At 39.9% G+C, this 288,358-nt stretch overlaps 3 protein-coding genes across 7 annotated transcripts in view; 2 read left to right on the top strand and 1 right to left on the bottom strand.

The window, feature by feature from the left end:
- The window catches only part of PELI1 (pellino E3 ubiquitin protein ligase 1), a 61,583-nt gene extending 48,761 nt beyond the window's left edge, over positions 1-12,822 (top strand). The window contains exons 3-7 of the mRNA XM_080686483.1: positions 631-760; positions 4,455-4,556; positions 8,389-8,586; positions 8,685-8,873; positions 10,384-12,822. Of these exons, the coding sequence (XP_080542609.1) occupies positions 631-760; positions 4,455-4,556; positions 8,389-8,586; positions 8,685-8,873; positions 10,384-10,950 (1,186 nt within the window). The 3' untranslated portion in view covers positions 10,951-12,822. The remainder of the gene's footprint in view (positions 1-630; positions 761-4,454; positions 4,557-8,388; positions 8,587-8,684; positions 8,874-10,383) is intronic.
- A 46,055-nt stretch (positions 12,823-58,877) lies between these two features.
- On the top strand, positions 58,878-185,504 carry VPS54 (VPS54 subunit of GARP complex). 4 transcript variants are annotated; one of them, XM_080685996.1, is made up of 23 exons: positions 58,878-59,019; positions 97,533-97,688; positions 99,109-99,350; positions 100,261-100,339; positions 103,075-103,109; positions 105,731-105,862; positions 111,525-111,910; positions 131,422-131,548; positions 132,526-132,633; positions 136,066-136,121; positions 138,154-138,250; positions 146,279-146,619; positions 151,759-151,888; positions 153,814-153,995; positions 154,583-154,695; positions 162,989-163,052; positions 167,326-167,431; positions 168,323-168,410; positions 168,933-169,054; positions 169,168-169,248; positions 179,217-179,324; positions 181,825-181,919; positions 183,943-185,504. In XM_080685996.1, the coding sequence occupies exons 2-23, from the start codon at positions 97,553-97,555 to the stop codon at positions 184,046-184,048; spliced, it is 2,934 nt and encodes a 977-aa protein (XP_080542122.1). In that variant the 5' UTR covers positions 58,878-59,019; positions 97,533-97,552; the 3' UTR covers positions 184,049-185,504. The 4 variants fall into 4 exon arrangements, with proteins under 4 accessions (XP_080542122.1, XP_080542123.1, XP_080542124.1 ...); XM_080685997.1 differs by having other exon boundaries at positions 99,145-99,350; XM_080685998.1 differs by lacking the exons at positions 136,066-136,121; positions 138,154-138,250.
- A 579-nt stretch (positions 185,505-186,083) lies between these two features.
- Positions 186,084-240,911, bottom strand: UGP2 (UDP-glucose pyrophosphorylase 2). 2 transcript variants are annotated; one of them, XM_080686001.1, is made up of 10 exons: positions 240,610-240,911; positions 218,865-218,992; positions 217,948-218,055; positions 198,900-199,085; positions 197,526-197,659; positions 196,090-196,387; positions 194,704-194,901; positions 193,687-193,929; positions 187,666-187,770; positions 186,084-186,539 (listed from the first exon to the last, which is right to left on the bottom strand). In XM_080686001.1, the coding sequence occupies exons 2-10, from the start codon at positions 218,976-218,978 to the stop codon at positions 186,432-186,434; spliced, it is 1,494 nt and encodes a 497-aa protein (XP_080542127.1). In that variant the 5' UTR covers positions 218,979-218,992; positions 240,610-240,911; the 3' UTR covers positions 186,084-186,431. The 2 variants fall into 2 exon arrangements, with proteins under 2 accessions (XP_080542127.1, XP_080542126.1); XM_080686000.1 differs by lacking the exon at positions 240,610-240,911 and adding an exon at positions 239,600-240,303.
- Positions 240,912-288,358: the final 47,447 nt, after the last annotated feature.

Raw genomic sequence — 288,358 nt, forward strand, 5'->3', positions numbered from 1 at the left:
TCATGAAGAAATGGTCATAATATCTGAACAACAAAAGTATGTTTAACTGCTGCTTAGCAGGCATCTCAGTTGGACAGGTTTTGCCAACATAATGTGAATATATATGTGTATGTTCAAGTGGCTGAGACTTAACAAACAAGCCTAAAAATACCATATTTCAAAAGTTCAGCTATTTAAAGTGTTTGGTTCACAATTAAAGGTGATTCTATTTTAAACAATTTATATTGTATTTTTAAAGGTTAGATTAGCACATGCAAACATTAACCTTTAGAAAAAAATAGAATGAGTCATGAGGAGTCAGATATGCCACTAATCACCTCTTTGAAGAAAAATATAGGTAACTTAAAGTAATAATGAAAAAAAGAATGACAAATACCACAATCCAAATTCTAGCTTTATATGTATAATACAAACAGTAGTTCTGTGTGACTTAGAACATGGCCAGGAGGAGTCTCATTTTGTTTTATACTCAGGCAACTGGGGATCAGCAATTGCTAAAAAGAATTTCAGATACTTACATTGTGCTAATAGATAATTGGGGATTGATCCTATAAGGCAAAGTAGTAACACATTTGTTAGAATTGTATGGTTCTTACAAGAGATTGCCTAATCTTTTTCTCCCCTAACCAGGTATAATGGGTCCCTCCCAAACGGCGACAGAGGAAGAAGGAAAAGTAGGTTTGCTTTGTTTAAAAGACCTAAGGCAAATGGGGTGAAGCCCAGCACTGTGCATATTGCTTGTACTCCTCAGGCTGCAAAGGTAAAAAACAAAACAAAAACTGTGAATTAACTTGGAGAAGTTGAAAGACTCGTTGTACATGTAGTTTACATTCTCTAGCATTCCCTTCATATTCTATACCAGAAGTTTCCTTTTGTTTGGATGGGAGAACACATGTTGGAGACATGATATTTTACGGGCTGCCATATGAAAGGGCATCAACTTTTTTTTAAATGGCAAATGGAAGATCAGTAGGTGGAAATTAGAAAGAAACATCTCTTAACCAGGGCAGGGGTGGGTTTAGGGCTTTATCTAATATTTAGAATTGTGCAGCTGTCAGCCCTGAGAAGTAGGGTGTTCCTGCTGTTACTTAAAGGGCCCTGGCCTAGGCTTGGCAAGGAATGTAGTATAGAAGAAGTGTATTCAGGTACTAGAAGCATGTTTAGATGAGGCAAATTTAGAGAGGGAGAAAGAAATCAAAACATTAATGATGAGAGAGAATCATTAATTGGCTGCCTTCTGCATGCCCCCTACTGGGGATCAAGCCCACATGTGCCCCGACTGGGATTGAACCGTGACCTCCTGGTTCATGGATCGATGCTCAACCACTGAGCCACACTAGCTGGGCTGGATGAGGCAATTTTTTAAATTAAAGGTTTTTCTCAAATATTCTATAGATGCTCTTTTGTTTATTTATAGTTTTGTTTTATGACCTTCATAGGTTTTAGCATAGTGTCTTGAAAAAAATAGACATCCATAATTATTAAATTGAACCAAAGCTATGAAAAAGCAAATACTCAACCTTATCTACAGTATAATGTCTCTATCTATTTGCCTAATGCTTTTAGCCCCTTTTTATTTCCCTACCAAAATCTCCAGAACCTGGGCCACCATTTCAGGACACTTGGACTTTGCCTAGAGTGATAGACAATTAGGGGGAATTTTAGATCTCCACATCTACACTAATAAAAGAGAAAGATGCAAATTGACCGTACCTTCACGACGTCCACCAGCCAATCAGGAGTGAGTATGCAAATTAACCCAACAAAGATATCAGGTTAATTTGCATACACAGGCGTCGAGCAGCCGGAGTAGGATGCTTGAATCGTCTCCATGGCAACGACGCAGGTGTTCAGCACTGCCCCAGCCGCTGCGGGCCTCTGGGCAGCATGGGAAGAAGGAAAGGCGGCTCCAGCTGGAGTGAAGGCCGTGCTGGCAGCCAGGGGAAGGAAGTCCCATTCTTGCACGAATCTTGGTGCATCGGGCCTCTAGTTTCCTATAAAATTTTTACATTTCCAGTTGTTTAACACAGACTGAACTTGATACTATGATGAGTGAATAAAAATTAAAGAGAACCTTGACTTATTGAAGTATCTATATCTTTAGCCAAGGATCCTCAGGATGTACACCAATATTATACCATCTGAGGTATATCTTTGTAAGTTAAATAACAAGAGACAGAGAATTAGGTATATGATGCCTTGTTTTAGGTCATAGCTCCAGTCCCTGGAGTTAGTCGGATTTTTGGCTTTGTTTTATAGTCAGTGTGGTGTCTAAAACAGTCCTCATGCCTTTGCTAGGCCTCCTCTATTACTATTTGAGAACCAGTGAATGTAGAAAAGAGATAGTTTCTTTTAGGTGTTTCTTTTTGCTCCTTGAAGAGAACGGATGTGCTAATAAGCAGGTGGTGGAAGTTGAACAACTTATTGATCTAATCAGAGGAGCTTCTTTTCAGTATTTCCCCACTGGAGTGCTTTGGCATTTTGGATGTGCCAATTATTCTTTGTTCAGGACTGTATCATATATTGCAGGACAATAACTTTTAAGCCCACAAATCATTGTAACAGCCCAAAAATACATCTACGTATTTCCAGATGCCCCTTACACAGCTGATATGACCTCTGGTTAAGGGCAATTATCATGGGAAAATATTTCTAGTTCCTACATCTATAATATTCTATTCTGTATTTTTTCTTTGCATTTTTAACTGTCATACTTCTCATGTTTTCATTGTTAGCTCCTTCTCATCTTTACTGGACAACAAGAATTTTAGGGATAAAAGATGGACTCTTTACTAGTTCAATTTTAGAGGGCTGTCGTATGAGGTCATGAAGAAAACTGGTTAGTCTGGCAGTCATCTGGGATGAATGGTTAAACCCTGCCTTCCGGTCCAGTGAGAACTTAACATAGTTCTTGTTCTGAATCTAAGAGTAGGTTTAATAGCTAAAAAAAAAGTACACAGGGATTACAATCTCAAAGTACACAAAAACCTCTGTTTTTAAATCTCTTTAGCCATTAAGAACTTCCAAAATACTGAGCAATTCTGTGATTGATTAGCCAGTTGTTTAATGCTGAGGTAAAGCAATTGTAAGTTTTTAAACCTATAAAACAATTATACAATATTTATGAATACATAAATGTATAGTAAAAAAGAACCACATGCATGGGAATGATCTATGCTGCATTCTTGAGGTTGGATACTGCTATAAAAAAGGGAGCCCTAGCTGATCTGGCTCAGTCGATAAAGTGTTGGCCTGCAGACTAAAGGGTCCTGGGTTCTATTCCAGTCAAGGGCACATTGCCCGGGTTGCGGGCCCAATCCCCATTAGGGAGCATGCAGGAAGCAGCCAATCAGTGATTCTCTCTAATCATTGATGTTTCTATCTCTCTCTCCCTCTCCTTTCCTCTCTGAAATCATTAAAAATATATTTTAAAAAAAGAAAAAGAAAGGCAGTGTGGCAAGGGACATGCAAACAGCCTTGATTGTATCTGTAGAGTTTAATTTCTTTAAAAGATCAGAAGCAAAAATGACATTATTAAACTTGGATAAAGCTGGGTAGTTAGTACCCAGGTATTTGTTTATTCTCTTTGTATAGTATATGAAAATTTCACAATCTTATTTAATTTTATAGCTATTATTTTAAGGCTTTGTTTATTACAGATTAGCTACAAATTGAAACCAAGTAAAATTTTAAAATGCCAAAGCTCTAATAAACTTTTTTTTTCCATTTAGCCTCTATATGTATAATCATTCTTTGTATCTCTTTTCCTCTTACTCAACCTGTTTCAACTTCCTTTGTTTGGGTTTTCCCCACTCTGAAATTATCTCCAACTCATATACATAGAATATGCCTGAAAAGTTCTTTTAAGCAGTGTTTTTTGTTTGGGATAAGTCAGTAGTACAGTTGTAAGCTTTATATCCATTTCCTTTGGTAATGTTTAATCATTCTATGAATCTCTCTGTATCTAGCCCAGCATATGGCAAATATTTGTCATCTGTAGTCACAGAATGGTTAAGTAAACCAGTTAACTCTCCTTATTGGTTAGCATTATAACTCTTAGAGTTACTTTAAAAATAAAATTCCTCTTATCTTACAGGATTTTATATTTCTTATCAGAGCAGTACTGAGTACTGTTTACAGATTCTACATGGAATTTGATTTTGATTACTTTATAATTTAAAATACAAGGGAGACTCAATTTTATTCTTTTTATACAATGAAACTGTATTCTTACTCTATAACTACTTCAGAGTATTCTTCTATACCCTACTGAACCTGAGAAACTACTGTCACAGCTGAGGTTATGCAAGAGTTATTAATCTCTAACTTAAATTGTCGAGGGGGGGGAGAGGGTGAGGGGGTAAAATATGTCATATTGATAGGTTACCCTTTTTTAAAAAATCTGATTTGATTGACCTGCCCACTAGTTTTGCTATTAATCTTTTCTTTCTTAGGCAATAAGCAACAAGGACCAGCATAGCATATCATATACATTATCTCGGGCCCAGACAGTGGTGGTTGAATATACTCATGACAGCAACACCGATATGTTTCAGGTATTAAAATATGTGAATTCTTTTTTCATAAAAAAGTTAAAGCCTATTGTCGGTGACTTTTGCTCTGTTCAGATTAAGGATGATCATATTTTCATGTATTTTATTTATATATTGTTTTCTAAACCCCATATATAGAAGTTAGTATAGCATAGTTAAGAGATGGTCTCTGAAATTATAATTTCTGGTAAGCATTATTTAGCCACTGTATGCCTCAGTTTCCTCCTAAAGTATGGTTAATAAAACTTCCCTTGTATCACTATTTAGGAGGCTTACTAGTAAATGGCTTAGTACATGTAAAGTGGTCGGAGGTATACCAGGTAGATGGTAAGTAAACACTTAGATATAATATAGATGTTGTAGTTCTGTTAGCTATTATTATCCCAAAAAAAGGAACCAAGAAATATTCTGCACATGTTTATGAGCTTTTTTTTTTTCCCCACTACTTTCTCACCTTCCTCTATATAGGCATTAAAAAGTACAGGTAGTTCTAACTGTTTCTAACATATATGACTTGTTTCTCAGCACATATTTGGTCAATAAAAGTTTTTTTCATTCTCTTATACTAATTGATGGTATAAGAATCTATAATAATAAAAGTATAATATGCTAATTAGACCGGACGTCCTTCCAGACGAAGTCAGGGCTATGAGGGAAGCCCGGATCCCAGGTGCCAGAGGGAAGCTGGTGCTGGCAGCCTGGGGAAGGAAGGACTACTCTTGCACAGATTTCATGCATTGGGGCTCTAGTGTTTTTATAAACTGATAGATGATAGAACAGCTAAACTCAAAGATGTAAACAAAATTTATGATATCTTCTCCCTTAATATGTGTTTTGTAAAGGCTTAGGTTTTTCTGGGGGGCGGGGGCAAACAAACAAACAAAAACTTAAGTACCTAATAATGTTGCTTTTACAGTTATTATTTTAAAATGACTTTTTAACTTTTCCTTTATTTTACAAGATTAAATGAATGTGAAAAGGTCTGGAGATGTCTTTAATTATAACCAATAGTAAATATTTCTTTGAATTCACTCACTCCCCCCAGCCCTTTTAATGGGATACTGACTATTTTTTAGAATAGTGTGTCTGATATTAGAATATGGCTGTTGCTTTTACAAAAAAATTTTTTTTCAAATAAAAAACAACTTTAATGAAGATGAAGGTTTGGATCTTAATGAGAACCTAACATAAGCTTTAGGATGATTTTCCACATTTCATTTTACTGACAACCAGTTCAAATGAATGTGCTTAATTAGCTTTTTAAAAATCAAAATGCTGCCTAGATATTTGATCATAAACTAGAATTGTAGTTTTAGAAATTCCCTTGTGTTTACTCCTTATCTTTTGTCAATAAAGTTACTGAAACCTTGTGAATCAAAGATTATAAAGTTAGTTGGGGGCAAAATTGTGATTAAACCAGGCATCCTGAATTATGGAACAGTCTCTTCACCATCTTATAAAGGTTTTTAAATAGATTATGGCCTTTTTTGTTTTGTTTTGTCTTTTTCATAAAGGAATAGAGTTTCTACCCAATAATAGTAAACTCATGATATCCTTTCTACAGGCATTATACTTATGGATGATACGAACATTTCTACATAAAAAAAACCTGAAATATATCAGAAACTACCTCGATAAATTAGCCAATATTTGAGGAACTAGTTTTATAAACATTCAAGGATCCACTTACCTTCTAAACTGAACAAGAGCCTTTATTGTTCAAGACATCAGATATTCAAACTTCAACTCTGTGCATTGCTTGACACTCTGAAGTAAATACAGGGGACATTGCAAGTTGATTACATACAGGTGCTACATTGGCACTCTAAGAAATACAGTCTTTTAATTGGGTTGAAGAAGAGTGAGGAAAGGCTTTATGGCAGTGCCTTATTTTTTTTTTTTTTTTTATCAAGTTGAGTAGGATTTTGCCAGTCCAACCAGTAGAAGCATTCTGACAAAAGAAATGACAAAGAAGTACAACGTATGGTAGAAGATTGATGAATAAGCGACTAGTAGCTAGAATACACTTTTGTGTGAACAGAAATAACAGGAAATTAGGCTGGATTGGTAGATGAGAGGCAAATTGTGAAGTTAGTTTTTAATTATTATCAGAAATAAGAAACTGATAAGTTCAGATAGATTGTAAGGAACTACTGAAGTTTTTAATGGGGGTGGAAGAGACATAAGAGCTATATTTTTAAAGTTAATAGTAGCAATTAGAAAGAGGAGGAATTACTAAAGTTTATCTTAACACAATTCTATGTTGGCATCTGAGGACAATCATGTAGGTTTTCTCTTTATAGATATTTCTGATTTCTTCCTTCTTACCTGTCATTACCAATATTGCTTTGATGTCTCAAATCTTCTCTAAGACCCAGATCAAATATCAGCTCCTCTGGAACAATCTCTCTTCCCAAATAAATGCTGCTTCTGAATATCAATTCTCAATCCAATCCTTGGTCTACATCTTTTGGCTCTAAAACAGCCTTTTTATTTTTGGAACTATTTCAAAGGTTTGAGACCATTTTCTTTGGATACCATTATCTTTAAAATAAGGAAAAGGGACATTCAATCTTATATTTGTTAACCAACCAATTTCCCCTTAAAATTCTCTAAACTAAATAAAGACTTTATACTTGATAATAGGAACAAAACACTAAAGAGTTTTATCTGAAAGTATGCTGATATGAGGAATTCCTGAGGCTCAACTATGCAAAGAATGACTTTTAAAAGTCATCATCTTTGTAGAGGGTCTTTTTTTTTTTTCAGTACTCACGTTCTTCAATTTTATGATATTACTTTATAATAAAAACATTAATGAACTGATCATTTTAAATGTTTACTTTGAAACCCTGTGACACTTGTTCTGTCATCCATCCCACAGATTTCCTTTTTTCTTTTCAAGTTTGATCTTTCAAAATGAAATTAATTCATTTACTAGCTGGTACTCTGAAGTTGTTTTTAATTCTCTGACACTTTACCCACCAGAACTCTTTATCTGGGAATCTTGTCTCTGAAATATGGACAAGAACAAGGAAAAAAATTACAAGGACATCTAGGCATATAAAATAAATGTCAGATAGGCCAAGCACTGACATTCCTTTCTCTGCTCCCTGGAGAATCCCTTAAGCTCTTAACAGTAACCTTTTGAAATACTATTCTTTGAAGTTTGGTTATTTGATTTCTCAACCCATATAAAAGTAGCTGGATAGAGGAGGGGGGTATGGTGCTGGAGACAAATATACCCAACAGCAAGAAATGATAACTGACAACCTGGCAGAAAAGGCCAAAAAAAAAAAAAAGTATCAGTATATGTAAGACCTCAAAGCAAGACTATGTAAGGCCTTAACATAAGGATCAGCATTCTTGTACACCTTTATAGCACCTAAAGATATCACTAGTTCAGCTGAATATAAATGGTATTCTTAGTGTAATATCCTGGAGTCATCATAAACGATTTACTTATATGTCAATTATATTCTGTTAAAAAAGGTAGAGTAGTATATGGTAGACATTTTCATCCAAGTGGGTTAAAATTAAAATCTGCATCTGCAGCCATCTAGAAATCTCAGCCATCCTAAACTCTTTATTCCCTGAGGGTTTCATATATTCTGGGTCATAACTTCTCAATTAATTCTACACTCTAAGTGACTATTATATCAGAGCAAGTCTGTTAGATTAGTTTTCAAGGGTATAGATGCCCCCAGAGTTAAGTATAAGTTTGAGCTTTAGAAGTTTCAGAAGCGTAATGATTTCACCTTATTGTGCCTTTTTTTGAATGGGTTTTCCACTGTGTTCCTTTGAATAGTTTTATAGACATTTCTTTTTCCCTTAGATTGGTCGGTCGACTGAAAGTCCCATTGATTTTGTAGTAACTGACACAGTTCCTGGAAGTCAAAGTAATTCTGATACACAGTCAGTGCAAAGCACTATATCAAGATTTGCCTGTAGAATTATATGTGAACGGAATCCCCCATTTACAGCACGAATTTATGCTGCAGGATTTGACTCATCAAAAAACATCTTTCTTGGGGTAAAAAGCTTTTTTCCTATATGATGCATTATTTTATAATCACTTCTATTTCCAAATTACAAATAAGCGGAAGCTCTCACTCTTCTTACTCCTACTAGGAGAAGGCTGCCAAATGGAAGACATCAGATGGGCAGATGGATGGCTTAACCACTAATGGCGTTCTTGTTATGCATCCACGTAATGGGTTCATGGAAGACTCCAAGCCTGGAATATGGAGAGAAATATCAGTGTGTGGAAATGTATTCAGCCTGCGTGAAACCAGATCAGCTCAGCAGAGAGGAAAAATGGTAAGTATTGAGATGTAGCTCCTTATTTAGCTACAGTAAATACATAGGGTGAGTTGGACTGAACGCATTACATATTCCCAAAAATTGTTAAATCTCTTGTTGACACATAATACTAAGTCTGATTATCATGCACTGACTATTAAATACTATACTATAGGATAATATTTTAATATTTCAATTAGGACACTCAGAGTTTATTTCCATACTATGTTAATACTAGGGGCCCAGTGCAGGAATTCGTGCATCTTGAAAGGAACTGTGGGCCTGGAGGCTGCGGTGGGCCCAGGGGCAGGTCTCGGCCCATCCTCCACGCCCCCACCCGGCCCCTCCTGCCGCAGCCCCGCTCCCACTGCTCCCACGCGTTAACAGCGCCAGCCCAGCTCACACCCGCTGACGGCATGGAGCGATTGGGGCTGACACCAGCAGCAGGTGCGAGCGGGGCTGGCGCCTTCAGCGGATGCGAACGGTGGCTGCTGCCCCAATTACCCCTCAGGAGCAGAGTGAGGTGGAGAAGCCCTCAGGGGCAATCGGGGCTGGCAGCCTCAGCTCGCACCCATGACGGCACTGAGCAGGACTGCGGCACACAGGAGCAAAGAATTTTCAGTAACCACCAGAGGCTCACCCTGATGACAGCGACCAGCGCCCTGCCTTGGTCTGGCGCCCCGCTCACCTGCTCCACCATCCCGCCTGCTGCCGATGCCCACCATGTTCCAGCAAGTGCCCCCTGGTGGTCAGTGCCTGTCATAGTGACCAGCTTTTCGGCCGTCGGTCTATTTGCATATTAGCCTTTTATTATATAGGATATTTTAAAACGTAAGCTTTCCTAAATTAAACAGCACTCTGTATTTTCTACTTATATCTGTATTATCTTTGGCCATGATATTTATTGGATATATTCGACCAACTGATTAGCCCGGAAAATAAACCTATGTGGACACATGTGTTCAGAAAAGACAACTGCCTATTGATCCCCGCTTTTTCATGGTACTTAAACTGTTCATGCAGCCTATCTCTTTTGTTTTAATCATGAATTATCCTATATAATAAAAGGCTAATATGCAAATCGACCGAACAGCAGAATGACCAGTCGCTATGGCACGCACTGACCACCAGGGGGCAGACGCTCAATGCAGGAGCTGCCTCCTGGTAGTCAGTGTGCTCCCACAGGGTGTGCACCATTCAGCTAGAAGCCAGGTTCATGGCTGGCGAGTGCAGCAGCGGTGGCCTCTCCCGCCTCTGCAGCAGCGCTAAGGATGTTCAACGGACAGCTTAGACCCTTTCCCCCTGGGGTGTGGGCCTAAGCCATCAGTTGGACATCCCCCGAGGGCTCATGGACTGAGGGCACAGGCCGGACTGAGGGGACTTGCCTGCCAAGTGCACAAATTTCGTGCACCAGGCCTCTAGTCTTTAGTATAAGGCTGAAAAGAAATACATGTAAGACCAACACTCTTATGCAAATATCTAAAGCACAATGGTGAATTTTTTTTTTTTTAATTCTTGTTTCCTCTAGGTGGAAATTGAAACTAATCAGTTACAAGATGGCTCATTAATTGACCTTTGTGGTGCAACATTGCTGTGGCGTACTGCAGAAGGCCTTTCCCACACTCCAACAGTGAAGCATTTAGAAGCTTTAAGACAGGAAATCAATGCAGCACGACCTCAATGCCCTGTAGGGTTCAACACGCTAGCATTTCCTAGTATGAAGAGGAAAGATGTTGTTGATGAGAAACAACCATGGGTCTATCTTAACTGCGGCCATGTGCATGGCTATCATAACTGGGGAAACAAAGAAGAACGTGATGGAAAAGATCGGGAATGTCCTATGTGTAGGTCTGTTGGTCCCTATGTCCCCCTGTGGCTTGGATGTGAAGCTGGATTTTATGTGGACGCCGGCCCTCCAACCCACGCGTTTAGCCCATGTGGGCATGTGTGTTCAGAAAAGACAACTGCCTATTGGTCCCAGATCCCACTTCCTCATGGTACTCATACCTTTCACGCAGCCTGTCCCTTTTGTGCACATCAGTTGGCTGGTGAACAAGGCTACATCAGACTTATTTTCCAAGGACCTCTAGACTAACAGACAGTTGTCCTCCAGGACTGCATTATACATTTATAAGCTAAGTGAGTTGGGTTTTTCAACCTGTTGTCTACGTCACGGTTTCTCTGATCTGGTCATTTGCATTAAGATGAAGAATTTTTTTAAACATTTATAATAAATTGTAGCAATTTTTGAGCAAAAATGTGGGAAACTCAAGCAAAGGAATTTCCAAAAGTACCTGACTTCTGAATTCTGAGTTTTTTAAAATCTATTTTGAGGAGAAAAAGACAGTCTAATATGATGCCTTCATTTTAGTGTTTTTGAATCACCCATCCTCAGTGTTGAAAAATTGTTTTGTATAACTGAGGGTACTGTTGGTTCAAACTATGTTAGTTTACAGTTTATTGCAAACATTGTAAATTACAGCAACATGTATATTAACTTTTTTTCTATTTATCTTTATTATAGAAAGTAGAATGTTCTTGATAGAGTAGCATGGTAATGATGGTGTCACACTCTTGGTGTGAATGGTAGGTTAGTAAGCATAGCTCAAGGATTTGCAAAGTTAGGAAGATGGGCAAAAGAGCCTCTTTCCCCACCCCCATCTAAATATGGACTTTGGTAAATTAGAATACTTTGTAAAATGAAATTTATATTAATTACCATTGTGTAAAAGGTGTTTGTTTTTAACCACATTGAAGATGATTGGGAAAAGAGTTTTTTCCCTTAATGTTTCTCTCAAGTGTAGTACTATAACAAAAACTTAATGCTAAGAAACATTTTATATGCTCCTTTTGAATATGCAATTTAATCTAGATTATCTATTTTTCTCCCGTAATAACTAATCTGTTTTTAGTATCAGCAACATTTGGCAAGTTTATTTTTTAGATATAAACTGTGGTTCATCTGTTCACTGTTTCTAGAAAAAAAAAATCATTCTCATGAGGAAAAGCATAAATTAACAAGAAAGGAGAGTGACTTGATTTGCTTTTAGAAAAGGAAATGCTTAAATAATTATTCTGTCTTGGGCCTTATCCAGACATTAAGAAATCTAGAGAGATATAAAGGGTTGAATAGTAATAGTGCACCCCCCTTTTTTATCTCACAGATCAGCCTTAGCTTCTGGCTTGAATCCTAAGGAAAGTTGCCAGTGTTAAGGAAATGTTTGGTTGGCAGAGGAGTACCATCGACAGCAGAGTGGAGGGACATATTTGCATGATCTGTTTAGTCTCTAATTCCAATAAATTATTTTGCTCTCAGAAACAATAAAAAGTTTCTTCTCCTCCTATCCCTCCCCCCCCCCTTTTTTTAATGTATCACAAGGAAAGTACAGACAGTTGCACTACATCAAACCCTCTGTGGCACTTATAGAAATGAATACACTTTTAGATTAGACTGAATCATTATTTTAATCTTTTTATTTGTTTTCCTTTAGTTTGAAAAGTTGTATAATACTTAATTGACTCTAGCAAAATTTTGTATGTGGTAGCATAGCTTTAATTTATCCTATTAATAACAATGCTGTTCTGAATTTTCTTTTGGTTAAAAAAAAACAACAAACAAAACCTGTTGCTTAGAAGCCATGAACTATTTTATTTTACTTCAACTTGTCAAAATTTCCTTGTTTTTAAAAACTACCATGTGGACTCACTCAGGAAATGCATGTCAGGAAATTTGTATTATAAGTTTATTAGTTGTGATGTATCAGTAACTGCTGTTACCCCCTTTTCAAAGAAATATAACTAATTTTGAAGTTTTCTAGCTTGTCACATGCTTTGTGACTAATGCAAGGAAATCAAGTCCTGTGTTGTATTTGTTCTAGTCATTTCTATTCAGTCTATATATTGTAGCTAATTTTTATTTGCAATTAATTTATTCAAACTAAGTAAATACTTTTCAAAATAGATATTTGAATTTGTCTCTGTGCATTCGTTTTTGCATAACTTAGAATGGGAAGTCAGAAGTGATAATTTGCAGACAAGACTACTGCACACTTCAAAACTACTCACTTGAAATAGATGAGTTTGCATTTGAGGTACAATTTTAAATCTCTGGTTCTCTTCGGAAAGCATCTCTTATTAATGATTGAATTGAGGTCCTTCTCTACATTAAGTCTTACAAGAGAGTTGGCTCCTTGCAAGTTGCATACTAGGCTGTTTAAATAGTGCCTAATTACCAGAAAAGATTCATGTTCATTACAAAGTGCCTAAATTCCTCTACCAACTGGAAAAAACCTGGTTCATGTCACATCAAATTCATGTTTTGAAAACTCAGGTAATTTAAATCATTAGTCAAGTATTTTTCTGTTTAAGCATTTTGAAAATTTTGTTCTGTCACTTTGCCAATGCCAAATGGAACACTTTTACTTACAGGCTTGTATTAGGGCAATGCCAGTATTCTGGCCAAGGGAAAAGAGTTGTATTCCGGTTTCCTAAGTGCACTCTCAAGAAAAATATTCTTTATGGCTTAACTCTTTTATAAATATCTAATACCTAAACGTCTTAATATCTAAATGTTCCTTAATTTGTACAGAGGATTAAACTTCCCATCATCTAAAATGTTAGGGTCATGAAGCAAGACACAGTAAGTAGCCAGAGGAGGAGTCTTTACCAGGTTATCTTCTTGAAGCTGAAATTACTCATTTTCATCATATAAAAGTCTAATACATGTAAAATAGGATAGGAATAAGTAATGATGTAAACATATAATTACATCTAACATGAGTATTCCCACTCCACTCTTCCCTCAGGATACTTTAAGAACCATCTGTGATGCATGGCCTTCTAAAACATAGAATGAGTAAGGGCACCATGGAAATTCATCTTTATAAGATAAATAAAATTCTGACACTTTGGCCCCCTCATCTCAATGGATCAGGATCATCTTGTGCTACCCTACTATAGAGACCACTGGCTAAAAGATCTGTGACCCATTCTTGTGTTTATGTTCTAAGTATTAATCACCAAAATATACTATAATTGAACAGTATTATTTTATCTCCCACTCCCACTTTTGGAATTACTCTTATATAAGTTTACTTTAAGGCCATATGCCCTCAAATTTTATCCACACATTCTTACAACAGTTATTTGAATATCCACTATGCACCAAGCCCTATTCTAAACATTGATTGATGTAGCAGGAGGTGGGGGCGGGGGAGGAATTCCCTCTCTTCATAGGATTTGTATTCTAGTGGGGAAAATAGAAATGAATAAGAAAAATAAGTAAAGCAAGATAGCAGTTTTGAAGGGACAAATAAAGCAGAAAGGGAGATACGAAGTGTGTGTGTGTGTGTGTGTAGAGTGTTTGCAGTATTAAATCGGGGAAGGAAAAGCCCCACTGGAAAGGTGGTACTTGAATAGAGATCTGAAGAAGCTGAAGGATGTGGCTACTTAGGAGCAAAACATTTAGGCAGAAGGAACAATAATTATAAGCGTTCTAAATTAGAAGCATGCTTGGAATCCTATATAATAAAAGGGTAATATACAAATCGACCAAACAGCAGAATAACCGGTCGCTATGACATGCACTGACCACTAGGAGGAAGACGCTCAATGCAGGAGCTGCCCCCTGGTGGTCAGTGCGCTCCCACAGGGGGAGCGCCGCTCAGCCACAAGCCAGACTGATGGCTGTGGAGTACAGCGGCCTGCCTCCGTGGCAGTGCTAAGGATGTTGGACTGTGGGCCTAAGCCGGACTGCGGGCCTAAGCTGTCAGGCAGACATTCCCCAAGGGCTCCTGCAAAAGGGCCCAGGCCAGGCTGAGGGACACCTTCCCTCCCACCTCCAAGTGCACGAATGTCATGCACCAGGCCTCTAGTATTTTTATAATAGCAAAGAGGCCAGTGTGGTTCTGTCGTATGAAAAGAAGAGTAGTAGGTAGAGCAACAGAGGGTAAGTGGGGCATGGGGATGAAACTAAATCTTGAAAGATCTTCTGAGACTTTTGGCTTTTATTTTGAGTGAGATGGGGGCCATAGGATTTTGAACAGGGAAGAGACATGATCTGACATATTTTTAAAAGATTTAAATAGACTGAAGTAGGAGCAGGGAGATCAGTTTGGAGACCAATGCAATAATCCTGGAGAGAGATAACGGGACGTGGATCAAAGTGGAGTTAGTTTGAAGAGTGGTCAGAACCTGGGTATGTTCTGAAGGTGATATGAGCTGACAATATTTGCTGGCAGATCAGATACGGGAGTGAAAGGAGAGTCAAGGGTTTTCTCAGCTCCACCTAAGCAACTAAAAGGATAAAATTGTCATTTATAGCAGTGGAGAAGATTATGAGCGGAATGGTTTGTGGGGAGGGTACACTGCTTGTGGAATTGGGAACTTAGCTTGGACATTAGATTGAGACTGCTTTTAGACAAGATGTTTGCCAAGAGTAAACCTCTGCTTTTTTTTTTCTTTTTACTTATTACGATCAGTATTCTCCATATATTCTATGCTTGCTTAGAAACAAACAAAAAAATATTCCTCCTGGTTAGTGGTATACTTCCTTTCATTGAAATAGAGTTGGGACACCTCTCCAGTTTCTCTCTTTGTTTTAGCGGCCCTCTCAGGAAATGAAGTTCTGTTTTCAACTGCAGTAGTAACTTCCTTTAGCCAACATGTTCTGATACAGTTTTCTTCCCTTCTCACTCATGTACACCTTTTTCTTTAGCTCTTGCATTTATGTTCTTAAAAGTCCTCAGTTTTAGTGAATCTTAATATTTTGCTACTTCAAATCTTTACTGGCAGTGGCGAAGTACATGTGTTTTATATATTTTTTTATTTTATTATTTAAATATTTACGGAGTTCTTAAGCCTATTATATAAGCCCAGATTTTAATATTCAGTTTCTCTTAAGGAAATATGCCTGTGTTTGATGTCAGCAGGAAAGGGAGTAAATAAGATAGAAATGAATTTTCCTAAAGTAAAGTATCATGTCCAAACATTCTGTTAGATGATATGATAGGAATGCTGATTCGACTGTAAACCCAGCTATGAATGCTAAAGGATAAACTACAGCATAAGCCCTAACTGGTTTGGCTCAGTGGATAGAGCGTTGGCCTGCAGACTGAAGGGTCCCGGGTTCAAATCTGGTCAAGGGCACATGCCCGGTTGCAGGCTTGATCCCCAGTGGGGGGCATGCAGGAGGCAACCGATCAATGATTCTCTCATCATTGATGTTTCTATCTCTCCCTCTCCCTTCCTCTCTGAAATCAATAAAAATATATATTTTTAAAAAACTGCAGCATAAAATAATTCCTCAGGGCTAATCTTAGAGTGTTTGCTTTGTGTCAGGCACTGTTCTAAAAGCACCATTCTAAGTACAAGGTGGAGCAAAAGTAGGTCTACAGATGTGAGTGTGGGAACGTTTATTCTTTTATTATTATTTGTTTATCGTTGTATTATTTTCCATACAAACAATTGTAAACCTACTTTTATCCCACCCTGTATATTATGGATATTATTTAAAACTCAACACTGTGAGGTAGGAACTGTTCTCTCCATTTTACAATAGAAACCAGACACAGCAACGTCTAGTAACTTGCCCAAGGTTTGTAACTAGAGGAGTCAGTTTGAACCTTTGAACTCTTGCTCCGTATCTGTGTAGGCAGCCACCACATTTTGCTGCTCCTCCCAACCCCCACCCCTCCTTTATTTTTTATTTGATTGAAATTTGAACTCTATTTCTTTATCCCAACTTTTCAAAAATGATTTAAGGTGGCTTATAAACAAAACTTATAATTAAGATGAAACATCAACAGCAAAAATCTTGGAAAGGAAAATAGTTTGGTATTCTAACAAAATAAGATAGAAACAGAGTGGCATGAGTACATAAATAGATTTAATGACAGCCTGTAAAGTTGCTATAGGTAAGTCACAAATCTAGCGTATAGGTGTTTAGTAGATTATTCAATAAGGGAACATGATCAATTACAAGATCAGTGTAACTGCCAGAGAAAGCAATGGATACACTGCTGTAGCAACTCATAATCAATTCTGGTCCTGCAACCAGAGAAATTCACATCCAGGAAGTAGTGCCATTCCTTTATAAGCGGATTCATGCAGTACTTGTCTTCCTGTGACTGGCTTATTTTTGCTTAGCAAATATCCTCAAGTTTCATCCATATTGTCACATGTTGCAGAATTTCCTTCTTTGAGGTTAAATAGTATTCCAATATATGCATATACTAGAGGCCTGGTGCACAAATTCAGGCACAAATTCGTGCATGGGTGGGGTCGCTCGGGGTGGCCTGCGGGGATTGGGCCCCAGCTCGTACCCCCAGGCTCACAGCCCTGCAGCCCCGCCCGGCACCCCGCCATGGCCTGGTGCTGCCCCCTCACCTGCTCCACCATCCCGCCTGCAGGGCAATTGATCGGGGCCAGGCCCCCGGCCACGGCCACTGGTTGCCGTCTGTGGGGCAATCGGCAGGGTGATCAGCCCCCCGCCCTCACACCCACCTTGGCCTGGCACCGCCTGCCTCACCTGCTCCACCATCCCGCCATGGGCCTGCTCTCGTCAGGGCGCATCGGGGCCAGCAGTGCTTCCACTGCCACCCGCTGCCAGCGCCGCATCGCAGATGCCTGCTGTGTCTGCGCCTCCCCCTAGTGGTCAGTGCACATCATAGGGAGCAATCAAATTCCCGGTCTAACTCCCAGTTGAACAATTTGCATATTAGGCTTTTATTATACAGGATTCTATTTTCTTTTTGCATTCATCTCTTGGACATTTAGGTTGTTTACACATCTTCGCTCTTGTGAATAGTGCTGCAATGAAGATGGGAGTCCAAATATCTCTTTAAGATTCTGATTTCGCTGAGGCCGGTTTGGCTCAGTGGATAGAGCGTCGGCCTGTGGACTGAAGGGTCCCGGGTTCGATTCCGGTCAAGGGCATGTACCTTGGTTGCGGGCACATCTCCAGTGGGAGGTGTGCAGGAAGCAGCTGATCAATGTTTCTAACTCTCTATCCCTCTCCCTTCCTCTCTGTAAAAAAAAAAAAAAAAAAAAAAAAAAAAAAAAAAAAAAAAAAAAAAAAATCAATAAAATATATTTTTAAAAAAATATATTCTGATTTCAATTATTTTGGATAAATAACCAGAAATGGGATTGCTTGGTCATATGGCACTTCTATTTTTAATTTCTTGAGGAACCTCCTTATTATTTTCCATAGTGGCTACCCCATTTTGCATTCCCACCAACAGTGTGCAAGGGTTCCAATTTCTCTACTTCCTCACTAATACTTTGTTGTCTTTTTATAATAGTCAACTTGACAGGTGTGAAGTGATATCTCATTGTGGTTTCAATTTGCATTTCCCTGATGATTAGTGACTTGAGTATTTTTTTTCATATATTTATTGGCCATCTGTATGTCTTCTTTAGAGAAATGCCTGTTCAAATCTTTAGCCAATTTTTTTCATCAGGTTGTTAGGTTTTTTTAAAACTGTTGAGTTATAAAGTTTCTTGTGTATTTTGAAAGTTAATCCCTTATCAGATATATGGCTGGCAAATATTTTCTCCCATTACATAAGTTGCCTTTGCAGTGTTTGTTTCCTTTGCTGTACAGAAGTCTTTTAATGTGATGTAGTCCCACTTGTTCATTTTTGTTTTTGTTGCTTGTGCTTTTGGTGTCATATTTGCTGCTTCCCCAGTTTAATGATGGAACACATTGAAGGAATTGTTTCCCAAGTTGATAAAGGACTATCATGGTGCCTGGCACATGGTAGATACTCAAGAGCTATTTCTTAGATAATTATAGAAAACTGTTAGAACTCTGAACCATTTAGATACCAAAACAGTCTCTGAGTAGTAGCATTAACCAAAATAGTCAAAAGAATGGAGGTTACTAAAGCTATTTATGTGATCAGAAAATGTGTTTTCATTGGCTGAAAAGACAAAAATGGGAAAAAGGTGGAGATACTGCAAAAAGTGACAATAACTAGAAGGTTGACCGGGCTATAGGAGAAAACTCATTGGTGGTGCCAGAAAAGAACAAAAGAATTATCCTAAAGAAAGAGAAAAAATATCAATTATAGCCCAAAACATGTCATCCACACAGTCAAGTTTTTTGTTTGTTTGTGTTTGTTAATCCTCACCCAAGGATATTTTTCCTCACCCAAGTGGAAGAGAAAGCAAAAGACAGAGAGAAACATCGATGTGAGAGAAGCACATCGATTAGTTGCCTCCTGCACACTCCCTGACCCAGGGCCAGGGCCAGGGCCAGGGAGGAGCCTGCAACCAAGGTACGTGCCCTTGACCTGAATCGAACTCAGGACCCTTTGGTCTGCAGGATCTATCCACTGAGCCAAACCGGCTAGGGCCACACAGTCAAGTTTTTGAGCTTGTTAATGGTTAGGAAAGGCACAGAAGGCAGCCATGTTTGAAAGGAAAAACTAAGGTCCACCCACCTTATAATTTCCTAAAGTTGCACCATATCGTTACTGTGTAACGATTAATAAAAATATAAGATAAAAGCTAGAAGGGATCTTAACATAAGTTACAGATGAGAAACCAGGGCTTAAGATGAAGTGGCTACTAATTGATAAATCTGGTACTAGAAGCCCGGTCTCCTCTTGATTATCATGAACCTGAGTCACCAAGATTCCATTCAATTCCCATGTTTTGTTTGTTGAAACAGAAGTAAGTGCATTGCACTTTAATAGTTTCTATTTTTAAATTAGAAGTGTCATCAGCTCTTGTCATATAAACAATGGCTCCCAAATGTAGGGGATGGTTTGCTTCAGAAGTCTTTTCACTAAGCGGCTGCCTGGTTTGGAAATGAAAGACAAGAGTAGGAAGAGGGAATCAAGAGTTGTCCAGCAGCCCTGGCTGGTGTGGCTCACTTGGTTGGATGTTGTCCCATGCACCGAGAGGTCGCTGTTTTGATTCCCAGTTGGAGCACATGCCTTGGTTTCGGGCTCGATGCCCACAAACAAACAATAAAACCATAAATTAAAAAAAAAAAAAAAAAAAAAAAAAAAAAGAGTTGTCCAGCAGTTTCTCTTAGAGCTCTTCTGTACTCTACATGAGTCATTCAGCCAAGATGAGTGCTCACTCAATGACAAAGCTCTTATTTTACTTTTCTATTTACTGTGAAGTTAGCACAGTTGTTTTGCATACCACTCTCTGCAGGAATGCAACACATTCAGATACTCTACCTTCAGCTGGTTTCCTTATCAAATGACCTTCAGAAAATGAGTTATTTGAAATATGGTGATTGTAATGCTTCGCTAAAATTATTATGTTGTCAAGCAACGCAGAATCTTTATTAATCCGCAATATAATTGAATAATAATAGTAACCTGAACCCCAAGTGCCCACAAAGTTGTCTAAATCTTGAATTTTTTTTGATGGGCAGATCCCTAGGTGGAGAGACAGGAGTTGAACTGGGCTAGTCATACAGAGGAATTTCCTACAGAATGGATCCAAGAGCTCCCAAAGCAGGGATGGGCCAGGTGGCATTTGAGGAGTAATGGTAGGAATTCCTCACTGAGGGTCTTAGTAACATGATAGGTGCCCTAAAGTAATTACTTCCAAAGTTGAGGTGGCACAGGGATTGGAGTTGGAGTGCAGGGTTAGAGAACTTATTGTGGCCCCATAGTAATTATCCAAATGTCCAGGTGTGGAAATTATAGGAAGGAGTCATATCAAGAGACAAGACAGTTTCTTGGAGATATCTCCGCACCCCCCCCCCCCCCCGCCCCTCTCTTTCTCACACACACACCAAACAGCTGCTCCTAATTTGGGAATAAGTATAGCTTTTCAAGATGACTTTTTAAAAAGAAACAGTGTTCATTTGAGTATGTAAATTCTAACAAGTTTGTTAGTATAATTTCTATATCAGTTACACTACATGAATGCAAATGTTAATTATATTTTTGATTAGTTTTATTCCAATAACTCAACCATGGCAAGAATCCTTGAATTGGGTGCACCATGCAAAGTTGGTATCTAGTTGCAGAGGTAACATAGCTGTGACGTGATACTTGTGATGTGATGAAATGAAAGCCAGAGACGTTACTCTTGGGATGTGGCCGTTTGCAGAGAAGCAGTAAAAGAATGTTTACAGCTTTGGTATAGGCTATAGGATTCTGAAAGTTTGAGAGTTAACAATCAGGAGTTTGTCTGAAGGTGCTTTATGGTTTCATTATTGCTACTGACTTCAAATATGGCCATATTTATTTACCAAAGTGTTTTAATTCCTCTTTAAATACAAAAGGACCATTGAAAATGTCTGGGTGGAATTTTACAAACAGAAGGAATTCTTCAGACAAGGCTCAAGTCCAAGCCTTAAACCAGTCTGGCCTCTGATACCAGTCCTTAGATGTTCCTTTATCAAAGCAGGTAACAATAGGCACTTATTCACTATAAATAAACTAGAGGCTAAGTGAGTGAGGGGAGTTAGAAAATAGCAAGATAAGCAATCCTCCTTCAGAAAGGATCCAGTTATACTGAGGCCAGCATCTCCTGTAATTCTGTAGCATACTTTTATGTTTCATGCCTTGGCTTTATCTGTGGCCATGAATCTCATTACCTGCTATCCTATGGGACCAAGAAAATCCAACTCTTTGGCATCAATGAATTAATACTTGTTCTACCTCGTTTTAGTTTCTTAGGACTTTGGTGCTGGTCCTATCTAAAAGCAGATGGTCTCAGACTAATAAAGTTATGGCCTCCTCAGTTGGGGAGCTCAGTAACCTCTTTGCAATACAGCAAGGCCGGAGAATCTTAATTATAAAATTATCTAAAAACGTCTAAGGACATTTTTAATCATTCAATGACTAATGGAAAAGATATTCCATATTATTTATAGCTGAAACACTTCTGAAAAGACGGAGTTTGGGAGACAAAGTGTTTAGAGCAGTGACCCAACATGTCAAATTCCCTAAACAAATTCAGAGGAGCAGTTCCTGTTTACCTGTATTGGAACTTAATTATATGTTGACATGTGGCACTGGTTTGAACATCTTTTTGATCTACAAAAATGTTTGATTTAATGGGAATTCAAATAGAAAGTTGATCTTAACCTTTTCATGCATTTCTTCATTATGATGAATTAAGCCTGTTTGCCAATGAAATATACTACAAGATGGGAGAGACATGAATGAAAGGTTTGATGTAACATGTAGTCGGTTAAATTTTTACTCTGAGAATATTACATTAATTTCATGTTAGTCATTATCATTGCTCGTTATGGCTGACACTTTGAGCTACCAATTAACCTGGAATCCCAAATACCCTTGGTCTGATTTGTAGGTACTCCTGTAACCACAGGACCCAGCATTTGCTAGAGAAGATTTACACACAAACATGAGGCTCACATCTCATCCTATCTAATAAAAGAGTAATATGCAAATTGGCAGTACCCCCGCTATACCCACAAGCCACGCCCACCAGCCAATCAGGAACGAGTATGCAAATTAACCCAACAAAGATGGCTGCGGCCACGGAGCAAGCAGGAGGCTTGGGTTTCCCTGGCAATGGAGGAAGCCAAGCTTCCTGCACACCCTGGATGGCACAGGACTCCACTCAAGGCTACAAAGTTTCAATTATAGAAGATAAATAAATCCCAACAAAAACGGCGACAGCCACGGAGCAAGCAGGAGGCTTGGGTTTCCCCGGCAATGGAGGAAGCCAAGCTTTCTGCACACCCTGACCACCCCAGGCCTCCACTCAAGGCTACAAAGTTTCAATTATAGAAGATAAATAAATCCCAGATCCCAGGGCCTCCGCTTGGGTCGCTGGGGGGCATGGCCAGCCTGCAAACCACCACAGGCCCCTCGCCCAGGCTTCCCCACACCCCAAGGGAACCCCCACCCTGATCCAGTACACCATTCAGGGCAAACCAGCTGGCTCCCACCCATGTACCAGGCCTCTATCCTATCTAATAAAAAAGTAATATGCAAATTGACCGCCACTCCAACACACAAGATGGCTGCCCCCATGTGGACACAAGATGGCCACCACAAGATGGACAGCAGGGGAGGGCAGTTGGGAGGGACCAGGCCTGTAAGGGAGGGCAGTTGGGGGTGATCAAGCCTGCAGGGGAGGGCAGTTAGGGGTGACCAGACCGGCAGAGGAGGGAAGTTGGGGGCGACTGGGCCTGCAGGGAAGGGCAGTTTTGGGGGGACCAGGCCTGCAGGGGAGGGCAGTTAGGGGTGACCAGGCCTACAGGGGAGGGCAGTTAGGGGCAAACAGGCTGGCAGGGAGCAGTTAGGCATCAATCAGGCTGGCAGGGGAGTGGTTAGGGGGTGATCAGGCTGGCAGGCAGAAGCGGTTAGGGGCAATCAGGAAGGCAGGCAGGCGAGCAGTTGGGAGCCAGCAGTCCTGGATTGTGAGAGGGATGTCTGACTGCCCGTTTAGGCCCGATCCTACCGGGATCGAGCCTAAACGGGCAGTCGGACATCCCTCGAGGGGTCCCAGATTGGAGAGGGTGCAGGCTGGGCTGAGGGACACCCCCCCCCTGCCGTGCACGAATTTTGTGCACCGGGCCTCTAGTTAAGTATGAACATTTTCAGAAAAAAATGGTTTGTGACTTTGTTTCTTTAACGTTTCTTTTTATGTAGAAAGGTGATAGAAGTCTTTATTTGGGGAACTAGCTATAATTAAACAAAAGGGAATCTTCTGCAGTGACACCACCATCTTCCTGGCTAGTAAGAACACATTGACTTTTCTCTTGCTTCTGTTTGCATGGTTCATTTCCAGCTAACACAGCGTCTTTGAAATGCCAGCATTTACTTTTTGTTTTCTGGTGTTTTGTCTAAGCAAACTAAACTTATATGGGTGCCAAAAAGGTAATGCTATGTTTTTGTGAAATTTTAGGATATCAGTTCTCTAAGTGAAATTGGAGATAGTGGAGTAAGTTTGTTAATCTAAAATTCGATCCCCTTTCTGGACCAATTATTTTCTCATGGAGGAAAACTATTCTATGAGCAGCAAACATGTACTAGGGACTAATATATATTAGAATGAATGGATATGAGAGTATAGTACAATAGTGCAATGCATCATGATCAATATGACTAGAAAAACAGCTAAGAGCAAAATTATTTTGGGGTCTTAAGTCAGTAATGTGGTATGAACCTGTATGATTGGGACTGAAACTACTTATCTGTTTTCATTCTGCTTCTTAAAAACCAGGGAGTCTTTGGCAATAGAATAAGGAACCCTCCTTAAAACGGGGAGGTCTATGTGAGAAAGTAATTGCAGAGCCCTAGCTAGTTTGGCTCAGTTGCTAGAGTGTCAGACTGTGGACTGAAGGGTCTTGGGTTGTATTCCAGTCAAGGGCACATGCCTGGGTTATTGGCTCTATCCCCAGTAGGGGGCATGCAGGAGGCAGCTAATCAATGATTCTCATAATTGATGTTCCTATTTCTCTCTCCCCTCTCCCTTCCTATCTGAAATCAATAAAAATATATTTAAAATAAAATAAAATACTTGCAGATTCTTTATAAGACCTGAGAAGACAGTAAAAAAATAAGAGGATATCTTGCATATAGTCAGCCTTCAGTTAAATATTCATTGAATATTTGAGCAGAACTGGACTCTTCATCCTTCATGAAGGATGAAGAGCTATTTTAATTTTCTAGCAACCTTGAGATCACAAGATAGGAGAGAGGAACTCTTGAGTGGAGTAGGAAAGTAATGAGTGTCTTTGCTGACAGTTATGATGCACCCTTTTCACTCTCTTTGTCCTGTGGGAATCCTGGGGAAACCTCAAAGAAGAAAGCCTGTTGACGACTTAAAGTGGACAGTGAGAGCTGATGTTAATTTGATCTTTTTCCCTACATGAGCACCACAGTCTATAGTGCTCTGGTAAACTTAGTGATTTTTAAAAAATTAAATAAAGAGATCTGGAGAACAGAATTCTTTTTTTCATTCACCATGACAGTGGTTGTTCCACTGACTTATCTCTTTATTATTATAATAATTATTATTATTACCTTCATTTTTTATATGTTTTTATTATTTTCAGAGAGAAAGGGAGAGGGAAAGAGAGATAGAAACATCAATGATGATAGAGAATCACCAATTGTCTGCCTTCTGCACGGGAGGGGGAGAGGGAGGTGGTGAGCCTGGAACCAAGGCATGTGCCCTGATGGGGAATCAAACCATGACCTCTTAGTTCATAGGTTGACGCTCAACCACAAGCCACGCCAGCCGGGCAAAGACAGAGAATCTTTTTTTAATCCTCACCCAGGATATTTTTCCATTGATTTTTTAGAGAGAGTGGAAGAAAAGAGAGAAACATGGATGTCAGAGAAACACATTAATTGGTTGCCTCCTGCACACACCCTGACCAAGGCCTGGGCCAGCCTCCCTGGGCATTGGGCCTACATTGATTGACTCCAGCTACTGACAGCCACAGTCCCTGCCACCATGCTCAGTGGTCAAGCACTTGTACTTTCTTGATGCAAGGCCAGGCCTCTTCCAGCCCGTTCATCCTGTCAGCCTTCATCATTTTTCCACTGGATCTTCTACAGACCATGCACAGACCTCCAGGGACTGGAGGCACTGTCTCAAGGCCTCTGGTTGCCTAACCATAGCATTTCCCCTTCTCTGTATTTGCCCTAGTTCCAATGGAAAGCCATACACACCTCTGCTTTAGGACGCACCCCGCCCGCCCCCGCCCCCCGCCACCACTACCCCACCACTCAAAAGGGGCAACCCTGTGCTTATACCCTTTGAATCACCCCACTTCCTGCCTGCTGCTTAAACTTTTATCTTCCTTTGCAGTCATGGGAAAATGGCTCTGCCATCATATCCTGTGTTCTTCCTGGCGCTATCTAAGATCGCTTCAGAGGCAGTCCTCCAACCTCTGTCTCATTGGTGTATACAAATACATTTTTTTCTTTGTTTCAACAAAGTCTGGCTTTTTCTAATCAAAAGCACTTGATTTCAAACTCTTGCTATGAATTTTTTAAAATCGAATTTTGAAATTCAAAGCCAAATGATGACTAATGCGTTCTTGGCTGTTTTTTTCTCTCCCCATGACTCAATGCATGCCATTGACTCAATGGGTGGGGAGCCAAGGACAAGGGTTTACTGAGAAGGTAAATTGTAGGTTGAATATCTCACAACTGTTGTTTCCATTACATCAGCATAAGGTTTCCAGGGCAGGCTGAAGGGAAGCCAATATCAGCATGGTAAGTGTTCCTAAGTTTTTATGTTGTGACACAGGTACACCCACTTCATGTGAACATTTCATGGTTCAAAGTGAACATGATGAAGACTGAACTATTGATTCTACCATTATCCACGCAATTATTCAGATGCAAACTTGAGTCATCCTGGATCCCTCTCTTTTCTTCACACCCCACATTTAATCCAGCTGCTCCTGGGGACCACTCAAGGGAAGGGGAGACATCTTCTAATTTTTACAAAAGCTTTGTATGGGCCAGCAGTGGCCTCATTGCTAAACCCTTAGGCCAAGCCACCAGTGTCTGTCACTGGACTTCTGCCCTTGCCTTCTTTCTGGTCTCCCCATTTCTATGTTTGATCTCCTACAATCCATTCACCACAAAGTAGCCAGACTTGACCTTTTTTGTTTGTTTGTTTTGTTAATCCTCACTGGAGGATACTTTTTCCATTGATTTTTAGAGAGAGTGGAAGGGAGGGAGGGAAGGAGGGAGAAGAAGAGGGAGAGGGAGAAACATCGATGTGAGAAAGACACATCGATTGGTTGCCTCCTACACGGACCCTGACTAGGGTCAGGGATCGAATCTGCAACCCAGGTATGTGCCCTCGATCTGGAATTGAACCCGTGATTCTTTGGTATGTGGGCCGACACTCTAACCACCTAGCCACATTGGCCAGGGCTGCACCTGTCTTTTTAAAATATAAAGTAGATCATATATTTCCCAGCTTTCCTGCTTTAAACTCTTCAGTAGCTTCCCATTATTTTTTGACATGGGTCTGCCTCCTTCTTCAGCCTCTTCTCATCTTCCTTCTAGGCCTTCCCTCTTATTCTGTTCCAGCCACACTGCCCATTTTTTGCCAGGCTCATTTCTACCCCAGGTCCTTTGCACTTACTGTTTCTTTGCTAGTAGAGTCCTTCCCTAGATTGTCATACTGCTGCCTCTTAGCCTTCAGGTCTCAATTCTGATGTCACCAAGGAGCCACATCACACCCCCAAGTATCATCTAACCAAATACCTTATTTTCTTTTTCGTATCACTTTGTTCCTGAAATTGTATTATTTATTTGTTTACATATTTATTACCAATCTCCCCCTCACTTGGAATGGAATCGCCTTGGACAGGGACTCAGTTTGCCTTCTTCAACACTTTATTTTTTGCATTAAACAGTGCCTGGCACATAGTAAACACTCAGGAAATATTTGTTGGACTGAAACCAGCTAATTTCCATCAGAGGGGAAAAGGAAGACTTTTTTTTTTAACTTCACAAGCTCTAGTGGGTGCCTTTTTATTAGTTTGCCATTTAAAAGGAACCATTCAATTCTACTAGCTTCTTTGTAAGAGAATTATAAGTTTAACGCGACTTTCTAGTGAGACACTTGACTGTAGGATAGAACTATTATCTACATTTAGGCCACAGAAAAGCAGCTTTTCCGAATAATCAAGTCCGATCAAAGTATAAATTGTTAGTCTTATTTGCCAGGTACAAAATTTAGATGATTGTATGTGTGCTGGTGTGGCTTACCCTGCTGCAGATCATCTGCTATTTTAGGGTCCCTGATTGCTAAAAGTTGTTTACTTGATTTCTTTCATTTTAAGTGTGGCTGAAGAGGCAGAGCTGATCAGAGGCAAGATGTGAAAAGAGAGGCAATGTTAATGATTTTTCAGGCACACTGTGAAACAATTACCAGCAATCTTTAGGTGTGTCCTGTACTTTCAAAACTGAAAACTAAGCTCTCCTTGATAGATGCTAAACATTTGAATAACTGATTCACTGGAGAGTCCTGAACAGCTGCACAAACACTGAAGCAGGGACTTCAAAACTCTGCTGTAGGTGACACGTTTTAGAGCAAAGATGCAGGGAAATGAGGCCTCGTCTTGGTCAGAATAGATGAGGTCAAGCATTCTTTTCCATTCCTGCTGTCACAGAGTCTGAAATTTCTACCATTAGCGCTTCATTTTTTATCCTGGAGTTCTCTTTTTAAATGCATGCATTCCTGGACATATATTAGACTAATTCATGAAGATATTGAAAGTAATTAGATCCATGCTCCTTCCAGTGGGAGAGATTACCAGTAAGAGAGCCCTGAAAGAGAGAGATGCATCGGGGAAGACCTAGAAACACCAACTGTAGTTTTTCTGAACCTGGAATGGACCAGTACAGTACTGTAGTTGTTGAATGACTTTGGACAATAATATTGTGGAGCAAATTATTTAAGAGTAAGTTTTGTAATGTGAGCTACTTAATTTGAGAAAATAGATTTTTTTTTTAACTTCAAGTGTTGCTATGCAATATGAATTTTAATGAATTTTTTTTTTCTACTAGTAGTTAGGGTCCTAACAGAAAACAGATGGCATACTTAAATTAGGATAATTTAAGGAGGGTTTTTTCCAAGAGATTATTTACAAGGGAGTTGGTGGGGTGTAATGGAAACCAAAAGGATAGTCTAGGAACTAGGGGTTAGAAGCAGCAGCATGGGCTCTGGGGGAGTGATTATCAGGACCTGGAAAGGGGGTATTATTTGGAGCAGACCACCGTGAGAGGAGCAATGACTGACACAGCCAACCAGAGGCAACCTCACTGGGAAAAAGCCAAGGATATGAATGCCATGACCTCTTCTCTCTTCCTCTGGTCTTTGGCAAGGACTCCCCATTGGCCAAACCCAACTGGAATCGAAAGGGAAAAGGAGTAAATCCATAAAGTTCAGCTCCCTGGCAGAGAGGAATGTGGAAAAGGGTGAAGAGGGGATCTCAGGAGCAAATGGAAGATGTCCAGGATTCACCTGACGAGAAGTGCTGAGGAAGAACTATCCAACATGCCTTCCCCCTCCCACCTCAACTTCTCAGAGAAAAGCCATTTGGGGCTGGAAGAGTAAAGGATGTGTCCTAAAATCAGATTTGGGGTTTTGATTAATATGTTGAACTTACCTAATTTCAGCATCAAGACTGTGCTTATAACTGAAATCGATGTCAAAGTGGCTGGAAAATTTAAAGCCCTGTCAGAATTTTCACCCCAGAGTAGAGAAAGATGAACTTGCCCCTCCCGCCACAACACACACACACACACACACACACACACACACACACACACACCCTACTTTATATACATGCAAAGGAACAGTGGGGACAAAAATAAATGAATAAGGTTGCATTTGGGTTTTTTAATTGTTTTTTAAATATTTTTTATTGATTTCAGAGAGGAAGAGAGAAGGAGAGAGAAATAGAAACATCAATGATGAGAGAGAATCATTGATCGGCTGCCTCCTGCACGCTCCCCACAGGAGATCCAGCCCGCAACCCAAGCATGTGCCCTGGCCAGGAATCAAACCATGACCTCCTGGTTAATAGGTCGACACTCAAACACTGAGCCACCTTGGCCAGGCAGTAAGGTTGCGTTTTGATTAGATCAGAGAATTGTGCTTCTTCAACATACCACTTACATACTCTTTACCAGCTTTCTCCCTTTACAAGTAACAAAACTGAATTCCAGAGAACTTGATTCACATGCCCCATTTCAGCAAGCCATTTCACACCCAAATCCAAACTAGAAGTATGAATTGAGAAATCTGTAGGCTATGCAGCGGTAGGCTTACACAAGCAGTTTGCAGGGGGGCAAATTTCAAACAAGATGACAGACATTGATTAGCGGCCACTATCCTTACATGGCACAGTAAACGGTGAGTGAAGTCTCACTGGCCAAGCCAGGCTTTCTCAGTATAGTGACTTGTACCCCTGCTCTGAGGTGCAGACCTGAGCTTTGTGATTCAAAAACCCAGTGTCATTTATCCAGCCAAGAATAACCAGGTCCTGCTGAGTTCGTGTATTTGTCAACCTCACAGCAGATTTACTTATAGATAAAACTGTCTGTTGAATTACCCTAAAAAACAAACAAACACCATTGTTGTCAAAGAGACAAGCCTGGTGTCAACATTCTATAACTGAATTGTTTGGAGAAAGAATACCGATAAAGGGAGAAAATAAAGTAAAATAAAATAAGAAGGAGCTCATGTGGATGATCATGTGAGGCAGGTGATTAACTCAAGTCTTTGCACTTAAAGTTCAAAAGAAAAGAAAAAAGAAAGATCTAGATTTTATCTTTCTTGAAGTTTTTCAATCCATAAATGAGATGCAATGCCTGCTTCTTAAGATCATGTAAACAGCTGTGTGAGTAGCTCATCCATGTAGCCAGTCCTTCCAGGTCTCTGGGGATATAAGCAAAACATACACCCATGAAAAACCAGAGGGTGGAAATAAAAAAGAGTGGAGGATACACCTGTAAACGGAACTCTAAAAACCAAGGCCTCAATACAGCTCTCTTTATAAAACTAGAAGTGCAGGGTGAGACCAAGAATGAACATGCTGAGGTATCAGATCAGCAAAAAGGAGAGTTATTTGAAATATTATCTAATTGTGAAAAGCAGAATAGAGACAAGTAGCTCCAAGACATCTGCAAAAATAATTTAGTTGGCAAAGGTGGATTATTTGGCATCATCAGGCAATAAAATGCATTCACGTGTGTGTGTGTGTGTGTGTGTGTGTGTGTGTACATATGTACATTTTTTAAAAAGTGAATTGATCTCAGGATTCTGTTTGCTTCAAAATGCCTTCAATCAAACAGAAAGCAAAGCCTGGTTTGATTCCAGGACTCTTCCTTTTTAAGGCTGCCAGGTCTGTCTTCTTGCAGAGGCTGAGTGCGAACAAGGCTGAATATTTCTCTGGGTTTCTGAGAAGGGATTGTCTCACCCGTCCTTGCAGCTGCAAAAACCACCTGTGGAATGAATCTGGTGCCTTTTTTCAGTTCATTCTTTCTTATCTCCAACTGCCTGCCTAGACAGATGATTGCTGGGAATTCGCCTGTCTTGTTTTTCATGAGCTTTAAAACTATAGCCACCTAATTTAAATTACTTTCCAAAGTTAGCGGAAACTGCTTTTAAATGGAAGCCTGAGAGCAGGGACATGAGGGAGTGAGGACTGCATTCTTCATTCTTTGGTGTTACATTGTCACTTGATCCTTCTGAGTTGTTATCTTTTGTAATTAAAAATCCCTTTATATGACCGTTAAAGTGAATGATTCTATAAACTGTATTCAATCAGGACATTAAGGTATTTGAAAACATTTTGGGCTACCATTTTACTTGGCTATTATTTCATAATGGACTCACCTAGAGGTTTAACTAAAAAAAAAAATTAAGTCCTGGCTGGTGTGGCTCAGCATCATCCAGTACACCAAAAAGGGGTGGGTTCAGTCCCTGGCCAGGAGGCATGTAGGAGGCAACTGCTCAATGTTTCTCTCTCTCTCTCTCTCTCTCTCTCTCTCTCTCTCTCTCTCCCTCTCCCTCCCTCCCTCCCTCCCTTTCCCTTCCTCTCGCTAGAATAAAAAATAAAAAAATAAACATTTCTCAAGATGTAGCACACCAAATAGTATTAATTTTTAATTAAATAAAATTAACTTTAAAATGTACATACACTGAAAAGAATGTAACTTTCTAAAAGTATATAAAGACATACTGCTAAAGTAAAACTATCACAAAGTCTTAGAATTTTACAGGGGAAAAGAACCTTACTTAGTACTCACTGACCAGCTCTCAACCTTTTTATTTTTTCCTACCTCCATTCCACCACACACAGTAACATCACTCCTACATAATGAGTCTCACCTGGGAAAGATAAATAGTATAGTTTGAAAAGATACTCCTTTTTCTTTCCCCAAACCAAGTTTATTCGTTTTTAGAGACCATTTTGCGCTTATTGATGATAAAAGTAATACATGCTTACCTCATTTTATTGTGCTTCTCTTTATTATGCTTCACTGATGTTGCATTTTTTTCACAAATGGAAGGCAAGACCCTCCACCAGCAAAAAGATTATGACAGGTTTTATCGCGATACTCACTTTATTACGGTGGTTTGGAAGCAAACCCACAGTATCTTTGATTTTGCCTGTAGAGTTTCCGTTTTATCGACCAGACTGTGCCTCACTTTGAACTGGGTGACTTAAGACAGCCGTCTACAGTGCCATGGACACAAAACAACTGAGGCCCCATCTGTAGAGAACTGGTGAGTACCTGGACATTGTTTAGTGCCCTTTTAACCTTATCATTAAATTCCACATTTTCTCTGCTATTGACTTGAAGTAATCAACATTCAATTTAAAAGGTTTTCTATTGGCTATTAGTATTACAGTATTTGCTATATTATCAAAAGCCTAAAATATGGTAAATAATTAACAATTTTTACAATGAAGTATCTGGCTTTGCTTTTTAAAATTTTATTACACATATTCCTGTAGAAAAGTTACAAAATACAGCTGAACAGAAATGGAAAACAATTTTTGTTTTGTAATCTTACCACCAAAGGAAAACAGCATTTTTCCATATGTACTTCTAGTCTTCATTTTCATCTCAAACAATAATATTTTACTTTAAGATTTTCACCCAAATAAACTTGTTTCTAGAAAGGTGAGCTTCTGAGAAACCAACGTCCTTTGTGTAGACAGCAGATTTTGCTTTGGGGGGAAGGAAGTGGCTCACATCCTGGCTAACAGGGGCTCATTGTTACTCTATCAGAATTGGCATAAAGCCTTCTTCAGCGAGAAAGACAATTTTGTGACAGAGAATCCAAGATTTGGGCCTGCCTTAGGAGAAAATGGCTTTCAAGCAAATTTTACTCACACAGAGTAAATTTTACTCCTAGTGTGCTAGGCATTTTCCATGTCTTCTCTCTAATAATTACAACCCAGAAGAACATGTGTTTGAATCTCAGCTGAACCTTACAAGCCAGGGAACCATGGATAAATTGCCACAGTTTCCTCGTATGTTAAATTGTGACAATAATAGAACCAGTCTCACTGGGTCCTTGCAAAGAGTTATTACAACCCTCCTTAGTGCCCAGCCTGCAGTGAGGTTTCAACAAATGCTGGAAGCAGTGTTGTTAAAGGCATACATTGTCATGAGGATTATATGAAATACTCCATTTGAAACTGCTGCCACACTTAGAATTATTACTACAATACTTAGTATTGCAGGAAGGGTTTGTGCTCACCCACCCACCTTTTCACTTGGCAGTGCTCTCCGGTTTTTTCCTCCAGTTCAAAGCTATTCAGCGGACCTTTCGGTGATGATAGAAATGGGCAATAATCTGTACTCTTCAATATGGTAAACATCAGCCATATTGAGCTTAAACTGAGGCATTTAACTCTTAGTTTTAATTTTGTTTAATTTTAATTAACTTAGTCACCACTAATCCCTTGATTTCTGTCTGTTCTGGCCACCGTCTCATCACTCCAGTTGTCTTTAGGTGCAAAGCAAATCCATCTCTAGGGGCTTCAATAAATGTCTCCTCCTTCACACTAAGTTTTGAATAACGTCATTTTCCACATAGTACCATCTTGATAAATGATAAAATAGAATTCTACAGCCCTGGCCAGTTTGGCTCAGTGGATAGAGCGTCGGCCTGGGGACTCAAGGGTCCCAGGTTCAATTCCGGTCAAGGGCATGTACCTTGGTTGCGGGCACATCCCCAGTAGGGGGTGTGCAGGAGGCAGCTGATCAATGTTTCTCTCTCATCGATGTTTCTGGCTCTCTCTCCCTCTCCCTTCCTCTCTGTAAAAAATCAATAAAATATATTTTAAAAAATAAAAGTCTTCTCCATTAAAAAAAAAAAATAGAATTCTACCGTTAAGAAAGTAGAAACAAACTGGATATATTTCCAGTGTCAAACTTCTCTGCCAAGATTGGCTTTCCACTAAGCACTTTGCAAACTTGAATGAGAAGAACTTAAACCTTTCAAAACACATTTGGCAGATTAGTTTAAAAGACTGCTTTACAGATCTGAATGAAGAGGGGGGTACGTTTGCTATCAAACACCCTCCCTCACAATACACAGCAGGGTAATTCTTGCTCTCTTCTGATTCTGTGTTTTGGGGTAAATTCTGCCCCTCCCTGCAGATTCTTGCTCAGAGCCCCTTCTGAGCCTCAAACAGATGCACCTCCACCCACCACACTTGGTGTTGGGTCTGAGCATACCAGGCTCCCTAAGGGCAGCTCCTAAGGAACTCAGAGCCAGAGGCTATGGGGTTGGGTCCAGGAAGTGAGCCCAGACCCCCTTTTCCAAGGCTCCAGGTCCCTGCTCCTCTTTCCTCTGTTATTAAGCCACATCAAAGAAGAGCTATAAAACCAAAAGGAATTTTGCATTAGGTAAGACTAGTTCTTTCTTCTCTCCTGAGGAAAGGCTGCCACCTGCTGTAATACATTAGCATTGGGCTTTGCCAAGGCCACTGAACAACCACTTCCTCTATACAAAATTAATATATGCACAACCCCACTTACCTTCACCTGTGTGTCAGGAGTGTAAAGAGGAGGGCAAAGCAGGAGGCATTCCCTTTAATTCCTTAATGTAGGGCAAAGAAACAGACTCGTCCATATAAATGGTGCTCAGAAGAAACTGGCATCACTCTAACTCTGAATATAAGAGCATCCTTTCTTCGCCACTCAGGAGCACTGTTCATAAAAATCTCTGCTAAGAGGCTTATTATATCCTCGATCCTTCTAATTCTGTAAATCTTTATCTATTCTTCACAGCCCTGGCAACTCTTTGGTAGGTAAAAGGATGAGAGAAGAATAAAAATTGATATTTTCAGGGCAGCATTCCTGCACCTTGCACTCTGATTTTCTGCAAAAATCCCAAAACTTTCTTCCCTTTTCTTCTCTCTCCACCCCCACCCTGCTGCCATTTATCACCCACCAGCTGCTGTGGTCTACTCGCGCACGCACACACACACATACACACAACTTTTAGTGGATTTTGATCACTATTATCTTCCTGGCAAAATGTGCTCACCACTCCTATTCCCTTTCCCTAAATTATGCCTTTTTTGTCTGGGAACGTACCAAATTTAAAGAATTGCTTAGGGATTCCAATGTTGAGTAAACTCCAATATAAACAAGCTCACATTTACAACTAAAAAGCCAATATCCAAAACATTGGCAATATGAGGAAAATAGAGAGGGGATCCTATAACTTTTAAGCAAAAATAATTGAAAGAATACCTGGTTTTAGCTTTGTAGAGTTCATGGCATTGACACGACCAATGCAGATATAAAATGTCTGTATAACAGTTGCCAACCTCTTCAGGAAACTGTTATTTTCCTCACTGTAAATCACTGGCAAGCTTTAAATTATACCCCTCCCTCCCCCCAACCCCCCCACCCCCTAATATCTCCTGCCTGCATTTACTGGCAGGAAGAGAGAAGCAGGCTTTGGAGCCAGGAAAGGACAGAAATGTTTTTGTTGGTGTAAGAGAAGGCCTAAAAAAAGTTGCATCAATAGCCAAAGACTGAATCCTTTTAGTATCTGATATTTCTACATATTTGTGTGGGTGTGTATGTTTTTGTTAAAATAAGTTTTTTAAGGCAACATTTTATTTATTGTAATACTAGAGGACCAGTGACAACATTCATGCACTGGAGATGGGGGTCCCTTAGCCTGGCCTGCACCCTCTTGCAGTCCGGGACCCTTTGGGGGATGTCCACCTGCTGGCTTAGGCCTCCTCCCCGCTCCCCTAAGCCGGCAGTCGGACATCCCCTGAGGGGTACTTAGCGCTACTGTGGAGGCGGGAGAGGCTCCCTCCATTGCCACTGCACTAGCCAGCTGTGAGCCCAGCTTCTGGCTGAGCAGTGCTCCCCCTGTGGGAGCGCACTGACCACCAGGGGGCAGCTCCTGTGTTGAGTGTCTGCTCCCTGGTGGTCAGTGCATGTCATAGCTACCGGTCGTTCTGCCGTTCGGTCAATTTGCATATTAGCCTTTTATCATATAGGATTATAACAACACTAAATGTTTAAAATTCCACCTCCCTGCAGAAACCGGTTTGGCTCAGTGGATAGAGCATCAGCCTGCGGACTGAAGGGTCCCAGGTTTGATTCTGGTCAAGGGCATGTACCTTGGTTGCGGGCACGTCCCCAGTAGGGGGTGTGCAGGAGGCAGCTGATCGATGTTTCTCTCTCATCGATGTTTCTAACTCTCTATCCCTCTCCCTTCCTCTCTGTAAAAAATCAATAAAATATATTTAAAAAATAATTCCACCTCCCTAGCTTTATTTTATTTTATTTTTGCTTCTACAGGTTTTTTAACTGCATTCCTTTTACATACAATTTTGTAATTTATATAGATTTGTAATGTCTTGAACTATTTCTTTGAATTGCTATATCAAAATTTACATAATTATTCCTCACTTATTAAAGATTTGGTTTCCAAATTTTTCATTTTAGTTAATTCTGAAATATTTTTGTAGAAATGTTTTTTTTCCTTCTTTTAAGTTAATTCACCACTCATTATAGTGAGGGGGCATGTAGTACATGCTCAGCAAATGTTTGTTGTATAACTAAATTATTAATAATAAATTACCAAGAATGAGAACATAAGGGTCAAACATTAAAACAATTCTGGTGTGTACAAACTTCATGTTTCTTTCTTTTCTTTTTCTTTCTTTCTTTTCTTTTCTTTTCTTTTTTTTTTTTGCAAAGTATTACGTACTTGAAACACAAATTTAATATCTCTTGATATAGATTGCTACACAGCTTTCAAAAATCACTTATTTGCAAAGTCATCAATCATCAGGTAAGTGTTCAGTGTATCATTTCTATCAATACATCTTTGTTTTTTTAATTGATTTCAGAGAGGAAGGGAGAGGGAGAGAGAGAGATAGAAACATCAATGATGAGAGAGAATCATTGATTGGCTGCCTCCTGCACACCCCCCGACCCCCACTGGGAAGCAAGCCTGCAACCCAGACATGTGCACTGATGGGGATCAAACTGTGACCTTCTGGTTCATAGGTCGATGCTCAACCACTAAGGCACGCCGGCTGGGCTATCAATACATCTTTTTAAATATTGTTAATTAATAAGCGGTCAAGGTGTGAGTAATACTGTTGAAATCAAAGGACATAAAGAGTCTGAATCAATAGGGAGAGTGTGGGCCACATTTTTAATTGTTGTTTTTTGTTAATCCTCACCGGAGGATATTTTTCCCATTGATTTTTAGAGAGAGTGGGAGGGAGGGGTGGAAGAGAGAGAAACATTGATGTGACAGAGACACATGGAATGGTTGCCTCCCACACGTGCCCCAACCGGGGCTGGGGATCGAATCAGCAACCCAGGTTATGTGCCCTTGACTGGGAATTCAACCCACAACTCTTAGGTCTGCAGGCAGATGCTCTAACCACTGACCCAAACTAGCCAGGGTTTAATTGTTTTTTTAAAGTCTATACTTGACTATAGTTTAATTTTTCATTTCTTGAAGTCCCCATTCTAACTTGCAAGGCAGAACATGTAATGGGATCAGTTAACCCCTGAGATTTGAAGATCTTAGGCAGTTTGGAGTTATTGACTTTAACACAAAACACTAAAGTGTGATGAAATTTGTTATAGGGCAAAGTATGGGCAAGAAGGACAAGAGGCCCTAGAACTTGGCTACTCAGACTGGAGTCTCCAGACCAGCTGCACCAGGTAGTTAGAAATGCAGATGCTAGAAAGCAGAAGCCCAGATCTACTGAAAACAAATCTGCATTTTAAACAAGAGCTCCAGGTGATTCTTATGTTCGTTAAGTTGGAGAGGCAGTGCTCTTGACAATGAAAATTGCTGCTGCCAGTTGTCCATGGGCTTTCACAAAGCAGAGACTCACCATGAATATTAAGAGCATACATCTAAAGACAGCATAGAGCCCTCTGTGATTTTAATTTGGGTGGTTCTTTTGAAAACACCCTTGATAGTGTAACCTGGCTTTTAAAGAAGTCTAATATTTTATGGAGAGCTTTAAATATAAGCTTATTTAGTGTCTCATAGCACTTCAGACTTTTTCAAGTACAGATTTATTTAAATCATCCTAATGGATAATGGATTATCTGATTTCTAAAATCCTCTAGAGGTAATATTTCAACACTCTTTGCTAAAATTCCCGCTGCCACCAATTAAAATAACTTGCTTCTCTATGAGATTTAAGTTCCATGAAAGCAATGAACTTGTTGAATTGTATCAGAGAGTGTCATACTTAGCTCTTTGATACACTTGCATCAGAATAATCTATCCTGGGTGGCTGTTTTAAAAAGTGCAAAGATTTGGATCTTAATTCAGTCCTCTAAATTAGAATCTCTGGGTTTGAGGCTTTAAAATCTGCATTTTAAATAGGCTGACCAGTTGATTCTAACGTACAACAGTTTGAGGATCATCATCTTTCAGGTTTTAGCAGAAAGTGGAACACCTGAGCAATGGTTCTTAAACTTGGGTGGACAATGGAATCACCTGGAATACTTCAAAGACATACTGATGGCTGGGTCCCACTCCCAAAGACTTTTATTTTATTGGCCTGGGGTAAATAACTTGGGCATTGAGAACCACTGACCAGGTGCTTTAATGACTATTTTATCTAATTGTACTTGTCCACTTTGTGTGGAAAGAGAGGTGGCCAGAGGTTAGAATATACATAGTGTCGTAAGCAGTGGCAAAGGGCTGGGCCAAATGGTCAGGGCTTGGAAGAAGAAAGAGTGGAAGATCAGGTATGAGGACATCTGGGATAGGATGGTCACATGGCAGTGGGTTATAAAGTAGGTATGAAGATTGCTTGTTAGCATCCACCACTAGAAAGCATCTACCACAGAAGAGACCTTCAACAATCCACAGAAAAAATGGTTGTTTTCAGTCATCCTCCACTATCAGATTTTAGAGCTAATGTAATGGACATTAAACAGAGCAGCCATGGTGGCCGGGTGGAGGCCATGCAGTGGCCCAAAGGCATGGGCTTTCTGTGGGGTCAGCTGAAGCAGCTGAAACTGCACCACGTTCCACTTCTCCTTTTGTCCAGTCCTGCCCACTCTCTTTCCCTTCTGCACATATTGATCCCAAGAGCACTTCCTGTGTTGATCCCAAGAGCATCTCCTAATAAAACTCCTGCATGATAATCTTCTCAGAGCCTACTTCTCAGGGAACTCAACTTGCAACAACTGCAGATGCCAAGTGTTGATGATGTGGAACAATTGTAATTCTCTTACATTGCTGTGGGAGTGTACCTTGGTACAGACATTTTAGAAAACTGAGAGAATCTACTAAACTGAACATAATCATACCCTCCCACCCAGCGATGCTACTCTTAGGTATGCACACAAGAGAAATATAGACATATGTGCAGCAAAAGACTTGTACAAGAATGAGCATAGCAGCACGATTTGCAATGGCTAAAAGTTGGAAACACCTCAAATATCCATCAATAGAATGGTTCAAAACCTAAGGAATTTTCATACAATGGACTTCTCTATAGTGATGAGACCAAACAACCTACTGATTTATGTAACACGGATAAATCTTTTTTTTTTTATATTTTATTGATATTTTACAGAGAGGAAGGGAGAGGGATAGAGAGTTAGAAACATCGATGAGAGAGAAACATCGATCAGCTGCCTCCCGCACACCTCCTACTGGGGATGTGCCCGCAACCAAGGTACGTGCCCTTGACCGGAATCAAACCTGGGACCTTTCAGTCCGCAGGCTGACGCTCTATCCACTGAGCCAAACCGGTTTCAGCAACACGGATAAATCTTACAAGCATAACGTTAAGTGAAGTAAGCCAACAACAAATAATTTGCTACCATTTATATATTTAAAATCTGTCATGTAATTCTATGCATATAATGTTCAAAAACAGGCAAAACTGATTGAAGTTGATAGTGGTTAACTTTGGGGGTAGGGAAGTGAAGGGGTTCAGGACACTTTGGCACCTTGGCATATTGAATATTTTAAGCTGAAGGTGTTTGAGAAAACACCTCCCTCTGACCTTTCCCCCCTCTCCCACCCACCTTTCTCCTCTGAAACAGGTCATTAACACTCCTGTGAGAGGTGCCCTCCCTATACCCAGAGGAAAGAGCCATTCTTATCTTGGAAAATAAAGGGATTCCAAGAAGAATCCTAACATACAGGCCTTGCTAAGTTTTGTCCTGTTACTACAGTTACCTCGTGCTCCCCATCCTCTGCTATCCCTCCAGGACTGGCCACTCTTCATCACACGTAGCGTAAAATACTCAGGTTTGTTTGGGTCATCACTTCCTTATGAAGGCCTCTATGTCACCTAAAACTTATATCAAATAGATTTGTATTCTTTTTGCCTTATAATCTGTCTTTGTCAGTTTAACTTCCAGATCCAGCTATGGATCCAAGAGGGTTGAGGAAAATATTTTCCTCCCCTACAGTAGTCCTGAAGAGGACAAAAAGGGGGGCTTTTGGAGTGTTGGTAATGTTCAATTTCTTGATATGAGCTGTAGTTATAGGAGTGTTTTCATTTTGTGCAAATTAATTGAGCTATTAATTTTACTGTGTATATGTTATGCATCAATAAATAGTCCTGCCCTAGTTGGTTTGGCTCAGCGGATAGAGCATCAGCCTGTGGACCAAAGGGTCCACATGGCTGGGTTGTGGGCACAAGGCCGGGTTGTGGGCTTGATCCCTAGTAGGGGGCATGCAGGAGGCAGCCAATCATTCTCTCTCATCATTGATGTTTCTATCTCTCCCCCTCTCCTTTTCTCTCTGAAATCAATGAAAATATATTTTAAATTTCTTTAAAAAAGAAATAATACATTAGCTACATATGTAAGCAATATAAATCAAAATATCAATGAGATGTCATCTATTTTTCATCTAATAGATTGATAAAGATCAAAAAGTTGGTTAATACCAAGCGTTACTGGCTGTTTGAGGACCCAGTTGTTCCCCTACACCCGTGGTCGGCAAACTGCAGCTTGTGAGCCACATGCGGCTCTTTGGCCCCTTGAGTGTGGCTCTTCCACAAAATACCACGGCCTGGGTGAGTCTATTTTGAAGAAGTGGCGTTAGAAGAAGTTTAAGTTTAAAAAATTTGGCTCTCAAAAGAAATTTCAATCGTTGTACGTTGATATTTGGCTCTGTTAACTAATGAGTTTGCCGACCACTGCCCTACACTATTGGTGGAAATATAAATTTATATAAAAATTTTGGAAGGGTAATTTGGAAATATCTATCAAAATTCTCCTGAAAGCAAAAACAACATTTGAGCAGGGATAGAAAGGAGGAGAAGGTATAAAAGACTAGAGTCAAATATAGCCATGCCCAGCAAAAGGATGGGGATAAGTTCTGAGAAATGTGTCATCTTTAGACTAACATCACAAAGTGCACTTACACAAACCTAGATGGTTTACCTCCTATGCACTTGGCTATATGATGTAGCCTATAGCTCTCAAGCTACAAACCTGTACAGCACATTACTGTATAAAAACAACATGAGATTAAATCAAGCACAAGAGAAAATGATGCAATTAAGAGACAGTAAACACAAGATATATGAGTCTGCTGATGGTGTAACAAGGCATACTGCTTTACAGTCAACTTTTTTTTTCATAAGTAGAAAGAGCACATTCTAAAAAACAATAAAAATATAGTATAGTAAATACATAATCCAATAATGGTTGTTTATTATCATTATCAAGTATTCTGTACTGTCCATAATAGTATGTGTTATACTTTTATATGATTGGCAGTGCAGGTTTGTTTATACCGGCGTCACCACAAAACATATGAGCAATGTGTTGTGCCATGACATTATGACAGCTACGATGTCACTGGGTGACAGGAATTTTTCAGCTCTATTATAATCCTACTAGAGGCCCAATGCACAAAATTCGCACAAGGGGCTCACCCTCACAGCCCCAGCTTGCCTCGGCCCTCGCAGCCCAGGCTTCATCCAGAAGGTTTTCCTGAATGTCATCTGGAAGGCCGTTTGGCCGTCTGGTCTAATTAGCATATTATGCTTTTATTATTATAGATGGGACCACTGTAGCACATGCAGCTCCTTGTCGGTCAAATTGTTATGTAGTGCATGACTGTAATTACATGGCTGACTAAATGTGGAGAAAAGGAGCTAAAATTATTAGAGAACCGAAATGTTGTTATGTAGCATGTGACTGTAATTATATGACTGAAAAAATATGGAGGAAAAAGGTCAAAATTATTAGGACATTAATAGAAATAGGAAGTGAGTGTTTTTTGTGTGTGTGTGTTTACAAATAATGGGGAGGTAGCTGTGAACAAACCAGCTATCATCATCAGAACAGATTTGACATATTGACCACTTTGCTCACCATTCGAATTTGCTTCCACCCTTACTTATTAAAATAACTATCATTGTGTTCTTCCAGCAGAATCTTCAGTATGTGCTCATGAGTTCTTGGGTTCTAATCATCTGAAATTTTATTTTGTTGAGTTTGTCATTAAATGTTAATGTATATGATTACTCGGTTTAAATATATCTTATTTTAGCCTTTTCCTCCATGCCCTCCTTTGCCATTGTGAACAATACCCCTTTAAAAATGCTGTGTGAGCCCTGGCTGGTGTTGCTCAGTGGGTAGAGCGTCAGCCTGCGGACTGAAGGGTTCGATTCCAGTCAAGGGCACATGCCCGGGTTTCGGGCTTCATCCCCAGTGGGGGGCATGCAGGAGGCAGCCGATCCATGATTCTCTCTCATCATGGATGTTTCTCTCTCTCCCTCTCCCTTCCTCTCTGAAATCAATAAAAATATGTTTAAAAAAATAAAATAAAATAAATAAATATAAAAATTCTGTGTGAAATCGTACTTACTTCTCTGGTATTACCATTAATATTAAACTTTATTTTAAATTCTCTTGTTGCGGTATTGTTTAACCAGATTACAAGGAGGAACAGATCAATTTTCATGTGCCCTCTGTAATTGCAGTTTTCAGTACTTCAATCATGTCCCTCTATAGTCTTTTCTCTTTTGCAGGCTCAATAATCACTTTGAGTCAGTGGCTGCAGTGAAACTTGAGACCTGATCATTGGAGAACCCTGCAATTTAACAGACTACACAGGGCACACACCAGAATCTGCTCCAGCTGCACATTGAGGATTCTGGCCCCCCCCCCCCTTTTTTTTTTTTTTTTTAATGCTGTACAGTTCTAGTTAGTTTAGCTGTCTAATTCTTTCCTTGAACAAGTGTGCAAAGTTGGTTTTTAAGGACTATTATAGTTACCGCCAACTCCTAGGCAGCTCACCATAGCACAGTTTGTGGGAAATGACATGTGCTGATTAAATGAAATTTCTGGTTAAGCCATTTTATCTTTCAATCTCTTTGCATGATTCAAATTTGAGTTGCTTCATTTCTGGAAATGATGTTGTTATTGAGAGGAGAACACATGTGCTAGTTGCTCTTTTGAACACACCCCTGGTAATATTTTGTTGTTGTTGCCACTTGTCTCTTTCTACTAAAAGCAAATCCTCTCGCTCTCCTTTAGAAGAGTGTGTCATTGGGGGTGCCAATTAATATCAGTTAACTGGGTCTGGGTTCCAGTTAATTTGAGGTTTTACTGTTAGCAGACCAAATTACCTTAGCTCTGGAAACACCCAGAATAAATTTCTTCTGCTTTTTTTTCTTGTCCTTTTAAACTGAAACATATTATGCACAAAACCATATTCTCAAACTATTTGTGAAACCACCTTGTTAAAAGCTATCAAAAGCCTCCTTCTATCCTTCAATTTGCCAACTTGATGGCTGGTGGTTCTGAATATTCCTTTTGAGTATCAAGAGAGAACATAGACTATGGGATCTGAGGAGGATAGGGGATATGAGGTAGATTTAATAATGATTTGCACAGCCTAAGCCCTAGGGCCTATAGACAGTGAGGGAAATGAGTGGCATACCCAAAAGGCACCACTACCATCATTAATTCACCCAGTAATTTTTTTTAAGTCTACCATGTGCAAGTCACTGTACTAGGAGCCATGGAGAGGACACGCCATGATGAAGTAGTCTAATATAGAAACAAAAAGTACACTGATATCTTGAACAGGAGCTAGTATGTAAAAAATGTCATGTCCATGTTTCAGGAAATAAATGATATGAAAATTTAGAGGCTGTAGAAGCTGTTACTTCTGGCTAAACGATAAGGGGAAATTTTGTAAAAGAGATAACGTCTGAGCTTATCCTTGAAGAAGTGATAAGATTTTAGTAGACAGAGTTGGCAGAACCTAGCATAAACCTGAGGCAGGAAAACCCAAGTCTGTTCAGGGACTGTGAGGAAAGGTGCCTGAACTCGAATAATGACAGAAAGGCTTAGAAAAGCAGGTAGGATCCATTTAGGGAAAACTTTTGCAAACTAGGGTTTGAACCATATTCCAAATAAATAAACATTTTTGACTAATGCAGTGGCCAAGAGCTCAGACTTTGGCATCAGATAGATTCAAGGTCAAATCCTGATTCCACTTACTGTGTGTGATCCTGAGCAGGTCACTTACTTCTAAACAGCAGATTAATCATCTTTATCTCACAGGGCTGTCACCAGGATTACATGAAATTGAGATATGAAGCACTCAGTCATTCAGAAAACATTTGTTGATCCTCCACCAGGTATGTCCCAGACAATGAGCTTTGTACTGGCGATACAGAGATAAAAGCTGAATGAAGGCATGGAGCAATGGGAAAGATAAGTAAACAGAAAATTGCAATACAGTGTGAGCCCAGAGTCAGAGGCGCTGAGGAACTCAGATCAGGAAGCGGGTGGTAAGGAAAGCTGGCTAGAGGAGGCAGCCCCTGAGCCACCTAAGAGGAGCCTCTAAAGGTGGGTAGAAATAGAACTTATTTTCCAAGGTTTGCTTATCTTTATTACTCTTCCTGTTACACTGTAGTTTTCAAATCCAGAGAAACAGAGATGGTGTCGGGGAGAGTGCCTTGTTTCCCAGCTGATTCCATTTGCAATCACATTAGCAGTGGAAGAAGTAAGCAAGTCAAATCACTGAAACACATGTGGTAAAATGAAAGCCATTAAAGGGAAGTTGACCTAATATGAGGTAGCAAATCTGGGTTTTCATTTGCAGGAGACCGGTTGTGGACATGTCAGCCCACATTTATTTCCTTTTCTGAAATGGAGCCCCACTTTTTCTTTTTTTTCTTTTTCCTGAGAACCACATCTTTCTTGGCTCTTATTTATGTGTTCTGGTGACGTTGACTCCATTGCATTCTGGTTTCAGGGTTGGTTGTGATTTAGTCCTGGTTAATTAGACCCTTACACTGGCCTCAGTGACTGGGATGGGTGCCTCGGCCTATCAGAACCAGAGAGAGACAACCTGGGACTTCTGCTGAGCCTGTAAGTATGCTTTGGTTACTGGTTTGAACATGGGAAGTTGTAGACTAAGAGCTGCTGGGACTAGAAGCCTAAGACTGAAGGCAGCCAGCATGGAGGAGAGCAGGGATCCTCACAGTAGAATAGGAAGCCCATGAGGGCAAGAAGCTTGGCTTTATTTTTTAAAATCTTTTTTATTGATATATCACTCACATACATAAAAAATGCGCAAAACATATGTTTGAATAAAAAATTTTTACAAAGTTAATGTACGTACTTAATGGCCATAATTTTGAGTTTTTGAATTTTCTATAAATGGGAGTATATAGTATACATTTTTGCGTGCCTGGCTTCTGTCCCTCGAATTTATTGTAAAGGTGTTTGATGAACATACACATGCATTTCTAATGGATATATTCCTAAGAGTAGAATTGCTAGGTCATAGAGTGTAAACATGTTCAACTTTAGAAGATAATTACCAAATTATGTTCCAAAGTGATCGTACCAATTACTCTTCCACCCTGGATGTATCTGTTGCTCCACATTCTAAGCAACATTTAGTATTTTCTGTCTTTTAAGAGTGGATATGTAGTATGTCATGTTGTACATGAGGCTGAATACCTTTTCATATGGCCATTTGGAGATCCTTTTCTGAGAAGTGCCTATTCAAGTGTCTGGCCCATTTGTCTATTGAGTCACCTGTTTTTTCTGTTTTAATTTAATTTTTTTATCTCTGGCTACTACACTAATACCATACTATATTACATTTGTAGTTTTATAATGAACTTCGGTAACTGGTAGACTATATCCTCCTATCTTTCCTTCTTTCTATGAGTGTTTTGGCTATTCTTGGCCCTTTGCATTTCCATATACAGTTGACCCTTGAACAATGTGGGGGTTAGAGGAGTTGACCCCTGAGCAGTAAAAAAAAAATCCATCTATAATCTTTGACTCCTCCAAAAACTTAAGTATCCCCAGTTGTCCCTCAGTATCTGTATGGGATTGGTTCCAGGACCACCCCCCGACCCCGCCGCCCCAAAATACCCAAATCTGAGGATGCTCAAGTCCCCTATAGAAAATGATGTAGTTTGATGCATATAGTCAGTTCTCTGCGTCCATGGATTCCCAATCATGGATCAAAAACAGATATTTAGTGAAAAAAATTTGCATATAAGTGGACCCACACACAGTTCAAACCCGTGGTGTCCAAGGGTCAACTGTACATTTTAGAGTCCAGTTGCTATTTTCCACATATAAATCTGTTGGGACTTTCACTGGGATTGCACTGAACCTATAATTAAATTGAAGAGATTGACATTGAAACTTCTAATCCATATGGAATAATGCATAATCCTAGTGGAATAATGCACATATTTCCATTAGTTTATCTTTAATTTCTTTCAGTAAAATACTATAGTTTTCTGTATAGAGCAGTATTGCATTTTTAATTAGATTTATTCCTCTGCATTTGATATTTTTGTGCCATTGTAAATAGTAACAATTAAAATTTTTTTTGCTGATATGTAGAAAAGCAATTTAATTTTTATATATTGACCCTATATATTAGTTTGTTATTGCTGTATAACACATTTTCATAAACTTAAAAATCAAAATTATTATCTCAGAGTCCCATGAGTCAGTAGTCTGGATACAAGTTAGCTGGGTCATCTGCTCAGAGTCTCAGGAGGCTGAAATCAAGGTGTCAGTCAGGCCTATGATCTCATCTCAGGCAGTGGGTCTTTTTCCAAGCTCACTGATTATTGGTACAATTCAGTTCCTTGCAATTATAGGGCGGAGGTTTCCTTTTCATTCTGGCTGTCATCCAACAGCCACTCTTAGCTACTCAAGGCCACTGCAATTTCCTGTCATGGAGCCCTTTCTGGAACATGGCATTTTGTTTCTTTAAGACCAGCAGGAAACCTTCCTTTTGCTTCCAATATTCTGAGATCTAATATCTCTGACCTCTAAACTCTCTTTTAAAAGGGCTTACTTAGGCCTGGTGGGAGTGGCTCAGTGGTTGCATGTTGACCTATGAACCAGGAGGTCACAGTTCAATTTCCAGTCAGAGCACATGCCTGGGTCTCAGGCTTGATCCCCAGTGTGGGGCATGCAGGAGGCAGCCAATCAGTGACTCTCTGACATCATTGATGTTTCTATCTCTCTCTCCTTCTTTCTTCCTCTCTGAAATTAATAAAGATATTTTAAAAATAAAATAATAAAATAAAAAGGGCTTACCTGATTAGGTAGGGCCACTAGGATGATCTTCCTTTTGATTAACTCAGGTTCAACTGGTCTTATTTACATCTGCAAATTTCCTTCACCTTTGCCATATACCATAACCTAATCACGTGAGTGAAATCTCATATTCACAAGTCCTCTTAAGGGGAGAGAGGACTACATAGGGCATGTGCACCAGGGGACTGGAATTTTGGGAGGCAACTTAAAATTCAGAATTCTACCCACCACACCTTGTATCCAGCAACCCTACTGGTTGATTTCAGTCCACTAACTCATTCTCCACAGAATAGTCAAACGGATCTTTTAAAAACATCTTACGTTATCTACTTGCCCAAAGCCCTATCATAGCTTGTAATAAAGTTCAAACTCCAAAGTGACCTATAACTCCCTGACTTTGGCCTATTCTGTTTCATTTCATGCCAGTCACATTGGCCTTTTCTCTCCTTCCTCTGCTCAGCTACAACCTTCATGCCTCATTACTTCTTTCTGCTGGCTGTTTCCACTACCTGGGACTCTTCACTAGCACTATTTCCCTTCTGTGGCTAGCTCCTATTCATTTTTTGGTGTAAATGCTGCTTTCCTGGGGAAGAATTCTTTGTTCACCCTCATTAAATTACACTCATCTTTTTTTTCTTCTTTTTTCTCAATTCCTCCACAACTCCCCCCTCCCCCCCAGCTGTCAGCCTGTTCTCTGTCTATGGGTCTGCCTCTAAACCTGTATAATTTTGTTAACCAGTGTCACCCCAATAAATTCAATAAAAAAAGGAAAAAATAAAATTAAATTACACTCATCTTAACAAGTTCTCATAGCTTTTTTTTTTTTTAACCTTTCCATGACATGTATCCAATATGTTGTGGAACTATTCCTATAATTTGTTTAATATCTCTCTTCTGTATTCCTCCACTCCACCCCAGATTGTGAGTGCTATGAGAGCAATGAACTAAATCAGCATCCTGGACCCAGAAACATCTTTGGTAAATATTCATTGATGTCTGGATGTCTATTTGGAGAATAAGTGCAGGGAGTTAGGGACTATTGGTGTAGGAACATTTTTCCTACCTCTTCATTATAATAAGAGATTTAGAATCAGAATATATATTCCACCATTGAGAGGAATCATGAGTTTGACAAAAATTAACCTCATTTGGGGGCAAATAGTAAGTAACTGAGGGAGCCTCTAAAATACTAGAGCAAAATGCAAGCAGCTAGGCCAGGCAGTAAAGAATCAGAGAGAGCAATTTCCCTCTAGCTATCATTAACCAGAGAGATATGCTGACCACCTGCAATCGGAGCAGAGCATGCATCAGTGAGCCAGTTTAATCATCAAGACAAAGCCATTTATACAAGCTTTTTGTTTGCACACTTATTTGATATACGCTTGTTGTAGCCATCTGGGGTCGGGGGGTGGGAACTCTCAGGAGTTTGACTTTCAATTTGTAATAGACAAAAAAAATTTATATTTTGTAAATGTGTCCTGTATGCTCACTTTTCCATTCCTTTTGCTGTGCATACTGAACTGCAAAGTAAAGATAAACTTAGAAGAATGGAAATAGGCTTTTGTGTATTTATGAAGGAGGAATACATTAAAATAAACCATACAGCGTGGGGTCATGAATGGGAGGTGGGGGGGAATGGGGGAATAAGAACACATATGTAATACCTTAATCAATAAAGAAATTTAAAAAATAATAAAATAAACCATACATTTTCTTTTGAAGAGTAGCATTGTTTTATATTTTTTACAAATTCCTTTTTTTTAAAAAATATATTTTATTGATTTTTTACAGAGAGGAAGGAAGAGGGATAGAGAGTTAGAAACATCGATGAGAGAGAAACATCGATCAGCTGCCTCCTGCAGACCTCCCACTGGGGATGTGCCCGCAACCAAGTTATGTGCCCTTGACCGGAATCGAACCTGGGACCTTTTAGTCCGCAGGCTGACGCTCTATCCACTGAGCCAAACCAGTTTTGGCTACAAATTCCTTTAATAACTCCTTCTTCCCTCCCTCCCTCCCTCCCTCCCTCCCTCCCTCCCTCCCTCCTTCCTTCCCTCCCTCCCTACCCAAGGATATTTTTCAATTGATTTTTACAGAGAGTGGAAGAGAGAGGGAAAGACAGAGAGAAATATCGATGTGGGAGAAACACATTGATTGGTTGCCTCATGCATACCCCCAACCAGGGCTTGGCCCGGCCCCGGGCCCTGGAGGAGCCTGCAGCTGAGGTACATGCCCTTGATCTGGGACCCTTTAGTCTGCAGGTGGACACTCAATCCACTGAACCAAACTGGCTAGGGCTAAAGCATACATTTTTCTAAAAGACTGCCTTGCAACCAAATATGGGAACTGTCTCTTGAGTTTGTAAACTACTAAAGAGTCCTTAACATAATAAATTAATCTACATAGATTATTTCCAAAATTATTAAATACTTATTACCAAGCAAAATCTTCCCTACAATATTTTTTTTCTTATAAGTAATGAGAACCTTCATATTCCATACTTTAGAGAAAGCCTTATCTTTTCTTTGGAGGAGAGGGGGAATCTGATATATTTTTTAATTCAAATAACAAGTAATTCCACTTAACCTAATTCTTCATTTTTTTTGTTGCTGTAGCATTCCACAGGCTAGTGTGGGGACAAAGAGCATGGGACTGGAAGAACTTAAACATGGTGTCTGATTGGAAATAGGTTGTCACCACTAAAAGGTTGTCTGTCTCAGCCTTTTGATCTGCATTTCCTTGAGGCCTGTTCTGTTTTAAAAGTCTTTGATTTCTACAGTGTTTTTGTTCTGTTGAGTTTATTATTTTTATTTGATGTAGATCCTTAAAAGGTAGTAAATAAAATGATGGAAGGGAAAAAATGCTGTCCTAAAGTTAAAGTTAGATTTTTGGAAATAGGACTACTACGTTGAAATTAGATTCTGATTGAGAACTTGTTTTCATTGATGCTCAGGAATTCGTAGATGTAAAGAAAATAAGGGGAGAAAACACATAAATTTCACTTCCTGGTGAAATGGGAACCAAAATGACCAGACAGTGGCATGAGAATTAAATGGCCTTTCTAATGCATTTTGGTATTCAAGGAAAGTCCATTCTATAATTGCATTCCATTGTTATATTAATCCTTTACTTTGGATTATGTTTTGAAATTGTCCTGGTTTCATGATACTTAGTGTTTTGTTTTGTTTTTGGCCTCTGTTTATTTTGCTTGTAAAATATTTCCTCACTGTTTGATTTTTTTTCTATTTAAACATATTACATAGTGGTAGAAGAATTTGTTTTCCTGCTGCTTAGGGGGTTCTTTCTGAGTGATGGCTGATTTTGAGTCATGTACACAGTTGGTGTTGAAGTGGTTCTGAGGAAATCCCTTGAGAGGCCAGCTACGATTTCTGTTTCTCTGGAAATGTATGGTTTCTAAATTGCCCATAATTTTAAATAAGATTTCTCCTTTTCCTAGAAAAATTTTAAATGAAAAATTTCCTTAATAAATGTGTAACATTTTGTCCTTATGGTTCTACTTCATTGTAGAATTGTATGTTTTAAAAATAATTTCATATAGTTATTACTTAAAATACTTCAGTTGTAAAATAAGCCAAGAATATTATCTTTACACAAATCTAATAAATTAGTAGTAGCTTACAAAAATCTTGAGCCCTGTAACATATCAATGACAAGTTCTTTTCAAGACATTAGACTGCCTGGATACTCATGGTGCTTAGTGTTTAGAAGAAAGAAGTTTGTGTTTATAAGCAACAGTTTGTCTTTATCTTTCAGTCAATATTTTAACAAGTGTTTATTGAGCTCTCAACATGCACCAGGTATTGTTCCAGGGATTGGGGAGGGGGTAAAGTGGTAAACAAGAGATACAATTTTCTGCTCCCATGGAATTGCATTCCTGTGGGAGAGAGACAGACAATAACTAAGTAAAACATATGGGGGTTAGATGATAATAAAGGCTAAGGAGAAAAGAAAAGTGGAAAGCAGATAGGGCATGTTACCATGAGAAACATGGATGTCCTGAAATGTCTCACTGAGAAGGAAAAATCTGAAGGAGGTGAGGGAGTTAGTCATTTGGATATCTGGGGGAGGGAGGCATTCCAGGTAGAAGGAAGAGTAAGTACAAATGCTGTGACGCAGGGGCATGACTGGCATGTCCCAGGAACAGTGAGGAGCCCAATATAATTAAAGCTGAGTGAGAAATGCGGGCAATAGGAGAATATAAAGTTAGAGAGGTAAGACTGGAATGAGATCACCTAGGGCCTCGCAAGGACTTTATCTTTCACTATGAATGAGGCAAAGCCACTGGAGAGTGAGTTTTAAGTAGAGAAATTACATGATTTGACTTAAATTTTAGCAGGATCGAGCTGACTATTGTGTTGAGAGTAGACTGGTGGGGAACAAAGGCTAGGAGACTTTAGCAATAATTCAGGCAAGTACTACACAACTCCAAGAGTCATCAATCACCCTGCAGTTTCTGTGAATGGTGCTTTCTGTAAGGAGCAGTGGATAGCCCAATAGATGTAGTTAGGGGCCCTTCCTGCAAAGAAGGGTTGGACCAGGGTAGATACAATGTGAATGGTGAGAAGTGTTTAGTCTAGACATATCTGAAGGTAGAACTACTAGGATTTGCTGACACAATAGTTTTGGGATATGAAAGAGTCATTATGATATCAAGGTCATCTATTAAGTTTATGAATTATTAATATTCATTGTCCCAGATACCATTTACTAAGGGGAATAATTCATATTTATTTTTAATCCAACAAGCATTTGTTCAAAACCTACTATGTAGTATATTGTTCCAGATTCTCTAGGGATATTTTAAAAAGTACAATAGCAGCAACAACAGAAAACCCTTTCCTGGAAATACTTACAACTTAGTTTGTTAGACAAAGCCTCCATAGATAAGAACTAAATGAAACAGTAAAAGAACCAAATGCTGTGTAAAGCAATATAAGAAAAAATATGATAATGGGACTGATAAAATAGTATATCTACACTAATAAAAGAGCAACATGCTAATTGACTGTACCATCACGACACCCACCAGCCAATCAGGAGTGAGCATGCAAATTAACCTAACAAAGATGGAGGGTTAATTTGCATACACAGGTGCCACTCTGAACCTCTGGGCAGTGTGGGAAGGCAGAAAGGCAGCTCCGGGGGGAGCGAAAAGGTGGCTCTGGCTAGAGCAAAGGCGGTGCTGGCAGCCAGGGGAAGGAAGGCCCATTCTTGCACAAATCTTCGTGTATCAGGCCTCTAATATATATATATCCCTTTAGGGAAATGGACCAATGGTTGACTTCTGCTCCAGGAGGAAGTATATAAAGTCTTCATGTCTGAGGTAGAAATTACCTGTTTCATGTGCTCTTCCTTGCTGATGTCTTAGGTGCATTCCTCACAGTTTGGTTGAAAATACACAATATTACCTTGTCCCCTAATTCCTATTTGTTGTTTCTGACTTGTGACTTTTCATACCTTCTGACCACTTATAATACTGTGGACCTTTGGCTTATGAAGACTTTTGAGATCTTGTGGCTTCTCATGCCTCATTTCACCCACCTCATTCATAGTCATGTCTTGCCACTTCCTGTTCTGTGGTTTTCATTAACACTGCCTTCTTAATAATAATGAGATAATGAAGATTATAATAATGAGTTTGATATCTAACACTTTTTTGAGTACTAACTACGAGCTAGGCACTAAGCTATGCTATTTAAGTACACTTTAAATGTTATCTTCACAACACCTCTATGAAGTGGGTACTATCTTTATCCCCATAGAGAACTGAACTGTAGAGATCTCAACATGCCTGAGATTACCTAGCTAAAAAGTGGCAGAGCTAGAATGCAAACCCCGAACCCATGAATAGTATGTCCTTTTGTATCATATGCATAAGCATAATTGGGGAGGAGGGGGACTCAATCCAACAAAGTTCTCTAAACTCTGAAAGCCTCTATGTATAATAATTATGTTTCTTTTTTAAAAAAAAATATATTTTAATATTTTATTGATTTTTTTTACAGAGAGGAAGGGAGAGGGATAGAGAGTTAGAAACATCGATGAGAGAGAAACATCAATCAGCTGCCTCCTGCACACCCCCCACTAGAGATGTACCTGCAACCAAGGTACATGCCCTTGACTGGAACCGAACCTGGGGCCCTTCAGTCCACAGACCAATGGTCTATCCACTGAGCCAAACTGGTCAGGGCTAATTATGTTTCTAATGTTATGGATTTGTTATTTGTTAATTTTGCCTAGTTTGAATTGGAGATAACATTTGCAGTACAGTCCTATTTTTAAAGGTATTGATACTAGAGTTGATTTTGCATGGCCCTAGACACAGGTATACACACACAATATTCTCTCTCTCTCTCTCTCTCTCTCGCTCTCGCTGTCGCTCTCGCTCTCGCTCTCGCTCTCCAGACTAGAGAAGTAGCAGTTGAAGGTAGAAATGCCAATGGGGACTTCTAGCAGACCAAGATCAAAATTAAAAAGAGAGGAGAGAGAAGGAAGAAAACTAACAAGTATTTATTGAGCTTTTCTTGTTATCTGTTACTGTATTCATTTAATCCCAACAACTCTATTATTATCCTCATTTTACATGTGATAAAAATAAAGTGTGAAGAGATTATTAATCTTTTTTTTTCAATTTTTTTATTGATTTCAGAGAGGAAGGGAGAGAGATAGAGAGATAGAAACATCCATGATGAGAGAGAATCATTGATTGGCTGCCTCCTGCATGCCCCCTACTAGGGGGGATCAAGCTCACAACCTGGGCATGTGCCCTTGGCCAGAATTGAACCTAGGACCCTTTGGTCCGCAGGTCGACGCTCTATCCACTGAGTCAAACTGGCTAGGGCGAGATTATTACTCTTATTTGGCAGATGAAGAAACAAAGGATTAGAAAATGAGATCAAAATCACATTGCTAAAGTGTCATAGCTGAATTAAAATAAAACCAGGGTTGCCCTGACCAGTGTGGCTCAGTTGGTTGAGCGTCCACCTGTGCACTGAAGGGTCCCTGGTTTGATTCCCTGGCTCAATGTTTCTCTCTCTCTCTCAAATCAATTTAAAAAATATATTAAAAAGACAACAACCTAGGGTTAGTTAAATTCCAAAGCCTGTGGAATTAATTACTGTAGGTGGTAGAGAGACTCTAGAATAGCCCCCAAGATTCTCATCTTCTGGTGTTCACATCTTTGTGCAATTCCCCTCTCCTTAAGTGTAAGCAAACCTTGTGACTTGCTTCTAAACCAGAGAACATGGCAAAAATGATAGAATACCACTCTAATTTGCTAGCTGACTCACTGTAGAGAGTTTAGAAACACTCCTTATTAGTTTGATGAAGTAAGCAGCCATTTTGAGAAAACCTACATAGTAAGCAACTACAGGTGTCCCCTAGGAGCTGGGAGCACCCTCCAGCCAACAAGAAGCCAGGGCTGTCAGTCCTACAACCAGAAGGAAAGGATTTCTGCCAACAACCTGAGTAGTCCTGGAGACAGATTCTTCCTTAGTGTCCAGAGAAAACACAGCTTGATGGATGCTTTGCTTGCAGACCCTGAGCAGAAAGACCAAGCTAAGCTGTGCCTGGACTCCTAACTCACATAAACTGTAACACAATACAAATGTGTTATTTTAAACTGCTAAGTTTGTGGTGATTTGTACATAGCAATAGAAAACTAATGCACTGTACTACCTTGGTTTTCCCTATGTTTAGAGCACAGTAAATTCTTAGCAAATGGTTGTTATTATTATGATAAATCAAAATGGAAATTTAGAATAACAGTCAAAGAGAAATGGACAGAGAAATTTAAGAGTTAAATAATTGTTTCCAAAGTAATCAAGTAACTAATTTAGAAGACACAATCAGATGATGATATATGAAAAACTTGTATATTACCTACTCCCAACAACTATTGAGTATATTATTATCACATGAAATATTATGCTAAATATATGTTAATAATATGGTAACTAAATATTTTCTTCTTTTTAGGGTAATGATGATTTCTATCAGTTTTTCTTAATTTTCTGTTATCTGTGCTTTCTGGAAATGAATACTAATAATATATCTACACATATTTGTGATTTGACTTTTCTTTCTAATACTGAAATGATTCAAGGGATAACAAATGAACATATTAATTAATTTGAAATTGATGTTTAAATTAAATTACTTGTCCGTTAACAGTTTTTTGTTTTGTTTTTGATACACCTGATCATCAGCATTTACTTCTCTGTTTAGATTCATGATTATGATTCGTTCTTTGGAAAAGTAAAAGTTAATATCATGCTGGATTCCTGAAAGAACTAAGCACAGGATGTGCATTTTCTTCCTATGGTATATTATCTACAGCTGGATAATGAGTAAAGCAAACCAGTCTGTCTTGTTCTAGTGTTTACGAGATACCTCACGGCTATTATTTAAAGCAAGTGCCCACTAGCGCAACCTGGATTCTTTTTTGGAACAAGGTGGGGTATAAATGCAAATAGTTTTTGAAGGAGACTTGACTTGGGGTGGTGAATACACAATATAATACACAAATGATGTATTATAGAATTGTACACCTGAAACCTATATAATTTTTAAAATACATATGTTTTTTATTGATTTCAGAGAGGAAGGGAGAGGGAGAGAGAGAGACGGAGAAACATCAATGATGAGAATCATTGATCAGCTACCTCCTGCACTCCCTCTACTGGGCATCATATCCTGCCTGGGAATCAAACCATGACCTCCTGTGTCATGGGTCAGCACTCAACCACCAAGCCACACCAGTTGGGCAGAAATCTATATAATTTTATTAACCAATGTCACTCCAATAAATTCAATAAAAAGGAAAACAGTTTTTGAAAGGCCAACCCACCAGGTATGTGTTTTTTTAAATCCTCAACCGAGGATATGTGGATATGTTTTTATTTATTTTAGAGAGAGAGGAAGGGGGAGAGAGAGAGAAAAGACATCCCAGCTAGAGATTGAACCAGAAACTTAGGTATGTGCCCTGACCAGGAATGGAACCCATGACCTTTTGATGCATTGGATAATGCTCCAACCAATTGAGACACTGGCCAGGGATAAACTACCAGGTTTTAAGGCAGCATTTGAACGGTTGTTGGTTTTGTGATGCAGGTTCAAAATATAGGATCTTGCTAAATCCATTTCTTAGTATAATCTATGAATTAATTCTAGACTTAAAGTGAAATTATTTCCCTCTTTGGCCTTAGATGTAATTTGATTAATCTTTCCTTAATATTTTCATAATATAAACTCATCAGTTTTTTAAATGAGATCAGGGACTTAGATTTCTTTATTATTTTATAGTTAAATTTATTTCATATTGGGAATTGATATTCTCACTATCCTTATTACAAAATTGTGGCTAGGCCCTGGCTAGGTAGCTTAGTTGGTTTGAGCAATCTCCCGATAGCCAATGTTTCGGGTTTGATACTGGTTAGGGCACATATATGAACCAACCAATGAGTGCATAGATAAGTGGAACAACAATGGATGTTTCTTTCTCTCTCTCCTTCTTCCTCTCCCTCCCTCCCTTCCTCTCTCTCTAAAATCAATACATAAAAATTGTGGAGAATTGAATTTAGAAAAAAAAATAAAGATTACCTTTCAACGAATTTTGTTTCTTCCTTCTCTTATGTCCTTCCCTTCCCCCCAACTTTAGCTCTTTTGTGGGTAACATATTTCACAGTTATGTTTGCAGTTTTCAAAGTGACTTCTTAGAAGTGAAACTTGTATGAACTTTTTTTTTCAATTACCAACTATAAGAGTTACATTTTCACTTTTGATTTGTAAAAACATACTGTCTTATAAAGGCATGAAACGTTAATATTTTTAGACAAAGAAATAGCTTCAAAATTGAGAGAAATCTTCCTAAAATTAAGTACTCAAATGAATGAGGGCCCTTTTTTTCTCTTTTTAAAATTATTCAAAGACATTCCCTTTCTTGCAGATTGGCTTTTATTAGATTATGTCTAGCTGGTGTGGCTCAGTGGTTGAGTGTGGACCAGGACATCATGGTTCAATTCCAGGGCACACGCCCGGGTTTGCAGGCTCCATCCCCAGGGTGTGCGTGTGTGTGTGGGGTGGGGGCGGGGGGGGGGGGGGGAGTAGGCGTGCAGGAGGCAGCCAATCAGTGATTTTCTCACATACTTGATGTTTCTCTCTCTCTCCTGTCCTTTCTGAAGTCAATAAAAATATATTTAAAAAAAATTGAGCCCTGGCTGGTTTTGCTCAGTGGATAGAGCATTGGCCTGCGGACTGAAGGGTCCTGGTTGGATTCTGGTCAAGGACACGTGTCCAGGTTGAGGGCTGATTCCCAGTGTGGGGCATGCAGGAGGCAGCAGATCAATGATTCTCTCTCATCATTGATGTTTCTATCTCTCCCTCTCCCTTCCTCTCTGAAATCAATAAAAATGTATTTTTTAAAAAATATTGAAAGCCCTCTGAAACCAAGCTGAATTGGATTACTGTTAAAAATCACCATGAGGAGGTATGAATAATACACACACTTCAAGTGTCTCCGTCAAATAGCGGGAATAACTGATTTCAGTGCCAGAGAAGTGTGATAGGCGACTGGGAGGGAGGCCTGAACTAGAGGGAAAGGAAGACTCCGTGGGGGAACCCCCTCACCAGCCTCCCCCCCCCCCCCCCCCCGCCCCAGGCAGTTTTCAGGGTCCAGTGGGTGGTTGGGGAGGGCGTGACCTTTAACCTTTCCAAGGATATTTATTAGGAAACTCTGAACAGCGTTTACGTTGAGGGGGTGAGAGGAGGAATATTGTGGAAATATCTACTTTACTGGGTCCCGGGTGATTTCGGGACTTCTGGAGTCGGTGGGTGTGGGGAGTGGGCGAGGGCTCAGTCCCAGGGAGGCCGGCGGCACCTGGGTGCTCCTGAGAACAACTCCGGGTGGGGAGGGTCGTGGGAAAAACGAAGAGTTCAGCGTGGGTTTCTGTCTTCGCGTGCAGGACTATGCGAGAAGGTGCAGGGGAGCCGCGCGGGGGATTTCCCGCCCCGGGGTCCCCGGGCCGCGTCAGCGCCGTAGCCTCTCGGGAGGCAGCAAGCGCTCCCCCCCGGCCGGGCCGCGGCCCTCCCGCCCCGGCGGCGCCGCGCGGTGGATTGTGGGCTGGGGGCTGCGGCGGCCTCCGGCGCGGTCTCCCCCGACCTAGCCGGGCCGAGCGGGTCGGCGGGGAGCGGGGCAGCCAAGAGCCGGGAGCAGACGCGCTGAGGGTGGTGGTCGCGGCGAGGCGCGGCGGCGGCTCCTCTGGAGGCCGGGGATGTGGGAGAGGCGGTGGCAGCAGCGGCGGAGGCGGCGCTGCGGACCTAGGGGAAACTGCTGGCTGACAGGACACCCGGGAGAGACGTGAGGGAGCCGCCGCGGCCGCCTCTCACCCCCGAGCGGAGTTGGGCTCAGGAGGGCGGCCCTGTGCTCCCCTGGCTGACGGGCCAGCCGGCGCGGGGCAGCGGCGGGAAGCCGGGCTCGGGCCCGGCGGGGCTCCGGGCGGCGGCGGCCGCGGAGCAGCAGTCTCGGCGTGACGAGGGCTGGAGGCGGCGGCGATGCACTAGGCCGCGCTCGGGGCGGCTGCCCAGGACCGCAGGTAGGTGTCGGCCGGCCCCGCTCGGCCCCTGCGCTCGCAGCCCACCCTCCACCCGACCTCCTCTGTGGCAAGAGGGACCCAGACCCCACCCCCTCTGTCTCCTCCCCGGCTCCCAGCCGACTGAGTTTCGGTCTTGACTGACCAGCGCCGAAGCTCCCTTCTCCGTCCGGGATCCCGCCGGCAGCCGGGCTCACCTCCAACCCCAGCGGCGGCCTCCAACGCCGTTCTCCGGGATCCGGGCTCTGGAACTTCCACCACCTTCCTTAGATGCTGCCCCCAAACTTTCTTTGTACAGCCGGGCCCATAGCCCCCTCTTGATGCTACTGGAATAATTTAAATTAAAAAAAAAATCATTTTTCTTCCTGGAGAAGGCTAACCCAAAGGATAACTCAATGTTTTGCAGTTTGACAATTTAGCTCGCAGTATTTTGTTCAATAATTAATGTTCTTCAGTTCTGCTGCTTCCCATCGCTGCTTTGATGCAAAGGCAGGCCTTCCCCGCCGCTGACGAGGGAACATTTGACTGTCCATTATAATTGACCATTTGGCCTGTCCATGTGCTGAGTTCAGGATGGTATATTTAGAGTTTTGGCCCAGCCAGGTTGCGTTTTTTAAAAATTCCCCTTTAACCGGCTTCATTTATTATTATTATTATTATTATTATTATTATTATTATTTTAATTGAGGCTTTCCTTTCGAAGGGTTAAAATGTTTGGAGTGTTTTTTTAATTGACTCTATTTCTGATTTGTCAAACCCCCGGGCAATCTTCATAGTAAATGTTTACAAGGCAAGTGATGGTAGACTGAGAAGTGTGTTACTGTGAAAATTGAAGATTTTGATGGACATTCAGGTTGACTTTATGGAGAGTTCTAATTGGAAAAGTACTTGAGAGCCTTGATTATTTATTTCTAAGCATTTATGATAGAACAGAAAGAATAATGGGATTTGTGTGTTTGACTGTATTCATATTGTAGTTCGAGTCCCGATTTTGTGCCAGTAGGTATTACTTGATGGTTCATTGTGATCATCATTGTTCATAATAGGTTTGGGTAAAAAATATCAATATGTGCAAATTTGGGGTAGTTGGTAGATGTGGTTTTGGAGATTAGATGTTTGCAATTTAATGTGATTTGGCTATTTTTAAATTATGCTCTGGAAACTTCAGAATTATTACATTACCAGGACAGACTTTATAGTCTGAGGATAACTTTTAAAAGAAATGAAATATATTTGAATGTTTTTTTTATAAAGAATGTATACAACAAAACTATAAAGACTGTTCATGTTCCCTTGTTGTTGACCATGTTAATATATTTTGTATTGTTACTTTAGCATTTAGCTTTCTGAAATGTTTTTTATTGCTTTCAAATCATCCAAAGTTTACTAGGAAAAGATGATTAATTTGCATATATTGATTTTCTAGAAAAGTTAAAATTTATTTCTGAATAGGTATTACGTTTTTAATAATTTCAGAATTAAAATGAAATCTTATAACTCATGAAATGGCCAAATTTGCAGAATTTGTCCTTAATCACATTTTTTCTATCAATAAAAATTGACAAACTATTTTTTCCTGCTTTTAGCTTTTTACAAAGTTGTACAGCTATCATCGTAATCAATTCTAGAACATTTTATCACCCCAAAAAGAAAACTCATCATTAGCAGTTACTCCCCATTCTCCCCACCCCACCCCAGTCCTAAGCAACTACTGATATACTTTTCATCTTAATATTTGCCTCTATGGTTCATTCATACTAGTATAAATGGTATCAGTTCATAGCTTGAGAAGTTTTTGTTTTAAAATTCACATGGTTAAAATATTTGAGTCAGAATAAGCAACTGGTCACTGTTATTAAGCGATGCTTTAAACAACTGACATACTTTTTGGTTATATTCGGCATAGATTAATATACGTATGGAGAAAGAAAGAAGCATGAATGGTTTTAGTGATCGTAAGAGGTGGTCTGTCAGCTGGGAGTCAATAAGTAAAAGCTGAGAGAATATTTTTGTCAGTAAGTAAAACCTGAGAGTATTAGGATATTAAGGTAGGAAAAATACCTTAAAGGTCATCAGCTTATTTCCTGCTTGCTTCACAAACAGATGGCAAGAAATCTGAAGAGTGGAAGCTTGAATCTCTCGGATACATGGTTCAAGAACCACAATGTGGTCATGAAGGGCAAGAAATAGGAATTTGTAAGTTAGAATTGTTTAGGTTCTCTTGTATATGTATGCATTCATGCATGCATGTATGTACTGTATTTGACATTTTACTAGCAGAGGAGGGAGAGAACTGGACATTTTACTAGCAGAGGGAGGACTAATGTATACACATAGATGAAATCCATGTTACAAAATTCTCTAAAAATGCTTTACTCTAAAGAGGCAGGCATATATATTATTTATCTTCTTGAACTATTACCATCGTATTTTTAAAAATCCAAATTTAAAAACAAAATTATAATTAACAGGGCTGGTTGGAGGTCTCCTTTTTCAAAGATCCAGGGCCCTAACATCTAAATCTGGTTCTCAAGCAGGAGTGATTTTGCCTCCAAGGGACATTTGGCAGTGTCTGGAAACATTTTTTATTATCACAACTGAAGGTGGGGTGCTGTTGGCATCCAGCCAAGAAATGTTGATAAGCATCCTACATTGAACAGGACATATCTTACCTTACCCACACAACAAAGAATTATCTGACCCAAAATGTCAGTAGTATTGTTCTAAACTATGGTTTGCTTGATTCTGGTAAGGGCCTGAGCTGGTGGTAAAATACTCTGTGGACACTGATTGGTGGATCAAATTAACCTTTTAGGTTCTCAAGCAACTTTCTTTGTAGGGGGAGGCAGTTGAGAGAAAAGTAAAAGGAAATCTATGACTCAACACAGATATTCTTTTTTAAAAAAATTAAATCTTTATTATTGAAAGTATTACATATGTCCCCCATTTTCCTCCATTGACCCCTTCTAGCCCACTCCATCTCCTGCCCCATATTGTCTGTTATGCATATATGCATACAAGTTCTTTGGTTGATCTCTTCCCACCCACCTCCCCCACCCACCTGATCTCACCCACCCACCTCCACCTTCCCTCTGAGATTCCACAGTCTATTCCATGCTTCTACTAGTATGTCTCTGGATCTATTTTGTTCATTAGATTCCACATATAAGTGAGATCATGTGATATTTGTCTTTCTCTCAATGAAGGTATTCTTTAGTCTGTTTTGTTGTCTTCAAACCTGAAGGAAATTTTATTTATTTGTTGGATTTATTGGAGTGACATTGGTTAATAAAATTATATAGGTTTCAGGTGTACAATTCTATAATACATCACCTATATATTATACTGTGTATTCACCACCCCAAGTCAAATCTCCTTCCATCACCATTTATCCCCGCTATACCCTCTTCTACCTCCTCTGTGAAGAAAAAAAAGTTCCCCCTGGAAATGGCAGCCTTATTTTACTGTAAATTTGAACTATTATGTTTTGAATTGTTGGTTACTGGAGCATAAGTTTTTTTGAAATTGGAAATAAACATAGTATAGTAGTAGTTTGTTTATCTAGAAGTGATTTTTTTTTTTTCATGGTAGCATCAACTGCCAAAGAAAAGAGAAGTAGGCTGTTTTAAAATTAATGTCCAAAATGTTTCAAAGCTTATACATAAATCTCATCTTTTTTTCTTATAGGCCTCAGTTTTGGCTCTTTAATTTGTTTTTAACAGCTCAATTTGGCAGTGAAAGAAGAAAAGATTGACAGTTGGGATCACTTTTCCTGTGTATCTGCTTTATGACCTTAGGTGAATTATTCAATCTTTCTGAGCCTCAATTTTCTCATCTATAAATAGGAATAATGATAATTCCTGCATTATAAGGTTATTGTGAGAATTGAATGAGGTAATGAGTGTTAAGGTGCTATGTCAATTATAAAACACCTGTGTGTAAGAGTTAGTTACTATACCTGAAACTATTGTTATATCAATTATACCTCAATTTTAAAAAGTTAGTTAAGTAACTTTTTCAGAAGAATCAAAATAGAAAGGGATAGAGAAGGTGCCAAAGGCAGGAATAATATAGATAGTAAGGCAGAGAACAGTGACTGCTAACAGCCTTTCTAGGGAGAAGAGAGAAATTCTAAAAATCCTATCTAATAAAAGAGTAATATGCAAATTAACCACCACTTCACTACACCCACAAGCCACGCCCACCAGCCAATCAGGAACGAGTATGCATATTAATCCAACCAAGATGGCTGTGGCCACGGAGCGAGCAGGAGGCTTGGGTTTCCCTGGTAATGGAGGAAGCCAAGCTTTCTGCACACCCTGGTCGGCCTAAGCCTCCACTCAAGGCTACAAAGTTTCAATTATAGAAGATAAATAAATCCCAACAAAAATGGCGGCAGCCACGGAGCTGGAGAGAGCAGGAGGCTTGAGTTGCCCCTGGCAATGGAGGAAGCCAAGTTTCTGCAGCCCTGGCCTGCCTTGGCCTCTGCTTAAGTCTACAAAGTTTCAATTATAGAAGATAGATAAATCCCAACAAAAATGGCTGTGGCCAGGGAGCGAGCAGGAGACTTGGCTCTGCTCAAGGCTACAAAGTTTCAATTATAGAAGATAAATAAATCCCAGATACCAGGGCCTCCACTTGGGTTTCCGGGGGGCCTAGCCAGCCTGCAAACCACCACAGGCCCCTCACCCAGGCTGCCCCACGCCCCAAGGGAACCCCCACTCTGATCTGGGACACCCTTCAGGGCAAACCAGCTGGCCCCCACCCAGGCACCAGGCCTCTATCCTATCTAATAATCCTATCTAATAAAAGAGTAATATGCAAATTGACCATCACTCCAACATACAATATGGCTGCCCCCATGTAGACACAAGATGGCCACCACAAGATGGCCAGCAGGAAAGGGTAGTTGGGAGGGACCAGGCCTGCAAGGGAGGGCAGTTGTGGGTGATCAGGCCAGCAGGGGAGGGCAGTTGGGAGGGACCAGGCCTGCAAGGGAGGGCAGTTGGGGCGATCAAGCCTGCAGGGGAGGGCAGTTAGGGGTGACCAGGCCAGCAGGGGAGGGCAGTTAGGGGTGACCAGGCCTGCAAGGGAGGGTAGTTAGGGGTGACCAGGCCTGCAGGGGAGGGCAGTTAGGGGCAAACAGGCTGGCAGGGGAGCAGTTAGGCATGAATCAGGCTGGCAGGGGAGTGGTTAGCGGGTGATAAGGCTGGCAGGCAGAAGCAGTTGGGGGCAATCAGGAAGGCAGGCAGGCGAGCAGTTGGGAGCCAGCAGTCCTGGGTTGTGAGAGGGATGTCCGACTGCCCATATAGGCCCACCGGGATCGGGCCTAAACGGGCAGTGGGACATCCCTCTCGGGGTCCCAGATTGGAGAGGGTGCAGGCTGGGCTGAGGGACACACACCCCCGTGCACGAATTTCGTGCACCAGGCCTCTAGTATATTGATAACAAACTAGCAAAAGAACTAGTATTATTACCATAATTAGAAGCTCTTGCCCTAACCCAGGGGTGGGCAAACTTTTTGACTTGAGGGCCAGAATGGGTTCTTAAACTGGACCGGAGGGCCAGAACAAAAGCATGGGTGGAGTGTTTGTGTGAACTAATATAAATTCAAAGTAAAGGAGTGGAGGGGAGAGCAAGAGAACTGGATAGAACAGCCGGATCCGGCCCGTGGGCCGTAGTTTGCCCACGGCTGCCCTAACCGGTTTGGCTCAGTGGATATAGTGTTGGCCTGAGGACTGAAGTGTCCCAGGTTCGATTCCAGTCAAGGGCATGTACCTTGGTTGCGGGCATGTCCCCAGTAGGGGGTGTGCAGGAGGCAGCTGTTAGATGTTTCTCTCTGATCCATGTTTCTAACTCTCTATCCCTCTCCCTTCCTCTCTGTATAAAAATCAATAAAATATGTATTAAAAAGAAGCTCTTTTATATAGGGACAAACTGATTTCCTTTAGTAGTATCTGAGAGTATCACTGTTATAAAACAGTATAAAACTGATTATTATAATGGTGAAATTAAGTTATCAAGAAAAGGTTACCTTGTTTTCAAAATATGCTATTTGAAAATATATAATTTCAGAATTAAATTTTGCAGAAGTTACTTATTTGTACAAAAATATTTTAGCCTTTTTTTTGAGAGTAGGCTACAGTTATCTGGATTAATTCCCTTGTTGGGAATAATTATTTCTGTCTTTATTTGCTATTCATGCCTTCCTTTAGATCTGAAGGGTTTTTTCTTTTCTACCACTGATAAGTGCTCTTCAAATGTGAGGATTTGCCTGAACAAACAAGGGTTTTAGACCTACCCACTATTTGTAAAATCTATCTTTCTAGATTTACTTCCTTTTCTGTTATTTTTCAACATCTTTTTACACAAAAAGAAATGCTTTTACTTTTCGACGTGTCCAGTGGTCCATAGTTTGTTCTGTAGCATTTAAAATTGAATTAACTAAAATACATGAAATGAATGGGGGGAAAATCTAATTTCCTACAATTGTGTTACCTGGTCAACTCTCCTTCACAGTCAAAAGTAAGACTGCAGGTAAGCAGAGCTGGAGCTTTTCAGTGAGATTTTTCTGGGGTAGCGTGAGGGTAGAATAGTTTGAGACAGTATTCAGAATAAATCAAGTGGTGAACTTAAAATGCGGTGCACTTGTCCTGGCCATTGTGGCTCAGTTAGTTGGAGTGTCTTCTGTCCTTTGTACTGGAAGGTCTTGGATTTGATTCCTGGTCAGCTCACATACCTAGGTTGCCCGTTTTATCCCCATTGGGGCACCTGCTGCAGACAATCAAACCATGGTGTTTTTTTTTTCTCTATCTCTATCTTCCCCCCTCTCTCCCTCTCCCTCTCCCCCTCTTTCCTCTTCTCTTCCTCCCTCTCTAAAATAAACAAAAATAAATTTTAAAAAATATGGCGGACTTAAAAAATTGGATTATAGAAAGTAGGGGGAATTTTTCAGGGGAAAAAATGCCACTGATTTGGAGAATTTTATGTTCAAATAGTTGGCTTTTTGACTGAAAGGAAGTTCAGCGAGTGGGTGTTTGTGTATGAATATTGTAGTGATGCATCATATTTTATGAGTTTTTTCCTGTGGAGTATATAAAGTAAAATTTAGAAATCAAAATAATTATGTCAAGAAAGTTCATGCCCTGGTTTGTGTGTGTGTATGTGTATGTGTGTGTTTTCAAGTTGACTAACCTGAAGGGTAGATTGGGCTCAGTTTGTGAAGATTTTAGACTCGATAGACTTGATATATACCACTATCAAAGAATACTTAAAGAGAGTGATCTAATCAGATCTGAATTTTAGAAAGATGATTCTGAAGTTGAGATTAGGAACAAAGAAAGACTTTTGGTAGGAGACTCTCACAATAGTCTAATCCTCAAATAAAATTGTGAACTAGAGCAGTGGCAGTTGGAATGGAGAGCAAGTCATGAATTTGTAATGAATTTTGGAAGTAGAATCCAAAGGACAGTCCAAGTTGGTATAGAAATTGAAGAATGTAAAGAGGCTCCACAGTTTCCAGCTTGGTAAAGTACATAATTGGTGTTGCCATTAACTAGCTAGAGAAGGAATAAATTATTGGCAGGTGGAAGAGAGGAGTAAAGATGATAGATGAGTTTAAATTTTGGATGTATTGAATTTTAGGTATCTGTGAGACTTGTAAGGGAAGATGCCCAGTAGGCAGTTATAAATTTGGGTGTCAGATACTGAAAAGAGGTTAGAACTGCAGAAAGATCTGGAATCTATCTAGTTTTCTCCATCTTTTCTACCATTATCTGAGATTAGGCTACACTTATCTCTCAACTAGATTATTGCATGTTTACTATCTGGTCTTTTCTAGTCTTAGACTTCTCTAATACTAGTACATACATTCTCTGTGTTATAATCAGTGATCTTTCTAAAGGGCAACTAAATTATTTCTGTGACTTTTATTCTCAAGATGAAATCCATATTCCTTATTATTTTAAACAAATTTATAAATTTATTTATTTTCTCAATTTATCTCTCCAGTTTAAAGAGTCTCCCTAACTCCCTCCTTCCCCCAAATATATAACTTTCTCAGAAATATTGACTTACTTGTAGTTTCTGGCAATAGGCTCTCTCTTCCCTCCAAGCCTTTGCACATAGTTTCCTATTCCTGGAATGTTTTCCTTGTCACGCTCTTCCTCCCTTCCATTTGTCTGTCACATTTCTACTTATCTTCAGTTCTTGGTAAACTTTCATTGGTTTATTATTATTTAAAAAATTTTAAACCCACAGAAAGGTCAAAAGGATAGTAGAGTGAAGACCTCCACACTTACATTTTCCTTTTGTCAAATCTGAAAACAGGATGTAGATATCATGATGCTTCACCCCTAAATACGTAAGTATGCATCTTCCTGTTACTGGGACATTGTCTTACACAACCACAATACCATATGACATCTAAAAATAACAACAGTTGCTCAACAACATTATTCAACATAGAGTCCATACTTAAAATTTTCTCATTTGTCTCAAAATTCTTTATAGCTTCTCCCCCCATCCCCCAATACAAGATTCAGTCAAGGTTCACACATTTGGTTGTTATGTCTCTTTAGTCTCCCTCAATCTGGACTAGTCCTACTGCCTCCCTCTTTTCCTTGTGTTCTCTTTTGAAAATAAAGGCATTTGTCTTCAAGTATATTCCATATTCTGAATTAGTCTTTTTCTTCATGATTAGATATTTCTGGCAAGAATACCACAAAGGCCTGGCCGGCGTGGCTCAGTGGTTGAGCGTCAACCTGTGAACTAGGAGGTCATGGGTTTGATTCCCAGTGGGCTTCATCCCCAGTGTGCGGCATGCAGGAGGCAGCCGATCAATGATTCTCTCTCATCATTGATGTTTCCATCTCTCTCTCCCTCTCCCTTCCTCTCTGAAATCAATTAAAAAAAAAACATTTTAAAAAAAGAACACCACAAAGATCATATGTATACCTACCATTTTATCACTTCCAAGAAGCACATAACATAAGGCTATCCCCTCTTGGTGATTCCAGCTTGATCAATTGGTAAAGGTGGGAACTGAGATCTCTTGACTGTTTAATTAAATAATTCATAGGATGATACTTTGTGGACATGTAAATATCCTGTTCCTAACAACCCTTTAAACCAGTGGACTTAGCATCCATTAATGATCCTTGTTTGAATCATTCATTGTATTGGATGATTAAACATGGTAACTTTCTAATTCTTTCATTCCATCTACATTTATTATTTTCATTGACTTTTGAAGGCAGTGAGATCAGGTTAATGAAGACTGAATATAAGCAATTGAATTTAAAAATCAGGCTATTCTTTCCCTTTTCCAGAGCCAAGTGAGTGCTGGAAATGGAAGACATTGCTAAGAAGGTAGACTAAAGAGACTAGAAGTTTATCAATGAAGAGGAGGTAAGAAGTAGCTTCAGGAGATAGAGTTGAGAGAAAGAACTTTAATTTAGTGCGAACTTTTTTGATGGGCCAATGAGATTAAATTAGTGTGAGGGAATAAGTAATAGAATAAATTCTCATATGAATTGTGAATAAGTGAGATTAAGAACAGATGGTTGGGGGATTAACACTGGAAAAGAGGAGACATCTGTACTATACCTCAGAAAGTTAGGAGTTGTGTATAAGTGAGAATTAGATATGTTTGGATATGAAGGGAAGAAGTCGGATCTAAGGACTTTTTTGGGGGAGGGTATGAAGTAAAAAGTTTGCTTTTTAAGCATGGGATTGATGAAGGAAAGCTAGGGGACATGAGAGTGCTGAAAGTTTATTATAAACTAGAGGCCCGGTACATGAAAATTCATGCACTGGAAGGGGATCCCTCAGCCCGGCCTGCCCCCCTCACAGTCCGGGAGCCCTCAGGGGCGAGAGGCGACCCGGCGATCAGGGGAAGGCGACACCCCTATCACACCTCTGCTGCTGCCACTGTCAGCAGCACAAGCCTCGGCCAGCCCTGGTTACCTGAACCTCCAGCGGCCCTGGGGGGTTGGGCAGTCACCATCCGAGGCTTGCCTGCGCCTTGGGCCGGCCCTGGGCGGCTGGGGGGCTGAGGGGACTGGGGGACTCTGGAGGCAGGTGCATGGCAAGGGTAGGCCCGCCCCTAGGCAGGGCTGAGGAGACTGGGCGCCACCATCTTGTGGCTGTGGGTGCTGCCATCTTTGAGGGTGTGGCAGTCAGTTAGCATATTCCCTCCTTATTGGCTGTGGGCGCTACTATCTTTGTGAGGGCGTGGTGGTCAATTAGCATATTCCCTCTTGATTAGATAGGATACTCTGGGAACAAGAAGGGTTTCACAATAAATAAGTGAAAGGACTGCTGAGCAGGGCTTCATCTGAGATTGGAAATTACAAAATTACAATTTGCATGTTTTACATAGTTTTTCTCTGGCAGTGTTCTGCAGCTAGGAATAAAGCAAAGAGATTATATTGAAGATGGATGAGGGGAGGAGATAATTGAAGATATAAGGGAGACTATCTCTATATACAAAAGGCTAATATGCTAAGTGTCTGACTGTCCAACCAGTCGCTATGATGTGCACTGACCACCAGAGGGCAGATGCTCAATGCAGGAGCTGCCGTGACATGCATTGGCCATTTACAGAGAAATGGCACCACGGACCTGGTGCCCACAAAGCAACACTTGGCTTCCCCCAAGTGAGACACAGGCCCCGCCACCACCCTGGAGTGATACCCCACCAAATCACAGCCGATGCTGCCGAGACCCCATGGCACAAAATATGGCCCAGCCCAGCCCAGGCAAGCCCAGAAACAGTGGCTGTGGGCACCGGGTAATGATGTCACGTAGCAAAGCCTGGCTTCCTCTCCTTAGCGACTAGCCTCCTTGGAGTTTCCAGCCCAGGAACACGACTTGCTGTATAGCCAGGTGGAAACATTTTATACTTTAACCAAATGTCTGTGAAGTGTTTTCCCATGCCTCATCCCATTTGATTCTCATAGAATTCCTGGAGTAGATAGGAGACTTGGTGAAATCCTCTTTTCTTTTCATTAGCTGGAAAATGGAGATTTAGAAAGCTTAGAAACTTGACCCGACTGAAAAGAAGTAAGAAATGGTGGACCTTGAAAATGACTTCAGGTTTTTTCACTGCACAGAATATAGTCAAACACGGCTGTAGTTAAATATTTTACCCTTTGTTCTCCCTGCATGATCTACAAAAATAAACTGCTTCGTGTTGATATTTACTGCTGTGTTGCTGACAATTACCTGAAAGAGAAGTTGGCGTGTTTCACTGGGCTGGAAAAAGTTTAGCTAAATCAGAAAGCAGGTCTAATTAAGCAAGTTTATTCTATATATATAAAAGGCTAAGTTGACTTGCACATGCACAATACATATAAAGCTCTCGCTGGCGCCAATCACACGCATGTGTTTCAATCTGTCATTGTCGATCGTGAATTTGGTTGACACTTCTATTATAGAGAAAGGGCAAATAGCGATATTAAAATATTTCTTTTAATTAATTTCCTTTCAATGTGCACAAATTCGTGCACCAGGCCACTAGTTGGGATATAATTGACCATGGGATCTAAGCTAAGTAGGGAAGCAAGTAAGGCTGAACTAGGCTAAGAGATCCAAATAATGCGGAGGAGTGTAGAGGTAATGTCAAGCAGTGATTACTCAAAATACTAATTTATTGTTGATTTGGGGTTATAGTAGTAATGACCTTTATACTTACTTAACTTTAAATGTTAAGCTAACATTTAATATTTTCGTTTCCAAACCACTTGCTGACCCACTGAAGATGAGTTTCTAGCTTTTTGCTTTATTTTTTTCTAAAAGGAAATTCCTTGGCCCAACTGGCATGGCTCAGTGGTTGAGCATCGACCTTTGAACCAGGAGATCACAGTTCAATTTACAGGGCACATACCCGGGTTGCAGGCTCGATCCCCAGAAGGGGGCATGCAGGAGGCAGCCATCAATGATTCCCTCTCATCATTGATGTTTCTATCTCTCTCTCCCTCTCCCTTCCTCTCTGAAATGAATAAAAATATTTTTTTAAAAATTCCTTGAAAGCATCATTTGTTACTTAACATTCATAGAGCACTTGTTTAGAATATTTGAAGATCCTGCCCTTTAGGGACTTAGATATAAAATATAAGATAGACTGTTAACACTAGATTATTTCTACTCTGGAAAGAAGCAGGGCAGGGATAACCCAAAACAGTAGATAATCCAACTCTCATTTTTGTTCCTTTGAATATATTAATATGTATAATTTCTTGTAGTAACCTATTTCATGGTACGATAGGTTATAGATATTAAAAAAATTTTTTTTCTTTTATTGATTTTAGAGAGGAAGGGACATGGAGAGAGAGAAACATCAGTGGAGAGAGAGAATCATTGATCGTCTGCCTCCTGCACGCCCCATACTGGGGATCGAGCCTGTATCCCAGGCATGTGTCCTGACCAGAAATCGAACCATGATCTCCTGGTTCATGGGTTGATGCTCAACCACTGAATAACATTGGCCAGGCAGATTATACAGATTTTATTTTAAATTTACTCTTTTTGTAGGCATTTTAATATGTCTAATGGTTTACATATTTAAGACATATGTATTTTCCAACAACTTAGAATGAGTGACTTTAGGATTTATTTGCCAATCTTTGACGGAGACACCAAAAACAGAATACCAGTGTTCTAATCTGATTCACTTTGACAAAAATGTCGTGAGTAATATAGTCGTCAATGACACAAAGGAGTAAAATAAAGCATCCAAGTTTATATTTTGTTTTCATTGATTTTTTTTCATGCTAGTGACAGATTTTTATCACAGTACAGTTTTATCAATCATAGGCCTGTGGACTCTTAATTTCAGTGGCTGCTCTATTTTGTTATTTTAGTATATTAAGTTTGATAAGTGCCTGGGAAAAAAAGACAATGCTTTTATTTTAATAGTACCTATTTTGTATTTCAAATGTATACATATTTATTGTTTTTTAGGATATTTTTGAAAACTTATTCCTGATAAGGATGCCACACATGAAATGTCACTTATTTATAGTCATTTAAAATGTTTAAATGTAATATTACAAATTTATACTTTTTTCTCCTTCTAGCCAAGATTACCTCTTATTATTTTAATCTTGTCACTAAATTAAATGTAAATACGGAACTTCAGGAAATATGTAGTCAGAATTAACTGCAAAGCACAGGGTATCATAAATGTCAAGTGAGAGTATAAAGAAAAAGTAGATTAGTACAACTTTGTTCTTATTTTCTGGGTTTCTTTAGTTTCTTCCATACTTTTTAATTACTAAGATGAGTAGACAGGTACTTATTTATAACAGCCTTAATTTGCTAGTATTTTTGAAAGCCCAGATATTTATGTTTAAATTTTAACTTCATTATTTGAGATTGTCAGCAATAATGTATATGATACATATTTTTTAAAAATGTAAGTACTTTTAAAAATAGTGATTAAAATAGATTTTGTCAGGTGACAAATCTTATAACTAATAGTATATGAGTTTATTGTTGCGGTATGCTGTGAAAGAAGCCTAATTATACTACTTCTCAGAAATTGACTCTTAAAATTCCAAAAGTATTGTGGGAATGACTTTTAAAATATGAGACATTTGATATATTTTAAATTTCTGTGATTAAAAAAACAACCTCTACTGATTTCTGTTAAGTCAGTCTTTGGTAGGACATTACAGTATGGTTCTTTTTTTTTCTCTTGAATATATCAATACTTCTAAATTTGGGGAAATCAAGTTTGCCATTTTTTGTTTGCTTTTAAGAAAAATAGCATTGAGTATTGAATTTTTCTTTTTTACTAAATTTAAATTCATTGTATAAAAAATGCTACCTCCATCCAACTCCAGTGTAAAAATATTTCCCACTTTATCCATATATTCTCAAGTTACAAATAGATGTTATAAAAGTTTATTAGTAAGTTATTTATTTATACTTTGGAACACATTTCCTGTTGAAAGTGTTAAAATGATGGCCCCTAGTAGCGTATTTATTCCACATTGCAGCTCAAGATTTATCCCTTTGCTAAGAAAATATATTAAATTATACTGATAAAAATGTATAGTGTCTCTTTACTTGAAGAATGTTTTCGTAGCAGTCCCAGTTTTATAAAATTCTTTGTAACGAAAAAAATAGTCTTAAAAAATTGGTATCACAATCAGATATTAATTATCGCTACCTTTATTTTTAACATAAGATGGACATAAATGATAATTATTTATGACTGTAAATAATTATTATTGGATCAGTAATTGATCTGATAAGGAGAAAAAGAAGAACTGAAATGTGTGGGAGGCAGTAGTGAAATAACTGTGTTTTGTTTGTTTGTTTGTTTTGAGAGGCAGTGTAATGTAGAGACAGAGGCATGAAATTAAAATCAGAAGATCTGGTCCTTGACGGTTTGGCTTAGTGGATGGAGCGACTGAAGGGTCTCAGGTTTGATTCTGGTCAAGGGCACGTTTCGGTTGCAGGTAGGTTCCCTGTCCCTGGTATGGATGTGTGCAGGAGGCAACCAATCGATGTGTCTCTCTCATTGATGTTTCTTTCTGTCCCCTCCTCTCCCTCCACTCTCTAAAACTCAATGGAAAAATATCCTCAGGTGAGGATTAACCAAAATATATATATATATAAAAAAATCAGGAGATCTGAATGCAAATACCATCTTCACAGTTAACTAGTTAAATGATCTTTTAAAAAAATATATTTTTATGATTTCAGAGAGGAAGGGAGAGGGAGAGATAGAAACATCAATGATCAGAGGGAATCATTGATCACTTGCCTCCTACATACCACCTCCTGGGGACAGAGCCTGAAACCTAGGTATGTGCCCTGGCAGGGAATTGAATTGTGATCTCTGGATTCATAGGTTGATGCTCAACCACTGGGCTACACCAGCTGGGCTTAAATGGTCTTGAAACCGATTACTCTTGAACCTGTATATTTATCCACACAATGAGGATCATGGATTCATTCATTCACTATTCATTTAGAAATGTGTTTCTTGCTATGTTCTTAGGAAGACCAACAAAATAATTTGAATGAAATCAAGCAATTATGAACTGTATAGTATTTAGTCAAATTAGTGATGATGTATAGGTAATTCTTCTTACTGTCTTAACATTGGTTACTTCTCCCCTGCCGCCTTTACTTCTTTAATTTATAATATATTTTCAATGCACTCTTTGATCTTAGGACAGCACAGAAACTTTAGAACTAGTAGTGGGAGTGAGGCAATCCAGGTTTGTTCAAATTCCAGCTGATTCCCCCACTCCCTTAAGGGCATTTAGGCAGGGGAGTAAGGGTGGAAGGCAACTTTTCTGGATTAGCTTGTTCATTTTCTCTCTGTTGCCTTGACAAAGTCCTGTCTTTCTTGAGGTGGGGCATAGTCTAAAGTGCCTCAATTGCTAGGTGTGATTAGTCTCTTTCTCTCTGCCTCCATCCCTCCCCCCAATCCCACCCCATTCCCATGTGTATCTAACTTTTCCTCTTCCTCATCTTTCTCCACCTCTTTTCTTTGTTCCTTTTTAATCTCATACTTTGGTTGGTTTCTTGCTGTTTGCCTGCAAATATGCTCAGGTTTCCCATGGCCTAAAATATTCTTGCTCAACTGTTAGTCTCTTTTCTTTCACCATCAAAGAGATGTTGATCTTGTTGCCTTTATTACTTCATCTCTTACTTAACCTCTTGTGGTATGGCTTCTGTCCCAACCACTGTCCTAAATTTGTTCTAATCCAGTATCCTTTTTGAAGTTTGTAATTTCCTTGATCTTGCTCTCTCTGCAGCATGTTGACACTACTGTTCACCCTTTTCTCCAGACACTTTTTCTTTGGCTCTTGTAAGGATTTCTGATAGCTTTCTTCCTTTCCTCTTAAGTGTATTTTTGCCCACCCCCTGCTCTGAGCTCTCATTAGCCAAACTTTCTCCCTTTGTAATATTACTTTCCTGTGACTAGAATTATTTACTCTGTGTCATTGAATAGAAGCAGGGGTCTGTTCCCGACAAATAATTTTTTTCCTAAAGCAATATAGTTGTTTTATAGCAATAATCTGCTTTTGAAATAGTCAATTCTCCATTATTGAAGACTTTCAGGTGGAGGCAGAGAGACCCCTTGTAAAAAGGATTCATATATTAGGTAGAAAGTTGAGCCATCCAACTCAGAGATTGTAATTTTTATCTTATCCACTCCACTCCCAAGGATTCAACTTTGGCCTTTATTTAAATGTCTTCCAAAGCATTATTTCCAGCCTTTCTGCCTCCTCATCCCTCTCTTCTCCCGCAAGCACAGTTTGTGTTATCAAAATAGCTTCTGTTCTAGGCCACCATGCTTTCTAGTTTTATCATCATTTTCCAGGACTTTTTTTCTTTCCTTTAACTAGCATGGATTTGAGGACCACTATTCTATGCTTGGTTACTTTTCTGATATTAAATTATATCTGCCCATATTCATTTGCTCTCTCTTTTCCCTCTCTACCCCCAAACTAGGGTCACTCAAGCAAAGGACACCAAAGGGAAGGCTCAGGATCCTAAAGTTGAAATTGTTTTAAAACTTTAAAAAAAAGTCTTTATTGTTGAGAGTATTACAGATGTCCCCCTTCCTCCCCCACTCCCATTGTCCCCCTCCACCTGGTTCCTGCCCCTGCGCCAGGGCTTCACCACCCTATTGTCTGTGTCCATAGGTGACGCATATCCTATATAATAAAGAGCTAATATGCTAATGGTCATAACGCTCTCATGCCGTAATGACCGTTCAGCAGGAGGCTGCATACGCAGTAGGGCGGAGCCACCGCGTTGCTCCTGAGACGGGGCAGAAATGGGGAGGTGCTGGGAGGAGGTGGGACCATCCGCCATCCTGTGGCAGGGAGGGCGGGGTGATAGCCCATAGCACCCCTCTCACCAGTTCTTCGCCACCCACCGCTCACACTCAGCACGCCCCCTGCCCACCTGCCAGGGGAAAGAGCATAGCATGCATGCCACCAGGAAACTGTGCTCAAAACTCCACAGCAGGTGGGAGGCTTCCATGCTCTCCTCCAGTGCCATGATGGGGCGGAACTGCCACATTGCTCCAGAGTTGGGGCAGAAGCAGGAGGCAGAAGCCTGGAGGAAGGGGGACCAGCCCGAGGCGACTCGCGGGACCGAGGGCAGGGCTTGAAGTGGCCAAAGAAGGTCGGAGGGGTCGGGGGCAGGGCCAGGCACACTCGAGCTCTGGGTGGAGAGATTAGGGTGGGTGGGCAGGGCGCGTGTGGGTGGGCGGGGCCGCACAATTTCGTATGCCGGGTCACTAGTGTGTATATAAGATCTTTGGTTAACCTCTTCCCACCCCTACCTCCCCCTTTTCCTCTGAGATTTGCCAGTCTGTTCCATGTTTCCATGCCTCTGATTCTGTTTTATTTACCAGTTTACTACATTTTGTTCATTTTCTTGTTAATTTATTTTGATTTTTAGATGCAATTGTTGCTAGATATGTATTTATTGCCATTTTATTGTTCATATTTTTTATCCTTTTTTTTCTTCTTCTTCCTCTTCTAAAAGAATACCCTTCAACATTTTATATAATTCTGGTTTAATGATGATGAACTCCTTTAGCTTTTCCTTATTTGTAAAGCTCTTTATCTGACCTTCAATTCTAAATGTAGCTTTGCTGGGTAATCTTGGTGTAGGTCCTTGCTGTTCATCACTTTGAATATTTCTTGCCACTCCCTCTGGCCTGCAAAGTTTCTGTTGAGAAATTAGCTGATAGTCATTTGGGTGCTTTCTTTTAGGTAACTAACAGCTTTTCTCTTGCTGCTTTTAAGATTTTCTCTTTGTCTTTAACCTTTGGTATTTCTTTTTTTATTGTTTAAAGTTTTACATATGTCTCCTTTTTCCCTGATTGGTACTCCCCCACCCCCAACCTCTGGCATTTTAATTATGATGTGTCTTGGTGTAGACCTCTTTGGGTTTCTCTTGTTTAGGAATCTCTGCACTGCCTGGACTTGAAAGTCTATTTCTTTCACCAGGTAGGGGAAGTTTTCTGCCATTATTTCTTCAAATAGGTTTTTAGTATCTTGCTCTCTGTTCTCCTCTGGCACCCTCATAATGTGAATGTTGGTACACTTGAAGTTGTCCCAGAGGCTTCTTACATTATCTTCATATTTTTGGATTCTTTTTTCTTTTTGTTCTCTTCTGATTGGGTGTTTTTTGTTTCCTCATATTTCAAATCATTGATTTGATTCTTGGAATCCTCTACTGTTGAATCCTTGTATATTATTCTTCATTTCAGTTAGTGTATGCTTAATTTCTGACTGTTTCTTTTTCATGTCTTTGACATTCTCACTAAGATCTTTGAAAGTCTCACTAAGTCCCTTGAAGCTCTTATGAAGACCTTCAGTAACTGTGGTTTTGAACTTTGTATCCAATAGTTTACTTGCCTCCATTCCTTTCATTTGTGACATGTTTCTTTTTCTCCACATTTGACTGCTTCCCTGTGTTTGTTTCTGTGTAATAGGTAGAGCTGCTATGTCTCCTGGAATTAGTAGAGTGCCCTTGTGTAGTAGGTGTCCTGCAGGGCCCAGTGGCTCAGCCTCCCTAGTCATCTGAGCTGGGCACTCTTTGTGGGCTGTGTGCACAGTCTTATAGTTGAGCCTTGATTGTTGTTGGCTCACTGGGATGAATTGACCTCTAGGCCAATTGGCTCTGAGGACCAGCTGTGACTACAGTGGGAGAGCTGCTGAGCAGGAGACACCCCTATGGAGCAGGATTTGCTTCAGTGGGGCTTTGGTGCTCACCAAGTCTGCCCCTTGAGTGTGTTACTTGTGGATGTGAAGAGTTGTAATCTGGCCCTGGCCGGTTTGGTTCAGTGGATAGAGCGTCGGCCTGAGGACTGAAGGGTCCCAGGTTCGATTCCGGTCAAGGGCATGTACCTTGGTTGCGGGCACATCCCCAGTAGGGGGTGTGCAGGAGGCAGCTGATCGATGTCTCTCTCTCATCGATGTTTCTAGCTCTCTATCCCTCTCCCTTCCTCTCTGTAAAAAATCAATAAAATATATATTAAAAAAAAAAAGAGAAAAGAAATTAAAAAAAAAAAAAAAGAGTTGTAATCTGGTATGGTCTGAAGCTGTCCACTGGGTGCACTGGCTCTAGGGCCTCCAGAGAGGTGCAAAGCTAGCCATTGCCTTCCTGCTGGGAGCCACCCAGCAGGAACTACAGAGAGATCTGCAGATGGCTGCTATTTGTATTGGGTGTGGAAGTGCCCAGGCAAGGGCTGTGAAGCAAGGTAGGCTGGTACTAGTGCCAGGTCTTGAGCCTTTTATTGATAGGTTTGGGGCACACTAACACCAGCTGCAGCTTGTTTGAGAGATTTTAGCAAAGTCTGAAGCCTGAGCAAAGACAGGCCATTAATATGGAAAAGCTGCTGCAAAGAGCTTGGGTGGGACTACACATTGGATGGGATGGGGTCTCAGGGAATCACCAGGGTGGAGCAAACCGTCTGAGTCAGGCTGATGGAGACTCAGGTATGGCTGCCAGTTAGGCCTGCGACAGTGGAGGTCCCAGCACTGAAACAATGACCCCTGTGAGCACCCTCGTCTGGGACAAAGCTGCCCCCGAGTTCGTGCCCTGATGCCAGACAATCCAGTTTCTCCTTGTATGTGTCTGGGTCCCCCAAAGCTGCCCAGCACTGGAGCTCAGAGGGATCAAGGCCGAGTAATTTCATGTGCTATCTATTAAGGGGAACTACTAGGTCTACAGCAGCCTGCATGTCACTCAGCCACAATTCCTGCTTGTTTTTACAGCCTGAAGTTATGGGGACTTCTCTTCCCCATAACTGGGGGTCTGGTGTGGGGCTGGACCCCCTGCTTCTTATAGGAGGCCTTGGAGATATCCCTCCTGATTAAAAAAATGCCACATGTGGGTGTCAGACCAGCCCACTCTGAGCCACCTCCCCTCCTACCAGTTTCAGTGTGCTTTCTTATTCTCTAGTTGTAAGACTTCCATTCAGCCAGCTTTCAGGTGGTTCTGAATGATGGTTGTTCTGTATTTTAGTTGTAATTTTGATGTGGTTGTGGGAGGCAGCAAATACCGGTGTTTACCTATACCACCATCTTTGTTCTCCTTTTTTAAAACTTTGTATGGCATAGTCCTAATGTTAATGCTTAAGATGTTTAATAAGATGTTTAATTATAAGAAACTAGAGGCCTGGTGCATGAAATTCGTGCACGAGGGGGGTGTGTCCCTCAGCCCAGCCTGCACCCCTCTCCAATCTGGGACCCCTCGAGGGATGTCGAGGGATGTCCTGGGATCAGGCCTAAATGGGCAGTCGGACATCCCTCTCACAATCCAGGAATGCTGGCTCCCAACCGCTCGCCTGCCTGCCTGCCTGATTGCCCCTAACCGCTTCTGCCTGCCAGCCTGATCACCCCCTAAGCACTCCCCTGCCAGCCTGGTCAACGCCTAACTGCTCCCCTGCCGGCCCAATTGCCCCTAACTGCCCTCCTCTGCTGGCCTGGTCACCCCTAACTGCCCTCCCCTGCTGGCCTGGTCACCCCTAACTGCCCTCCCCTGCTGGCCTGGTCACCCCTAACTGCCCTCCCCTGCTGGCCTGGTCACCCCTAACCTCCCCTGCAGGCCTGGTCGCCCCTAACTGCCCTCCTTTGCTAGCCTGGTCCCCCCTAACTGCCCTCCCCTGCCGGCCTGGTCGCCCCTAACTGCCCTCCCCTGCTGGCCTGGTCGACCCCAACTGCCCTCCCCTGCAGGCCTGGTCACCCCCAACTACTGTCCCCTGCTGGCCCGGTCACCCCTAACTTCCCTCTCTTGCCAGCCTGGTCGCCCCTAACTGCCCTCCTCTGCTGGCCTGGTCACCCCTAACTGCCCTCCCCTGCTGGCCTGGTCACCCCTAACTGACCTCCCCTGCAGACCTGGTTGCCCCCAACTACCCTCCTCTGCTGGCCTGGTCACCCCTAACTTCCCTCTCTTGCCAGCCTGGTCGCCCCTAACTGCCCTCCTCTGCTGGCCTGGTCACCCCTAACTGCCCTCCCCTGCTGGCCCGGTCACCCCTAACTGACCTCCCCTGCAGACCTGGTTGCCCCCAACTACCCTCCTCTGCTGGCCTGGTCACCCCTAACTGCCCTTCTTTGCTAGCCTGGTCGCCCCTAACTGCCCTCCCCTGCCGGCCTGGTCGACCCCAACTGCCCTCCCCTGCAGGCCTGGTCACCCCTAACTGCCCTCCCCTGCCGGCCTGGTCGCCCCTAACTGCCGACCCCTGCCGGCCTGGTCTCCCCCAACTACCCTCCTCAGCTGACCTGGTAACCCCTAACTGCCCTCCCTTGCCAGCCTGGTCGCCTCTAACTGCCCTGCCCTGCCGGCCTGGTCGCCCCCAACTGCCCTCCACTGCCGGCCTGCTTGCCCCTAACTGTCCTCCCCTAAAGGTCTGGTCACCCTCAACTGCCATCCCCTGCAGGCCTGGTCACCCCCAACTGCCCTCCCCTGCAGGCCTGGTCGCCCCCAACTGCCCTCCCCTGCTGGCCCGGTCACCCCCTTTTTAAAAAAAATTTAATAAATCTTTATTGTTCAGATTATTACAGTTGTTCCACTTTTTTCCCCCCACAGCTCTCCTCTACCCGGTTCCCACCCCACCCTCTGCCCTTACTTCCCCCCCATTGTCCTCATCCATAGATGTACGATTTTTATTCAATCTCTTCCCACACCCCCACACCCCTTTCCCCCCGAGAATTGTCAGTCCACTCCCTTTCTATGCCCCTGATTCTATGCCACCAGTTTATTCTGTTCATTAGATTTTTAATTCACTTGATTTTTAGATTCACTTGTTGATATATATGTATTTGTTGTTCATAATTTTTATCTTTACCTTTTTTTTCTTCTTCCTCTTCTTAAAGAATACCTTTCAGCATTTCATATAATACTGGTTTGGTGGTGATGAACTCCTTTAGCTTTTTCTTATCTGTGAAGCTCTTTATCTGCCCTTCAATTCTGAATGATAGCTTTGCTGGGTACAGTAATCTTGGTTGTAGGTTCTTGCTATTCATCACTTTGAATATTTCTTGCCACTCCCGTCTGGCCTGCATAGTTTCTGTTGAGAAATCCGCTGACAATCGTATGGGTACTTGCTTGTAGGTAACTAACTGTTTTTCTCTTGCTGCTTTTAATATTCTCTCTTTGTCTTTTGCCCTTGGCATTTTAATTATGATGTGTCTTGGTGTGGTCCTCTTTGGATTCCTTTTGTTTGGGGTTCTGTGGGCTTCCTGGACTTGTAAGTCTATTTCTTTCACCAGGTGGGGGAAGTTTTCGGTCATTATTTCTTCAAATAGGTTTTCAGTATCTTGCTCTCTCTCTTCTGGCACCCCCATAATTCGGATGTTGGTACGCTTGAAGTTGTCCCAGAGGCTCCTTACACTGTCTTCATATTTTTGGATTCTTTTTTTGCTTTTTCGGCTCAGTGTTTTTTGCTTCTTTGTATTTCAAATCTTTGACTTGATTCTTGCGATCCTCTAGTCTGCTGTTGGATCTCTGTATATTATTTTTTATTTCAGTCAGTGTATGCTTAATTTCTAGATGGTCCTTTTTCATATCCTAAAGGGTCTCCCTAAATTTATCGGCCTTTTCTAGAAAATTCTTGAAAACCCTTATAACCGTGGTTTTGAACTCTATATCCAGTAGTTTGCTTTCCTCCATTTCTTTCATTTGTGATCTGTTTCTTTGTCTCCGCATTTTGGCTGCTTCCCTGAGTTGATAGAGTGGCTTTGTGTGCTAGGTGTCTTATGGGACCCAGTGGCTCAGCCTCCCCAGTTACCTGAGGTGGACACTCTTGGTGCACCCCTTTGTGAACTGTGTGCACAGCCTTGTTGTAGTTAAGTCTTGATTGTTGTTGGTATCACTGGGGGGAATTGACCTCCAGGCTAATTGGCTGTGAGGATCAGCTGTGTCTATGCTGGGAGAACTTCTATGCTGGAGACACCCTTATGAGACAAGACTTGCAAAATTGCAAAAGCCTCTATGCCCAGCTTAGATGGGGCGGAGTCTCAGGGTGGAGCAAACAGCAATGGCTGACCATCAGCCTTGCCCTAAGAGGCCCTCAGGTCTCAGCGTTCCTTGGTAATCGCTGCAAGCACCTCTGAGAGAAAGCTGCCCTCGAGTTTCACCCGCTGCCAGACAGTCCAGTTTCTCCCCAAATGGATCTGGGTTCCCAGATTCTCGCCTGGAACTGGAGTTCAGCACAGTTGGGAGCTTCCGTCTCCCTCCCACTTGAGAAAGCCAGCCGCGCACTCAGCAGTCAGTCTTTTCCTCTTGTGCTCGCGCGCGCGCCTCCAGACCTCTGCTTTTCTTAGCTCCACTGAATCTCCGTGTGCTTTTCTCTTTTGCTGACAGTCCAGATTCTCCCCGTATGAGTCTGGGTCCCCAGGGTCTCGCCCGGGACTGGGGTTCAGTGCAGTCGGGAGCTTCCGGATAGCCAGCCAGGCACTCAGCCGCCCGTCCTCTCCATGCGCGTCTCCGTTCCTCAGCCTTTTGCAGCTCCTCTGATTCTCCGTATGCTTTTCTCTTTCCTTCTAGTTGTAGAATTTCCACTCAGCCAGCTTTCCTGTGGTTCTGGATGATGTCCGTTTTGTCTTTTAGTTGTAGTTTTGAAATTGTTGTGCGAGGCAGCGGTTTAGGTGTTTACCTATGCTGCCATCTTGGTTTCTCTCCCCGGTCACCCCTAACTGCCCTCCCCTGCCAGCCTGGTTGCTCCTAACTGCTCTCGCTGCTGTCCTGGTTCCTCCCAACTGCCCTCCCCTGCAGGCCTGGTTGCCCCCAACTGCCCTCCCCTACAGGCCTGGTCTTCCCCAACTGCCCTCCCCTGCAGGCCTGGTCCCCCCCAACTGCCCTCCCTTGCAGGCCTGGTCCCCCCCAACTGCTCTCCCCTGCTGGCCTGGTCGCCCCCAACTGCCCTTTCCTGCAGGCCTGGTTGCCCCCACTGCTCTCCCCTACAGGCCTGGTCCCCTCCAAATGCCCTCTATGCAGGCCTGGTCCCCCCCAACTGCCCTCCTCTGCCATCCTGGTCATCCCTAACTGCCCTCCCCTGCTGGCTATCTTGTGGCAGCCATCTTTTGTCCACATGGGGGCGGCCATCTTTTACCACATTGGGGCAGCCATCTTGTGTGTTGGAGTAATGGTCAATTTGCATATTACTCTTTTATTAGATAGGATTATAATAATTGCAATGATTTATTGAATGTCTACTGTGTGCCAAGTATTGTGTCATGAACTTACATAGGTTATGTAAGTTATATTTGATTTAAATCTTACAACATTCTTATGAGGAAGATACTATTGCTGTCTCATTTTATAAATGAGGAAACTGAGATTTAGGAGGATAAGAAAGTTGTCAAAGGTCACGCAACGAGGTCACAGAGATCTAACTCATTTTATGGCCAGTTTACTTAAGTGGTATATTATACTGGGTTACGTGAAAGGTAATCGTCTAAAATAAGATTTTAGAAAGGCAGGTAATATTATACAAACAAGATAATGTTGTTTTTTAAATTTTCCTAGGTGATTCTGTCTGCAGCCACAGTTGAGAAGGTTAAGCTACTGTCTTTAGAAGGTTAAGGTCATCTTTATCCTTCTCTGATTTTTTTTAAAAAAATCTATTTCTTTATTGATTTAAAAGAGGAAGGGAGAAGGAGAGAGAGATAGAAACATCAACTGGGGATAGAGCCCGCAACTCAGGCATGTGCCCTTGGCCGGAATTGAACCTGGGACCCTTCAGTCAGCAGGCTGACACTCTATCCACTGAGTCAAGTTGGCTTGGGCCTTCTCTGATTTTTTTAGAAGTGTCTTCTTTTTATTGATTTTAGAGAGAGGGAGGGAGAGAGTTAGAAATATTGATGAGAGATAAACATTGATTGGCTATCCCTTGCACACACCCCTCTGGGAACCTACCCTGCAACCCGAGCATGTACCTCAACCGGAATCAAACCAGTGACCTTCCAGTGCACAGGTTGACGCCTAACTACCACCAAGCTACACTGGCCTGGCAGGATAATGTATTTTTGACTTGAGTTTTTATACTGTTTTGAATGTACATGAACCTATATGAGACATTGTTAGTGGCTTGTGTGTTTTTACCTCCTTTTCCACAATAGTTATTCATTTGTTGATTCTTTCATTGAACATTCATACATTTTATTGATTGTGAATTCTGTGCTGGGTGTGGTATATAGGAAGGTGAATTAAACAAATATAAGTTTACTTTATGGTGGGAGACAGGAAATAAGTAGATAAATAGTTATAATTTGATAAAGTACTGTAAAGATCACAAACTATAATGCTAATGCGAAAGAATAACAGAAAATGTGTATTGCATGGGGGAAATAAAAAGAGGACATGTGCTTAAATATGGTGGTCAGGAAAGGTCACTAAGCAAATGTAAACACTCTTAAAATTTTGTTGTGTAACTTTTCATACATTATATATAACTATATAAAGTTTTTATATTAAAATGAGATTGTACTATATATTCTGTTTTATATCTCATTGAATCTCTTGAAATTGTAGGTTTTTTGTTTCTTTTTAATTCTCATCTGAGGATATTTTTTCCATTGTTTTTTAGAGAGAGTAGAAGGGAGGGGTGAGGAGAGAGAGAGAGAGAGAGAAAGAAAGAGAGAGTAACAGCGATTGGTTGATTCCTGCATGCAGCCTGACTGGGGCAGGGGATTGAACCTGCAACCTGGATACTTGCCCTTGACTGGGAATCGAACCTGCAGCCCTTTGGTGCAAGGGCCGATGCTGCAACCACTGAGCCATGCTGGCCAGGGCAATAGGTATTTTTTTTTTTTTTTTAATTTAATCATCTTTTGTTTCACTCCAACTTCTGCAGTCTGGCTTTCACCTCCACTATTGGATATGACATAGCTTTATGATGTAACTGGTCACTTCTTAAAAGCCAAGTCTAAAGGAGGTTTTTTTTCTTATTATTTTATTTGAAAACTCTGAGCTGATATTTCTCTCCTGGTTTTTCTCCCACTTTCTAGGATGTTCCTTCTTGTCTTTATCACAGTCTTTCATTATATCTTTCTTTTCTGTCTTGAGAAATGGAATTGTCTCAGGTTCTGTACTTGGCCTCCTTACTAATATTCTTCTAGAGTGATGCATTTAACACCAGTGTTTTAAAGTTCTCTAATGACTCACCACAGTCTTGTGGATTGAGTCCAAACTCCTTTGTAAGGTTCCACCGAGCCTAAGAAATATTCATTTTTTTTATCTACAGAAAAAAAGAAATGAACGTTTACTGATATTTATTATAAGGATTGATACCAGCACCTTCAGTCAGTCCATATGCTATTTATCACATGATCACATTTATATATATATATATATATAAATGCCTAAGCGACTGTCTAACCATCCGACCAGTAGCTATGGCGCACAATGACCACCAGGGGGCAGATGCTCTGACTGGTAGCTATGATGTGCACTGACCACCAGGGGGCAGATGCTCAATGCAGGAGCTGCTGAGCTGCAGTGACTTGCCAGATGCGGTCTTGGGTGACACACCCGGAACTAGAGAGGAGGGAGCCTGATTTTGGGGTGTGTCACCTGAGAACCGCCTTCTCACAATTCAGGACCCCTCAGGGGATGGTGGAGAGCCGGTTTTGGCCTGATCCCCGCAGGCCAGGTTAAGGGATCCCACCGGTGCACGAACTCGTGCACCAGGCCTCTATTTTAAATAGGTGATCAAGTACAAGGGAATAATAGTGGTATCTTTCAGTTAGGTCATCCTTGTGATGTAATATAGTTTTCATGAGTGTTTAATTGGGTTTACACATTATGTTATCTAGTTTTAACTAAACCAACTTTCTCAAAATGTCCAATTAACTTAAAATGACTCTTGTAGGGAAATCACATTTTGGATGAAAGGTTATACTAATAATGGATCCACAAGTTAACAATAAAGTACAGAGCTGGGTTCTCCTCTTACCTAGTGCAAGCTCTTCCATAGCCATGCATAAAAGTATTCAAAAGAGTTTTCAAATTTAAGAATTTTTGTGGATTTTTTAACCATCCCCCCCCCCAAAAAAAAGCATTCCAAATTTACTAATCTTTTCAGAGATGACATGTGACTGACAATAATATTTAACTAAACACTTAGTTGCACATACACACTCAAACTCTTAATCTGTCCCTGAAAGGTGTCCTTCTTTTTAAATAATGAGTGAGAAAATAGGTTATTTTCTAGAAACACTCAAGCTATGATAAATGTATTTTGAAATGGATGTTTGAAATCTTTCATCAATATGTGATTTTGTTAAATGGTGAACTCTTTAAAAACCAAGAATGGACTTTTCTAACTTGTTTTAAAAATCTCGAAATAGAGAGTTCAGAAAGTATAATTATTGCTGGTGGGTGAAACTCTTCTGCCATTTGGGGGAGCGAGATTCTTGGGGTGCTACTGAGAGAAGCATTTTCAGAATCCCCCACAGGCGGATGGAATGTGGAAGAAGGCTTTACTTGCATGGAGTTACATTTCTGGGATTCCGAAGTTCCCTGCCCCTTAAGCCAGTCCTGGAAGAGGGGCACTTGGGAGTTTAGTAGAGTCAGAAAGAAGGCCAGTATCCAGAGCTTCCGTTCCATGTTGTAGTTGGGTGTGGTTTGGCATTCAGCCAGATTAAAGTTCATTAATCCATGTGTGGAGCCCAATATGGCCGTGTGCCATTTGGGTAGAGGGAAGAAGAGTGCCCTGCAGCAGGAGTCCCTAGCAGGCGTCCTCAAACTACGGCCCGCGGGCCACATGCGACCCGCCGAGGACATTTATCCGGCCCGCCGGGTGCCGCTGCCTGTCCTGCTTAGTAGCCGACTCGTCCCGGGCCCGCAGTGCGCAGAGGAATTTGTTCATAGTTTTTTTTTTAAACTATAGTTCGGCCCTCCAACCGTCTGAGGGACAGTGAACTGGCCCCCTGTTTAAAAAGTTTGAGGACCCCTGCAGAGGGTTAGCAGGTGAGAGCTAAGAGAGAGGGGCTTTTTTAAAAAATATATTTTTATTGATTTCAGAGAGAGGAAGGGATAGGGAGAGAGAGAGAAACATCAATGATGAGAGAGAATCTTTGATTGGCTGCCTCCACTGGGGACCAGCCCAAAACCCATGTGCCCTGGCCAGGAATCCAACCATGACTTCCTGGTTCACAGGTCGTCTCTCAACCACTGAGCCATGCTAGTCAGGCGAGAGAGGGGCTTTTTGTCTGGAAGTTTATATGTTTAGATTTCTCATGTTTGCCGTGGCCATGCCCATCCTGGACAATTACCTGTTTCTAGGTGTGATTGATGGGCAAGTATTTTTTCACGTCACTCAGACCTTATTGGGCATGTATCTGAACTACCTTTCTCCAATCCTTTCCTCTATCAATGATTGGGAAACAGATTTGGACAGTGTTAAATTAGTTCTGTGGCGAAGCTATAAATGGCATGTCTAAATTTAGTCTTCCCTTTCATTCCTTTTTTGTTAAATAATAACCAGGTTATTACAGTGTTATCATAATCAGTGATGCAGTAATGTTATTGCTTCATTTGGTGCCACATACATTTGTGAGATATTGTGTGTGTGTTTTCTATAATAGGCATTCAAGTCAGTTATAAAAATAAATTTGGAGACAAGCCTTTGAAACACCATTTCATAAGGTGTTAAATCAAGATTTTTAATAATAATGAGGCATAGTTGCATAGCTATCAATTAAAAACAGAGTAAAAAGTTAATTTTGCCATTAATTATTTTTAAAAGTCTTTCCTCTTTATCTCACCTTATAAAAATTTATTTTGCATAGTTTTTTATTACACTTATTAATACAGTGGTACCCTATATAATTTGTAAATAATACTTGCTTAAAATTTTTTAACTGATGGGATACAGGATCAAAAAAGTTTGTAGTCCGGCCCACATGGCTTAAGAATATGTGTTAAACATTTTTATGTCATTAAATATTCTGCAGTCCTATTAAAAAATTTTAAAATTGTGTTAAAATGCTTATAACACAAAATTGACTGTCTTAATCATTTTAAGTGTTCAGTTCATTAGTATTAATTTTATTCACATTGTTGTGCATCCAATATCCAGAAGTTTTTCATCTTGCAAAACTGAAACACTATACCCATTAAACAACTTATTTTTCCCTCCCCCTAGTCCCTGACAATTACCATTCTACTTTCTGTGTCTATGAATTTGACTATAAGCATACCTCGTTTTATTACCCTTTAACTTTATTGTGCTTCACAGATGTTGTGTTTTTTATAAATCGAAGGCAAGACCTTCCACCAACAAAAGGATTTTGACTTACTTTATTGTGATATTCGCTTTACTGCAGTGGTCTGGAACTGAACCCATAATATCTCAGAGGTATGCCTGTATTTAATAAAATACCTCATGTAAGTACAATCATACTGTATTTACATTTTTGTGATTGGCTTTTTCACTTATGATAATGTCTTCAACATTCTTCCATATTGTAGCATATATCAGAGTTTCCTTCCTTCCTAAGGATGAATAATAATATTCCATTGGGTATGTATTATCCATTTGTTTATATGTTCAACTGTTAATGGATACTTAAAGTTGTTTCCTCCTCTTGGATGTTATGAATAATGTTGCTATGACATGGGGTAAAAATATCTCCTCAAGACCTTGCTTTCGGTTCTTTTTTGTGTATACCCAGAAGTGGAATTGCTGTATCATATGGCAATTCTATTTTTACTTTTTTGAGGAACCATCGTATTGTTTTCCATAATGGTTGCATCATTTTACATTCCCACTAACAGTGCATAAGGGTTCTAGTTTCTCTACATCCTTGCCAAGCCTTGTTATTTTCTAATTTTTAAAAAATATATTTTATTGATTTTTTACAGAGAGGAAGGGAGAGGGATAGAGAGTTAGAAACATAGATGAGAGAGAAACATCGATCAGCTGCCTCCTGCACACTCCCTACTGGGGATGTGCCTACAACCAAGGTACATGCCCTTGACTAGAATCGAACATGGGACCCTTAAGTCCGTAGGCTGATACTCTATCCACTGAGCCAAACCAGTTAGGGCTGATTTTATTTTTTTAATAGAAGCCATACTGATGGGTGTGAGGTCTGCAGTTCTATTTTTAATGGCAGCACAATCTATTGTTTGGTTGTACTATAGCTTATTTAACTAATTCCTTATTTAAGGCTGTGGTTCTTTTAACTTCTTTACTCTTAAAAATAATGCTGGGATTATAATTTATTTAAAAATATTTTTATTGCTTTCAGAGAGGAAGGGAGACGGAGAGAGAGATAGAAACATCAGTGATGAGAGAGAATCATTGATTAGCTGCCTCCTGCAAGCCCCCTACTGGGGATCAAGCAATCCAGGCATGTGCCCCAACCAACCACTGAGCTAGCTACATTGGCTGGGCTGGGATTATTTTGTTAATGTTTTGGAGTGTGTGTATATTCGTTTTCTTAGAAGATATAATCTAGAAATGAAATTTAAAGTGACTTTTGAAGGGATCAGAGAGGTAGAAAGATGGTGTGAATATTCCAGGAAAGTCACAGCCTTAAAAAAAGACAAGGAGGCCTCAATAGCATGATGGATTAGCAATGGTTCTCAACCTTTCTAATGCCGCGACCCTTTAATACAGTTCCTCGTGTTGTGGTGACCTCCAACCATAAAATTATTTTCGTTGCTACTTCATAACTGTAATTTTGCTACTGTTATGAATCGTAATGTAAATATCTGTGTTTTCCGATGGTCTTAGGCGACCCTGTGGGTCGCAACCCACAGGTTGAGAACTGCTGCTGTAGAGCCTAAGACCATCGGAAAACACAGATACTTACATTACGATTCATTAACAGTAGCAAAATTACAGTTATGAAGTAGCAACGAAAATAATTTTATGGTTGAGGGTCACCACAACACGAGGAACTGTATTAAAGGGTCGCGGCATTAGAAAGGTTGAGAACCACTGGATTAGAGGGACAATTAGACCACTCTGTCTAGAATTAACATACTTAACTTGTGGGTAATAGGAAATAAGGCTAGAAGGGAAGATAAGCATCCGATTGTGGAAAGCCTTGAGTACCAGTCTGTGAAGCTTAGCATTTGTCTGGAAGGTAATGATAATATTAAAAATTTTTGAGCTGAAGTACAACAGAATGAAAACTTTCTCGATTAAATCCTAAAGCAATATGCAGAATGATTTAGACTGGAGGCAGAGAGACCAGTTAGGGGACCACAGTGTGATAGAAGACCACAGTGTGATAGAAGCGTGATAGAGGTCAGGCAAGTTTAGATTTTATAAAGTAAGGTATATTATAAAGTAGGGTATCACTTTTGAAAAACGGGAGAAGGGAAATAAATGATTAGTTAACATATCTCTGTGTTAATATTCTGCTAAAATGTTTTGCATACATTGAAGTAGTAGAGGAAAATAAAAAGACTATTACCTTACCTATAATAGGCAAGTTCATGGATAGTTTAGTAAATGATATGTAATTCCAGTATTCTCTGTAAGCAGTTACTGTATCAGTGTAGAACAAAGGAAATAAATTTTTGCACAGTATTGGGTAATGCCTGTGATAAATGTTTCTCTATTTCAGCTGCCTTCTCTTTCAGACTTTAAGGAATTCCAGTTTGAATATATGGTATTATTCTTCCACAACGTTAAAATTTCATTGAAATCGATTGATTTCCTCCCCCCTCTATATTTGAAGTTGTGCAATACCATCTTCCGATAGAATTACGGTTAGAAATTGAAAACTTTTTCTTTCTCTTTGATATCCATATTTTGCATTATTTATTTATTTAACATTTGACAAATATGTAAAGTTTCTTTCCCCCAACATTATATTGTGAAAATTTAAAGAAAAAAGTGGGAGTAGAATATGTTGCACTTATATATACTTCACTTAAACTATTTTTAAATCTTTTCATATTGGTTTTATTTGTGTGTTTTTTGCCAAATCACTCTTAAATATTTTAGTATTCATGTTCTAAGTATAAGGGCATTTTCCCATAATCTCAATACCATTAATACACCTAAGAAAATTCATTAAAATTCTAAAATATCATATAACATCCAATCCATATTCAAAACTTCCCAGTTGTCTCAAGAATGTATTAGAGCCATTTTTTAAATTTTTGAACCAGTCAAGGCTCACATATTGCTTTTAGTTGTTGTCCCTATATTTATTTCAATGTAGAATAGTTCCCCACCTTTAAAAAATGACATTGATGTAAGTGTCCAGACCAGTTTTCTTGTATAATGTCTCATATTCTCAATTTGTTGATTGTTTCTCAATGTTGTGTTTTAACCTGACATCCTATTTCTCTTTATTTCCTGTCAGCTGCAAGGTAGGTCTAGAGTAGAGGGTATTTAAACTTGGGTTCACAGACTCCATAGGGTCTGTGAATAGAATTCAGGGAGTCTGCAAACTTTAGGTGGGCAAAAAAAATTACATCTTTATTTTAATTCATTGGTTCTCAATTAGGGTGATTTTGTTCTCTCCTCCCTTTGCCCCTACTCCCCAGGATAATTGGCTTTGTCTGGAGACATTTTTGGTTGTCATAACTGGGTGGGAGGGTGCAATTGGCATCAAGTTGATAGAGGCCTGAGATGTATCTAAAGATCCTATAGTGTACAGAGGGAGAGTCCCAAACAACAAGTTATCCAGCTCAAAATGTCCATACTGCTGTGGTTGAGAAATTCTGCTTAACTGGATTTTAGCATTTCCTTTCATTATGAACTAGCTTGCCAGTAGCTTGCTGCCACCCTCCTGTAGCTTCCCCCGCCCTCCCTCCCCCCTTCCCCCTCATATCTTGCTGCCCTGCCCGCTCCTGTAGCTCTCTGCTGACCACTTGTAGCTCGCTGCCCACCCTCCTGCTGATCCATGATCCGGTTGTTACGTGGTTGGTCGTTACGCTTCACGGCGTAATGACCATTTGCATATTACATCTTTATTATATACGATGTTGGAAACCCTTCACAGGGCTGTTATCATTTCCTGCAACTTCGCTACAACAGCAATTTGAGATATTTTCATATCATATTAAATTGTTGCAAGTATCTCAAAATTTATGCTCATTTATTGCTTAGAGAGATTTGCAGTAATTGAGAAGCAAAACGATTACTAAACTAGAGTCCCGGTGCACGAAAATTTGTGCACTCGGCGGTGCCGGGGGGGGGGGTGTCCCTCAGCCTGGCCTGTGCCCTCTCTCAGTCTGGGAGCCCTCAGGGGATGTCCAGCTCTGTGGGAGGTGACTGGTAGGCCAATCGGGATGGTGCAGACGGCGAGCGGCCGGCCCCGCCCCCAATTGCTCCGTGGACACTGGTGGCCTCCTTCTGCGGGAGGCAACCCCAGCAGGCCTATCTGGGGACGGTGCTGGGTGGCCCTGCCCCGAATCGCCCCACTGCTGCTGCCGCCCATGGCCTCCCTCTGCGTGAGGCAACCAGGTGGGCGATCAGGGGATGGCGCTGGCCCCCATCACCCGGCTGCCGCTGGTCGCCGCCACCCCCCACCCCCACCTCATCGCCGTCCCATTCCTCTGCCCGCTGGCATGCGCCTTGGCTGGCCTGGCAACACCTGCTTGCCGGCCCACCCCCAATTGACTGGTTGTTCTGCCGTTTGGTCAATTTGCATATTACACTTTGATTATATAGTACTAGAGGCCCAATGCACGAAAATCGTGCAAGAGTAGGCCTGCCTTCCCCTGGCTGCCGGCCACGGCTTACCTCTGGCACCCAGAACCCAGGCTTCCCTCTGGCACCCGGAACTTGGGCTTCCCTCGCAGCCCTGGCTTCATCCGGAAGGTTGTCTGGGAGGAAGTCTGGTCTAATTAGCATATTATGCTTTTGTTATTATAGATTGCTTTACTTGGAGGGAGATTTATCCACCAAAATGAGCTCTAGAAGGAATGTTTTTCAAGGTGTGGTCCTGCATTTTAACAGGCAACCCAGATGAGTGTTATGCATTGTATTATTTGAGAGGATCTCTTTTGAAGTGTGACACTTCAGTAAAGAGACATTGACTCATTAAAATTATGCCTCTGGCATGACCACATTCAGTATTTGATTTTTATTATTAAAAATTGAGCACCCAATATCTCTTTATCAATCTATATAGGCTCATAATGTTTCCACATCTTGAAAGTCCCCATACTCACAGAGCATTGAATGACTTCGATAAGTATATTTAAAGGATCATGCAGGAAAGCTAATTTAGGTGATAGGAATGTGTAGTAGATAGATAATATCCTAGATTAGGTCAAAAGATGGCACATTAGCCTTACATGGTGGTGGCTGAAGGCAGAAAAACAAACGTTGCAGCCAAGAAAGAGCACTAAGTCTGTCTTCTGTCCTAATTGTTTGGCTATTGCTGAACTAAGCAGGCTCCCTTACACTGTTCCTTTTCCTCGATACCTTCTCCCAATTATTAGAATCAGCCATTCAATGAAGTTGCCCAAACTGGAAAACCTGGGCTAATACCATTTGCTTTGTTTGTTTTCATCCCTGTGTAATCAGTAAAATAGTTCCATCAGGTTTCCTCTTAAATATTCTCTGAACCACTGCCTCTGTCTAATCCTAGTTCCCAGCATCAGTCTCTCTTTTTCTTTTAGACCCCAAAACACTGCAGCTGTCTAAATTGATCCTTCCCACAGCCACCAGAATGGTTCACTTAAAATGAAAGCAAGACCAGGATGCTCCCATGCTTGACATTCTTCACTTTTTCTCCTTCTGTGGAATAAAATCTAAGCTTCCTGCTATGGTATATAAGACCTTCAGTGGTCTGTCCTCTGCCTACTTCTCAGGCTGCCGCGGACAGACCCAGGCCTGACTTCCACAGCACTGGCTGCTGCAGACACAGGCCTGACTGTTGCCACAGATGGCTGGGACCCGGGCCTGACTTCCGCAGTGCTGGCCGGGACCCTAGCCTGGTGTTTGGTCAAGCCTTTGGTCGTTTTGGATGTGACGGACCCTGGCTCTTCATATATATATATATATATATATATATATATATATATATATATATATATATATATATATTACAATGTAAAAAAACAGTTTGATAGCTATATTTCGGTATAATTGTCCATTGTAATTTTATATATTTTATTAATTATAAATATTATTCTGGGGAGGGGTCTGTAGACTTCACCAGATTGCCAAAGGAATCCCCAGGTCCAGTGGTCGGCAAACCGCGGCTCACGAGCCACATGCAGCTCGTGAGCCGTGGTTTGCCGCTCTGTTGGCTAATGAGTTTGCCGACCACTGCCCAGGACCAAAAAGCATAACACCTGGTCTAGAGGCTTAATTAGATTAGGTTAAACATTTTGGTGTAAATGTCTCATAGATGATGTTTATTTTATATTGTCTTTTCATAAGTCACATAATATCAAATTGTCTTTCTATTTTTAGTAATACCAAGTTTGATGACTTAGTTAAGGTAGAGATCTTTCCATTTTAAAGATACATTTTCCCTTTGCATTGCTAAGTAATCTGTAGGGTGATACTTTGACATCAGGTGAATTTTATTTCTGAAAAACCTTTCACCTAATGGCTTTAGCATACATTGATGATTTTTGCCTGAATTGGATTTTACATTGGGGTTACAAAACAATGACTTTCTAGTTCAGTCATTCTTTTACATTTATTACTAGCTTTCTGTGAAAAAGAGTTTTTCTTTTCTCACCTCAACCGATCCCCTTTCACCCCCTTTCTTTATCTCTTCCCTCCACTCAAGTATCACTCTGCATTCATTAATTTTTATTTATTCAATATGTTATATTCAATTGGCCCTTCCTTTCTTCCTTCATAAGACTCACTTATGTAGGCAATGCCCTAATTTTACATAATCCCTTTAAAGCTAGAGATTGTCCTTCTTTTTCATAAGAATTAGGAGAGGTGTAAGAAAAAAATAGAAAATCTGCAAATGTTTCCTAATTCAGAATCTTTAATGAGTAAATAAAGTGATTCCCCTCCTCCTCCCAGATACAGAAATAACTTATAGGAGTCTAGAAATGTTTTTCTACAAGTTCCTATCTCCCCAAGTATTTCTGGCTTTCTAATATGGCACTTAGGATTTCTTTTTGCTGTAAAAACAACATGAAGGTAAGAAAAATAAATTGAAATTGTTGTGTACTATTGTTGGAATCAATATTTAATTTATCTGACATCAAGCAATGGGTGTTCAGTATAAACACATTTCCTATATATTTGCAGCTTACCACCTAAAGTGTCAAAATGTGTTTATTTTAGCCATTTTATTTGATGAAATTAATAAAAAGTTGTCTTTACCAAATGCTTAATATACAGTATTTTATTTCATACAATGTTTCCTATCCTTTAGATATTTCTTCTCGCCTAAATATGCAAATGCTTTTATACAGAAATAACCATACACTTAATGTGTATGGATATAACTGCAAACAAGCCAATGATGCCTTTCAAACCAAGGCCCTAATTAATTTTCCCAGATATTTTCATAATAGTATTCTTTTGTCCCATGGAACTCACCAGACTGCCAAAGAAGTCCACAGGACAAAAAAGCTTGTTGCTCCTTACTGCTTAGAGAACCAACTATATAGGCTGTGGGTGGGGTGTGTGTGTGTAAATATGCTTTATTTGCCATTACTTCCCAATGTAAACATTTCACTCTAGCCAAGTCAGTTTCCACACAATCTTATGATTATACCATGTCCCTTAACCTTTATTCATGCTGTTATTTGCTTTCTGTTCAGGGACCATGAGGAAGTTATTTATCTTTCTGTTTCTTCTTAGTAGCTTGTTTCAGATAGTCTCAGTGAATGGTGTAATTGGAAATGTCTCCTTTGCGTTAGAAGGACTGAGACAGATATGCAAGGAAGTCTGGGAAATGTAATTGTTAGTTTTCCACCAAACTGGAGGGGAATTAGAATGGATGAACTTTTTGTCACTGATCCTAGCCTATGTCTCTGCTCTTTTTTCTTATTATTATTTTTCTATTCACCAGATTTCCTAAATTGGATTTTTTTTTTAAACTTGTTAAACCACAGATACCTTTGTAAACAATTAGTCTTATCTCCAATGTGAGGGAACTTTGACTAGGTGATCTTTGAGATTCCTTTCAGCTATAAGCTTGTGTTTATATCCACTTATTTATTCCTTTATTAAAATATTTATTGAATGCCTGCTATTTGATAGGTATGTTCAGCAATATAAAATTATCCTTTCTCTAATAATAGAATATCACATGTTTATCCAAGTTATGTACTACTTCATTTGTAATGTCTTACCTGACACTGTAGCCTATATTATGTTGCCCACAAATTTTTTCAGCACTTACTAAAAAATGTAGACACAGGTTAACTGGTGTTTTGCTTAGTGTTTTGCTTACTTAATTTAATTGCAATCACCTTGAAGAGTGATACTTTTATAGTCATTTAATATAGTGACAGCCACATAGTAATAATAAATATAATGATACTAACATTTATGAACACAAACTTTGAGACATGATTTTAAATGGTTTATTTTACATGTATCCATTTCTTTCTTTGTTACAAAGTGTTTATGAGATGGGACCTCTTTTCAGCCCCATTTTTACAGATAAGGTAAAGCTCACAAAGGTTAAGTAAATTTCCTCAAGGTTATACTACTGGTACATGAAGCAGTCACCATTTTAGAAACCCATGCACGTATCCATTTTGCTATAATGTATAATTACTATATACTTGTTGAATGAATGGAATGTTTTTTAATTTATACTGGTTGCAGGTTTGATATTTATTTGCACTTTGGATTAAAGTCTAAGGATAGGTCATTTTGGGGAAGAATACTTTTTAAACAAGGACAAATAACTTCCTTTGCAAAATAAATAAATATTGAGTGACTCACAATAGAGAATATTCAAATTGTGTACTTATACTTGGGGATTTTTAATATTGTATCTGTTTTTGAAAGAAAGTTTGTGACATGTATAATACTTATACAAGGTGAAGCAAAAGTAGGTTTACAGTTTTTAGTATGGAAAAAGACATGCAGGTTATGATTATTACAGTCACTTTATTAACTGTATTTTGTGTACTCAGAACTATAAACCTACTTTTGCCTCACCCTGTAGATGTGCCGCAGTCTTTTCCACAGCTAGGGTTCGGGAATCTGGAGAAGGGGCTGCGATTTAAATGAATAAAGAGACTAGACAAGGAATATAAATTTAGGAGGCATGGGGGAGCCAGGGGAGGTTCCACTTTCTAGTGAAGTGGTCTCTCTGAATCTCCGGACCCACGGCTTTTTATTAACACATATTGCCCTTTAATAAAGCAGATATACACATCAAAGGTAAGGTTTGGTAAACAGGAAAAGATGATCAGGTTAGGGGAAATGCCTATAGCAATTCAGCAGCAGGTGATAATATGCAGATTATCAGCCCTGTGAAGCCCCAAGGTCCATCGGCCATCTGATGAACTTCTTGCATAATTATGACCTGCTGGAATTTGCTTGTAGCAAGATGAATTTTGATTTGTGTTCAGTGTCTTAATTATTGTTTCTTATTCATTTTCAGCTGAGTGGTGATTTTATGCAATGGCTTCAAGCCACAGTTCTTCACCAGTGCCTCAAGGAAGCAGCAGTGATGTTTTCATTAAAAAAGAGGTAGATCCGACAAAACACATTCGACCTGTGCAGTCACTGCCAGATGTGTGTCCCAAGGAACCCACAGGTAATGCTTTTTTTTTTTTTTTTTGAGGATTTATATTAACTGTAAAGGAGTAGACAGATTTCGAATAGTTATCTAAAAGAGTAAATTTTATAATGTTAAAACTAAAGAGATATAAATAATTTGGATGTAAGTAGATTAGGAGATTAGAATATAGTTCTTTTCATGCATTTCCATAAAAGAAGTACTTATATAAACTATTAAAAATATTTTGAAATGTACAGTTCGAAAAGTTCTTTAGTTAAACATAATACAATCAATCCTCATTATTTGTGGTTTCCATATTTGCAAATTTGCCTACACCTTAAAAATGATTTGTAACCTCCAAATCTATATTTGTGGCACTTTTATGGTCATTTGCAAACATGCAGAGAGGAGTGAAAAATTTAAATTACCCAATGTATATGTTCCACCTGAGGTTGAACAAGTCAACACTCTGCCTTATTGTTTCAGCTATCATGGTGTAAACAAGTGTTCTTTTTGTGGTCTATTTAGTGCTACTTTTTTTTGCATTTTTGTGTATCTTGTTGGTGATTTTGCTTTTTTAAATATTCTCAAACATAGTGCTGAAGTGTTTTCTAGTATTCCTAAGTATAAGAAAGCTGTAATGTGCCTTATGAGGAAAATATGCATGTCATATAAGCTTCATTCAGGTATGAGTTATAGTTCCATGTTAATGAACCGACAATATATGTTATATATTAAATATGTAGTAAGTATATATAACTGTATATTAAATATATAGTAAATAATGTGTTTTTAAATAGACACATGCATGTGATTCTGTATTGATCAGTTGATGAAAATGTTGTGACCATAAAGACTTGCAGGAATCTAACCTGTATTTTCACTAGGGTCATTGTTTCAGTATTTGCTAATTAAGTGTTCAGTGACTTTCTAGAACAGAACTACTGTGAATAACAAAAATCAACTATATTTTTCTTTCCTCTATTGTTAATGCCACAGCAGTATTTATGTTATCCAATTATAAGTGGGAAAAAAATGGAACTAGTGCTGTCTGCCATAGTACAATAGAAAAATGCTCTACTTATGGAAAAAAACTGGAATATTAAAGGATAGAAGATATTCAATTGAAGGTAGAAAAGTTTCTACGTTGAAAAAAGATAAATTGTACAGCAAGGAAAGGAATTAATGAAAGACTTTCTTTACCATTTACTCTACCCTGTGACTACAGCTCTCAAATTTTGCATCTTTGATCTTATACAGGTTTTTTTCTTCCTTCAGCAATTGATGCTGAAAGCTCAAGTTTATTTCATCTGATTGATTTTTATTAAAACATTTGCCATAGAAGAGAGAGTGTAGTTGCTTTGCATAATGTAGAATCTAAGCATTTTTATTTTTCTAGGGTATACCTTCAAACATAGAACTTATTTTATAGAGTTCTCTTATTTATTTTTTGCAGGTGATTCACACAGTTTATGTGTTGCCCCATCTCTAGTTACAGATCAACACAAATGGACTATATATCATTCCAAAGTAAATCTCCCAGCAGCATTAAATGATCCTAGATTAGCAAAAAGAGAATCTGACTTCTTCACAAAAACATGGGGATTGGACTTTGTGGACACTGAAGTCATACCTTCATTCTACCTCCCACAGATCAGCAAGGAACATTTTACAGTATATCAACAGGAAATCTCTCAGGTAACATCTAATCTTGAAGTTAGTTATAGTCAGGTCAAAAGTAATTTATAATGGATTTTTACCAGTAGTCTTTGAGGAATCTATGTTATTTTTTGTTCATATACATTCTGTACTGGGTTGTATTTAATTCTTTGCTTAGATTTATATAAATATATTTTTCTTACTCTAGTGATTTTTCAGAATGACATAATCCTGTTAATGCTAAGATTCAACATGAAACGCACCCTACCTACCAAGGAAAAAAATGGTTTTATTAGACCTATAAAGCCCAGACTATTTGTGAGGTTTAAGAAATGGACTAATGGGGATTCTCATTCATTGTGGGTAGGGATGCAAAATGCACAGCCTCTTTGGCAGACAGTTCCATACTGTCAGAACTACTATCAGAATTCTGAACACCCTTGGCCCAGTGTTTTTTTCTTACCACACTCCACTTTCCCATGTGTCCTATTTATGGTACCTCTGAAAAGATAACAGTGTTGTTAGTCGTTATCTAATCTGAAATTAGAATGGAATTATTTTTCTTTACTCAGAGAGAAGGTGTCAATAATTATCTATCTTAGGTATATCAGTTTTCAAATTTTCTTCCTTGCTTTTAAAAATTATTTTCTTAATGATTTCTGTCATATAAGTAAGGATTTTTCATTTGCTTTCCCACTTCATTCCAAATTTATGGAGATTTTACTAATTATGTGAAATGGGATGAGTATAAGTAAATAGGTATTCATACATCTCAGTGATATTTAGTTTATTAAGCATACTTACTATTTGTATTTAAGTTCAAATACTAATGATTTAAAAATCATAGAACTAATTTTATATCTTCTGTTGTGAAACATTTTAATGCTTTGAATATTTGTATTGCCACACAGCATCGATTACATTATTTATTTAATTATCCTTTTATTAGAGAGAGAAGATTCACGAAAGATGCAAGAACATTTGTCCTCCTAAAGATACCTTTGACAGGACTCTCTTACATAGTCATGGTATGAATATATGCTATTTGTAGATAATACGTAGATGAATATGTGAAATTTGTAGAAGAGAATAATATTAATGAACAAAATCTTAACTTGGGGACCTTGTTGGCTGTCATACTTACAATTTTTCTTTCTAGTAAAATTTTTATAGCTTACTGTTAAAATCTTTTCTAAAAGCTTTAAGAGAAAATTCTTGGGTCTGATGATAGTATTGTCTTCAATTTAACAAATACTTATGTAATATCTGTGTGCTTGATACTTTGCTTGTTGCTTTAAAAATAGATGAATTAGAAATGGTCCCTGTCCTCAAGAAGCTGATGGTCTCCTGAGTAAGGTTAAATAAATAAACCAAAAAATTGCAGCACTGTATATCAAGTAATAAGTTCAGCATGGCAAGATTGTATACAGCTCCTAACTTAGCTTAGAAGATTTCCTAGAGTTGATGATGATTGCCTGTGTTTTAAACTAGCTATTGAGAAATATTTATGTGTGAAAGGCATTCCAGGAAGAAGGAATAGTTTGTATAAAGCCATAGAGTCAAGAAATAAATTAGCATGTCCAAGGGACTGCAAGAGTTCAGTATGTTGGCTCTATTGGGAGCAAGAAAAGAAGCTGAAGAAATAGGTGGGAGTCAGATCAAGAGCCTTGTGTGCCATGCTAAGGAATATTTCTTAAAGCAGTATAGAGCTACAAAATCTTTTAACCAGATAAAATCAGATTATGGTTATACATTTCACTATGTAAACAGTTGTGGATAATAACTTTTTTGATGATATAACTGGAGTCAGTGAGACAGTTGGAAGCTATTGCAATAATACAAGTGAGAAATCATATGGCCCCAATTCACAGTTATAATGAAGATGGAGAGGATATTAGGCCTTTGAGTGATTGAGGCATAGGTTTCGGTGGTCAGTTACTTGTTGGTAATGGGACAAGTTGATTCAAGGATGACTCCCCAGTTTCTTGCTTGGGCAGCTGGCTAGGTGAGGTGCAATTCAGTGAGATAGCCAATATAAGAGGAGAAATTCTGGAGGAGCTAGAGGCTGGTTTAATTGCAGTTTTGCAAACATGTTTGGTAAGTAACTGGGAGCTCAGGAAAGAGATCTGGGCTGGAGATGTAGGTATAGTAGACACTATCATAGACAATATGCTAGACAGTATCATGGTAGTTGAATCCAAGGGCATGGATGGGATAACCCAGGAAGGATGTGAATAGTGGGAAGAAAATAACTGATAATAGAACACTAGGAAGCTGTCACATTTAAGGGGCAGATAGAAAATTAGGCACTTGTGAAGGAGACTATAAAGAAGTAGAGAGATAAGAGAGTCAACCAAGAGAGAGTTCCACCTTTGATAATTTCAAAGAAGTGAGAATAATTAGTCTACATTGTCACAGTACTTCAGTTTGCATACTGAGAAGTCTTCATGGATTAAGCAATTTAGGAGATCTTAGGGAGAGCATTTAAATTAGAGTTGTGGTTACAGAAACCTCAACACTATATATTAAAGTGTGAGTACAAGAGAAAGAAATGGACAGTGTGTATGTAACTTGAAGATTTGAGATATAGGATATTGACTACAGAGGGAATAGAGTGGAAGAATGTTTTTGCAGGGCCAGGACTAGATGAGGCAAGAGAGGCATTTACATAATCCTGAAAGTGAGTGCTTTTTAAAATTTTGCACCCAAGGTTCCCTTGCCTCAATCTAGTCTGGGCCCTATGTTTTATCCATTTCTTTCTCTCCTCTCCATTCCTCTCCCCCTACTCCTACTTTCCCCTCCCTTCTCCTCCCCTCTCTCTCTTTTTTTAATGAAACACGTTTATATGCAGAGAGGAAAATGCTCTTAGAAGGAGAAAGATGTTGAAGATCCAGAGAGAGGCAGGGTAATTGAAGTAAGCTCACAGAAGAGGCAGGAGGGAATGGGTTACTTTTGGAAAGGAGGGTATCTTGCCTGAGGTCTTACTGGTGAGATGAAGGTAAAATAGGTTCAATTACAGATAATTTTTATTTCATTTTATCAATTTTAGAGAGAGCAGAAAGGAGAGAGATAGAGAGATAGAAACATCCATGAGAGAGACACATCAATTGGCTGCCTCCTACATGCCCCCCACTGGGGATCAAGCCTGCCACCTGCAACCCGGGCATGTGCTCTGACTAGGAATCCAACCAGGGACCTCTTGGTTCATGGGTCAACGCTCAACTACTGAGCCACACCAGATGGGCACAGATAAATTTGTAGATGATACAAACTAAAATGTATAAGGAGAAAATTAATATATTTTAAAATATCTTTGATCAGAAGAAATTCTGGAAGGGATGGTGGATATTTTGAAGAATTAAAAAACAGTATTCCTATTTTAGAATTTAATTCATTCTTAAAACTACATAGCATGCCAAACTTAATCTCACCAAAACATGGTAAGATTAACTTTCTGTGTAGCTAATCATTACAGACTGATTCATTGTAGACTAATCATTCTTACTTAAAATTTATTAAGTTGTTTTATTGCTAGTATACAGTTGATTAAAATTATTTGCACATATGCCGTATTCAGTGCTTTGTATACTATTAGGGATGCAGGAGGTGCTAAATAAATACTTGTTGAACAAAGAAACTTATGTGATTATTTGGCTGTGACTTAGTATAGTATTGAATCTTGTCAAAGTATATTTTATGGAAGTAAAATGAAAACAAGTTTAAAAAATCAAGTTCTCCTTCCCCCTCCCCCTTTTTTTAATAGATAAATCCAGGACAGATCTGGAGCAAGTACCTAAGGTAACAAAGCTTAAAAAATGAGAATACTGCTTTTTAATATTTGATCTTTAATTTTGCCTTTAAGAAGCTTTCATTTAGCTGTTTTCTGACACTTAGATCACTTTGCCTCTTCTGTAACTTTGTTACATCTCTCTTTTTCATCATCAATCTCTTCATCATCAAAACTTACAAATATGTTTAAGTCTCTCCATTCTCAAAGAAGAATTTTGTTGATCTTACTCTCCCTTCAAATTATTAAAAGACATTTCCTTTAGAAGAAAACATTTGTAGAAATGTGTAATAGATGAGGTTTTTTTTCTGGGAAAAGAATCCATTGCATTCATCAGATTCTCAAAGGAGTCTGTGGTAATTGCTCTTTAGGGTGAGAAGAGATAGACAGAAACAAAAAGGAGAGGGCAGTCGTTTTTAAAATTCTTTGATTCCTATAAAATAAAATTCAAACCCTGTAATTTAAGGTCCTTAATTATTCATTTTTATTCGTAGTTACACTCTTAACTTTTGCCTCCTAATCTTTACACATCTTTTACTTCAGTCAGACTCTTTTGTTGACTCCATTCTTAAACTGCTCCTGAACCCAGACAGAGACTTTCCATCATCTCCCTATATCTAATCCTTTACATTCTTTTGCTTAACTGGCAAGTTTACATGAATACATTTCTCCCCAACTGAAGATAATTTGCCCCTTTGCTGAATTTGCATAGCATTTTATCTAGATCCCAGCCTTCCCTTTCAAAGTATTTGTCATTCTTCCTCTTATAAGATACTTATGTATATATTTTATCATATGCCTTGCACTAAAGATCGTTGAGATTAGTACCTCTGTAATAATTTATTTTTGTTTTCTCTTAGTGCCTAGTATAAGAGTTAGACAACCAGTAAATACTTATTGAATGAATCAATGCTTTCAATAATATTAAAGCAGTGACTAGAAAATATACTCATGTCCCTAGATTTTCCCTATCACATTCATAACAATTTTTGCATAAAGATAAAATGAATCAGTAAGTAGAATAAAATATAGAAATTAATGAATAAAATATAGAAATTAATGATTAAATTAATCATTTAATTAATGATTAAAGCATGTTTTTTGCCTTATGGGGATACAAAGAATAATAATTATAAATCCAATCTTAGAGGAACATATTCCAGGAGGAGATATATATATATATATATATATATATACATATATATATATATATATATATATATAAATTAAGCAAATAATTTTTGGTGAAGTAGAGATATAGAGATAAATAAGTGTGCATGGTATATTTGTGTTCAGAGATGGGGTGATTAATCTCTGTGTCATACACAGGGACATGTTTGCCCCTTTGATTGGATTGAATTCTCTAGGAAGATAGGCAAGAGCATTCTAGGCCAAAAATACATGTATACTTAAGCATAAGAGGATATGGAAGATAGTTGAATACTGCTCAAATTTAACTTGTAAATAGTGGCAAGGTAAAAAGAGGTAAGTGGGTCCAAAAGTTAAAGGACTCAATGCCATTCTAAAAAGCTTGGTCTGTGGGTCATGGGACTCTATTAAGAGATTTAAACAGAGAAGTTAATTCAGTTATACTTGCATTTTAAAGGGATATCTAACAGCAATATAGTGGATAGATCAGGGAAGGACATCATTAAGTGTCCATTTACTGTAATCCAGAGATAATGAAGAGCTGCATTGATGAAATGCTGTGGAGATAGAGGACTGAAGGGATTCAAGCAATATTTAGGAAGTATAATGAATACTACTTAGTACTCAGATGGATGTGATATGTAAGAGAAAAGGAGTTGGCTTTTCATAAAATAGAATTTGTTATGATTTTAAATTTTAGTGTATGTCCAATCTAAAAAACAATTTTGAAAGAAATTTTAGGAGAAAGTAGAAATATAAGTATAGAGAAATTGATGGCATTTAAAACACACACACACTCTACCTCCCTTTGGTATGTGCTCAGTGGGAGTACATTAGTGCATTTGATCAAGTTGTAATGGAATGATCATCTCCATTTGCCGGGGCTGACCAGCAGCCCCTGAACGACGGTTGAACAGATTACTCAGACATAGTTTGACAGTGAAAGAGAGGGCTAAGGGGCCCCTGGCTTTAGTGGCCAGGGCAACCTCTATTGCCTGCCTTGTTAGGCCTTTATTGGAATTTTTATCTTTAGATGCAATCAGTAGGATGAGTAATCTTGTGAGGACACATGTTTACATTGTACTCTAGGCAAGGGCATCCAGGGCTTAAGCATAAGGATTCCAGTAAACACCCCGGGGATCTGCATATGCACAGACTTGCTTGGAAAGGTCAAGGAATAATTAGGGGCGCCATCTTAACACTCCCCTAAGTCGAATTCCGATAAACAGGGCAGGCGGCCTTCCACACATCCATTGGTTAAGGCAAAAAACATTTTTCTATCTTTCATGAGCATGTTTACCTAGATGAGACTTTACTTGTACATTTTTCTATAGATTTTATGTAAATAACATGTTATCACTTGCTTTTGCAGTTTATGCTTGAGATCCAAATTAATTATTGTTTAATGATCTATGATTTTAGAAGAGATAATGAATGTAAAGAATATGTTTTTCTAATCGAGAGAAATGAATTTTTTTGATAGATTTTTATGAAACCAGATTTTGCCTTGGACGATTCTTTAACTTTTAATTCAGTTTTACCATGGTCTCATTTTAATACTGCTGGTGGAAAAGGAAATCGTGATGCAGCTTCCTCAAAGTTGCTACAAGAAAAGGTATTTTCTTTTTTACTTTTTTCATGTAGAAAATTTTATTCTAGTTAAGTGGTGCTACTTGGCATGGGTTCAGATTTAGTTACTTAGTAAGCATTATTTTAATATCATTTTGTTGTTATTGATAATTATAAGCCTTCGAATATTTACTGAAAAAGTAATAGTATTTTGATTCAGTGGAATATAAGTTGTTCTGGTGAAAAAAAAAGCTTATTGTTTGAGTGCTTGTTATTTGAAACAGCAGTTGATAGAATTTCAGTCGAAAGGATATATAGATAACATACATAATTATAATTGCTTTACACTTATCCCGAGCAATATATTGCCAATTTTATATTCTGTATGATTTAAAACACAAAAAATCAGCTTTTCCTGAGGCACTATTTGTCCTCATTTACACAGTAAGGGTTATTATTATTATTTTAAATATGTTTTTATTGATTTTAGAGAGAGGGAGAGATAGAGAGATAGAAACATCGATGAGAGAGAAACATCAATCGGCTGTCAACTTTACACCCCCTACTGGGGATGGAGCCTGCAACCCAGACATGTGCCCAGACCAGAAATCAAACCCGTCATCTCTTAGTTCATGTTCTACACTCATCCACTGAGCCACCCTGCCGGGGAGTAAGGATTATTATTTTAAAGCAAAACCATCATATCAATATTTCTAAATGTTTTTAGCTTTACAAAGCCTAGTCTTTCGCATATTATTACTCAGCAGTTTTTAATTTTTTTACAGTGTTCTATATTTCAGAAACCAACATCTTGAACATCATTTTAAATGTAGAACTTTAAAAATATCTTAACTCACATATCAAAAATGTAAAGACCTTTGATATCTGTGTTGTTTGTTTGTTTGTTTTTGCACTCAGTTTAGAGCTTTCCTAAAACTGACTGTGGTTCTTAAACTGAAAAGAAAGCATTTTGTTATAGTCTAGTGACATCTCTTGGCAGTATGAAAGCTTCTCCAGGAAGATGATTCAATAAATTAGGTTCAGTCCTCAGTAATTGAAGAAAGGACTAACTTGAGGAGGATAAAAGAGGAAATGTAGGAAAAGAATCATGACTTTTCTTACAGTTTTATTGGGATGATCACTTAGTAAATTACATAATGACTAATCACTGGGGTATACACCTGCAACTAATAAAATGTATGCCAACTGTAATTGAAAAATAAAAATGATTTAAAAATGAAAAAATATTTAACTTTTTGCTTTGGCAATATTTTTACCTACAAAGATTTTCCTTGAGTAAGAACAGATTCATAAATCTGATGGGTTTATTTATGGACATAGGCTTACTCCAGACCACTTTTTCACATTCCAAGTATGTATCCTGATAAAATAAAACCTTAAAAAAACAACAAAGGCTAATAAAAACCTCGTTGATTATATAAATATTTTTAGGAATACTTTAAAAATTGTTCTCTTTAAAGAATTTTAATAAGAAATGAATTATGAAAATATCCCTTTTGAAAAGAGTAGGTCAGTGGAATATTGATAAGTTGTTGAAATCTTTGAAATTCAAATGAAACAATTTTCTCATGCTAAATGCTTAAAGTGACTAAAGTAATGGAATTTTTTTTTTTGCTAAGTTGCAAAATCAGGTTTGTTACATTTATATTCTGACTCCTTTTCATTCTGCTCTGTTCTTAGAAAATTAATGGAAGACAGACTTCTAAGAGAGCAGTTTCAAACTCACTTTATGATTGACATCAGCTGTTTTATCTTGTTAGTAGCTTTAAAGAGAGGGTATGCTACAACCAGGGTCAGAGAAGTTTGCTGGCCTGCAATGAGATAAGGCGTTTGCAGTAGAATGTAAATTATTGCACTGCTTCCTTCATTAAGCAAGTTTTTTGTTGTTTTTTTTTAAATAATGCAATGGGCTTAGTGATATAGTTGATTTACTTTCTAGTGAAGTTCATTGTTTTGTCACAGACTGGCAGCAGCATACAAACTGTCCTAAAGGAGTTGCCCATGCTCCATTTACTGTTCTGAAAATTGAGTCCATTTTAGCTTGCAGTGTACTTTAGTGCCTTTGTCTCCAGTAATGCTTTTTAGGTAAATAAGTGAACCAGCTGTATTGAAGATGAAAAGAACAGTAGTAGAAGGGCATAAATGCAAGAAACTTCAACTGTGGGAAAATTTCTTGTTTGTAACCTATTTTATCTATACCAGGTGTACTGGTTAATAATGCGGATTTTTTCAATAGATGGAATTACACATGGTGATATATATATGCGATTTGATATGTATGCTATTTTGTTGTATTGACAGCAAGCTTCAAAACTTCATATGTCAAATCTGCTGTAGGTGTTAACATCATAGATATTTTTACACTTAAAAATGTCAAATTTCATACCAAAAAAAGAGCATTTGCGGGAAGTTATAATTCATTACTTTATTTTGAAGAAAAGTGCTGCTGAATACTTCGGGAAGCTTATGGTGAACATGCTCCATCTCAAGATACTTGTGAATGCTGGCTTAAACGCTTTGAAAGTGATGATTTCGATGTGAAAGGCAAAGAATGTCCAGGTCAACCAAAAAAGTTTGAAGACCAACAATTACAAGCATTATTGGATGAAGATGCATGTCAAACTCAAAAACAACTTGCAGAAAGATTATACGTTGCTCAGCAAACAATTTCCGATCATTTACAAGCAATGGGAAAGATTTTAAAGGAAGGAAAATGGATGTCACATCAACTGAACGAAAGACAAATGGAAAGCCAAAAAGTCATCAGTAAAATGTTGCTTCAGCAGCGTGAAAGAGAGAGCCTTTTATACATCAAATTGTGACTGGCAATGAAAAGTGGATTTATTTTGAGAATCCCAAATGCACAAAATCATGGTTGATCCAGGTCAACCATCAACATCAACTGCAAGGCCAAATTGCTTTGGAAAGAAGACAATGCTCTGTATTTGGTGGGATCAGGAAGGTGTGGTATTATGAGCATCTAAAACCAGGTGAAACCGCTAATACTGATCACTATCGACCACAAATAATCAATTTGAACCACACTTTGATCATGAAACAACCAGAATGGGCCAGAAGACATGGCAAAGTAATCTTGCTTCATGATAATGCACCATTACACACTTCAAAACCAGTTAAAGACATGTTAAAAGATCTTGCCTGGGAAGTATTAACCCACCTGCCATATTCACCAGACCTTGCTCCTTCAGATTACATTCAGTTCCAATCGATGGCACACACACTTTCTGAGCAGCACTTCAAAACATGTGAAGAAGTGGAAAATTGGGTCTCTGAATCATCTGCCTCAAAACAAGAAAAGTTCTTTTGGATGGTATCCACAAATTACCTGAAAGATGGGGTAAATGTGTAGCTAGCGATGAACATTACTTTAATAAAGCACTTTCGATGTTTCTTTTGAAATTATCGTGTTTTCTTTGATTACACAATCCGAATTATTAACCGGTACACCTGGTAATAAAAGCGTAATATGCTAATTAGACCGGACATCCTTCTAGATGCCCTTCCAGACGCCATGGCTGCAAGGGAAGCCCGGTCACAGGTGCCAGAGGGAAGTTGGTGCTGGCAGCTGAGGGAAGGAAGGCCTACTCTTGCATGAATTTTGTGCATTGGGCCTCTAGTATTATAATAAACTAGAGGCCCAGTGCACGAAATTTGTGCATGGGGTGGGGGGGTGTTCCTCAGCCCAGCCTGCACCCTCTCCAATCTGGGACCCCTTGAGGGATGTCTGACCACCCTCTCACAATCCAGGACTGCTGGCTCCCAACCACTCGCCTGCCTCTGCCTGATTGCCCCTAACCGCTTCTGCCTGCCAGCCTGATCGCCCCCTAACCACTTCCCTGCCAGCCTGATTGATGCCTAACTGCTCCCCGGCTGGCCCGATTGCCCCTAACTGCCCTCCCCTGCTGGCCTGGTCATCCCTAATTGCCCTCCTCTGCTGGCCCAGTCACCTTGAAGTGCCCTCCCTGCTGGCCTGATTGCCCATAACTGCCCTCCCCTGCAGGCCTGGTTCCCCCCCAACTGCCCTCCCCTGCAGGCCTGGTCCCTCCCAGCTGCTCTCCCCTGCAGGCCTGCCCCCCCTAACTGTCTCCCCTGCAGTCCTGGTCCCCCCCCAACTGCCCTCCCCTGCTGACCTGGTCTCCCCCAACTGCCCTCCTCTGCCAGCCGGTCACCCCTAACTGCCCTCCCGGCTTGCCTGATTGCCCACAACTGCCCTCCCCTGCAGGACTGGGTCCCCCCCAGCTGCCCTCCCTTGCTGGCCTAGTCTCCCCCAACTGCCCTCCTCTGCCGGCCTGGTCACCTCTAACTGCCCACAACTGCCCTCCCCTGCAGGCCATCTTGTGGTGGCCATCTTGTGTCCACATGGGGGCAGCCATCTTTGACCACATGGGGGCAGCCATCTTGTGTCTTGGAGTGATGGTCAATTTGCATATTACTCTTTTATTAGATAGGATTACTGAAGGAGCCTTATTGAAGATATTGTGATCCTGCATGGTATTAAAGATACAGGCTAGGTGACCAAATATCTCCTCCAGTCTTAAGAGTCCTAAGTGTTGAAAGTTCATTAACCCTTTAACGCTATGAATTCTCCTGAGATGTTCAGAAATAATGCTTAAATTTTTGCTATAGGTTGAAGAACCTACAAGTGAGAAAGTGGGAGAGAAATGGAAAGGCATATGCAGTTAGAAAGGAAGAAAAGACAACTCAAGTTTTAGGAGTCCATATTTGAAATTAGAAAACATTTTTAATTTTTCTAATTTTTTTAGAGTAACAATTTCTGTGTTAATCTAGGAATTCATCTTGGTAGTGTTATAAAAATATATATAAATTAATTATTTAAGGTATTTGTTAACCTTTTAAGAAGAAAATACATTGGAAATAAACTGAGTATTACAAATTGCTAATAATTTTTGAGGTGTGAAATGAGCAGCCTTGAAAAAAAGATCCAAATAAATTTTAGTACTTTTTATAATTTGTGACTGGACCACCAATCGGTCTTTTATGAGTTCTTTAGCATTTCAAAGCAGCATGGTATATAGTATAAACAACTTTAGCTTTTGAGTCAGACAGACCTGGGTTCAAATTTTAGTTCTGCCACTCACTAACCACATGACTATTCAAGCAATGTAATGCCTCTGAGCCTCAGTTTCCTCATCTGTAAAATGAGAATAATAATACATTTTATTACAAGCTTGTTAAAATTAGAAAATGATGTAAATAATATATCAGTGTCTGGTACATAGAAGGAGGAGGTCAGTAAATATTAACTATAATCATCTTTTAGTCAGGTAAGTGATTTGTATATTAATGATGAAAATGATGTCTGGGGTTTAAGGAGCTCATTCTCTCTCAGATCTTCGAATTTGTGAAACTAGGTTATAATCTGAGATGACTGTGATGTACTTTTACTTTTTAGAAAGAGGTTAGTGTTTGAAGGGCAGTAAATCACCTTCTTCTACGCTGTTGTATACATTTTATTAATCTTTGGGCTATATCTTTATCTCTCTTCCATTTTGTTATGTCTAATACCAAGGATCCCATAAGCAAACAGTTCACCCAAGGGGATTAAAATACATGTAGAAATCTTGTATCATTTTCAGGAAGTATTTGGATAGTCAAGGAAGGTATACTTATAATACTCCATGATTTTTTTCTCCTTCCCTCTCAAGCTGAGCCATTACCTGGATATTGTGGAAGTAAACATTGCTCACCAGATCTCTCTACGTTCAGAAGCATTTTTTCATGCAATGACCTCTCAACACGAATTGCAGGACTACCTCAAGAAAACTTCCCAGGCTGTAAAAATGCTTCGAGATAAAATTGCACAGATTGATAAAGTAATGTGTGAAGGATCACTACACATTTTAAGACTGGCTCTTAGCAGAAATAACTGTGTTAAAGTGTACAATAAACTGAAGTTAATGGCCACTGTACACCAGACTCAACCTACAGTACAGGTGTTGTTATCCGCTTCTGAATTTGTTGGAGCATTGGACTTAATATCAACAACGCAAGAGGTTCTACAGCAGGAACTTCAGGGCATTCACAGCTTCCGGTATGTCAGTTAAGTAAACCATTAGAAATAATGTTAGAAAATTTTAAAGTATAAATTTTAGTGTGTAAGGTTAGCTGAAGAAATGTATGTTTAAAGTTACATGGTTATTTTTCTTCTAGATTGATCTGTTTAGCAACGTTATCATTCTGATATTTTATTCTTAGCTTAAACAAAACCCATAAGGATCAATATTTATAGGGACATTTGGATGAAGAAGCGAAATTACGTTTTCTAGTAGATGAAATAAATGAAAGGCCAATTACAACTTTGAAAATAACGTTTTGGAAATACTGAAATAATTTTTTGTCAAGATAGTATCAAGGTAGCAGAAGAAATACCAATATATCTAAAATTAAGTTCCTTTTTAAAGCTTTTGACTAGATTTTTAATTTAATAATTATTAAATTTTATTTCTGATTTTCATTGTTTATCACATTACAAAAAATTCCACATGGTGTTGGAAAAGATCCAGTTTTTTCTGTTTTTATTTTGAAAATACCTTTAAGGTTAGCGTTTTAGTTATTTTACATGAGAACATGGCAAAATGTTTAATTTATAGATAGACCCATTGCAAGCCACAAAATTTAATTCAGTTAAGCAGGCTTGCAGTGTCCTTGTGGAAGTTTCTATTTGCTGGGAAACCCATCCAAACCTTACACTTCTGCGTAACTACAAAGAAGTTTTATGGAAGATACTAGAGGCTTGGTGCATGAAAATTCATGCACTGGAGGGGCGGGTCCCTCAGCCCCGCCTGCCCCCTCTAACAGTCCAGGAGCCCTCAGGGGCGGGAGGTGACCTGGCGATCAGGGGAAGGTGACGCCTCATCACATCTCTGCTGTTGCCACTTCTGGCAGTGCAAGCCTCGGTCGGCCTTAGTTACCTGAGCCTCAGGCAGCCCTGGGCGTCTGGGCAGCTGCTATCCGAGGCTTGCCTGCGCCTCGGGCCGGCCCTGGGTGGCTGGGGAGCTGAGGGGACTACGGGACTTTGGAGGTAGGCGCGCGGCCCTGGCGGGGCTGAGGGGACTGGGTGCTGCCATCTTGTGGCTGTGGGTGCCGCCATCTTTGAGGGCATGGCAGTCAATTAGCATATTCCCTCCTTATTGGCTGTTGGCGCTGCCATATTTGAGGGTGGGGCAGTCAATTAGCATATTTCCTCCTTATTGGCTGTGGGCGCTGCCATCTTTGAAGGCGGGGCAGTCAATTAGCATATTCCCTCCTTATTAGCTGTGGGCTCCGCCATCTTTGCAATGGTGTGAGGGTCAATTAGCATATTGCCTCTTTATTAGATAGTATGTGCTCTATAACTTAAAATATACTTAATATATTCTGGAAAATGTAGCTTCAAAATAAGTTTATTATTGAATTATAAATTCTTCCCCCCCCCTATTTTTCTTTATTGATTAAGGTATTACATATGTGTTCTTATCCCCACATTGTGCATCCTGCCCCCCCCCCCCCCCCCCCCCGCTCATGCCCTCACCTCCCCTAGTGTCTGTGTCCATTGGTTATGTTTATATGCATGCATACAAGTACTTTGGTTGATCTCTCCCCTTTCCCCCCAGCTTCCCCGCTTCTCTCTGAGGTTTGATGGTCTGATTGATGCTTCTCTGTCTCTGGACCTGTTTCTATTCATCAGTTTATGTTGTTTATTATATTCCACAAATGAGTGAGATCATGTGATATTTATCTTTCTCCAACTGACTTATTTCACTTAGCATAATGCTCTCCAGATCCATCCATGCTGTTGCAAATGGTAGGAATACAGCAGCGTAGTATTCCATTGTGTAAATGTACCACAGTTTTATAATCCACTCATCTGCTGATGGGCACTTAGGCTGTTTCCAAATCTTAGCTATTGTAAATTGTGCCGATATGAACATAGGGGTGCATATATCCTTTCTGATTGGTGTTTCTAGTTTCTTGGGATATATTCCTAGAAGTGGGATCACTGGGTCAAATGGGAGTTCCATTTTTAGTTTCTTGAGGAAACTCGATACTGTTCTCCACAGTGGCTGCACCAGTCTGCATTCCCATCAGCAGTGCACAAGGGTTCCTTTTTCTCTGCATCCTCGCCAGCACTTGCCATTTTTTGATAGTCATTCTGACAGGTGTGAGATGGTACCTCATTGTCGTTTTGATTTGCATCTCTCAGGTGATTAGTGACTTTGAGCATGTTTTCATATATCTCTTGGCCTTCTGTATGTCCTCTCTCGAAAAGTATCTATTTAGGTATGTTGCCCATTTTTTTGGATTGGATTGTTTACCTTCCTTTTGTTAAGTTGTATGAGTTCCCTGTAAATGTCGCTAATTAAACTTTCATCGGAGATAACATTGGCAAATATGTCCTCCCATGCAGTGGGCTTTCTTGTTGTTTTGTTGATGGTTTCTTTTGCTGTGCAGAAGCTTTTTATTTTGATGTAGTCCCATTTGTTTATTTTCTCCTTAGTTTCCATTGCCCTAGGAGCTGTGAAGAAATTCCTTTGGCATATGTCTGAGATTTTGCTGCCTGTGGATTCCTCTAAGATTTTTATTGTATCCCGTCTTACATTTAAGTCCTTTATCCATTTTTAGTTTATTTTTGTGAATGGTATAAGTTGATGGTCTAGTTTCATTTTTTTTTGCATGTATCTGTCCAATTTTCCCAACACCATTTATTGAAGAAACTGTCTTGACTCCATTATATGCTCTTGCCTCCTTTGTCAAATATTAATTGAGCATAGTGGTTTGAGTTGATTTCTGGGTTCTCTATCCTATTCTATTGGTCTGTTTGTTTGTTCTTGTGCAAACACATAGGCAGTTTTGAGAACAGTGGCTTTGTAATGTAGCTTGATATTAGGTATTGAGATCCCTCCTATTTTTTTCTTCTTTCTCAGGATTGCTGTGGCTATTCGGGGTCTTTTTTTATTCCAGACTAGAGGCCTGGTGCATGAAATTCGTGCACGGGGTGTGTGTGTCCCTCAGCCCAGCCTGCACCCTCTCCAGTCTGGGACCCCTAGGGGATGTCCCACTGCCCGTTTAGGCCCGATCCTGATAGGCAGTCAGACATCCCTCTCACAATCCAGGACTGCTGGCTTCCAACTGCTCGCCTGCCTGCCTTCCTGATTGCCCCTAACTGCTTCTGCCTGCAAGCTTGATCACCCCTAACCACTCCCTGCCAGCCTGATTAATGCCTAACTGCTCCCCTGCCAGCCTGTTTGCCCCTAACTGCCCTCCCCTGCAGGCCTGGTCACCCCTAACTGCCCTCCCCTGCCAGCCTGTTTGCCCCTAACTGCCCTCCCCTGCAGGCCTGGTCCCCCCCAACTGCTCTCCCTGGCAGGCCTGGGTCCCCCCCAACTGCCCTTTCCTGCAGGCCCAGTCGCCCCCAACTTCCCTCCTCTGCCAGCCTGGTCACCCCTAACTGCCCTCCCCTGCAGGCTTGATCGCCCCCAACTGCCCTCCCTTGCAGGCCTGGTCCCTCCCAACTGCCCTCCCCTGCTAGCCATCTTGTGGCGGCCATCTTGTGTCCACATGGGGGGAGCCATCTTTGACCACATGGGGGCAGCCATCTTGTGTGTTGGAGTGATGGTCAATTTGCGTATTACTCTTTTATTAGGTAGGATGAATTTTTGGAGAGTTTGTTCTAGGTCTGTGAAATATGCTGTTGGTATTTTAATGGGGAGTGCAAAGCAATCTACAGATTGCTTTGGGTAATATGGACATTTTAATGATGTTGATTCTTCCAATCCATGAACATGGTATGTTCTTCCATCTGTTTATATCTTTCTCTTTTTTCAGTGTCCTGTAGTTTTCTGAGTACAAGTCTTTTACGTCCTTAGTTAAGTTTATTCCTAGGTATCTTAATTTTTTTGGTGCAATGGTAAATGGGATTGTTTTTTTAAATCTCTCTTTCTGTAACTTCACTATTGGTGTATAAGAATGCCATAGATTTCTGGGCATTAATTTTGTATCCTGCTACATTGCTGAATTCATTTATTAAGTCTAATAATTTTTTGATGGAGTCTTTAGGGTTTTCTATGTACAGTATCATATCATCTGCAAATAATGACAGTTTTACTTCTTCTTTTCCAATTTGGATACCTTTTATTTCTTCTTCCTGTCTAACCACTATGGCTAGCACTATGTCGAACAGGAGTGATGAAAGTGGGCATCTCTGTCTTGTTCCTGTTCTTAGGTAAAATGGTTTTAGTTTTTGCCCATTGAGTATGATGTTGGCTGTAGGTTTGTCATATAAGGCTTTTATTATGTTGAGGTATGATCCCTCTATTCCCACTTTGCTGAGGTTTTTTATCAAGAAAGAGTGTTGGATTTTTGTCAAATGCTTTTTCTGCATCAATTGATTTGACTATGTGATTTTTATCTCTCAATTTGTTTATGTGATGTATCATGTTTATTGATTTGCGAATATTGTACCATCCTTGCATCCCTGGGATAAATCCTACTTGGTCATGGTGTATGATCTTTCTGATGTAATGCTGGCTGGATCTGATTTGCTAGAATTTTGTTGAGGATTTTGGCATCTGTGTTCATGAGGGATATTGGCCTGTAATTCTCTTTCTTTGTGTTGTCTTTATCTGGTTTTGGGATTAGGGTAATGCTAGCTTCATAGAATGAGCTTGGAAGTGTTCATTCCTCTTGAATTTTTTGCAGTAGTCTGAAGAGGATAGGTTTTAGTTCTTCTTTGAATGTTTGGTAAAACTCCCCTGTGAAGCCGTCCTGCCCTGGGCTTTTGTTTCCTAGAAGATTTTTGATTACTGCTTCAATTTCATTGGTAGCTATCGGCCTATTCAGGTTTTTTTATTCTTCCTGATTGAGTTTGGAAGCTTGTATTTTTCTAGGAATATATCCATTTCCTTTAGGTTGTATAGTTCGTTGGAGTAGAGTTGTTCATAGTATTTTTTTATAATCCTTTGTATTTCTGTGAGGTCTGTTGTTATTTCGCCTCTTTCATTTTTGATTTTATTTATTTGGGTCCTCTCTCTTTGCTTCTTGGTGAGCCTGGCTAGAGGTTCATCAATCTTGTTTATCCTTACAAAGAACCAGCTCTTTGTTTCATTGATCTTTTGTATTGTTTTTTTGGTCTCTATGTCATTTATTATTTGTGCTCTTATCTTCATTATCTCCTTCCTTCTGTTCACTCCGTGTTTTTCTTGTTCTCTTTCTAATTCTTTAAGCTGTAGAGTTAGATAATTTATTATCATTTTTTCTTGTTTTTTTGAGGTAGGCCTGTAGAGCTATAAACTTCCCTCTCAGGACTGCTTTCACTGTGTCCCATAGATTTTGGATTGTTGTGTTTTCATTGTCATTTGTTTCCAGGATGTTTTTAATTTCTTCTTTGATCTCTTTGGTAACCCAGTCATTGTTTAATAGCATGCTATTCAGCTTCAAGTGTTTGATTTTTTTGGATTGTTTTTATTGTAGTTTATTTCTAATATTATGTTATTGTGGTCTGAGAAGATGCTTGAGATGATTTCAATCTTCTTGAATTTGGATAGTGACCCAATATGCCTGTGACCCAATATGTGGTCTGTCTTTGAAAATGTCCCATGTGCACTTGAGAAGAACGTATATTCCGTGGTTTTGGGGTGAAATGTTCTAAAGATGTCAATTAAGTCCATCTGATCTAATGAATCATTTAGGATTGCTGTTTCTTTGCTGACTTTTTGTCTAGAAGATTTATCCAGTGATATCAGTGGGGTATTAAAGTCCCCTACTATGATTGTATTGTCGATCTCTTCCTTGATATCTTCCAGGAGTTTTTTTATGTATTTGGGTGCTCCTGCATTGGGTGCATATATGTTTACCAGGGTTATATCCTCTTGTTGTATCGATCCTTTAGTATTATGAAGTGGCCTTCCTTATCTCTTGTTATGGCCTTCACTTTGAGGTCTATTTTGTCAAATATAAGTATTGCTACCCCAGCTTTTTTTCATTTCTATTTGCCTAAAATATATTTTTTCCATCCCTTCACTTTCAGTCTGTCTGAGTCCCTTGCTCTGAGGTGGGTCTCTTGTAGAGAGCATATATATGGGTCATGTTTTTTTTTTTATCCATTCAGCCATTCAATGTCTTTTGATTGGAGCAGTTAGTCCATTTACGTTTAAAGTTATTAATAGGTACTTGTTTGTAGCCATTTTTATTTTTTGTGCCTGTGTTCCTTCTTCCCTTTTTATTTCTTCTTTATACAGCAGTCCCTTTAGCATTTTTTGCATTGCTGCCTTTTTTTTTTGTCAGTGGAGCTCCTTATTTCCCCTTCAATTTTGAATGATAGCCTTGCTGGATAGAGTATTCTTGGATTCAGTCCCTTGCTTTGCATCACTTTGTAAATTTCTTTTCATTCCTTTCTGGCCTGATGTGTTTCTGTTGAGAAATCATTTCATAATCTAATGCGAGATCCTTTATACGTAATTTTCTGTCTCTCTCTTGTAGCCTTTAAGATTCTCTCTTTGTCCTGAACATTTGCCATCATAATTAGGACATGTCTGGGTTTAGGTCTTTTTGGATTCATATTGTTTGGGACTCTCTGTGCTTGTGTGACTGTTTTCTTCCCCAGATCAGGGAAGTTTTCTGACATTACTTCTTCAAATTGGTTTTCTAACCCTTGTTCCTCTTCTTGTCATTCTAGCACCCCTATTATTCGTATGTTGCTTTGTTTCATGTTGTCCCAAAGCTCCCTTAGGCTCTCCTCCTGTCTTTCAACTTTTTTTTCTCCAATTGCAGTTCAGTCTTGGGTAACTTTTGCTGCCCTGTCTTCTAATTTGCTAATTCGATCCTCCACGTCTTCTAGTCGACTGTTGAAACTTTCCATAGTTTTTTTTATTGTAGCTATATTACTCTTTATTTCCGCTTGATTCTTACATAAGTTGTTGATTTTTTTAAATTTAATAAATCTTTATTGTTCAGATTATTACAATTGTTCCTCTTTTTTCCCCCATAGCTCCCCTCAACCCGGTTCCCACCCCACCCTCTGCCCTTACACCCCCCCCCCCGCCCACAAACTGTCCTCATCCATAGGTGTACGATTTTTGTCAGTTTCTTCCCCCACCCCCTACACCCTTTTCACCCCCAAGAATTGTCAGTCCACTCCCGTTCTATGCCCCTGATTCTATTATATTCATCAGTTTATTCTGTTCATCAGATTTTTTTTATTCACTTGATTTTTAGATTCACTTGTTGATAGATATGTATTTGTTGTTCATAATTTTTATCTTTACCTTTTTCTTTTTCTTCCTCTTCTTAAAGAATACCTTTCAGCATTTCATATAATACTGGTTTGGTGGTGATGAACTCCTTTAGCTTTTTCTTATCTGTGAAGCTCTTTATCTGCCCTTCAATTCTGAATGATAGCTTTGCTGGGTACAGTAATCTTGGTTGTAGGTTCTTGCTATTCATCACTTTGAATATTTCTTGCCACTCCCGTCTGGCCTTCATAGTTTCTGTTGAGAAATCTGCTGACAGTCATATGGGTGCTCCCTTGTAGGTAACTAATTGTTTTTCTCTTGCCACTTTTAATATTCTCTCTTTGTCTTTTGCTCTTGGCATTTTAATTATGATGTGTCTTGGTGTGGTCCTCTTTGGATTCCTTTTGTTTGGGGTTCTCTGCGCTTCCTGGACTTGTAAGTCTATTTCTTTCACCAGGTGGGGGAAGTTTTCGGTCATTATTTCTTCAAATAGGTTTTCAGTATCTTGCTCTCTCTCTTCTTCTGGCACCCCCATAATTTGGATGTTGGTACGCTTGAAGTTGTCCCAGAGGCTCCTTACACTATCTTCATATTTTTGGATTCTTTTTGCTTTTTCCTTTTCCGGTTGAGTGTTTTTTGCTTCCCTGTATTTCAAATCTTTGACTTGATTCTTGTGATCCTTTAGTCTGCTGTTAGATCTCTGTATAATATTTTTTTATTTCAGTCATTGTATGCTTAATTTCTAGTTGGTCCTTTTTCATATCCTTGAGGGTCTCACTAAATTTATCGGCCTTTTCTAGAAAATTCTTGAAAACACTTATAACCGTAGTTTTGAACTCTATATCCAGTAGTTTGCTTTCCTCCATTTCTTTCATTTGTGATTTGTTTCTTTATCTCCGCATTTTGGCTGCTTCCCTGAGTTGATAGAGTGGCTTTGTGTGCTACATATACTATAGGGCCCAGTGGCTCAGCCTCCCCAGTTACCTGAGGTAGACACTCTTGGTGCACCCTTTTGTGGGCTGTGTGCACAGTCTTGTTGTAATTAAACCTTGATTGTTGTTGGTATCACTGGGAGGAATTGACCTCCAGGCCAATTGGCTGTGAGGATCAGCTGTGTCTATGCTGGGAGAACTTCTGTGTTGGAGACACCCTTATCAGACAAGACTTGCAAAATTGCAAAAGCCTCTGTGCTCAGCTTGGATGGGGTGGAGTCTCAGGGCGAAGCAGACAGCATTGGTTTCCTGTCAACCCTGCCCTAATAGGCCCCTGTGTCTCAGTGTCCCATGGTAATTGCTGCAAGCACCTCTGAGAGAAAGCCGCCCTCGAGTTCGGCCTGCTGCCAGACAGTCCAGTTTCTCCCCGAATGAGTCTGGGTCCCCAGAGTCTCGCCCGGAACTGGAGTTCAGTGTAGTCGGGAGCTTTTGTCTCCCTCCTGCTTGAGAAAGCCAGCCGCATACTCAGTTGCCTGCCCTCTCCGCACGTGCACCTCAGTACCTCTGCCTTCCGCAGCTGCTCTGAGTCTCAGTGTGCTTTTCTCTTTCCTGACAGTCCAGTTTCACCCCGTATGAGTCTGGGTCTCCAGAGTCTCGCCCGGATCTGAAGTTCAGAGCAGTCGGGAGCTTTTGTCTCCCTCCCACTTGAGAAAGCCAGCCGCACACTCAGTTGCCCGTCTTCTCTGCGCGCGCGTCTCAGTACCTCTGCCTCCTGCAGCTCCTCTGAGTCTCAGTGTGCTTTTCTCTTTCCTTCTAGTTGTAGAATTTCCACTCAGCCAGCCTTCCTGTGGTTCTGGATAATGTTCGTTTTGTCTTTTAGTTGTAGTTTTGAAATTGTTGTGCGAGGCAGCAGTTTAGGTATTTACCTTTGCCACCATCTTGGTTTCCATAATTTGTTGATTTTTTTCATCCATCTTGGTTTTTTGAACTATATGACCCTTTTCTGAATTCTTTTTCTGACACATTGCATGCCTTTGTTTCACTTAGCTTTTCTCGTTATTCTTTTTTTTCTTTTTGGGGTTGTTTTTTTTTTGTCTCCCCATTTTTGCTCTCACTGAAAGATCTAGGTGTCAAGTCATGCAGGGGCTGCTCCTCCAGCAGCAGTGGCTACTCGGGTGGTGGCTGCTCCTTGGGCAGTCATGGCTGCAGCTGCTCCTCTGTTGGTGGTGGCTCCTCGAATGGGCACTGCTCATGCGGCTACTCACAGCAGTGGTGGCTCCTCCGGCTGGTGGGGGCTACTTGCGCCGCTGCTTCTCCTTGGGCGGGCGGCTGCAAGCTGCTCACACAGCTGCTGCTCCTTGGAAAGGGGTGGGCTGCTCATGGGGCTGCTGCCCCTGCAAGGCTGCTGCTCCTTGGATGGGTCGGGCTGCTCTCAGGGCTGCTGCTCCTTGGACAGGGGCGGGCTGCTTGCCGCAGCTGCTGCTCCTCAGTCGGGGGCAGGCTGCTTGCGCAGCTGTTGCTTGTGCGGTCACGGTCCCCTGGGCTAAAGCATCGGGCTGGCTGGAGGGGAGGGCACTTTGAAACTCACAGGAGCCTGTGGTCGGGATAGCTGGTGTCTTGATATCTGTCGGACTGCAGCCAAAGCACCAGGTTCCTGGCAGGGGTGGCTCTAAGAGTGTCCCGGGTGGTGTCTGAGGGCTCTCTGGAGAGAGGTGAGGCTGGGCTCCCAGTCATAGCAGCTCTCCCCTTCAAGATGGCACAGCCTCTGTGGTAGATCCAGCCACCCCGGGACCGTTTGCAATGGTAGCAGAGGCTGCCTGGCTAGGCAAGCCCGGTCTGCCAGCTCCTGAAGGTCCTGTGGTATCTAACTGTCCCTCATACACATACACACGCACACACCACACGTCCACACAGTCCCCTTTCACTCCCTCACTTATGCTCTCTCCCTTACTGCTGTCCTCCTGGCCGCCATCTTCCTGCCTCTGTAGTTGGGTCTGGAGTGTTATTGACCCGTTCATGGGTGTCTCCCCTTTCCGGGTGTTTGGTTATGTGGCTCGCTCTCAAACAGGACAAAATGCAACTCAATAAGACATGACACAAAGCGAACAAAACACAAATATACTCACGACACCGATAACCCCAAAATAAGAGACTACCAGAGAAAAGATAATTAGGGGAGAGAAAAGATATATATGGGGAGAAAACACCACAGAACAAACAGATAAACCAATAAATGCAAACAACAAACACCCAGAAAAGAGGGTAGGGGCAGAATCTGTAGAAGCTGAGCTTATATACAGAAAGTAAGGTTAAGGAATTGGATGAATATGGAGAGGACCTCGTTTCAGGATAGAGGAGATAGAAAGAGGATGAGTGGATAAGAATAAAAAGAAAGAGATTAAAAAATAATAAAAAATTTAAAAAATAGGATAAAATAATAAAAAATAGAATGATGAAAAAATGATGCAAAAAGAAACAAATGAAAACAAAATAAAGAAAAAAGTGAAAAAGAGATAAAATAATAAAATAATAAAAGTGAAGTGTCATTCTTTTTGGCCTAGTTTTAATGCCCATGGGGGCTGGTTTAAGATCCCACTCTTCTGTACTGTCTGCCACTTCTCAGTTTCCTATTAGGTAGTCAGCACCATGTTGAAGTTCCAAGCGGACCACCACTCCTCTGTTTGTGTCTATCTACACCACCTTAACTGCCAGCAGGTGGGACCAATTTGCCCACTTAGCCTTTCTGCCTGCTGTCAGTCTTAATCTCTCAAGCAGCTGTTTCTGACAGGGCTATAGTTAGGGAGGTTGCCATATTGCTTTCTGGACTGAAAGGCCTTTCCTCAGCCCAGTCCCTGAGGACTCCCAGGGACTTTTCAGATTTTTTTTTTGTATCCTTTGTACCACTCAGGGTGTAGTCTGGGTATGGCTGTATTGGTTGTCTTGGAGACTGCAGGGAGGGGCTATCTCTTCAGAAGAAAATGGCTGCTTAGGTCCGGAGTATTCGGTATGTCCCAGTGCCAGACTCCTGGCCACCTCTCCGTGACCTGCTCTTCTCCCCAGACACCACAAGTCCGCACCTCCACCTGTACCTCTGCCACGGGTGAGTGTTTGTATTTGAAAGGTCCTGGGTTTAGCAAATAAAAGAAAAGACCAAAAAGAGGGGAAAGAGCTGCACCACTGTAAGTTTCTCTCCCCCAGCACCACGAGGCTTGGGCAGTTGTTTAGGCTGCCCCCTCCAGGCTCAGCCTCTCGTGGCTGTGGGCTTAGGTCTAGAATCCCCTCCTGCCAGCAGCCCTGTGGACTTCCTTTCCACAGTCAGATGTTACGACTGTTCCCAAAAGGACGCGGCAGCCATGCGACTTCCTTCTGACCCTCTGGGCTCAGAGGTCACACAACTCTCTCCAGCCCAGATCCCCGATTTTACCATTCTCCAGGCATCCTCTGCTCTTCCCGGCTGCAAATTGTCTCACCAGCTGTGCCCAGTTTGCCAATTCTGGGTCCATGGTATTCAATTTAGTTGCTCCTTCTATCTGCTCCAGGATAAGGCTCGGGACATGTCTGCCTATTCAGCCACCATTTTGTCTCTCTTCTGAATTATAAATTCTTATTGACTAAAGATATGTAATTAGAACATTTATTTAGGAAGCATTTTAAAAAATTTGGCACACACTGGATTATGTAATGATTGATTGATTTATTCATTAAAGAAATGGTTTTTCATCACCTATTACATGCCAGACACAAGACAGAATACTGGAAATATAGCCATGAACAAAGCTTTCTTGGAGTCTCTAAAATGCACTAGAACTGAGAAGATTGGTTTTAAATTACCATTGGGTCCTCTGCTTTTTCAGGATTTGGAGTTAAAGTGGTAATATCTTCTTACATAATTTTATTCTTTTTAAAATAAAATTTCCAACTAAAACGTCCTTCTGTCTGTATTCAAAGAGGGGACTACTAATGTATCTGTTATTAATGTAGAAATCCAGTTTGATTCCCTCTTCTGAATGTGGACAGTAATTTATACAGTGGGAAATTTTGGCTCATTGAATAATTCATAATTACTAAATGGATCTTTTGGTCCATGCCAGTGTTGCTCAGTGGTTGAGAATACACCCTGGAACTGAACAATCTTGGATTTAATTCCCAGTCAAGGCCATGTACTTGGGTTTCAGGTTTGATCCCCAGCCTGGATGGGGCACATGAAAGAGACTACCAATTGTTGTGTCTCTTCCTTCCACTCTCTCTAAAAATGGAAATTATGTCCTTAAGTGAGGATTAACAAAAAAATAAATAAATAAACTGGATCTTTTGTACATTTGTTGATTTTTGTAATTAAAAAAATGTAAATTATTTTACTGGCTAAATTGTTGCAAATTTGGGCAATTTCAGTTATTAGTGTGTGTGTGTGTGTGTGTGTGTGTGTGTGTGTGTGTGTGTGTGTGTATGTATATATATATTTAATTCTCACCCAAGGATACTTTTTTCATTAGTTTAGAGAGAATGGAAGGGTGGGAGGGACGAGGAGGGAGAAAGAGAATCAAAGTGAGAGAGACACATCGATTCCAGCAGGTGCCCCTACTGGGGTCAGGGATGACCCTGCACCCAAGTACATGCCCTTAACCAGGAATAGAACCCGTGACCCTTTGATGCCTGGGCTGGCACTCTAACCACTGGGAATCACCGGCCAGGGCAGGACATAAATATTTTTAACCATTACTCATGCAATGAAATTCTGCTATTAGCAGTATTTGGAGTTAAAGTGGTAATATCACTTTAACTGTATAATAATCAGTGTTACAAAATATATCATTTGTGATCTATAGTAATTTTTCTAAAAGTGTTGCTGTAGTTAATGACATTTAGATGCTTGTTAAGCAGATGTAATACAGAAATATCATTATAGGACTAAGAATATATTTGAACCTTGATATCTTATAGGTTTTGATATAGAAAATTTTCAGTTACATTGAAATTTGAGGATGCTGTGTTGTTATTTGCTCTTTCTTATGTAAAGATTTACTAGGTGTACCAGTTAATAATGTGGATTTTTTTCAATAGATGGACTTACACATATGTTGATATATATGTGATTTGATTTGTATGCTATTTTGTTGTATTGACAGCAGGCTTCAGGCTTCAAAACTTCGTGTTAAATTTGCTGAAGGTGTTAACATCATAGGTATTTTTATGCTTAAAAATGTCAAATTTTGTGCCAAAAAAAGAGCATTTGCGGGAAGTTATAATTCATTACTTTATTTTGAAGAAAAGTGCTGCTGAATACTTCGGGAAGCTTATGGTGAACATGCTCCATCTCAAGATACTTGTGAATGCTGGCTTAAACGCTTTAAAAGTGATGATTTCGATGTGAAAGGCAAAGAATGTCCAGGTCAACCAAAAAAGTTTGAAGACCAACAATTACAAGCATTATTGGATGAAGATGCATGTCAAACTCAAAAACAACTTGCAGAAAGATTATACGTTGCTCAGCAAACAATTTCCGATCATTTACAAGCAATGGGAAAGATTTTAAAGGAAGGAAAATGGGTGTCACATCAACTGAACGAAAGACAAATGGAAAGCCAAAAAGTCATCAGTAAAATATTGCTTCAGCGGCATGAAAGAGAGCCTTTTTTGCATTGAATTGTGACTGGCGATGAAAAGTAGATTTATTTTGAGAATCCCAAATGCACAAAATCATGGTTGATCCAGGTCAACCATCAACATCAACTGCAAGGCCAAATTGCTTTGGAAAGAAGACAATGCTCTGTATTTGGTGGGATCAGGAAGGTGTGGTATTATGAGCTTCTAAAACCAGGTGAAACCGCTAATACTGATCACTATCGACCACAAATAATCAATTTGAACCACACTTTGATCATGAAACAACCAGAATGGGCCAGAAGACATGGCAAAGTAATCTTGCTTCATGATAATGCACCATCACACACTTCAAAACCAGTTAAAGACATGTTAAAAGATCTTGCCTGGGAAGTATTAACCCACCTGCCATATTCACCAGACCTTGCTCCTTCAGATTACATTCAGTTCCAATCGATGGCACACACACTTTCTGAGCAGCACTTCAAAACATGTGAAGAAGTGGAAAATTGGGTCTCTGAATCATCTGCCTCAAAACAAGAAAAGTTCTATTGGACGGTATCCACAAATTACCTGAAAGATGGGGTAAATGCGTAGCTAGCGATAGACATTACTTTGAATAAAGCACTTTTGATGTTTCTCTTGAAATTATCGTGTTTTCTTTGATTACAAAATCCGCATTCTTAACTGGTACACCTAGTATGTAGAAACTCTTTTCACCATTGTTAACATTTTTTCTTGCTACTTATTACCACCATTACTCTATTACCACCATAACTATAAAACCTGAGAACACTAAAAAAATTCTTTAGTACTCTGTACCTGATTCAGTGCTAAGTATATATTGCATATATTATTTAATCCCTCCTTCCCCCCAAAACACCACCTCTATGAGATCAGTAATCTTTTCCCAATTTATTAGATAAGGAAACTGAGGCATAGAAAGTCTTCGAGAACTTTCTCCAAGTCATACAGCAAGTTATAAAACAGTAGAGTTGAGATTCAGCCCAGGTCTCATCTGACCCAAAAGCTATGTATGCTTTTTAATGTATTTGATGGAGAATTTATAGAACCTCAGATAGATCACTCGGCACATCAGTGCTAATTTTATAGTGTGATAGATGTAAAACTGTGGGCAATTGAGTTGTAAGTTTTTCAAGTCAGGACCTACCAGAGTAAGTGATTTTAGGATAAAAATTTATGAAACTAGCTTGTTTCCTTGTCATAAGTCTTTTTTTTTCTTTTTTTTTTTTTAAAGAAAAGGTAGGAAACATTCAGTTAATTATATATTCCTGTTTATTGTGCTTTCATTGATCTGAGGTCTTCTTGGGAATCCATTTAAGTGATTTTTATTATTGGAAGTATCAAAGGTATGTAACAAAGTCTTTGATCCTAATATAATCTATAATTTAAATCTTCAAAATATTATAGTAAGAAAGCACCCACATTGTATGCTCTGGGGTGAAGCCAAACACCATACTTTCTGCTATTTGATGAAACTAGTATAACTGTACAGTTTATTTACATATAAGTTTCTCTGATAAAAGCAGCACGGAGGTCCATTGTAGGTCCATACAATTTCTCTAGAAGATTTGAATTAATGTACAAGTTGAGATGTGCCAAAGGAGGAAGTATTGGAGTTGTTCCAATTTATTTATGTAAGACCACTAGAGGCCCGATGCATGAAATTCGTGCATGGGTTGGGTCCCTAGGCCTGGCCGGCAATCAGGGCGGATTTGTGGGGCTACTGGCAGGGCAATTAGGGGGCCCCCACTGGCACCCACCTTGGCTGGCCTGGGACCACCCGCTCACCAGCTCCGCCCCCCGCCACCACCAGTGGTTGCCTCCCTCTGCAGGGAGATTGGCGGGATGATTGGGGGGCCCCCACATGCATCTGCCTTGGCTGGCCTGGGGCCTGCAGGCTGGGGGCAGCTCCTGCATTGAGCGTCTGCCCCCTGGTGGTCAGTGCATGTCAGAGCGACAGGTCATTCCACCGGTCATTGTGTTGTTTGGTTGATTGTGTATTAGTCTTTTATTATATAGGACTAGGGGCCCAGTGCACGAATTTGTGGACCTTGAAAGGCACTGTGGGCTGCGAAGCTGCATTAGGCACAGGGGTTGGTCTCGGCCCATCCTCCACACCCCCACCAACCCTCTCCCACCATGGCCCCCAGTCCTCTTTCTGCTGGCAGCCCCACTCCTGCCTCCGCCACTCTCACTCGCTGATGGCGTTGGCTCCGCTCGCACCCACTGATGGCGTGGAGTGATTGGGGCCAGCACCAGCAGCAGGTGCCAGCGGGGCTGTCCTGTCAGTGGGTGCGAGCAGCGGCTGCTGCCCCGATTGCCCCTCAGGAGCAGGGGGAGGTGGAGAAGCCCTCAGGGGCAATCAGGACCAGCAACCGCGACTCACACCCACTGATGGCACCAAGTGATTGGGACTGGTACTGGGCGCAGGTGTGAGCGCCTGGTGGGACCACAGTGCGCAGGAGCAAAGAATTTTTAGTAACCAGCAGAGGCTCACCCCGCTCACCTGCTTCACCATCTCGCTGTGGCCAACGCCCTCCATGTTCCACACATGCCCCCTGGTGGTCAACACATATCATAGCAATCAGTTGTTCCGGTTGTTCTGCCGTTCAGTCTATTTGCATATTAACCTTTTATTATATAGGATAAGTACTTTTTCAGAAAGTGGCATTTTGGTTATTTATTATTTCAGTAGATTTCTTTCGCCACTCTGAATTACTGTATGTGATTATTATGATACATACTTTTTTAAAAAAATGTTTTTATTGACTTTAGAGAGGAAGGGAAAGGGCTAGAGAGATAGAAATATTGATAAGAGAGAGACCTCGGTCAGCTGCCTCCTGTAACCCAGGCATGTTCCCTGACCAGGAATCGAACCAGGGACCTATTGGTTCATGGGTTGATGCTCAACCACTGAGCCACACTGTCTAGGCAAGGATACATGCTATTAAAATGAATTGTTAACATTTATTTTAAATATCTTTATAAGGTTAATAATGCAGAGGCCATTATTATGATATCTATTCTCAAAGCAGTCAAGAATATAAAAAACAATTAGAGCAAGGATGAATAGGTGAATCTTGTAGAACATCTTAATCCTGAAAGTTTTGTTTAAGGATTTGTTTAGACAAATCTTTGTGTATATTTCATGTACCTGTGATTATGTAGTATTGATATTAGTATTAAAATTCATATCTGCCTTTTTAAAATTATAGTTATCAGACTTTGAAAGTAGTTAAAGAATGCATAAAAATGAAGCTACTTAGTTAAGACAGTATGTGGGGTCAAATAGAACCTCACATGTAAGTTATTATGCTGAAATTAGAGTCTTATTTTGATGCCCAAACATCATATTGACTTCTCACCATAATTCTTTGTTGGAATTTGTTGAAGACTATTCGTTCATACCTGAATGTAACACATACCTGAGTGTAACCGCTAGTGTGCCTTAAAAAGAAATCTGATTATCATAAAAAATAACAACCAAGCAATAGTAAAATTATGGGTAGATTTATATCCTTCTCTGTTAGTACTTTTTAAGACTTACTGAAAACTTAGACATATTAAAAAATAGAAGAAATTATATGACGAGAGATGTATGAAGGTAGATAAATTGTGTATTGCACATGAGTTACAAACTCATAGCCAACTTTTTTTCTCTATGTCCCTTCCCCTACTCCTGTATTGGAAACAAATTCAAAACATCATTTCCTTTCTTCCATAAATATTTCATGATATATCTTTGAAAGAAAAATATTTTTAAAAACATAACTCTAATATCATTTATACTTTCAAATATCTAGTGAGTGTTCAGATTTTCCTGTTTGTCTCAAAATTCATTTTTATAGTTTTTCTTGAAAAAAGGATCCTCATATTATCTATGCATTGCAGTTGGTTGATATATTCCAAGTGTCTTGATTTATAGTTCTCCATTCTTCTTGTATTCTTCCTTTCAAAATATTTATTGAAGAAATTGAGTTAGTTGTCTTTTAGAGCCTTCTCAGAGTCTGGGTTTTGCCGACTACATCCTCATGTTCAGCGTGTTTTTCTTTTGCCTATAATTTTTATAAACTGGTAGTGAAATTTAAAGTCTTGACCAGATGTGAGTTTTACTTTTTGTCAAGAGCACCTAATAGGTAGTGGTGTATATGTCAGTCACGATGCATATATCTGGTTGTCTCTCTTTTTGTGATATTAGCAGCAATTTGATGTTCATTGCCTAGACTTATCTATTATGGTTTCCAAATCATGATATTCTAATTCTATACTTCTTTATTCATTTACTAACTGGAATATTTCCTTAAATCAGTGTTTCTACCTAACAATTATTTGATAACTCTGAAGGACATTTCTTATAAGTGTAGGCAGAATAAATTCTAGATTCTTTCCCCTTATTTAGAACTTTTAAAAAACAGTGATTTGAAAATCCAGCATCTTCCAAAGGTGACTGATGAGTTTTTAAAAATATTTTTATAAACACATGAATTTATATATATTTGAAGTGTTTAAGTTTTTAGCTGTTTTTATTTTTATCAATGTTCAAATTGTCCTATCTTTTGTAGGAACCTCCTCCAATTCATTATTGAGACATGATTCCATGAGTAGTCATTGATTGTTTTCTTACTTTGTGTTATGACAAGATACTCCTACATATTTTCTGCCCCAGACTTGTAAGCTGCCATTTTTCTAAAGAGCTCTAGTTTCTCTTAGTAGGAAATGGTATTTTAAAATTATAATCTAGGTACCAGAGGTAATTTGTAGTGGAAAGAGCTAGAGAATAATTTTACCTTTATAAAAAAATATGAGTTTATATTGGTAGTTTCAATTAAATTCAGGACTATAGAGTTTTTACTTCTTCAGTCTTACTCATACATCCTTTTGAACAGGCTGAAAACTGTAGTTCCTAATGATGTCAACATAATTTCTCATTTGTTTTATCCTACAATATAAATAGAATGCTCTCAGAACTAACAATATGATTACTTTTGTAATGTAGGATTTCTTTTCCTTAAGCTGTATCCTTTGTGGATGAATGGGTAAATTACTATGTTTTAAAGTCAGTTGAAATAATTCTCTTTGGACCTGAGGGATATTGCACAGTACCTCAAACTGATGATGACAGAGATTGAATTGAGTAAATCTGTCCTGATAGTCCTTGAGATATTTATATGTACCCAGAGCAGGACCTGGCACATAGTAGGTGCTTGTATTTGTTGAATAAATGAGTAGCTTGGGAGCTACTGGCATTGATACTCAATCAGGGGTGGGGAATGTCCAGCCCATGGGCCATATAAGACCCGCAAAATCATTTGGTATAGCCCTGCAAGGCATTAGAAATGAGTTAATTAAATGTTTGACCAAATATAGCAGGCTAATTTTTAAGTTGATACTTTTGTATGGCCCAAGAATGATATAAATACCCAAATGGCCCTTGGCAGAAAAAAGGTTCCCCACCCCTGCAGTAAATGGTTAGTGAAGAAAGGACTCAGAATATCTGAATATTTTATCTATAAAAGTAGACAAAAAAAAAAAATCATGGAATTTCTAGAACCAGGTTTCCTGTAACACATTTAACTGGAAGTTAAAGAGAAAAATAGAATTTGGGAGGTGATGTGGAACTGTTGCAGTTATTTTTGTTAAGTTAAAGGACTCCATTTTACTAAAGCATTGCATTATTGCACAAGTACTGTCAGTTAGAAAAGTTTTGCTTACTAGTTCCCTTAATCGTGGAGTGAATTTGGATTTTTAATATGTAACATTTTCTTCTTCCTTTGTAGGCATTTGGGATCACAGCTTTGTGAATTAGAAAAACTGATAGATAAAATGATGATTGCAGAATTTTCTACTTATTGTCACAGTGACTTAAATAGACCACTGGAAGATGACTGTCAAATTTTAGAAGAGGTATGGTTTTTGAGCACTGGAATGAAATTGATGTCATTGCTTGGTGCTAATTCCTAAAATCCTTAGTTTAGAACACATTCTTCTCAGATTATAATGAACAGAATTACATTAAATTTCAGAATTACATTAAATTTATTAGACCTATGAAGTACTTCACTATGTGACTTTAGCAAGTACTATAATTGTTTGTTATCCTGTGAAATTAGAGAATAAAATAATTTTATAGCTTACCTAGAAATTGGAGTTAAAATGAGGTCTCTATATAGATTACAATCCAAATTCAAAATGTAGATATGGACAAATTAACGTATATGCATGTACTGGAGTATGTCTCTTTAAAAATGGATTATTTTTATATGGTAACTCATAAGTCATTCACATTCACTGAGCACTTATTATGAACATGTTTTATGCACATGCATATACAAATACATCATACCCAGGCTTTACTTACCTGGTAACTTCTCAATGCTGATTATTGCCAAGAACTAGTAAAGTTCCAAAAAGCCCTGATAGCAGTCTTAAGTAGTTAAGAGATATTTTTACCTGTTAGCAGTTAATTCCCCACAGATAGTCCAGGTCATCATTCCAGTCTTCTAGACCACTAATTACAAAGCACATGGATCACGGAGTATTATTAGTCATCAGGGTTTAAGAAGGATATTTTCTAGCTACTTGAAACTAGGCTAAAATATATTTTTTTATTGTCTTGCCCTTAAACCAGCTTCATTTTATCCACTCTTATGGAATAGGATTTATCTGTTTTAGAACACTGACTCCAAAAATCTGATGACCAGATTGCAGTAGAAGGGTTTTGTTTTTTTGGGGTTTGATTTTTTCAGGCTTCTAAAAAATACCATATGTAGTATAGATTTCTGAGCATCAGAAAATAAAACCCTTGGTGTTTAATATTTCTATCTCTAAGATTATTTGGTATTTAAAATGTGAAGTTACACATTCTTCTTTTATTTTTATAGGAGAGACTAGTATCTCTTGTATTTGGACTTTTAAAACAAAGAAAACTTAATTTTTTAGAAATCTATAGTGAAGAAATGATTATTACGGCAAAGAATATCATTAAACAGGTAATTATACATTTTTTATTTGATATATTTTGCTCTAGAATCTTTTGTGAAGTTTGTTTTTACATGATCCTAGAAATAATATATGTAGTATAATAGTAATATCTTTTCATTTATTTAAAAGTTGAAAAGTAGAAAAGTAGAAGAACATAGCCCTATCAGCTAAAAGATTATAATTTAAGAATATTTACAAGTATAAATTGTTACTGATATTTTTAATTATTATTACCGTCCTGTATATATTATTTTGATCATATATTTCAGTTAGATTTTTAGCAGTTGTATAAAATTTCATCTATATTATGTTAAACTTAACACTTCCTTTATGCTGCATATTTAGGTTGTTTTCAGTTTGGTACTGTTAAGAACATTGTGACAAGTGTCTGTGGTATAAAGTTTTGTTTGTTTGGTTTTACATAAGACTATTTCCTTGTAACTGATTTCTGAAAGTGGAATTATTGGTCAGAAAGTGACCAATTTTTAAATTTTTAAAAATTAACAATATATACTGTCACTAGCAGTAGATAAATGTTCATTTCATCTTACACTTGATCTCTAAGAAATCATAATTGTAAACTGAAATCCATGTGTTTTTTTAGTCTTTCCTGATCTCTGTTTTGACTTTTTTTTACTCAGATAAATCTTATTTACTGAACGTCAGTTTTTCTGAATATGAAGGAAAAAAAAACCCAATTCAAAATGTACTTACTAGGCTTAATTGACCTTCATGAAGTTGAATGTACAATACCGAGTTTTTAATGTTTAAATAAAATCAAATAAAAAATTACAGTCACCCCATCTTTTACCTCTTTCAAACACTGGCTGAAACACTATTTTAAAATAGTTAAAACCACTTTAAAAAATTGTTGGCACTATCTGCTAGTGCTAAATATATACTTATGACTCAGCAGTTCTACTCCAAAGTATTTACCTGACAAAAATGCATACATAAGCTCACTGAAGACAGCACAAGAATTTCATTGTAGCACTATTTATATTTAAAAAATGGAAAAAAATTCTGTCATCATTAGAAAAGATAAACAGAATTGTGGCATATTTATATAATTGAATACTATACACCAATGAGAATGAATAAATTACATAGAACAATGTGGATGAATATCATATACATAATGTGGAGCCAAATAAACTAGACACCAAGGAATATACACTGTATGATTCCACTCACTTGATTCAAACATCTGTTGTTTTAGGAATCAGGATAGGAGTAACTTTGGGGAGGAAATAGTTACTTGGATGGGAGCAGGAGAATGGCTTACTGACAGTGTTCGTTTCATGATCTGAATTCTGGTTACACAGGTGTATTCCATTGTGAAAAAATATTGAGCAATAAACATAATTTGTACAATTTTCTGTAAGAATACTATGCTTTTAAATAAGTTTTTAAAACTGCTGTTTTAATTCCCAGACTTCTCTGGAAGTCTAAGCATTATTTTTTCCAACTTTAAACTGTTGCATGATTTGCAAGAACATGTAACTTCTGCTCTAGTTGGTTTGGCTCAGTGGATAGAGCATTGGCCTGGGGACTGAAGGGTCCCAAGTTCCATTCCGGTCAAGGGCACATGCCTAGGTTGCGGGCTAGATCCCCAGTGGGGGGTGTGCAGGAGGCAGCCGATCAATGATTCTTTCTCATCATTGATGTTTCTCTCTCTCTCTCTCCCCCCCCACTTCCTCTCTGAAATCAATAAAAAAATTTTTTTAAAAAGAAAATGTAACTTCCAAATAAATTTCTTTTGGAATTACATTTTTTAAAACGTAAGTCTAGTTGGTAAACAATATTATATTGGTTATATTAGTTTCAACATTTTTATATCTTAAAATGTGATCACCCCACTAATTATAGTAATCATCTTCCCTGTGCAAACTTATCATAATATTGCAGACTGTATTCCTTTTCCCCTTTTCACCCATCTACTCACTTCTGGTAATCATCCCTTTAGTCTTTGTTTCTATAAGTCTATTTTTGTTTTGTTTGTTCATTTGTTGTTTTTTAGATTCCACATGTAAGTGAAACTATACCGTATTTGTGTTATTTCTCTTAGTACAATACCCTCAGGGGTGGGCAAACTTTTTGACTCGAGGGCCACAGTGGGTTCTTAAACTGGACCGGAGGGCCGGAACAAAAGCATGGACGGAGTGTTTGTGTGAACTAATATAAATTCAAAGTAAAGGAGTGGAGGGGAGAGCAAGAGAACCCTCCGCTCTTTCAGCTCCGCGGGCCGGATAGAACAGCCGAATGGGCCGGATCCGGCCCGCGGGCCGTAGTTTGCCCACGGCTGCGATCCATCCATGTTCTTGCAAATGGCAATATTTCATTCTTTTTTATTGCTGCATAATATTCCAGTGTGTGTGTGTATATATACACAAAATACAATACTATGTGTGTGTGTGTGTGTGTGTGTGTGTGTCACACATCTTTAGCCATTCATCTATTGATATTCTTGATGAACAAAATTGTCAACAGAATACTAGCAAACTGAATTCAACAGTACATTAAAGAATTATACTATATGATCAAATAGGATTTATACCAGGGATGCAAGTGTGGTTCAACATTCAATAAACAATGTGATTCATCACATCAACAAAACCAAGGATAAAAATCATGATTATCTCAATAGATGCAGAAAAAGCATTTGACAAAATTCCACATCCATTTATGATAAGTCTCAACAAAGTGGATATAGAAAGATCTTGCCTCAACTTGGTAAAGGCTGTATATGACAAGCGCACAGCTAACAGCATACCCGATGGTGAAAAGCTAAAAGCTTTTCCTCTAAGATCAGGAACAAGACAAAGATACCCACTCTCACCACTATTACAACATAATACTGGAAGCCCTTGCCACAGTAGTCAGACAAGAAAAATAAATAAAAGTTATCCAAATTGGAAAGGAAGAAGTAAAACTGTCACTATTTGCAGATGACATGATACTATATGTAGAAAACCCTAAAGAATCCACCGAAAGATAATAGAATTAATAAAGAAATTCACTAAAATAATGGGATACAAAATCAACATACAGAAATTTGTCATTTTATTTGTGATTTTAATATGGGGCTTATATCTTGTTCCTAAGTATTATAGTTCTGTGTTCTTTTATGTTTTGAATAGTTTTAAATAGTAGATTTTAATTAATACAGTTTAAGCTACCCTGGAATAATTATTTAATAGGGTAATGGTAATGCTGAAGTTTTTTAAACACCTTGAGGTATGTATAAAAGACACAAGAGGAGTCTGGTAAGATAATTATCAGAATCATTGAGGCCCTTTTACTTTCATTTAATTTTAAGATGTATTTTCAAAGTAACACTTCTTAATTTTTAATTTTTTTCATTTCTACCCATTGAAGCCCTTTTAAATATACAGTACTTAGAATTCACTTTAATCACATTTTTTTCTTAAATTTTGCAGTGTGTGATTAATAAAGTTTCACAAATAGAAGAACTAGACACAGATGCTGTTACGAAGTAAGTATAAATATCAGTCACAGAATTCCTTCTGAATTCTATTAAGGGAAGAGAGCAGTTAATAGAATTCAGAAGGAGAAAGATATGTAGTGGTAGGGAAAAAAAAGACATTCAGTAGTTGAAATTATCTTCACTGGAGGGAGGCAGTCATCTGGAGGTAACCCCTCAAGGAGAGGAGATAGAGCTGTAGGCACCTTTTCTCCTTCCAATCTTTTTATTTTTTATTTTTTATTGATTGTTTTGTTTTTTTAAGAGAGAGAAAGTAAGGGAGAGGGAGAGAGAGAGAGAAACATCCATGTGAGAGCAAAACATTGATCAGCTACCTCCTGCACACCCACTACAGGGGATTGAGCCCACAGCCTGGGCCTGTGCCCTGACCAGGAATCAAACCTGCAATCTTTTAGTGCTCAGTACTACGCCCAGTCAACTGAGTTACACAGGCCAGGCCTCTTCCTTCCAATCTTTTGTAAAGGTTCCTCATTGACCAAGCCCTGCAGATCATCTCCCAGGGCAGACAGAGGGTAGAGAGGATACAATGTAGATATGGAGGGGGGAAATTGCAGATAATCCATTTCAGAGGATATCAGTGTGAAATTTAAATTAGTTGGCCAAATAATTAAAACCCAGCTTCTAATTGGCTTTGAAAGTTGAGTACATGATTTTGAATTGCCCATATCTGTAACTTTATTTTCACCAGTGTAATCCCTATTCTTTTATTTTGAGAATAGTGATAAATATTTTATGACTATGAATTTCTCATTCAAATAGATATATAAACTTTATTAACTGGCCTAAAATATGAATAACAATATGGACAAATGTGAAACTCCTCTAGGTCAGACTCATAGAATGAGGATGTGGAGTTTTAATTTACATACTATTACCTAGTGAAAACTCAGTTTCAGAGTTAGTTGAAGCAGCCCTAATACTGCAGGAATCACTAGTGCAGTAGTTAGAAAAATTAAGTTATTGGGACTCTTTTAAAAGCCCTATAGACATGGAGAGTCAGTTATTTTTAATTGTTTTCTTCCCTAGGATATTTCCTCAAATAGAGAGCTTCCTGTATCTCAAGTATAGGAATATCTTTGGAAAATAAACTCTTAGCTGGAGCAGCATTCATTAAAAATTTAGAGTAATGTCATTGTAATGCTATAAAATATTTTTATGGAACTATTTTGCATTAACTTTTTATCTTGAAGTTATTGATTGTTGTCAGCTATAAAATATTGGCTATACTATTATATATTATACTAATATCATATATAATGATTCACATATATGTATACTATACCATACTGGCTAATACATAGAACTTTTTATGCACCATGAATTATTCTATGTGCTTCTTATTAACTCAGTTAATATTCATAGCAATCATACAAGGTAAGTTCTGTTACTTTCACCCATGTTAAGGTGAGAAAATTAGAGCATGCAGGGGTTAAGTCACTTGTCCAGAGTCATACAGAGAGTAAATGGCAGGGCTGGAACTTGATCCAAGGCATTGTGGGCCCAGAGCTCATGCTCTTAGCCACCATGCCATATGTGGAAAAGTACATTTTAGCTTGTAATTAGAAAAGTAGGTTATTAAGTTATTAAGGGAGATGTTATGTTCCTATTTTTACTTATTTCAGAATATTTCTTCTCCCCCTTAAACCAAAATTGGTTTATTTCTCTCTGGCTTTTTACCCAATGGTCACGAATTATGCTCACATGGAATTATTTTGTAAGATTCATAAGTCAGTATACTTAACTAAATTAGTCTTAGAGATATTTAGCCAAGAAGGAGTTGCTTGGTAATTGACTTCAACTAAATTTTTTGATACAGGGTATCTAGATGAAATTACATAATTCTTATGTTACTAGATAGTATTTAGTATACTAGTATAAAAACTAGTATTTAGTATAGTTTCCTTTATAGTATACTAGTATAAAAACTATACTAGTATTTAGTATAGTTTCCTTTAATTTGTAGGTTTATTTCATATAGCATTTGGCCCAAAGACAATCACTATTTTTGTCTTTGTTTTTTTAGGCTTGCAGATCAGATGAGAATGTTGAATTTTCCTCAGTGGTTTGATCTACTAAAGGATATTTTCTTTAAGTTTACAGTTTTCCTACAGAGAGTTAAGGTAAGCTTATATGATTATCAGTTTATCCAAAATATCCCTAAAATTAAGTCAACTTTCTAGATTTATAAATATATGTAGGATCAAACTAGAACAAAACACAATTTCTTTGTTTTAGTAATTTTTCTAAGGCCTGTTTTTAAATAAGATTTGAAGTGTTGCAGAATATTTTGGTATCTTTTATAATTTGGATTATTTATTTGATATTAAAAAGAAATAAGTTTGCTTGGCATTAAATTTATACAATAATATTTTCTGATTTCGTGAGGCTTGAATCTCTCTAGATTATCTAGAGGTCCAGTGTTGTATAACATTCAAAAATCTCTCCTAAACCACTTAATTTTTCTAGAAATTTAGTGTTGATGGCATTTTAAAACATATTTCATATTTAAGTTGCTTTATTAATGTCCTTTGTTGCAAGTTTTTATTTCATTTTTTAATCTGGGATCCAATTAAGGGTCATGTATTACATTTAATTACTTTGTCTCTTTAGTCAAACCACTTACTTTTAGGCCATTAAATATAAGGAAAAGAACACATACCACACAGCGTTTTTGAGAAGAAAAGATGTCACATGCTCTAATACATTTTGTTTGGGATTGTGTTTTAATAAGAGAAAGTTATTAGGAATTACTGCGTATAGTAGGCTATTTATGAAATGAGATATTCTTTTAATTATCATATGTCAGTATTATGTTATATGTACTAGTTAACATTCCTGGCATCTCCTGAGTATCATGTTAAAATGGTCTTGGGGACTTAGTGACTTATCTATGACATGACTTTCCATTGCTGACATTTGAGTAATGCTAAGTCACATGAATAAGCTCTCCAATCAGAGTGGGAAAAGTTTAATAAAACTTTATTCACTATACCTAATTTAGACTCCTACCAAAATGTTGATCCCACCTATTGACAGAGATAGGAAACCTGTATCTGTGGATTGATCAATAACTAGGTCATGTTTTTACTTTTCCTCATAATCCCACCTTGACATCATCACTTCTATTATTGCATGTCTGGATAAAGAGGATTTTCACATTGCATAGAATTGGCATTCTCACTAAGATCCTTGAAAATCTCACCAAATCCCTTGACTGTCTCATGAAGATTCTTGAGTAACCTTATTACCATGGTTTTGAACTCTATATCAAGTAGTTTGCTTTCTTCCATTTCTTTCATTTGTGACATGTTTCTTTGTCTCCACATTTTGGCTGGTTCCCTGTATTTGTTTCTATGTATTGGTAGAGCTGCTATGTCTCCTTGAGTTGGTAGAGTGGCCTTGTGTAGTAGGTGTCCTGCAGGGCCTAGTGGCTTAGCCTCCCCAGTCACCTGAGCTGGGCACTCTAGGTGCCCCCCTTTGTGGGCTCTGTGCACAGTCTTGTTGTAGTTGAGACTTGATTGCTGTTGGTGTCACTGGGAGGAATTGACCTCTAGGCCAATTGGCTGTGAAGACCAGCTGCAACTATAGTGGGAGAACTGCTGTGCAGGAGACACCCCTATAGAGCAGGACTTGTTTCAGTGGGACTTTGGTGCTCATTGAGTGTGTCGCTTATAGTGTGTAGAGCTGTAATCTGATATGGTCTGATGAGGACCACTGGGTGCACTGGCTCTTGATCCAAGGAGGTGCAAAGTCAGCCACTGCCTGTGGCCACCCAGCAGGAGCTACAGAGAGATCTGCAGATTCCTCCTATTTGTATTGGACTTAGAAGTGCCCAGGCAAGGTCTAGCTGTAAAGCAAGGCAGACTGGTACTACTGCTGGCTCTGATAGATTTGGGGCTCCCTTACCCAGCTACAGCTTGTTTGAGAGATTTTAGCAAAGTCTGAAGCCTGAGCAAGGACAGGCCATTCATATGCAAAAGCTGCTGCAAAGAGCATGGGTGGGGCTGCAGATTGGATGGGGTGGGGTCTCAGGGAATCACCAGGGCAGAGCAAACAGAAATGCCTGCCAATCAGCCCTGCAAAAGGGGAGATCCCAGCATAGGAATAATGACACCTGTGAACACCTCCATCTAGGAGAAAGCCACTCCCGAGTTCCTGCCTTGATGCCAGATAATCCAGTTCCTACTCATATGTGTCTGGTGCCCCAGGGCCTTGCGTTGGCAGTAGAGCTCAGAGGAAGCGGGACCTTGTAAGTTCAGTTTATGTGCTGGCCCTTTAAGAGGAACACCTGGGTCTCCAGCAGCCTACATGTCACTCAACCACAATCCCTGCTGGTTTTTACAGCCCTTAGTTATGGGGACTTCATTTCCCAGCTTTGGGAGCTTGGGTTGAGGGTCTGATGTGGGGATGGGACCCCTTGCTCCTCACGGGGGGGCCTCCACAGAGAGCATTTCCCTCCCGATTAAAAAAACTGCACACATGGGTGCCAGTCCAGCCTGGTCAGTGCCTCTGCCCCTCCTACCAGTCTTAACGTGCTTTCTTCTTCACTTCTCTAGTTGTAGACTTCTATTCAGCCAGCTTTCAGGTGGTTCTGGATGATGGTTGTTCTGTATTTTAGTTGTAATTTTGATATGGTTGTTGGAGGCAGCGAGTAAGGTGTTTACCTACACTGCTATCTTGGTTCTCCCTTAAGGATTTTTAATTGTACAGTTTAGTGGCATTCACATTGTTTTGCTACTATCACTACCATCCATCTACAGAACTTTTCATCTAAAAAAACTGAAACTCTGTAGCTATTAAAACAATAACTTGCCCGGCCGTTGTAGGTCAGTGGTTGAGTGTCGATCTATGAACCAGGAGGTCGTGGTTCTATTCCAGGTCAGGGCACATGCCTGGGATGTGGGCTCCATTCCCATAATGGGCATGCAGGAGGCAGCCAATCAGTGATTCTCTCTCATCATTGTTTCTATTTCTTTCCCTTTTTCTCTCTGAAATCAGTAAAAACATATCCTATATAATAAAAGCGTAATATGCTGTGTCCAACCAATTGGTCAACTGTTTGGTTGACCGCTTGACCAGTTGCTATGACATGCACTGACCACCAGGGGGCAGATGCTCCGAACGGTAGGTTAGCTTACTCCTGGGGTCCCACCGATCGGGACTGGGCGAGAGGGCTGGACACACCCTGGAGCCCTCCCACGGTCCCTCCCAGGCTGGCCGGCCCCCATCGGCCCCAATTGGGACTGGGTGAGATGGCCCCAATCGCTGGCCAGGCCAAGGTACCCCACCCATGCACAAATCATGCACCGGGCCTCTAGTTAAAAAATAAAATAAAGTAAAATAAAGTAAAGTAAAATAAAATAATAAAATAAAATAAACAATTACTTCCCTTTTCATCCTTCCATCTCCTGGCAACCACCATTTACTTTCTGCCTGAGTTTGACTGCTATCGGTACCTCATATAAGTGTTAATTATATAGTTTTTTGTTGTTGTTAATCCTCACATTAGGATATTTTCCATTGCTTTTCAGAGAGAGCAGAAGGGAGGGAGAGAGAGAGAGAGAGAGATTGATATGAGAGAGACACATCAACTGGTTGCTTCTCATATGTCCCCAATCGGGGGTGGAGAGTGAACCCATAACCTAGGTATGTGCCCTTGACTGGGAATTGAACCTGCAACCCTTTGGTGCGGGAACGGACGCTCCAGCCACTGACCCACATCGGCCAGGGCTCAATATACAGTATTTGTCCTTTTGAGATTGGTTTGTTTCATTTAGCTTAATGTTCTCAAGGTTCATTCATTGTGGCATGTGTCAAAATTTCATTCATTTCTAAGGTTAAATAACATCCCGTTATCCTAGTACAGTGGTCAGCAAACAGCAGCTCACGAGCCGCCGTTTGCCGCTCTGTTGACTAATGAGTTTGCCGACCACTGTCACATACTACCCTTTACCTCTTTGCACACAATATGCCACAATTGCCTAATTCTCACAGCTTCCAACTACTCGGTAACATTTAGTCTAGTCCAGTGGTTGGCAAACTCATTAGTCAACAGAGCGGCAAACTGCGGCTCGCGAGCCACTGTTTGCCGACGACTGTACTAGTATATATATATTCCACATTTTGTTCATTCCTTCTTCTGTCAGTGGACACTTGAGTTGCTTCCACCTTTTGCTGTTGTAAATAATGCTTCACAATATGAACAAATATCTCATAGCTGCTTTCAGTTCTTTTGGTATATGTTCAGAAGTGGAATTGTTGGATCATATGACAATTCTGTTTCTGATTTTTCGAGGAACTTCATGCTGGTTTTAATAATAGGTGCAGTTTTATATTCCCACCAGTAGTGCATAACAATTTTAATTTCTCCACATTTTTGCCAACACTTGTTGCTTTTTCTTTTTTTGATAGTAGACATCATAATGGGTGTAAGGTTGTACTTCATTTTAGTTTGGTTTTCATTTTTCTAATGATTATGTGATGTTGACCTTTTTATGTGCTTATTGCCATTTTTAATATCTTTGAAGAAATATCTTCTTTGTTCCTGCTGCTCCTCCTCCTCCTCCTCCTCCTTCTTCTTCCTCTCCTCCTCCTCCTCCTTCTTCTCCTCCTCCTCCTCCTTCTTCTCCTCCTCCTCCTCCTTCTTCTCCTCCTCCTCCTCCTCCTTCTTCTCCTCCTCCTCCTTCCTCTTCTTCCTCTTTCCTCTCCTCCTCCTCCCCCTCTTCCTCCTCCTCCTCTCCCTCCCCCTCCTCCTTCCCCTCTTCCTCCTTCTCCCCCTCTTCCTCCTCCTCCTCCTCCTCCTCCTCCTCCTCCTCCTCCTCCTCCTCCTTCTTCTTCCTTCCTCTTCCTTCCTCCTCCTTCCTCTTCCTTTCTTCTTTTTCCTCCTTCTTCCTTCTTCTTCACCTTTTAACATTTCATGTAATACTGGTTAGGTGGTGATGAACTCCTTTAGGTTTTCCCTGTCTGGGAAGCTCTATATCTGACCTTCAGTTCTAAATGATAGCTTTGCTAAATAGAGTAATCTCTGTTGTAGGTCCTTATTTTTCATCACTTTGAATATTTCTTGCCACTCCCTCTGGCCTGCAGAGTTTCTGGTGATTTGATGTGGTCTGAAGCTGTTCATCAGGTGTGGGAGTCTGACCATTTTTTAATCAGATGTTTCTTTGTTTTTTGAATTGTAGGAATTCTTTGTATATTCTGGCTATTAACCCTTTAATAATTTGCAAATATTTTCTCCCATTGTATGGGTTGTTTTTTCACTGTTTTTTTGTGCCCTTTGGTGCACAGAAGTTTTTAATTTTGATACTAGGGGCCGGGGTCCCTCAACCCAGCCTACCCCCTCTCACATACTGGGAGCCCTCGGGGATGTCCTACTGATGGCTTAGGCCCACTCCCCATTGGGAGCGGACCTAAGCCGCAGTCTGGCCTCCCTTTGCGGGTGGCGACCAGGCTTATCAGGGGAATGCGCCAGCCCCATCACCCCGCTGCTGCAGCCACTGCCAGTCACTGCAACCGCCAAGGTATTTTCATCAACATGGACTCCAGTCCCTTCACCATGAAAAAATGACAACTTTCTTTAGGCATTTTCAAGATGTGTCTTTCATAGGATATGACATTTCTTTCTTTATTTTTCTTTTTATCCTCACCTGAGGATATGTATCCATTGATTTTTTCCCCCTTCCCTCCGATCCCAGGCTTTAGGCTTGGGAAGCCCCCCCCCCCCCCGCCCCTCCAATCACAGGCTGGGCCCCTTCCCAAGCCTAAAGCCTCTGCCCCAGGTTTTAGGCTTGGGAAGCGGGCCCCCCACCCCTCCAATCGCAGGCTCAGCCCCTTCCCAAGCCTAAAACCTCTGCCTCAGGCTTTAGGCTTGGGAAGCGCCCCCCCCCCCCGCCCCTCTGATCGCAGGCTCGGCCCCTTCCCCCCTCCCTCCGCCCCTCCGATGGCCGGCTGGAAGTGACCTGGGTGCCCAGGAGGTTTCCAGGACCCAGGTATGTATGCAAATTAACCGCCATCTTTGTTGTGTTAATTTGCATACTCACTCTGATTGGCTGTGGGCGTAGCAGAGGTACAGTCAGTTTACATGTTTCTCTATTATTAGGTAAGGTAGTTCACTTTTTCTTTTGTTGCCTGTGCTTTTGGTGTCATATCCAAGAAATCATCACCAAATTCAATGTTGTGAAGCTTTCCTTCTATGTTTTCTTCTGAAAGTTAATTGTTTTAGGTTATATTTTAGAACTTTTAACTATTTTGAGTTAATTTTTGTATATAGTGTAAGAAAAAGGTCCTACTTTGTTTTTTGGCTGGTGGGTATCCAGTTTTGTAAACACCATTTATTGAAGACTGTCTTCCCCATTGAATGGTCTTGGTAACCTTGTCAAAAATCATTTGACCATATATGGGAGGGTTTATTTCTGGGTTCTTTATGCTATCACATTGGTCTATATGTCTATATTTATGCCAGTATTACACTTTTTGATAATGGTATCACTTAGTAAATCTTGAAATCAGACCTCCAACTTTGTTCTTCTTTACTGTTAATTATATTTTGAATTTTTATTAAAATTCTTGTTGGTTGTCTATAACCCAAAGATTAAGCTGATTTGTATAGCTGGGAAGAGAAAGACTATGTCAACCATCATAGTCTTTTTACTAAAAAAAAAAATTAAGACAGGAAATATGCAAGATGGAAAGATATGAAGAAAAGTAAAATGAGGTTGGGGATATAATCACATCAAAGATTAAGACTATAGTGGTGATTAAAATCATCAATGGTGGAGTGTGGCAAGGAGCATGCTTGAGATAATAGAGAAGTTACTGATCAACAGAGAAAGATAAAAATGTAGTACGCATAAACACTTTGGTAGTGTAGCCCTTTGGCTGGATACCCACTGGCCAAAAAACAAAGGCACAGAATTTCTGCAATATACTGTATGGGCTATTGTGTCTTAAGAGTGCTTTTAGTTCCAAATAACAGGAAAATACAAGCCAGAGTGTCTTCAGCCATTAAGGGGACTTACTAGCATATTTAACTAAAAAATATCCAGATGTAGGTCAGCCTTTAGGTGTTTGATAGAAAAGTTGATGATGTTATCTAGCCTTGGTTTTGTTTCTCTGCATTTTTCTCAGTTTGTCTTCTATGCATCTTTAGCTTTAAGCTCAGGCCATGGTAGTTCCATGTGCTGACTGCATGAGCTTAGACCCTTAATCCTATCTTTGAAGACCTGAAGTTGGAATCTCTTTCTCTAGAACCATGTAGATCTTGAAAAAGAAATCAGTTTTTAGAAAGGGGGCAACAAATTATGAGAATGCCACCATGTATATTAAAGTAGGCAAGTAATCCCTTATTTCCTAATAGTTCATAAAGACTTAATTTATATATAATTACTCTTAATTCATCTAACTTTCAATATTTATTAAGTGCCTCCTATGTGCCTAGCACTATTCTAGGCATTAGAATTAAAGTATCTCAGAGTTAACGTTCTAGTGAAGACCTAGAATTAAAAAGTTAAATATATAATGATAACTGTTGTATTTTTAAAACTGGGTAATGGGATGGAGTTGCTGGAAGGAGAGTCAGAGAAGGCCTCTTTGAGGAACTAACTTTGTGCAAAAACCTGAGTGATGAGAGGAAACACTTATGCAGAGGTCAAGGTGAAGAGCATTCCAAGCAGAGGAAACAACAAAGGGCCTTGAGAGGGGAACAATAGAATTTAGAAGAGTAGAAAGAGAACCAGAATGTCTGCAGAGTGGTGAGTGAATGAAAACAGGCGTGAGATAAGGAGAAATGGATCTAAGGTTAGGCATGGTAAGGAATATGGCTTTTTTTCTTTTAAACAAGCACATCAACGATATGATTCCTTACAGGCAAGTTATGTTTAGTGCAACCTAGCTAAGAGGTTAGAGAAATCTGCATTATATTTAGGGATATTTTAATTTACAAAATCAACTAAACTACAGAAGTTTATTTAAGCTTTAGGGTGCCCATTTCTCTTGAGCAGTTCTTTTTCACAAGTCACCTTTACGGTGTTACATACATGACGTTGACTCATTTATAAAATGTTTAAAAGTACATACACAGAATTTACTTTTAGGAACTTTAGGTGCAAGATATTTTAAATCCTTTAAAAATGTACCCTTTTTTCTTACAGGCAACATTAAATATCATTCACAATGTTGTTCTCTCAGTTCTTGACAAAAACCAAAGAACTAGAGAATTGGAGGAGATTTCACAACAGAAGAATGCTGCAAAGGATAATTCCTTGGACACAGAGGTGGCTTATTTAATCCAAGAAGGCATATTTGTAAGTGATGCATTCAGTGAGAATGAATTAACACCTATAACAATTGACACTACCTCTCAAAGAAATGCATCTCCAAATAGTGAGCCCTGCAGCAGTGATTCGGTATCTGAACCAGAATGTACTACTGATTCTTCATCCAGTAAAGAGCAGACGTCATCATCAGCTACTCCAGGAGGTGTGGACATTATGTGAGTATGGTGACTGCTGCCAACTACACAAGATTTTGAATCACCTTATTAATGGTTTCAGTAGGTTGATTATTCAGTTTATTGAAAAACCATGTAAACTTTGGTCTTGGAATTTATTTTAACAAAAATCAATTTTGTGAAACGTATGATTTTGGAAATGTATGGAAGGTAGTTAGGAGGTGAGCTTTGGAAGTAATCGAGAATTGCAGAATTTTAAGGCTAGGAAGGAATCATTTAAATGCCTTCATTTCAAAGAGTTTAGATGACTTAAAGTCAGTAGTGACAGAACTTGTCCTGAACCTCAGATCAGTATTACCTATTTTTATTTTCTTCTATGTCACTTTGTATTTTGTATGTAGTGAAAATCTGTTTGATTTACAGTTTTTGATTTTTCAAAGATATGAATTTCCAAGTGGATCATACTGTCTTTTTAAACATTACTTTTTAAAACTTATTATTTTGAAATAATTTCATATTTACAGAAAAGTTGCCAAAATAGTACTAAAAACTCTCATATATCCTTCACTTTGATTTCCCAATTGTTAACAGGTTACCATATTGCCCTGTTTCTCCCACCCTTCCTTTTTCTCTCTCCTTCTCTCTTCCCCTTATCTTCTTTGTCTCTCATGTTAATATTTTTTCTGAATCATTTGACAATAGGTTGCAGACTTGATGTCCCATTATCCCCAAATACTTAAGTTTATATTTCCTAAATACAATAATACTCCCTTAAATAACCACAGTATACCAATTAAAATCAAGGAAACATTGATACATTATTACCATCTAATCTATAAACTGCAGTAAGAATTCACCAATTGTCCCAATAATCTAGAATATAGAAAGAATGAAAACAAAGCCAATAAAGTCTTTCTGGTCCAAGAATATAGTTTGGATTTAATTATTGTTAAGAATAATAAGAACTCAGAACTTCTGTTCATTTTCACATAAGTCAGCTTATGGCTCTGGAGCTTATAAAGGTTGCATTTAACAGTATAAAGTCAGCTATATCATCTCCATTCCTCACCAAAAAGAAAACCCAAAAAAACTCTGAACTACATATTAATAAAAACACTTTTTTTTTCTGTTCAGTCTAATAGTTTCACATTTACTGGTTAGGGTACAATCTAAAACTGCTATTAAAAGAGATGTAAAAACCTCTATAGCTTAAGCAATATAGCATTATGGTCCTCTCATGTAACAGTTCAGAGGTAGGTGGTCCAGAGCTGAAAAGGCAATTCTCCCATCCTAATTGTGTAGCTTCTATCTTTGCCTAAGGAGGCTGCTCCAGATTTTTGTTTTTTGTTTTTTTATTCTTTATTGTTTAAAGTATTACATATGTCTCCTTTTTCCCCCCATTGACCTCTCTCTGGTAGCTCCCACCCACCCCCCAGCACACACCCTCACCCCACTACTGTCTGTGTCCATGGGTTATGCTTATATGTATGCATACCAGTCCTTTGGTTGATCTCTCACCCCCCAGACTCCCCCACACTCCTGCCTTCCCTCTGAGGTTTGATGGTCTGTTCAATGCTTCTATGTCTCTGAATCTATTTTAGTTCATCAGTTTATGTTGTTCATTATATTCCACAAATGAGTGAGATCATGTGATATTTATCTTTCTCCGACTGGCTTATTTCACTTAGCATAATGCTCTCCAGGTCCATCCATGCTGCTGCAAATTGGTAAGAGTTCCTTCTTTTTTACAGCAGCATAGTATTCCATTGTGTAAATGTACCACAGTTTTTTAATTCACTCATTTGCTGATGGGCACTTAGGCTGTTTCCAAATCTTAACTATTGTAAATTGTGCTGCTATGAACCTAGGAGTGCATATATCCTTTCTGATTGGTGTTTCTGGTTTCTTGGAATATATTCCTAGAAGTGGAATTACTGGGTCAAATGGGAGTTCCATTTTTAATTTTTTGAGGAAACTCCATACTGTTCTCCACAGTGGCTGCACCAGTCTGCATTCCCACCAGCAGTGCACCAGGGTTCCTTTTTCTCCACATCCTCTCCAGCACTTGTCGTTTGTTGATTTGTTGAGGATAGCCATTCTGACAGGTGTGAGATGGTACCTCATTGTCGTTTTGATTTGCATCTCTCAGATGATTAGTGACTTTGAGCATGTTTTCATATGTCCTCTTTCGAAAAGTGTCTATTTAGCTCTTTTGCCCATTTTTTGGTTGGATTGTTTATCTTCCTTTTGTTAAGTTGTATGAGTTCCCTGTAAATTTTGGAGATTAAACCCTTATCGGTTATAATATTGGCAAATATGTTCTCCCGTGCAGTGGGCTTTCTTGTTGTTTTGTTGATAGTTTCTTTTGCTGTGCAGAAGCTTTTTATTTTGATGTAGTCCCATTTGTTTATTTTCTCCTTAGTTTCCATTGTCCTAGGAGCTGTATCGGTAAAGATATTGCTATGACATGTCTGATATTTTGCTGCCTATGGATTCTTCTAAGATTTTTATGGTTTCCCATCTTACATTTAAGTCCTTTATCCACTTTGAGTTTATTTTTGTGAATGGTATAAGTTGGTGGTCTAGTTTCATTTTTTTGCATGTATCTGTCCAATTTTCCCAACACCATTTATTGAAGAGACTGTCTTGACTCCATTGTATGCTCTTGCCTCCTTTGTCAAATATTAATTGAGCATAATGGCTTGGGTTGATTTCTGGGTTCTCTGTTCGGTTCCATTGGTCTATATGTCTGTTTTTGTCCAGTACCAGGCAGTTTGAGAACAATGGCTTTGTAATATACTAGTAGCTTGATATCTGGTATTGTGATCCCTCCAACTTTGTTCTTCTTTTCAGGATTGCTGTGGCTATTCGGGGTCCTTTTTTATTCCAGGTGAATTTTTGGAGAGTTTGTTCTAGGTCTATGAAATATGCTGTTGGTATTTTAATGGGGATTACATTGAATCTATAGATTGCTTTGGGTAGTATGGACATTTTAATGATGTTGATTCTACCAACCCATGGGCATAGTATATTCTTCCATTTGTTTATGTCTTCCTCTACCTCTTTTTTTCAACATCCCGTAGTTTTCAGAGTACAGGTCTTTTACCTCCTTAGTTAAGTTTATTCCTAGGTATCTTAATTTTTTTGGTGCATTGGTAAATGGGATTTTTTTTTAATCTCTCTGTCTGTAACTTCACTATTGGTGTATAAAAAAAGCCATAGATTTCTGGGCGTTAATTTTATATCCTGCTACATTGCCAGACTCATGTATTAAATCTAGTAAGTTTTTTGATGGAGTCTTTAGGGTTTTCTATGTATAATATCATGTCACCTGTGAATAATGTCAGTTTTACTTCTTCTTTTCCAACTTGGATTCCTTTTATTTCTTCTTCTTGTCTGATCGCTATGGCTTCCAGTACTACCAGTATTTGTCCTTTTGTGTCTGGCTTATTTCACGTAGCATAATGTCTTCAAGGTTCAACCATGTTGTAGCATGTATCAGAATTCACTTTTTTCAGTGCTGAATACTGTTCTATTGTATGCATAGGCAATGAATGTTTATCCATTCATCTATCAGTGGATTCCTGGGTTGCTCCCATCTCTTGGCTGTTGTTATTGGTGCTATTGAACATGGGTGTGCAAAAACTCTTTGAGATACTGCTTTTACTTCTTTTGTATATATACACAGAAACACTTGTGAAGTTTTCCCCATATTAACATAAAAAAGGATCCAATTAGTCTTAAAATTAAAAATCATTTTAAAAAGCAAAATAATAATTAAATAAATGACTTTAAAAAAACACAAACTTTCAGCTTTGTGAATTGTCATCCTACTTTTTAAAGATTTGAGTTGTTTTTCATTTGCTCTCTTCTTATATCTTTGTGAATTGGTAGCATATTGTCAAGAGTTCCAAATTCTTTATCATTCTGTTGTTATATAGTGACTAATTTTAGAAATCCTTCAGAAAATAAAATTTTATTTTAATAATAAATTTGAACTTTGAAATTTAAGCAGTTTGTAGGAGCTGGTATTGAAATAGTTCTAGACCATCTATGTAGAAGTAAGTGTTGGAGTAGAGGCAGTTTAGCACATTAGAAATAAAATTACACTAATTCTGGATTCTGGTCTCATCCTCTTCATCTTTGTAACTTTGGGTAGGTCACTTTAAACCTTTAGAGATTCAGTGTCCTCATCTATAAAGAAGATATTTACATACCTGCCTCAGAATGTGAGAACCAAACAAATTACTATTTGTGAGAGTACTTTAAGAATATTAACCCCTCTATTATTTTAGAACATTAGTAAATAAATTTAGTGATATAATAATTTTAAAGAATAGCAGTAAATAACTTCCATTAATACCTTACTTAACCCAGTTAGAGTAGTGGTTTTCCTCAAAAATTAATATACATCAAAGCCTCTTTATAATATCTTTGAAAATTATTTTAATTCAACTGAAAGGGAGAAAATGATGGTAAGGCACTAACTTGGTTTATGTAAACTGAATTGTTGCCATGGAATCAGTGATCTTTACATATACCAGAGGAAAATGTATAAAAATTGAAAGTGATACATTTCCTTCTCAAAACTGGAAAAAAATGCATAACATCTTACAAATACTTCTGTTCAATTTTAAGTTCGCTGAGGGCAGTGATCTATTATTTCCCCTCCAATGCCAAGCATTTAAACACAGTAAATGCTCAGGAGATGTTAGTTCAGTTAAACTGAATGTTAACATTCATAATTGTAAGTAAAAAGAGAGCTTGTTTGTCATTAAATAACATTCCTTCCTCTTTTCCTCCTTCCACCTTGTCATCTTAAACACCCGTGCACAACCTATTACAGCAACCACTTTATACCTAAGTAGAAATTTTTTTTTTTTTTGCTGTAGTTTTTGCAAAATTTCCAACCAGAGTCTGAATTTAACTATTAAAACTATTAGTAGAAAGAGAAAATTATTCTTCTATAAGATTCGAGTAAATATATTTGTATTGTCTTGACTTGTTTAAGTGATAGATCCTTCACTACACCAAAAAAAACAACAACAGTATTTGGCACATCACAGAATTTTTCCTTAAATGAGAATTTTATAGCATTTTGTTTTTTTATTGATATGTCACCTATGTAGAACAATGTTTTCACAACTTTCCCTGACTTAATCTATTTTTGATCATTTTCAGGATGAATGAAGACATGAAATTAACTGACTTAGAACTAGGAAAGCTGGCAAATAATATCCAGGAGTTATTGTATAGTGCCTCAGACATATGCCATGATCGAGCTGTCAAATTTCTCATGTCAAGAGCAAAGGTTAGTTGTTTTAATAAAGCTTTAGATATTTTATATATAGTGTAATTATTTTGAAAATCTGGAATCATATCCCTGTTTATGTCCCTATGTTCCCCATAATGCATATTATATTTTTTAACACTTAGTAAGATTAATTATTAGGAAGATGTTAAAATAATCAAAATAAGAGAAATAGGAAAACATATTCAAGTATTCTTTTCAAATAAATGATTTAATAAAATACTTACTTTGAAATATACCTTAATAATTACTTTGAAATTAATAATGCTATTTTGTACATGTGAGTGTAACTAGTCAAACAATTTATTATTAAAATTTGTTGAACTCCAATATTGTGAAATCCTATGTAATAAAAGTTAATATACAAATTGTCCCACAACCAGGAGTTCAACTGGGAGTTCGACCAGGTGGCGGGGCCAGCTGGCCAACCACCTGCGGCCCCTCCCCCCAGCCGCTCCACCCCCGATTGGGGGTGGGGTTGGCCAGCCAACCGCATCCCCTCCCCACGGCCGGCCCAGCCCAATCAGCCTCGATCAGGGAGGGCTGGCCGGACCCTACCCATGCACAGATTCATGCACCAGGCCTCTAGTTTTTATATAATACTAGAGGCCCAGTGCACGAAATTTGTGCATGGGGTGTGTATGTGTCCCTCAGCCCAGCCTGCACCCTCTTCAATCTGGAACCCCTCGAGGGATGTCCGACTGCCCGTTTAGGCCTGATCCTACTGGGATCAGGCCTAAACGGGCAGTCAGATATCCCTCTCACAATCCAGGACTGCTGGCTCCCAACTGCTTTCCTGCCTGCCTTCCTGATTGCCCCTAACCACTTCTGCCTGCCAGCCTGATCACCCCCTAACCACTCCCCTGCCAGCCTGACTGATGCCTAACTGCTCCCCTGCCAGCCTGATTGCCCCTAACAGCCCTCCCCTGTAGGCCTGGTCACCCCTAACTGCCCTCCTCTGCAGGCCTGGTCCTGCCCAACTGCCCTCCCCTGCAGGCCTGGTCCCCCCCAACTTCTCTCCCCGGCAGGCCTGGGTCCCCCCCAATTGCCCTTCCCTGCAGGCCCGGTCGCCCCCAACTTCCCTCCTCTTCTGGCCTGGTCACCCCTAACTGCCCTCCCCTGCAGGCTTGATCGCCCCCAACTGCCCTCCCCTGCTGGCCATCTTGTGTCCACATGGGGGCAGCCATCTTTGACCACATGGGGGCAGCCATCTTGTGTGTTGGAGTGACGGTCAATTTGCATATTACTCGTTTATTAGATAGGATAGAGGCCTGGTGCATGGGTGGGGGCCGGCTGGTTTGCCCTGAAGGGTGTCACGGATCAAGGTGGGGGCCCTTGGAGCATGGGGTGGCCTGGGCGAGGGGCCTGTGGTTGTTTGCAGGCCGGCCACGCCCCCCAGTGACCCAAGCGGAGGCCCTGGTATCTGGGATTTATTTATCTTCTATAATTGAAACTTTGTAGCCTTGAGCAGAGGCCAGGGCCAGCCAGAGCGGGCGGGAAGCTTGGCTTCCTCCATTGCCGGGGAAACAAAAGCCTCCTGCTCGCTCTGTGGCTGCAGCCATATTGGTTGGGTTAATTTGCATACTTGCTCCTGATTGACTGGTGGGTGTGGCTGGTGGGCATAGCGGAGGTACGGTCAATTTCCATGTTTCTCTTTTATTAGTGTAGATTGTGAATTTATTTGAGCTGCTGTATTTTAAATGAGTTGGAATAAAATTGAGACATCTTAAGCTTTTTACATTCAATTTTTTGAGACTAAAGTATTAGAATCATTAAAATAATGATTTCAAAATAATTTTTTTGAATTAATATATTAAATATAATAAAATAATTAATAACATTTGTCAAACTGAGTGGTTTTGTAGCATATCCATATTTGGTGATATACTAACTGTCATGATTTTTGTGTTATCTTTAAAATTTAGGATGGTTTTCTTGAGAAGCTAAATTCCACGGAATTCATAACACTTTCTAGGTTAATGGAAACATTCATTTTAGACACTGAACAGATCTGTGGAAGAAAAAGCATGTCATTACTTGGAGCACTTCAGAGCCAAGCTAATAAATTTGTAAACAGGTTTCATGAAGAGAGAAAAACTAAGCTCAGGTATCATTACTGTGTCTATTCTGTCTTTCATTTTTTTCCTTTTCTTTACAAAAACACAATTATATTTAAAAGAAGAAACTTAACTGATTGGCCAACCAAAACTCCTGACAAAGTTTTTCCTTTTTAATTAAAGGCAGATTTGGAATCAAAATCACATTTTTTGGCTTTTCCAAATGAAGTTAGAATGTTTATTCCCATTAAAATATTTATCAGGAAGATCCTTAATAGATTGCCTTTTTCCCCCAGTGAAAGTGAAGATAATTATGTTTCATCACTCTTCTTGGTTAGGCTAAGACATATGAAAAGAGAAATATTTTCTGAAAGTATTCATACTATTTATGAATGATTTCAATTTACTAATGTATTCAACACTTTTAAGTCTTATGTACTAACAATATAGCTAATAGCCATTGCTATTTAAAAACTCTGTCTTGTATTGCATGAGCTCTACTTGAGTTTAATTTATTTGTAGTTTTTATTATTAAAAGATATAACAAAAGTTTCATGTATTTTCTCAGCTCTTTTCAACCAAGAAAAATGGCATTAAAATGTTATTAAGGTTTATCTTTCTTTTTACTTTTAAATAGCCTCCTCTTAGACAATGAGCGCTGGAAACAAGCTGATGTTCCTGCAGAATTTCAGGATCTTGTTGATTCTCTATCAGATGGAAAGATTGCTTTACCTGAAAAAAAGTCAGGGGGTATGTGTGTTTTTTCACACATTCTCTTCCAATTTTATATTGTTTGTTCATTTTGTAGGAATGCTTAATATTTCATTAATTGACAATACCTCCTTAAAAGCCTAGAACTAATACTCCCAGCTTGTTAGTAGTTAACTGGAAAAGTATCTGTGGTAATTTATAATTTAGATATTTATTGATGGGTAATCATATGCCAGACACTGTACCAGGTGCTTTTTCAAACTCCAGTTTTAAAACTCAATCTGTTATGAAGATACTAGAGGCCCGATGCACAAAATTCGTGCAACAGGAGTGGAGGGGTGTCCCTCAGCCCGGCCTGAACCCTCTCCAATCAGGGGCCCCTTGGGGGCAGTCGGACTTCCCTCTCACAATCTGGGACTGCTGGCTCCTAACCACTCTCCTGCTTGCCTGCCTGATTGCCCCCTAACCACTCCCCTGCCAGCCTGATTGATGCCTAACTGCTCCCCTGCGAGCCTGATCGCCCCCAACTGCCCTCCCCTGCCGGCCCAATTGCCCCCAACTGCCCTCCCCTGCCAGCCCGATGGTCCCCAACTGCCCTCCCCTGCTGGCCTGATCTCCAACAACTGCCCTCCCCTGCTGGCCATCTTGTGGTGGCCATCTTGTGACGACGTGAGGGCAGCCATCTTATGGTGGCGTCGCATGAGGGCGTGATGTCACCTAGGCTTTTACTATATAGGACTATTGTTACATTGTTTAACAGTGAGGAAATGAGGAAGCATGAAGCTTTTGAAGGGTTAAGAAATTTTGTATAAATGTGATGAGCTGGGATAGTTATGAAATTAAAAATCTTTATTGTTCAGATTATTACAGTTGTTCCTCTTTTTTCCCTCCCCCATAGCTCCCCTCCACCCGGTTCCCAGCCCACCCCACCCCACCCCATGCACTTACCCCCCCCTCCGCCCACTGTCCTCATCCATAGGTGTATGATATTTGTCCAGTCTCTTCCCACACCTCCCATACCCCTTTCCCCCCAAGTATTGTCAGTCCACTCCCTTTCTATGCCCCTGATTCTATTATATTCACCAGTTTATTCTGTTCATCAGATTTTTTATTCACTTGATTTTTAGATTCACTTGTTGATAGATATGTATTTGTTGTTCATAATTTTTATCTTTACCTTTTTCTTCTTCCTCTTCTTAAAGAATACCTTTCAGCATTTCATATAATACTGGTTTGGCAGTGATGAACTCCTTTAGCTTTTTCTTATCTGTGAAGCTCTTTATCTGCCCTTCAATTCTGAATGATAGCTTTGCTGGGTAGAGTAATCTCTGTTGTAGGTTCTGGCTATTCATAATTTTGAATATTTCTTGCCACTCGCATCTGGCCTGCATACTTTCTGTTGAGAAATCAGCTAACAGTCGTATGGGTGCTCCCTTGAAGGTAACTAACTGTTTTTCTCTTGCTGCTTTTAATATTCTCTCTTTGTCTTTTGCTCTTGGCATTTTAATTATGATGTGTCTTGGTGTGGTCCTCTTTGGATTCCTTTTGTTTGGGGTTCTCTGCGCTTCCTGGACTTGTAAGTCTATTTCTTTCACCAGGTGGGGGAAGTTTTTGGTCATTATTTCTTCAAATAGGTTTTCAGTATCTTGCTCTCTCTCTTCTTCTGGCACCCCCATAATCGGATGTTGGTACGCTTGAGGTTGTCCCAGAGGCTCCTTACACTATCTTCATATTTTTGGATTCTTTTTGCTTTTTCCTTTTCTGGTTGAGTGTTTTTTGCTTCTTTGTATTTCAAATCTTTGACTTGATTCTTGCGGTCCTCTAGTCTGCTGTTAGGTCTCTGTATAATATTTTTTATTTCAGTCAGTGTATGCTTAATTTCTAGTTGGTCCTTTTTCATATCCTTGAGGGTCTCACTAAATTTATCGGCCTTTTCTAGAAAATTCTTGAGAAACCTTATAACCATGGTTTTGAACTGTATATCCAGTAGTTTGCTTTCCTCCATTTCTATCATTTATAACCTGTTTCTTTGTCTCCACATTTTGGCTGCTTCCCTGAGTTGATAGAGTGGCTTTGTGTGCTAGGTGTCCTATAGGGCCCAATGACTCAGCCTCCCCAGTTACCTGAGGTGGACACTCTTGGTGCACCCCTTTGTGGGCTGTGTGCACAGTCTTGTTGTAGTTAAGCCTTGATTGTTGTTGGTATCACTGGGAGGAATTGACCTATTGGCTGTGAGGTTCAGCTGTGTCTACGCTGGGAGAACTTCTGTGCTGGAGACACCCTTATGAGGAAAGACTTGCTTCAGGGGGGCTTTGGTGCTCACCGAGTCTGCCCCCTGAGTGTGTCCTTTATGGATCTGAGGAGTTGTAATCTGGATGGTCCTACTCTGACCCCTGGGTACACTGGCTCTTGGATCGCCAAGGAGGTGCTAATTTAGCCTCTTCCTGAGGCCACCCAGCAAGAGCTACAGAGAGATCTGCAGATTCCTTTTCTTTGTTTGGGTTTTGGAGGTGCCCAGATGAGGTCCAGCTGTGAAGCAATGCAGGCTGCTGTGGGGCCTTGGGCCTTCTTTTGGCTGTTCTGGGTCTCTCTGACTCAGCTGCAGTTTGATAGGTAAGTTTAGATTTCAAAGGACCAGGCCATTCATGTGCAAAAGCCTCTGAGCACAACTTGGATGGGCCGGAGTCTCAGGGCGGAGCAAAAAGCAATGGCTGACCGTCAGCCCTGCCCTAAGAGGCCCTCAGGTCTCAGCGTCCCTTGGTAATCGCTGCAAGCACCTCTGAGAGAAAGCTGCCCTCGAGTTCTACCCGTTGCCAGACAGTCCAGTTTCTCCCCGTATAAGTCTGGGTCCCCAGAGTCTCACCCGGAACTGGAGTTTAGAGCTGTCGGGAGCTTGTGTCTCCCTGAGGATTGAAAAAGCCAGCCGCGTACTCAGTTGCCAGCCCACTTCGCATGCGCGTACCACCGTACCTCTGCCTTCCACACCTTTGAGTCTCAGTGTGCTTTTTTTCTTGCCTTCTAGTTGTAGAATTTCCATTCAGCCAGTCTTTCTGTGGTTCTGGATGATGTCCATTTTGTCTTTTAGTTGTAGTTTTGAAGTTGTTGTGCAAGGCAGCAAGTTCAGGTGTTTACCTATGCCGCCATCTTGGTTTCTCCCTCATAGTTATGTTCTTAACCACTGTACCATATTATTCAGTACAAGTATTTATACAGCAGAAATAAGCTTCTTTGTGTCAGATATTGAGACAGGGATAGCAGTTATAGTTGTACTTTAAAAGGGTTATGTCTAATGAAAAAATACAGATTAGCAGTGCCATTAGACACAGTATATGAGTAAGTAATGTAGTATGATGTGATAAAATAAAAATGTAAAGAATCATAGAAAAAGAAAATTATGAAGGAGACTAAGAAGGAAGAGTCAGAGAGGTAGGAAGAAACCCAGAAGAACATAGAATTAAAAAATTAGAGTTTCAAGAAGAGAATTGTCATTGGTATTAAATACTGGTTGGGTTATATATGAAGTGGGTTTTATATCATATTATCATATGATAATAGTGTAAAGTTATTTACAACTTGTTCTTTAATACCAGATTCAAAACTATGAAGTCCTTGAATCGTTTTAATGGAGGGGGTAGTTGCATTTTTACATTTTATGCATTTAATGAAAATTTAGTATTTTTACATAGAAATATTTTTAAACTGTATACTTTACATTTGTACAAAATACAATTGCACATAATAGAAAGATGGAGTAAAATATAGTGACCACTAGTTTGACATGTAGATCATTTGCAGTATTATTAATTCAATAGAATGATAGAGTCAGATTGTCATTCAGTGCTAAGTAAGTCAAAAGGTGAGGAAGGGTAGACAATTGTAGCCTACTTTTTCAACAAGTTTCGCTGTTTAAGTGATGAAGCAACAGCTGGAGATATAAGATAAATTAGAAATTTTTACCTTAATCCACTCAGGGAGTTGAGAGGAGTTTTAACATAGGAGAAGCATAGTTATATTTTTATGCTTAACAGAGGAAGAAGATTAATTTAGGATAAGAATGACAATAGTGATTATGGAGCAATTACCCTGGAATTGAATCTAAAGTTCAGGAGAAAGGCTGTCTCTTCTTCTACCACTGTGGCAAGAGAGGAGGGTTAAAGACAGGTGTAAAATAGATTAATTCATATAGAGGGAGGACTGGAAAGAATTACGTAAATTTCTGTTGTCTAGTGACCATTGTTAGTAGATAACAACAGTGCTGGGTTGTGGTCACCATTTTTAAATTGATTTGATGATATTAGCAAAGCAAAAGCACTCAAGTAGCAAAAACTGAAAGAAAAATAAAACACACTGATCATTCTAAATCTCAAGTTTAAAATTATAAAGATTTATTGCTCATCTGCTGCTCTTTTAAGCTACATTTGATCAACTTTCTATTAAGGAAGGGTACCATACTAGATGACTGAGACATGAACAGCTCATTCTTGCAATCCATAACATGATTTTTTAATTAAAATGAAAAAATGTGATTGAATTAACTGTGTATTTTTTCTGCAAAGTAGGCTATTTATTTTCATTTCCTGTGGAAGAATACTAAAAGTAGTAGTTTCTCTATATACCCTGCTTCTGCTCCAGTCTTTTTTTCTTTCCTCAGAGAAGAAAGTATAAGCTATTAGAAGTTCATTAACGTTTTACTAGGCTTTACCAAGGTAGGGGTCCTTGGTTATTATTTATCCACCATTCATTTTTTGAGTTACTGGTTACTTGGCTAGGCATTGGGGAAATGAAGGTTAATGGATAACAGTTCATATTGATGCTTGACAGTTTGTTCTAAGCACTTTATATTGTTATCTCATTTGCAGGTCCACAGGGTAGTCACTTTCAGTATTCTCACTTAACGAATATGTGAACTGAGGCACAAAGAGGTTGAGCAGCTTGCCTAGCTTACGTAGCTCGGAAGTGGTAGAGCTGAGATCCAGATTCAGGCAGACTGACTTTAGGGCCCTTTCTCTTAACTGCTATGCTATGCCTCTTCTCTGCAATGTAGAGAATTGGATAAGACAGTGGTCGGCAAACTGCGGCTCGCGAACCGTAGTTTGCCGCTCTGTTGACTAATGACTTTGCTGACCACTAGACTAGACTAAATGTTACCATGTCGTTGGAAGCTGTGAGGATTAGGCATTGTGGCATATTGTGTGCAAAGAGGTAAAGGGTAGTATATGACAGTGGTCGGCAAACTCATTAGTCAACAGAGCGGCAACCTTGGCTCACGAGCCACATGTGGCTTGAGAGCCGCAGTTTGCCAACCACTGGGTTAAGACATAGTCCCTGTCCTCAAAAACTTTAATATGACATACAGAGTAAATTGTGATTAGAAATTATATCACACTGAATTTCTTTACTTTGAAGAAATGAGGAAGTAGACATTTAATGTATCCTATCTAATAAAAGAGTAATATGCAAATTAACCATCACTCTGCTACACCCACAAGCCACGCCCACAAGCCAATCAGGAGCAAATATGCAAATAAACCCAACCAAGATGGCTACGGCCACAGAGAGCAGGAGGGAGGCTTGGATTTCCCTGGCAATGGAGGAAGCCAAGCTTTCCACCTGCCCTTGCCGGCCTAGGCCTCCACTCAAGGCTACAAAGTTTCAATGATAGAAGATACATAAACCCAAACAGAAATGGCGGCAGCCAAGGAGCTGGAAAGAGCAGGAGGCTAGGGTTGCCCCTGGCGATGGAGGAAGCCAAGCTTTCTGCACACCCTGGCCGGCCTAGGCCTCCACTCCAGGCTACAAAGTTTCAATTATAAAAGATACATAAATCCCAATAGAAATGGCTGTCGCCACAGAGCAAGCAGAAGGCTTGGCTCCACTCCAGGCTACAAAGTTTCAATTATAAAAGATACATCCCAATAGAAATGGCTGTCGCCACAGAGCAAGCAGAAGGCTTGGCTCCACTCCAGGCTACAAAGTTTCGATTGTAGAAGATAAATAAACCCAAGATACCAGGCCTCTGCTTGGGTCACCAGGGGGCGTGGCCAGCCTGCAAACCACCACAGGCCCCTCGCCCGGGCCGCCCCACGCCCCAAGGGAACCCCCACCCTGATCCGGGACACCCTTCAGGGCAAACCTTCAGGGCCCCCACCTGTGCACCAGGCCTCTATCCTATCTAATAAAAGGGTAATATGCAGATTGACCATCACTCCAACACACAAGATGGCTGCCCCCATGTGGTTAAAGATCCTGCCCCCATGTGGACACAAGATGACCACCACAAGATGGCCAGCAAGGGAGGTCAGTTGGGAGGGACCAGGCCTGCAAGGGAGGGCAGTTGTGGGCAATCAGGCCAGCAGGGGAGGGCAGTTGGGAGGGACCAGGCCTGCAAGGGAGGGCATTTGGGAGTGATCAAACCTGCAGGGGAGGGCAGTTAGGGGTGACCAGGCCTGCAGGGGAGGGCAGTTGGGGGGGACCCAGGCCTGCAGGGGAGAGCAGTTGGGGGGGACAAGGCCTGCAGGGGAGGGCAGTTGGGGGGGACCCAGGCCTGCATGGGAGAGCAGTTGGGGGGGACAAGGCCTGCAGGGGAGGGCAGTTAGGGGTGACCAGGCCTGCAGGGGAGGGCAGTTAGGAGTGAACAGGCTGGCAGGGGAGCAGTTAGGCATCAATCAGGCTGGCAGGGGAGTGGTTAGGGGGTGATCAGGCTGGCAGGCAGAAGCGGTTAGGGGCAATCAGGAAGGCAGGCAGGCGAGCAGTTGGGAGTCAGCAGTCCTGGATTGTGAAAGGGAGGTCGGACATCCCTCGAGGGGTTCCAGATTGGAGAGGGTGCAGGCTGGGCTGAGGGACACACACCCCATGCACGAATTTCGTGCACCGGGCCTCTAGTCAGCATAATAATTTCCAAACCTGTACAGAATTTTTATAAGCGCTTATTTGAGCCAAACTGATGGCATTAGAAAAGCAAGATCTTAAATCCTTCAGTAAATGACAGTTTTGCACTTCTTTTTATACATTTGGAATGTAGGAGGGAATGTAAGGAAGATTACATGAAGATGGGAGAGAGCAAAGTATAGGATAGTTAAAATTGTGTTCTCTTTGGAGGGTGGTTACCCTTCCAAGGAGTCTGAAAAAGAGGCATTTCAAAGGTGTGTTAACCTAGAACCACAAGAACAATGGACAGATTTTGCTTAAGGCCAAGATAACCTTTACTAGGAAAGTTATAGGCCTGAGGCATGACTCCCACCATGAACTGCCCAGTTTGGATTTTGTTATCAGATCACTCTACGGAGTTACATTCTGTCACTGAACTTGTACATAGCCCCTTTATTATTCACAAATGTCTTAGAGCTTAAAGGGGACTTGAAGCTTAGGGAAGCATGATAATTTGGCTGATTCAGGTAATAATCCAGTCCACCTTTCTTTTCACCTCAACATGATGAATTTTGTTTTATAATAAACTAGAGGCCTGTTGCACGATATTCGTGCAAGAATAGGCCTTCCTTCCCCTGGCTTCACTCCCTACCACCCGGGAGCCTGCAAGTCCCCATTCCCGGCCCACCCGGGAGCCGGCAAATACTCACTTATGTCCAAAGCACCGCTCCTGTAGCTTCCTCCGCCACCCCTCCCTCCCCCTCATAGCAGGTGTCCCGGCCACTCCGCGCCTGCATATGCAAATTAACCTTCCATCTTTGTTGGGTTAATTTGCATACTCATTCTGATTGGCCGTGGTCGTAGCGGAGGTACGGTCAATTCACATGGTTGTCTATTATTAGGTAAGATACTGTATGCTGAAAATAACTTCTGGATTAAATTCTTGAAATTAAATATATATTATTTCCATGGAATATAGGAATTAACTTGCATTTTATATTAAAGACAACCAGTTGAAATGTTCTGCTTTTCCAAACTAACAACATTTATTTTTTGCTTTACTACTTACTGATCATTTATTGTGTGCCAGACCTAGAGTATAGACAGTTTGTAATCATTATCTCTATCATTAACAACAGCCCTGAAAGATAATATTGTTATCCATGTTTAATTGATATAGATATTGAAACTCAAATATGTTAATTAATTGGCCCAAGGTCATGAGTCCAGTAATTGGCAATACTGGAACTCAAATCCAAATCTCTTTGATTTCAAACTCAGTATATTATTTACTCTGTGCCAAATTGTTTCCTGAGGCGTAGATATTTATTTTCAGAAATGAGACAGTTTCAGTCCCTATATAGCAACTATCTTATTCCATTTTATTTCCTAGTTTAAATTTTTCTACAATACTTTGTTTTATCTTGTACCTATGTCTTTCTTGTTTATTTGCTTTACTCCCTAGTTACAGAAGAAAGGAAACCAGCTGAAGTTCTCATTGTCGAGGGACAACAGTATGCTGTTGTTGGGTGAGTGACACATCTTTCTTTATTAGTTGAGTAAATTATTTTAAACATAGGTCTTCTAGTTCCCACTTGATGTGAGTTAGAAATTTTAGATTAACAATTTAAAACCCTCCAAAGAGCCCTGGCCAGGTAGCTCAGTAGGTTAATACACCAAGGTTTCGGGTTCAATCCACAGTCATCCTATCTAATAAAAGAGTAATATGCAAGTTAAACATCACTCCACTACACCCACAAGCCATGCCCACGAGCCAATCAGGAGCGAGTATGCAAATTAACCCAACCAAGATGGCTGCGACCACAGAATGAACGGGAGGTTTGGGTTTCCCTGGCAATGGAGGAAGCCAAGCTTTCCGCACAACCTGGCAGGCCAGGGCCTCCACTTAAGGCTACAAAGTTTCAATTATAGAAGATACATAAATCCCAACAAAAATGGCTGCGGCCACGGAGCGAGCAGGCTTGGCTCTGCTCAAGGCTACAAAGTTTCAATTATAGAAGATAAATAAATCCCAGATCCTAGGGCCTTCGCTTGGGTCGCCGGGGGGCATGGCCAGCCTGCAAACCACCACAGGCCCCTTACCCAGGCTGTCCCACACCCCAAGGGAACCCCCACCCTGATCCGGGGACACCCTTCAGGCCAAACCAGCTGGCCCCCACTCATGCACCAGGCCTCTATCCTATCTAATAATCCTATCTAATAAAAGAGTAATATGCAAATTGACCATCACTCCAACACACAAGATGGCTGCCCCCATGTGGACACAACATGGCCACCACAAGATGGCCAGCAGGGGAGGACAGTTGGGAGGGACTAGGCCTGCAAGGGAGGGCAGTTGTGAGCGATCAGGCCAGCCGGGGAGGGCAGTTGGGAGGGACCAGGCCTGCAAGGGAGGGCAGTTGTGGGCGATCAGGCCAGCAGGGGAGGGCAGTTGGGAGGGACCAGGCCTGCAAGGGAGTGCAGTTGAGGGCAATCAAGCCTGCAGGGGAGGGCAGTTAGGGGTGACCAGGCCTGCAGGGAAGGGCAGTTGGGGGGGTCCCAGGCCTGCAGGGGAGAGCAGTTGGGGGTGACCCAGGCCTGCAGGGGAGAGCTGTTGGGTGTGACCAGGCTGGCAGGCAGAAGCAGTTAGGGGCAATCAGGAAGGCAGGCAGGCAAGCATTTGGGAGCCAGCAGTCCTGGATTGTGAGAGGGATCCCAGATTGGAGAGGGTGCAGGCTGGACTGAGGAGACCCCCCCCCCCCCCGTGCACGAATTTCATGCACCGGGCCTCTAGTAGTATATACAAGAAGCAACCAATGAATCCTATCTAATAAAAGAGTAATATGCAAATTAACAGTCACTCTGCTATACCCACCAGCCACGCCCACCATCCAATCAGGAGCGAGTATGCAAATTAACCCAACCAAGATGGCTGCGATCATGGAGAGAGCAGGAGGGAGGCTTGGGTTTCCCCAGCGATGGAGGAAGCCAAGCTTTCTGCACACCCTGGCCAGCCCAGGCCTCCACTCCAGGCTACAAAGTTTCAATTATAGAAGATAAATAAATTCCTACAGAAATGGCTGCTGCCACTGAGTGAGCAGGAGGCTTGGCTCTGCTCAAGGCTACAAAGTTTCAATTGTAGAAGATAAATAAATCCCAGATCCCATGGCCTCTGCTTGGGTCGCCGGGGGGCATGGCTGGCCTGCAAACTACCACAGGCCCCTCGCCCAGGCCACCCCACGCCTCAAGGGAACCCCCACCCTGATCCAGGACACCCTTCAGGGCAAACCAGCTGGCCCCCACCTGTGCACCAGGCCTCCCTCTATCCTATCTAATAAAAGAGTAATATGCAGATTGACCATCACTACAACACACAAGATGACTACCCCCATGTGATCAAAGATCCTGCCTCCATGTGGACCCAAGATGGCCACCACAAGATAGCCAGCAGGGGAGGGCAGTTGGGAGAGACCAGGCCTGCAAGGGAGGGCAGTTGGGGGCGATCAAGCCTGCAGGGGAGGGCAGTTAGGAGTGACCAGGCCAGCAGAGGAGGGAAGTTGGGGGTGACCAGGCCTGCAGAGATGGGCAGTTGGGGGGGAACACAGGCCTGCAGGGGAGAGCAGTTGCAGGGGACCAGGCCTGCAGGGGAGGGCAGTTAGGGGTGACCAGGCCTGCAGGGCAGTTAGGGGTGACCAGGCCTGCAGGGGAGGGCAGTTAGGGGCAAACAGGCTGGCAGGGGGGCAGTTAGGCATCAATCAGGCTGGCAGGGGAGTGGTTAGGGGGTGATCAGGCTGGCAGGCAGAAGCAGTTAGGGGCAATCAGGAAGGCAGGCAGGCAAGCAGTTGGGAGCCAGCAGTCCCGGATTGTGAGAGGGCTCTCCGACTGCCTGTTTAGGCCCAATCCTTGTGGGCAGTCGGACATCCCTCGAGGGGTCCCAGATTGGAGAGGGTGCAGGCTGGGCTGAGGGACACTTTCCCCCTCCCCCCGTGCACGAATTTTGTGCACTGGGCCTCTAGTGCATAAATAAGTGGAACAACAAATCGTTGTTTTTCTCTCTCTCACCCTCCCTCTCTTCCTCCTCTCTCTTTCCCTCAAATCAATGAAAGAAATAACTTTCAAATAATTTAAAGTTCTCTTTTCAACTTCTCATATATCCTGCTAATGAGCTATTGACTTTCTCATCTATGAAGAATCTTTAGTGACTGTCAATGTAAGAAATGTCCAGTCCTGTAGAGAATTTTTATAAGAGTTTATTTGAGCCAAACTGATGACATATGCCAGGAATCAAGATCTCAAACGCTCTAGATCAGTGGTTCTCAACCTTTCTAATGCCGTGACCCTTTAATACAGTTCCTCGTGTTGTAGTGACCCCCAACCATAAAATTATTTTCGTTGCTATTTCATAACTGTAATTTTGCTACTGTTATGAATCGTAATGTAAATATCTGTGTTTTTCAATGGTCTTAGGGAACCCTGCTAGCGGTTCTCAACCTGTGGGTCGTGACAGGTTGAGCCTAAGACCATCGGAAAACACAGATATTTACATTACAATTCCTTAACAGTAGCAAAATTACAGTTATGAAGTAGCAACGAAAATAATTTTATGGTTGGGGGTCACCACAACATGAGAACTGTATTAAAGGGTTGCAGCATTAGAAAGGTTGAGAACCACTGCTCTAGAGGATAACAGCTTTGCATCTTCTTTTATGTATTTGAAATTAAGGAGGGAGGGGAAGAAAGATCACATGGAGGTGGGAGAAAGCAAGGTGGGGATGGGATTACAGGACAATTAACAAGATTATGTGCTCTTTTTAGTGTGGTTAGACTTATTTCAAAGGTGTATTAACCTAGATGCACAGAAACAATGGATGGGGCTTGCTCAATGCAAAGATAAATCTTTATTAAAAATTTATAGGCCTGGAGCGAGACCACCCACCATAACCTGTCTAGTTGAGAATTTATGATTAGATCACCCTGTGAGATTACTTTCCAAAGCAGCAGTCACCAACCAGTGGTCCGAGGACCGCTGGTGGTCCATGAGGTCTGAAAGGTTGGCGACCACTGTTCCAAAGAACCCCCTTTTGTTTTTGTTTCGTTTTTAATATATTTTTATTGATTTCAGAGAGGAAGGGAGAGGGAGGCAGAGAGATAGAAACATCAATGATGAGAGAGAATCATTGATCGGCTGCCTCCTGCACGCCACCTACTGGGGATTAAGCCTACAACTTGGGCATGTGCCCTTGATTGGAATCAAACCCAGTACCCTTCAGTCTGCAGGCCGATGCTTTATGCACTGAGCAAACCAGCTATGCCCCTTTTGTTTTTTATCCACATGACTTACCAATAAACATCTTAGGAGTTAAGTTGCTCTTAGAAGCCACAGTTTCTCTTTGATCTCATTAAGAAAATCTGGACTAGGTTCCCGTCATTAATTCAACAGTTATGATTGAGGATCTACTACATAATCAGAAATACTGAGTAATCTTTTTGTGTTTCTGAATTGGCCAAAAAATGGGATATCTGCTTTATAGAAGAGAATTAGGATGTCATACAGAGAGTCTTGTGCCCACGGCACAAAATATAAGGAGGTGTTCATTCTCAATGTCATGCAAGTACTGACCCTGCAATTGCATGACCCAGAAATTGAGTGCCTCCTTAATTTTGCACCCTAGGAATCTCTCTCCCCAGCCCAATGAGTTCTTACTATGCTGTGCTTGTGGGTAAAACAATTTAGCAGTTACCAAGATCATTGTTGATTTTTTTGTTTTGACTGCCTACTGAATCATCTTTATTTTCTTATAGAACTGTGTTGTTGTTGATAAGAATTATCCTTGAATATTGCCAGTGTGTGGATAATATCCCATCTGTTACTACTGACATGCTTACTCGTCTGTCAGATTTATTGAAGGTGGGTATGATTTTACTCTGTTATGGAAACATAGTTGGTAGAAGTAATTCTTTAGGGTGTGACCTATCTTCCAACTCTAAGACATTTCAAGTTTAAGTTATCTTTAACACATTAATTTTGTGACATTTTATTGTGATTAAATCACATGTAACTGGAAGAAGGCCACCTGCTTCTTTCTCACTCTACACTTAGTGATTCCTCATTACACCCATAGAGTTGTTAATGACATTGGAGACAGGAGATGATTTGTTCGTTAGGTGCTGAACATGACTGAGGCCACTTAGGTCAAAAAACCTGGACTGGTTTCAAATGTGCATGGAAGGAATTCACTGAACTTTACAAAATTCATCTCACTAAGGTTAGCGATTTTTCTTAAATCATTCTTTCAGAACCATTGATGTAAAATAAAAATGTAGTGATAATTTTATTCAGCTGTTTCATATTAACAGATATTTTTAACTGCTAACATGAAGAAACGCTTTCATTTTTTTCAAATGTCTAATCTATCAATTAATTTGGTCCCAAAATAGAGTTGTCATATTGTAGTCCAGAAAGATTTTGTTACCCTTTTGAAAATAGGACTATCCAGTAAGAATAACTGAGGAAAATGTCTGAACTAGTTCTGTGAATACAAATTAAAGGATAATTTCTGAACAGTTGATTTTTAGAATTTCTTAACTTTTTTTACCAGACAGTAAATATTATCATTTAGGAACACCCTCCCCCCCCTTTTTTTGTCATTACATAAATAGATCCTACTTGCTCCTACTAGAAAATTCATGTGGTCAATGAATGGGAGGAAAGAGAAATGCATATTTTTAGAACATTGCCAACATATGAAGAATAATTTTTAATAAATTGCTGAATTTTTCTCTCTCCTTCCTTTGTTAGTACTTCAATTCAAGAAGTTGTCAGTTAGTTCTTGGAGCTGGTGCACTGCAAGTTGTTGGACTAAAAACAATAACTACAAAAAATTTGGGTATGTATTCTTGAATTTAATTCACGACTGAGGTGTTATAATTATGCTACTGTACTCATCGTGTTTTTAGTAGATGTTCTTGTGGCTCTGACCAAAGGCTTTAAAAGTTGCAAGTGCTACTTCCCTTTTTCATGTATTACCATAATTGAAAAATTAATTTCTGAGGAATTTCCACTTTAGCATGTATGTTATTTGGAAGTTGCACCACTGTGGGAAGTGTTAAGATGCTTTATGTATAAAGTACTTTGGGGTGAAAGATACCTGAGTATCAGGAGAGAATCAGTTGTGCCACCAGCTTCCTCATGCCAATAATACAACTTGAGTCCATTTGGAAAATCAGCATGTTCGTTACACTATTCAGTAACAAATATGTTGCTTTCTGCTACAATATTCTTCACTTATGAAATAAATTGGGGTCTGTGTAAAATTCATTGTTGTTTTTTACTTAATTTGATATGTACTTAAAGTAAACTAATATCCTTTTTTGTTTCTCCATGATATGTCTACCACTTGGATCTTCAGCTCTTTCTTCACGCTGTTTGCAGTTAATTGTGCACTACATTCCTGTGATCCGGGCTCATTTTGAAGCTCGGCTGCAGCCTAAGCAATACAGCATGCTTAGGCATTTTGATCATATCACTAAGGTACTTTTTCATATATTTTCTATTGGAGTTTCATAAATTTAATTCGTGATTGTTAAGTATTTCTTTAGATGTATCCCAAGGGCTTTGAAATGTACTGTTATTTCTCATTACAGGATTACCATGACCACATAGCTGAAATATCAGCTAAACTTGTAGCGATAATGGATAGCTTATTTGACAAGCTGTTATCTAAGGTAATGATTTATATAAATTATTTGGCTTTGCTTAAAGGCATTGTGACTTTTTCATAGTTGTCTTAACAAATCAAATTCTTCAGGATTTAGAAAAAAACTCAATAAAATCTTCAGATTGCCCAAATAATTGATATTAATCTTCTAGCAGGGGTCCTCAAACTACTGCCCGTGGGCCACATGCGGCCCGCCGAGGACATTTATCCGGCCCGCAGGGTGCCGCTGCCTGTCCTGCTTAGCAGCCGACTGGTCCCGGGCCCGCAGTGCGCATAGGAATTTGTTCATAGTTTTTTTTTTAAACTATAGTCCAGCCCTCCAACGGTCTGAGGGACAGTGAACTGGCCCCCTGTTTAAAAAGTTTGAGGACCTCTGTAAGGAGTCCAAGGGGAGGGAGGGATGATTTCAAAGATGAAAGAAACCCTGTACAGAAGTAATTTTGTATTAGTTGCATTGACAAATATGTACCTTCTTCAAAAACAGGTTTTAGTATGAAAGCCTTCCAGGACAAAATTTAGAGAACAAAGATCAAAATAGAGAAGAAAGTAATTTGTGATAAAATGTGTTACTTTAAAAATGTGGAGTCTGAGGTGCTCTATTATTTTCCTCATAGGTAATCAGTTTCAATGTTTGTTTCTTGTTTGCTTCCCATTCCCTATGGGGTATTAAAAGAAGCAATATTTTCCAAAGAATTCTCAATTATACTGGGAGGGTATATTCAGAAAAATGTCACTTAACCAGCCCCAGTCACTTTTGCCCTATCTGTCACTCTTTCCTTTCCAAACTAAGTTTTCAAACACATATCTTGGGAGAAAGCAGAAATTTTATAACTTGAAAATTTGAAGGTTTACTTAGTTATACTTTGGCCCAAGAGCATTGTTTAGAGTAAGCTTATACAGCAAGGCACTTTGATATGCTTTTCCTTCTACTTGCATTCTTCAGGTATGTATTTCTAAAAACTAAGGACACTTTCTTATATAACCACTCTACCATATCACACCTGACAAAATTAACAATAATTTCTTAATATCCTCTAATACTTATTTCTATTTGAATCTTATCAATTGTACAAAATTTTTTTTCACAACTTGTTTGAACAAAGACTTCTGCATGTCTACATATTGCATGTAGTTATTATGTCTCTTAAGTCTTTTATAAACTTCCAATGCCCATTTCCCATATTTTATGTCTTTTTTTAATGTCAAAAATGTGCCCAGACTATTCTGTTTAGTGTTTTCTCTACTACCTTCCCCATTGATGACTTCTGTTACCCTGACATGTTGTGTTCTCCCCTTATTAACAAGTGTCTCTTTGCCCCTCCCTGTCATATATACTTTTTATTCCAGGAGTTGCCCAGTAGTTTGGCCCTATTTTTAATTCATACCAAAATAACATTTAGTGGTTAGTTTCGGTTAGCCTCTCACTTTTTAGCTTTTCATTTTCTTATTTGAAAATTTAATTTTGGGAAAGAATGATAACCAAATGTGGACGAAAGGGGCCACATGCTAACCTGACAAGCTCAGGGAAGGCCTGCATGGTGGTCTTGCAAAGTCAAAGACCTAAAGTAACCACAAAGGATGGTCTGAAATTAAACTTTAACTAAAAGCAGTTATGGTGGGTAGTTACCTCCTAGGCCGGTATCTTTACTGACAAGGTCAACCTGTACCTTAACTGAGCCTATCTGTATTTTTGCATCTATGACAACATCCTTGAAATGTCTGGGTAACTTGTAAATTCCTTTTTTCTGGACCCCTTGGGGCACAACCTAATGTGCTGGGCACCAGGACAGATACCATAAATCCCTTCATTGTTATTGTTATCATGTTAATTGTTGACTGTTAACTATCCTGCACCCACCTAAGTATGTGTATCATTTTACTTTTTATCCAATCCCAGGGGTCCCCCTCCCCCTTTGCTTTCTCCTGCCTCTCTAATCTATCACCAATGGATTTCGTGTAACCCACCTACTTGATTGCAATGCATAAAAATAGATGAGAACCCGCCATTCTCTGGAGCATTATCACAGTCCATTGAGATATTGCTTCCCGGCAATTGTCGACAGTTTGGCTCAAATAAACTCACAAAAATTTTTTACGGGTTTGAATGTTTTTACGTTAACCAAAATAATATAATATAGGCTGATTCAAAGAAGCTAAGTAAGGGCACATTGCTTGGCTAGAATGAAACATTGACACCTAATTATGCTACTGGCTAGACTCTAGATTCCAATAATTACAGGCTGTTGTTGTTCCTTGTGATTAAGCCCCTATCCCAGTGGTCGGCAAACGCATTAGTCAACAGAGCGGCAAACCACAGCTTGAGATCCGCATGTGGCTCACGAGCCACAGTTTGCCAACCACTGGGCTAGACTAATGTCCTAGCCTTGATTCTTTCATTCATTCATTTATTCAGTTAAATGGTGTTAGGTAACAGGGATACACAAGGGTGAAGAAGCCTTCTATCTTGTACTCAAATAATAAATATTTATAATTTTAGATATTAGGTATTTACCTAGTGGAAAAAGTACATCAACAACTATAACAGCAGATAGAAGATATAAAGTGTCATACATAAAGAATCAATTTGGTGCTATTTGAGCTTTTAATGCTTTGGAGGAAATATATTGCCAGCTAGGGAAGGAAGCCTGGGAAAGCTTTATGGATGAGGCATGCATATAAGGTTTGCTTTTAAAGATAGGTATAATTATGGCAAATGAAATGAGGTGTGGAGATACTCTGAAGTAACATCATGAAAACACACGTTGGTAAGAAATCATAAGAAAGTTTAATGTCAGGCTTTTAGAGTCAGATAGACCTAAGTTCAAGTTACATGTTTATCACATATTAGCCTTTGAAGAACCTTGGGCAAATTATTAACCTCCTTAAGCCTCAGTTTCTGTCTCTAAATGGGGATTATAATAGGGTCTCATAAAGTTGTAGTGAGGATTAATGAGATAGTATATGTGAAGCACTTTTCTTTTATCATGTGTCTGACTATAGCATGTTTCAGTAAATGTCGACTGCTAATGCTTTTGTTGTTAATAAAGATAAGCAATGCTATTTAGCTAATGTATTAAGGCGGGTGAACAGAGGAATAGGAGATGTGTTGGAAAGATAGTAGAGAACTTAATTAATGAAAAGTTAAGCAATTTAAGTCATGCTTATAGAGGTATAGTTTACATTCAGTAAAATTCACTCTAAGTATACACTGAGTGGCCAGATTATTATGATCTCTGAATGCATAATAATCTGGCCACTCAGTGTATTTGTATCTCAAATGGGTACCAGAAGTATTCTAGACTTTTGCTGGAGATCAACCACCTATTTGCCCTGAGCTTTCTATCAGCCAGTGCAAAGGGGAAAACTGATCAGGTGCACGATTTATAGTATCTTTGATATCAAATAAATGAGGTACTCAAGAGAAGTACACTGAGTGGCCAGATATTTATGCGTTCAGAGATCATACTAATCTGGCCACTCAGTGTATAGTTTGATAATTTTAACAAATGTATACAGTAGTGGAACTGCCACTGTCAGCATACAGAGCAGTTCCATTACTGTTAAACATTCCCTTAGTCACTTTTGTAGTCCTCTCCCCACATCCCAAAACCTTGACAACCACTTATCTAATTTTCATCTGTATAGTTTTACCTTTTCCAGAATGTCCTATAAATGGAATTACAGAAAATATAGCTTATTGTCCCAGGCTCCTTTCATTTAACATAATGCTTTTGAAATGCATGGATGTTACAGCACATGTTAGTAGAGGTTTGTTCCTTTTTATGGTAAAGTAGCATCCACTGTATGGATGTTCCACTATTAGTTTATCCATTCATCAGTTGATAGACCTTTGGCATGTCTCTAGTTTTTTGCTGTTGTGAATAATGCTGCTATAAACATTCATGTGCAAATCTTTGTGTGGGCATGTGTTTTCATTTCTTTTGTATAAATACTTTGGAATAGATTGATGGTTGTATAGAAATGTAAAACGTTATAACTGTGAAAATCTGCCAAATTATTTTTCGAAGTGGATGATTATACCATTCTGTCTTCCTTCTTGTGATGTATGAGTTCCAGGTGCTCTTCATCTTCACCAGCACTTTCTATTGTTTGTCAATTTTTTTAATGTTAGTTCTCTGGTTGGTGTGTGTGGAGCACTATCTCATTGTGGTGTTAATTTATATTCTGACTAATATGTTGAACATCTTTTCATATGTCAGTTTGCCATCCATATCTTTTCTTTTGGTAAAGTGTTCAAATTGTTTGCTTATTTTAAAGAATTGGGACAGGCCCACTCTGGAGCATGCCCACGCCTTTCTTTCTCAGGCATGCTTTTCTTAAGTTCTAAGAGCCCCCACAAGACTTGCAACCAGGGGAGTAATGGGCAGCAGCAGCTCATCCTGAGCTGAACCTGTCTCCAAGGTCCCCTTTCCTCTGACTTGGCAGTGAGCCAATAGCAGCCACACCTGGACTCACTTATGTCACTGTGACTTTCATTTTTCAGTGAGCCATGGCAGCCCCACTGAGGCTCTCTCATGTTGCTTCTTTTATCCTAAGCCCTTTCTTGTTTCACTGTCACCAGCTTTAATAAATGTACACTATAAATCAGTAAATAAATAGATTTTTAAATCTTGTTGACTTATATGCCCTGGATACAAATCCTTTATTTAATATGTGTTTGTAAGTATTTTCTCCCAGTCCATGGCTTAGCGTTTCATTTTCTTAAGTGTCTTACAAAGCAGTTTTTACTTTTTTTTAAAAAATATATTTTATTGATTTTTTTACAGAGAGAAAGGGAAAGGGATAGGGAGTTAGAAACATCGATGGGAGAGAAACATCAATCAGCTGCCTCCTGCACACCCCCCACTGGGGATGTGCCTGCAACCAAGGTACATGACCTTGACTGGAATCGAACCCAGGACCCCTCAGTCCGCAGGCCGACGCTCTATCCACTGAGCCACACCAGTTAGGGCAGCAGTTTTTACTTTTGATGAACTTCAGTTTATCATTTTTTTCTTTTATTGTTCACTAGAGGCCCGGTGCACGAAATTCATGCACGGGGGTGGGGGATGTCCCTCAGCCCAGCCTGCACCCTCTCCAATCTGGGACCCCTTGAGGGATGTCCGACTGCCCGTTTAAGTCCTGGATTGTGAGAGGGATGTCCGACTGCCCACCAGGATCGGGCCTAAACAGGCAGTCGGACATCCCTCTCACAATCCGGGACGGCTGGCTCCCAACTGCTTGCCTACCTGCCTTCCTGATTGCCCCTAACCACTTCAGCACCCCCTAACCACTCCCCTGCCAGCCTGATTGATGCCTAACTGCCCCCCTGCCAGCCTGTTTGCCCCTAACTGCCCTCCCCTGCAGGCCAGGTCACCCCTAACTGCCCTGCCCTGCAGGCCTGGTCACCCCTAACTGCCCTCCCCTGCAGGCCTGGTCCCCCACAACTGCCCTCCCCTGCAGACCTGGGTCCCTCCCAACTGTTTCCCTGCAGGCCTGGTCGCCCCCAACTTCCCTCCTCTGCCGGCTTGGTCACCCCTAACTACCCTCCCCTGCAGGCTTGATCGCCCCCAACTGCCCTCCCTTGCAGGCCTGGTCCCTCCCAACTGACCTCCCTTGCTGGCCATCTTGTGGTGGCCATCTTGTGTTCACATGGGGGCAGGATCTTTGACCACATGGGGGCAGCCATCTTGTGTGTTGGAGTGATGGTCAATCTGCATATTACCCTTTTATTAGATAGGATAGAGGCCTGGTGCACAGGTGGGGGCCAGCTGGTTTGCCCTGAAGGGTGTCCCGGATCAGGGTGGGGGTTCCCTTGGGGTGTGGGGTGGCCTGGGCGAGGGGCCTGTGGTGGTTTGCAGGCCAGCCATGCCCCCTGGCAACCCAAGCAGAGGCCCTGGGATCTGGGATTTATTTATCTTCTATAATTGAAACTTTGTGGCCTGGAGCGGAGCCAAGCCTTCTGCTTGCTCCGTGGCGGCAGCCATTTCTGTTGGGATTTATGTATCTTCTATAATTGAAACTTTGTAGCCTTAAGCGGAGGCCTGGGCCTGCCGTGGTGTGCGAAAAGCTTGGCTTCCTCCATCGCTGGGGGCAACCCTAGCCTCTTGCTCTTTCCAGCTCCGTGGCTGCCGCTGTTTCTGTTTGGATTTATGTATCTTCTATCATTGAAACTTTGTAGCCTTGAGTGGAGGCCTAGGCCGGCAAGGGCAGGTGGAAAGCTTGGCTTCCTCCATTGCCAGGGAAACCCAAGCCTCCCTCCTGCTCTCTGTGGCCGTAGCCATCTTGGTTGGGTTTATTTGCATATTTGCTCCTGATTGGCTGGTGGGCATGGCTTGTGGGCGTGGCTTGTGGGTGTAGCGGAAAGATGGTTAATTTGCATATTACTCTTTTATTAGATAGGATGTTTCTTGTGTCCTAAGAAATTTTGTATAACCTAAGTTACTAAGATATTTTCTAGTGTTTTCTTCTAGAAGTTTTATTGTTTTAGGTTTTACATATGTATGTGGTCCATTTCTATTGATTTTTGTATAAATGGTTGGCCCTTGAACAATGTGGGGATTAGGGACACCCACCCACTGCAGTTAGAAATTCGCATGTAACTTTAGACTCTGCAAAACCTTAACTACAGTTGGCTCTCTGCATCTGCAGATTCCCAACCCTGTATCAAAAAGGCTGACCCTTGAACAAACCAGGATTTTAAAAATCTGTGAATAAGTACACCTTCTCAGTTAACACCTGTGTTGTTCAAGGCAGCAGTCGCCAACCTTTCAGACCTCACGGACCACCAGTGGTCCACAACCACTGGTTTAAGGGACAACTGTAGTGCAAAGTATAAGTCAAAGTTTTGTTTTTTTCATATCTAACTAACACCTTTTCTTGAAAAGATTATCTTTTTTATTGGAACCTTTGTTAAAAATCAGTAGACTATCTTTGTGTCAATTTACAACATTTTGGACTCTCTTCTGTTCCATTGATCTATATGTCTGTACTGTAACATTATTCTAAGTCTTGAAATCAGGTCATGTGAAGCCTTCTCTGCTCCCACCCCTCCTCCAGGGGTAGCCAACCTCTGCATTGATTGGTGTAGGATCCTGTGCTTATTAAGGTGTTTTCCTCCCTTCCCTCTGGAACAGGCATGTTTTGTTTCTAATCCTCACACAGAGACTCCAGGGATGACAGAGTTTGGTGCCTTTTCTCAGAGACTTGAGTTTTTTGCTTTGTTATAAGAAGAGGGTTCAGGGAAGGAGGTGGCATTTGTTACTTTTCCCTAGTGGTACCTCTTCCTGCTTGCACGTATCTCTCTGTGGTCTCCTGTCCTGACCCCAGTGTTGCTGGGAAGCACCTACTGAAGACCCTTGTGCATGAGTGCAGACTCTCCTGTGGTAGGGTCCTCATGTACTCGATGCTAGTCCACATTTGGCCTTTGAGAATTTGTTAAAATGTTTGTTGTTTTCTTATCTGCTTCTATGTTGATTACCTCTTATTCCTATGCTCTGCCCAAAGTGGACAGTTGCTATGTCCCATCTCCTTAGAGGGCCTTGTCACTCTTTGGAATTAGTTCCTTGGTTTCCGTGACCCCTGTTCTCTGATGAGTTTAAGAAGTTATTTATAAATTATTCCAGTTTTTTCCTTGTGGTTAGGGTAGTAGCAGCATGCTCTTGCAGCTTTCTGAATTTTAAACAGAAGCAAAACTCCAAAGTTTATAAACTAATGAATCACACCATTGCATTTTAGAAGTATTAATCAGATTGCAGAATGGCTTCGAGGTATATACTCTATTTGAAATACTTTCACTTAATTTTTTTAAGAACTTTAAATTTTATTTTTTAATTACAGTTTACATTCAACATTATTTTGTATTAGTTTCAGGTGTACAGTGTAGTGGTTAGACAATCATATACTTTACAAAGTTCTTCCCCCAATATTTCCAGTACCCACCTGGCATCACTCATAGTTATTACAATATTATTGACTATATTCCTTATGCTGTACTTTATATCCCCGTGACTATTTTGTAACTACCAATTTACTTCTTAATCCCTTCATCTCTTTCACTCTGTCTCCCAGCCTCCCTCCCATCTGGCAACCGTCAGCCCGCTCTCGGTTTCACTTTTACTTAATTTTTTTTTCCTTTGAAGACTCAGCAGTCCTGGTGTGCTGCTTAGGAAGCCATCTCTGCGACCATCAAAATGTCCTTCATCTGGATATATGCACCCCTATGTTTATAGCAGCACAATTTACGATAGCTAAGATTTGGAAACAGCCTAGGTGCCCGTCAGCAGATGACTGGATCAGAAAACTATGGTACATCTACACAATGGAATACTATGCTGCCATAAAAAAGAAGGAATTACTACCATTTGTAGACACCTGGATGGAATTAGAGAACATTATGCTAAGTGAAATAAGCCAGTCAATGAAAGAAAAATACCACATGATCTCACTCATTTAGGGATAATGAAAAACATTATAAACTGATGAACCAAAAGATAGTTACAGAGGCAGTAAAGCATCAAACAGAGTGTCTAATTACAGCGGTAAGGTTAGGGAGAGGTGGGGGAAATAAGAGATCAACTGAAGGACTTGTATGCATGCATATAAGAGTAACCAACGGATGCAAAACATTGGGGGGTGAGGGCAGGTATGGGAGTGGGGTGGGGGGGGGGCAATGGTAAGATATGTACACATATAATACCTTAATAAAAAATTTGAAAAAAAAAAAAAAAAAACCATTGAAACCTGAAAAAAAAAAAAAAAATGTCCTTCATCTGTGTTCCTGTGTCATGCAATGTCTGCTTTCAGGAACACCAACTAACTTTTAGACAGTCAGGTCCCCAAAGGGACTTTTCTCTAATTCATCTTTGTATACTCCGGTTAGCAGAATATCTGACCCTTTCATTCAAGCATACACACACACACATATGCACACACATACCATACATACACATAAATAGCCATTTACTTACATATAAACATATGTCTTTCCTTAACCTTAGGGTAAATATCCTATAAATAAAAGCCTAATATGCTAAGTGTCCGGTTGCCTGGTCGGTCGTTCAACCAATCAAAGCATAATATGCTAAGGCCACTCAACTGCTTGCTATGATGTGCACTGACCACCAGGGGGCAGACGCTCCAACCGGTAGGTTAGTTTGCTGCTGGGGTCCTGCTGATCAGGACTGAGCGAGACAGGCTGGACATGCCCTGGAGCCCTCCCACGGTCTCTCCCTGGCTGGCCAACCTCTTCTGTCTCTCCCTGGCCCAAATTGTGCACTGGTGGGGTCCCTCGGCCTGGCCTGCACCCTCTCGCAATCCGGGACCCCTTGGGGGATATTGGAGAGCTGGTTTTGGCCTGATCCCACAGGCCAGGCCAAGGGATCCCACTGGTGCACGGATTTGTGCACCGGGCCTGTAGTGATTATTATATTGGCCTACCTATGAAAGAAATAGAACATTTTAATTCTACAAGAATTATATTAATTTCAGATATGATCATGACACATTCTTAAAATCATGTTTTAAAAATAATCTGTTCATTTGAAGGGCCCACTTTAGTGATTCATCATTATATATTGAGACAGATTAGTAGCTAACATTTTTTGAGTATTACTTTGTATCAAGCACTGTTTTGTCTTCTTATGGACCATCTTCTAAAATCCTCATAGCAAGCCCTTTGAGATATAGAGAAATGAGGGAACTTGCCCAATGTCACATAGCTAACAACTGGAAGAACTGGGATTTGAACCCAAGCAGGCCATCTTAAGGAAAGAACCCTGTGTTCTTAGCCACAAGGTTATGTGTCTTTCTCAAAGTAGATTAGGATATTTAATGAAGAGTTCTTGAGATTTGCAGGAGTAGATCTGATCACAGTTGAAGTGTGAGCTTAAGCACTATATTAGTTAGATGTGTAGGGGCAGAAAACCTTTGTCTGTGGGGACATTAACATAATTTTCTTTATTTTTTCCCTGCCAGTATGAAGTGAAAGCTCCCGTTCCTTCTGCCTGTTTCAGGAATATTTGTAAGCAAATGACAAAAATGCATGAAGCTATAATTGACCTCCTTCCAGAAGAGCAAACACAAGTGAGTAGTAATTCCTAAAACTACTTTTTATATATAATATCCTATATAATAAAAGCCTAATATGCTAAGTGTCTGGTCATCCAGTCATCCGTTCAACCAATCAAAGCGTAATATGCTAATAATATGCTAAGGCCGCTCAACTGCTCGCTATGACATGCACTGACCACCAGGGGGCAGTCAGCTGGTCGACCAGTCGCAATGATACGCACTGACCACCAGGGGGGCAGATGCTCTGACCGAAGTTAGCTTGCTGCTGGGGTCTGGCCGATTGGGACTGAGCGAGACAGGCCAGACATGCCCTGGAGCCCTCCCGTGGTCCCTCCCCAACCCTGATTGTGCACTGGTGGGGTCCCTCGGCCTGGCCTGTGCCCTCTTGAAATCCGGGACCCCTCAGGGGATGTCAGAGAGCCAGTTTTGGCCCGATCCCACAGGCCAGGCCGAGGGACCCATCTGGTGCACAAATTCATGCACCAGGCGTCGAGTATAATATAGTATAATATGCATGTAGAATTAGTGTTCTACATTCTTTTGGCACAATTAAGCTTAGTTCATATTCTAATATTATTTTTTTAAGTTGTTATATTGACTTACGGAATATGGATAAAAATTTCTGATTTCCAAGTGCCCCTTACTCTAAGTCAAAGCAATAATAGCTTTGCTATATGGTTAGCAATTCTAAAAAGCACATTTTCCATTTGTCCATTGAGTATTAGAGATCCCAGATTCTGTTTACACCACTCATTATGTTATTTTCTTAAAAATCAGAATTGTCATTTATCAATGAATATGAATTATATTACTAACCCAAATTGGATAGGGGAGGAATTAGTGATAGAGTTAATAATCAGATGGCACATAAAGTAAATTAATATGTCTTATTAATATTTATTAAATCAGCATAAATGATCTATAATAGGCACAAAACAGGAAAAAGCAAAATGTGTAGTTTTTAGCACCTTTCACCTATGAAGTATCCACCTACTGTTCCTACTGTCTTCGTCTACAGAAATAGCACAGAGTTCTCTCATTTTATTTTTTTAAATAAGAGAAAGTTTATTTAGAAAGTCACAGAGGTAGAAAAAGTGAGGCGTAGAAGAAATGGGCTTAGGAAACAAAGTTAGAGAGGCAAAAGAAGGGCCTGGAGCTAAGGAGGAAGAGGCAAGAGAAATGCACCTGGGGGAAGGGGACAGGGAAAGGCACTGGCTTGAGAGAGACAGAGAGCGCCACTCTCTTCACTCTTCAGGGACATTCCTACTTCCCATTTCCCTTGGTTCCCCTCAGTACTTCAGAGGTTCCAGTATTCTTTTTTCCCCAGTCTTTCTTACCCACCTTAGCTTAGCTTATTCCCTCTATACCAGAGAGTTGTAGGATGGTAGTGTTATAATACAGTCCTAGTTGTTGTATGACTGGGATATAAACTTAACTTTCACTGGGATTTTTGCTATTTAGACAAGTTTGTTATTTCAATTTGTCTCTAATTGGTTCAATACATGGAAATGGTATTTGGGAGCAAAGGTAGCTTTCTTAGTTACTCTTGCCTACTCTTGCTCCTGCTAGTCTCCTTTCCCATGCCACTTCAGGCTTCCATCTTACATACTATCACCATTCACGCTTCCCTAACTTTTCATTAATCATACTGACCTCATGATTTGGGGCTGAGGATTGAAGAGGATCCATAAGATATGGAACAACCACAAGGGTCTCTTTTTCTTTTTCATTTCTCCTTAGCCAAGCCATCCTTTCCATTCCACATATAAGATCTCCTACCTCTGACTTTCTGACCAACTTGATTTGTCATCTGAGTTCTAATTTTAGTGCAAGACTTAACCAGGTCAGGGAGCTGGGCATACAGGTATCTCATGTGTTTTTATCTACATCATAATTTAAAGGGAACTCTTATCAAAGCTGAGCAAAAAGGATAGATTTTATGTCAGTATTATCACTTGAATATCAGTAATTCCACAAAATATTCTCCATAGATTAATTGTATATAATTTCAGGTCAGGTATTTCCCAAAGAATTATTGGGCCATTGCATTAAAAAATATGCCTGCAGGAGCAATAAAATACTTTCAGGTAATTTTACAAGGTTGGAAGGATAAAGGTGTCCTTGCCTCTACTGTAAGGCTTTTTTGTTTTCTCTATCAAGTTCATAGTTAATATTTTACAGAATTCTCTATTCCTTTTTATTCTTTTTATCTGTCAGTGACATATGCTATTTACATATCTCAGAGGACTTCTTCTAAGGGGCAGAAAGGCATTAGTAAGTCATATTACAAAAAGAAATAGTACTGAAAAGGGGTAAAAGAGCTTTTATCCAGCTAAAGGCAAAAATTTATACTGATCTAGCAATAAAATATTTTCAAGGGAGCATTTTAAAGATATATGCCAAAACAAAGGCTACTTAAAATATTTTTCTGATTTGATATTGATAACTCCTGATACTTTTGTATTCTATTTCAGTAGAGCTTTAAGAAACTTAAGTTTTATTTCTTTCCCAGATGTTATTTTTAAGAATTAATGCAAGTTACAAACTCCACTTGAAAAAGCAGTTGTCTCATTTAAATGTGATAAATGATGGAGGACCTCAAAATGGGTATGTTTTCAAAATATTTTTACTATTCCCCTATCAAATTGTTATGTTGGTTTTATTCATTATGTTGTCCTTTTCTACTAAAATCATGCTGGAGCCCAAAAATTATAAAATCAGCAACCTTTTGCTTTTTTCCTCTCTGTGGAGATGATATATATCTATCTCCGTTAAAGTGTTTTTATAAATGGTCAATTACTTAACTGACCTTATATGTCTGTTTTGAAGCAGTGTGGGTTTGTAGCACCTGCTTAGATTACCCAATAGTCTTCCCCTATCCAGACAGGACTCAAAGCCCTACTTTGTAGCCATGTCACCATGAGAAAGCTAATTAACCCTTGTGCCTCAGTTATAAAATGAGGATAAAGTCTGCCTCATTCCTTCATAGAGTTACAAAAAAGTGTGAATATGTACATACTTTTCTTTAGGGTACACATTTACAAGTGGATTAGAGCAAATGTACATTTCCACTCTAGTAAGTATTGCCAGAATGTTCTGCCAATGGCTGTACCAAGCTTACACTCCCACCATTTCTCTCTATATCCTGCCAACATTTGCTGTTAGGATTTTTTGTTCCCAGTATGATGGAAGACAATGGTATTTTATTTTTGATTTGCATTTTCTAATGCTTGTTATATTTTCATATATTTATTAGTCATTCAGAGGTCCTCATCTTGTGATTTTTCCTGATCACATTCTTTGCCCATTTTTCTTCATTTTAGATTTTTCCATATACCCTCAACCTAATCCTTTGTTGGTTATATATGTTGCAAATGTCTGGTTTTATGTTCTTTATCAGTTTTTTAGTTTATATGTAAACATTTTCAATACACTTTCTCATATAGACTAAAAGTAGTGTTAAACATAACTGTATTTTAAAATGTAGATTTATATTTTGTTTAATTTTAATGTAGCGATATTGCCTTAGAAAAGCTGTTCCTTTTTTTAACTATTGCTGTCAGTTTCAGTGTACTTACCATATTATCACAAGTATAATTTGATTTTATAGATATTAAAGCACCATAAATTAATTTCAAACAAAAAATATGGTCCTTGCCAAAACCGGTTTGGCTCAGTGGATAGAGCGTTGGCCTGTGGACTGAAAGGTCCCAGGTTCGATTCCGGTCAAGGGCACGTAACTTGGTTGCGGGCACATCCCCAGTAGGGGGTGTGCAAGAGGCAGCTGATCGATGTTTCTCTCTCATCGATGTTTCTAACTCTCTATCCCTCTTCCTTCCTCTCTGTAAAAAATCAATAAAATATATTTTAAAAAAAATATATGGTCCTTAGTAAATTCTGACATATGATAAAAGGTGAAACTTTAAGTGCATAAGGTATTTATAAATTAGAATATAGTGCAAATATTAATGGTACTTGAATACCTTTGCCCCAAGGTGGTAGTTCAGCAATCCAGAACTTAGATGTTCATTAAAATGTTAAAGCTGGACTCCCTCCCGTCTTTTACAAACTGCTAAATCAAAGTCTCCTATTTGTTTTTCTATGGGCCACATCTTTCAAAATATAATCAGACCTGCCCTATTTTTTATGCATGGAGCTTTGATATTTGTGTTTAAATGTTCTTGCCAGGAGTATTTTTTTTTTTTCAGGGGTAGGCATTGTGACAGTTCAGTGTAATTCTCTTTTCATCAAGTGTTGTTGTATTGATTATCAGTACTGTGATTTTATTAGTCATATACATGTATACCCTAGTGGCAACTGATCAAAAAACAGTTTAACCTGTTATTTTCTCTATTTTATTTCATTGTTTTAAGACAAATCTATTGGGCAGAATTATGAAATGGAGTCCAGCCTGCATTGGTTTATTCTTTTTAAAGACATTTATTGTTGAAATAGAACATATGATAGCAGGAATCCTGCTAAGATATATTGATTGACATTTGCTCCCTAGGAAATCTGAATTTTAAGTAACAGTTGAGCAGCTAGGATAGGACTTTTGACTCTGTGAGCATTGCTACTTTATTTGAATAGAAAGTGTGAGATTAAAAATAATTTTCTCTCCAATGTTTAGGTTGGTCACAGCAGATGTAGCTTTTTACACTGGAAATCTTCAAGCCTTAAAAGGCCTTAAAGATTTGGACCTAAATATGGCTGAGATCTGGGAACAGAAGAGGTGATGACATACTGGAAAACTGGGTAGCTTGACCATGGGACGTATGTGTTTAAGAAAATATGGATGCCTGTGATTCAAGACCTGAACCTGGAACCCAAGTGAACTGGGGTAGGGGAAGGGGAAAGTATCAGTGTTGGGAAACTGGGATTCAGTGGGATCTACAAGGAATGCCAATTTTATGCTTCCTTCAGTGAAGAATAACTGATCAGGTGTCTATATTTTTCATTCTCTCTGGAAACAGACTCAGGTTTCTTTGGACCAAATCCAAAAGAACACATAGCTGTAACACAGCTGTAGTTGACTAGAATGCTCTGTATACTTTATATTAAAAAATGCTTTGCATTTCCAGTGCAATGAAATTCATATGGTGTCCCACCTTTATTTAATGATGGTACAATTTAAAATATTAAAATCTTAGTCAATCTCTGTAGAAAGTTTTCTCTATGAAAGTAAAACTGTTTGAAAATTATTTTTTTACAGATCTTTCTATAAAAAAATAAACATCTTTTGATTGCTTGGATTTAGGAATTCAATTTTTTTTTTCAGTGACCAAGTTTTAGGCTGTGTCCCGCATATTTAATCTTTCTACCACCACTGGGTGAAGCCTTTCAGAATAGTCTAAATACTTGAAAGGATGATCACAAGTAATAATAAGGTATTGGTGTTTATTTATGCAGCTAATTTAAATATTTTTGAGAAGTGGTATATGAAAGCCTGAAGTTTAATAGTTGTATTTTTATAAAAAATACAAAGGGTTTTTTTTGCCTTTTTATTTCTAGCAGAGGTAAGAATACATTTTTATATATTCTGACTACTTATGAGTTTTCATTTTAACATTTAACATGTGGAGTGTGGCTCCCTTGGATTCTTGTTTTTAAGTTACTTTCGATGTGTATACGAACAAAGACCAGGGAGAAATAGAAAATATAAGCTGCTGTGTTGGGGCCAGAAATACAAGGTGATGAGTAAGTTATTTAAAGACTTTTTTTTTTTTTTAATCCTCACCTGAGGATGTTCATTGATTTTAAAGAGAGAAAGGGAAAGAGTATGTGTGTGTGGGGGAGGGGGGAGGGAGACATAAATTGGTTGCTTCTCATTCACGCCCCAACCGGGTACTGAACCTGCAATCTAGATATGTGCCCTGTCTGGGAATTGGACCCGCAACCTTTCAATGTATGCAATGATGCTCCAACCAACTGAGCCACACCGGCCAGGGTAAGACCTTATAATAGTTACCTGCAGCACACTACAAATGAAAGTGCCTGTGTCTCACCTCACACCAGGAATCTTGCCTAACCCTGTCAGAGTGCCTAACTTGTAGTGATTATGTATAATGAAATAGTTTTATTTTGTGCTCTTTGATCTCCTAAAAGGAAAGCCTGTTTTCTTTCCTTTATCATTAGAGGTATGTCATTGGTTCTTAACTGTCTGTCTAAAATAAAGCTGTAAACAATTACCAGACTTTAAAAGACTTTTTTAATAGTATATAGTAAACTTTAAACAAGCAGCCTACTGAAAAAATAAGTATGGGAGAACTGGAAAATGTAATTGATTCTTAGAATAAAGCAACAAATTATACTACTAGTAGACCTGATTTGAAAGGTTATTCAAGAAAATTTTTCACTGACAAGCAAGCTTCAAGGAAAGGAACTTTTAAAAAAGTTATACCCCCACCCATTATACTAGAGAACAAGAATGTGAAAAAAATGCCCTACCTCTACCCACCCCAGCTCTTTCAGCTGGGAAAAGAAACACCACTTTGTTTCAATAAATGGAGAGTCTGTGGAAAGCATGGCAGGCACCCCAGTTTTAGAACTAAATGAAAGGTACTAATAAATACCTTCAAATTTAATTCCTATGGAAATAATGATGTGGTTAAGATTCTTAGAAATGCAAAAACTTGATTTTTTAGGTAACTGGCGAGTGAGTATAAATGTCCCAAGAATAAAGCTTCCAACTGATTAACTATTTAGCCAGAGTATACCATTTTTCTTCACCATTTCATAAAGTTAACATTGAAAAGTATAAGTGTACACATGTATTGCTTCACAGCTTTATTTTTGAAATCACAAGCAATTCAAAGTGACCATCACTGAGGCCTCTGTTGAAAGATTTTCCAGCAGAGCTGCCCCAGTTTTAAGATTAAACAATATTGCACTTTAAGATGAACTTCCAGGATCCTCTTCCAAGAAGGAAAGTATTGCTTCCATCTGTGCTTTTCTTAGACTAAAATAAAAGCATACTGCAGAAAACTCTACTTTAAAAATTAACACTGCAGGTACAGTAAACACAAAAGAAGTACCTGCCTATTATAGAATGCTAGAGAACATTTTGTTGTAAGAAACTAGCCCATAATTAGTGTAAAGTGTATACAGTATTTTTTCATTTCAGTGGTCCAAGATACGAAGGTTCCCAGATACAATCTTGTTCTCTAATACTGCTCCAGGTGGGATGTCAATTCGGTCACCATGATTTGCAATGATGATAACTGTTCCCTAAGTGACAGGGAAAACAAAAAGCAAGAGTGTACTTGCAACTGAAGCTGAAATGCAATTGATTTTTCTTACAATTATCAAGTTTATGTAGAACTCTACTGACAATGGAGTAACTATATAAACAATATTAAACTTGAAAAACAACATGTTAAGGAAAATTGTAATGTGTCCTCTGTATCAATCCTGGCAGTAGTTCTAGATTCCTCGAATCATCAGAGGTGGTACCAGGGGTGAGAAGTGGACCCAGTGTCACAACATGACTGGCCGGCCCTTTCAAAGAACTACTTGCAGAGCCACCAGCAATAAAGAAACTAAAGGGTGCTTAGTTTATATTTACATAACAGTTTGGAGTTTTTATGAAGAATAGTTTACAGATAAATTTTTCATATCTTAAGTGAAACTGTTTTGATGAGGCAATATTAACAGTAAAGTTCTCTATATATGTGTGGTTGTATATATGTAGATATATCTCATACATATATATATTTTTGGTTTTTTTTAATCTTCATTAAGTACCTGAAATCTAGGTATGGGATTAAAAAAATACTTGATTAGAAAAAGCTATTGTATCTTTGGTTCTGAGTTTTAATACTTATGCCCATAGTCCTTCTTACGCTAGTTTGGAATGATGGTTATAAAAGTACCCAAGTACTAAGTAATGTGAATGACTATTGTTTATAATAGTTGATGACAATAGATGAGTTTAATAGGAATAGATTATACTCAGTATAAATGAAGTTCTCACTTTTCTACTTTCATCAAGATTCAAATAGTCATCTTTAGTGAACTAATGCTAATTTAATAGTGATTCTATTTTAAAGGTTGTCGTATTTCAATAAAATAGTGCCAGCCCAATTATTTATTAGTGTTTGCTTTCCATTTGAATGCTGTATTCCACAAAATTCCTATATACAACTATTATAATTGTATTTTAATTATGCTGTATATCAATGGGAGACACTGTTAATACTAAATACTGTAGTAAGCTATTTCCTTTTAAAAATGTATATCTTACAAATATCTGGTACAGACTAGGAAGTATTCCTTAAAATAAAGGTAAATTTAGGACTAGTAAATGAAACCTGTTTGTAAAGCTGTAAGATCTATAATTTTCATAACAACACACCTTTAATGAAACATTCTTGCCAAATGTTACATCTCCTGAAACTGTGAGGTGATCCAATTCAAGCATATCTGGTATACTTTCGAATCTCCTTAGATAATCCTGAACCTGAAAGAAAAATAGGAATATATAAATTGTTTCAAAAATGGATTAAGGGTTAAAATAACAAAATAGTTTAACAAAACATTCTGTTTATGGCCAAGTTTAGGCCTTCTATTGGAAGAACCTATTTGTTAAGCACTTGCTATGCTAGATCCTGTGCAGGAGAGACCAGGGGATAGAACATTGTCCCTACCATCAAACAGTTTACAATACAGCTGAGCAGATCAGACATCCCATATAATAAAAGCCTAGTACGCACATTGTTCCCTCGGGCGGTCGTTCTACTAGGAGTTCAACCGCTCACTATGATGTGCACTGACCACCAGGGGGCAGTGCAGAACATGGCGGGTGACGAAAGCAGGACTGCAGCAGGATGGTGGAGCAGGTGAGCAGGCAGAGCCAGGCCAAGGTGGGTGCGAGCGGGAGCCCAATCACCCCGCAGACGGTGACCAGCAGAGGCAGCGGGGGGCAGTGCCACTGCCTGGCTCCCAGGTGCTGAGGGAGCCGGGCAGGGCCTGGCCCTGACTGATCACCCTGCAGGCAGGATGGTGGAGCAGGTGAGGGGGCAGTGCCAGGCCGAGGCGGGGTGCCAGGCGGGGCTGTGGGGCTGTGAGCACAAGTTGGGGCTTCAAGGCTGAGGGTGCAAGCTGAGGCCCAGTCTCTACAGGCCACCCTGAGGGACCCCACGCGTGCACAAATTTGTGCAACAGGCCTCTAGTTAGAAAAATAAAAAGATAACCAACTAACATGCTACTAGCCAGATAAGTAGTTCAGATAATCTGAAGTTGGAAAAAGAGAGATCATGGTCTGAAGCAAACTAGACTGGAGCTGGGCTTGAGGGGATGGGTAGGATTCAGAAGAAATGGAAGAGCAACTACACAAATTATCCTTATAAATCATCACTGTCTTTGCTTCCTATTTTCTTATAGGCACTAGAAATTGTCCTATAGGGCCTTATTTCCTATTTTGCTGAGAAAAACAGAAGCAATCAGGAAATTTACACTTCTACCACCACTGCTACCACTGCCACCATCACCCCTTTTTTTGCCCCCTCACCCATTACTCTGTCCCTCCTAATATTGAGGTTGGACTGTTTCTACTCCAACTTAAGAGCAGCCCTTCTTATGGCCTGTTCAAGAATACTGTCCAGCAATTCTTTCTCCTTCTTCAGTGGTTTTTCCCTCTTGATTGCTTTAATTCACATCAATGTATAGATACGTTATAAAGTCTCCCATCTTTATAAATCAAAACAACCTCTCATATCCCTATCTATGGCGCCATTTTTTTTTCTTCAAGGCAAAATTCTTGGATTCATAGCTCCAATTTCTCTTCTTCTAGTTTCTTTTAAATCCATTCCAGTCAGCCTCCAAAACCTCTACACTGATGAATCTAATGGTAAATTCTCATTCATCTTGATTCAGAAGTAGCACTTGACAAAGATGATCACTCTTTTCTTCATTGGGCTTTCAGGATATATACATTCATTGTTTTCCACCCAATTCCTAACCTGTATCTCTTCAGTTACCTTTGTTGCTTCTTCCATCCCCATCATCTAAGCCTTGGAGTACCTCAGAGCTCAGTTCTTGGACCACCCCCACTCCCCCAATTCACTCTCTAGGTGATCCTTATCTTATGGCTTTAAGTACCTAAACTGACACCTCTCAAATTTACCTGTCTCTTCTAGATCTCTCTTCTGAGCTCTAGACTTACACATTCAATTTCTCCATTTGAAGATCTAATAAGTATGGTGTCTCCAAAATTTACTGCTCATCCCTCTCCGCCTAAATCTACTCTACCCAAGCCTTCCCCATCTCAGTAAATGGCAATTCCATGTTTCCAGTTGCACAGGCTAAAAATCTTGGAGTCATCCTTCCTCTATTCTTTTGTACCCTTTCATCTATTCCAACAGCAAATCTTAGAGGTACAACTTTTAAAATATCTCAAAATGTCAACGTTTTTCATTATTTCCACTGCTACCACCTTAGTCCGAGCCACTGTTTCCTTTTGCCAGGATTCCTGCAACAACCTGTTCCCCAGTCTTCCTGATTCTACCACTGTTCCCTGATTCACTCCTCAGCTCACAACTCACCAATGGCTTCTCCTCCACAAGAGAAAAAAGAAAGCCACACTCCCAATACTTAATTACAAGGTTCTACATAATCCACTCACCCCCTTACTTGCTTACTCTGCTCCAGCCATATTATACTCTCAAATGTTCTTAAAACATGTTCTTCCTCAGAGCAACTAGCTATTGCCCACTCAGCCCCTATTGGCAAATCGAGGCAGCAAACATTCTTATCTCCTGCAGGCTACAGAAGAGGCTAGGGAGAGTGGGAGGGAACTGAAGGGAGCATGAGGCTATGTGAAATATGGATGGCAATCCCATCTCAGGATGTGAGAAGATGGTGGGTCCTTGTATCACCAGGATTTTCCCAGCCCAACCAGGCTCATAAAATAGGTACCTAATAATTGGGAGACTTCCAAGATGCCAGACGCTATCCTGGAAATTCCAGCCCAGCCTCAGGACCTAGAATCCGCCCCCCGCCCCCCATCAATATAGGAGGCAGTACACACATCCACACCAGGTGGCACTAAACCACAACCAAGACTAGCATAGACTTGGATGGCACAGCAGGACTCCACAGCCCAGCCACACAGGCTCACCCTGCCACTGCATTAACCTCTCAACGTTTTATGTGATTTTTTTGGATTCCACTTATCATGATAGGGTAGGGTTAACTGTACTTACTGTTCCTCCTGCCTGGAATACTATTCAACCCAGACACCTGCATGACACTCAATTTCTCGTAAGGCTGTCTGACCACCCATGTAAAACGACACCAACACTACCCCACCCACACATTCCTATTTATTTTTCTCCATAGCATTTTCTACCACTTGGCATAATGTACATTCAGTTTATTTGCTTATCATCATCCTTATCTTACTAGACCAGAGGGGGAGAATGTCTGGCCCACGGGTCGTATAAAGCTCACAAAATCATTTGGTCTGGCCCTGCCAAAGCAACTGCAGGCTAGACTCTAAATTCAATAAATCTAGGAGCTTTTTTCATAGCAACATAAATTTACATTAAGTGAATTATATTAATCGAATGAAGTTACAAATATCCAAACAGCCCTTGGCAAAAAAAAAAAAAAAAAAAAAAATTCCCCACCCCTGCACTAGACCATCCATGAAGGCAAGGATTTTAGTCTTTATTTATTTAAAATATATTTTTATTGATTTCAGAGAGGAAGGGAGAGGGAGAGAGAGATAGAAGCATCAATGATGAGAGGGAATCATTGATCAGCTGCCTCCTGTATGCCCCACATTGGGGATCAAGCCCACGACCCCGGCATGTGCCCTGACCTGGAATCGAACCATGACTTCCTGGTTCAGAGGTCAATGCTCAACCACTGAGCCACACAGGCCAAGCCACACTATGTCTTTTTTTTTTATTTCAAGAAAAACGATTTTAAATATGTTACATGCAATAAACCTTAATATTTCAAGAGAAATTATCTTAACTATAATGATGTTACATGCAAATAAACAATATCTCAAGAAAACGATTTTAAATGTTACATGCAATAAACACCAATTACTCAAGAAAAATGATCTTATATATATTACATGCAACATTAATATTTCAAGAATAAAAGGGTTTTAAGTATAATATTACCAAAATTGTATTAACAGTATATTACAAAAGTAGGAAATATTAGAAATCTGCAAATAACAATACTTTTATTATATTCTAGAATATTTTTTCTCCTCTGGCTCTATTTTTGTTCATCAGTTTATATTGTTCATTATATTCCACAAATGAGTGATATCATATATTTACCTTTCTCCAACTGGCTTATTTCACTTAACATGATGCTTTCAAAGTCTATTTTGTTGGATATAAGTATTGCTACACCAGCTTTTTGTTCTTTTCCATTTGCTTGGAAAATTTTTTTCCATACCTTCACTTTCATCTTTTGTTTTGAAGTGGGTCTCTTGTAGACAGCATATAGTTGGGCCATGTTTTTGTATCCATTCAACTACCCTACACCTTTTGATTGGAGCATTTAATCCACTTACATTTAGGGTTATTATTGAGAGGTACTTATTTATAGCCATTTTAATTCTGTATGGCTACTTTTCTCTGTTTCTTCTTCTCAGCATTTCTTGTAATGCTGGCTTACTGGTGATGAACTCCTTTAGCCTTTAGCCTTTTTTTGGTCTGGGAAGCTCTTTAACTGACCGTGTATTTTGAATGATAGCCTGGCTGGATATAGTAATCTTGGTCTCAGATCCTTGCTTTCCATTACCTTGAGTACTTCATGCCATTCCCTTCTGGCCTGTAGAGTTTCTGATGAGAAATCAAGTGTCAGCCTTATGGGAACTCCTTTGTAGGTAACAGTTTTCTTTTCTCTTGTTGCCTGTAAGATTCTGTCTGTCTTTAATTTCTTTCATTTGGGGGTTGTTTCTGTTTCCTCATTTTGGTTGTCTGTTTGGGTTTGTGACTATGTATTAGGTAGATTCTCTACACCTCTCAATCTCTAATGCAAGACAGTGTTAAAGGCTGTTTCTGACTAATTGGATCAGGCAAAGACTCAAAACCTCCAGAGACCGCCTCTCTATAGACTAATAGAATTCCCACTTGAATTGCCCCCAGGCAATCATTCTCAGGTGTGGTGAGAGTTTTTTCAACAGGGTGGGGCGTTTGCTTCTGCCTGGAGGCTAATTGTTACTTTTAATCTCTTAAGTGGCCTCAGGGCAAGGTGTTTTCTAATAGGGTGTGTTGACTGTCTTCCCCCCAGGCAAGGCAGCTGTCTGTGTGGGAAAGATGTCCTCCGCTGTGTGAGGGTATGATGCAACCCAGGAAACTTGGGGTGTCTGCCTTCTGAGCTCTATCCCCCAAGTCCCCACTCCTGGGTTCTGCTATCAGAGCTTCAGTTCACTTCACCCTTCCTCTGCCAGAGTACAAGGTAGGTGGCTCCAAAGGAAATTTTTGTTCATTGGCCCTTTAAGAGGGTGCCTGACCTTTCAGCTGACACTCCCTGGCAGAGAGCACTCCACTGCTTTTTGCAGCTAGGTGTTATGAGGGTACCATCCTCAGTTTGGTGCTTTATGCAGGGGAGCCCAGCTTCAGGATTAGATCCCAGAGTTCTCAGTGGCACCCCCTACAGCTGAGATCTCTCTCCAGGACTTCAGTTGCCCTCTGTGGGTGCCCGGCCAACCCTTTCGCACCTCCACCCCTCCTACCAGTTTCTATGCTGTCTCTAGCTTCGGTCCTTGGGTATCAGTGTTCTCTCCTGTGAGTTTCCCCTTGATTATTCAGGAAGCCTTTCCATATTTCAGTTGTTCCTGGGAGCATGTCTGTGCAGCTTCCTCCTACTCTGCCACACTCTGCCTTTTTAACAAACGCCTTAGGTGATTCTGATGGAAGTGGTCTCAGGAACAACGCACATCATCTCAGCAAGTGGTTGTTGTTCCCACAGTCCTCTGTGCTGGGTATGGGCCTGTGACTGGCACTCTGAAATGTTTGCTAAACAGCTGCACCATCAATGTGCCTGGACACTCCCTGCCTTGAGCCAGCTCCATGGCTGCAAGCCCCTTTTATTTATTTACTGTTAAATACCTAGGGCCTAGAACACTGCCAAGTACATGTAAGGGGCTGTATTTGTTAAGCCAGAATTAACCTTCTCCTTCTGATGAAAGCAGTAACAGTCTTAGAAAAGACATAAAGTGTTCCAAAATTTAAACATTCCTTTCTCCTCTATAGAAATCAAGTTCAAAAGTGAGTTACAGCTTTATTTTCTAAGGTCGATTCCCTTTAAATGGCACAAAAGATGTAGAAATATGATTGGTCAGCAGCAGAGACTGTGATTAGATTCCAATTCACATGTATATCATATCTTTATAATTACGTACCTTTGTAAAAGAACTGCCGAGTTTAACCAAGGGCACTGTAGGGAATTCCCGCTTTTCACTCATTGTCAAAGATCCTGCATTAAGGCTATAGAGGTTTGACATCACAAGCAAGAGATCTGATGTGGTTTTCACAGGTAGAAAACGGCTTCTAGGAACATTGATACCTAGAGAGTTCTCAAAACTTTTAATGGCAGCCCCTACTGCAGTTTCTAACTGAATGACATTCAGGCCTCCATCCAAAGTCTGTAAGAAAGGGAGAGGGGAGGGAGAGAAATACAAGTTTTAACAATGTAGTTCCATGTTAGTTAATATTTGGGGAGTGGTTTCAGAGATCCATTGAAGGAAACAGAATTTTGAGACATGACATTTATCAAGCACCTACCATAAATAAGTCAGGTACTTATACATATGTGATCTCTTCTCAGTGGCACAGATCTTCCACTCAATATTTCCATTTTGTGCCCTAACCGGTTTGGCTCAGTGGATAGAGCATCAGCCTGCGGACTGAAGGGTCCCAGGTTCGATTCCAGTCAAGGGCATGTACCTTGGTTGCGGGCACATCCCCAGTAGGGGGCGTGCAGGAGGCAGCTGATGTTTCTCTCTCATCGATGTTTCTAACTCTCTATCCCTCTCCCTTCTTCTCTGTAAAAAATCAATAAAATATATTTTAAAAAATAAAATATTTCCATTTTGTGATAAAGAACTGAAGGTTTAGAAAAGTTATGCAAGGTGCCTGTGGCCAAAAGGCTTGTATGAGAACGACAAGAAAGCTGAGGTAGGTCCTCTGCTTTTGGGCCCTGTGTGCCTGCCACTACCATAGCTCAGGGCCAAGTAAGGGCACCACGGCTCAGCACACTAAAGAGCTGGGTGCAGACTGGAAGACAGGGGCAGGAACTGGAGAGATTAGCTAGGCAGAGAGGAGTGACAAATGCACTGGACAGGCCAGAGGGTGTATGTGGGGGGGTCTGTGTGTAGCCTAAAGTGATCTCAGGACCAGTGAGCTGGCCCTTGGCTTACCTTTGGATTAACAATGATTTCCATGTCAATAGCATTCTTCTCTTGCAGTCTTTTAACTGCTGCAAGAGAGATCCAGAGGTTGTTTGTGTTAAATATTTTGAATTTTGATACAGACTTGAACTCATCAACATGTGCTTTTGGCACTTGAGCGATTTCCACCAATCTCAATTTGCCTTCATACTGAGTGAGTGTCCCACCCTAGAAAAGGCAGAAAAGAGTGAGTGAGTGCCCCACATCCCTCCCAACTACATCCACACCACACTGTTTATAGCCCATGAATGTTACAGAAAAGATATTGATAGTAAAATCCCCCAGAAATAAAAAGCATTGTAGTGATTCTACCTGTGATACAAAGCAATATACTTATGAAGACAGAACCAAAGAAAACAATGTAGGCTGCCTGTCATTTTATACAGTACATCCGCCCTCTTGTCCGTGACTAAGGCCCTGGGAGTACCTCACATCAGAGTTCTCCTCACTTTCTGAAGGCTGGCTACAGGAACAGCATTCCTCTTATTCCCAAACCACCGTCTATCACCAGATAACCAGTCCTACCACAACCCTGCTCTGACTGGCTCTAGGATAAGGGGAGAAAAGGGAAGGCAGGCACAAGTGGATGAGAAGTGACCCCCTGCTTGGCCTCAACCTAGAGATGTTTTTACAGTCAGAGGCCACAGCAGTGTGGGGAGAGGGGAGTATTCACTCCTGTGGGATGTGGACATTTTAAGAGGCACAGAACCCAGCCCAGGGACTGAACATTTTAGTATTCACTGCCCACCTATTTACTCCCTGTGGGTTAATTATTAAAACCTTGTATACCATTTCATGAAAGGCCAAGTGTCATCACCACTAAACATGCAAAGTTTAAAAATCAAAATTTTAAATGGTGCTGGAAGGAGTGGTGGTGAACACACAGTACAATATATAGATGATGTATTATAGAACTGTACACCTGAAACCTATATAATTTTATTAACCAATGTCACCCCAATAAATTCAATAAAAATTTTAAAATCAAAGTTAAAGACATGTAAGCATCAAACTAGAAGAATAACAAAGGTTTGAACAAACCTACTGAAAGTGCTTTCACGTTTCAGATTTGCTACAAATATATGTGGAAATGTTTTTAGTTAAAATTGCCCATGTAGGTTATTCCCCCCAAAAGATGGTTTTAATAGTATTAAATCTGGATTTATACACACAATGTTACATCAATCAGAATTTAGGGTGCTCTACAGAACATTGTTTCATTCTCTTACAATGACATCAAGTGGGTAAATGTGTTCTGCTTCACAGAGACTTTCCAATAAAATAAAAAAAGTTTGAGCTACATAACCTACGAAATGTGAAGATGTGAATCCCCAAAATGCTTCCTCTCAATATTACCTTTACATCTGCACGTGTTTTATTTGTGACTTCCATGACAAATTCACAGGGTTTTCCATTGGGTGGGTTCATTAGATGATTAAGAATATAAAGATCCACTGTGGCACCCAGATTATCTATGTTAGACACAAAAATATACTCTTTGCCTTCTCCAATGAAGATATCGAGCAAACCAGAGTTGTAGAAACTGGCGTAAATATCACCATGACCTGGAGGGTACCAAGCTTCTGTATTTTCCCCTGAGTACGATACATCCTTTGCTACAGGCAGTAAAGATTCTTTATTAATCCTAGGGTACCTTAAAAAACAAAAATTCTTTTTCAATATCAACTCTGTGGAGCATTCCAGACCTTCAAGAAAAACAATGCATTTAAATTAAACTTCCCTCCTTTTCAGACAATCATTAGTAATTTAATCAGATGTGAATCCATTTAAGAAAATCTCATTATCTGTGTCCAAAAATCAGTTTCCTTGATAGTAATATTTGCTGCAAAACAAAAAATTTTCCATGGTCATACAGATGGAAGGGCACCTCATATTTTTAAGATATTGATATGATTTATGACTCTCCAAGAGGGGAGATATGTTAAGTAAGTTTTCTCAAACTTATTTGGTCATGGGATAGTTCCTTTACCTGAAAACCTATTTTGGAAAAGCTGTCCATTCTTATAAACAGATATATTCAGAGGTGACTCTTTCTTTCACAGAAAATCAATAGCAGGTTAGTGCTCAGGGAAGTCTGCTCCCTACTCCTAGTGAGAATGCGTGTAGAGGCTGGCAGTTGGGAGAAGAAGAGCTAGCCCTCAAACAGACTAAAGACCAACTAGAATATGGAGACAGAACACCTGTGCTCTTTCTGAGTCCTTGGAAAAATAATTTAAAAAAACACCAAAAAAGTAAAGGTACAGAGAAATATACCTTTGTACAAATTCACATAGACCCGTGTCTGTCATTAATTGGAAGCCAAAATTGCCTGGGCTTTATCACAATTCATCTGAATTCCTTTTTCACTTACTCTCCTTTCCCCAAAGTAGATGACTTTCTCTAGAATCTATTAAATTTCCCCCAAGCCTGTATTAGGATGTTAAAAAAATTCCTTCCCATAGGAAAGAAGTTACCAATATTGTGGAATATAGAAAAATTTTCATTGCCACACCTGGAGCCCAATATGCCCCCAGAAAACAAAGACCTAAGCTATCCTAAGTACTCTGGACATGAACAGGATCTCAAACAGATTGTCTTTTAAGAATTGGAAGTTACAGACCTATACAGTGATTGTAGCAATACCACAAATGTTCAGCCTCTAAAGGCATCAATCACTTGCAAACATGAATCTTTGGCAAATGTACATCTTGAGGCTGCTTTGTTTAAACCAGACAAAGAAGTCCTTTCCCAGGAGTAACACCCCGCAGAGTTAACGTTTTTACTCCTTGTACCTGCTTTGATTAAAAGTGTAGATTTTCACACGACAGTGACTGTACTTCTGTAGTATTTTTTTTGTATCTTCATCTGTGTTAAAAGAGTTCATTAGAACAAGAGGAACATCTGTATTGTAGGTTTTGTTCAAATGCTAGGGAGGAAAATGACAATCAGATTATCCAGACTTTTCTTTTGCGTAAAGGTATAAAATTAATTCCTATTAGTCACAAAACGTTCAAAACATTGTCGCCGAGTATATTATTTTTGAAAAAAATAACTTCTTAGTATAAGCCATTTTGATAAGCAATTCACCATTACCTGCTCATTAAATTGCAACTCTTTGAGACAAGCTACTGTCTACATTTTGCAGATGGTAAACTGAAGCCCAGCGATGTGGCAGGTCAGCAGTAGAACAGGGACACCTTCTTCCCCACCAGTCTGCCTTGAGCTGTGTGCCCAGCCAGAGGGCCCTATGACCTCAGCAAGTACTGACTAAGCATTTAGTGTGTGTCCAGAGCACTGTGGGGGTGAAAGTACAATGGTACAAAGACATGGCTCCCTGTTCGCAGGATTATGTCAGGAGTTGTGAATCATACCCCAACTGAAATCTTTTTAATCTCTGGAAAGAGCTAAGAGGCAACACAGAGTGTAAAGACAACAAGGTCTTATAATTCAGACTGTCCATTCTGCACCTACTAACTAGCTGGGGAACCCTGGGCAAGTAAATCAACTTCTCTGTGCCTTGGTTTCCTCATCTATAAAATGGGGATGATGACACAGTACTTACCTTACAGAGTTGTTGAGAGGAACAAATAAGTCAATTCATGCAAAGAGCTCAGAATAATACTTGGTGTACAGTACATGCTGGATAAATGTTAGCCACTGCTACTGCTAGTATTACTGTGGTTGTCAGCACCATATTAGAAAATAGGGATAAAGAGATGAAAAAAGGCCATTGCCCCTGAAAAGCTTATGGTCTGTGATTAATGACTTTATAGTAAGAGAGAAACCAAGAATAGTTCTTAGCCCATGGCATCTAACCAGATATGTGAAATTTTCCCAAGCCTCCCCAAAGGGGGTTAATAAGCTCTATCATCCCAGCTGTGACGAAGGCTGCTTTCTGCAGAGGAGAGGACATCAAAGGGAATCCGAATAGTAGATCCAGAGATTTCAGCAATCACAAATGCTATTTAAAGATCAAAAGTTTTTACATCACCCTAGGGATGTGCCCTAAGGAACACCAAACCTTTTTATATACAAAAACAGAGACTAAAGATAGCAAGCTCCCTGACTAGCTCAAATCCACATGTTATTTTATAAAGTAATGCTTATAATACTTAAGAACTAAAAACAACTTTAGTAGCTCGTGAGAAAGGTCAAATGTTACTCACTTCAATTTGCTGAACCGTCAGATCCAAAAAGGTATTCTCATTCCTCACACCAATCAGACTTTTTGGACCTTTGCAGCCCATGCTGGTTCCCAAACCACCATTGAGTTTTACCACCACCAGCTTGTTCAGCACAGAAGATACATTATCAGGTAAGCCCCTGGCCTTTATCTTTTCATAGGGTTGAATCTAAAATAAAATAAAATAAAGAATTATAGAAGTAATTCAATCAGCTTTCTGAAAGTTTAAACCAGACCAATCCCAGGGTTACTTCCAGGCTTCCTTCAAGAGTTTTGCTTTCTTTGCGGAAAGTTTCAGTTGTATTTCCCATACAGGCCCTTCTGATTCAAAAGCAAGTACTGGCAACTTTCCCTGGCACACACAAGTAGTTCAGTGGTTCATTTACAACGGAGTACCAGAAGGGGGAAAGTTACAGTCCACAAATATCTGGCTGGCTGGTGAAAACATGCAGTCCTTTCAGACTACCTTCAGAAACTCAGAATTCCCAATCTGCATCAACATAACAAATGGGATACACAAAACTCATCAAGCCTATAAATATTTCTGGCGCACAACAGATCTACTTCAATTCCAGAGAAGTTTATATATGATCACACATTATTCCTTCTTCCAAAGGAGACAAACACCTAAACCAAAATATTCCTTGCCATTCTCCTCCATTCAGTCCTAAGTTTGTCCTTCAGCAGATCAATGGATAAAACAAATGTGATATATACATAAAATGGACTATTATTCAGCATTAAAAAGGAAGGAAATTCTGGCACATGCTGTAACATGGACAAACCTTATTAAGTGAAATAAGTGGTCATAAAAAGACAAATGCTTGTTCAACTCTATTTATATGAGGCACGTAGAGTAGTCAGATTCATACAGACAGAAAGTAGAAGGGTGGTTACCAAGGATTGCTAGTAGGGAGAAATGGGAAGTTTTTGTTTAACGGGTATAGGTTTTTAATTTTGCAAGATCAAAGAGTTCTAGAGATTGGTTGTGCAACAATGTGAATGTATTTCACATTTGCTTAAGAATGTATGCTTAAAACACTTTAAAGGTGATTTTAAAAGATTGTTTCTATACATAAAGATTAGATAATAAAATTAAAATGTGTCTTTTATAATACCATCAAAAATAGCAAATAGCAAATATTTAGGAATATATCTAACAAAAGATATGCAAGAGTTCTATATGGAACACTGTAAAACACTTTTGAGAAAACTTAAAAGACAAAATCAGATGTATTTATCATGTTTATAAATTAAAAGACTTACCAATATAAAGGGGTCAGTTATCCTCAAACTGATCAATGCAATTCGAATCAGAATCTCAAGAATTTCTTTGTGTGAAAACTGATAAGCCAATTTAAAGAGTGTATGATTATGCAAAGGGCCAGGAATAGTAAACATAACCAGATTTACAACATTCTTTTTTTAAAATTGTAAACATACTTAGCATAAAAGTTGCCATCTTAACCATTTTAAGTATAGTTCTATAGTATTAAGTATATTCACTTTATTGTGCAATGTCCAGAACTCTTTTTCCCATCTTGCAAAATTGAAACTATATTCATTAAGAAACAAGGCACATTCCCTCCCTCCTCCACCTATCTCCTGACAATCACACTTGTACTTTCTCCCTCTGTGAGTTTGACTACTCTGCATACCTCATACAAGTGGAATCACACAGCATTTGTCTTTTTGTGACTTATTTCACTTAGCCTAATGTCCTCAAGATTCATTTTGCATTCTTTTTTTAAAGTGGCTTATATATTTGAGGATGTCCCCAAATAATGCAGGTTTTTCCAGAAAAAGGTCCATGTTTAATAACTTTTACTTGTGTATATGAAGGACTGGTATGAAGGCCTGGATGGAATATAGATATAGGTTGACGTTCTATGGCAAATTGAGCCTTACAAAACTTTTTTATTCCATTTGCAGATATTAAATAGAATACAAGTTCTGAAGTCTTAGCTTAGTAATCAGAAAACTGATTCCCTTTATTTGAATTTAATAAACATAACAACACACCCTTCATTTAAATTAAAAGATTAAAAGATTAAAAGAATGAAAAGAATACTACAAGCATAAACACAGTTCTAAAAGTATAAATCTAAGAAAATGCTGCTCTTCAGAAACATGTGAAAACAATGCAGAATGGCAGGATTTGGGTTTCAGACACTGTTCAACACATGGGTTCTGATTTACTAGTTTCTTTGAAGGATGGGCAACTTGTTACTTCAAGATGAAAACTTTACAAAAATGTAAACAATGTAAAAAGAGATTTCTTCATAATTAAGTATATAGTCAAAAGAACAACAGAATGGCACTTTTTTCACTGTCACTCTAGGCATAGTGCTGTCCAACAGAACTTTCTGCAATTATGGAAACGCCTTACAATTTGTGGTGGCCACCTGTGGCTATTGAGCACTTGCAATGTGACTATTGGAACTGAAGTCTTAAATTTATTTAAAATTAATGTAAATCAACATGTAGCTAGTGGTATCTGTGGTTCTAAATGGTTAACCAAAAAATAAAAATAAAATAAAAATCAACCAATGTATCAGAATTATGTTTCAATTTATTTTAAAATATTTTAAAATTTTATTTGATTTTTGAGAGAGAGAGAGAGAGAAATCAATTTGTTATTCCACTTATTTATACATTCATTGATTGCTTCTTGTATGTGCCCTGACCTGGGATGAAACCTGCAACCTTGGCACATTGGTTGATGCTCCAACCATACCTGGCCAGGGCTTATTTCAGTTCATTTTAATAAAACTCTGCCAGAACCTTTTTTTGTTCAATATAATCTTTTTCACTTTAATAACACTGACATCCCATCACAAAACAGTCAACCAAACACATAGAAAGATGAGCGTTTCTGATTCTTCCTTATTCTCATGAGTCAACATTCCAATTATACAACAGTGCATAGTAGTGCATCCTATCTAATAAGAGAGTAATATGCAAATTAACCATAACTCCGCTACACCCACAAATCACGCCCACCAGCCAATCAGGAGCAAGTATGCAAATTAACCCAACCAAGATGGCTACAGCCACGGAGTGAGCAGGAGGCTTGGGTTTCCCCGGCAATGGAGGAAGCCAAGCTTCCTGCACACCCTGGCTGGCTCAGGCCTCCACTCAAGGCTACAAAGTTTCAATTATAGAAGATAAATAAGTCCCAACAAAAATGGCGGCAGCCACAGAGCTGGAGAGAGCAGGAGGCTTGAGTTGTCCCTGGCGATGGAGGAAGCCAAGCTTCTGCAGCCCTGGCCTGCCTTGGCCTCCGCTCAAGGATACAAAGTTTCAATTATAGAAGATAAATAAATCCCAACAAAAATGGCTGCAGCCATGGAGCAAGCAGGAGGCTTGGCTCCGCTCTAGGCTACAAAGTTTCAATTATAGAAGATAAATAAATCCCAGATACCAGGGCCTCCAGGGGGCGTGGCCGGCCTGCAAACCACCACAGGTCCCTTGCCCAGGCCGCCCCACACCCCAAGGGAACCGCCACGCTGATCCGGGACACCTTTCAGGGCAAACCAGCTGGCCCAACCCATGCACCAGGCCTCTATCCTATCTAATGAAAGAGCAATATGCAAATAGACCATGACTCCAACACACAAGATGGCTGCCCCCATGTGGTCAAAGATCCTGCCCCCATGTGAACACAAGATGGCCAGCAGGGGAGAGCAGTTGGGAGGGATCAGGCCTGCAGGGGAGGGCAGTTGGGAAGGACCAGACCTGCAAGGGAGGGCAGTTGTAGGTGATCAGGCCAGCAGGGGAGGGCAGTTGGGAGGGACCAGGCCTGCAAGGGAGGGCAGTTGGGGGCAATGAAGCCTGCAGGGGAGGGCAGTTAGGGGTGACCAGGCCAGCAGAGGAGGGAAGTTGGGGGTGACCGGGTCTGCAGGGAAGGGCAGTTGGGGAGGACCCAGGCCTGCAGGAGAGAGAAGTTGGGGGGGACCAGGCCTGCAAGGGAGGGCAGTTAGAGGCAAACAGGCTGGCAGGGGAGTCGTCAGGGGGTGATCAGGCTGGCAGGCAGAAGCAGTTAGGGGCAATCGGGAAGGCAGGCAGGTTAGCAGTTGGGAGCCAGCAGTCCTAGATTGTGAGAGGGATGTCCGACTGCCCGTTTAGGTCCGATCCAGGTAGGATCGGACCTAAACGGGCAGTCGGACATCCCTCGAAGGGTCCCAGATTGGAGAGGGTGCAAGCTGGGCTGAGGGACACACACCCCCGTGCACGAATTTCATGCACTGGGCCTCTAGTCCTATATAATAAAGGCTAATATGCAAATCAACTGAATGGCAGAACAACTGGTCGCTATGATGCGCACTGACCACCAGGGGGCAGACGCTCAACACAGGAGCTGCCCCCTGGTAGTCAGTGCGCTCCCACAGAAGCTGGGCTCACGGCTGGCGAGCCCAGCAGCAGTGGCAGGAGCCTCTCCCACCTTCCAAGGCAGTGCTAAGGAGCAGTGAGCCGGGCTGCAAGGGGTCCTGGACTGCAAGAGCCCCAGACTGCGAGAGGGATGTCTAAGCTGGCAGGTGGACATCCCCGAAGGGGTCCTGGACTGCTAGAGGGTGCAGGCCAGGCTGAGGGACACCCCATTACTCCCCCTGCCCCCCTAGTGTACGAATCTCACGCACCAGGCCTCTAGTAGTAATATAATGCATAGTAATGCATAGTTTTTACTAAGGATACACCGATGGTTAACTTCAGTCTCAAAATTTCACCAAATAATCTGTATTCAGCTTTAGCTTACACCTCAGGAAGACTAAATGCCAACTCCTACACTTAAAACACCATTTCTGAGGAGAACTATGGAGGGAAAGGGAAGAAGAGTCATAAGGTATGTGGTAACAAGATACGATGAGGGAAGAGATGTCCAGACTGTCAGGTTAGTGTTGCTGTTAGAAGCCTTCACTGGAGGTCTTTCACGTTTGGGGACTTATTAACACACACACACACACACACACACACACACACACACACACTGTCAGGTTAGTGTTGCTGTTAGAAGCCTTCACTGGAGGTCTTTTCACATTTGGGGACTTATTAACATACACACACACACACACACACACACACACACACACACACGCAAAGAAAGGCACCAATAGTTTGATTACAGCAAGCCAGGACACTTTGTCTAAAGTTTATTATTATTACTAAATTTAGTGGTTAAACACAACTTTCCATCACATAAATTACCCTATATGCCAACAGAAGTTCTTTCTGTTGGTCATGCTGTCCACACCCTCACCAGGAACCTCACAAAGCAATCCCTCAGACCTCAGTTTAGTTCCATAAGCCACAGGTATCTGTGTTAGAAAGTTGCTTGGCAACAGCAGTGGACACACCTAGTAACAGAGACATTTTTTGACCTGCTCTTCACTTTCCCCTTCTCGGCTCTCTCAGGAGAATGCACAAAGACATCTATTCAGACAAAGATTGATGGTGTTCAGAGACTACAGGGAGTACCATGCACGGCCTGATATGTGCTCAACATTACTCTGAATCCGTTAGTCAATTACTAGTTCGATCTTTGTGCTTTCAATCCTAATCACCCTGTTTCTCTTTATTCCAGACGTGAATAGAATTCAGTGTTCAAAGAGTTCTAGTACAACTAAACATACAGTAGGGCACCTTTATAGGTGAGGTGGGGAGACCCCATGAGGCTCCCTGCAAAATGTGCAAGACTAGGCCACTCTTGTTCTCACTGGGATAAAAGAATTGGTCAAATACCCAAATTCCTCTGGGGAATGAACAAAAGTATGTAGTTGGCAATCAATTTAAGAACAAGATTTAAACAACATTCTGCCCTCTAGGACGTCAAGTTTTTCTGCAGAAGCTGATTTTTTAAAAGATCTTTTAAAAACTGTCTACCATGATCTGTTTCTTGCCAAGTCTGTTCACAACTTAGTTTCCAGTTAGAAGAAAAGCTGAATTCATCACACAGTCATGGACACACTGTTCCCATTAGCAATAGTATAACCCAGTTCTTGGTAGCATATTTGTGCTATTCCTGGAGACGATGCCAAACAGCCCAAACAAGCTAACAGTACCTGCCCTGTTACGATTCACAAGGGTATGATTATTGCAAGGTGATTTTTTTTTTTTCAACAAAAGCATGCTTGCTGGAAAAAATGATCTGTGTAAACAGAAAAACAGGTTTAGAATGACACTCCATATGTACAGGAAGTGTCCCAAGAACATGGGCTTATTCACTCAACCCTTTCTGCAGTGTCTTGAGTGCCATTTTTGTGCTAGGCATATTGTCTCATTCCACATTCCTAAAGTTAACAACCAAAATCTGGGTCATTTGAAAGCTTCTAGAGATTAATTTAATGACAGTAAAGTCATACCTAGACCAGGGATCTTTTTCCCCATTAAGGGAAAGCTGACAAATCGTGTACACTGTCACATGGCCCACCAACAAATTCTTCAACATCCTCTCAGCCACTAAGCTGAGCTAAACTCATATTTCACAAAGCAAATAAAAGCCATCATATACACAATGCCCTCAACTTTCGGGCACCAGGTCCTCAAGACCTTCCTTTATCTCCATCTTCGCTTCTTCCCTTCCTTCTGGTTACAAGAAGAGCTGTCTCCCACCCTAGGACAATCTCTCCACCAGTGCCTACCTCAAAAACCTCATTTCTTCAATCATCCAGTCTCATCTTCAGTCTTTCCCTGTCCATTTCTTTCCATCTGCATGAACATATTCAAATATTTGCCATTGAAAAATCAAGGAAAACAGCGACATATACTCACTCGTTCCTTCCAACACTCACATCCTTTTTTTGCTCCATATTCTTAGAGGCAAAACTTCTTGACAAAAGTTACTACATTCGCCTCTACTTCTTCACCTCCCTTTTATACTCCTTCACTCAGTACAATCTAGTTTTTTCCATCATTCAATAAATTGCTCTTAACAAGGTCGTCAACATCCTTAGAACTGCTAAACCATATCCTTAACATTTCTCTTACTTGCACTCTCAGCTGCATTTAACATAATTGAATACTCCCTAAATTTTAAAATGCTCTATTCCCCTTGACTTCTGAAACACCACACTCTATTTTCCTCCTCTTCTGCCTGATCCTTTTCAAGCCCATCCGAAGTAGACCTCATTGTTCCTGGCAATCTGCTCCAATCACATGGCTCCAATCACTCCTGTCTCTTGGGCACTAAGACACACTCAGCTGCTAAGCCAGGAGCCTACTCACACCTGATCGGTGATCAAGTCCTGTCAGTCTTGCCATCAGTCAGCACCCCACTTACCTCTTACCTGTGTTAATGCAGCAGTCTCTTTACCCTCTAGCTTGCAGGTGGGCAATCTTTTTAAAAAGAGAACTTGAACATGTTTATCTGCTTATTACACCATTCACACACCAAAAAAAGACACTGACATGGCATAGCAGTTATTAGCTGCCTATCCCAACGTCATTTTTCCTTTCCATTTTAGAACCCTAATTTTCATCTGGGCACATCACCATTCCAAATAAAAGACTACATTACCCAGCCTCCCTGTAGGTATTTGTGCCAAAGTTCTGATCAGTGTGATTAACTGGAAGGGAGTTGAAAGAATTCCAGGAAGTTTCTGTGAAACTGTAAGGGACGTACCCTTCTTCCTTCTTCCTGCTGTTTGGAGTGGAGACATGATGACTAAAGTTCACTTAGGTGGCCATCTGGGAGGTCATGAGGAGATACACTAAGGAAGAAAGAGTGGCAAGATAGAGAAGCCCAAGCTCCTGATGACCACCACACTGTCATACTAGCTCTGGGTTGTCTCTGTCTGAATTTATTTTGTTATTTTGAGTTTCACTATTAAATATAACTGAATCTAATCCTAAATGGAAGACACAGCTTTCAAGGTCCTTAATGATTTAGCCCTTTTGCCTTTCACTCCTTTCTCTCCTATTCCCAACACACTGTGCTCCAGGAACACAGGTAAGCTCTCTAAGATGCCACATCTCATTTGTAGTCCTCTGCACTTTTCCCCCTCATGCAACCTCACTTCACCAATGACCATTTCTTCATGCTCCACATCTCAGGTCAGACCAGAGACTCTCAGGCTTTATGAGCTATCAGGCATCTGTAAAAATCAGAACTTAATAGACCCTCTTTCCAAAAACACCCCCCCCCCAAAAAAAAACATTTTGCATACAATTTACTTCACTGCAATAGAAATTTCATTCACAGAATCCTATCTAATAAAAGAGTAATATGCAGATTGACCATCACTCCAACACACAAGATGGCTGCCCCCATGTGGTCAAATATCCTGCCCCCATGTGGACACAAGATGGCCACCACAAGATGGCCAGCAGGGGAGGGCAGTTGTGGGCAATCAGGCCAGCAGGGGAGGGCAGTTAGGGGTGACCAGGCTGGCAGAGGAGGGAAGTTGGGGGCAAACAGGCTGGCAGGGGAGCAGTTAGACATCAATCAGGCTGGCAGGGGAGTGGTTAGGGGATGATCAGGCTGGCAGGCAGAAGCAGTTAGGGGCAATAAGGAAGGAAGGCAGGCAGTCAGGCAAGTAGTTGGGAGCCAGCAGGCCTGGATTGTGAGAGGGATATCCGACTGCCCATTTAGGCCCACCGGGATCAGACCTAAACAGGCAGTAAGACATCCCTCGAGGGGTCCCAGATTAAAGAGGGTGCAGGCTGGGCTGAGGGACACCCCCCGTGCACGAATTTCGTGCACTGGGCCTGTAGTATAAAAATAATCTTTCTAAGAGATGACATTTTCCAGTGAAAGTTAATATGCAAATAAAGCAAAAAGTAAACTTTAACTCTCTTCAAACTGAATTTCAATGAGAAGGTTTCTGTTTGGTTTGAGTAAGTTGACACTGTGATTTAATTTGAGATGATTACATGCTGCCATTCCATTTTGACTTTTCTTTTTAATGATTTCAAGTACTGAAAACCTCAACTCTCTCCAAGGCAAGCTCTGTCAGTGAATGCAGGCTTGTACTAGGAACGCCAGAACTCTCTAAGACTCTGAGAGCGCAAAGGCTCACATTGCCTGTGTCTTCAAAAGTCAGTGAGGTCATCCTTGGTGAAGTCTGCATCACTCATGCAGGACTGCACCATCTCCAATGCAAGGCTCGAAGATGCTGAGGGGATGAACTACATTGGTAGGTGGCTCTCACTCTCCTCTGCAGCAGGAGGATCAGAAGTGCTGGCTGGGGGGGCGAACCAAGATGGCGGCATAGGTAAACACCTAAACTGCTGCCTCGCACAACAATTTCAAAACTACAACTAAAAGACAAAACGTCTATCACCCAGAACCACGGGAAAGCTGGCTGAGTGGAAGTTCTACAACTAGAAGGAAAGAGAAAAGAGCAGTGAGACGTGCACAAGTGCTGAAAAGCTGAGATACGGAGGTGCGCGAATCGGGCTTGCGGCGGGCTACTGGGTACGCTTCTTTTGTCAACCCGAAGGGTGACAAGCTCCCGATTACTCTGAACTCCAGTCTCTGGGGAGACGCTGGGGACCCAAACTCCTACAGGGAGAAGCTGGACTGTCTGCCATCAGGTCGGAAAGTGAGGGTGGCTTTCTTGCAGAGGTGCGCGCAGCAATCATTGTTTACTGAGCTGGGGTGCGGGGCACGGGGACTTGGAAACGCGGAGACGCAGAGACAGCTGACTGACAGCCATCGCTGTTTGCCACGCCCTAGCCTAGTGACTCCCTGAGACCCCACCCCGCACAATCTACAAACCCACCCAAGCTCCACGCAGCGGCTTTAGCATATGAATGGCCTGCCCTATCGCAGCTTAACCCAGCAAACTTGCAGCCCGGGTCAGACAGCTCCAAAACCTCCAAACCCCAAGCAAAGAGGAGAAAACTGTAGTTCTCGCTGTAGCTTCTGCTGGGTGGCCTCAGACAGTAGCTGACCTGCACCCCATTGGAGATCCAGAAGCTAGTGTATCTAGTGGTCAGTGTGAGACGACACCAGAGTTCAACTACTCACATCCATAAGTGACACATTCAAGAGGCAGACTCAGTGAGCACCAAAGCCCCACTGAAGCAAGTCCTGCCCCATAAGCGTGTCTCCAGCACAGCAGTTTTTCCATTATAGACACAGCGGGTCCTCACAGCCAATTGGCCTGGAGGTCAATTCCTCCCAGTGTACCAACAGCAATCAAGGCTTAACTACACCAAGACTTTGCACTCATGCCAGAGCCGGTTTGGCTCAGTGGATAGAGCGTCGGCCTGGGGACTGAAGGGTCCCGGGTTCGATTCCGGTCAAGGGCATGTGCCTTGGTTGCGGGCACATCCCCAGTGGGGGGTGTGCAGGAGGCAGCTGATCGATGTTTCTCTCTCATCGATGTTTCTGACTCTCTATCCCTCTTCCTTCCTCTCTGTGAAAAATCAATAAAACATATTTAAAAAAAAAAAAAAAAAGACTTTGCACTCAGCCCACAAAGGGGTGCACCAAGAGTGTCCACCTCAGGTGATAGGCTGAACCACTGGTCACCTACCACAGAAAACTACTCCATCAACACAGGGAAGCAGCAAAATGCGGAGACAAAGAAACATGTCACGAATGAAAGAAATGGAGGAAAGCAAACTATTGGACATAGAGTTCAAAACCACATTTATAAGGTTACTCAAGAATCTTCTAAAAACCACCGAGAAACTTGATGAGACATCCGAGGAGCTTAGTGAGACCTTCAAGGACCTTAATGAGAATGCAAAAAAAATGGAAAAGGACCAGTCAGAAATTAAGCATACACTGTCTGAAATAAAGAATATACAGAAATTCAACTGTAGATCAAAGGATCCCAAGGATCAAACCAAAGATCTGAAATATGAGAAAACAAAAAACACCCAACCAGAAAAACAAAAAGAAAAAAGAATCCAAAAATATGAAGATAGTGTAAGGAGCCTCTGGGACAACTTTAAGCGTACCAACATCCGAATTATTGGAGTGCCAGAAGAAGAGAGAGAGAAAAATATTGAAAACCTATCGGAAGAAATAATGACAGAAAACTTTCCCTACCTGGTGAAAGAAATAGACTTACAAGTCCAGGAAGCGCACAGAACCCCAAACTAAAGGAATCCAAAGAGGACCACACCAAGACACATCATAATTAAAAAGCCAAGGGCAAAAGACAAAGAGAGAATCTTGAAAGCAGCAAGAGAAAAACAGTTAGCTACCTACAAGGGAGTACCCATATGACTGTCAGCTGATTTCTCAACAGAAACTATGCAGGCCAGAAGGGAGTGGCAAGAAATATTCAAAGTGATGAACAGCAAGAACCTACAACCAAGATTACTCTACCCAGCAAAGCTATCATTCAGAATTGAAGGTCAGATAAAGAGCTTCACAGACAAGAAAAAGCTAAAGGAGTTCATCACCACCAAACCAGGATTACATGAAATGCTGAAGGGTATTCTTTAAGAAGAGGAAGAAGAAAAAGGTAAAGATATAAATTATGAACAACAAAAGGACAACAAATACATACCTACCAACAAGTGAATCTAAAAATCAAGTGAATAAAAAATCTGAAGAACAGAATGGACTGGTGAATATAATAGAATCAGGGACATAGAAAGGGAGTGGACTGACAATTCTCAGGGGGAAGGGGGTGTGAGGGGTGCGGGAAGAGATTGGACAAAAATCTTACACCTATGAATGAAGACAGTGGCGGGGGGTAAGGGCATGGGGTGGGGTGGGGAATCAGGTGGAGGGGAGCTATGGAGGGGAAAAATAGAGGAACACCTGTAATAATCTGAACAATAAAGATTTATTTAAAAAAAAAAAAAAAAGAAGTGCTGGCTGGCATCACAGATATTACCTATGCACTGAGAACCAAGACTTCTCTTTCAGCACAAGTGTTGCTTGGCTTAGAAACTTTATCAGTTTAAAAACATTTTCAGAAGGGGTTCATTAGTAATTCTTTGAGGAAATCAGCAGACACATAAACCAGCAGGATGCAAACCAGTAGCTGGCTGCCCTGAGAAATGTTTGAAATTGCAAAGACATGCCAAGGGGATTGGTATAGCTGCTGTTTCCTCTGTGACCTGATTCAGATCACTGTCATAAACAATATCAATTCCAGTGTGAATGGTATCCTTTGATGGAAAAGACTGATCCAAAAACAAATGAGGCAGCCCAGTACAGTAGCTGAGCACAGGCTTTAATGCTAGGCTGCCTGGGTTTGAATCTTGGGCTCTACTGCTTATTACGGCAAATTATTAACTGCTCCAAGCCTTTTTCATTTACTTCATGAATTTCTTATGAGGATAAGTGAGATAATGCATATAAAGTGCTAAACAATGTGTGTGTCCCACAGTAAGACTTCAAATGTTTGCTGGTGTTACCACTACATCACTGATTCAGACACACTCTCTTACCCACCCTTGCCTGCCACATTTTAGCATTGCTGAAACCAGGATGCATCACACAATGAATCCTAAAATTAACTGGTTGCACTTTTTTTCTTTCTTAGTGGTACATAAAAGGTGCAACTTATAATCAACGGCATAAATTTGATAAAATATGGTACTGAATTTTTCTTTCTGCTCCAAGTCACAAAGCAGCTTAATGATCTATCAGGTATTGGTTTCACCCAGTCTCTCTATAGTCATATATAGCTTGAGAATAATTTAAACAGGTATCAACACATTATAGTCCGTGAAACAATCAGGCCTGCCACCTGTTTTCATAAAGTGTCACTGGAACACACACTCTCATTAGTTTACATGTTGTCTATGGTTGCCTTCATGCCACCATGGCTGAGTTGAATAATCATGACAGAAACTGCATAGCCTCAAAGCCTAAAATATTTACTAACTGGACCTTTACAGAAAAGGTCTGTAAATCCTGGTTTAAGATAGTATTCTGAGATGAGAAAAATGCAAGTTTTAATAACATTTCTGCCTTTTCAAACTATGCTTCTACAATGGCTCTATACTGTCTGATGACCTCACAGGATGGCCTCAGAGCAGGATCTCCCTTAGGCTATGCTGGCTTCATGCTTCCATTGGCAAGAACACTGCCAAATAACAATCTCCTGGGCTTTTGTACCTTCTTATATTTGTCCAGGAAAGTAAAACTACAGAAGTGTAACTGGTAGCAGAACTCAGGGAATTTTCAGAACAGAAAGAAAACCTAAGATGAAAAAGAAAAGTCTTTTATCCACTTTTATGAGGTATGCAGAGTAGTCAAATTCATTGAGACAAGAAAGCAGAATGGCGGCTGTCAGGATGGAAGTAGGAAGAAATGGGAATTGTTTCAAGGATATAGAGTTTGGACTTTGCAAGATGAAAAAGTTCTAGAAATTGTTTGCACAACAGTGTGAATATATTTAACATTGTTGAGTTCGAAAGGAAAATTCTATCAGCATTTTCATTATTTTATGCTTCTTTGGACACAGCAGAAGTTTAAAAAATGGGATATAGGTAACATCTTGGATAGATATATAAGGTTTCTGGTTTAAAATGCTGTATCTGCAACTTTTCTATAAATAAAACTATTCTAAAATTAAGTATGTTTTAAAACTCATGTAATAAATTGCTTTTCACTTATTCCATTATTATAGCATTTTATTTCTTATTCTTGAAGTTCCATTCTTACTGCCCTGCCATTAAAAACTGTAGCAACTTCCCAAATGCTGAGATATAAAATTATAATATTATAATATGTACTTTAAACCTGGTAAACTAGAGAAGAGATGACAATAAAAGAATTGGCAGAAAGCCCAAATGACAAAAACAAGAAACAAACAAAAAGCAGGGTGGTTACAGATGGCAAATGATCCTATAAAGTAAAAGGTAACTATGAAGAGAAGGTGCTAACTGCTCCTTAAACACTAAAAAAGGTAAATATTCATCACCATTTTATAGAAGTCAGCTTAACTAATAAAATTAGTCAACCATGTGAGGCATTTGGACCATATCCTTATTAGCCAAGGTAGTAGTCTTCAAAGAACATTTCAGTTCAGCATGGATTAGAAAGGACAAAGGTAAATGACCCAGGGAATTGGAAAAGAGTTCAAACAGAAGAGATGGGAGGGTCCAAAAGCCAACCTACTTATGTGACTAGGACTAGCTCTTTACTAAAATCACATCTTGAGTCTCTCCAACCCTCCGGTTCTGTGTGAACAAAAGAGGCTTCAAAATAACGGATACTCCCAAATTCCTTAAAAATAAAACTGAAGCTTCTAACATCATCCTGTTTATGCTGTAAACTAGCTTTAAACTCTGTGGTACTAAATAGCCAATTTCTAAAGTAATATAAAGTACATTGTTAGCTTAATTATGTCATTTACATTATTGAGGCAGCTTTGGAAAAAATGGAAGTGGGGGAGGGAGGGAAAGACCAGAGGCTATACAAAAAAAGTTCTATGGGAGGTTAAGGGTGGTGGTGGTGTGTGTGTGTGTGTGTGTGGGGGGGGGGGGGGGGGGTGTGTGTGTGTGTGTGTGTGTGTGTGTGTGTGTGTGTGTGTGTGTGTGTGTGTGTGTGTGTGTGTAGATAAAGGCTAAGAGGAAGGCCAGGTGACATAAAACTAAGGGTGGAGGCTGAGCTTTTTCCTTTTAAGATGTCTGAATGAAGGAAAAGCAGTATTTCAGAAAGATATATATTTGCTTAGCTTGTGTGTTTAAGGGAAGATGGAAATGGGAACCAGAACCTTGTAAGGGTTTAAGAAGAAGCATAATTTAAAGCTGCACAGGGAAGAATTGGGATGAAAGAAAAGGTCTATCTATATCTTGATTGTGATAGTAGTTAAATGACTGTATGCATTTGCTGGAACTCATAAAACTATACACTGAAAAGGATAAATTTTATTATACTTAAATTATATCTCAATAAAACTAACATTAAAAAAAAGCTATTAACAACTAAAATGCTGATTAACCTTATAAGGTTTGTTTATCCTAACGTAAAAAAACAAACACAAAAAAACAAGAATAAGTATTTTTAAACTATTTGGGTTGATGTTTTACAATACTGAAAATCTAACCAAACTATTTGTGGTATATAATGAAGCATGCTTTTTAAATTCTGTTCCAATCTTCCACCATTAGTGTCTCTCTTAAATGGAAAGTGTAGTTTCTGACATCTCTCCAGTGTAGATTCTGTGAACAGGAGCTGCAATGGCAGGAAAAGTGACTCAGCATCTGGCGCTACACTTGAGAAGCAGGCACATCCACCATATGCTCCACAACTGGAAAACAAGCTACATGCTATAAGCCTATTATTTCTAGACTCCTACTATTCTTTTTTTTTTTTTTTTTTAATATATTTTATTGATTTTTTTACAGAGAGGAAGGAAGAGGGATAGAGAGTTAGAAACATCGATGAGAGAGAAACATTGATCAGCTGCCTCCTGCACACCTCCTACTGGGGATGTGCCCGCAACCAAGTTACGTGCCCTTGACCGGAATCGAACCTGGGACCTTTCAGTCCGCAGGCCGACACTCTATCCACTGAGCCAAACCGGTTTTGGCGAGACTCCTACTATTCTTGAAGCCCTTTTTTCTCTTGTATTTTCCTCCCGTCTTCAGAGAAGTCTTGCCTTCAGGTTAACCCCAGGAGTCTACCTTAATACCAGAAAGTCTTACCTCTACCCCATGCCAGTTAGATGCTTCCACAGCACCCCATGGACGGCTTGTCATGCTGTTCTATAGATAGCTGTTTCTGAATCCATTTTCTCTACAAACTGGAAGTCAAAATGCTGAAGAGGGACCAAGACTGATTTTTGTAACCCCAGCACCAAGCTAGTGCCTTGTAGAGAAAAGGCATCCTATAACTGTTTCTTCAATGAGACGCTAAGACAGTAGTTCTTAACCTTTACAGGTTATGAACCCCTTTGAGAATCTGATGACAGTCAGGGAATCTGCTCTGAAAAATATGTACATTTATAAGTTTTACTTATAATTTCAAGAAATCTACGAAGGACCTAAAATCCCTGCAGCGACTTCCCAGGCTGAGATGCCTGGTGTAAACATTCCAGTTTCATTCTATACAATGGGAGAAACAGTCAGCTGTCCAAACGTGACCTAAAATAAGGAAAAGGATTTAGAAAAATATCCCCAAGGAATTACAGGGCAGAAAGGATCAGAATTAGAGGTAGGCAGAGGCCATCCATCTTATATAAAATTTTCTCAGTGTCAACCTTACAAGTTCACGGCTATCTTATATTAAATAAAGATAAGGGAAATTCCCTAACAGTTGTACCACAGATGAAGATGTGGGAAAGGAGAACCTCACAAACACGTTTTTCTCATCCAATTATAAGACACAAGATACCTACATAAAAGATACATGTAGAGAGTGTAATACTAAAATAACCTGTATTACAACATGAGCCAGGGTCCAAAAAGACTCTGTAGGATAGGGGTTGTGGAGGAGGGAATGGTAGTATGTTCAAAGAGTGGTACTACCACAAATACCCACACTACAATTTTCCCAAGGAGCTCAACTCTGTGGCACTAGACTGTCCCCTACAGTGGACACAAGGGCAGTGGTTAGAGACCTTGGTCCAACATTACCTGGGTCTCTCGAAGTCAGTCATGAAGCTGACATTAAAGAAGTCATGTATTTACTATTTATAAAGTGAAATAATAAATAAGTAACCAGAATGGAATTAAGAATCACTGACTTATGGTCAGTCTCCTTTGGCATGTCCTCTTCCTGAAATAAAGGTCCTATATATAGGAAGGCACGTGTGAAGAAAGGTAGTCCTGGGGAAAACTAAAGACTGTTCAATTCACTGGGGAGTCAAAAGGTAGGAAATTAGATGTCATAATATTTGCCAAATTAATATTAGTTTATTTGCTTAGATTAGTAAATCTATATATTATCATTTTAAAACTTATCATATTAAGACTCTTGTATCCAGCAATGTTCTTAGTGCTATTTCCTTAAATGCCACTATTTCCTTTTTGTAGAAAATGTTTACATTTGGGACCTCATTTTATCTTCACACACACACAAAACAAGTCTCTAATGGCTTTAGCATTAGCTGACTGCAGCTGGAAGTCTTCACCATGCTCTGAGCAAACCATCTGTGTCACATCATGTCAGATCCTTGCCCAAATTGCCTTCAGTGAGTCTTTCAAAGAGATGTGCAAACATTAGCTGAACAATATACTATGATTCATCTTAAAAAAAAAGAAAACCTGTGTATTTTTACTCTGCACATGTACACTGTAACTTTCTCAGAATGCTTTGTCATTTAAACATACACATTTCAATGTTTTTGTACTTATAGACTAAGAATACAAAAAGCTCTCAGTTATTTTATGAATAGAAGCTAAACACCATATTGGTATGATATTTTGTATGCCAATTCTCTGCATCACTTAAAAAAAAAAAGAGTTGATTAATATAACTCCTTCACCCTTTTTCAAAGTAAACAAGAACAATGACAATCATAAGTCAACTAGGAACAACTTAACTTGTGTTCCTAATTAAATGAAAAGGCCTTTTTTAGAGAACATTTTTCACATAAATGAGAATATACTTTATTATCACCAGAGTCACTGCCAGCCAGGTGATAACAGGTTTTTAAAGTTAGGGCTAAAAGAAACTGTTAGCCTCAGTACCTTCTTGAGCAGCCTCTGCAACCCCTCACCTCTTTATCTATTTCCCATCATTCCCCATCCCCAACGGGTAAGCTCAAACACTGCACATGACCAGGAGAAAGACACTCTCACAGCCTCTCTAGAAAACAATGAAGTTGTCATATGAAGGTGTATATGCTGACTTGGCTTTCCATGCTCTAATCTAAAACACTGATCTTATTTTTGTCTGGAAAGTAATCATCCAAATTGAAAAAAGTAAATTTTCTGGGGGAACAAAGAAGTAAACTACTAACAATCTTCTGAAAAGAAATACACCTAAAATGAGGTCAGAAAACATCTATCTATATAAAATCCTAATATGCAAATCGACTAACGCAGAACAACTGGTGGGACAACTGGTAGCTATAACGTGCACTGACCACCAGGGTGCAGACACTCAACATAAGAGCTGCCCCCAGCCTGCAGACCCCAACCAAGGGCCAGCGAGCAGGCGGCACTAGGCCAGCCAAGGTGGGTGCAAGCAGGGGTCCCCGATCACCCCGCCAGTCGCCCCACAGATCGCTGGCCAGGCCTAGGGACCCTACCTGTGCACGAATTTTGTACACATGGCCTCTAGTCTTTCATAAAGGGCCAGAAAGAAAACAGTTTAGATTTTGCAGGCCATATGGTCTCCATCACAAATATTCGACTCTGCCAATGTAGCATTGTAACAGCTATAGACAATATATAAATAAGTGTGGCTGTGTTCCAATAAAACTTTATTTACAAAACAAGGTGGCTAACTTCTATACAAATATATAGATACTCTGTTATGACAATGTTTACATGCACACCTTTGATGCAAAGTTCATGTGAGAAATGTCACTCTAAAAGGCGCGCGCTCTCTCTCTCTCCCTTGTCTGTTGTGCAGAAGCTGTTCAATTGGCTCTCAGTTGTCTCTCAGATGTGTTCTTGGGAGGGAGTGAGGTCAGTGTCCTCCTATGCCACCATCTTGGTCCCCCCTCTAGACAATCACTTCATTTAAATCATCCATTCAACAAATGTTAGATCATGACACATAGTCCCCTGGCCTTAAAGACTAGTATGAAGACAACACAGGCATACAAACAACTAATACTTAGCATCTGTACGTGACCCTACAGACAGTAAGAAATCAGATGGTTTGGAAGAGAGAAGGAGGAAAAGAACTTAAATGAAGCCTTACTGTGCGTTTGGTAATTTTCCAAAGAATTGCCTCATAGTCAGGGATATTAAGTTATGAGGTGGTATTAAAGGGAGATTAGACTTCTATAAGTCTTTTGCAGAACTGGAAAGTTGGGTCTATCAGAAGGCATATGGCAGAAGGCTATCTGTGTAGTTTCAACATGAGGGAACAGTAAATGCAAAGCAATATTCCTGTGTCTGAATATTCCTGATGGTTTTTACAGACCTCCTAGGTTACTCTATCCCCAAAGTTAAACCAATGTCCTTAAATTTTCCTACATATTACTAAAACTTACCGAATCTTCTGGAGGTCTCTGGATTTTTCCCCAGTCCACAGAAGGGCCCTTTTCTTGCAAAAATCTATGAAATAGCTTACGAAATCCATCAAGGTCTTTTTTAGTGTGCTATAAAAACAAAAATCATTGTTATAACTAGCAGAATGCTTAATATTTAATAAAAACATATATATTATACACTTAAAATGCTTTCAATGAAATTTTTAAATTATTAAAACATGGAATCTTTTTTATCCCCAATTTAAAACTAAAGAGGGAGGAAAAGCTAATAGGAACCACACTTAAAGGAATACAAGCAAATAATCCTCCCCACCTCCCACCAGTGTCATGTACTCTGAACATCATTTGGTCCATGGGAAATCCAAAAGGTTCCCTGTATTTATTCACCAATATCTTTCTCTGCTTCTTTTCAGTGAAAATAAATCTTCACTAAGAGAACAAAAAGGAACAAAACACAACTATAAAACATTAAGTACAAATTAAATATGAAAATGAAAAGGATAATCTATTGATTTTTAAGTAGAAAAGTTAATCTGCCTATCGTGGGATCTCTATTACAGCTGACAAGTAGCATAGTTCTACTAGAACTGGCTCTTTTTAAAAAGGCAATCAGGATATATGATTCATAAACTTCTCACAATTCTAACTGAACATTGGTATCCATTTTTCTACCCAATGATATCAAAACACAGAAGAAATAAAGTGTAATTTTCTGTTTAGACTTTAGAAACTTCCTAGAATTAAACAAGAAAAAGACAATGGTTTTATAATAGCTAAATGTTGAAAATTCTTAATTGTTAAGCAATCCTAATTTTTTATATTCTTGTTACATCTTGTGCTTATTTTAAACTAGATGATCAGCAACAGCAACTCAGCATACAGATGAATGAAAGCAAGAAACGTTGTAGAGTCCTTACCTCAAACTCATGTGATGGTGCTGTGACCAGTATTTTTTCTAGTTCTTTTTTCACAGATAATTCTAGCTCTTGTCGAATGACCTCTTGGAACTGAGAAGCGCCATCTTGAGACATTGCTTTGCTAAGATCTTAAAACAAAAATATAAAACAATCAACTGAAAAAGCAAGAAACCCATTTAAACAGCTGGCAAGTTAAAACTGATTTATTTCTGGTGTTCCAGCTAATGAAAAAGGCTCAATGCTATAGTTTCATCATCCTCTCACAGAATTTTGGTAGTGTCAACTAGTTAGGATAGGGGTCCTCAAACTTTTTAAACAGGGGGCCAGTTCACTGTCCCTCAGACCGTTGGAGGGCCGGACTATAGTTTAAAAAAAAAACTATGAACAAATTCCTATGCGCACTGTGGGTCCGGGACGAGTCGGCTGCTAAGCAGGACAGGCAGCGGCACCCGGCGGGCCAGATAAATGTCCTCGGCGGGACGCATGTGGCCCGTGGGCCATAGTTTGAGGACCCCTGAGTTAGGACTATATAATCACAGGAGAGGCCCGGTGCACGAATTCATGCACCAGTAGGGTCCTTCGACCTGGCCTGTGGGATCGGGCCGAAACCAGCTCTCTGACATCCCCCAAGGGGTCCCAGATTGTGAGAGGGCACAGGCCAGGCCAAGGGATCCCAATGGTGCACAATAGGGGCCGGAGAGGCGCGTGGGAGATTGGCCAACCAGGGAGGAACCATGGAAGGGCTCCAGGGTGTGTCTGGCCTGGCTCACTAAGTTCCGATTAGCCAGACCCCAGCAGCAAGCTAACCCACCAGTCAGAGCATCTGCCCCCTGGTGGTCAGTGCACATCATAGCGACTGGTCAACCGGTCGACTGTCTGCCCCCTGGTGGTCAGTGCACATCATAGTGAGCAGTTGATTGGCCTTAGCATATCATTAGCATATTACTCTTTAATTGGTTGAATGATGACTGGACACTTAGCATATTAGGCTTTTATTATATAGGATATGCTTAAATTTGACTATTTCGCTTATCTATATGCTTTACTAGTATATCGGAAATACTGAACACTTTTGGGAAGATGGGGCAGGTGAAAGTAAAAAGATTAATCTTCATTTGAGTACATAATTCCATCTCTATTCATGTTGCCCTCCTAGCCATTAAAACTAGAGTAAAATCAGAATAACTGTGATAATGGTAATAAGGATATGTGTTATGGAACATGCACTTATGGAACTCCTGCTGAATCATAAGATAATAAAGGGGTCTAGAAATTTCGCACAAGCAAAAGACTCCTTTCTTCAAGCCACATGAAAAATTTAAGGAATCCCTTCTATTTTATTTATTTTTTCATAGCTTTTTAAAAATTTTTTTCAATAAATCTTTATTGTTCAGATTATTACAGGTGTTCCTCTTTTTTTTCCCCCCATAGCTCCCCTCCACCTGATTCCCCACCCCACCCCATGCCCTTACCCCCCGCCACTGTCTTCATCCATAGGTGTAAGATTTTTGTCCAATCTCTTCCTGAACTCCTCACACCCCCTTCCCCCTGAGAATTGTCAGTCCACTCCCTTTCTATGTCCCTGATTCTATTATATTCACCAGTCCATTCTGTTCTTCAGATTTTTTATTCACTTGATTTTTAGATTCACTTGTTGGTAGGTATGTATTTGATGTCATTTTGTTGTTCATAATTTTTATCTTTACCTTTTTCTTCTTCTTCCTCTTCTTAAAGAATACCCTTCAGCATTTCATGTAATCCTGGTTTGGTGGTGCTGAACTCCTTTAGCTTTTTCTTGTCTGTGAAGCTCTTTATCTGACCTTCAATTCTGAATGATAGCTTTGCTGGGTAGAGTAATCTTGGTTGTAGGTTCTTGCTGTTCATCACTTTGAATATTTCTTGCCACTCCCTTCTGGCCTACATAGTTTCTGTTGAGAAATCAGCTGACAGTCATATGGGTGCTCCCTTGTAGGTAACTAACCGTTTTTCTCTTGCTGCTTTCAAGATTCTTTGTCTTTTGCCCTTGGCTTTTTAATTATGATGTGTCTTGGTGTGGTCCTCTTTGGATTCCTCTTGTACGGGGTTCTGTGCGCTTCCTGAACTTGTAAGTCTATTTCTTTCACCAGGTAGGGAAAGCTTTCTGTCATTATTTCTTCCAATAGGTTTTTTCAATATTTTGCTCTCTGTCTTCTTCTGGCACCCCAAAAATTCGGATGTTGGTATGCTTAAAGTTGTCCCAGAGGCTCCTTACACTATCTTCATATTTTTGGATTCTTTTTTCTTTTTGTTTTTCTGGTTGGATCTTTTTTGTTTCCTCATATTTCAGATCTTTGGTTTGATTCTTGGGGTACGTTGATCTACAGTTGAGTTTCTGTATATTCTTTATTTCAGACAGTTTATGCTTAATTTCTGACTGATCCTTTTCCATTAAGGTCCTTGAAGGTCTCATCAAGATTCTCAGCTGTTTTTAGAAGATTCTTGAGTAACCTTATAAATGTGGTTCTGAACTCCATGTCGTCCAGTAGTTTGCTTTCCTCCACTTCTTTCATTCGTGACATGTTTCTTTGTCTCTGCATTTTGCTGCTTCCTTGTGTTGATGGAGTGGCTTTGTGTGGTAGGTGACCTATAGGGGCCAGTAGCTCAGCCTCCCCAATCACCTGAGGTGGACGCCTTTGGTACACCCCTTTGTGGGCTGAGTGCAAAGTCTTGGTGTAGTTAAGCCTTGATTGCTGTTGGTACACTGGGAGGAACTGACCTCCAGGCCAATTGGCTGTGAGGACCCGCTGTGTCTATAATGGAAGAACTGCTGCGCTGGAGACACGCTTATGGGGCAGGACTTGTTTCAGTGGGGCTTTGGTGCTCACTGAGTCTGCCTCTTGAATGTGTCACTTATGGATGTGAGGAGTTGAAATCTGGTGTCGTCTCACACTGACCACTAGGTACACTGGCTTCTGGATCTCCAATGGGGTGCAGGTCAGCTACTGTCTGAGGCCACCCAGCAGAAGCTACAGCGAGAACTAGTTTTCTCCTCTTTGCTTGGGGTTTGGAGGTTTTGGAGCTGTCTGACCCAGGCTGCAAGTTTGCTGGGTTAAGCTGCGATAGTGCAGGCCATTCATACGCTAAAGCCGCTGTGTGGAGCTTGGGTGGGTTTGTAGATTGTGCGGGGCGGGGTCTCAGGGAGTCACTAGGCTAGGGCGTGGCAAACAGCGATGGCTGCCAGTAAGCCGGCTGTGCGTTTCCGCGTCCCGCGGCCCAGCACAGTAAACAATTATTCCTGCGCGCAGCCCTGCAAGCAAGCCTCACTCACTTTCCGACCCGATGGCAGACAGTCCAGCTTCTCCCCATAGGAGTTTGGGTCCCCCGTGTCTCCCCAGAAACTGGAGTTCGGAGTAATCGGGAGCTTGTCTCCCTTTGGGTTGAAAAAAAGCAGCGCTCCCAGTCGCCCGTCGCCAGCCCGATTCGCGCACCTCCGTACCTCAGCTTTTCAGCGCTTGTGCACCCCTCAATGCTGTTTGCTCTTTCCTTCTAGTTGTAGAACTTCCACTCAGCCAGCTTTCCCGTGGTTCTGGGTGATAGACGTTTTGTCTTTCAGTTGTAGTTTTGAAATTGTTGTGCGAGGCAGCAGTTTAGGTGTTTACCTATGCCGCCATCTTGGATCCTCTCCAATCCCTTCTATTTTAGAAGGAGAACCACTACAGTTTCATATTCCTTTCTAGAAGAATCCCTTGAGAAATAGATAATGGCAATTCCAAGTTGCTTCTACTTCCTTTGGCATCAAAATTTTAATTTTAAAAAGAGGAGGGCACATGACTAATTCCCCACTCTGGTCCTCAATTTTAGTCAAGACTTTCAGTACTCATCTGTGTCAGACAAGACTACCAGGGCTTCTGGCATAGCTGAGCATCTCTGTGACAGACAGATCTTGCTAAAGGTGACAGAAATGCCTTTTAGATGAAAACAAAAGTAAAAAAATACAGAAAAAGAAAACATTGTAGGCCCAAGTACCTTGAGAGAAAAATGCCAACATAGATGTTTTACACACTTAAGTATTTAGATTATCCTATTTCTTATAAGGGACAATCTGATCATTGTTCACCTCCCCCTTTATCCTCAATACAACACCATAAGAAACATGTGTGTTCCATAAACAACCTAAGGATATGTTTCAACTAGTAAGTAAAAATTTGATTATCCTATATCAGTGGTCGGCAAACTCATTAGTCAACAGAGCGGCAAACCGCGGCTCATGAGCCGCATGTGGCTTGTGAGCCGCAGTTTGCCGACCACTGACCTATATAATAAAAAGAAGATATGCTAATTGACCATCACTCCATCACAAAGATGGCTGCACCCACAGCTCAGGCCAAGTTCCCATAAGGAGCCTTCACGAGCAATCAGCAGGGACCTGAGGCTACGCCCTCCCCCACCCCTGTAGGGCTTGACAGGGGACCTCAGGCCAGGGGCCCCCACCCAGCGGGGCTTGACAGGGGACCTCAGGCCATGCTTCCCACCCAATGGGGCTTGAGGGGGGACCTCAAGGTGCACCCCCAGTGCTGGGTCGGAGGAACTCAGGCCGTGCCCCCCCGCCCAGCAGGGCTTGATGGGAGACCTGAGGCTGCACACCCCTGCTGGTGGGGCTTGACGGGGGACTTGAGGCTGTGCCCCCATCCTGGCGCCAGGCCAGGGGACCTGAAGCTACGTCCCCTGCCCGGCCCGGCTTGACAAGGGTGGGACTAGCCAGGTCTGGATCTAGGCCAGCCGTGGGCAAACTAGAGCCCGCGGGCCGGATCTGGCCTGTTCGGCTGTTCTATCTGGCCCGCGGAGCCGAAAGAGCGGAGGGTTCTCTTGTGCTTCCCTCCGCTCCTTCACCAGCAGCAGTGTTAACATGGCAACGTCGGGAAACATGGCCGCAGCTCCTTCTTCTGAGTGGGCGGATTTATATCCGCCCATTCAGTAGAAGGAACAACCTCTCAATCTTCCAGAGGCTCCTTGTAATGCCCGCGGACACGTCTCCCGACATCACCCTGAGAATGCGTAGACACGTTATCGTGGTGATGTAGGGAGACACGTCCCTGGAGAGCACAGTATCAGAGCATTAGCTAAAAAGGAGACCAACAACACTGTTCCCACTGAAGTTGATGTTTTAAAGACCAAAAACCTTTCAATCCAGTCTACATTGCCATCTACATCTACGTCCCAGGCATAATTTGGAAGTTGCACTAAAGAAAATGTTTAATTTACTGTTTACACATTTTGTTCTTTTCTATTTGTTTTAGTTTTAAATTATTTTATTCTATTTAAGTTTAATTTGAAAGGCTTTTGTACCTTTCCTTTGTTAGGCAATTTTATTTTGCCTTTGCCATCTTCAATATAAGGTATGTTATTGTGCTATGATTCCTCCATTTTTTGAAGTTTCAAATTACAATAATAAGTGTTTACATTCTTGTTAAAATGTTTAAAATGAATAAAACTATTGAAATAAAAAGAAAAAAGACCGTACCCTTTTATGTAATGATGTTTACTTTAAATTTATATTACTTCACACATACACTCCATCCATGCTTTTGTTCCAGCCCTCCGGTCCAGTTTAAGAACCCATTGTGGCCCTCGAGTCAAAAAGTTTGCCCACCCCTGATCTAGGCCAATGGGGGCAGGGGCCAGCTGGGTCTGGGTCTCATGTGATTTTGAGGCGCATGTGGGTGGGTAGGGACTTGACTCTGGGTCCCGTGGTGCACCCCAGACTCTGACAGGAGGAAGGTTTTCATATACATTTTACTAATTTTTTTTCATCTCTGACACTTCTATTATAGAGAAAGGGCAAATAGCAATATTCAATTATTTCCTCTAATTAATCCCCTTTTAATGTGCACAAATTTCGTGCACCAGGCCCCTAGTAGTCTATAAAAACCCATAACAATGGATGAGAACATTTGCATAACTCTGATAGGTAGTAAAAAAAAACAAAAAAAAAACTCCTCCAGAACATTTTAAACTAAAGTCAATGTGACACCAAACATACATGTTCATCCCTTGGCTAACTTAGCTGTAATTTAAAATCTGTCACAGGTTAAGTCCTCTAACCTGCCACCCCACTTACTGGCCATGTCTCTTCCCCAATCTTTAAGCCAACTCCCAGATTTATGTTTAAAAAACAGTTTTGGGAGAATGTCTACTAAATATAAAACCTTTAAATTACACATGAATTGTTTCTGTGTCACAGATTGATTAAAACAGATCAAGAAATTAATATGTAATGATTTTTTAAAATAAGTGGAGTGTTGTTTTTTTGTTAGACTCAAGACACCTACAGACTTGCTGCTTTGTTGTTGAAGTTAGATCTGGAAGGGCAACAACATTCAGTCACATTCCTAAAAAATAGAGTGATGGAAACGTTTAACTTACTTATATCTGGGCAAAAGCCAAAATGAGATAAAACTAAGTGTAACTGCTAAGTTTAAAAATAACTCTCTAGTAGCTGCCTGATAATTGTCTACATGAGAACAGTAATAAAACAACAACAAAAAACACCACATACCAAACTTTAGAGATTCTCTGCAGAACAATAGCCTATCAACTTTACATGACTTAAGACCAAAATGCACAGAATCCAAGCCACTATCCTCTTCATCAAGCCAAGCTAAGAAGACTGACTGAAAGGCTCACATTTAATATTACATGTGATCTTTGCCAGCTGCAGCAGGTCCAACCCTCAAACACTAATTCAAAAAGCCAGACACAGATTCACATGCCAGTTGTGACTAATAGGCCATACCTTTATTCCTTCCATTTGTATGACATAGCACCAAATTCAAACGAAGAACAGTTTGTATTCCTTCTACCCCCTCTACAAATATGAACAGCTTACACAACAAAAGAACATTATATCACGCCTATCACTTCTTGTACCCCAATCCACAGCTGTTTCCCTCTCCTTTCCTTGAGGAAAGTGCAACTGTTCTTTTTTTAAGTGACTAGATAATAAGGAAGGGCTTTTAAGGAATAAAGAATATTCAAGAATAAAGAATAAGTGTGCTTAATCAAGACCAGGAGGCACAGGGCTAGAAGCCATTTCCCTTTCTAGTAACCTTATACATCCCGAATTCAAGAAAGGTCTGGAATTTCTGATAGAAAAAGAAGTACAAACATTAGATGCTTTTTGGACTTAACCTTCTGAGGTTACACTTCTGGCAATGACAGCTGAGTTTCTAATGTAAGGTCAATTAAAGAATCCCCTGAATAATGCAAGATTTCTAACCTCCTAAAATGTTTTGTCCCTCATTTCCTAGCAATAGAGAAATTGATTCTCCTTGACTGTAGACAGAGAGTAGATTAGGAATAAAACATTTCATTACCTCAGTCATAAATCAAAACATTTTTAGCAATGAGAAGGAGCATTTAATCTACTCTCAACATATTAGATATGAAAACAAAGTTTAAATAGTTAAATGAATAATCCAAGGTTTAATGGAACCCCAAAACAAAGCCAGTTTATGCTGAGCCCCAGCCCAATACAATAAGGTGAGAATATCGTGCTCATTTTTCCTTCCTAGTCTAGCTCCTTAATCATGACACAAAATCTTTAAATAACACTCTCCTCCAAAAGCATTTCTATTAGGATGTTGTGTTATACTCAATGAGATAAAAAGGAAACTCCCTACTACCACATAAAACTGAACTTACTAGAATTCTCTTAGTTGACTTAATTACAATTTGGCATAGAACAGGCAATAACTTTATTTTACAAGTTCTTCCCCCACCTCAATTTCCTAATTCTTCCTTGTTCATAAGAACTAAAATTTCCACATCATAGTTTCCTCTATCAAACTGGAGCAACCAACACCAACACCAAAAAGGAGGAGGAGAAAAAGCAATAAATCAAGAGGTAGGAGACATACAATCTAACAAGTGATTGTTTTCATTTCTTAATTCAGGTATTTCATTTCATCCATTTTAGCAGCTAAGAAGTGTACATAATACCCTTCCCTGATGTCATGATACTGGCACAAATAAAACAACTTCACACTCTAAAACAGAAAGCTAGCTTCACAAAGCAAAGACCATGAAAAGGCTGACCAAAAAACAACACCAAGAGCAACAAAGAGAGTGAGGAGCCCTCTCCAGGCTACCACCCATGATCTCTGAACAGTCCCAACCTTCACTGGAAACCCACATTGAGATATACTCAAAGTCAGAGAATTGGAGAGCTCATTTCATCCTAACCTAAGAAATGACTTGTGATCCAAGTAAATGTAAAACTCCAAGAATGTAGTAGCAACTAGAAATAACCACGAATAAAATTAAAGACATATACATATTGACTAGATTTACAGCCAATTAAAACTAACCATCCTTTTCTGGGGTCACACTTCAGTCCTTTAAACTCAGTTATTTGTGAGTATTCCTCCTAGAAAAGCTTTTCTTCTTTGGATTCCATTACCCAATATTATCCTACATTATCTACATCTCTGTCCAGGCCTCAATTTCCATATCATACTCCTCTTTCGTTTTCTACTCCCTGGATTTCCTAAGATTTGGCCCCAAGACCATTTTCCCCTCAATTATTCCCTTACCAAACTCCTTATTAGTAACTCCCAAATATGTGCCTCTCATCCTCATCTTTTTTTTCATGAGTTACAGGTTTGTACCCAGATACTCAAATGGGTACCTCAAACTCAAAATCGTCTAAATCCATCTCCCTGCCCTCCATGGCATTAACATTCTCCTAGTCACTCCTAGGTGACCTAGAAATTCAGTTTCAATTGGCTCTTCCTTCCTTTCCCCTGAATATTACATCCAATTCAATACTATACTTCTTTTTTATTTTATTGATTTTTTACAGAGAGGAGGGGAGATGATAGAGAGTTAGAAACATCGATGAGAGAGAAACATCGATCAGCTGCCTCCTGCACACCCCCCACTGGGGATGTGCCCACAACCAAGGTACATGCCCTTGACCGGAATCAAACCTGGGACCCCTCAGTCCGTAGGCCGACGCTCTATCCACTGAGCCAAACCGGTTAGGGCTATACTTCTTAACTGAATCACAACACAATCCCACTCACTTCTTTCCCTTTCCACTGCTGCTACCTTAATTTCCCTCTCATTTTCACTCTCATAGTCATAATGAAAACAGCTTTCTACCTGTTCTGCCCATCTGTCACTCTAATCTGGTGGTACCAAGCAAGATGGATTGGTTCTCCCTAAGCTGCAACCCCAATCATATCACTTCTCTTCCTCATTTGATGGGAAATTTTATATATATATATATATATATATAAATTCCTTAGCCAGGCATGTCTTAAAAACCAAGCTGAAGTATCCTTTCGAGTAGCCAAAGCTTATCAAAGTGCTAAAGCAGAAGGCCTAAAGGCTGCAATTTCCTACTCTATTTGTGACATCTCAATAGTGCTTCTAAAACTTTAATGTGCATACAAGTCACCTGGAGGGCTTGTTAAAACACAGATCCCTGGGCAAGCTCCCAAAGATTCTGACTCAGTGGGTCTGGAATGGGGAGAATATGCATTACTAATAAGTAAATGCTGTCAGTATTGCTTTGAGTAGCTCTGATAGAGATTATACTCCATCTTAATATGTTTGTAGCAGTTATGCACATTGTTCTTCTCCCTATCCCAATGCTTTTCTGTCACCTATTCTCTGCTCTAAGGCCCCATGTGCTTAAGAAATGGCATCAGGCCCAAATTTTAAAACCTTCCTGGTGATTGGTTTAAGCATGAAACATAATACGGATGATTCTAGTCAGTGAGCCAATGAATAAAGTTTGCCAAAAGACTTTGAAAAAAAGCATTCCTCCCTGAGAAAAATAAACACATGAGAAGAAATAGTGTCTTTTCCATCCCTGGACATAATAAGTATGTGTCCATCTCTCACCTTCAGTTTCTTCTGCCATTTTGTGATCTTTAAGGAAGCTGGCCCAAGAATGAGATAGCTATGCATAAGAGAGCAGAAGGAAGGAAAGACATGCAATCTTTGTACTGAATTAACCAATCCTGGAATATCCTACTCAGTGGTAGGCAAACCGCGGCTCGCGAGCCGTGGTTTGCCGCGCCGCTCTGTTGACTAATGAGTTTGCCGACCACTGTCATACACTACCCTTTACCTCTTTGCACACAATATGCCACAATTGCCTAATCCTCACAGCTTCCAACTGCACGGTAACATTTAGTATAGTCCAGTGGTCGGCAAACTCATTAGTCAACAGAGCGGCAAATAGTGGCTCGCGAGCCACACGGTTTTCCGACCACTGTCCTACTTCAAGCTGCATGTGATATAAGTCCCTCATTTTTTAAGCCATCTGAGTTGGTATTTTTCTGCTCCATGAAATTAAAAGCATCCTAATTATTATAAGTTTGTTCTAAACACACATCTCAAGTATCATTCAACACTTAGAGAAAAGGGTAGGTAGAAACAAAGAGAAAAATTACAAATTCATAGCCTAGTGTTAATTCTAAAATCATGAGAATCATCCCAACCTCCAGGAAACCTTATCCCTTAGCCCCAGAGGCTCAAACTCTGACTTTAGCCTCTGCTATTTTGAGAGTGGCATTCCTAGTGTTCTAGGTGGTAGCTTCTAAACATTCAAAGAGGCCTTCCTTTCTAACACAACTCTTATGTGAAGGTTTTATTGCTCCTCCCATCTGCACTATATCAAACACCCCCAAAACTTTCTTTGCTTAGGTGTCTGTCTGCAATACTTGAAGGGAACAAGCCATATTATGTTATTCAAACTTTTTCCCCCAAAACCTACCTTAGCAACAGGCACACAATACAAGCACCTGATAATGTTTAAATAAGTTGGGAGTTCAAATCTTAAATTCTTATATTAGTGGCTTGAGTAGCCATTAATATATCATTTGCCAGAGTTCACTTTAAATGTAATCTCCTAGAAAATTCCTAAACTTAACAAAGTTGGCCATTACAAGCTCACATAGAAGTCCTTGTACTACTCCTTTATAACATCACTAGAGGTCCGGTGCACAAAATTAGTGCATGGGTTGGGGGGGGGGGTGTCCCTCAGCCTGGCCTGTGCCCTCTTGCAGTCCAGGAGCCCTGGGGGATGTCCAACTGCCGTGGAGGCGGGAGAGGCTCCCGCCACCACCGCTGCATTTGCCAGCCTTGAGCCCAGCTTCTGGCTGAGCAGCGCTTCCCTTATGGGAGCACACTGACCACCAGGAGGCAGCTCCTGCATTGAGCATCTGCCCCCCTGGTGGTCAGTGCATGTCACAGCGACCAGTCGTTCCGCTGTTGGTCGATTTTCATATTAGCCTTTTATTATATAGGATACTTTATAAAACAGAGCTTGAGACATAATAAATACTCAAGTAATGCTTATTAAATAATTGAGGAAGAGCCTATTATGATGGCTATGTACTGGGTACAGACAGAAGATAGAGCCCAGTCTCATGAAGGTAGTGCCTGATAAGGCCAGTCATTTCTGATCATGGGAAAGGAGGGCTAAGAAAATCATGGACTATATCCTGAGTAATTGAAGTCCCTAAGGCTTCTCAAGCAGAGGCTGATTAGTCAAGTATCAAGAACCTGGTCAAAGAAATTCCTAAATGGTAAGCAATCTAGATGAAGTGACCTCTAAATTTTTTTTCGATTTTTATTATCCTATATAAATGCTAGATAACTCTAGAGATTAAACAAAATTGGGCAATTATATTTAGGTTTAGCCTGAATTAGGAAAAATGCTTAATAAATGCTTTATAACAAAAAGAGGTACCAGGCTTTTGAGAACTGTTCTAATACTCCAGCACTGAATATGCAGAGCCACTTGCTAATTGAGATTTTTACTAATCATGCATTGCTTACTTTAAAAAAAAGTTAACTGTGAAAATTTATCGCTAAACTGGATTTCTCATTAATAATTAAGAATAACCTTACTCTCATAAAACGAAGTAGCTCTTAAAATCTAAAAAACAAAAACAGAAAATATCACTTCTGAAAAACATTCTGAAGAGATGTTGTCAACTAGTTAACACTTTGCATTAAATTTAATGGATGTTAAGAAAGAAGGCATGCCAAGAAGCCTATCACACTCATTTGCAGAGGGGTGGGAAAAGGGATACAACATAAAATCACCATCAAAGACCAAAAACTTATTTGGCAGGCCTGCCCTGTAATTTTATATATGTGCACTTAAACTTTTAAGCTCCAAAGGCTTTAAGGTCAGTGAGTGAGCCTAATTCCCTTATCTTGAAGATGGAATGGGTTGAGGGATAAAGGGATGAGGTGGGCTGCAGGGGTTGGGGGTGGGGAGGGAGGTGCTGACTTGCCTAAGGACACAGTGGCAGTGCTCCACTGGAATCCAAACCCTGCTGCCTGGTGCCCTACTCTCCAACCTGGAGGAAGGTCTCCCCTTTCTTGGTTACAGTGCATTTACATGGTTTACCAACTCCAGGTGTAATGAAAATTGACAAAACCCAACTATGTCTATCATGTGAGTTATTACATGAGGTTAAAACTACCTATCAGAATAAGCATTCCTTTATGCTCTCCAGCTTTTTCTTCTATATAGTTTATTTTCTGGGCAATGAAAAATCAAAGCTTTTATTTATCCTATAAATATTTTATTACCAAGGCCAAGCATTTTACCAATGACATAAATGGACCCAATACAGTGCATAGAATTATGTTATTCTGTTTTCCCACACTCTGAAAGTTTTAAAATTCTAGGCAGGGTTGTAACATAAAGGAAACATCACAGCAGCCTTTGCCAGGACAGCAACCAGAGAAAAACACAAACGCCAATCACCTTGTCTGCAGGTCTCCATAGTCAAGGAACAAGTGGTGCTATTGTTAAAGGAAGGCTCCCCTACAATAGTATTTCTTACAATTTAGTAACTAATAATTAAAAAGTAGATTAAACATAATGACTATTGCATGTACATGAATACAATGAATAGTATTTTTAAGCTACACATGAACTCAGAGAGAAATTGGGAACTCTCTTGATTTATATTCAAAAAATTAACAAATATCTAAAAGTATTTTGAAAAATGAAACACTTCGTTGTTTATGTAAGTTAACTAAGACAACACAGCCAGATTCTCCCTGGTTCTCAAAAACAATCCTTAATTATCAAAATGGTTTGGGGGCACAATCAATTTCATTTGGCAATGACTGAGAAAAATAAACAATGGGTCTGTTGGCAGAGGCAGAATTTGAGCCCTAAACAATTACTGTGCAACAAACTAAAGGAGATGCCTGCATCACCAACCAAAAGAACTGGGAAACAGCTTTCAAATGAAGTATTATTCCCTTTCGCACACATATAAGCCCAATAAAAAAACACAAGGTTTAATTTTCTTTCAGTAGCTTAGCAAGCCAAGTTTCAAAGAATTTAATAAGTTAACAAAAAGATGCATGGCTGGTAGTAGAATTTTAGAGGTCTAAGACATATTGTTTCAACTAATAGTCATTGTACCTGAACAACCCATTAAATTACCCACAATTCAAAGACTATTATACCAAGTTTAAATATATTTTAGGAAAAAAAAAAAAAAAACTGTAGGCTATGTCAAAAGGACACCAGTCTTTAGAAAAACTCCAGCTTCTAAAGAGATCCTATACAATCAAAAGGTAGTCAGTGAATTTCCTCATTCATTAAATCCCAAATCCTCACAGAATTTCCCCCATAATTTTATTCTAATATTGCTGCAATTTTCTCCACTGGCAGAAATACTAGATATCAAAAGGAATAGCATTATGGGAAGCACAGTCAACTCTTAATTATTCATTTTTACAGATAATCCAGAATTGATTTGTCTTTCAAGTATTAATTTATATTAACTTTTCAATAATGGATATATCTGACTTTCTGGGAATTCCTGCACTTCCACAAAAAGTAACAAATACAACTTGGTGGAAACTGGAAAACTATAATACATTATTCTTTTACCTAGAACATTTTCATTATTAGGCCAACTAATGTTCCTCACACAAAATCAAGTATACTATTATTTTAATTAAAGTTACTAAAATTGTCTATGAAGAAAAAAATAACACACAGAGAATGTGTATGAATCCATATTACAAGAAAACACCTACTGTCCAAAATTTAACATCTTAAGAGTAATTTCCTCTTAAAATTATTTTTCAATTTATCTTCAGAATATTAAAATGGCACTACTGAGAAGTGTACCAGCTAGTATTTATTTCTCTAATGTTCCTTGTCAATTTCTTTTTTTTCCTCAATTGGTTTCACAAATAAAAATCATCCATCCTACTAGAAAAAAGACCCTGTTACCAACAACAAAGGCAATAAGAGATTACATATTGGAAAACAAAGTTTTTATCAGCTCAACTCTTTGAGTTTCTTTTAATTTTTCACTTAAAATTGTGACTCTGAATTTAACTAAATCCCTCACTTTCTAGCAATATAATGAATCCTAAGCCACATCTTTAAAAAATGAGGAGTGTGCCGTAGTCATTGCTTTGCCACCTCTAGTCCTGCCTCAAATCCATGCCACAAACCCCCTGGGCTAAAAGCATCCAAGTCCTCTAAATAATCAGCAACAGGCTAAATTTGGTCTTAGGATTTGAGAAGAACCTGGCCAAGGTCTGACCTCCACAACCTGGCCCAGAATGTTTCTCATCCCTGTATTCATTTGAGACCCCTCTAGTTATAATTAGCTCAGCTGATTCTTCCTGGCGAGCTGCCATCTACCAAACAAGCATCACCAAAATAGCCATAAAGAGAGAATTCCAACAAATGGGAAAGTTGACAGGCCTCAAATAATTTTAAAAGAGATATTCAAATGGCTTCCCCTGAAATATAAGAAAGTACCTCAATTTAAGAACATTAAGAGACATGTTTACTAGTATATAATTTAGATAGATAATGGTCTGTTAAAAACAGTTTTGTTTAAAAGGTTCCTCTAATATTATAGTATAAGCACATAACATGGCCTTAGCTGGCTAGATGACAAAAGTCCCTGCACCATTTATAAGAATCAAATCATGTAGGGAGATAACCTCACAGCAATCAGAACTTTTTAAAAAGCAAAATCCCAAGTGGCACAGAGTGACAAGCCTGGAATAAAGTCACAGCTGCTGATTACCCCTAGTACCTCCAACAGTGATAAGAAGAAGGCCCTTAGAGAAACCAAGATGGCGGCATAGGTAAACACCTAAACTGCTGCCTCGCACAACAATTTCAAAACTACAACTAAAAGACAAAACGGACATCATCCAGAACCACAGGAAGGCTGGCTGAGTGGAAATTCTACAACTAGAAGGAAAGAGAAAAGCACACTGAGAGTCAGAGGAGCTGCAGGAGGCAGAGGTACTAAAAAGCGCGCGGAGAGGACGGGCAACTGAGTGTGCGGCTGGCTTTCTCAAGCGGGAGGGAGACAAAAGCTCCCAAATGCACTGAACTCCAGTTCCGGGCAAGACTCTGGGGACCCAGACTCATACGGGGTAAAACTGGACTGCCAGGAAAGAGAAAAGCACACTGAGATTCAGAGGAACTGCAGAAGGCAGAGGTACCGTGGCGCGCACGCGGAAAGGACTGGCAACTGAGTGCACTGCTGGGTTTCTCAAACGGGAGGGAGACAAAAGCTCCTGACTGCACTGAACTCCAGTTCCGGGCAAGACTCTGGGGACCCAGACTCATTTGGGAAGAAACTGGACTGTCTGGCAGCGGGCAGAACTCGAGGGCGGCTTTCTCTCAGAGGTACTTGCAGCGATTACCATGGGACACTGAGACACAGGGGCCTATTAGGGCAGGGCTGACGGGAAACAAATGCTGTCTGCTCCGCCCTGAGACTCCACCCCATCCAAGCTGAGCACAGAGGCTTTTCCAAGTCTTGTCTCATAAGGGTGTCTCCAGCACAGAAGTTCTCCCAGTGTAGACAGAGCAGATCCTCACAGCCAATTGGCCTGGAGGTCAATTCCTCCCAGTGATTCCAACAACAATCAAGGCTTAACTACAAAAAGACTGTGCACACAGCCCACAAAGGGTGCACCAAGAGTGTCCACCTCAGGTAACTGGGGAGGCTGAGCCACTGGGCCCTATAGGACACCTAGCACACAAAGCCACTCTATCAACTCAGGGAAGCAACCAAAATGCGAAGACAAAGAAACAGATCACAAATGAAAGAAATGGAGGAAAGCAAACGACTGGATAGAGAGTTCAAAACCAGGGTTATAAGGTTTTTCAAGAATTTCCTAGATAAATTTAGCGAGACCCTCGACGATATGAAAAAGGACCAACTAGAAATTAAGCATACACTGACTGAAATAAAAAATATTATACAGAGATCTAACAGCAGACTAGAGGATCACAAGAATCAAGTCAAAGATTTGAAATACAAAGAAGCAAAAAACACTCAACCGGAAAAGCAAAAGAAAAAAAGAACCCAAAAATATGAAGATAGTGTAAGGAGCCTCTGGGACAACTTCAAGCGTACCAACATCCGAATTATGGGGGTGCCAGAAGAAGAGAGAGAGCAAGATACTGAAAACCTATTTGAAGAAATAATGACCGAAAACTTCCTCCACCTGGTGAAAGAAATAGACTTACAAGTCCAGGAAGCGCACAGAACCCCAAACAAAAGGAATCCAAAGAGGACCACACCAAGACACATCATAATTAAAATGCCAAGGGCAAAAGACAAAGAGAGAATATTAAAAGCAGCAAGAGAAAAACAGTTAGTTACCTACAAGCGAGTACCCATACGATTGTCAGCGGATTTCTCAACAGAAACTATGCAGGCCAGAAGGGAGTGGCAAGAAATATTCAAAGTGATGAATAGCAAGAACCTACAACCAAGATTGCTCTACTCAACAAAGCTATCATTCAGAATTGAAGGTCAGATAAAGAGCTTCACAGATAAGAAAAAGCTAAAGGAGTTTATCACCACCAAACCAGTATTATATGTAATGCTGAAAGATGTTCTTTAAGAAGAGGAAGAAGAAGAAAAAGGTAAAGATAAAAATTATAAACAACAAATACATATCTATCAACAAGTGAATCTAAAAATCAAGTGAATAAAAAAAGCTGATGAACAGAATAAACTGGTGAATATAATAGAATCAGGGGCATAGAAAGGGAGTGGACTGACAATCCTCGGGGGGAAAAGGGTGTGGGGGGTGCGGGAAGAGACTGGACAAAAATCATACACCTATGGATGAAGACAGTGGAGGGGGGGTAAGGGCAGAGGGGAGTGGTAAGGGCAGAGGGTGGGGTGGGAACCAGGTGGAGAGGAGCTATGGGGGAAAAAAGAGGAACAATTGTAATAATCTGAACAATAAAGATTTATTAAATTTAAAAAAATAAAAAGGAAAAAAAACTAAAAAGAAAAAGAAAAAAAAGCCCCTTCTCACTCAGCTAGTACCTACATATTTTTTTTTTTTTTTTAGAATAATTGGGGGCCCTGAAACAACCCCTCAAGGGGAGAAAACTACCAAATTGAGAATAATATCACAAGTAGGCAGAAGGTGACCTGAGGGTAGAATGCACCAAATTAGGGTGTTATGCCCTAGAATCAGTAGAGTCTCCCTATGAAAAGAAATCTTAAGTGCTTGAGGAACGCAGGCTTGGGAGATGCCCAAAGAAAGTTGAACCTTCCTTTGGTCAAGGCATATATGCTGAGAAATCTCCTATTGACATTAAGTAGTTTTATTAAATGAACATTTTTACCTCGTAACTTGTGGTTAAAACATTTGAGAATGGAGATGCCCAAGCTTTCCTATAAAAGTACATTTCCTATAAAAGCACATTGATTTGGGGGGGAAGAGATTCAAGCCAAGTACAGCAGCCCCAATTTCCAAGAAATTCAAAAAAGTGTACACAACACATCATCTGAATTTTAAGTTCCCTCCATAAGGAATACACAAGAAATCCCAATACAGTACACTATACTTTGTAAGCACTCAAAATTTTTTTTGTTGACTGGACTGAAACAAAAACTGTCACCAAGTATGTATTTACACTTCTGTTAAGTTTCTCCCCTACCCCCCACACTTCATTTTTTTGTTGTTACACATATCAACTCCCAGGTGCTAGGGGGGGCCTGAACACCAAACCTGGAAAAGGAAAATAAAGACTTGTCATACCTGCCTTGTTTCTATTTATTTCTGTTAAGGACATGAGATTATCCTTATGGTGACAATACTATCTGAAAGGCCACTGTCACTTTAAGAAAGAAAAGTAAAAATTACTAGCCATCTAGTATGTGACTAGTAAATTCACATAATTCATCTCATTTCAGCTTCTCAATAATCCTGTGGAACAGGTAGTAATACCCAATGTTTATATAAGTAGAAACTGAGGTTCAGAAAAGTTGTGTCTAAGATCACCTCTTAACAACAGAGTTCAAACCTAAGTCCATACCCTTTTTCCTTCTCAACATTTATGTAATTTTGAGAGGTGTTATTAAAAACAAACAAACAAAAACCCTACAACCAAAAATGTAGGCTAACCTATGAAAAAGTACATGGAAAGTGCTGAGTTTCTCCTTTCTTATGCATCAGAAATTCTTTTATCGCATCAACCACTTCAGGATAGTGTATTTCCCCCAGGGATATGATACTTATCTTTGCCCAAAGGGAACTGACAGTCTAGTTTGGAGGAACAAGCCATTAGATAAGTATTTTTAATGAAAGAGGCAAAAGATATTGGAAAGGACAAGAGTTTTTAGATTCATCTACCCAGGTATGAATTGCAGTGCTTACAATCTGTGAATTGACAAGATGCTTCTACCTCCTCAACCGTAGAAGTCATGATAAAAACCTGCTACTTCTAAGGACTTGCAAAGCTTAAATGAGACAATATATGCAAACAGTTAGGGGCCTAATAGTGTCCAATCTTTCCCCTATGAGTGGTGTGCCCTAAGTATCAATGAGTGGAAATATCAATAAGTGCTAAACAAAGATTAAAAAAATTAGATATATTACAAAAAATTTCAAACACAAAAATCCCACTCCTTACACTTGAAAACTGAACTATGGAGTCAGCCAAGTCATTAGCTAATTAGGTTTATCATTTATAAGAGCATCAGAGTTAATTAAACATAAAGGGTTTACACTTAAGTACAAAATTTAAACAATGATAAACAGGAGCACAATCATGTTAATTTGGGGGGAATGTCACCTCTGTGCAAAACTGCCAATTTAAAAGGAAAACTACCACTTAACACAAGTGTATCACAACTAAATGCAATGGAACAGTAGTCTGAATAAGCAGTAGTAATATACCCATGATAATTTCTTAGTTTTGACAAATGTGCCACTTTCCTACAAACTTAAAAATATTCCAACATAAAAAATAGATGACAAGGGAAAGAAATGACAACATTCACAGAAACTCAAGGATTGTATTGCCACTTGATTTAGAATTTCCTGAAGACAGCCATTAACAGTAAAGGAGCACCACCTTTGCAAGCTATTCTAAAGCACAACTACAAGGAGCAGCTGGAGTTTAACTAATATTCCTAGTTTTTTAAAGAGAAGCGACTTGTGCACTTTTGCCAAAAGGCCCTAGGATATTCTTGCAAAATACCGGTTCTCTGGTAATTAAATTTTGTTATTGCTGTTACAAAACAAGCAAATTTCTAACAGTTACTTCTGCTTTGCTATTTTTGACTCAGACATTTATTCAATAAAAACATACGAAGCGTCTCTCACCACATATAAAGGTATAACAAGACTTTGAAAGTCTAATGATAAGTGGCATTTCTAAGCTTAGTGCTAAAGGCAGGCATGTTTCCCATTTCCATCAGGCAGGCCATCTAATTCTCTTACTTTTTTATACAAAACTCAAAGAAGAGTTAAAGTGTTGTAAAAGTTATTAGGGCATTTTTATTCCCTGGGTCAAATGAGGGTCATTACTGACAATTTTTTTTTAAGTACATCTACATTTATTAAGAGTCACATTAAGTGATTGTGAACTTTACTAGCTGTGTGCTCAAGATGGCTGAAGCTTTCATACTTTGGGGTCTACAAAAAAATGTTTACTTGCATACCAGAAGGTGAATTCCATGTTATCAACTGGTGACAAAGGTTTAAGACAGCACCAATTTCAAAGTGTACAAAGTACACACATATACACGCAGTGTTACTGCTTAAATCAGTTGAGTAATTCTCTAACCCCTGTTTAATACACATGTAGAATTCAGAGGGCAATTTTCAAATTTCAAAGAAACCTTAATAATCTTTGCAGATTTTAAAGACGGTAAAAAATAAACACAGCAATGCAGCAAAGTCATTTCTCCTGCTGAAATGACCTCCAGCTTCTATGAGCTACTCCAGGTTTCGCAATAAATGAATCTGAGACTCAAATGGAATCGGAGCTGAGTCCAACTTCCCCCAACAGTCCTGGCAAAACCCACCTGCCTTTCCTCAGCCCTCCCAGTTCCCCATTTTGTCCGAGCGCACACACACAGTTACCTTAACTTCGACCAAGAAAACAAAACAGATGAACCAGCAGCCAAAATCCTATTTTATCATCATTAACAGCCACTATCTCGAGGAATCAGAGTGCTACTAACCTGATTTCAAGTAGTCAGAACTAAACCCAGCAGAGCAGAGGAGTATAAATTAGACGTATCTGAAACGCCAGCCCAAGCTCAAACGTCAAATTAACGAAAAGGTTTTCGCAAACAGTCTCTCAAATGAGCATTTCCACTCCCAAACTGCCCACCAACCCTCACGAGTGCCAGTACCCACAGTCAGCTGAAGCAACCCGGGAGATAGGAAGCAGCGTGTCTTACCTTGTACATATCTCGACATTGTAGGGATTTCTTAAAATACTCTGGCTTATATACTATAGTATATATGTTAATTTCTAGAGAAGTCCTCTACCAGGTAGTGATTTCCTCCCCTGCTCTAATAACCGACGTGTCCTTTCTCCTCTTCCTATGTTTAGCCACTTAAGGGAATATTTATTCAAAGCGATTAAAACTGCCTCCAAAAAAAAAGAAAGAAAGAAAAGAGAGGAAAATCTCCTCCACTTCCAAAGGCAGAAACTTGGTGCGACTGAGACGGCTTGTAACTCTGCGCTCCTGACACAAATGAGGGCCAACTGGAGACTCCCAGGAAAGGTAAAATCACACGAACTTAAATTTCATCAATGAAAGAGGCGGATCTACCGCGGCTATTTCACCGCCCCCGGGTCCCCACGCCCTCCGGGGCCGGGCGACAACCCGCGCAGGCTGGCCGCACTCCCGCTCTCCCTCCCCTCAACCCCGTCCAGCCTCCAGCCAGTTCTCCGCCAAACCGGTCAACAGCGGCCCCCGCCCTAGCGGGGTTCGGAGGGGCGGCAGAGGCGAGGGAGGCCGGCGGCGGTAGAAGCAACCATTTTTACCAGCCCCAAAATATTCCGGGACCAGGAGGTGCTAAGAATTCCCCGCGCGGGCGGGCCGGGGCCTCCAGCTCCCCGCCTTCCCGTGGCGAGCAGCGAAAACCCTGCCGCTGCATTTTCACGGGAGGAGGGGCCGAAGGCTGCATCGCCCCTCCCCCGCGCACAAGAAGGGGCCGCCCGCGAGGGGAGAACCCGCGTGCCGCCCCGAGTCCGACGGACAGGAGCCGGGAAGGCCCCGATCCTCTTCGCCCACATCCAGTCCCTCCAGCCCAGCGCTCTTTCAAACCCCAAATTTGGCCTCGGGGGCCACACAGCTGGTAAAAGAGAGAGAATCTCCCCATCTCAGAGAGGGAAACACACCCTCCTAGGGGGTGGTGGGAAGTCCGTCCCCGCCCCTCCCACACCGCCACCGAGACCCACCTTCCTCCTCTTCCTTCAGCAGCTGGGAAGTTGGGGGTCGTTTATGGCGCCCCGGGAAGAAGGCTCGCAGGCTGAGAGGATGTCACCTCAGAGGCACCCTTCTTCTCTCTCTCCCCTCACACACGCACACCTTGAATCCCTCGCCAGCGGTTGCAGCCAAACTGTTGGTCCCCTCCGCCCACCCAGCAGCCGGCTCGGGATACCTTAAAGCCCCCACTTTCGCCTAAATAATTCCCCTCCCCCTCCATTTGGAGCAGCCCCCTCAATGCGGAAACGTTCCTGCCGCACAGACGGACAGCAGCAACCGCCAGTCAGGAACAGAGGCGGTGCAGGGCCTGGCCAATGAGATGTGCGGAGGTGGCAGGGGGCGGGGCGTCTGCGGCTCTAGGAAGCCCAGCCAGTGTGGGCGCGGAGCCAGAGGAGGGAATTTCGCGCGTGGGTTCCGCACTTGAGGCGGCGCAGCAGGGATGTTTCACCAGTATTTTACCAGCTTTCTACAGATACTTCAGCAAGGGAGTGGTTATTTTGCAGTCCGTAAATATGTTGCCGCTTACCAGAGGTTGACGATAGATAACTATCCGGCGAATAGAGGCAGAGCACTCCACGGCAACTACCCCTAAGAGCCCAGGCCCTTCTCACAAACTCTACTCACAATATATGGTCTGGGAAGGGTGAAGATGCCTTAAGGAGTAAGCAGTGGGATGTATGGGGCCCACTAACAGGAGGAGGGATTTAACACGTGGAAGAAAGTGCCAAATGAAGGCTCTCCCACCAGAACCACCACGTCCGGTTCCTATTCCTGTAGAGATTTCTGCTGTGATAGGCGTTTACTTTTCTGATCAAAGTGGAAATGGCTTAAGTAACCCTTCAAGAGATGCTTACCTTGTAATATATACTACTCGAAGTCCTCAAAGAGAGAGGATGTTAAAAGACAGAACGTTGGCAGTGGCCGGGGTCTGCAGGAGGGCCGCCCAGCATTCGCCAACCCGCCTTCCTTGTAAGACTCAGTGTAAGACACCAGTCAATGGGTGTATCTTAGAGTTTATACTTCATGACTCAGTCAACCTACATCAGGACAGATGAATTGTCAGCACTCTCTTAGGTGCCTTCCGTAAACCAGGTGATTCTTAGAAGAGTTAGGACAACACCAATCAACAAAGGTAAAGTGAGAATTTCTAAATGACAATCCTCTAAACAAACTTTAGTATTTTGAGTGCCACATATTCATATAGAAATATTAGACAACACAGAAAAGGCCAGTGACTCATTTGTAATACTAGTGAATGACAACTCTTGTTACTGTATTTCTTATGTGAAATCCAAAAACATTACATCCAAAGACCTATCGGCTATAAAATAATTTCCCCAAATAAAACCAAAGAAGTATCTACAATCCAGATGCCTACATTTAGAGAATGGCATTGGAGACTGAAGATCTTAACCAGAATCTCCACATCTTTTGTGTACAGTAGAGAAATCGTTCCACCTCTAAGTAAGTAAGGCGTATTTAACAATCAGCTTAACACCAAAATAAAATACCACTAAAAATTTGGGCCCCGTAGGGTTGCTTAGCTTGCACTAGATAAAGTTAAAGGACAATGCAGAATCTTTAATTATACAAGGTTTATTGTAAAAAGGAAGATCAGTTATTTTCTATCTTTGCAGAAGATGAAGGGAGAGGAAGTAAGTTTTAATTGAGAAGAGCATTTGGTAATACTTAAGAATGACATCTTGATTTATGTGTAATTATATATTGAGATTTGGTACCAAAGGATGTTGTACATGTGCCGCATCAAGAAACTTCCAAAAAAATAAGTACCTGTCTTGAATGGTTAAGTCTATAACCACCCAGATGCTGCCTGTTAAGAGAATACTACAAGCTATATTCCTAAATATTATTTTTAAATAGTGCCCTGTAAATGGAATTTCCTCATACAGTGGCTTGCTTTTAATCTTGAACCGCAAAAGATTTTGTAAAAGAGCCTCTCACTCCCTCAGAGCCACTGGAAACAACCTCACTTGGCAGATCATGTGGGGTTAAGGAAGGAAGACCATGGCCATGGAGCAATTTCAAATCGGTTCAGAAGGCAGTTGCCTACTTCTCTATGTATCTATACATTTAATACCTGAAAAATTGTGCTCTGTGTGTGTGTGTGTGTGTGTGTGTGTGTGTTTAATTTTTTTTTCATAATACGCTACTATGGAGTTACCTGTCAAGGTGTATGATGCTGATATCTATATCATTAGAAATCTGTAAAATGCATAGATAGATTTGCAGATAAACCTTGGGAGAAACCTGGGGGTATCTAAAGGAGGACGGAGATGGGGGGTTGGGAAGGAGTGTGTGTACAGGGATGAATTATAATGGATTGTAAACTAAAAAGAAGCCTGACAGCCAATTTTTCACTGGTACCATATGCTACCATCTAAGGATGATATAAATTCTGCCTATAACTTTCTCTTTTCTTCTTTCTACTTCCCCTTGGAAACTTGAGAAAATTCATTTCATTTAACTAGTCCCATGTCCTGGCATGTATAACAACCTTGCCATATCATTTTCTATTTTGTTACATAGGAACATTCTATCGACAACAAGGAGACAATGACTATTGCCCTATTTCTAACCATCATTTTTTGTGCCCTTTAGATTTAGTCTTTGGCACATTGTCTGGTACATAGCAAACACTTAATAAGTATATACCGAATGACCAATTTATTGCCATTAAATCTTTTTAACTCCAGTGTTGTATCCTTTACTCTTCGAGAGCTGTAAACAATATTTTTTAAATTTATATTTAGAGGTATTTGTTTCAGTTATTTCCACCTGGAATATCAACTTGGGCCAAAGTATAAAAATAGTAGCAGCAAATGCAGCATTCTGATGACTTGACAGTAAGCTTTGCTAACTACCCACCATAGTCATTATCCAATAATGGGGTGGTTTAGAAATTGCTAAAGCATGAAATAAGTATACAGATCAGTAATGTGTATGGGTTTGGGTTTTTTGTCTATCCTACCCCAATTCCCTACACACAAGAAAATAAAGCAATGAAGTTTTGGAAAACATGTTAGAAACATAAATTTTCAGTCATGCCTGAAGTGTTTCGCCAAGAGGCCAGGTAACAATTATACACCAGACTGGTGCCCACACTCAATACATAGCATTGGCTCCCACCTGTATCCTAGGCCACTCACATGAAAGAGGAAAGAGGGGGCTGCGATTGGTCAGAAATTGCCAGTTACTAATTAGGTCTAACAATAGGGCACTTCACTTGAGTCAAAAGATAACTAAACAGGGTTAACTGGAAAGAAATATCAAATAATATCTGTGAGACGGACTACTAATGAATGAGTAGTCTAAAAATGAATGGCATTTCCAAATACTTGAGGAAGAGAGACTTCATTCTTTCCTGTTGCCAGCACCGTGTTGTTAATGAATCAGGAAGTTTGCTGAAACAAGTTATGAATTTAAATTATGACATATCCTTCCATTTGTTCATAGTATGAAATTAAATTCCATTGGAAGGTTATATAACTTGTATATCACAACAGTAGCAATTATTTCAAATAACTAAGCTGCTTTAAAAACAGGGTTGTCTCATATTACAGATAATTATCTAAAGAGTTGAAAACTCAATCTTCTAAGTAGTTTTAAAAATCATCAGGCTCTCAAGAATGCAGTTTAACCACAACATGCATTATCTTGTTCACATCAAGAATTCTACTCTACATTCTCCTCTGAAAGTTGCTTAGAAGACAGGTCCTTACTATGTTGTCTCCTGTTTCTCATGTTCTGTATGTTGCCCAGAGGAGAGTGTTGATGAGGATTGGTGCTGCCCATGAAATTGTATCTCATGTGCCAAACTGCATCTCCAGACCCCCCTTAATTGTAGAGACAGAAGAGTTATTTCCTTTAGTGAGTAGGCACAGGAATAACCATTTAAAAAATCCTGTATTCACTCGGGGTTTTTAACAAACATAGATCATTATGTAATTATAATTTGGAAATACAAAAAAAAAACAACCCACACACTAAGAAATAACACATCTCTTACTAAACTACTAAGATAGAATAGACATTATTCTTTTCTGTAGTGATGTATGTATAGATAATGAGGTTACTTATTCTTAGTGACTTTGAAATCCTCATAGAAAAGAGCTGTGAAATAGGAAAGCATTCAGTTTAACTCTATTTTTTCCTCTTTCAACCATATTAAAGATGCCCTATTGTGCATTCCATCAAATGTCTTTTGATGGTTTTCCAAACATCTCTGCCTCTGGTCAGCTTACTAAATTTCCTGCCAGTGCCACCACTGGGAAGGGAAGGATAAAGAACTTCTGTTTCTTAGTCTCAGGGAATTTATTTTAAACATTTCACACTCACCATTCTAACTAAATATTAAAGAAGATTCTCAGGATTATTCTTTGAATGAGGCCTAAATAATTAGGTAATTATATATCATTAAATGTGTAATATAACTTAGGGAATAAAAAAGTAACGCTATTCTTCCCTTTCTAGAATGAAAAGGAGAATGACATATTTATAGAAAACACCAAAGGAAAAACTGTGGTATAATAATGTTAAGTTCTGGTACCATTTTTAACTGACTTTTTAAAAATGTTTAATAGGGCATTTCACTTGAGTCTAAACATAACCAAACAGTGGTAACTGGAAAAAGATATCAAATAATATCTGTGAGACCGACTGCTAATGAATGAGTAGTATTTTTTTTTTTAAAAAAAGGTAGTTCTTTTAAAAAGTATTCTTTGATAGTCCTTTAAAAAAATAATAAGGTAGTCTAAAAAGAAAAGTAGTTCTTTAAAAAAGTATCTCACTAGTACCAAAATGCTGATAATAAATAACTGTACTCTTTTGCCTTACCTCTCTTCATCCAGCCCTGTACCATTTTTCTTCTGAAAATTACCTCAGTTATATATACCAGATAGTTATTTATAAATGCTTATATTGCTATTTCTTCGGTTTCTGGATTTTAGGCATTATATGTTTCAACTTTCTATTATAATATAAAAGAACTCTGCTCACTTATTTCCCATACTTTTCCTCATCATGACACAGAGAGAAATGATAATATTTGTATGGCAATTAGGGTAACCTGGAGGGAATTTGTGGATATCTATATTGGACATGCTGAAAAATCAATTGCTTAAAAAATACATGAAATTACAAAAATAAAAGTGAATGCAAAATACTAGGGGAAATGTTAAATATAATTTGTATAAAACTTTTAGGATAAAATCTTTTCAAATTTTTTAATGACAAATTTGAACTTCCTACATGAACATAAACTTTTTGAATCAGATTTTATGTTTAAAATAGCTACACATAGTTTCTGATCAAGACTTTCAAAATGATAATCTCTTCAAATACTTGATAATCACTGTGGTTGACTGAATAATGGCCCTCAAAGATATCCAGTTCTTAAACCCTGAAACCTGTGAATGTTACCTCAGATGATAACAGGGATTTCAAAACTGTGATTAAATTAAGGATTTTAAGATGGAGAAATTATCCTGGATGGGTCCTAAATGTAATCACAAGTGCCCTTATCCTATATAATAAAAGGCTAATATGCAAATTGTCCCCTCGGGAGTTTGACCGACCGGGAGTTCGACTGCTCACTATGACGTGCACTGACCCCCAGGGGCAGTGTGGAACGAAGGAAGGCCCTGGGTGGCAGCCAGGGGAAGGAAGGCCCTGGCTGGCAGCCGGAAGGCCCCGAATGGCCCTAATCACTGGCCAGGCCTAGGGACCCTACCTGTGCACGAATTTCGTGGACTGGGCCTCTAGTAAAATATAAACAGAGAGATTTGAAGACAAAGAAGAAAAAAGCAATGTGATGATGGAAGCAAGAAGAGAAAAGGCAATGTGATTTGAAGCCATGAACTAAGGAATGAAGAAAACGTTCAGAAACTGGAATAGGCAAGGACATGATTTTCCCCTAGAGCCTCCAGAGATGGTGTGGCCCTGGTAGCATCTTGATTTCAGTCCATGGAAACTCATTTCAGACTTTGGCCTTTCATAACTGTAAAAGAATAAATATATGTTGTTATAAACCACCCAGTTTATGGTAACTTGTTTCATCAGCCAAAGGAAACAAATACAGTCATCATTCATGAAAAACTTTGCACAACTGGTGATAAAATTTTTTTAACCATTTATTTTGCAACCATTCAAAAATGTATAATGGGTGAAATTATAATCAGAGAATCTAACAGCTCTTTTTTATTGACAACCACAGGATGAAATCTGATTTGATAATTGGCACAGAGTCTAACTGATAATTATTTCCTGTGTTGCCTTGCCATAACATTAATCTCAGGTTGTTAATATTTGATTATTATTACCTATTAAATATCTATTTTCCCTCCATAGACTGTACTTCTAGGTGAGTAATCTGATGCTACCATACCTAACATTTAAATTCAATTAAACTTTTTTCTATCAAGTATTTTAAAATAATGATGAAACTTTAATTCATAAAATACACATACATTATTGGATTAGTTAGATCAAAACTATTTTGGATCCCATTAAAAGGTCACATCAGCTGCAAACAATCAGAAGTATCTGATGCCTGTGAAGTCAGAGTTTGAAAGCCATCAGAGTTGCACCATCCAGGAGCTCCATGCTGGATGCAATGTGCTAAGCACAGCCAAGGAGTTATTCTACCATCTGGACATCTACTTTAGCAGCCAACTACCAAGCATTGCATGCTGTTATTCACCTTGGGAAAGAAGCTATGGAACTACTGGATGTTTTTCATCATCCACTCCACCTGTAGATTTGCTATACCTCTTGGGCCACTCTCTGATAAAGGCTGCTAGCAGCTTGAGGCAACCAACTCAGGGTATCCCAATATCATGCTTCACAGCCATTTGAAGCATAGAATTAGAAAATTCTGGTCTATATTACTCCTCCCATCACTGCTGGTCAGACACCAAAAAAAAAAAAAAGGAGAGAATTTGAAGCAGTACTGGAAGGAAGGAAGGAAGGAAGGAAGGAAGGAAGGAAGGAAGGAAGGAAGGAAGGAAGGAAGGCCATTTTCAATTATCAGTGACTTTGAACCAAATTTAAAAAAAAATATACTTTATTGATTTTTTTACAGAGAGGAAAGGAGAGGGATAGAGTTAGAAACACTGATGAAAAAGAAACATTGATCAGCTGCCTCCTGTATACCCACTACTGGGGATGTGCCTGCAACCAAGGTACATGCCCTTAACCAGAATCAAACCTGGGACCCTTCAGTCCGCAGACCAACGCTCTATCCACTGAGCCAAACTGGTTAGGGCATGAACCAAATTTTTAAAGAGAAAAATGTTAGAGATCGGCAAACCTATTGACATTCTGGCTTTGCATGGATCAGTACGATAACAAATTGAAAACTGAGATTAATTGAATAATAGAAATACGTTTATTGAAGACTACTGTCTGGATTTGGAGCATCACAGACAGACTAAGAGACTTTAGGCCATTTGATATGTGAGCCTTTCTAACACACACCAACATGCAATGAAGCCAAAAATTGAGTAACAGGGCAATGAAAGAAAAAAAGGATTCATATAGATCAAAACTTCCCTTAAGCCTTGTTAGCTTGAGGCTTTTACTAGTTTCCTAGTGAAAAGGAATAAAACAATTCTAAAGTCACATTGATAATTATTTGAAATTTTTGTGTGCATGTACATATCCTATCTTAATAAAAGAGTAATATGCAAATTAACCATCACTCCGCTACCCCACAAGCCACACCCACAGGCCACGCCCACAAAGCCAATCAGGAGCAAATATGCAAATAAACCCAACCAAGATGGCTACGGCCAGAGAGAGCAGGAGGGAGGCTTGGGTTTTCCCGGCAATGGCGGAAGCCAAGCTTTCCACCTGCCCTTGCCGGCCTAGGCCTCCACTCAAGGATATAAAGTTTCAATGATAGAAGATACATAAACCCAAACAGAAATGGTGGCAGCCACAGAGCTGGAAAGAGCAGGAGGCTAGGGTTGCCCCCGGCGATGGAGGAAGCCAAGCTTTCCACATACCCTGGCCTGCCCAGGCCTCGCTTAAAGCTACAAAGTTTCAATTATAGAAGATACATAAATCCCAATAGAAATGGCTGCCACCACGGAGCAAGCAGAAGGCTTGGCTCCGCACCAGGCTACAAAGTTTCAATTGTAGAAGATAAACAAACCCCAGATACCAGGGCCTCCGCTTGGGTCGCCAGGGTGTGTGGCTGGCCTGCAAACCACCACAGGCCCCTTGCCCAGGCTGCCCCACACCCCAAGGGAACCCCCACCCTGATCCGGGACACCCTTCAGGGCAAACCAGCTGGCCCCCACCCATGCACCAGGCCTCTATCCTATCTAATAAAAGAGTAATATGCAAACTGACCATCACTCCAGCACACAAGGTGGCTGCTCCAATGTGGTCAAAGGTCCTGCCCCCATGTGGACACAAGATGGCCACCATAAGATGGCCAGCAGGGGAGGGCAGTTGGGAGGAACCAGGCCTGCAAGGGAGGGCAGTTGTGGGCGATCAGGCCAGCAGGGGAGGGCAGTTGGGAGGAACCAGGCCTGCAAGAGAGGGCAGTTGTGGGCGATCAAGCCTGCAGGGGAGGGCAGTTAGGGGTGAGCCGGCCGGCAAAGGAGAGAAGTTGGGGGTGACTGGGTCTGCAGGGGAGGGCAGTTAGGGGTGACCAGGCCTGCAGGGGAAGGCAGTTAGGGGCAAACAGGCTGGCAGGGGAGCAGTTAGGCATCAATCAGGCTGTCAGGGGAGTGGTTAGGGGGTGATCAGGCTGGCAGGCAGAAGCAGTTAGGGGCAATCAGGAAGGCAGGCAGGCAAGCAGTTGGGAGCCAGCAGTCCTGGATTGTGAGAGGGATGTCCGACTGCCCGTTTAGGCCTGATCCTGGGATCGGGCCTAAACAGGCAGTCAGACATCCCTCAAGGGGTCCCAGATTGGAGAGGGTGCAGGCTGGGCTGAGGGACACACACCCCCATGCACGAATTTCGTGCACCGGGCCTCTAGTGTATATATATATATATATATATATATATATATATATATATGTTGATATACATTACATATTTCCACATATTTATTTATACTTTATATCCTTTCTTATTCCAAAAAGTATTTGAGGCCAAAACATGTATATTCTTGATTAAGCTCATTGCTTAGTAAACTGGATATAGTAGAATATATATCCATTCTACAGTAGAAATTCAGTTTAATCATTCTCATCTAATTCTTTTGTTAGCTTTAGATAGTCATGTTAAAGAGCCCCTTCAGTTATTATTTTTTTAAATGGCTTTTTCTGAACCCAGTGAACCCAAATGATAACAGTCTAGATTCTAGGGTAGAGAGATTTAAGAAGTAAGTAGAATTCCCTGTTGTATAGATCAGTGTGCTAGATTAGGCATGTTATATATTACATGATCAATCTTTAAATCTGTAAATACTGAAAATTCTTCAGAATAATCCTTACAAAATATGTACCTTCACATAAGTTTTTTTAAATTATGGTGTTTTTTATGTTTCAGGCACTCATAATAATATTGATTTCTAGGGTGGCAGAAGAGTATATTAGAAAAAACAGTTGGAAAATAGACTTTTTTTGTTTTTGTTTGTTGTTTTTGGTTTTTGTTTTTTACTTCTGCCACTTAGAACCTGAAAATGTTGGATAAATTACTTGGTTAACTCTATGAGCCTTACTTACTAGTCGTTTCCTCACTTAAAGATAAGAATAACAACTAATTACCTGCCTTGCCTCTTTCAGGATTATCATAAATATCATCTCACTCAATGTTGGCACAGAGTCTGACTGATAATTATTTCCTGTGTTGACTTCCCATAACATTAATCTCATGTTATTATTACTTGATTGTTATTACCTATTAAATATATATTTTTCCTTCCATAGACTGTAAGTTTTTTGAGGGAAAGGATCATATCTAACTTATACCCCAGAGTATATTAGTGTGCTTGGCACATAATCAACACACAAAAGAAATTTGTTGAATGAATTATCAAATGAGATATTTGTGATGAACTTTAGAAGCTGTAGAGTGCTATGTAGGTATATATTAGAGTTTTCCCATTATTTCTTTAGGAAACATATTTTAGATGGCAAATATGCAATATATAAATTTACTTTTAAGAACACTAAATAAAGGAGGCATTTTAAAATGAGTTCTGTGTGATAAAGTGTTTGCAAAGATGGCTCTAATTCTTCCTATCCTGTGCCATGTTCCTATGACCTTGTCACTTCTCCCTTTAAGAGGTAGATTCTTTCCCTGATTGGCCCGGTGACTTTCTTCAATCAATAGAATGAGGCAGAAGTATGTTGTGTGATGTTCAAGCCTCAGGAAGGTTTTCAGCTTTCAGTCTCCCTCAGATATAAAGAGCACAAAAGAGACCAGACAAAAAAATTGCATTGGAAAAGGAGTGAAAAGAAAGGATAGCTGAAGCTGAAACAGAACTTATCTGGAGCTAGACATGTAGAAAGTGGAAAACTTGCTCAAATATTGGCAGCTAGATAGTTGGAAATTGAACAGATTCCATCTGATGGCCAATGTGTATAGAGCCATTGAAGAACAACTGAAAGGACAGGAATGCCCTCTGACTGTAGCTGCCTTAAGAAGTCAAACTGCAGCCCTAACCAGTTTGGCTCAGTGGATAGAGCATCAGCCTGCGGACTGAAGGGATCCAGGTTCGATTCCGGTCAAGGGCATGTACCTTGGTTGCAGGCACATACCCAGTAGGGAGTGTGCAGGAGGCAGCTGATCGATGTTTCTCTCTCATTGATGTTTCTAACTCTCTAATCCCTCTCCCTTCCTCTCTGTAAAAAATCAATAAAATATATTTAAAAAACAACAAGTCAAACTGCTAAATATATGCAAAGCCATGTGGAAGACTTTCTGCCACTTTTAACAAACCCTAATACAGGAGATATGTAGTCTCCAAAGAGTTTGGAAAGTACTGTGATGATATTATAAATGCAGCTGCATGGGGAGGTCAGCTTGAGCTAAGAACCCTGTCTCATATTTTATATACACCAATAGAGATACTACAGGCAGATTCTCCTTCTGTTGTAATTGGTGAATAATATAAAAAACAACAACATAATACTTGTATATATAAGACATGCATACAGTTTGGGAGGACATATAATTCTGGTACATGGTTGGCGAGCAGAGCTATTGAAATTGCAGCTAGTTTACAAAATGTTGCACAATTATGTTTTAGTATAGTGTTCTGATACGAGTATTCATACTAAGTGCTGGATTGTTCTAAATGTTACTGAAAAACACAACTACCTTAAATCAGTTTTATGGCAAAGCTGCTAACAGGCTTTTAAAAATGTGTCAGAGATGAACTTTAACCAGTATTCCCTTAATGGTATTTTAAAAATACTTAAAAGTCCACTGGGGAGAACATCATTTATGGGCCAAGATGCAACCCTATTTGCTTATATTTTTATTACTATAGGATCCTGAATATTCTATTGAAATAAATCATAAATGTTTTACTAAAAGCTTTCAGTAAATGTAATTATTCTTGAAGAAATGAAATGACTCAGTCTCTTTGTCATTACAATAATGTGGGGATGGTGACAGCAAATTTAATTAATGCTTATAAATAAATTGGATTGCAGTAACCTTGGTATTAGTGAGATTAATGCTGTGAAGCTTTTATATAACCACATCAAAGTGTAGCTAAGAAGCTTGCTTTAATGGTTAAGAATTTTAAAATATTTTTTCAGATGGGAATCAGTTGTTTTAAGAAATGAGACCAATTCAAAGGTAAATAGGTGTTCCCTATCAGATTTAAACCTCTAAAGAATTAGAGAGTAGCCTTTTATTTGTGTAATTTAAAAAGACACAACAGATTAATATGTCTAAGTCATTTGCTAGTACTTGCTGTTTCTTTCTTCTTTTTTTTATTAATCCTCAACCAAGGATACTTTTCTCCATTGATTTAAAAAAAAAAAAAAAGAAAAAGAAAATGGAAGGGAGGGGAGAGAGAGAGAGAGAGAGAGAGAGAGAGAGAGAGAGAGAGAGAGAGAGAGAGAGAGAGACATTAATGTGAAAGAGACACATTGATTAGTTGCCTCCCACACACGCCACCACCAGAGGCAGGGATGGAACCTGCATCCCAAGTACGTGCCAGTGCCCTTAATCGAGAATGGAACCATTGACCCTTCGGTGAGCGGGCCAAAGCTCTAACCAAGCCATGCCAGCCAGGGTTACTTGATGTTTCTTAAACTTCAGAATTGGTTAGTAGCATGATATCTTGATTATTTTCATAATTATAGATTTTTATATTCTTGTTGTGTTTTCTTCACCACTCAGCTGCTTTGCTTTCCTTGCAGTTTTTCCCACTAAGAAACAGTTTGTGACCTCTTATTCCTTAATTTGTACAAGTTGAAGGAGTAGCATGTAATATGGTCTAAGGCAGCCTTGGGCAAACTATGGCCCGCGGGCCGGATCCGGCTGTTCTATCCGGTTCTCTTGCTCTCCCCTCTGCTCCTTTACTTTGAATTTATATTAGTTCACACAAACACTCCATCCATGCTTTTGTTCCGGCCCTCCGGTCCAGTTTAAGAACCTATTGTGGCCCTCGAGTCAAAAAGTTTGCCCACCCCTGGTAAGGCCAAGTTTACTTCAGATTCTTCCTCTTTTCCAATTTGTCTCACAAGATCTTTTTGCTTCATTTTTTTTAGGATTAAAAGAAAGCCTTTTTACTTGCGATTTTGCCTCAACAGAGAATTTGCTAAACTGATACCTCTCAACTTTCAACTGGCTTTTAATGGAGCATGATGCATGTGTTTTGTGGATATGTGCTCATGTGTATAATTTTATGCAGTAAACATGCTGACATGTCTTAATTTAAAAAAAAGAAAAAAAATTGCAGGAACATAACTTTCAATTTAATCCACATTTACAAAAAGTTTAAGTGAGCACACAAATATGTTGATGAGGGAATCACAGGAATTGTTCACAAATATTCCAGTTCTCTTCCTGGATATTGGTAGGATTGCTCTTCCCTTCTCACTTTGGAGTTAGTTGTGACTATGGCCAGTGAAATGTGAACAGTAATAGCATTTATAATTTCTGGGCAGATCTTTTAAGAGCAAGTGCCATTGAACAATTCTCCATGTAGCCTTCCCATTGTCACAGTGATTGAAGAAGCACACTATTGAGATGGAGTCTCCATCAGCCTAGATTCCTGAATGATGTTGAAGTGAACCCCCTGCCAACTGCATTTGACATGGTGTAAAATCAGAAACTACGGATAAGCCAGAGAAACAAGTTAGCAGGAAAAAGAGAATGGGGAAGACTTGCAGAGAGAATCTGAGATGACATGAGAGAAAGATAAAGGAGAGCAAATGATCCCCTAGAATTTCTTTGGTTCTAGGTGCTTTCCAGGTTCCATGGGATCTAACAGTAAGCCCGACGTTATCCAATGGAGCTTGAGTAGGACTACAGATACTTGAACAACAACAACTAAAAGCCTCAATACCTGTATTTCCACTTAGCAAGGTGTCTTCAAAATGCATATGCTCAATCAAAAGGTATGGGCATTGCCAAATATTACCCACTAGCAAGACAGAGAGTGCCCCTTTCATAGTACAGAACCCTTGACAAAATTGGGTATGCATATTAAAAAAAGGGGGGGGGGTACTTTTTTAATAAGCAAAAAAGGTTAACTCTATTAATCAACATTTTTTAATTAGTGAGGCTGACTTTTAAAAAAAATGTTTCTGAGTCATTTATCCCTTCTTTTTAATTTTAAAAACTTATTTCTCTTGCCAGTTCATTTGTTAGGACCTTAAAATTTTATGGGTGTATATGAACTTTTTGTATTATAATACTTATCACAAATACTTGCCCAATTTGGTTTCAACTTTCAGATTTTTATGTTGGTGGTTTATGTCGTATTTTTTTTAATCCTCACCCAAGGAGTGAGTATATATATTTTTAGAGACAGTGGAAGGGATGGGAGAGAGGGTGAGAGAGAAACATTGATGTGAAAGAGACACATCCGTTGCCTCCCACACACGTCATGACCAAGGGCAGCGATAGAACCTGCCTCCCAGGTACATGCCCTTGATCGAGAATCAAACCCTTGGCATTCTGGTGCGTAGGCTGATGCTCTAACCACTGATCACCCCGCCAACATTTATGTCAACTTTTAATTGTTGTGTAGTAAAACATACACTTTCCTTTACTAAGATTAAAAGTTTTTACCCAACCAGAGATTGTTAAATATTAATTCACTTCTTATTTTTCCTTTACTCCCATTTTCTTATCTATTTGATTCTCATTCATATTGTACAAAGCATATCAATTCAAGCAAATTATAAATACAAAAGCAAATAAATAAATGGGCAAGTGATTATTTTCTCTTCTAATAGTAACATTTTTAAACCTATTAATTCTTAATCTATTTAGATTTTATTTTGGTCTATAGTTTAAGATGAAGATTCAATTGTTTCTTCTTTCCAAAAACAGCTAACCAGTTATCCTGGTATTTCATTGACTAATCATACCCTTTTCCACTAATTTGTTGTGGTTTTTCAGCTTCATTTTTGACCAGATATAATGCTCTTTATTTCAACTTATTCACTCTACATTTCTCATTTATTTGTTTGTTTGTTTCAGGATGGCTTTTGAAAGAGTCAGTTGAGTATAATAAAATTGGGTATCAAAATACTCCTTAGGTTTTGCTGGTGTGTTTAGGGGAAGAAGTGTCATGATGTCTTTGAAGTTGGCATAGGACAACACTCCAGCCAACTGAGCCATAACCTCTAGGGCATCCCTCCCAATTTTTTAACCTCCACACGTGGGTGTGGGACCAGCCTGTTTTTCATCTTCACCCCTTCTACCAATCTCAATGTGGCTTCTATATACCCTTAGTTATAGGATATATAACTAAATCCAAATTTGGTGATACAAAATGAAACTTTGAAAGTTTTTAAATAAATTTCCAAAGCTGAATTTTATTATGACACTCTGCAAACTGAAATTTCTTTTAGTTTAATAATAATACATAAGCCTATTTCCTTTTGCTTTTTTAGCATTTCTTATGACTATTAATACTATGAAATTATTATACTAACCACTTGTGTGCTATGTAAATTGACATCTTTTATATGTAGCTATTAATATTATTCCCCACATTTTTCCTTTTAAGGATTAAATTGATAGATTCACAAACCCTAATTCTCTTTTCTACTTCTTTTGATAAAATATTATTGTTCCACATTATGTCCCAGCAATTATACTCCCTCTGCCCTCACACAAAGCTGGTTCGAATTTTTATTTTATGTTAATTAGTTAAGCTGCTGAGAAGGAAATATACCTATGTTTACTCCTTTTTTAAAATATATATATATGTATATATATATATATATATATATATATATATTTTTTTTTTTATTGATTTCAGAGGGGACGGGAGAGGGAGAGATAGAAACATCAATAATGAGAGAGAATCATTGATTGGCTGCCTCTTGCATGCCCTACACTGGGGACCTGGGGATTGAGCCCAACAGGAATCAAACCGAATTGAACTGTGACCTCCTGGTTCATAGGTCGATGCTCAATCACTAAGTCATGCTGGCTGGGCCCTACCTTTACTCCTTACCTTCATACCTAATGTGTGTGTGTGTTGTGTGTGTGTGTGTGTGTGTGTGTGTGTGTGTTTCTGAAATCCTTTGATGTACTCAATTTTGCACTTTTATTTTGAACTTTAGGCCTTTGGATAGGGCCTTTAACTTTAATTCATTTTCAGCAATTGTTCCATTTTGTGTAATATAACAATTTAAGGCTACTGTTAAATCATACATTTTTGAAACAACAGAGTTCCACCTCCTGAGGACTGTTGTGACAGAATCCTAACATGACCTTTTGTGGAAGTAATTCACTTTCTGTACTGTGACCCTAATGTCATTGCCAAAAAACATAGCTGATCTTGTAATTCTGCTGCTTAAAAAGCTTCCATGGCTCCCAGCCACCTATAGGCAAAATGAAAACTCCTTAGAACAGAAAAAGAACCTTTCATCATCTGGCTCCACCTAACTTTTTACTCTAATTCCCCCTGCCCCCCGCCAAAGTGAACACAGGAGCTGTAGCCTCAGAGGTGCTTGTCAGTCTCAACAGTTATGTCCCATGTCATTCCTTTTGCACTTGTCTTGTAATTTCTATTTAGAATATCCTGCCCTTCTCTTCTGCTTCACCCAAATTCTTAGTATCTTCAAAAGCCAATTGAAGTTCACTTCCTCAGTGCAACTCCAGGTCAGACTTCCTGGCAGTCAGTCAATTCCTCCTCTAGGGACTAGACAGTCATAGTCTAGAGGGGGAGAGAGATAAGGAAACAATCATACACTTGGTCAAAAGGACCTCATCATTTATTCCCCTCTGTGTTCCCTGCACCTACTGGTCACATGAAAAATTAATGTTGAATTGAACTTAACTGAATCATAAAGAACAAGTTTAATAATTACATTTTCACTTTTAAGATTGTTGACTATATCGATTTTCTAAAGTTATAGGTTCATAATTTGACCTTAAAAACCACAAAATGGTTGCTAAAGTTTTATAAATAAATGTGTATCTTATACTTTTTTATTTTGATAGTATTAGAGATGTCTCCCATTTTCTCCCCCTTTACCCACCTCCTCCTAATCCTTAACCCCCTCCCCCCAGGTCTTCACCACCCTATTGCCCGTGTCCATGGGCTATATATATCCTATATAATAAAAGGGTAATATGCAAATCGACCAAATGGTGGAAGAGCCGGTCACTATGACACGCACTGACCACCAGGGGGCAGACGCTCAACGCAGCCCCCTGGTGGTCAGTGTGCTCCCACAGGGGGAGCGCCACTCAGCCAGAATCTGGGCTGATGGCTGGTAAGCGCAGTGGCGTTGGGAACCTCTCTCACCTCTGTGGCCACGGGGAGTGGGCCTAAGCTGTCAGTCAGACACCCCACAAGTGCTCCCGGACTGCGAAAGGGCGCAGGCCGGGCTGAGGAATGCCCCCCCGCCCCCGCCAGTGCACGAATGTCGTGCACCGGGCCTCTAGTAAGTATATAAGTTCTTTGGTTTATCTCTTCTTGTCCCTCCATCCCCACATCGAGGTATATCAGTCTGTTCCATGCCTTCATGCTTCAGGTCTTATTTTGTTGGTCAATTCATTTTATTCATTAGATTCCACAAATAAGTGAAATAATGTGATATTTGCCTTTCTCAGATTGGCTTATTTTACTTAGCATAATGGTCTCCAGGTCCATCCATGCTGTTATCATATATACCTTTTAACAAATTTCAGTTATATTCATATAGTTTTTTGTTTGCTATTTTTTACTTTAAGTGAAGTCTGTATTATTCATGGAACCTAAATAAATGTCTTAGGGTAACTTGAAAGTATATAAAGCATAGAAATAATATTGGAATGGATAGCTGAGATACAAAATATAAAAATGTGCCAAAAAATAAACTCTTATCTGAAAAGAATGTTTTTGTGTGTTTTGTTTTGTTTTACTGAAAGCAAAACCCTCATATTTAATAAGACATTGCAAAATTTCACGCCCCCCCCTTCCTACCCTAGAGGCAAAGTCAAGGTTCAGACTGAACTTTGTTTGGAAACTTTAGAACCAGGTGTTTAAAGAATGAGAGAGGTTTGTCTGAGACTTTCTGCCAAAGCACATCACAAGCTTAACATGTTCTTACTGCCTCCTCTTCCCAACCAGTGTTCATGAGCCGGCCAGCTGCTAGCATTTAGGATACCCTCCAGCTAGTTAGGTCTCAAACTGGGTCACAGCTCCATTTCCCAAAGGAAGTTCCAGAAAGTTTCTGCTGTCTCTCATATAACATGTTGGCTCTGTTTTAGAAAATTCCTCAATTTTAACCATAGAGCCAAGTTATTAAAAATCTATAAATATGAAAATACAGATATTAAAATGTTTCTAACTAAGCTAATCACCTTCCTGGTAAACCTGCTCACCCCACATACTCTGTTATGATGCAGCCATCTTTGCAAACATCCACCTCAAAAAATTTGAAGTCATAGCAATAACAGCTAAAATTGTTGTGCTCTTCATATCCTAGGCACTATGCTTTTAAAAAGAATCTCCTTTAATTAATCTCAAGGACTTTCTGGGAAGAAAGGATCTTGAACACATGTCATTTACCTCTTCCTACTCTCCTTCCCTCCCCCTAATTCCTTACTGAGCAACTCAACAACTAAAAGCAACTATCAGAGGCCCTTGGACATATTCTATGTTTCTGAGGCCATTATTAGATATTGGGAGCCCAGCGTGCGAAATCGCATGGCCCCACCCTGCCTTGACACCCAAACCTCTCCACACAGAGCTCCAGCACGCCTGGCCCAACCCCCAACCCCTCTGGCCGCTTCAAGCCCCGCCCTCAGTCTGGTCCCGCCTTCTCCGGGTGCCTGCCAGCTTCCCCCTCATCTCTGGAGCAACGTGGCAGCTCCAGAGGAGAGTGTGGAAGCCTCCCGCCTGCTGCACTGTGCTCCTTCCCCTGGCAGGTGGGCAGGGCGCTCTGAGTGTGAGCTGTGGGTGGTGAAGGACTGGTGAGGGGGGCACTACGGGCTCTCACCCCTGCCCTCCCTGCCACGGGATGGCCCCGCCTCCTCCAGGCACCTCCCCGCTTCTGTCCCTTCTCCAGAGCAACGCCCTGCTGTGCACGCTTAGGCAGCCTCCTGCAATCGGTGGTGACGTTACAGAGTAATGGACAATTTGCATATTCCTCTATTATTATATAGGATAGGACATTATGAGGTCTATAGCTTGGGAAAGCCAGCTCTCATTAGGAAAATAAGGGCTGTACAGATAGAAGAAGTCATTTCCCTTCCAAGTGTCTGAGAAAAGAATGTCTCTCCCAGCCAATTGAAAATCCTGAGAGCAAAAAAGCTATCTTCTGCATCCTTTCAGAGAGGGGGTCCCAGTTTGCCAGCCTGTCTCCTTTGGGCCAGAATAGTGGCTCTTGAAATGTTGTCCCTGGATAGATAGCAATGGTATCACCTGGGAACCTGTTACAACTTGATAGAAATGCAAATTCTCAGGCCTCACTACAGAAACTCTAGGAGTCACAGGAAGCTGTGTTTTAATACGGCCTCTCCAGGAGATTATGAACCATGGGGCTAGGAGGGTAGACAGCTTGATATCCTCCACCTACTGGAAAGCCCAGACACCTGACCTGTAAAGGAACTGAGGGACTCATAGCCATTAGTAGGATACAGGAAATTACATGCAATTAATCAACTCAGTAATTTGAGGGATGTTTAACTAGCTGATCAGTCTGCAGAGGTGACTACTTTAGGGAGAAATAAACAGAAGATAACTTTAATCTTAATAGCAGGCCTGTTATCTTCCCCCAATAAAAATTGAGGCTTAGGGAGGTTAAATAACTGTTCAAGGGTACATCACTAATAAGTAACAAAACCAATATTTAAACCTAGGGCTATCAGCCTCCAAGTCTTCTCTCTTACCTTCCATCTTTTAAAAAACTATTTTAAATTGTGATATAAAATACACACAGACAGTTGTATCAGCAGCACCTGTATGCCTCTCTCCTCCCCCTGTAGGTAACCACTACCTTTACTCATGATAATTGTTTCCTTGCTTTTCTTTATTAAACCACATCTATAGGTACTGTATTCTAAAAAGCAGTATTTTTACTGTTTGAACTTCACATGAAATAAATTATACTGTTTATATCCTTTTGTGTCCTGCTTCTTTTGCATGTTTGTGGCATTTATCCATGTTGTTGTATGTAACATACTTTGTTCATTTTTGTTGCACTACAGTATTTCATTGAGTGAATAATAAATGTTTTATTTAACCTACAATTCATCATTTTTTTTTTCATTCCCACTGACACTGTCCTAATTCAGGCATTCATTAAATGATTTCTTATTACTTAAGTTATCCCAGTGGTCCCTGACTGTTCTTCTCAATTTCAGGCTTTCCCCAACCGCTGCCAAACTAATCTTCTGAAGAGCAACATGAATCATGTCCCTTTTGTTAAAAGAAGTTGTAGAAGCAAAGGAAGAAAAAAGGCTGAGAGGTAGGCAGTGACACATTATTCTGGGCTTTGGAGACCATTTTAAGGATTTTGTTTTTCATTCTAAGGGCATTGAAAAGCCCTATCTGGCTGATAATATTTGATTTTCTAAGCTTAGAGACTTATACCTGAGAGTCCATAGATCAGTAGTTCTCAACCTTCCTAATGCCGCGACCCTTTAATACAGTTCCTCATGTTGTGGTGATCCCCAACCATAAAATTATTTTCGTTGCTACTTCATAACTGTAATTTTGCTACTGTTATGAATCGTAATGTAAATATCTGATATGCAGGATGTATTTTGATTGTTACAAATTGAACATAATTAAAGCATAGTGATTAATCACAAAAACAATATGTAATTATGTATTGTGAAATATTTATTTCTAATTACAAATAAATGAAATTTTGTCTTGAAGCATGGTGTAGCATGGGTAACAGTCTTAATATAACAACAGTAAACTACATTTTGCGACAGTATGCGTAAAAAGCCAATGTCAGTGGGAAGGTTGAGATTGCTTCTTTCTCACCAGATCAGAAATTCTCGGGGCAGTCTTTGTAAGAACACAATGAAGATCATATTCCACAACAAGTCTACTTCTGTATTTAGACTTGATAACCAACAAGCTGGAAAACCCTGTTTCACAAAGATATGTTGTTGGAAATGGAAGAAGAAAGCACAACACAGTCTAAGACAGAACACTTGACTGCAAACACTTGATCCAGAATTTTGTAACTGGCATTGTAGAAAAATCAGTTCTCGCTGCATCGCTGTTAATAAGTTCAATGAACTCCTCTTGTGCTGTCTCAGGAACATCTTCAACTTTGACTATGAATGGGCTTCTGGCAAGTGCAAATGGGGTGTCAGGTAGATTTGGAAAGTACGATGAAATTTCATCTACAAGCATGTGCAAGTGTTCTTTCACAGAAATTATCATCGTAATCCTTTTGTCTCTTTCAATGTCATGTTCCTCAAAGAAAGCAGATAAGGTAGGCATCATGTAAATTTTATTTTCATCCATTTTTTTTTTGCCAAAGCTGAAGTTTCATTTGCAATGATCGGATCTTTTCAGACAAATTGAGGCATGTTGCATTTGGTCCTTGCAGTGATAAATTTAACTCATTCAAGATGGCAAAGATGTCAACCAAGTAAGCTATTTTCTGCAGCTCACTTTTATCGCTGAAGAGTGCTTTGAACTTCAGTCTTGCTTTCTGATTTAAAAACGTTTTGAGTTCATCACGAAGCTCAAAAACACGTTTTAAGACTTTTCCTCTCGACAACCATCTCACTTCAGTGTGAAATAGCAGAGCATTGTTCGGCGCATCCAACTCGTTGCACAGTTGCGAAAACAGTCGACTGTTTAAAAGTGCTCGCCTTTACAAAATTGACAGAACTTATGACGCTTTTCATTACTTCTTGTAACTCTTGTGGCAGCGTCTATGTGTTTTCCAATGGTCTTAGGCGACCCCTGTGAAAGGGTCATTCGACCCCCAAAGGGGTCGCGACCCACAGGTTGAGAACCGCTGCCATAGATCGTCAGATTAGACCCCTTTGAAAACTATGGCTGCAAATATCCAACCAAATTGTCTAGACCAGTGATCGGCAAACTGTGGCTTGCGAGCCGTGGTTTACTGCTCCGTTGACTAATGAGTTTGCCGACCACTGGATAGGGGCTTAATCACAAGGAACAACAGCCTGTAATTATTGGAAGCGGGAGTCTAGGCCAGTGGTCGGCAAACTCATCAGTCAACAGAGCGGCAAACAGCGTAATGTGCAAAGCCGCAGTTTGCCGACCACTGGTCTAAACCCTCTTTAAGCGCCATCCCCTGGCCCCTTGGGATTCCTACTGGATAAGTTCTCTCAGCCCTGCCCCCCGTCTGTTGCCAATTCTCTGCTTCATTTCTCTGTAATCAACTGTTAAGTTCAGGTGTTATTTTGTTGGTCAATTCATTTTGTTCATGGGATTCCAGGGGAGGGAAAATTTTACCTTTACTCTCTTAAGGTCCTTTTGGCTGGGCCTTGGGAATTAAATTGACATAAGATAGATCCAACAGGAGAAAAACATGCCAATTTATTTAATGACATGGGAGCCTTTATAAGGAATGAAGACCCAGAGAAATAGCATAACCTACTTGCTTTTTTATTAGGTTGAACAAAGAGAGACAACTATAGAAAATTGATTAAACAATGTGGGGAGGCTAAAAGAGGTAAGGATTATTTAAGCAAAGTCTGCTTTTATAGAATTCTCTTGGTCCTAACTTCTTGTCCTTGATAATAAGAATGCTATTTTCCTTCTTGTATAGGGAGGACATCTCTCATACAGGAATTTCATCTTCTGCTTTTAAGAAAAATAAGTAAAGTCAGAGTGTTTTTCTTGAATATTCTGTATTTCCAAATGCCTTTAACTCAAAACAGTTAATATGCCAGAGTGGCATATTTTGGGTAGTATGTTCTGAATTCCTTCAGTTCCTAGCACACTGCACAGGGGAATGTAAATTAATGTATCTATAATAATAAAAGCATAATATGCAAATTGATGAAACGGCCAAACAGCAGAACGACCGTCTAGATCAGAGGTGGGCAAACTTTTTGACTCGAGGGCCACAATGGGTTCTTAAACTGGACCGGAGGGCCGGAACAAAAGCATGGATGGAGTGTTTGTGTGAACTAATATAAATTCAAAGTAAACATCATTACATAAAAGGGTACGGTCTTTTTTTTTTAATTTCAATAGTTTTATTCATTTCAAACATTTTAACAAGAAGAATGTAAACACTAATTATTATAATTTGAAACTTCAAAAAATGGAGGAATCATAGCACAATAACATACCTTATATTGAAGATGGCAAAGGCAAAATAAAATTGCCTAACAAAGGAAAGGTACAAAAGCCTTTCAAATTAAACTTAAATAGAATAAAATAATTTAAAACTAAAACAAATAGAAAAGAACAAAATGTGTAAACAGTAAATTAAACATTTTCTTTAGTGCAACTTCCAAATTATGCCCGGGACGTAGATGTAGATGGCAATGTAGACTGGGTTGAAAGGTTTTTGGTCTTTAAAACATCAACTTCAGTGGGAACAGTGTTGTTGGTCTCCTTTTTAGCTAATGCTCTGATACTGTGCTCTCCAGGGGCGTGTCTCCCTACATCACCACGATAACGTGTCTACGCATTCCCAGGGTGATGTCGGGGACGCGTCCACGGGCATTACAAGGAGCCTCTGGAAGATTGATAGGTTGTTCCTTCTACTGAATGGGCGGATATAAATCCGCCCACTCAGAAGAAGGAGCTGCAGCCATGTTTTCCGACGTTGCCATGTTAACACTGCTGCTGGTGAAGGAGCGGAGGGGAGAGCAAGAGAACCCTCCGCTCTTTCGGCTCCGCAGGCCGGACATAACAGCCGAATGGGCCGGATCCAGCCCGCGGGCGGGCCGTAGTTTGCCCACGGCTGGTCTAGATGACCACGCTATGACACCCACTGGCACCAGACCACCCAAGGCGGGTGCAATACGATTGGTCGGGGACACTGCCATCGCCCTATGATCACCCTGCAGAGGGTGGCCTAGGCCACCGGCTGGTGGGGTGATCAATGGGGGGCTTCATGATAGCCCCAAAGAGGGAGGCCCTGGCTGAGGCGGGTGGGCAGGGCCTCCCTCTGCAGGGTGATCAATCGTGGGGCTCTTGGACTGCAAGAGGGTGCAGGCCGGGCTGAAGGGACCCCCTCCCCCGCCTGAGTGCACACATTTCGTGCACCGTGTCTCTAGTATATTAATAAAAGGCCATGACTTTGAACAGTGCAGTAATGAACTGTTAATTGTGCTAAAAACAGCAAATTAAAGAAAAATGTACTAAAAATTATAAGATTTAGCTCAAAATCTCACTTAAGTGCCTAGGTGAATGACATTTCAAGTGTCTTAACAAACACTGCTAATTCATACTGTTGTATATAATGAGAATTAGACTAGAATGGACCTCCATAGGTATAGACATAGTTATAGACTGTAATTTTAGTGCAGGTGTTGGCAAACTTTTTCTGACAGTAAATATGTTCAGCTTTTCAGGCCATACGATCTCTGTCAAAAGTACTCAACTCTGGCTTTGTAGGTTGAAAGCAGCCATAGGCAATATGTAAATGATTGGACCTGGCTTTGTTCCATTAAATTTTTATTGGCAGCAGGTCACATTTTGCCCATAGGCTGTAGTTTGCCAACCACTGCCTTAGTGTATAATTTTAGTCCTCACTGCTGTTAGTAGTTTTGTTTTTCAGTATTTTTTAGAGATCTAATTTACATTGAATAAAATGAAGCAGTTCTTACGTGTACATTTTGATTCGTTTTTGACAAATGTATTCACCTATGTAATAACCATTCTAATTAAGGTGAAGAACATTACCATTCCCACAGAAAGTGCCTTCAAACACCTTTCTAGTCAATTCCCAGCCCTACCCCTAGAGGTTAGTCACTCTTCTGATTTCTATTCCCATTGGTTATTTTTACCTGTTCTTGAACTTCGTACAAGTAAAATTATACCACGTCTGTATGTCTGAGTGTATGGCTTCTTTCACTCAACTAGTTTGTGAGATTCGTCCAAGTTGTTGGGGGCATGCATAGTTAATTCATTTTTTTTTTTTATTGCTAAATAGTATTCTGTGGTATGAGTATACCACAGTTTGTATGAATATACCTGTTATTAATTTCCTAGGACTGTCATAAGAAATTACCACAAATTTTGTAGCTTAAAACAACAGAAATTTATTCTCACAGCTTTGGAGGCCACAAGCCCCAAATCCAGGTGTCATCAGGGCCATACTCCCTCTGAAGACCAGCGACAAATCCTTGCTTCTTCCAGCTTCTGGTGGCTCCAGGTGTTCTTTGGCTTCTGACCAGCTAACTCCATCCCCTGCCTCTATCTTCACATGGCCTTTTCCTCTGTTTCTGTGTCTTTCTTCTCTGCTCTCTCGTAAAATTGCCCACTCTAATTGGGAATGATCTCATCTCATGAACCTTAATTATAGCTTTAAAGACCTTTTTTTTTTTTTTCAAATAAGGTCACATTTACAGGTTTCAAGAGGGCATATCTTTTGGGGACCCATTCTTCAACCTGCCATAATATCACAGTTTGTTTATCCAGTCACCTAATAACAGACATCTGAATTATTATTATTTTTTCTATTATGAATAAAGCTGCTATGAATATTCTTGTACACTCGTACAAGGTTTTATGTGGATATGTTTTCAGCTTCATAGTTTTTTTTTTTTAATATATTTTATTGATATTTCACAGAGAGGAAGGGAGAGGGATAGAGAGCCAGAAACATCGATGAGAGAGAAACATCGATCAGCTGCCTCCTGCACACCTCCCACTGAGGATGTGCCTGCAACCAAGGTACACATTCCCTTGACCGGAATCGAACCCGGGACCTTTCAGTCCGCAGGCCGACGCTCTATCCACTGAGCCAAACCGGTTTTGGCTCAGCTTCATAGTTTTTGATTTTTAGTTCTAATTATCTTAATGTAAGACATGATTAATTTTCTTTTTAGTGATAATTACCCATAATAACATTTTTAATTCTGGCAGGAATTTCTGCAAGAATTGGTCAACCTGAATACACCTGACTTAAATATTTGTATAACTGAAAACATAATACTGCCAAGAGACAAGATATGGAATTCTATTAGGTATCTTTGTTTTTGTTTCTTAAAATACTATCAAGAAACAAATAAGTTTCAGATTAGGAAATTCTGATTTTAACTCTTTAAAATAACAACAAACTTGATTAAAGTAAAAAACAAACATGCTTGACTACATTCTGTCAGTTCTTTTGTTATTATAAAATTGATTAATTCTTGCAGTCATCACCTAGGCTAAATTTGAGGGCATTTATCTCATTATGGGCATCACTGACACCGACCATTCCATTGGTGTGGGATTTAAATGCAGCTCCTTAATAAACTAACAAATAAAGCCATTTATCCCGATGTCTCTCCCACCCTTAGATTCTAATAGGGTCAACCTTAATAAAACACCTCGGACACGGTTTAGAGGCTTTCTGCGTATGTGGCTGGTTGCCTCTCTACAATGAAAGCTTCTTGGAGGGGAGGGACTCTGTCCATTCATCTGTGTATCCTCCAACTTCAGACACAGCTCAATACTTTCTTAACCTTGTGTTTCCTGACTAAATAGTGGCTGTGGATAAAAAATAAGAAGATGCTGATAACTTTACTCTTCATTGTAATTTCCACTAATGCTGAACAGTTCCTGTTAATGAACTGTTTTAGGAATTGTTTTAATAAACGATTCCTTTTTTAAAAATATATTTTCATTTATTTATTTATTTATTTATTTTTAAAAATAATTCTTTATTGTTGAAAGTATTACATATGTCCCCCTTTTCCTTTTTTAAATCTATTAGAAAGGCTCCAGGATTATTATTTATTACACTGATGGTTTCTTATTGAATATTTGCTTCATTTATTTAGCAATTCTAGGAACTGGTGATTGGCTACATTACTCATTTATAAAAACAATTTGAAACACTATGCAGGCCCTGATGATACTTGGCAAGTATAAGAGAGAAAAGCATATAGTTCTCATTATACTTTCTAGACAGCTTAAAAAATGTCCTGTGAAATGGTTTAAAATTTTAAAAATAGGAACAAAATTTTGTAATGTGCTCTGTCATTACCACCTCAGTCTTTTGCAATGTCTATAAATCAAAAATATTACTTAATTTTTTTGAAAAGTGTAGATAGAGCTCTTATTTTGGAATGCAATTACTTTGAAACTTTTGAGTGGATAAATTTTGAATTTTTACTAATTCTAATTTTTACAGTATTCTGCTCCTTTCATTTATAATTTTAATAGGCCTATCTATGAAATCAGAGTTGATAAACATAGTCTATTGAAATCATAATTTCTTCATTTTTGACACAGTTACCCAAAGGATGAGGTTTAACAGAAGAGTGATAACACTGTCAAATGTTAGGTAGTGTAACTTAACATGCATATTTTAAAAAGATACATAAGTGCTATTTTCAAATTCAAATTAGGCATTTGTAAAGGTATTTCATAGCTAGCATTATTTATCAAATTGTATTAGTATCCAGACTTTTTTTTTTTTTTTAAGAATTTTTGTGAGTTTATTTGAGCCAAACTGTCGACATATGCCGGGAAACAGAACCTCAATGAATTGAGATAATGCTCTGAAGAATGGTGGGTTACATCTGTATTTATACATTGCAATCAAAGGAGGGACATAGGTGGGTTACATGAAATTCATTGGTGATAGATTAAGGAGGTGGGGTAAAGCAAAGTGGGAAGGGAGGGGGACCCTGGGATTGGATAAAAAGTAAAATGATGGACACATACTTAGGTGGGTGCAGGAACAATTAACATGACAATGAAGGAATTTGTGGTATCTGCCCTGGCGCCCAACACATTTGGTTGTGTCCCAAGGGGTCCAGAAAAAGGGAAGTTACAAGTTACCCAGACACTTCAAGGGTATGTTATCATAGATGCAAAAATACAGATAGGCTCAGTTAAGGTAAAGGTTGATACCGGCCTAGGACGTAACTGCCCACCCTAACTGCTTTTAGTTAAAGTTTAATTTCAGACCATCCTTTGTGGTGACTTTAGGTCTCTGAGTTTGCAAGACTGCCATGCAGGCCTTCCCTGAGCCTGTCAGGTAGCATGTGTCCCCTTTCGTCCACACATCCCCCTTTTGGTCATAAATCAGTCCAAAGGATGCATTGATGACCAACCTTTTGGTTGGATAATGGAGTCCCACGGTGCTAGGAAGGCTCATTCCTAGGGTGTCTCAGTGTCAGCATGTCTTGCTGAACAGGTGGACCACTGGGGATGGGGCAAGACCATAACCTTAGATGGCATTTAAAGTCAAATTATTATTATTCAAAAAGGGCAGGTAAGTGGGAGGCAGTCAGATCTTATATGTCCTTATTAAAAAGTATTCTGAATCATTTCTAATTTTTGAGCCACCATGATCCGAGTCTTTTTTGCTGTTTGTCAAGTTTTGTTTTTCTGCATCTAGTATAACATTTACATATCGGGAACAAAAGTAACAATACTAAACCAATAACACCAATTAGGAACAGAAAATGTCTAATACTGGACAAGGAAAAGTCTAAGGGGAACAAGCATCCCAGTCAACCGAAAAAACCTTTACATGTATTATCATAATTTTTTATTAAGCTAATTATATGTTTTCCTCCTTCATCCACTGTCATTTGTACCTTATGATATGTTTGGCCAGATGAATTAAGACTCTCTACTATTTCATTACTAGAAGCTCTAATTTTTCTTCTGGCCAATTAGTTTCCATAGAAATGACTTCATGGGGAGGATTGAGTTCCATTTCCCAATACATTGGATTTTCAGTATCAATATTATCATAGGTTTTATACATTTCAGGCAAAGTTATTCTGCCTATAATTTCAGTATTACACCATATTCCAGTATTATTTAATGTAAACTTGGTGTTATTACAGTAAAAATCGCTTAGTTTAACAGACGAGTTTTTAACACTTCCCAGCAAAAACGCCCCTTTCCCATATACCATATATTGTTATTCATTGGGGTAGATACAATAGGCCAGGACTGGGTGAATTCAGTATTCCATATGGATTGGGGGCATAACCATTCACCTTTCTGACTTTCATAATCAGACAGTGAGATGGGTTCCCATTGTTGGGTTTGTGCATGAGTTTTTATAGTCTGTCGAGTCTGTTCTGTCCATGAAACTAAGGCTTTATTGTCTTTCCATGCTGCTTTCCACCCTTTTCCTTCTTCCTGAAACAGCATTCCTTCTATATTACCTATTTGAGATAAATAATCTTTTTCTAATGAATGATGTTGTTCATTAGCTGCAAGTTCAGCTTGTCCCAGGATCCCAAGGCCAGCCCCTACTCCTTTAAGTATTCCCCTTTTGCTTCTTTTAGGGGGCCAATGTTGTTGGATCCACCAGGAATGTTGTTGCCATTGGGTAGTTATGACTTGGGAGCAGTTAGGGTATACTGAGTGGACCCAAAAATGTTGAGTTTCCCATGCCATAGTTAAATGGGTGAAGGTGACCCCCAAATGAGCTAGAGTTTGAGTATTCCATAGGGCTTCCCACAAGCGTCCAGGACGCAAGGATGGTGGGGTAGTTACAGACATATCTATCCACCAAATGATCCCAATAATTTCTGGAATGGGGATCCATTGATTTCTTTCTTGTTTCACAGACATCCAGCCACAAGAGCATGGCTGGTGAGTCCGAGGACAAGATATACTATGACAGATAGGACAGGCTGCTGCAAGCCTTTGGCCATCATATCCAGGTGTTTTTCTTAGCTATTCATCATCCATCTCTATAGCTATACAATATTCATCCAGATTACATCCATATACAATTCTACCAGTGGAATTATCAGGGAGGTATTCTTGGAGGTATTTGCCTAAGGTGGGTCCTTTATAGTAGATATAGGCAGAAAAAAATGTACCAAAGCTTATATTGATAGGAGAAGACCAATGTGTGGCCAACAAAGCATTAATTTCACTATCATACCTGATAATCAGAACATCATTGTGTAGTAGGTGGGAAAGATTAGCAGGTATCCAAGTTAAATTTTTCATATCTAATAAGGGAGGAGGTCTGGGGAGGCAGATATTGTTTCCACTAGGAAACCATAGGAGGATAATAATAATATGAAAATCATTTTATGTACATTCAATCAATAACAATCAGATGATATAAAAGCAAGGTTCAAGCAATATCAGTTTGTGAGTATACAGGCCTTGTTGACGTCGTCTGCCTCTGTGGTCAGCGACTTCTCATCCTCGAAAAGTCTCAGTTGTTTTTTTCTTGTCCTTGAAAAGTCTTTGATCTCTGCTGCAGACAGAGATGGGTGTCAGAGATGGGAGTAGACATCCATTCACAGTCAGGTGCCTTTTTTAAATGAGAAATGTGAATCCATGAGCTAACTCCTTTAGGTTTAGCTGCACATGGGTTAGTTAGTAATACTTGGTAAGGTCCCCTCCAACGAGGTTGGAGAGAGTCTTTTATGTGGTGTCTTTTCCAAGACACCAAATCTCCTGGTTGTAAGCCATGATCTTTGAAATCTTCGTCTCCCGGGAGCGCACTTTGAAATGAATCTGTTACCAATTTGTTAGTTCCTACAATGCAGAATGTCTGCTTTTTACTTTTCCTTATATTTGGGAAACAAAAGATTTAAAAGTCAACCATATTTTAAACAGAGCCATAAAAATAATTATTCTCAATTCATTTAGTCCCATAGTTATTTTTGTTTATCCTGATTATTTGGCAGTAGTTTTTAAATTCAGTTATTCCTTGAAGTTCTATAAATCTTCATCCAGTTCAAAAATATGACCTGCTTAGAAGCCTTCAATTCAGAGTAAGTCAGAGTCCTTTTCATGGATTTTTCTAAACATATAATATACCTACAAATGCATCAGAATAAAGCTGTCCACGAATGACAAAATTTAAAAGTGGCATGGTTATAGATTTGATAAAAAAAAACTTTGCTGTTCTATAAAATATAACATTCCAAGACAACAATTTCTTGGTAAGTAATAATCCCCGTAAAATGACATAGAGAATAATATAAAATTTGTATACCTTTAGGTCAATTATAATTTCAGCATATAAAGAATAAATAATATGTAAGATTTTAAAGTGAGGCACATGGCTTATTGCAAGCAGTGTATTGAGCATTGAAAATAATTCATAAACTCCCAATATGTGAAACGCAAATACCCAGAGTATTACTGACAGACGCCCCGGGGAATCATGACTCTTGGCTTACCTGGTGTCCCTTGCTGGACACATGCTACCCCCCTGAAAGTTTCCTGTTTGAACTTGGCTCTGAATCTTTGCAAGTTCCTTTCTGAAGCAGAGTGCCTTAACAACACACGTGACCTGTCCCTTGCTCTTGATTGGAGCTCAGGTGCACGGTCTTTCCTGATTTAGTATCTAGACTTTTTAATCTCCTTTACTAGTTTGGGAATATTTTCAGCTATAGGAACAGAATAACACACTAATAGATCTTAAGCAAGAGGGGTTTATTTGTCTATCATAGAAGTCCAGAATGAGGTCCTTGTTGGCATTGATTCAGCAGTTTAATGTAAGGGCTTAGATTGGTATCTCTGTGATTCCCTTTGTCTTCACTCATAGTTACAAGATGGATGTACAAGTAAAAGCTCCAAATATCACAACCACTTTCAAAAGCAGAAAGCATAGAACACTACTGACAGAGCTTTTGACTTGCTTCTTTTGTTTGTGTGTGTGTGTGTTTTCTTAATAGAAAAGACACATCTTTCCCAAATCATTTATCCAATAGTTCCCTTTGCATTTCATTGACCATATGGTTTCCTTGGCTATCCCTAGCTATAAAGGCGGCTGGGAAAATAAGTGTCCACTTCTATCTCTGTAATTAGAGAGAGGCAAGGGAAAATGGGTTGGGACTGACTTTTGGGTAACCATCACATCTTGCATGTACTATGTGCTGGGTAACCATTTGTTGAATGAATTAACAAGTGATTCACATTGTTCAACAAAGCTAAAATTCAGGTATACACCCACCCTTTCATTATCTTTCCTATTAAATTTACATTTTCTTTTTTTTATTTGTTCAGAAATATTAGGAGAAATTCTTTATTGTACAACTTATCAGCAAACATTTTTTAAGCATGTGGAATACACTAGTTCTATGACATAGCTAGCTTTCTTTTTGCTCCAATTTCCAGCCAGAGACACCCTGGCATGGATTCTACATATGCTCCTGTCACATATGGCAAGGAGATAGGTCTGAAGAAGAAGGGGTTAGAAGAAGAGAGCTATTCCATTAAGAATTATTTTAAGTCATTCTAAGTGCTCACCTACATTAGTTTGCAAAGGTGGGATCTGGCTACCTTGCAGTTAGAAGCGTAAGGTCACATACACAGAGCTAGGATATGAGCAATTAATTGGCTTGTTCTCCAGGACATGTCTATACCTCCAAATGTCTGGAATAGGAACAGAAAAAGATGTTTCTCTTTAATATGTTTGGAAAGGTATGGTGCCAACCCTATTCTGGATATGAAAGGAGAATTGAGGCAGATAAAATTTTATAGTTAGTCACAATTGCATTACCAAGTGCAGTAGCATCTAGGATACACCTGTTTTTAAATGAAAACTACACTCCCCCTCCTTCCCCCCAAAAAAGCAGCTATTTCAATTCAATGCCAACGTTTCTCACGTATACTTTTCCAGTGATAGAAGAGATGTGAAAATAGAAGATTGAGAGAACAGTGTGAAATTAAATATAAAAGCATGGTATTTAATTGTCAGTGATGCTAAGTATATATCTAAAACTAAACACTGAAATTGTGTGCATTTATGTTCAATAATCTGTATTCCCAAAGCATATCTGAAAATGCCTTACATGTAGTTGAACACTGAATTTAGTATGTGGTGAGTTAATTTAGGGAGATCTCGAGTCTGAACTGTAATCTTCTCAGTAATATCAACTAAGTGAGCTAGTAGGGAAATAACTTGTTTTTTCTTAGTGTCTGCTGTAGACTGAATATTTGTGTCCTGCCAAAATTTATATGCTGAAACATAATCCCCAATGTGATGGTCTTTGGAGGCGGGGCCTTTGAAAGGTAATTATGTCAAGAAGGTGGAGCCCTTGTGAATGGGACTAGTTCTCTTTAAAAGAGACCACAGAGAGTCCCCTCCCTGTTTTCAGCGTGCGAGGACACAGTGAAAAGGAAGGTCTGTGGACCAAGGAAGCAGAATCTCGCTAGACACTGAATCTGCCAGTGCCTTGAACTCAGATTTAGCCTCCAAAACTGTGAGAAATAAATTTCTATTGTTTATAAGTCCAGTCTGTGGTATTTTATTATAGCAGTCTGAATGGACTAATTTTTTAAAAGTAATGAAACATAATAAAATAAATGTAATGTTTGAATAGTAATTTCTATATTAAAAGCTATTTAAAAAGTACCCAGAAAAATAATTTTAAACACCCAGAAAAAGAAAGAGATAGGGGTTATAGCAGATGGTAAGTGCTGGCAAATTATGTAGCTCACCACTCAAAGTTACTAAGGTAAAGAGCCAAGTTTCCCAACTTTTGGTATATGCTAGTTCTGTATTACTCAACAATATAATATGCAATTATGATATTTTGGGGCTTACACTATACCAATTCTGCCAGAAAGAAATACCATGCTATTTTTAGCATATATTCCATATGTTTATTGCTTACAATACATTTAAAAGTTTATTGCAGGCAATAAATCTGATGACCAAATTTATTTTTTCAGTATTGAATCGAAAACTCTTTTTTCTTGTATGTTTGAAATTCATAGATCACACTCACAGCATTGTCTGCTCTCAGGGTTGGTGTGTCTGCCAATGAATGAATGCCAGAGTGAAAATGTCAGAATCTCATGAGACATAGTTCCCTAAATTTAGAAGCTGAATGATAAATTTCCATTTATAATTGATGATAAACATCAGTAGTTTGAAAAACAAATGCTGGTGCACAGGCACAGCCTCTTCTGACCACCTTTTTGAAATGTTTTACTCTATAGGTAGTTTTCAAGGTTTGGGCCTTTGAAATGTCAGGATCTCTAGAAATGTTATAAAAGGATCTACAACAGGTTCTGGAATAATTTTGTTTCATGATAATGTTGATGAGAAAAAAAAAAAAAGAGTTGATTACTGGCCAGGGCCATTGTCTCTGTGGAATTTGCACATTCTCCCATGTCTGTGTGGGTTTTCTCTGGGTCTTCCGGTTTTCTCCCACATCCCAAAGATGTGCACTCAAGGTAAACTGTCGTGTCTAATTGTCCCAGTCTGAGTGAGTGTGGGTGTGGGTGTGAATGCCCTGAGATGGACGGGCATGCTGTTCAGTGTGGGTTCCTGCCTGATGTCCTGAGCTGTTGGGAAAGTCTCTGGCCGCTCACCACCCTGAACTAGAATAAGCAGGTTGGAAAATGATTATCTTACTTGGTTTTATTAATCTTCCTGAAATGTACGTATAGCTCACATTTATTTCAATGTTTAATATTAGAAGTGTTTTGGACCTGTATTTAGACGTTTGGTGATGTTTCTGTGACCAGAAATATGCTGTAGGAATTTATCTCTTGTTTATATCAATTAACCTATGGTAAAATTGGTTTCATTTTAGGTCTTTTCACTTAAAATTGCAGTTTCTAAGACCTACCGATGATGTTCAGTGAGGACTTACTGTAACTACAAGAAACCTTGAATATTTTGTGTTATGGAAATGTGAAAGAGTTCACTTCCTGAACAGGTGCAAGTATGAAACCTAGTGTTTCCATTGGTTAGAGTTTGGGTAGAATGTTCCATGCTTAGAGTAACGTCCTAAACTGCCTCCAGTAATTGGTTAAGAATGTGCTAAAGAATCAGACTTCTTCTGAACTCTTGTTCTTTCTCTTATAGGGGGAAGAAACAGAATACATTTCCACATTTCTTGTTTTTTTAATCCATATAGGCTAACAATAATGTAGACAACTTTTCTGATATACATTTGCTAGACTAGGTGCAATGCAGCAAAATTCTTAGGTGAGAAATTGTTCTATATGTATAATTTTTAAAAATCATTATCAGTAGGAAATGTTCCTCTAAGAAACTCAGTCCAGTATTCTTCACAATGCTTTGCCTTCAATCAGAGGTAGATTGAGGTCAGCAAGGCAGTTCTTTGGGATATTACTCAGGACATCTGTAAACCTTATTGTGAAACTAAACTATCACTGAGTATATTATTATATAAAGAAATCTGTGTGAATGGTGTTGGCTGTTGATATGTTGACTAGAGGCCCGGTGCATGAAATTGGTGCACGGGTAGGGTCCCTAGGCCTGGCCAGTGATCAGGGCCGATCGGGGCCTTCCTGCTGCCAGCTGGGGCCTTCCTTCCGTGGCTACCAGTTGCCGCCTGGGGCCTTCCTTTGTTCCGCGCTGCCCCTGGTGGTCAGTGCACATCACAGTGAACGATTCAACTCCCGGTCGAACTCCCAAGGGGACACATTGCATATTAGTCTTTTATATATACTTATGTTTTGATAAGCTACTTGGTGCTGGTGACTGGGACCTCCTTCCCACAGCATGCTGAGAATAATAAACCACCTTAATGACAATGACAAGATAGACAAGTTTGAAGTTAAAGCTAAGTTGCTCAGGACAATAGAGAAAAAGCAATGTGTTGTTTCTTGCTGTTTGTGGTAGTTTTAAGATATGTCCATAAATTCTTTGATACTTCTCCCTTGAAGAGGTGGTGCTGTTGTAGGTGGCAGGAATGGCACCATGTGTCTGACCGGTGGGGTCAGACTAAACCTGGATTCAACAACCTTGGTACTTGGGTTCTGGCTAAGAAAGAATTCAGAGCAAGACCCAAACTGTAAGAGAATATTTATTTAGTAAATTACAGAGGTAGAAGAAGTAATTCCTAGAAGCAGTGGGTTTAGGAATCAAGTTATGAAGGTAAACGAAGGGCCCTTGGGAGTGGAGAAGCTAATGGTAGCTTTCCTGGAGTTGTGGGGGAGATGGAGAAGGGAAAGTGAAAGGCAAGGGTGTGCTCCCAGGCGAAAATGAACTGGGTCCTCCATCCTAAGAGTTTTAGGAGTGTAGATTTTAGGAGAGGTCCCAGGGGCAGATCTCAATAGAATATTCAGCAGTTTCCCAAGTGTGTCCATTCAGGGCTGTGATCTCCACTGATTGATTGGCTAGCACCAGGTCGAAGGGTCATTATTCAATGCAGCTGGTCTTGAGGTCAGCCATGGCTGGTTTTGTTGCTCATCTGAGCCTGGAGTTGAAACACAACTTGAGGCATAGATGTTATTTCTAGGGAGGAAAGATCAGGGGGTCCAAACCTCATGATGAGTGATATGCTAGGGGAGGAAAAGCCAGCCTAGGGGCAAAGTCCCACCCTACAATTGATTGTCCATTGCTACGCACCTGGGGCTTTCCATGCTGATGGCCTCTGTACCTGGCCTATCTTTCTTGCTCTGCTCATGTCTGTCTAACTGCCCACAGCATTGCTTACCATCCTTCCTCTTTCCCCAGCTTGAGTGTGGGCTGGACTTTATATAGTTACATAGGTAACTATGGATAGGTACTATCTATACCATTATCCTTCCTATATAATAAAAGCCCAATATGCAAATTGTTCCCTCAACCGGGAGTTTGACTGCTCATTATGACATGCACTGACCACCAGGGAGTGTCGCGGAACATGGCAGGCTTCTGCAATGTGCTGTGACCTCTCGCCTGGGCAGGGGTGACGGAGACGGAGGTGTGGTGAGAATGCGGGGTGTCTGCCAAGCTCGCTCTCACTCTTCCTGTACCCTCCCCCCGGACACCAGGGCTTGCGCACTGGGGAAGTCCTTTTGCTCAGGTGCCGGGTGACCCCAAGAAGCCCACCCCGCACCCCTGCCCATGGCATCTAGCCGCGCTCACCACATCTCCATTTGGGAACTCGGGTGCTGTGACTCAGGTGGAGGGGGGTGCACAGGGGCCTGGGGGCCCAAGTGCTGCCCAGGGCCCAGAGGTCAGCTGGGACCTGCCCTTCCATGCCAGATGCTCACGCTTCGATCGCTGGCCAGGCCTAGGGACCGCACCTGTGCACAAATTTCATGCACTGGGCCTCTAGTTATTCTATAAGAGAGAGAACATATTAATACCTCTTTAATAAAGATATCTATTCTTGCTTAATTCTTCTAACCAGAGATTTCTTCTGGAATAAAAAGTGATTTTTAAATTAAATGGAATAAGTAAATGAATACATAGTATTGTCATATTTATGCTATTTGTTAAATCTATTAAGAAAGAAAAACTCCTTAAGTCCTAAAAGAAATGGCACAAACACTACATTTGTTTACTAAGACTGCCATAACAAAGTATCACAAACTGAGTGGCTTAAACGATAGAAATGCATTGTTTCATGGTTTTAGAAGCTAGATGTCTGATATGAAAGAATTGGCAGAATTGATTTTTTCTGAAGGCTGTGAGGGGAGGATCTGTGCAAAGCCTCTATCTTTAGCTTGTAGATAGCCATCGTCTCTATGTCTCTTCACATTATTTTCCTTCTGTGAGTGCCTGTGTTCAAATTTCCTATTCTTATAAGTGTACAAGTTACATTGGATTAGGACCCACCTTAATGACCTCATTTTTACTTGATTTCCTCTGTAAAGACCCTATCTCCAAATAAGGTCATATCCTGAGAGACCAGGGATTAGAACTTCAACATATGAATTTTTAGGAAGATGCCATTCAACCCATGACAAATACTGAAGGGCTAGAGTGTGAATATTTGTGTGGCATAAATGAATAAATGTTTATGCTAAAAAAAAAGTACAATTGAATATAGTGTCTCAGTTAGTGTACAATGCTCCCCCTTCATGAGACCAATCTCTCCTTATGTACATGGGCACATAGAAGGGGGTGGGTACCTGAATAAGGGTAGAGCTCTTTCAATAAGGAAGAAGGGGGACTGGAGGTGGAGTAGACAACCAACAGTGTCGTATATGATGTCAAGTTTCATACCTCCCTTTTTCCACAACATACAATCTGAAAAATGTCCATACCTACATGAGGCACATTCATTATATCCCCAGTTGGAAACAACACCGTGTCTCAGCCATTAACCATATGCAGTTCCAAGGGCAAGACATCTTTGCCAGGTCTGGACCTGGCTTCTTGTGAACCAGGGATCCATGACTTAAAGATAGGTTTTCCACCCCCCAAATGTTTACTATACAACAATGGAGAAGAAACAGGATAAGTACAATAAAAAGGAATTTGCAAAGGGAATGACACTTAGTGGACGTTGTTCGTAACACATATCATATCCCATGAGAAAGAAGAGAGAGGACTGCCCACCTTAGTATTGATGAATTCCTTGGTCAGCTAATCCGGTAGCTTCTGAATCTGTTTTCTAGGAGGACCCTTGCTCTTCATGGCCCTTAGTTCTGTCCTTTGGAAACATTTTCCTTGTTGGTTGTCTTCTCTGACCACATTTGAGATATGTATTGGAGATATTGCAAGTTATTGCAAGTTTGGAAGATTGGGGGTTGCCTAGAGATTGAACTATTACAAATTTGTTCATTGTGGATTGCCTAGGTTTAGAATGTCTTTGTAAGTCAATTCCCTTAAAAATTTAGTGGGTCCTGATTTTTTGTTTCTTTCATCCAATTTTATAAGCTTGTAAATATAGCCAGAGAGCACATGGTCTTGGTCTTTGGGTCTGAGAACTCCAAATCTAGAACTCAGATCTGCCCATTCCCCAGTCCACATTTTGATGATCTTTGACCCAAGTGCAATTGGAAACAATGGATTTATGTGGAGAATCCCATTTGTAGATTTATTTGACACAAAACTAGTTGCCATTACCCAATGTCAATTATTTACCAAGAGATCCTTAGGAGAAACTTTGGCAGCTAAGTTTGTCTCCAACTGCTGCCTCCCATGTTCTTCTCTGCTTTCAGCCCAAGCTTCCCTCTTTATTATAGGTTTTCAGTGAAACCCATCAGAAGTCACCAACACATACCAACATACTCATTTTTACTACCATTTCCCCTAACACTAGAATCTCAAAAGGTTGTGTCTCAGGTATAAAGTGCCAATTCAATGAAATGTATAAGAGTGACTTTCTTCTCAGTGTGGAATTAGTGGGATCCTGATTGTCCTCTAATCTAATGCTTCCACTTCTCTATTTCTACAATTTGGGGTTTCTTATTTGCAGCATCTGATATTTTGGTAGTAAATTCCTTGTCAGTTTGGTTGTTTTCGTATCCAAACAATACAATACCCCAACTCAAATTGTCTTAAAAAGACAATGTTTGTTAGTTAGATAATAAGAAAGCTGAAAGTAGTATACTCCAGCTGTTAAATGACATTATCAAAGACTCGGGCTTTTTTTTTTTTTTTTCCATTGTGTCGTTTTCAGCATATGGACTTTGTCCTCAAGCTACCTTCTCTCTTGGCTGCGCTATCCACATGATAATGTCCAGTAGGAGAAGCTAGGAACAGATACTGGATAGACAACCAGTTTTCACTAGAAATGACTAGATAGAAGAGTGCTGATGGTTAGAGCTAAAAAAGATAGCTAGTTGGTGTATCAGGTTAGAAGGAAAGTGGTAGGCAAAAGTGGAAGGAAATTGCATCAGTTAGAATGCATTCAGCTACATGTAACAGAAACCCAGCTCAAAGAGTGGTTCACACAACTGGAAGTTCAGAGGTACAATGGGCTTTAGAGTTGGTTGACACAGTTTAACAATGTCATCAAGGATCTATGATAATATCATTTATATCCTAAGGTATTTTCCTTGTGGTCATAGAATAGTAGTCACAATTGGAGCTATGTGCTTCTTTGTTAAAAAAAAAAAAAAAAAAAAAAAAAAAAAAGAAAGAAAAAAATATGCTCTTTCTTCAAGAGACTCTCACTTAAAAGTGAGGAAACTTGTCCTAGAAGTCTCTACGTAATTCTTTGTCATGATTCCTTGGCCTAGATATAGTCATGTGGCTATTCTTAAACCAGTCTGTTTCCAAAAAAATAGACTGTCTGGTTTAGGACCAGATTTTCTTGATTGAGTCAGACTTAATCAGGGCCTGCCTCAGTTGCCCAGATCAGTTCCTTCAACCATATCGCTAAGCACAATGTCAAGAGGAGGGATAGATGTGGAAGATATGACCTCAGTGTCTACTATACAAATGGAAAGCTATATTAAGGGTTAAAAGATAAATGGCAAAGAACAAATATGAAATGGAACAATTCAAAGTTGGGTGCTGGCTGGAGCATGCCTTTTTGTATGATCTGGTCAGTTTGACCACATGAGAAATAGAGGCTTCAACAACCAATATCTGACATTTTAACCTAATATTTTATCTGTATGTATGATTCAACAGATGCCTTTAATCATAATTCAATACACTTAAGTTCCTTTACAATCATTTCTCAAAAATTAAAATTTTTGACAGCATTTAGGATTAAAAATGTAATGTGACACATATATGTATTTATACAAATATGTATATATACTAGAGGCCCGGTGCACAAATTCATATACAGGTGGGGTCCCTTGACCTGGCCGGCGATCAAGGCCTATTGGGGGGTGGGGGGCGGCCAGCTGGGGGGAGGGACCCCGGGAGGTTGGCCAGCTGGGGGGGAGGGGCCATGGGAGGTTGGCTGGTTGGGTCGGGGAGGAGCCACAGGAGGTTTGCTGGCAGTGGGGAGGGACTGTGGGAGGTTGGCCAGCCAGCCAGGGGGAGGGGCCGTGGGAAGTTTGCCGGCCATTGGGGGGCAGAGGGACCACAGAAGGTTGGCCAGCCGGCCCACTGATCAGGACTGATGGGGAGCTGTCTGGCTGGGGGGGATGGGCCACGGAAGGTTGGCTGTGGGAGCGCACTGACCACCAGGGGGCAGCTCCTATGTTGAGTGTCTGCCCCTGGTGGTCAGTGCATGTCATAACAACTGGTCAACCAGTCATTCTGGTCATTCAGTCGTAACAGTCGCTTAGGCTTTTAGATATATAGATATATTATAAAAGTAAAAGTATTTTACAAATTTGAGAATTTCAAGAATTATTTATTTGAGTTATCAGTAACATTTATAGAGTTTGGTGTAGACAGCTCATTACATAGAATTTTCATTTATCAAGTCATTTTTAGTCAGACCTGTGACTACCAGGGGTGCATACACAGAGTGTTAAGACCATAGATATGGGAGCACATGTAGGGTCCTAGAATTTCATTTTAATCACCATTAAAAATGTATAACTACATTTTTAAATAAATAAATAAAATATATTTTTAAAACTTTTTTTTTATTATTCTAATACCTTTGGAATCATTTTGGCATGGCATTTACATTACAAAATGAAAAGGAATGGAGTACACTTCTTAACTAGCATATAGGCTTCTCCTAAGGTGGTTCTGCTTTGCTTTCACTGTTATTCAAATCCAAGATGTCACAAGTTCTTTGAAGTGATTTTTCTAAAACATAATCTGATCATGTTGCTCTTCTACTTAAAACCCATCAGGTTTGATTCCAAACTCCTTGGCTCAGTGACAAGGGCCATCAGGAGAAACCCCCACTTGCCTTTCAATTTTCCTCTCTGACTTAAACTTCCCTACTCCATTATCCAACCACACAGTTTCCCAAATCTACCAAGCTTTTTCACACTTTTGCCAGGAGCACCTTTTATCCCCCTTACCTCTTAATCAGTTATTTTCTTTAGGATGCTCTTCTAATTTAGATCCCCCTCCTATGACTGGGTTGATGTCTATCATTGCACTATCCACAGCATATTGGTTGAAGATGTCTATTTACCTATTCTTTTTACCCACTAAAGAACTATTTCATCTTCACCTTTATATTTTCCTCCAGAATTCAATACAATACTTCGCAGCTAATAGGCACTTAATTAACATTTATTGGCTAAATGAATGAAGTTTTTTTCTTAAATTTGTTAGTAATCACAATACCTATAATTTGGTAAGCAGCTTTTACATGCAGTTACTGTAGTAGATGCTTTACATTATTTATCTTATTTAATTTTCATAGTTGTCATGTAAGAAAGAATAACTCCTCTCATTTTTACAGATGAGGAAATGGGCTTAGAGGAGTTCAGTGATTTATCTCAAATTAAGTAACAGAGCTGGGATCAACCCCAAGTCTGTCAGGTTCCAAATCTTTGCTTTCTTTCTCCACACAACAGCTCCTTAGGTATTTCTCCTTAGGTATTAGGAGGTCCTCCCTAACACCCGAGTGTGAAAGGGTGCCAATCTTAGTGTCATTCCAGGCAGATATTCAGGCAGTAAGCAAAGCTCCAAAATAAGCAGACATAATTTCCATGATTTAGGAAAAGAATCCTAGTCAGAAGCTACAAGTATAGGAAATAGGCTTCAATCTTTCAGGAGTCAAGATCCAGAGATAGATCAGCTGTCCAGCCAAGTGGACTGGGGCTTGATGTAAGACTCCATCCCAAAAAATGAACTGGACTACTAAGGGAGGAACTTGAAGTAATTGAAACTTAGCCAGCTTGGCAGGGTTAGGGAGTAACAACATATGGCCACTTACGGCTTACCAGATACAAGGCTTATGACAATAAGGTTACTCTAAGTCTACTTATGATACATTGAATCTCCTACTGTATTCCCTACCCTATACCAGGAATTGAGTAATGATATGTGGTGGTAACTGATGGATCTCAGTGAAGTTCAGAATTGGCACATCCTGTCTCCACAGTGAATCAGAGAGTGAATCAAGAGGGGAAAAAAAATGTGCTGAGCAGCTTCCTAGGTGAGGAATTCATGGCAAACAATTGCTAAATCAGTGTTTAGGAAGAGAAAGTTACTTCGTTTTTATCCTAACCTAATCCTTCCTGAATAAAAAAAAGAAAATGTCCTTAATTACAATGTCTGTATTGCCATTTTCTTTCTTGCCTTATTATGTGTAGAGTAAACCTAAAGGATGTATACTAAAAAATAAAAATAAAATAAAAAATCTGATTTTTTCTTACTTCCACTAAAAAAATATTTGCCCTTACTAAAAGGTCTTCTTTTTCTTAGAGATAGCTTAAGTTTTAAGTTATCTTTCTTCTGTTGTTAAGTTTTATACACTATGTTCTATTTTGATGACTTATTTTAAAAGCCCTATACATTGGTAGGGCCTTCCTTTACTTTATCATCAGTCAGCTCTTACCTGATTCCAAGTCTCTACAGTACCCTCCTTCCCTCAGCTACGTGGTGCTAACCATGAGCCCAGCTTACTCTACTGTTCAATCCAGACCTTGAACAGATATTTAAAGGGCTATAGCTCAATGATGCAGGGTTCAGCATGTCACCTTTGTTGCTAGTCCAGCTCTTGACTACTTGCCCAAGTTATGATTAGCAAAGAAAGAAATGAGATTTGAAAATGTGAAGTCAATCAAGGAAGTAGAATTTGTATGCACTTAATCATCATTTTTGAAACCATTTGCAGAATTGGTATAACACAAAGAAAGCAGATCTTTCTTCTTCTTTTTTTTTAAGTTGTACAACTGAATGGTAGTATGGTTTCTTCGGTAAAAATAAAAATTTCCTTTCAATAATATTCATACTGATTATAATGAGTAATGATACAAGTGCATAAAATAGGACAGGATCTGTATTTAGCATTAGGAAGAAAGTAAGTCATTAAAAGAGTTCTGAGAGAAACCCTAAAGATGTGGCTGCAAACAGTTTTCACAGGCCTCCCACCACTGCTAAGTCTGTTAACTATTGAACCATATGTTCTTGTCAAGTGTAAAAATATGAAGTTGGAAAATTTACTAAGAAAAATTCTGTTTCTCATTATATCTGTTGATCAGACTCCTATTGGAAAGTGCATTGACTAATGTCCTGTGAGTCATACCCATCAATGGCATATTGCTCATTTTTGTTTTTTGTAATACTTGACTGTACTAGAATAGAATGGTCTGGAAAATTACACTACTGGTTTGTACACGTGACTTGAAGGGTTGTGTAATTATTCTGGTTATAAAGTGTTGCAACATACGTCTGCGGATGTGGTAGATATCATGAGTTCAAGCAAAGGTTAAAAGAAAAGCAAATAATATAATATTGGCCCCCCAATTTTATTAATCAAACAGACTTAGTAAACAGATTTTGTTCCATGTTTATTTATTTTTTAAAATATTTGCTATCACATTAATTCACAGAAGTTGGATTTTGGTCAGTCCTCAAGTTTACCCCTAATTTCGTTCAATGTTGCTCTATTGTATGCTTGTTATAAATTTATCTTTTAAAGTAGTCTGTTCTGGAACAGCCAATGAATATAAGTCACACACTTGATTCTTCAAAATTTTAGAAGAGGTGTGTTTACTAAGTAAAAATTACTTTGGTCTAAATTAAAAATAAATTCTCTTCAATCATTTTATATTTAATCTTTTTTGTTCAATAGTTTTATCAATAGGTATAGGTAGAGGAACTTCTCAGTCTATTTTTGTACTCTACTTACTTAAATATGCTTTGCTTGTAGTGTAGGAATCCAGACGACCTGGCAAAATTACGAAGTAGGTAATGTTTGTTTTGGATGTCTGCCTCTTCTTTCCTGAAGTCACCTTTGCCTTTTGGGCCCTATCTCAGACACTCTATCCTAATTTTTTTTTTCAGTTCCTAGTACCTCATTCTGTGAGATCATGAGTACCCCAATTTCTTTCCCCAGTTTAAATTTACCTGTCCTATGTTGATTTTCCTTAGGACCTCAGAATATACTAGTTCATGTAATTAAAAAAAAAAAATCAAGGTATATGTACTCATCTGAGAGGGCTAGAATAACCATGAATCAGGGAATATAAGAATTTACCAGAAATAATGCCCTTTCATCAACTATATTGTCCTGATCATTCCTTTACTAGATATATATTTACTGAACACCTGTATGTGCCAGAAACTGTTCTACGCACTTAGAATACACCGGGTAACAAAGGATAAAATTCACTGTGCTTTTGGGACTCACATTTGTATAATTTCATATCTCTTTAGAGTATGAACCATTCTTTTCCATATTCTAAGTGGAAAAAGAATAACATCCAATAGCATCAGTGCATGCAATTTGGATTTATTTTTTTTTTACAGACTGTTTCCTCTGATCATGCTCTGTCACATATGTATTACTTGATGAAACACAGCTAGTGTCTCAGATGTGGCCACTTAAGTGGACAGTCAGTGACAGACTTGCTTCTCACCATATGAAAAACAAAGTGAGAGGCTGATAGGTTTAAGTTCACCATTTTCATGGAGTGAGGATGCAGAGCAGGATCTCACGAGGCTGTGCTCATCATATGTACTTGGCACCAGCAGTATCATAAACAAATCCTAGGCATTAAAATTTCTCCAGGAATCCTGAAAGTTTGGATTAAGATGTTTACTCAGGTACTTTCTGCAAAATAGCATAAAGCTATCCTCCTACAGACTATCCATAATGGGACTGAATTTTTTATTCAAATATTCATTTTCTGCTTAATTGACTATCACACAGAGAAACAAAATGAAATGGGAACATAGATTTTAAGTAAGGAATTTGTCTGTGGAAAGCATCTACCTATTTTTTAAAACATTTACCTAAAGCCAGGACAGTGTGAATAATCTTGTTTTCAAAACCTGAAGCTGTGCTACCAAATGCTCTGTTTTACCTGTTAAGTATGTGTATATTATGACTATTCTGTCTTGATGTATTCTGTTTTTTAAAAAATGTCTTTGTCTTGCTACACAACCATATAAAAACCCAATGGTAAATAATTCAAGTTTCTCCAGGTAAACTAAATTAAAACTTGTAAGGTTCAAATTAAGGGACAAAAATGAATCTAAGAGGATTTTAGTGATTCTTTTGTTTCAGGTAAGTTGAGTGTATGCATCAGGAAGATACTTAATTTTAAGCTGGAAAAAAAAAAAGATGAGAACAGAGGAATATGATAAACCTTTCCTAAGATACAGCATTCTAGAAAAAAATTTATCGCATGAGTGTTGCCTTAAGAACTTTATAAATATTAAAATAGAATAGTAAGTGTATATAATTCAATACTTATGGATTCTTAATTTATAAATGCCTGTTAGTACCCTTTAAAAGAACTGACAAAAAATGACATTCAATCCTTCTTCAGTAATGAATGAGCTCAGCTCTCCACACAGAGAGGGAGAAGCAGTGAATGAGAACTCACACTAAGTAGCCAGCTTAGGTGTGTACAAAAGAAGCAGAGGGGGGTATAAGGGTTAAAATACATATATTTATATAATAATTTTCCTTTTACTTTCTAAGTTCTTCTAATTAGGCTAATAATCAAGTTAAAAGACAGATTAACAGGAGAAAATTACATTTTAATACATGTTAATGGGGAATTTACATAAGCATGAAAATTCTAATAACAGTGAGGCAAAATTGAGTATTTATGACATTTTGGACAAAAGAAAAACAGTTTAGGGGATGGGATCTTAGATTTTAGAAGTGAGAATGTGTGATTTACAGGTAGTTGAGGCAGAGAGGAACATATATGTCAGGCAATTTCTTGCTAGGCAACTCAGAAACAATGGGACACAGGGTATCTAGCTAACAGGCCCCTGACTGAAGCCCTCCTGTTTACCATACTTAATTCAAAGTAGGCTAAGGTGAACATCCTAAGATTTCCTTTCTGTAGCAGGTTTTTCTGTCTTAATCTTTTGGGCAGGAAAGGGGAGAGAGTCAAAGGTTTTCTGAGTCTTTTGTTTCTTTTTCTTTTAAAATATTTATTGTTGAAAGTATTACAGATGTCCCCCTTTTTTTCCCCTCCATTCATCTCCCTCCTACCCCCCTCCCCAGGCCTTCGCCACATTATTGTCTGAGTCCATGGGTTATGCATATATGCATATAAGTCATTTGGTTAACCTCTTCCCGCCTCTACCCCTCCTTCCCTCTGAAATACATCAGTCTATTGCATGCTTCAATGTCTCTGGGTCTGTTTAGTTCATCAGTTTATTTTGTTCATTAGATTCCACATATAAGTAAGATCATGTGATACTGTCTTTCTCTGACTAGCTCAGTGGTCAGCAAACTGCGGCTCACGAGCCATATGCGGCTCTTTGGCCCCTTGAGTGTGGCTCTTCCACAAAATACCACGTGTGGGCGCAGTACAGTGCGATTGAAACTTCGTGGCCCATGCACAGAAGTCGGTTTTCGGCTCTCAAAAGAAATTTCAATCGTTGTACTATTGATATTTGGCTCTGTTGACTAATAAGTTTGCTGACCACTGGACTAGCTTATTTTGCTTAGCATAATAATCTCTGGGTCCCTCCATGCTGTATCAAAGGGTAAGAGATCCTTCTTTTTTACAGCTGCATAGTATTCCATTGCAAAAAATGTACCACCATTTTTAAATCTATTCTTCTCCACTTGGGCTGTTTTCAGATCTTAGCTATCCTATATAATAAAAGCATAATATGCAAATCGACAGAACAGCAGAACAACCAGTTGGCAGGGGGCAGGACCAGCAAGCAGGTGGTGCCAGGCCAGCCAAAGCGCATGCCAGCAGGCAGAGGCAGGGGACAGCGATGGGGAGGGGGAGGCGGCAGCAACCAGCAGCAGCAGAGGGGCAATGGGGGGGTAGGGCCTCGCTGGCCGGCGCTGTCCCATGATTGGCCACCTGGTTGCCTCCTACAGAGGGAGGCCCGCAGCAGCATTTGGTGATTGGCCCACCCCATTGCCTCCCACAAAGGGAGGCCAGTGGCGGTGGCAGCAGCGGGGTGATTGGGGCGGTGTGGTCCCCTGATCGACCTACCTGGTTGCCTTCCACAGAAGGAGGCCAAACTGTGGCTTAGGCCCGCTTCCTGGGAGGAGCAGGCCTAAGTTGTCAGTAGGACATCCCCTGAGGGCTCCCTGACTGTGAGAGGGTGCAGGCCGAGCTGAGGGACCCGCTTGAGTGCACGAATTTTCATGCACCGGGCCTGTAGTCTAAATATATATAAAAGCCCAAGTGACTGTTAGGACCAGTGAACCGAACAACTGGTCGACCGGTTGCTATGACGTGCACTGACCACCAGGGGGCAGACTCTCAATGCAGGAGCTGCCCCCTGGTGGTCAGTGTGCTCCCACAGCCAACCTCCTGCAGCT

The sequence above is a fragment of the Plecotus auritus genome (genome assembly GCF_963455305.1).
Source record: "Plecotus auritus genome assembly, chromosome: 8".
NCBI classification, from domain to species: domain Eukaryota; kingdom Metazoa; phylum Chordata; class Mammalia; order Chiroptera; family Vespertilionidae; genus Plecotus; species Plecotus auritus.

What these genes read in the sequence shown, in the direction of transcription:
- UGP2 (XM_080686000.1), bottom strand. An exon ending in AAATCATTGTTAATCCAAAG is followed by an intron (nt 193,930 to 194,703) that starts GTAAGCCAAGGG and finishes CCTTTCTTACAG; the next exon opens with ACTTTGGATGGAGGCCTGAA. An exon ending in GCAAGAATGTTTCATTAAAG is followed by an intron (nt 186,540 to 187,665) that starts GTGTGTTGTTAT and finishes CCTGTCACTTAG; the next exon opens with GGAACAGTTATCATCATTGC.
- VPS54 (XM_080685996.1), top strand. Translation starts at nt 97,553, where the DNA reads ATGGCTTCAAGCCACAGTTCTTCACCAGTGCCTCAAGGAAGCAGCAGT. An exon ending in GAGAGAAAAACTAAGCTCAG is followed by an intron (nt 153,996 to 154,582) that starts GTATCATTACTG and finishes ACTTTTAAATAG; the next exon opens with CCTCCTCTTAGACAATGAGC. An exon ending in CAACAGTATGCTGTTGTTGG is followed by an intron (nt 163,053 to 167,325) that starts GTGAGTGACACA and finishes ATTTTCTTATAG; the next exon opens with AACTGTGTTGTTGTTGATAA.